Source organism: Lampris incognitus, chromosome 19, assembly GCF_029633865.1.
Source record: "Lampris incognitus isolate fLamInc1 chromosome 19, fLamInc1.hap2, whole genome shotgun sequence".
NCBI lineage: Eukaryota > Metazoa > Chordata > Actinopteri > Lampriformes > Lampridae > Lampris > Lampris incognitus.
This window is the reverse complement of record NC_079229.1, coordinates 25971178-26212980: the sequence shown is the minus strand read 5'-3', so window position 1 is coordinate 26212980 and position 241803 is coordinate 25971178. Positions and strand designations below refer to the sequence as shown.

Genomic DNA, 241803 nt, shown 5'->3' with positions numbered 1-241803 from the left:
ATGTAAACGTCTGCAGTCCCATCAAGAAATTACATGGAATATTTGATTACTATGACACCATGTAAGGTTTTGCACCATGTTTGACTTTCTCTCTTAAAGTAGACGGCTGAACCTCTGGATTTAATGTCAGCCGCTATGTCAGTTTTAAAAAAAACTGTACAAGATAAAGTGAGATCGACTCTAAACTCAGATAAGTGTATGAAATCCAACCGGCCAAACGTGGTAATCTGGGACACTTGTGACCACGAGACAAGATTTAACTTCAGGGGACTTTCATTTGAGAAGCTCCGAGCACGTCCTGGGTCTCATCGTAGACCCACTCTGGCCTCTGAGCACCCCACCCCCTCTCAACCAGCTGTCACTATGCATCAAACTGATACACTTTACTTAATCTAAATAGGAAAAGCCCCTATACTGGGCTCTCTATTGCCGATGCGTGTTCAACTCCAAGGACAAGATGCCACCCTGTGGCCGTTCTCGGACATGTTTTTTTTTTTGTTTTGTTTTTTTGTTTTTGGGCTCAGTGAAAGGTTATCAACTGTTTGTTATTCATACAAGTCTTACAGCTGTATATAAAAAAGCAAGCTTACATAGGCTTTCTAGTAGCTTATAATGATGCTATGAGAATACTGCCAAAAAGACCCAGATGGTGTAGTGCAAGTGAAATGTTGGTGGCTGCAGGAGTCAATACCTTTCAAGCTCTTCTAAGAAAGCTCATGTATTTATTTGCCGGCTGAACGACTCTGATAATGTAATCCTCAACAGTTTAACTAAGGATTCAGTGCCACACGCTACCAATCCCGGCAGTGGGACCACTGGTATAGCTGCTTTCTTATAACACACTGATTTGTTCCATTTATGTTATTTATTGTGTTTACTCTTTGTACTGTCTGGGGCTTGTCTTTTACCTATTTGTCTTTGTCTGTTATGGACCCTGAGTCTGCAATAAAGTTTTGAATTGAACTGAATTGCATTGTATCATGACCAGTTCATGTTGTGTAAACTAGCTGTTGTTTAAACAGATGAATAGGATGTTGTTGTTTTTTTCCAGATCTCCTTTGCTCTGAGGCGGTTATTTCCCATAAAGCTAAAGTAACAAAGATGACTGGCTTGTTGCACGCTCAATAATCCAGGTAAGGAAATCCCAGAAATTCGAATCAGTTCATCCGGACACAAAGCTTAGTGGGAGAAACGTTTCATCTGGGCTTTTATTTTTACCCCCCCTTTCAAAAAATTACTCCATCCTCTAATAACACTAGAATACAATATACATGTACATAATGCAATGTACACGTTTCGGAATAATAAGATTTCACTTTCTACGCGCAGATTCGCCATATTAGAAAGCCTGTACCTTTAAATCTCAACTGGGGGCAGCGCTTAAATTCGTCACGGGTTCGTGCCCGACGTCGGCTACCGACGTAACGTGCATAGGGACATAGGAGGAGGTTTGAGGTGCTCATCGTTGGACTTTAAAGACATATATTAGAAGTTATATATAGTTAACAAAAAAAAAAGATTTTTGTACAGACCAAGTGGTTTATTATCTTTTCTTGTCACCCTCGAACTTCGAGTCGAGAAGAGCGTGAGCCAGATTAGCTGTGAGTGGCTAAATGGCCGAGGGCTCCTCAGGTACACTGCCATCCAACTTCATGTTAGCTTAGTTAGTGAGTCAGGTCAACGGCTGGTTCGCCAATTACTGCTTTGGCCTCACTAAAATATTTGCCAAAAATGTCATAGGTGATAATGTTAGGCTGCGTGCCGCACCTCGCACGCTGACATATTGGATAACTGACCGTCTGTCTATGGGATAATCATAGGCTAACTAAACGGTAGCTAACGACATCAACTTTAATGTTAGCAAGCTAACTTGCCCTGGAAATGTTAAACGGGTATCTTTCAGGGATCACTTGCTAACTGTCGCCAGCTTGGTTAAGCTAAGGCTATAGCTGTGTGATCGGGGTGTTTGTACACGACAGCTAACACTACATCTGGCTTCAGCAATACCTACTTTAAGCATCTGGCTGGCCACAGATTCACTCAGTAGTTAGATTGAGTTTGAATGTAAGAATTGTAGACTAAACCTGCCGAGGTGATTACAGTTGACGTCGATTAGACCCCGACTTAATCCATATTCCATCAACTAGAAAACCAGGATTGTTGTCAGTGCTAATAAATTCTTCCAAATTCAGAGACCAAGTCAGCGATGGTTAACAGCGGTGTCATAATGCACCGCCTTGATGATTATTATTGTCTCCAGCATATATACATTTAGCACAAAAAGTAAGGAAATTTGTGTTTGGTAGATTATTTCTTTGTTGTAACAATGCTTCTTGGCAATAAATCTTATATCAGGCACCTGATAGTCAGCACCTGGGGTACCAGAAGCTCAAAACAAGATTCAATAGCAACAGCAAAATAAGCTGTTTGGCATTGGCAGAGAAGATTTGGCAAATTTTTCATGGGCGCAACCCACATACTCAGCTCTGCTGCTCATCCCACAAATGCATGTTCCTTACAAATGTGGCACTATTTAAAAAGGAAATAAACGGGCTTTCCAACGGTATAATATTTATTGCCAAGAAGCATTGTTACAACAAAGAAATAATCTACCAAACACAAATGTCCTTACTTTTTGTGCTAAATATATATATATATATATATATATATATATATATATATATATATATATATATATATATATATATATATATATGCTGTTTTGTTATATTTGGAAATAACCCCCCCACTGTCTCTTTAGACCCACCGGAGCTCAATCCAGATGGTGTGTCACGGCAGAGGCGCAACCAGCATAGATCCAGGAGGGGTCAGTACAGAGGTGGCAACAGTTATAACCCTCCCCACCAATATGGACAAGGGGTTAAACCCCATTTTGTCTATGACAATTCAAGTTATCCAATGCCTTGCCATCCTCCCTATCAACAAGATGATGGTTTAACAGGGCGAGGAAGAGGAGGAGGTGGTTGGGGGGGAAGGCGCGGGTCCAATTGGGGAGGCAGGCGAGGTTTAAATGAAGGTGCTGGTGGATTCGGTATGTGGCGGCAAAGACCTGTAGATCATGGCCCATACAGTGGCAATAGCAAAGGTGTCAATGCCTACAGTTCTGGAGCACCTTTCATGGATGGGCCTGATGGCAGTGAGTTTAGCTGGCGTAGAGAGGCTGCAAACACAGATCTTGGGCATGCCAATGAAGATCCGAACACCAGGCCAAAAAAACCCAGGAAGTTCAACCAGGAGCCAAGAAAATTAGAACAAGATGAAAGGGCCAGGAAAGGGACCTACCCACGAAACAAACAGGAGAACCAGGAGAACAGGGCAGCAGCAGAAGGCTGGCGTACTGTGGATGTCAGAGAAGAAAACCAATTTTTACAAACTAGGGAACAACATCGGGGAAGCAGAAGAGATGAAGACTACAACTCCCAGCATGTTGACCCTCAAAAGAAACACACTGAGCAAAAGCGACACCGGGGGCCAATTAAGCCGCCTAGGCAAACACCTCAAGAAGACAGAGGTCCAGAGAACAGATCCCACATCCAAGATGGCCACAGCAAATTGCCCGAGAACCCTGTTAAGGAAGAGCGCCCGCGGAGGGCTAGGAAAGTTCTTGGAAGCCCAATACCCCTACAAGATAGAGGACAGAGGAGAGCCCACCACCAGGACCGCAGACCTGACCACAACAAGTGGGAAAACATGCCAAGGAGCAAAGAGACACAGACGGGTAAGACTGCAAAGTGTCTATTTGGGGCAGGAATAACCCTTTGTGTTTCTCTTGTAGCAGCTGATAATTCTCCATATTTACCAGCATCTCACCATTTTGCCTTCTAGTTACATTCTAAAAACTGTAAGGGATCTTCAGATGAACCTGCAAGCCACAACAAAACCTCTAGCGTGTGGCCAACATAAATGTACCCCTACCAGGGGATCGACAGTTCTGAGGGGTGAAATATCAAAATGAAAAAAGCTACTGTGGGGCAATAGTGATGGGTTCAGAGAGGCACTCTACTAACTGACTGCCACTTGAGGTCATCATGTTATAACGTCTAAATTGCCTTGTTTCCTTGAGCCATTTATAGGCCCTAAAATTTGTTCCTAATGGCTAGATTTGGTCCTGGTGGCAAATCACATTTCAGTTGCCCAGAAATGGGATACTTTTTATTTGGACTCATTGACCATAATTTCCAGTGTTAGACATTTTTTCAATAGTAGCATGGTGAAGTGCCTGACGGTATGAGTTACGTTGTTCAAGAAACCAGTAAGTGATTGTGGTTGTTTTATGCTTTGGAACAGATTGCAAAAGCTTCTGCATTTCATGACCCTAACGACAGTTGTTTAATAATTGTGCTTGAATGCCATTCTCAACAAAATCTACTTTCCACTAATAGTCTTTGAAATACTTGTGAAATTAAAGCTGAAATCCGTGACTTTTCTCAGTTAATAGTTATTTTATCCATCTGGGTCATGGAGTCAGGTTACATAGTGCTAACTGGCATCTGCCATAGTTGGAGACGTTCTCCATATACTGCTGTTGAAATTTTTGAATGGGCAGGATGAATACTGGTTCAGCAGCAAACACATTCCTACTCAAACAGGAAAATGGATTGAAAAGTGATGATGATGTGGCGATGCTTATGTTGGACAGGTAATCTACCAATTCTATAGTCAATATTAAAGTAAAATAATGTTTCCATACAGTTTGATGTCGTTTGTAATGAGATTTCCAGTGTTAGCTTTGGTCTGCGGATACCATTTTTACAAGGGTGGGCACAGTTAACTTTTGAGCTGACAGCACACAAGTGATGATGACCCTTACAACTTGTTTGTAGTTCTTGCTGCCAGAGGGAAGGCAATTCTAAGTTTTCACGGATATCAGCTTTAATAATGTTTTTCCATTTTTCAGTAACATTGACCAAAATGAATAGATTATTGGATATGATGTTGCATGAGTTTATTATTTTTCCATGTGCTAATGCGAAAAGTTATTGCCATAGAGCTGTAAAAATGTTGGCGTATTACAAAGGCCAGTTATAATCTCTGAAGTGAAACCTAAATTGAGCATCATTGATTAGAGGGGATGGTGGCAGTGAAATGGAAATCTTCTCATCATGTTTGCTGCTTTCACAATTTCTTTGTGCCCGTAATTATCTGTTGGCCCAAGAGCCGACATTCAAAACATCTGGCCACTGTCCCTTCAATTCATATCTCAGCACCTGAACATGGAAGTCCAATAGACTTGAATGGGTGATGCTGTTGGGCATAGCCTCCAGTTTTTTTTAAATGCAGTTTTCTTTTCCATTGCACCCAGTAAGATTGAAGTTGAAGGTTCCTTGTGTAAACCAGTGGTGTTCCCCCAGTCTTCCTTCATTGAACACTGTCCTTGTCTCCTTCTCCAGGGTGTTTGATTGAGCAGCTGTCTGAGGAGAAGTATGAGTGCATGGTGTGTTGCGACATCATCCGGCTCATGGCTCCGGTGTGGAACTGCCAGAGTTGCTTCCATGTCTTCCATCTGAACTGCATCAAAAAGTGGGCCAGGTCCCCAGCCTCTCAGGCAGACGGTATGCTCACGCAACATCTATTCTCCAACCAGTGGACAGAACCAATAATTTCCCTTAGATGCAGGTGAACAAGGTAGTTTTAGCTCTGAAACTCTGCTTAACTGCCAGGCTAATTTGAGGTCAGTTCTTGTAGGTGTTTTAGTTGCAATTTTGGGCAGTTGTAATTTTGTTTTAATCGTATTTACATTTTTCTAGATGTGAGGTCAGTTTTTCAGCTACCCAGGGGGACACCACCAATTGAATGAAAAGGAAATGCTGACACTAGTCTTCCATACCATTATGCTGCTCTGCAAAGAAACAATACAGGGCACATGCTGCACGACAAATGGCTACTCTGGCCCCATACAAAAAAGCATATTAGCAATGTACACTACCGTTCAAAAGTTTGGGATCACCCAAACAATTTTGTGTTTTCCATGAAAAGTCACACTTATTCACCACCATATGTTGTGAAATGAATAGAAAATAGAGTCAAGACATTGACAAGGTTAGAAATAATGATTTGTATTTGAAATAAGATTTTTTTTACATCAAACTTTGCTTTCGTCAAAGAATCCTCCATTTGCAGCAATTACAGCATTGCAGACCTTTGGCATTCTAGCTGTTAATTTGTTGAGGTAATCTGGAGAAATTGCACCCCACGCTTCCAGAAGCAGCTCCCACAAGTTGGATTGGTTGGATGGGCACTTCTTTGAGCAGATTGAGTTTCTGGAGCATCACATTTGTGGGGTCAATTAAACGCTCAAAATGGCCAGAAAAAGAGAACTTTCATCTGAAACTCGACAGTCTATTCTTGTTCTTAGAAATGAAGGCTATTCCATGCGAGAAATTGCTAAGAAATTGAAGATTTCCTACACCGGTGTGTACTACTCCCTTCAGAGGACAGCACAAACAGGCTCTAACCAGAGTAGAAAAAGAAGTGGGAGGCCGCGTTGCACAACTGAGCAAGAAGATAAGTACATTAGAGTCTCTAGTTTGAGAAACAGACGCCTCACAGGTCCCCAACTGGCATCTTCATTAAATAGTACCTGTTAGAGCCTGTTTGTGCTGTCCTCTGAAGGGAGTAGTACACACCGGTGTAGGAAATCTTCAATTTCTTAGCAATTTCTCGCATGGAATAGCCTTCATTTCTAAGAACAAGAATAGACTGTCGAGTTTCAGATGAAAGTTCTCTTTTTCTGGCCATTTTGAGCGTTTAATTGACCCCACAAATGTGATGCTCCAGAAACTCAATCTGCTCAAAGAAGTGCCCATCCAACCAATCCAACTTGTGGGAGCTGCTTCTGGAAGCGTGGGGTGCAATTTCTCCAGATTACCTCAACAAATTAACAGCTAGAATGCCAAAGGTCTGCAATGCTGTAATTGCTGCAAATGGAGGATTCTTTGACGAAAGCAAAGTTTGATGTAAAAAAAATCTTATTTCAAATACAAATCATTATTTCTAACCTTGTCAATGTCTTGACTCTATTTTCTATTCATTTCACAACATATGGTGGTGAATAAGTGTGACTTTTCATGGAAAACACGAAATTGTTTGGGTGATCCCAAACTTTTGAACGGTAGTGTAGCTAATATGGTTTGGGGTTCCATCCTGTACCAATTAGACACTGTATTGCATCGCAATTTGTAAATAGCTGACTAAAATGGAATTGTCCTGTAATAAAGCTTTTCTCTTTAGATGCCACTGAAGGGTGGCGCTGTCCAGCCTGCCAAAATGTTGTAGTTAAACAACCAACAACCTATACCTGCTTCTGTGGTGAGTAGTTGTTCAATGTAGTTATACAATGAAAGATATTATTAGACAGAAATAAAAGCATAGGTGCAAATACAAGTGCTTATTTTATTTTATGTAGTTGTAGACTTACTGTTATTTTGCATATTATGATTTGTAGTTTTGAAGAATGACATTTACATTGTATTGATATGTCACTAGTTGACATGTGGCCCAGATACTATCATACTAAATGCTGACAAAATATTTTGATATGGCATTTTGAACTAAAAAATATATTGGACCCCTGTCAGGCATGTACACTTATCACCTTTCGGCAAAATTCACCATTTTGAATCCAAAACAGGTCACCTACGTGATCTGTGCAGATCCGCTGAGAAATAATGGGGGAGGGGTGTGTGTGTCAAGGAACTGTGTACTCAAAGCAACTTCCATAGAAAGATACAATGGAGTGTGAATATCTGATGCTGTGGATGCATGTTTGGATGCGCGTGCATAGACTGTCAACAAAAGACAGCAGCTAAATCAATTCGCTGGTCACAGTACATCGTGAGCCCAGACTATCGGTCTCTGACCTGCTGTGTGGAAAAAGCCGAAACAAAGTTGTCACGGTGGCACATGCCAACCACGAAACTTCCAAGAAGGCATCAACTGAAAACCGAAAAATACCTGCCAGTTGGAAAGCCTGAGGTAAGATATCATATTGGAGGAAACAAGAATTGTTACCAAGCTAGCTAACGCGGTTAAGGGAGGATATCAGGTATGGGGAGAAGGACCACACACTCTGAAAGACTATCCGGTCAGCAGGAACCACTGACAAAACACCAACGGCAGCAGAGCAGGCATGGCTGCCAACCATCTGGCAGTGCTCGGGAATGTAAAAGGCAGAGGAGAAGAGGGTAATGCTGAGGCACACGGCAAAATGGCAAAAGCGGGCCCTTGAGACACTGGTCGAGGCCAAGAAGAAAAAATGACAGACCCCCTCGAGCCCCCCCCCCCCCCCAGTCCTAAAGCATAGGATACTCTTTCATATTCACATTTGTAATTTTTCTTTTCACATTTTAACATGGCTTCTGGCACAGAGCGGATATGGAGAGTAATCATTTTGAAATAATTAGTTGTGTACCTGGTGGGGCTGCCCTTAACTTTCTTTGTAAATGTGAGCAATATCATAGTAAAGGTACATTTGCACTTACTAAATTAATACCTTGTACTTTATTTTGCTCAATCTTGTAATTCTGTTAGCTTTTGACCAGCACCAGAGTAATCCTAAAAGACATCAGAAATTAACTTTAAGTTGCTTATTTTTCTTTTTTTTGGGGGGGGGGATTCTTTCCCCTTTTGTTCCCCTCAATTGTATTCGGCCAATTACCCCATTCTTCTGGGCTATCCCGATCACTGCTCCACCCCCTCTGCTGATCCGGGGAGGGCTGCAGACTTCGATGCCTCCTCCGATACATGTGGAGTCGCCAGCCGCTTCTTTTCACCCGACAGTGAGGAGTTTCGCCAGGGGACGTAGTGCGTGGGAGGATCACGCTATTTCCCCCTAGTTCCCCCTCCCCTCCGAACAGGCACCCTGACCGACCAGAGGAGGCGCTAGTGCAGCGACCAGGACACATACCCACATCCGACTTCCCACCCGCAGACACGGCCAATTGTGTTTGCAGGGATGCCCGACCAAGCCGGAGGTAACAAGAGGATTCAAACCAGCGATCTCCGTGTTGGTAGGCAACGGAATAGACCACCACGCTACCCGGACGCCCGTAGTAGCTTATTTTTCAAAACAAAAAATCTCCGGGGGAGCATACCCCTGGACCCCCCCCCCGGGTCTGTGTTTTTCTCTGCTCACGCATCCTTCTCACCTTTTTCCACCCCTAACCAGTTTGTATGCCTGCCCTGTAAAATGCTAAATTCCTTTTCCTTTTGGTAATACTATAGAAATACGTAGTATCATTTAGTGGTTGCAAATATTGACTCTAAATGCACTGAAAGCTACAATTCTGAATATTGTTGTATTTGTATAATTTTTGGACATGTTTGTGATTCTGGTAACTTTAGTGGTTATTGACCATTCAAAATATGGAGGTCTTTTTTTTTTTTTCACCTAAATTGTACTTGGCCAATTACCCCATGTTTCCGAGCCGTCCCAGCCACTGCTATACCCCCTCTGCCGATCCAGGGGGAGCTGCAGACTACCACATGCCTCCTCTGATACACGTGGATTCGCCAGCCGCTTCTTTTCACCTGACAGTGACGAGTTTCACCAGGGGGACGTAGGATCACGCTAGGACACATACCCACATCCAGCTTCCCACCTGCAGACATGGCCAATTGTGTCTGTAGGGACGCCCGACCAAGCTGGAGATAACACAGGGATTCGAACCAACGATCCCTGTGTTGGTAGGCAACGGAATAGACCGCCACACCACCCGGACGCCCCTTCCATTGCTGTTTTGTCAGCATCTTCCCTACCACTGGACAAAAAGCAGTAAAAGGTTTTCTTCAAGCTTGGTCTTTCATATCTGTTGTCCACATTAATTTAGTTTCTTCTCCAAAGCCACTACTACCTGCTAATATTCTTCTATTTTTGTCTGCTTTGCGGAAGATGTAGAATGCAATACACCACATCATTTCCCCCTCGAAGTTCTTCACTACAATAACCTTTGAAATAAGGATCAGCTATTGTCTTTAACAATAGGAAGTATTAATAAGGACATTTCTTTCAGTGTAAATCTTCAAGGGTTGTAGCTTTAAGTGGTATTCTTTTGGTATTTATTGCAATTTAATATTCACACTTCAGGTCTTTCATCAGAAGTGATAATCTGATATTGAATTCTGTTAATTTATTTCATATTCATATTTAACTGACAGGTAAAGTGACCAATCCGGAATGGCAGCGTAGTGAGATCCCCCACAGCTGTGCTGACATGTGTGGGAAGAAGAGGACTGGAGTGGATTGCAACCACCGTTGTAACATGTGAGCCAGAATATCACGATTGCATAACATGGGTCCACAGCACAAGTGGTTTTCTTGAATGTTTCCCTTCTGTGACTCTCTTCAGCTTGTGTCACCCTGGGCCATGTCCACAGTGCCCTGCATTTGTGACAAAAGCCTGCGTCTGTGGTAAAACCAGGTATTGTATTTTAAATCATTTCCTCTCTCAGTATCACTGTTATTTTTTATTAGTGATATGAATATTCAGGAAATATGTGATTGCTATATATGTCAAGTTATAGCTTTAGTGTTTGGTCTCATGGTGGCCGCATAACGTTATGGTGGCCTAACATTGATCGAACCCACTTTTTATTTATTTATTTTTATTAGTCAACCAATGCGTTGTGGCCAGGTGGCAGTCCTTCAGTGTGACAATGTATGTAGTGCCACACTCAACTGTGCTGAACACACCTGTGCCCAAGTATGCCACAGTGGAGCATGCCAGCCCTGCCAGCTACAAGTTCAGCAAGGTGAGTTTACCATTGCACAGAACCAGTTCATACATTGATACATTTGTCCTGCAAAGTTTTTTCGTTCTTTGTCACAGTATTTATCAGCAAAAGAAACAGCCTATTGTACCTGTTTTTCTTTTTCTTTTTCTTTCATGTAGTTTGCTACTGTGGGGTTACCTCTCGTGAGGTACTGTGTGGAACAGATAAAGAGGGATTTGATGGCCAGGGACATTTCTCCTGTCAAAAAGAATGTGGGAAGTAAGTCTGAACTTGGGAAATAACCCATTCTTATTTCTCTGAATAGTGACCCTTCATCAACTAACAATGAAGTCCTTATTTCATTTGGATAGCTTTTATCATAGACTGAGACTTTTTTTTTTAATGTTTTGTTTGCTCTCCTATGGCCAGGATGCTGAACTGTGAAGCCCACCAGTGCCAGCAGGTGTGCCATCATGGGCCATGCCAGCCTTGCCCTCGCTCCCCGAGCCTGGTGAAGACCTGTCCCTGTGGGCAGACAGCCCTGGATAAGCTCGTGGAACTAGGATACTTGGAACGTAAAGGCTGTTCTGACCCCATTCCTTCTTGTGGAAAGACATGTAACAAACCCCTGGCTTGTGGCTCCAATGGTAAGAAAGAGGGGGCAGAGTGCTTTCATTACAAAAAGTACACTGTTTTTGTTTTTTTTGTTTTTTTTGGTGTCGGTACACTCAATTGTTCAGGTCTATGAGTACCTAGAAAAAGTAAGCTTCTTATATTACAGCCTTCATTTCATTGCACTCAAACAATTATTTCTGACTTTAAAACCAAAATTGAATTTTGTGAGTTTATGTTGCAAAAGCTTTTCCACTTTGACCAAGAGTTCACCCTTATTAGTCTCACTGTAATTTCCTCATAAAACTCCCCTTGGGCTTTCTCTCTGATCCTGACGCCTTAGAAACATTAAAATCTGATCTTGGAGTTGCTAGATGTCTACAGCTGAGGCATACTTTATTGTAAAAAATGAACGGTTATTTGGATTTATATTGTTATAGGGTTATGCCATGACATAAAAATTGACTTTTTTTTTTCCAGACACGGTTCATATATGTGAGAAGCTGTGCCATGAGGGAAGTTGTGGGCCCTGTTCCCTTACTTCCACAATTAGATGTAGATGTGGTTTCAAGACTAAGGTGGGTGGAGGAATGCCATATCCATTTTGTTTTCTTTACGCCAGTCAGTTGTGGTCTTTGTTATATGACATCAAATGATTAAAGGACCTCTTACCATTTTATAGGAGGTTCCATGTGCAACCATCCAAAACGAAGGTGAGTGTATAGGACATTATTGTACGATGGCACAGATGTGAAGCTGTATCAACATCTAAACCTGCCTTGCCTTTCTTAACACTATTTCTCTTATAACGTTTTCAATCCTAGCTGAACTCGTATTCACCTGCGAGAGGCGCTGCAACAAGAAACGCTCCTGTGGCCGACATAAGTGTGCCGAGCTGTGTTGTGTGGTGAGTGAGCCCATGTATTTATATCTGTATATGTAGTACATAGATGATGTAGTTTATGCTATCCCAAATCTGGAAAAACAACTCTGGTGCTTCTTATCAAGTTGACATTAAACAAATGGTCAGCTAAAGCTGGAACCTCAAATCTGAAAGGGTTGATGGTCTGTGACAACATTTATGTCACTGGCACTGATGTGACATTGGTACTGTATGTCTTGTGTCCTGTCAGAGTGTTGAGCACAAATGCCCCCTAATCTGTGGCTACAAACTCAACTGTGGGCTTCACCGTTGCCAGGAGCCATGTCACCGCGGAAACTGTGAACCCTGCTGGCAATCCAGTAAGTTGTCTTTTTGCCAGTCCAGCTATGCTGTGTTTTTGAGGCCAAGTTCAAAAGTGCCGCATGGTTATCTTGTTCTTCTATAGAACAGTTCACTCAAAGCTCTAACGTTATCTTTGTGAGGGTTGTTTCTTGGCTCTGTGTTGTGCTTGGCATGTATCCTATGCTGCTACCCCATTAGTATTTAACTCTGCCTAGGTTTTGATGAACTGACCTGCCACTGCGGACAAACTGTACTGTATCCACCAATAGCCTGTGGCACCAAACCCCCAGAGTGTAAGAACCTGTGTACTAGAAGACATGAGTGTGACCACCAAGGTAAAAAAAAAAAAAAAATTGTCCGCCAGTGCAACTTAAGTGATTTCTTCATGTTTTCTTAGTGCTTATGTCTCTCCCTCTCAAATATTCAGTGTTTCACAACTGCCACAGTGAAGAGAAGTGTCCACCTTGTACATACCTCACTCAAAAATGGTGCATGGGGAAGCACGAGGTAACCATAACTCTACCATAACTGAAACTGTCTTTAATTTGCTGTGGTCACAGGCCATTTTCACCCCATGGTCCTAAGTGAGGCTGTGTCTTCCTTTGACCCACAGCAACGCAGTAACATCCCCTGCCACCTGCAAGACATCTCTTGTGGACTTGTGTGCAACAAGGTGCTGCCCTGCGACATGCACCGCTGCAAGCGCATCTGCCACCGGGGGGAGTGCTTGGCAGGAGGCAGCTGCCACCAGCTTTGCACGCTGCCCCGCCCGGACTGTGGCCACCCCTGCTCTTCCACCTGCCATAAAGGCAGTAGCTGCCCACGCACCACCTGTACTGCCAAGGTACAGCACACTGTCGATGAGCAGAAGTTGTAGATTCCAAGAATACAAAATTGTCACGCAAAATGTTAACTCAGGCTGTTGCATCAATGGTGTTTGAGGCATTGAATCACTTGAAATGTTTTGAAGAAACATTTTTATCATGCATTGAATAAAGTTAACTTGTTGAGTTAACTTTATTCAATGCATGATAAAAATGTTTCTTCAAAACGTGTGAGAATAACCATGCATTCAGAGTCTGATTAAGCTGATGTAAGATCAAGATCATTTCCATTCATTTAGTTGAAGTGGCAACTCTGTTGGAGAATTGCTCCCACAGCTAGAACAAATGTTAAGTACCATTGATTTCATTCCCTGCCCTTTTTAATCAATCTGCCCAGAGGAAAATACAATTTCAAGTACATTGCAATTTTTAATGTAGTCTAATACGATATCCAGTGAAGAGCTATTTTAAAAAACAATACCTATTGGAAATGGACATGGACATGAAATGGGCCAAGGAGCAAGCTTGATGAACCTCAGTCCACCATACACACAAAAAACTATGCAGGAAACACTGCTGAAACCTTTTTGTTGTTGTTGTTGTTGTTGTTGTTGTTGTTGTTTTTTTTGGTTTTGTTTTTCATTTAAGAATTTGCAGAAAGCCCTGTGTTGTAGCCGCAGTGATATTCATAATTCTACCTTTCATAGGTGGCGCTAGAGTGTGATTGTGGTCGGAGAAAGGAACTTGTGATGTGCACAGATGCAGCCAGTACTTATCAAAGGTCAGTAAACTGTGTGTGTGTGTGTGTGTGTGTGTGTGTTGATTTGAATTTTAGAGTATGATAAAGCTATCAACCCTTGTTTCTGTACCTTAGGTATGCGGCCATTGCCATGGCCAGTAAACTGTCTGACATGCAGCTCGGTGACTCTGTGGACATCGGCCAGTTCATCACCAAGAAGGAACTGAAACAGACAAGGTGGTTTACAGGAACAAAAAAGACACTTATCTTGTAGACGTCACCAAATAACAGTAATAGCACAAAAGTTACTTTGAAAGATTACCATGATGTGCAATAACATGTCAGTCCCAACACACATTGTTCAATCAAGTTCTTTGTATTTCAGGCCACCAGTCAAATTAAGATTATAAAATGGTAATTGGTGGTTGGAATAGTGACTTTGGTACTTATCTAGTGCAAGAAACCTATATAATTTTTGTATATACATATTTTTTTTTTCACATTGAAACAAATTTAAATATCAAGCATTACAAAATACATCATGTGAATTCCTGAGCATGTTAATCTAACTGATGCATGGTGTTTTCTCAGACTGGAGTGTGACCAGGAGTGTGCTACACTGGAGAGGAACAGACGCTTGGCCGAGGCCCTGCAGATAGACTCCACCGTGGACCCCTTCAACATTCGCTCCCCCTCTGTATACAGCGACAGCCTCAGAGAAGAAGCCAGGTCTCTTTGTTTTAAACCTCTTTTTGTTTAACTATTTGATAAGATCTTGTAGAACTAGGCCATTGAAATATGTTTTTTTTTTTCGTTTGTTATTTTTACTTTTTTGTCTCTTGGCAGTTTGCTGGAATGAGCATAGACACAAAACTGGCCTTTTATGTCTTGGGTCCCCCTCCCCTTTCTTTTTCAGGAAAGACCTGAAGTTTGTTAGTGAAGTGGAAGAAGAGATTAGGAATCTTGTTGAACTTGCCAGTAAGGTTGGTTGATGAAATTATTAATTCCATTTGACACGAGGGATGGAAAGTTTAATAAACGGCTTCTTTGTGGGACCAAATTATAAGGTAGCTCTTAAGGCGCAAAATTACTTTCATGTTCTTTTCCAGACCTGTTAAAATTTATCAAGGTTAAGTACAGGAAGGGGCGATCTCCAGTGCAGCAATCACCAAGGTCACTGTAAACTGACACTCTCTGAGAGCATACTCATACCATGGCGCTAGAATGCGGTTTCATGAGCTTTGCTAATTGTTTTAAACTTATACAAAGACTCAGAGTCTCTGTACTAGTTCCCACCAGACATGCGAACCCCATGCCCAGAAGGGAAAATGAGCATTCGATAAACTACCCTAGCTCTCTCAAAATGGAATCGCTTGGTTGTCACTTGCTAAAACTACTGGAACAATGGATACTAAGGAGAGGGACATTGTGTGATCTAAGATCTGTAAAGAATGCAGGGGCCCTACAAAAGATCTTATCACAATCTCTCACCTTTTTTCAGTTTGCGCTATACTGTACTCCCCTATCTCGCCTCACTTCCTCCCATTGCCCCTCTTGTGTAGACTTGCACCTTCCAAATACCCCACCCTCTTCCCTTTTCTTTTCCTTTACGACTGCAGTGTGTTGTTTGTAACCGTGGAAAATAATCTGTTTTATATCCGAGTTATAAGTTTAGCTTCTTTATCTCCTTCTACATTGTTACAAACTCCAGTCAGGTCAGACACATGATGATGTCTTATCGTCTGTTACATTAGACATTTAATCTAATCCACAACTTCCTAATTTGCTTAGAGTATTAAAATCCAAGGTTACTACAAAGTTTTGCTATTGCTCTTAACATTTTAGCAGTTGAATTGTCTGGTCAGATTTGTGTCCAGCATATGCAAGTAGTTCTATATATTTCAGACGCAGCCTTTGTTTTAATTTCTAACAAATCAGAAGCATTTGTTGTAGCACAGTAGAATAATATTAAAGGTAATGTGCCAGTGCATTGGAAACAAGATGGATTCCATTTGTGGTTTGCCATTAGTATCTCATATTTATACGATATTTAATTTCATAAATATCCTACATATTATTAACATGGAAAGAAGAAGAGAAGCTGGCCAGAAAAATGCGTGATCCTGTTTCTTGGTAGGGATTTCTAACAGAAACACAAAACCCCATGTCTACAGGGGAAACAGCCAAAGAGGAGCCACTGTTTCCCACCAATGAACAGAGAGCACCGGAAAATTGTTCATGAGCTGGCCGAGGTTTATGCCGTTGACAGTGCAAGCTACGACAACGAGCCGAAACGCAACGTGGTCATCACAGCCCACAGGTAACTCTTTATCCCCCAGATATGTCCTGCTGAATCATGTCTGTTTATTCATATTGTCTTGACTGGTTCACCCAATTCGCAAATCGATTAAAAAATACAGATTGCGGCTTTTGAGAAAAGACAGTTGTGTATCTCCTCTGCTGTGTTTATGTGCTCTTGTGCCCAGGGGGAAATCTGTCTGTCCAGGCTCCACGCTGACATCGTTGATAGAGAGGGAGACAACTGCGAGGGCTCCTCCCCCCATCGCTCATATCAAACAACATAGCAGCAAGTAAATCAATACCCTCCGAATAGCACATAAATTTTAAATCAGCATCACCTGGTGACAATACCCTTGCATGGGTCAGTGAGGTGGACATGCACACTAGCACAGAAGACGGAGAAGACCGTCAGCTAAATGCATGAAATCTTTATGTTGTCTCTTCTCTTTCTGTGGCTGTCTGTCCTGAAACTGTTATATTTTCTTATCCTCTACATGTATTTTCCTTTCCCATGATCTGTAATGATAGTTCATTCTCTCACTAGGCCTGACAGTGGAAGCAGCTGGGCCAAGATGGTTAAAGAAGAGCCGGTGGTCGATTATTTTGACGTCCAGGATTAATACCAGCCAAAAAGATGAAACCTCATGATCTCTATCAAAAAAAGTTAACTTCTGCTAAATATTTTTAAAAAATGACTCGAGTCAGACTGAACATTGCCAAAATACTTTGCCTTTTGATCCCAGGATTTCTTTTTTTTTTTTGTGCAACTTCAGACTCTGATGCGAATGTCCTGTTTCGGGTTCAATGTGCAAGTGCTGTTTTAGTCTCCTGTGACGAGCATTCATTCCCTCAGAGAAACCCATCAGTGAAAGATTGGAGCTCTGCGGGTGGAATTTGTTCAGTTTGACCTTGCTAAAAGCAGAATACAACCTTCACTCTGAGAAATTTTGAAAGTTGTTTTAGAGGCCAAAAGTCAAAAGGAGATTTTGAATTAGTGAATTGTAGTATGTTCCTCTTTCAGGTCACAATGGGTCGAGGCCACTAGTCAACCCCAGCTAATGGAGTTTGTGGGTAGAGAGAGTAGGATGTCACAAGACCCTGTAGTAATGCTCTGCAGAAAGCTATTTGTCTCTATATGACTCACAGGCCATCATCTTTCCCTCAATGCCAACATCATTCCTTTAACATTGCTGCTGAAAGGGAAAACTCAGCATGATGCAACAGCCAACCAGGAGTACTATTTCCACAGCAGCCTTAATGATGGGCATACATACTCTGGGACTCAAGAAATGTAGCTACTGCTTTGACAGACATCTTTACTCATGCACTGACTCGTAATTTGACTCATAATTTGCAGGGTATGCTCAGAATGGGTTATCATTAAGTGTGTAGATATGTGTTATACTGGAATATGATCTGTTTTCTGATTCAGGAGCAGAGCAAATACAGGCATACATGATCTGAGCAAATACAAGCATACATGATCGGGCCATGACCCTTCCCAGTTTCCTGTTTAACATTTCATGAAACCCTTACTATGGAAGAAAAGATTTCAGCCTCATGCGGTTTTGAGAGTCATGGTTTGCTATGGAAGGAAATAAAATGAAATTCTCTCCATAACGGTTTAGCCCATCTATCATCCCGTTTATAAGACTGGAGGTTATGATGCTGCTCCTTGTGAACAGCTTTCAGTGAGTAAGTACATCAACTGGGTTAGCCTTAAAAAACGAAACGTGCACCCTTTCTTCCCCGCACATCGCTCTGTTTAAAAAAACAAAAACAAAAAAAACATGTTTTGAGGTATTTTCATCAATTTGACAAAAGTGCGTTTTTGGTTTTTTTTTTCTTCTTCAAATCCTTTTTTTAAACGTTTCATGCGGCCTTTATTGTCGCTGGGTAGTTGACGAAAAAAAAAAAGCTCCGGAGGTAATTTGACGACGCTCCCTTTTCCCCCCCAGCCGTAATTTTTCATTCTATCAAATCTCCGGCGCGGACTGCGCCTGCGCACCTCTCCTCGACCGAGGCTTCACCAATCCCGGGCGCCGTCCAATCCCCCCGAACGACTCGGCGTCCCAGCAGCCAGCCAGCGCTAATAAATGAGTCTCCCAGCAATAATGGGGAAGTGATAAGGAGGAGAGGCTTTACAGAAACCCGAAAGGAAGTTGGAAGAGAGAAGCGGCCCGGACAGCGCCACAGACAACACACACTCACACACAGTTCTCATTCTACAGTTGCTGTCGCCGAGTAGTCTTCCCCCCCTTCCAAAAAAAGCCGACAAGTGATGGAGAGAAAGGTATGAATTGTTACGCTACCCTCTCTCTCTCTCTCTCTCTCTCTCTCTCTCTCTCTCTCTCTCTCTCTCTCGTGTTTGCGTGTGTGTGTGCGCGCGCGCCTGTGCGTGCGTGTGCGTGTGTTTATGATTATTGTACATTGTTTCGCGGACATCAGTTCTTTAATAGGAGCCGGATCTCCACCGCTCAAGAGATCGTATCCGCATCCACCATTAAAACTATTCCTCATCACCCTGCCCACGGATTCTGTAGGCGCACTGCCAGCCGGATTAGTGCGCACCGGAGTTTTTTTTTTCTCTCCCCCCACGTCTGTATTCAATTTGTGCCATCTATAAAGATGTCAGAATTAAACATTTAGGGCGTTTTCAACGCGTATGTGAACGTAGTCTAAACGGCGTGCACCGCGCACGAAATTTACTGACATTAGAGCGTAGCTGCTGCGGTGTGGTGGAGAGTGTGTATACATTTATTTGACTGGGCTACAGTAGCATTCTGCCTTGCCTGCATCACCACACAGCACCTTCATAGTTGCACCACCAACAACACCGCCTCACCCTCCCACCTCCACCTCCCCCCCCATCCCGTTCTCCAGCCGACGCAGACACGAGCGGCTTGTTAACCTTGACTGGTGTGGGAAACAGACACTTGAGGAGTAATAGAGGGGGGGGATGCACAGTAAATCTCCCGGTGTAGGCCCCAATGTGCAAAATCTGGGAGTGTTGCATCTCCCGGCCCGTTTGCATCGCTGAACTCCAGACATAACGTTTATGATAGACAATTACGACGGTGCATGGGTTACAGTGCGTGCCCCCCCTCAACCCCCCTCCAAAAAAAAAAAAGAAAAAAGTTTCAGTTTCATTGTGCTCGTATACTGTGTGCTTGGTTTGGCAGTGGTTCACGGAAGAAGAGCAGAGAGGAATTTGGGGGTGCAGGGTTGTAGACAATTACTGTGTTATCCTGCTGTTCTAAGGGGAAATGTGTTTTTTTTCTTCTCCTTCTTTTTACTCCTGTACTGTGTGTTAAGTTCACTTGCGTGAATCAACTGCATGGTTCGCCAGAGGATCAGCCCCTAATACTAACCTAGTTTCGTGAGGGGCCCCCTATTCAACGTTTGAAATAGGTCAAAAGTTGGATGCAAAGGTTTGGATATTTTCTTTTCCTGCTTGATTTTGTACCTCATGACAGGAGTGCAGAGAGATGAGTCAGTCGAAGCAGGCGATATACGAGGCTGATTTGAGGTTGGCCTGTTTGGCCTGGACTGTAGTGTTTTTTGCCTGTTTGTACAGTAGGTGCATAATTGCATGAAGACGTAAAGGAGCTTATGAAGTGTAACAAGCCCCAGTCAGCCAGAGAGGTTTTTTATAAACCGCGCTTTGTTTATTGTTGCATAAAACATGCTGTTCCTCCTCTGATCTGGGGTCATATGCCATTATCGGACTTGCTTGCTCTAGCTGCAGCCTCACGTTGGGAATCATTAAACGAGTGCTAAATCAAACTGGGCTGGTTTTACTACTTGTTTCAACGATGGCTTAGATTCACGTCAGAGTCTTTGGAGCGCTCCGATAAAGCAGTTGATCTGAAAGCACAGCCACTCGGCGCTCAAGTGCTAATAAAGGGTGCCTGGGCTTTGTGATTGGGTCACTATAGCCAGCAGTGATCCCCTCCCTCCCTCCCCCACACCACCCCACCCCACCCCACCCCGTGTTCTTACATTACACGTAAAGTCATACATTGGATCTCCACGTAGCCTCCCCCCACCTCCACCCCCCCCCTGCTAAACTCCGTTTTACGGTGTAATCCGGCGGACGTTTCCGTGTGCTCTGTTTCTTGTCGAGCTGTTCTGAAGCGACGGACCCAGGGCGAGAGGCCCCCGCGTAGCTTTAAATAAAGCCTCAGACGCGGCGAATGTTGATCATTTTTCAGCTTGTGCCTGCGACTTGATGGGATGCCAATGTTCCAGTAAAAAGCCCCGAGGCGGCAGACTCGATCCCAGAGCCGGCAGACTCGATCCCAGAGCCGGCGTCTTCTGGTTCACGTCCAGTCGAAGGCCTCTCGTGATGAATGGGGCTGAAACAGTTTGACGTTTAATTTAAATACATGCGCGCGCGGCCCCCCCCCCCCCTCATTTTTTTTCACGACCCTTTTCTGCGCGTGCTGACGTCATCTCTCGTAAAAGGCGGGAGAGCGGCTCCGTCAGCGGCGTGCAAGGTTGGGTCACAGCTGACGAGGCCTGATGGCGGCTCGGTTCCTTTTACAGTGTGGTGAGTGCTTGACCGGGCCTTGTTTTAAGGAAGGCAGGGGCCGCCGGGTCCCCCCCCCCTCTTCGCTTCTCGCTCGCTCGTTTATTCAGGCCATATTGGAAAAGTGGATTTGGAAGACCGATCAAGGTCGGGCAAGACGTTTCTTTGAGGCGGCCTGCAAAGTTTCGGTTCAGGATTTTCCCCCATTCCGCTCTTGTAGTTTTTAATTCTGCTTTTCCGACCGCCCGGTGGAAACGCGATTCGATAGCGCCAGAAGGCGGCCATCTTAGTATCTCCTCCCCAAGTAGTAGGTCACCCAATTAAATGTTCCATGGCTTTTGTCTTCTTGGGAGTTATTTGTGGTGCTAAATGGACAATGGAGCACTTGGCTGGCAGGGGATGCCCTGGCCGGATAAAAGGCACATATGGCGTTTGTTACCCAGGAAACACACTAGCCTACAGTAAAAGTTGAATAGTTGACGTCAACTACTGACATTTCTAGTCGAATCTGAATGGTAATTGAAACCATCTTTGTGTTTATGGTGCAGTTATGGATCGGACGTATGCGCTGCGTACTGTTTATGGGTACACAGTGTTACCGCTCAAGCACTGGGGATGGTTTTCTGCACTACTTTCAAACCGTAAAGATCTTTCTCAGACGTTGCCTTTTAGAGCTATGTGTTTTCCACGGGGCCATTTTTTTTACGATTTTAAGTGGTGTGCATTGTAACCTAATTATATATGGCACCCACCCTGCCTACCAAAAGATTATAGAGATGTGTGTTTTAATCACTGTTATTGGACGCAAAGAGGAAGAAAAAAAATGCACTGGCTCACACTATACCCATTCGTACCGCTTCAGAGTTCTGATGAGATTTCTGCGCCCGACTCCAAAACAAACCGTCTGGGTTATTATAGCTCTATGGTTCACCGAGGCTGGCTGACCCATTTAGATACACACGCTCAATACTGCACCATGCCCCGTGGAGCAAGGCATCCACGAGGTGCGGACGGGTTGGAAAAGAGTGCAGCTGAACATGAACTCCGCTTACGAAAAAAAGGCCCTGATGCAAGCGGTAGCAGCATCTGTATTATGTTAATGTCAGGGGAAGGTACTGGTGAACAAATTTCAGTTCTCTTTCGAGAGTTAAAGACCCGAGTTGTGTGCAGTGTGCGCTCAATTATTCATGGTGGCGACGGTGCAGGTTCAACGGCAAAACACTTTTGTAAAGGTCAATGCAGTCCCCCCCCCCCCCCCCTGCTAATCAGATCTGCAGGAGAACCTCGTGTCTGTCTGTGTCCTTGTTTCCTCTCCGGATCGCGCGTCACTTCCTCTCCCGCACCAGACATCATAAATAAACAATGCAGTTATGGAATGGGTTCATTTTTCTTTTTGGGGGGGGGAGCTCTCTTCTTTTTGGCCTCTCACTTGCGTCTCTCTGTTCTCTTTGGCCTCTCACTTGCGTCTCTCTCTCTCTGTCTCTCTGTCTCTCTCTCCTTCTCTCTCTCCCTCCCTTGTATCGCCGGCGCGCCTCTCCAGGCCTTTGAATAAGTCTTGATTACAGTCATCTTCATACCGATCTTGCCCTCCATCTGTCTATTCTCTCTCCCGTCCTGTACGGGCAAAGTAGTGCTGAAAGATCAGGGCTAATAGTGGGAGTGGAGGGGGAGGCCTGAGAAAGAATATTATCCTTAATATCCTGCCTGACAGCGATGCGTTTTTGCATAGGGCTTGGTGATACCGACAAAATCAAATGTCACACAACTTTTGACAGAATATCTTAGTATTGACAATGTGTTGATATGTTTGGGATGACTACTGATGCTTTCATAAGAGACTTACTCACGAGAAAGTATTGAGAAATAATAATTTTCTCTGGCAGGCAGATAACCTGGAGGGGATAATGCGTTTGGTTACGTGTGTGTGTGTGCCCGTGACTAATCTCGCAAACTACTGGACCTGTCAGCCCAAAAAAATTGCATACATTTATGACTGTATGATGAAGAGCCTCTCGTGGTTGCGGTGATTAAAAACCTCCGAAAAACGTTTATTCTCACTATCGCCACTCCCTCTCTTCATTTGCTCTCTAGCTCGCTCCATCAACGCTGCTCTCCATTGCTGCCTGATCTGAGTCAACTGCGCATGTGTGACTCAGATCGGGCAGCGACATGTTCAAAAGTTATTAAAAGAACTTTGATGATCCAAAAAAATTGTAAAAGTTATAAAGGAACAACTTCCTGTAGGTTGCAGTCAGAACAGGAAGTGTAGTATATTCTTGTCGCCGCCTGATCTGAGTCAAGTCAGTTTTATTTGTATAGCGCAGTATCACAAATTACGAATTTGCCTCAGTGGGCTTTACAGCGACACAACATCCTGTCCTTAGACCCTCTCATTGGATAAGGAACAAGTCCCTAAAAAACAACAACCCTTTAACAGGGAGGAAAAATGGGGAGAAACCTCAGGGAGAGCAACAGAGGAGGGATCTCTCTCCCAAGACGGACAACGTGCAATGGATGTTGTGTTTACACAATTTACCGCATACAACATTGAAAGAGGATAAACAGAATTATAATGGACTTATAGAATTTATGAAGAATATGATGCGCAGGATGCCGAGCAGTGTCCTGACGCCACTGGAACAGCCCAGGAGTCAATCATAGATGCGAGTCGTGCATGCCTGAACGTAAACGGTTTACCCAGCTTTATTATATTATACAAATAAAGACGGGGTTAGGGTTAGGTCAAAATGGCCGCATAGCAAACCTTTTCTTATCGGAAAGTGCACATTCATATTGGTCTCATTCTGTCTCATACGTCTGACAGGGATCCGTACTCTACTAGTTCACTATTCTGGTTATGAACTGTGATGAATGAATGAAACCTTTGTTGCCCCTAGGGGGATTTTCTTTGCACAAAGAGCATAAATGACCAAGCAGGTAGAGACATCCTTTGTTCTTTTCATTGGGCTAAAACAGTCTATTAAGTTCAGATAATGGTATCACTTTGCTGTAATGCAGCCGTTAAGACCAGGAAATTACAACTTTCCAGTTATATCAGGTTATGATAGGTGATGATGGAAATCCCACATATCTAGTCTCGTATCATGATAATTGATATTAATGTATCAACGTTTCGACCTGCAACTGATTAACATGGCTGATTTGGTTTGAGTCTGTTCACCCATCCTGCCTATATAATCGCATTATCATCAGAGTGTTTTCATGCAGAAAAAAAGCCTAATTGAACAGGCAAATATCAAATTAAATCCCCCAAACTTGTGTGCCCAAATGTTTCATTTGATTTGAAAGACATGAGCTAAGTTGCAATGGAGATTGTTTTACTGAATTTAAAAAAAAAAGGGGGGGGAATATGAATAGGATTTAATCGCATTAAGTCCCCTTAATCTTAACCTGTCCATCTCGTGGGTGTGGACATATGGACGAGGGATGCAGAGGCCTGTGTTCGGGGTTTTCTTTATTCGAACGGATCTGATGGGGACGCGCCTTGATTCGCACGATTTACATTTGATTATTCGCGTGAAATTCATTCAAAAAAGTTGCATCGAAGCGTAGCTTGTGAGCGCTAATGCTCCCCAGGTTTGGCAGCACTGGAAGTGGAAGAGTTTGCTCATACTGCCAGCTTACTGCTCCAGTTTCAAAGTCACTGCAGTCAAGAGTTCCTCGCCGGTGATTGGCTGTTGCCGCTGGAGCGAGGGCAGAATATCCCGTCGTCATGGCTACAGCAAACAGGAAATGCCCTGCAGCAGGTAGTGTTTTGGGGTTGTTCCGGTGGGTTGCTGGTCGGTGCCCGAGGCTGCAGGGGAAACTCGGCTCATTATTGTGTAGGCAGCTACTGGGTCTTTCCACCGACTCCCACAATGCCTCCTTTTCAGGAGAGCGGCTCCGGGCCTGCCAAGGAGCTCAGCCATAAACGCCGGCCGGATAAAGATGCTTTGTCCTGAACTCGCCTTGAAATCCAAGGTCGACCTGAAAACTACCTATCTGCAGCATTTCAAATGAGGGACTTGGCCTACTTTTGGAGTAAAAAATGGTAGTGGAATTGCTCTTGCTTTAAGCTGCAATGAGGTCAGCAATTGATTTAGTGTATAGTGCAATTTATATCCATTTTTTATGCCGTTCTTTGATTTTTATTTTTTATTTTTTTTAATTTTTTTTGGTAAAATCCTTTTGAGACCTTTTTTCTACAGGTTCATCTTCATTACTTATGCCTTGCCTCCTCAAATCTCTCCTGAAATGTATTTCCTCTTAATTCTCTTCAAAGCAAAGGTGCAGGTTTATTTATGTGCCTCTGTACAGTCTTTTTGATGGCTGCTGACGGCCATTGACTGGCTGCTCAAGAGGTCTTTAAGTAGCTTGAGGGAGAGAGAGAGAGAGAGAGAGAGAGGCCCAGCGCAGGGAGGGAATCAGACTCACTCGATGCCCTTCTTCCTGTCCACATTCCCCCTCGTGCACCCCATCTGTCGGTGACAATAACGTTGACGAGGGCAGGTTCATGCTTTGCAACTACAATGTTGCACTCTTCATTTTTTATTTTTTATTTAATTTATAATGTTAAAGTGCACACTGTGCTGTATGCTTGTTGACTGTCTGTCCGTACATCGCTCTCTGTCTGTCTGTCTCTCTCTATGCTGAATGTTAAGGGAATGTAGACAAAGAGGCATCACTGCTAAACCAGCATTCTATGGATTTTTTTTTCACCCGGCTCAGCTCTTTGTTGTTGTGCTGCATCATCAACAAGGGCAGAGCAAAGCAACTGATTGAACTGGAGTTCGCCTAGTTCTTCCTGCAGGCGTTTTATCACGTTGTCAATGATAAAAGGCCGTGGCTTCTGCGTGGGATTATTTTTGATTTATTTTATTGCATACATTACATAATTGCACCACTCAGTAGACTATGTTCAGGGCTTTTGAATGAGGCAAGTTATTCTCTGGCCCCTGCTGTGTGCAGCAAGCACACAATGAGAGTGAACGAGCTGCATGTGTGGAGAATGGAGCGTGGACCAGACACAGCTGTATTTTACATGTCTGGGATCAACATGCCTGCACGGCAGGTGCTCAGTGCCCCCCTCTAGTGGCCAAAATGGATAAGTGAACCGTCTGAACCTTAAACGGAAGAGACGGGTGAGTGGTGGTGGGGATCTAGTTTGGGGGTAGAAAACAACATTGACCAGTGATAAGAACTCTGTCAACATGAGTTTTTTTTTCCAGTGTATACTCATGTTTATGATTTGGTCCTCCCTTCTCCTTGCCCCCCATTGACAGCACACTGCGGTCAGGGAGAGAACAAGGAGTATTTATTCCCTTTAATTCAGACACAGAACCTCCCTCAACAGTGTTTGCTCCCTCTGTTGGCCATTAGGAATACTGCTGTTGCTCCTTTACCCCCTGTTAGCCCCCCTCTACCCCCTGTCTGCTGCACCCTGGGACATTACCATTTGGTGAGACTGCCTGGCTTCGGTGAGGGAGACGATGGGGGTCCAACAGGGGGTATTCCTGCGCCCAAGTCTCCTTTTTTTTGCCAATGCCAGGACTGCTGCTGGATCTCTTTGTTATCTTTCAACGCCCACGTGCCGTTGCTGGAGAAACGGGGATTGGTACAACCTTTATCTCTTGATTTGATAGAGCGGGGAAGTGCTCTGTGTGCTGGCTTTTTAACCTTGCGTGAAATCAAGTCAACCAATTTTATGCCTCTTTTTCAACGCGTGTGATAAAGGTCTGTGTCATATTATACTCGGCGTACTGTAATGTAACACAACACACCATATTACAGATGACTCATAAAAGCATTGATTGTGTGCAGAGAGAATGGAGACGGATCATGGTTTCAATCTGGCGATGGAGGTTTCTGTTATTAACGTTGCCTGGAGCATTGGAGGCAACGTGACGTCAACGGCGGTAGCAATGCACTTATATCAACAGCAGATGTCCCCACCAAGAGGAGAAATACCAGCGTCTATCAGTAGCATATGGGAGGGCCGACGCTGGCGTATCGATAGATCGAGTCCAACTTGTCAAGACACTGCATCATAATCAATAATCGGAGAGGTCGAGGTTGTTTGAAGGGTGCACATTAGGATCGGCTTATCTTCTGGTGACATGGTGCGAGTCCTTGGTACGGCAGACCGCGATGGGAGGGTATAAAATACGTGTCCGTTTGCCTCCATCAAGGAGGACCGGTATGGGTGTCGGTTGCTCAGGGACTCCCCTGAGGGGGTTACGCCGAAAAGTCACGACCTCAGGGCCTGGAGGTCATGGGAGGTCACTAACCAGCTGTCTGCACCACCACGCCACAACAGCTACGGAGCGCCACCCCTTCTCGCCCGGGTCAGTTTTCCAGGCGGGGCCGATCAAGTCCGAGCAATGGAAGAAAACATCTCATCTGCTATTTTCTTAACCACCCCCCCCCCCAACCTTGTAATCCTCCTACTGTTTTGACAAGGGCAGGTCTATGTGTTCGTACAGGGCAGGGGGATTTGGTTTTGGCTTGATGTCGTTTTTCAGCGTTGCTTCACTGCGGCTTCATATAAGTGCTGTTATGAATATGAGGTAGTTTACTTGGCACCGCTCTGTGGTAGCGCCACACAAGCCATCGTTTCAGGGTCGGCATCACAGTTTACGTACACACGTGCGTTAGTCACGTTGGAAAGGGTGCAGTGTAAGGTTAATTGAGCCCATCGGTCACATTAGGGCTAAAAGTCTGATTGCTTGAAAGATAATTAAACCCGTCAAGGTCCGCTTTTCTATGGCCATTCTTGAAGAAAAATGCGCCGGGCATCTGATGAATAATAAGAAAGATTTAGTCTGATTTAATGACTTGTCTGACAACTTGTTTCCTCCTCTAAAATCACCCCCGGCCGTCCGGGCAGCGTAGCGGTCTATTCCGTTGCCTACCAACATGGGGCTCCCGGTTCGAATCCCCATGTTGCCCCCCGGCTTGGTCGGGCGTCCTTACAGACACAGTTGGCCATGTCTGCGGATGGGAAGCCGGATGTGGGTATGTGTCCTGGTCGCTGCACTAGCGCCTCCTCTGGTCAGTCAGGGCGCCTGTTCAGGGGGTGAAGGGGGAACTGGGGGTAATAGCGTTAGCGTCACTGTTAGGTGAAAAGAAGCGGCTGCCGACTGCACGTTGGGAGGAGGCATGTGGTGGTCTGCAGCCCTCCCCGGATTGGCAGAGGGGTCGGAACAACGACCGAGAAGGTTCGGAAGAGTGGCATAATTGACCAGACATAATTAGGGAGAAAAAGGGGGTAAAAAAAAATCACCCCCGATCGTTTCCTCGGTGATAAATTCTTAGCAGATGGAGCTTTGGAAGTTAAAATCCTTTATATTACCAATGAAATATTGATTTTTTTTTGTTGTTGTCCGCTTTGAATATTGTTTCGACCCATCAGCGCGGGCCCGGATGCAGCACTCGTCCTGGCCTTCTCCCCGTCCAGTGCAGAGCAGGGCAGAGGAGGTGAGCGTAACTGACATTTTACTGTGTCGTGTGTCATAAGTCAGGCCCCTTTGACTCGGTTTCACGCCGCCACCTTTGTCATTCAAATCACCTCATGAATATTTCACCCCACCCCCACCCCGCTGCCTCATGTGATGGGTGGACTGAGGGGAGAAGCGGGTGGGGGGGGGGAATGGGTGTGACAGAGGAGGAGGCGGAGGAGGTACTGAGAAAAAGGGAGAGTCATAATTTGAAATGTAGTGATGCATTAGTCAGAATAACGACCAGTGTGGTGACGGGCCAAACTCAGAAACATCGGTAATTGGACTGGGAGACGGTCTGTGACGTCACAACCCAGAGTGCATTCACACACACACACACACACACACACACACACACACACACACACACACACACTATATGTATGTATGTATACAGGAAGTGACCAAACCATCTGTCGCGCTGTTCGAGTTTTGTGCTTTTTCTTCATTCCTTATTCCACATGCTTGTGCCCTTGAAAAGAACAACTCGTTTTTGTTGTCTTATTGTTTGGTTTTGTTTTGTTTCTCTCTCCCTCTCTCTCTCTCTCTCTCTCTCTCTCTCTCTCTCTCTCTCTCTCTCTCTCTCTCCCCCCCCCCCCCACTTGCATGTGCCCTTCACATTTCTGCATTATGTGAGGGAGAGATAAAGAAGTAAGCATGCGGGGCTATCACAGACACAGGTGACACAACCTAATGACACGCGGCAATCCGCACTATCACCTTGGCCTGCGTCTGTGACTGCACACCGTTTACCGTGTGTTTCTCACACACACACACACACACACACACACACACACACACACACACCAGCCACACACTGACATCCTGAATGCAGAGCAGTAGGTGAAAGGTAAAGCTAATGAGGCGAGAGAGGAAGCACCCTTAACCTCTGAGTGCACCCTGACAAAAGCCGTCTCGGGCGGCGTGGAAAAGCAGGAAGTGAAGGTGCTCGCTCTCTCTCTCTCTCTCTCTCTCTCTCTCTCTCTCTCTCTCCCTCTCTCTCTCTCTCTCTCTCTCTCTCTCTCTCTCTCTCTCTCTCCCTCTCTCTCTCTCTCGCTCTCTCTCTCTCTCTCTCGTCTCCTTTTGTCAGCTGGCTTTAGAAGAATAGGCCCTCCTGTTAGGGAGACAATGTTTCAAATTCACGTTCAAACCGACAAATACGATGTCATATCCTCTATCTCGACTTTTTAAAAAAAAATAATTTTTTATTACTATTTGGTGTTGTTATTTCAGCGGCTTGTCACCCACCCTCGCGTAACGGTGTGCAGATCTTGTCATCTGGGATAGGATCTTGAGAGAGAGCCCTAATGATATGTGGCGTGGTTCCTTTAAGAGTCTCATGTCCTTTTTTGAGAATGAGCCCAGACTCGGAGCTGTTTGTGTTGCTGACCATGGCCTCTGGGTTGGTCACTACGGCGCGGGGGGGGGGGGCGGGGCGGTAGGGGCAGAAAGTAAAGCCGAGGGAATGGCAAACTAATTCTAACCTCCCCGGCCCCTGTTTAAACAGCAGCCAGCCACACCGCTTGCCCTTATCTACCAATGGAATGCAACAGCTGTGCGGGGGAGCGGGAGGGTGGGCTGACTGAAACCCCCCTTGCAGACCCCCCTAACTCCCCCCTCCAAGCGTCGACACGCCGGGCTCCTGAAAGGCAGCTCAACTAAAAAGTGAGCGAGACACACAGCGAGGGACTCGGTGGGGCTGCTGCACATTCAAAATAGAGCGAGAGAGAGAGAGAGAGAGAGAGAAGGAGAGAGATAGAGTGAGAGAGAGAGAGAGAAGGAGAGTCAGGGACGGGCAGTGCTGAAAAGGAGAGCACAAAGAGAAGGAAAGTGGAGCAGGGGAGGGGAACAGGAGGCTGGGCGAAGAGGGAGAGAGAGAGAGAGGGAGAGAGAGAGAGGCAGGGAGAGGGAAAGACAAAAGACGGGGAGTCGTAGCAGCGTGAGCGGAGGGGACTGAGCAAATGGCCACGGAGGAGACGGCGGGGGGAGCGCGGAAAGCCACCAAGAGCAAACTGTTTGAGTTCCTGGTCCATGGAGTGGTGAGTGGCGCTGTCTGTCATTCTGGTGAAAGGGAGCTCGGCTCTGGTGAGTGTGTTGTGTGTGTGTGTGTGTGTGTGTGTGTGTGTGTGTGTGTGTTGTATGCAACTGCTCATGTGTGTGTGTGCATGCTTGGGTCGGCACAGCAGCGGTCTGTGTGAGAGCGATAGCTGGGTAAGCTGGCCATGTGAAGGTTATTTCCAGCCCCCTGGATCCCAGCCGGTTCAGAGGCAGAGCGAGAGAGAGAGAGAGAGAGAGAGAGAGAGAGAATGTGTGATGTGTGAGGGAGAGAGAGAGAGAGAGAGAGAGAGAGATTGCTAGAAAGAATGAGAACTAGATCAGCATGGATGGATGGATGGAGCTGGGGAACCGGATGGGAAATGTAGCGTTTGTGACACATAAAGGCATGGCTGGAAAAATAGTAGCTTAGCAGGAGCCAGCCCTCTTTGGCTAGCGGAGGGGCGGACGGAGCACGCTTTCCCAGGAGTCCCAGACGGAGGGGTGAAACGACTGGTCCACTCCGAACGGCGCACCAAACGGCACGTCTGTGGAAGGACTTGAACCTGTGGGGTCATGTGACAAATGAACGTGGAATCGTATATCAATGAGCGCCGAAGTGGATGGCCAACCCCAGCGAACCACGCGGAGCAAGAAACCCGCTGGTGTGATTCTAGTATGAAATATCAAGCGTCACTGATGTTGGGAGATTAAGCGTTATTACACTGGCCCGGGTAGAGTTGTAGCGGGGGGGGGGGGCTGACCCCGGGTGTGCAGCGCCGGATTGTTTTAGTGATGAACTGAAGTATAGTGCTGAGGCTGAGAACTCTTGTTTCAATACTCCCCCCCCTCCCCCCCCCCCCCCCGCCACCCTCCTCCAAAAAAAAAAAAAAAAACGGGACTTGGTTGCTGGAGCCCCTGCGTTGAAAGTTTTGACAGCTGTGATGTAGGAACTTTGAATCTCTGAATGACTGAAGTTTGCCGCAGAGACACTGATCATTTATCACAACGGCGCCGTTCGCCGGTAACATCTGCCCATCTCGTTCTCGTCTCCGCTCGGCTTCATCTGAATCGAATGACCCGTGGATTGATGCGGTGACTGGGGGTGGTGGTGGTGGTGGTGTTATTATTATGTATAAGAGGAGTCAGGAAGAGCTCCGCCGTGGGGTTTGGCGGTATATTTTGATTAAAAACAAGTCGCGGAATACATCTGTTAATCCATCAAAACTTTATTTGCAGTGTGTTTCACACGTTTCCAATCGCTTCATGTCAAAATGCATCATGAAAAGTCGGTACTGACAGCAGAAGAAGAGCGTAGGATAATGGAAATGGCATAAAGAGAAAAAAATACAATGACAGTTAGGAAGATATAGAAGAATAAGGAAATGCAATGACGCGACAAAACCGGTGTTTTACCGCAAAACTAGTTTTGACTTTTAAATCGTCACTGATGCCATCACGACTGACACCAGGTAGATATGATGTAGCAGGATGCAAAAAGGTGCAGGCTTTTTGGCTGGAGTGGTCATTAGAGGGGTGAAGTCACACACACATGCAGAGAGTGAGAGCGAGCGAGAGAGAGAGAGAGACACTGAGAAACAATGCACCCAGTGATTGATGAGCCGGATGAATATGTCCTCTCAACAGACCAATTAACCTTGATGAGGTTCTGGCTGCTCCCAGCCAAATATTTCCCTCTGCTTATTTTTCTCTCGTGACTGCCTCTCCCCTCTCCCTCTCCCCCCCCCCCCTCCATCCAAGATGGAAAAGTCTTGTTATAATATTCACAGCGGATTCTTTCATTGTGTATTCTGCAGAGTGGAGAAATGTTTAGACTATGGGGTTAGGAGGGCGGCTTGACGCAGTTTGTTAGCTGGCGGCGAACGATGACGTTTTCCCCTGTTTCCTTGCCTGTGGGGGGTGGGGTGGGGTGGGGGCCTAAAACACCGCCGGACAGTGGTAAATGTGCACCACAGTGGGCAAAGTTACATTTATCTCATGAGATAGCTTTTTATAAAGGCCAGTAACACTCTTTTGCACAAAAACGTAGGCAAATGGGCGCAGAGGGATTCGCACGTGCATGCAGTGTTGTTGTTACCGAAGGTCATAGTGTTCCAGCCTTCCAGCACTACCAAGTGTCTGCACGCCTCTCTGTGTGTGTGTGTGTGTGTGTGAGTGTGTGTGTGTGTGTGTGTGTGTATGAAAGACTCTTCCGGTGCTCGGAATGGTGGGTAAGATGAAGTCTGTTCTTCTTCATTATCTCCTTCTCCCTCCCCTTTTCTATCTTGCTCCTCCCGTGCACGTGGAGGTCACCGGGAGCCTTGATGAGGGGAGAAGGCTTCCGCTGCCGTGGGTGGGAAACCTGGATAAACCTGATGATGTCACACAGTCTAGTTTTGTAAACTCGTGTGTGTGTGTGTGTGTGTGTGAGAGAGAGAGAGACAGACAGAGAGGGTGAATGACCTCATTGATCAGACTGCCTCACTCTTCTTTGAAACCTCACGGTCATTAAAAATCACTCCGCTGTCGAGCACCGCCATCGTGAATGGAGTTCGCCTCACCTGATTCCAAGACAAGCTCAGCCTTTTCAAAAAATTTTATTTATTTTTTTTCCCCTAATTTTTCAGTGCAAAAACACTACCGCAAATTAAGAACGGTAGATTGTCTGTCGATACCGAGATACCGATCCATTTTTTTGTTTCCACGTTTGTGCTTTATTGTAAAACCGACTCGCACCCCATACAGGAATCGGACCCCTCCTCGTTCCCCCGGATGGTGCGTGAGCTCCCCCCCCCAACACTTCGCCGGGTTTTGTTTCGGCTGTGCTGCAGTCAAAAGTCTCAGATTGTCCCAACCACACCTGGCAAATTCATATCTTCAGCACTGTGTGGGTTGCCTGTTTAAATCCCTCAAAAGCCTTCCCGCGGGTGTCAACATGCATCTCGGGTATCCGTGAGACAGATTAGATGGCCGGCCAGGCGGCCGGCCTGCAGAGCGCTCGACCAGAATGTTGGAATCCGTTCAGCGGGTCACATTATAATGGGCAAGTCAGCAACATTGTGTTTGGAATGGGAGTCTGGGGGCACTTTTGTAGTCCAGAAATTCATATTATCCTGCTTACGTTTCTGTTATCTTAAGCTACAGGTGCTCAACGCTGCTAGCATTAACAGCTGCGGGCCTCTTTCCTGAATTTATGTCCCAGTTTTCTGACTGTGTGTGTGTGTGTGTGTGTGTGTGTGGAGTTATAGACAGAAAAGGTCTCAGTCTGGAAGACTTAACACGATAGGAGACGAGAGGAACATCGGTGGACCCCAGGATGTGATATTCTCTCCCCCCCCCCCACCTTCCCAACGTGTCTCCCTCTTTGTGCCTCTCTCTGTGGCAAATTAAGACCCCCGTGAAATGCCCCCGCCCTCAGCTGCCACCTACCCCCACTCCTAGGCCCTCCACCGGAGTGACAGCAGCGCCTGTAAAGGGACATGTGGACGTCCTATCACAGGATCTGTCCTGTGGCTGCTACTTCATAAGGCCCAACAGTGGACTGGAATAAGACTTGTTGTTGTTGTTGGGGCGAGGCAGTAGCAGTCATTCAAAATTATTGTGTATTGTTGATACACAATTTTTTAGTTGTTTGGATTAATGACATTGAGAATATACGACCTGAGCTTTCTCACAACATGAGGTGTTGGGTATTCTGAGGGAGTGCTGTGTAAAACTAGTTTCGGTCTGATACACTTTACACGAGCGAACGGTTCAGCGCCATGATGAAATGAACCCTCACTTGGTTTCTTAAACGTGGTGTTTTTGCACATGTAAGCAGATGTCGTGTAAAATTCCCCATGTCATCCAGCGTGAGCTGTCGCGACTAGCCGTGTCATTTGAACCGTCGTTATAAATACACAACCCCAATATTCTGATGTGTTTTCTACTTTTGATGACTCTCTTTTGTCAAAGGGCGGTCTGTGTGTGTGTGTAAGAGAGATTGTGTATCTAAAGATCACCTCTTACTGATCATTTTATGTGTGTGTGTGTGTGTGTGTGTGCGTGCGTCTGCACAATCTATGTTAATGATAAAACACAACAGAGCTCGCGCCGTGAAAGCTTCCCGATGGTGTGAAATGAGTTATTGTTTACACCGGCCTTCGCATTTGCCAATACAGTCTCTCGGTCTCCGTCGGCATTACAGAAAGCGTCGATACGCTACCGCGCGGTCGTGGTTTGCAACGATCCACCGACGGGTCGGACCCATTTTTGGCGCGGTTCGATTTCTGCACAGGTATTATTTTTTTTTCCGCCCCAGTTTGTGACGTTTCTCCTGCTATTTTGAATGAAAGATGCAGGAGTGGCAGAACAAACCCTCCGCAGCCTCTTTCACGGCGTGACATATCAAACATCACAACAGCTGTCCTTTGTGGGGGTATTTATAGTGTGGAGAAAAAAATCACTGATCTTCTTATCAAGGTTTAGTTTTTGTGTGTGTGTGTGTGTGTGTGTGTGTGTGTGTGTTAATACTGTACGTGCCCGTGCGTGCCACACTTGGATGTGGTCTTATTTCCAGTTATATAATTGTGTGGGCTCTTGAGCACGGTGGGCCTGTGGTCCGTATGGAGTCAAAGGATGTCTTTGTGTCCGACGCCCGACATTCCGCTCGCTTTTCGCTTCCATCGCACAATAAACTGGGGTGACAACGCAGCTGTTGTCGCAGGAGTGACGCGCACAGGTGCGACTCCCCCAGTTGTTCCCATACGGTCTGCACGGGACGGCGCTGAGGTATGGGCTCGGACGCCGTGCACATCACAGTGTGTGTGTGTGTGTGTGTGTGTGAATTGTTATCAACTAAAATGTTTAAACAGTTTCCACTTGTATTCAGGCTGGTTGAGTATAATCCCCCCCGCTTCTTCTCCACCAGCGTTCAATGCTGTGTCATCCTCTGTGGGAGTTCTTCCACAATGATTTTGTTCAATGCTTCTTTCTTTTTTTTTTGTCTCTGATTTTTTTTTGTGTCTTTTTTCTTCCCTCTTTGGGCAAAGATGCTGAAACGGGGACCACAAACATTCTCCTCGCACAAACAAATCACATGCACACACACGAGCACAACATTTAAACTGCTGTGGGAATTACACAATGCCAGTCAACCCCATGTGTGTACGACACAAATCCTGTGTAATTAACGGTATACAGCGTATAGTACATCTATCCTCCAGCCAAAACAAAATACCCATTGACGATTAAATTTCATTCAGATATTTCCAGTGCAAACCCTTGGAGTCTAAATTCGACATAAATCCCACCCTCCTTTCTCTCTGTGTCCTCCCCAGCGTCCCGGCATGCCGTCTGGAGCAAGGATGCCCCATCAGGGAGCTCCCATGGGGCCCCCCGGCCCACCGTACGGAGGGAGCCCAGCGGTGCGGCCTGGCCTGCCCTCCCCGGTGATGGAGCCCAGCCGCAAGAGACCGGCCCCCTCCCAGCAGGTCCAGCAGCAGCAGCAGCAGCAGCAACAGGCGGTCCAGAACCGGACCAGAAAGTGAGTCTTGAGAGGCAGACACCGACAGAGCCAGACCCACAACCAACGTCCATCCCCCCCCCCCCCCCCAAAATCCTGCATGGCTTGTGTAGCTCCCTCCCCCACCACATGCCTGCCTTGGCGTGACATGGGTGAAAGGTTTACCTGAACAGCAACGTAGGCTTCTATTCATTGCACTTGTCATTTCAACGCGACTTTTATCAGTCGATCCTGCCGGGATGCAGTGAGAGGCAGGTCTGGACATCCATTTTCCCCCGCTCACGTTGCTTTCACATCCCTAAACTCAGAATAACAGTCGTCAAGTCTGATTTCAAAATCAGCGTTGGAATGACAAGTGTAATTGTGACCTCGGTGTTTCTGTTTTCAGATTAGTTCTTCAAAAATGTTCTTCAGTTTGCATATTGACCTCCTCCCACTGTTTTGCTTTCAAGGGCCCCTAATGAACCTGGCATCAGCATGTGTCTCGTGGCGTTCACCCGTGTTTTAACTGTTGTTTCAGTGAATTTCTAAAAACGCTTCTCTGGGCCAAGTCATTAACAGAGCTTTCCTTCCCTTGTCAAAATACAGATTTCGATGCTTGGTATTTCCTGCGATATTTACTTCCGACCGTTAACGCTTTGCCTAAAATGTCCCCTATCCTGATATAAGTGACAGGTTTGTTAGCTCCCAGAAATCCGAATTGGTTCATCTGGACACAGTGTTTATGGGGAGGAAGCCGGATTGTTGAGCATGCATCAAGACGTGTGTTGTAGCTGGTGGATATCCAAGCTGCCGGCCTGTGTGATTTGCCTGCATCTCGGCTGCAGTGCTCGGATCGTAGACGGGTTGCGTCTGTACTTTTATTTTTGATGTCGCCGGATGTGTCTCTGACCAGTGTTAGCGGTGGTGTTGGTGAGTTGATCTCACGTGCCTTTTTACCTCTGTCCCTCAGTTAACACCATGTGTAACGGAGGCAAACGGGCATGTTTGGATCCATTTTGGGTGACACGGATCACTCACGTTCTTCTTTATTTTGTCTCCTTGTGGCTGTTCGGCCTTTGTTGTATGCTTTACGTCATGGTCCTTGGATGGATGATATCCGTACAGCGCTCCCTAGCTGCCACTGTGTCATTTTCGGAGCAAGCATCTTAGAGGTTTTAGATGTTCTGGGGATTTCCCCGAAAAGTTTTCATCGTCAGCGACTGTGGTTGATTACACTGTTTCCTGAGCTGGCTGTGTAAAAATCATTTAACAGCGTTACCACACACACACGCAGTCATGCACAAACAAACACACTCATGCACAAACAAACACACTCGTGCACAAACACACACACACACTCATGCACAAACAAACACACTCATGCACAAACAAACACACTCATGCACAAACACACACACTCATGCACACATTTCTGGGTGGATATCTTTAGGGAGAAGAGTGTGTGACAGGTATAGTCATTAGGGAAGTGATCGATAGGCACACTCGGGGGACCTCTCTCTCTCTCTCTCTCTGTCTGTCTCTCTCTCTCTCTCTCTCTGGCTCTCTCTCTCTCTGTCTCTCTCTCTCTCTCTCTCTCTCTCTCTGGCTCTCTGTGTATCTGCAGCACAATTGATCCACTTACAATTAAGCAGCCTTGTCGAACAGGTCAGGGGAAGTGTTGTCCTGCACCGGGCCTCAACCCCCCGGGCGAGCTTAGTTGGCTGTGGTGGACCTGATCGATGGTCCAGGGTGACCCATCTAGATGCCTCTTTCGCTTTCCTTCTCTCTTTTACTCTTTTTCCCTTTTCTCTCTCTCACCCTCCCTCTCGTTCTCCCGCTCTCTCTCTCTCTCTTTGAGAGACGGTGTCCTCTGGCAAAGCAAAGCAATGCCCCCTCTGTCTCCACCTCGCCTCGTACCCAGAGCAGCTGCCAGCCGAGGCCAGGCCACCTGTGTTTGCAGTGTCATTGAGACCTTCTGGTCGGAGCTAAACTTGTTGTGCAGAGCTGGCGCTGTCCTATGAAAAGTCGCCCTGCAGAAACGGGCTGGAGTTCATGTTTATTTTGCGCAGGGTTGTACTGGTAACCACGTATCACACGAAACACAGTGGTTTCAAAGTGTATTAGAGAGAGGCTAGGTTTATTTTCTGTCCCATGCTGTTGTGGGAAATAGGAAGTAGGCGGGTCTTATAGCAGGGAGCTCTGGGGACGGCAGACTCAATCGCTGGTCTGGGCCGACTGAACGCAGGCCTGCCTTGGAAGTTGAGCTTAAATGTCATGAACACCAACATCCACCCCCCCACCCCCCCCCAAAAAAAGACCACCATCACCTAATCACCATTAAAGCACATAATGTTGTTATTGTACTTCCCACTCCGAGTGAATGTCATTTGAGAAATATTTCAGAAGCCCATTGCCGCATTTTTGTGTGACGTCATCGGTTGTTTTATATGAGCGTGCCACACAATCCCGAGGTTGTTTTTCTTGTCCTGGGCTATTATTAATGTTATGTGCTATGGGACTCCTACTTTCGATCAAACGGTGCGGCGGTACCAAATACGCTGGGATTGAACCGGTTCCTCCGGCACACAGCGAATAACAGCTTACAAAACTCCTCAAAAGTGTGACACTTTGCAAGAATGGTGTCTTCTTCCACTCCCTGAGAACTCACCGTCCCATTAGCTATCATGTCAACGCTGCACCCACATATGGTTGTTATTATTTTAGGTCATAAGTGCATCTGGGAGGAAATGAAGACTGAAATGAAAATTGTGCGTGTTGCTCATCTGGTCTGTCCTCCACGTCCCTATTTTGTGTGTGTGTGTGTGTGTAGTATGTGTTTTCTGTGTGCCATGACTTCATGCATCCCATTATCAGCGTCTTGTCTGTGTGTGTGTGTGTGTGTGTGTGTGTGTGTGTGTGTGTGTGTGTGTGAAGCATGATTGTTTGGGTTTGCTGAAGAAGCGTGGCCCAGAGATCAGCAGGTTTCTCCACCAGGTCCTTCTCTATCACACTCCCGTGCGTGCATGGACCCTCTCCCCCCACCCAGCCCCATACACTAGCGCCTGCTCCTGGCTGAGTCTTAGACTGAGTTTTGTGCTTGCTAACAGACCCATGCGCACGTGTGCGTGCACACACACACACACACACACACATACACAAGGACAGACAGACACACGCAACTGCCAAGTGTGCCTCTCTGACTTCATTCTTGCTGCCATTGAGTGTGTGTTTGCCACAGCTCTAATCGGAGAACCTTCAAATCCTCATCAATTCTTAGGAAGCCAGTTGGATTCCCCGGAGCCAATGAGATGCCGGCGAGGCAGATGGACATGAGAGAGCCCCAATCAGATCCCACGCTCGGATCAAAGTAGGAGTTTATTCTGCTGCATGTCAGTTTTCATAAGTTTGACTCTGGACCTTTTTGAGCTTTTCAACCTGAGTCCAACACTCCCTCAACTATTCTGAATTTATTTGTTGGTCCATGTTCACAGATGCTTGTTTTATACACCCTTGGAAAGGCCATGTAAAACGTGGCGGTGCATGCTTTGAGCTGGATTGGAGCATGGCATGATGGGAACAGCTTATGCAGCCGGTACCTCTTACATGACTAAACAGAATAAGGGAAACTGATCGTAGTGAATGAAACTCGGAGTCCATACTCGTGTTTCTTAAGATGGTTTAAATTGTTGTGCGTTGTCACGCGGGGTCGTCTTATCGTTTCTTAGAGCAGCTTAGATCCTTAGTTGTCCTTAACTGCCCGACAGTAGTTGTGTGTCAGTGTATAGCATACCGACACAACGTGCTATTACCTATACCCTTTTGCACCACCCAGTTTAAAGGGCAGTTCTGCAGGATCATCCAGGTGTTTTTCAGGTTGTCATTGTGAACACCTCTTCGTTACCACTCATCACAGAACATCTTGCATGAATGAACACGGTTGCTGCACATGTTCCTCGTTTTAACAGGCACAGTTGCTCTGCTGTCATGTTCGAGGCGGCGCTCTAGTTTCAATTCTGCTGGAAACTTAAATGCAAGACTTAAAGGTGCTATGTGCAATATCTACCACGGTGCTGAAAAACAAAACTCAGACACACGGTCTTGGGTGTCTGAGTAGCGTAGCGGTCTATTCCGTGCCCTACCAACACGGGGCTCGGCGGTTCGAATCCCTACAGACGGGCGGGCATCCCTACAGACACAATTGGCTGTGTCTGCGGGAGGGTATGTGTCCTGGTTGCTGCAGTAGCGCCTCCTCTGGTCGGTCAGGCCATCTGTTCAAGGGGACACTGGGGGGAATACCATGATCCTCCCCCTCACTTACATCCCCCTGGCGAAACTCGTGTATCGGAGGAGACGTGTGGTAGTCTGCAGCCCTCCCTGGCTCGGGGGGGGGGGGGGGGGGAGCAGCGACTGGGATAGCTCAGAAGAGTGGGGTAATTGGCTGGGTACAATTGGGGAGAAAAATGGGGAAAAATCCAAAAAAAATTCAAATGAAAAAACAGACACACTGAAATTCAAAGGGACGGAGGGGCGGGACGTTACAAACAGACAACTGAACACACTGGTCTGACCTCCATTGGTGTAGTGTGTCTTCAGACGCTGTCATCAGCCACCTGTGTCTATATATACAAGTTATAGTCGTACTGCAGGGAAGCAGAAATGTACACATTGCACCTTTAAAACGGAGAAGGATGGAGAGGGGTGATATAGTTTGGAAAACGGTTGGCGACGTCTTTTTGGATTTGCACATTTTTTTTTAAGAAAGTTGTGAGAAAGGCCTCAGCAGTCATCTGCCACAGATTCTCTCTCAAACCTTACAACTTCTTCTTTACCGCTCCTGGTAAGTATAAGAGGAGGACGACTGCCTCCCCTCACCACAAGAAACAGTAGTGATATTCAAGCATGAAAATACACACAAATGGGGGCATCCGGGTGGCGTGGTGGTCTGTTCCGTTGCCTACCAACACGGGGATCGCCGGTTCGAATCCGGCTTGGTCGTGCGTCCCTACAGACACAATTGGCCGTGTCTGCGGGTGAGAAGCTGGATGTGGGTGTGTCCTGGTCGCTGTACTAGCGCCCCCTCTGGTCGGTCGGGATACCTGTTGGGGGGGGGGGGGGACTGGGGGGAATAGCGTGATCCTCCCATACGCTACATCCCCCTGGTGAAACTCCTCTTTGTCAGGTGAAAAGAAGCGGCTGGCGACTCCACATCTATCGGAGGAGACGTGGTAGCCTGCAGCCCTCCCCGGATCGGGGGGTGGAGCAGCGACCGGGACGGCTTGGAAGAGTGGGATAATTGGGTACAACTGGGGAGAAAAAGGGGGAACCCCCCCCCCCCCAGAAAAAGAAAATACACACAAATACATGTTCGTTTGTGTCTTTTTTGTCCCTGTTGAAGAGCTTGGTTAACCTACTGAGCACTCAACCGCCAAAGTGCTTTTGCAATGGCCTGTGTGATTCAGGCAGTGGTGTGTGAGTGTGTGTGTGAGTGTGTGCACATGTGTGTGTGTGTGTGTGTTTTTGTGCATTAGGGCTGCACAGCTGACCATAAATAACGGGATATCAGATTTTGATGTTTCGGCAGATAATAATCATGTAATTGAGCAGTGAGTTTTTACATTTTGTCTCCTAATACATCTGAAGGTTTTTTTTATTTTTATTTTAAATGAAGTGCTTCCATTTCACCCGAGCAGTCACAACCTGTGAGTGCCTCCGTGTGTGGGAGGAAAAAAAGAAAGATGAGTAAAGTAAAAAAAGAATGGTGGGCCAAATGTTATAAGTTGCAAATGTGCAATGAAGTAATGTTTGTTTTCATGAAAATTAGACTTACAACCGTGATTAATAACTGTGAGTGAAATAACAGCCCTATAAAAATAATCAGGATCATTTTTGCCGTAATCGTGCAGCCCTGGTATGTGCGTGCATGTGCATGCAGTCAATACATGACAGGTGAGAAATGTGTGATTTGATGCTTTAATGGATGTGATAGGCTTTTGCTCTCCAGGTGGGATACCATTGCATTTCAGGACACACACACACACACACACACAGACACACACACACATAGACACACACACACAGCTGGGACGATGGGGTGCTGGATGTGGCCCAGCATTTTAGCAGATGGCCTGGGTGCTACGCTATCAGTCACCATAGTAACATGCTCTCTTTTTCCTCTTTCTCTCTGTCTTTCTCTCCCTCTCTCCAGCGCTAAGAGAAGGAAAATGGCAGACAAGATTCTCCCGCAAAGGGTGAGGCTGCATGTTTGTACCTTTTTGTTGCTCTGTGTATTGTGTTTGTGTTGCAATCTGTTGCGTGTCGTGGAGAAAGGAAAAAAAAACAACCATGTCTTTGTTGATCTCGGGCGATGCCTGGATGATGTGGAGGACCAGGTGATAATGTGTTATTTGCCCGTGAGGAGAACGGGGAGATGCCCGAGTAAATTAGGAGGTTTAGTTTTAATGTGTTTGGCCCCCTGTTACCGGAGGGGGGTTGCTTTATTTATTTAGAAATCGACCAGTCAGCCGGCTGAGTTAAAAATGTGCCCGCGACTTGAATCAAGAGAGACAGCGGAATAATCCTGTTGCCACAGGTGAGGGTGTGTCGACGGGCGGTTGTCGCAGTCTCCGCCCTTCTCTCTGCCCCCCGCACAATGCCGCGCCACGCCACAACCGCATCACATCATGCAAATCCCCATCTGGAAAAGAGAGAAGGCTTTTTTTTCGCTTTATGTTTTGAGGCGGTGAATTGGCGACTATGGGGCTCTGTGGTCATCTGGGTTTGGGTCTTAAACGTCCCCCCCTATATATATATATATATATATATATATGCACACACACACACACACACACACACACACACACACACACAAAACAAAACCCAGACAGAGCGATAGCAGCGGCAGCAGCAGCGGCAGGCATGGCCGAGGCGCCACAGTCCTGAGTGACTCAGGGACGGGGAATGTCTGCCCACATTCTGTGTCTGCCCGGCACCTCCGCCTGGTGAAAGACTCCGACATGGAGATAGGCGAGGAATGACAGACGGTGCAGACAATGCACTTGAGATGGTGGGAGAGAAAACAGCAGTGAGGGGTGAAGAGACGGAGAGAGGAGGAGGAGGAGGAGGAGTGCGGGGTGAAGGGAGCTGTGTGTGTGTGTGTGTGTGTGTGTGTGTGTGTGCGTGCCCCCCCCCCCCCCCCGTTTGGTAAGCGGCTCTTGATACTCTGAGGGCTCTCTCACTATGGAAATGCCTCGGCCGAGGCTGGTTGACTGCACACTCTGCATTTCTTTTCTTCTTTTTTTTTTAAACACCCCCCCGTCAGTTCTGTCAACATGGGTGACATTCAAGGCTTGCTGAGCAGAATAGGTCTGAGAGGGATGTTTTAAGGTTTTGGTGTCAAACCTGAAGTCAGATGTGTGTTAACGGGAGCAGATGCTCACTTAAAGCATCGTGTTTAAGTTATTTTTATTTGTCAGTTGCACGTAATACAGTAATGCAGGGGTGAATTACCGTCTTACTTTCCCTATTAATGCAGGTTTTCATTTACCGTAAATGTGTCTTGAGAATCAAAATCTTAAATTCACCGTATGCCGTGGAGTGACTGTATGTGGGATAGCAAGTGTGTCAGTTACCATTAGATTAATATGCAACATTAAGTCGTGGGTCACTGATGGAGCTGCCTGTCTCCCCTCCGGTCAGATCCGTGAGCTGGTCCCTGAGTCCCAGGCCTACATGGACCTGCTGGCGTTTGAGCGCAAACTGGACCAGACCATCATGCGCAAACGGGTGGACATCCAAGAGGCGCTGAAGAGACCAATGAAGGTAAGAGAAATCCTGACTCACCCCAGAATCGGAGGCAGCATCAGAATCTGCTTTTGTTTGCCGAGTTAGTTTTTTGGTAGTTTTTATGACTGGACTGGTTACTCAGTGAGGAGACTTCCGCATAAAATTACATTTTGAAATGAATAGATACCAGACCAGGCGTTGCCTAGTAACAGCTTGGCCAACATGAGTGCAAAGTGGATGGATATGTGGCGGTGTTGAGGGTGTCTATTATGGCTGAGAATACCTTGTAGGCTACCTTGATTGGATGGCTGGCAAAGAATTTATTTTGCCGGTAATTGGAAATTCCCCATGGTTGAAATTGTACCGAGGTGAACGTGGCCTTATGCAGTCCAGCCGCTATCCCGGCACAATTCAGCAAAGGCGACGCTCATGCATGAGCATCGCGAAGGCCCACCCCACACTACCCCACCCCACCCCATCCAGAAAGAATCAGATGCTTTTGAATAGGCAAACACGTGTATTCCTTATCGAACCATTTGGCGGGGGGGGTCTCAAAATACAGAAGCAGAACCTGCCGACCCAAAAGAGAAAGACGGAGACGTACTGTTCTCTTCATATTAAAGGTTTTTATATAAAAAGAGGGCAATTCTGAGGGCTCTTCTCGTCCTCAGTTTTGCCATTTATGAAAAGAGGGGAAATGGTACTTGATGTTCGTCGAACATTGATTTAAAGGCTAAGTAACTACTCATTTCATAACGGATAAAAAGGAGTGTATAAAGGATATGAAGGGGTGTAGCTGTAGAAGACGGTGATAGTTGACGGGGGCTAGTTTCATGTCATTTTAAAACTCTGTGTGTGTGTGTGCGTGCGTGTGTGTGCGTGCATGCGTGCGTGTCACGTGTCCTTGTGTCAGCAGCAAAAGCGTAAACTGAGGCTGTATATCTCCAACACCTTCAACCCCGCCAAACCTGACGCCGACGACTCCGATGGCAGCATTGCATCATGGGAATTGCGCGTTGAGGGGAAGCTGCTGGACGATGTAAGTTTCCACCCCTTAGAAAACTGTATACCGCTGGGTAATGCGGTACACACACGCCCCATTGTAACATATTCTAAGATCTTATTAAAAACAGCTGTTAAAATGCTGTTACTATTATTGTGCTGAGTGTAATCCAGGTTACGCAGCAGTTTTTTTCCTCCCCTTTAAGAGCAGCAGCCTCTTTCTGCAGGACGTAAAACTTGGTCATCTCTACTCGATAAATGTCACATGAGTAAAACAGACATGTACCCGCTGAAAATGAACGGTGAGCATGAATCTCCCCCCCCGTTCATTTTGGAAATGTGCTGCTGTTTGATCCAGGACTCACCCTGGGATGTATTTTAACCGCAGCAATGCGCAGTAACACTGTAATAACTTTAACACAAGGTTATGCTTAAACCACATCAGGAGGAAAACCTCTGGCTGGGTTAGGCTGAGAAGGAGTGATCAATGTTCTGAAGAATGTTTCTCGAGATCACAGACGGAGCAGGGGGAAAGGCAGAATGGTCTGTCCGCTTGACTTCTTCGAAACGCTCTGGCGTTCCGCTGCAGCCAGGGGCTGGGCCGACATTTTGCATCGGTTGGGAGCGTTTAGTTTTCACAAACCACAAATATTTCTGGTCAAGCTTTGAGGAGACAGACCCTGAGAACGTCTCCCTCTCGGTTTCCGATCTCTCGATGAGAATTGTTGATACTGTGTGTGTGTGTGTGTGTGTGTGTGTGTGTGTGTGTGTGTGTGTGTGTGTGTGTGTGTGTGTGTGTGTGTGTGTGTGTGTGTGTGTGTGTGTGTGTGTGTGTGTGTGTGTGTGTGTGTTTCATATGAAATTGTGCTCATGTTGTGTTTCCGTAAAGCCTGCGTATGTGCAGGCATGGATGTGTGTTTGATCACAAAAATTGATCCACCGCCTCGCTCTGTTCTTTTCACAGCCGGGGAAGCAGAAGAGAAAGTTCTCTTCGTTTTTCAAGAGTCTGGTGATCGAGTTGGATAAAGATCTGTACGGCCCTGACAACCACCTGGTCGAGGTTAGTTTCACACACAACCACTGTGCTCTCTGAAACAATTAGTAATCACACACCCCAGCGTGAGATGTCCACCAGTTGAACAAAGCCTTTGCATGTATTCTGAGCGAGTATGTCAAGATTCAAGATTACTTTATTTGCCCTGAGGGAAATTTGTCTTGGACATAAAGGCTGCCACATAAAAATGCATACATTGTAGTTATGCTTAGTGCAGTAACAGACATAAAGTGCATTGCACAGACAAGTGCAGACAAAGTGCATTCAAACATGTGCAACACAGCCGCTCATTTCACCCCCCCCCCATGTCCCGAGTTTAGGAGGTTCACTGATAGAGGGATGAAAGAGGTTTTATACTTGTTCAGGTATCATTTCCTGTATTTAATTGGAACCCTGTAGCGTCTATTTGATGAGAGCGGTTTGTGTTCTGAATGCAGGCCATGAGAGGTGTCAGTGATAACTTTCCTAGCCTGTTTAGCTAGTCTTCTCAAAGAGCATTTGGAGGTAGAGTTGCTCCTTCACCCCCATCACTTCGGCTGCTGTGTGGACCAGTCTGTTTCTTTGTGATTCTAACTTAGCTGATATGTCACCAAACCAAGCTGAAATTCTGTAGCATAATATACTCACTATCACAGCATGATAGAATAACACCATTGCCCTCTGTCCAACCCCAGACACCCTGAGTCTGTGCAAAAAGTAGAGTTGCTGTTGGATCCTAGTACATACAGAATTCGTCAGGACATTCAAAGGCAGATTACAGTCAGTATGTACACCCAAGTATTTGTGAGAATGATCCTGGGTAATACAAGTATTATGGATCAGAGAATGATCCCCCGGATGACCTGGATCAAAAAGGATTTCTTCTGTTTTCTTAGTGTTTACAATGAGATGATGGTCATCACACTGTTGTACAAACTTTTCAACCTCTAAGCTAAAGCCAGAAATGCCAGTGTCTGTATCCATAAGTCCCAAGATGGCAGGGTCATCAGAAAACTTGACAACAAAGGTGCCGGGATGACAGCTTGTACAATCATTTGTATAAAATGTAAACAGAATGGAGGAACTTGCACATCCTTGAGTAATGGCTTTAGACTCAAGATAATGTCTGGTTCACTCGGCCCTGCTGGGGTCCTGTTGGTCAAAAAGGAGCGATACCACCTGATGATGTATGGGTTAACAGACATCTGTCTAAGCTTACTGAGAAGGATGTATGGCTGCAGGGTATTAAAGGCAGAGCTGATGTCTACAAGACTGCCGCTAAAGGAAAGCATGCAATCTATTGTTCAAAATCAACATATAATCATCATGAGAAAAATAATCCTTCCATTTGACCATTTTGTCCGTGTATTTGATTCTATACTTTTGGCCGCAAGTAAAAATAGAAAATATGCACATATATTTATCCCTATATATAATACATATAAATGCGTTTCCTATTATGAATGAATGCCTTGCCCATGGCCTCTGTTACCACATGCATGGCTTAGTAGCTGCAGATGGCAGGCGCTTGGTTTCAGTTATTTATTTTTTTAATAGCATTTTAATTGTTTGGCCTCTCTGGTTAATAGTCACAGTTGAATGGCTTGCTCGCTGTTCAGTTAGCGGATGTTTTCATTTGAGATCGGATCATTCGGCGATAATCGGCCCATACGCGCGGCACAAATGGACGCGGCAGGCCGCTGTGCAAACAAGAAAAGGAAAAGCATCCTGCTCAGCCATGCGGTCGAACATCACTTGTGAGCGAAAATCACACAAAAGATTAAGCAAGTGGAGATGTGCACGGCCAGGTCGGCCATAACTAAATGATGCCCATTTGAATCATATGACTGTGTAAAGCTTCTTGACTGGCAGCGAAAGAGAAAGTACATCGGGTATTGATATCCTACCCCCGCTCCACGCCATCCCCGCTCGTTTAGGATCAGATCATGCGGAATCTCTGGCCAAATATTTAAGAGTTTATTTGATGTAACAATGCAGAGAAAATATTATTTTTCTTATTTTCCATCAAAGCGGTGAGAGGCGGCTTCGACATGTCGGAGTCAGAGGTGACGAAAACAAGTTTTTCCTTCTGTGTGAATGAAGCGGCCATTCGCTGCCCTTCAGTTACCGACGGCGAGAAATGTCTTTTAAGACCCACTTGCGTTTTTTTTTTAAAGAGAGTTGAACTTTTCAAGGTTTTCTCCTTAACAGAGGGTATTTAGACAAGGCATTCAGCCGTTCTGCTGTGAAATAGTTTCCGTCAAAAGGATTTTTTTTCTTCACCAGGAGATACAATCGATACTTTTCTGTTCTCATTCTGTCATTGATGCAGGAAACGTTCTGTTTTGTCTCACACCAAGTTACCACGGTCCAGTATCCTGCACTGTACAAACAGTATTTACAGTGATATGTTTCAGCTGTAGTAGAACGTAGCAGAACCACTAGTAGTTGGTGTAGTAGTAGCAGTAGCAATGTAGTAGTATTAGCAGTAGTAGTACCACTAGTGGTAGTAGTAACAGTACCACTAGTTGTGGTAATAGTTGTTGTAGTGGTAGTAGCAGCAGTAGTAGTACCAGTAGCAGTAGTACTAGTACTGATCATTGTAGTAGTAGTTGCAGTGCCAGAAGTAGCAGTATTAGTTGTAGCAGTAGTAGCAGTAGCAGTAGCAGTGCCACTAATAGTAGTAGAGAAAAAATTAGGTTACCAACATGTCCAAGGATATTGTAACGATAAAAGACAGTATAAAACACAGCATCCAGTGCCGGTGCTCATATTTGTTGAGGCAGATGTACACTCTCTTTCTGATAAGCCTTGCTCTCGTCATCGGCGCCAACATGTCTCAAAATGATGCTTGTGTGAGTCTGAATGAGATAACTTCCAGCCGAGCCAGCAGCACACGGGCCACGCTTTTGCTTTGTCAGTTCCTTGACACACAATGTATGGTCAGCTTGCTGTTGTTGTGTTTTTTCCCCCCGGCAGTTTCACCTCTTGCAGCTTGTGTCCACCGTATTCACGTGAACTTGTCTTGTTTTGTTTGTGTCTTTGTGTGGGTATTGTGGAAGTTGCGTCTTATCCTCTGCTCCTGACAGATGTGTAGTCATTGTGTGTTGTTCTGTCCCTGTTCTGTCAGTGGCACCGTACACCCACCACCCAGGAGACCGACGGCTTCCAGGTGAAGAGGCCGGGAGATGTGAGTGTGCGCTGCACTCTGCTGCTGATGCTGGACTACCAGGTGAGGACTCTGGTCGCCACCCCGCTGTCAAAAAACTGGACCGTCTGTCGTTACTTTGGGTGTACGAAAGTATCGATACTTTTGAGACAGTGTTGTGTCAGTTTTCAAAAACACTGCATCAGTTCTTAAGATTGCATTTAAGACGAGACGTGGTAGCGGCATTACCTCGTTGGGATGTTCACATCTCTGACCACTAGGTGGCAGATGCAGTATTGTAACAGGGCTGCATAGAGTCACAAATACGGCAGGCGTTGCAAGTGCCACACTAGCTATGGCTCTGATTATGCTGATTTTATGCAAATCGATGCATTTTTTTATAGCATTTTAATACAATTTTGACAAAACAATATATCGCCATGTTTGCAGTATCATAATATATCACAATATATTGAGTTTTGACACTTTATATTGAGTTTTGACACTTTGACACTCGTGATATAAATTGTATTGCCAAATTCTTGCCAATACACAACCCCATATGTTTCCTCCTTGATTACAATAACCGCTTAACCCCCAACCTTTCTGATAAAAACTTCACTTTTGTAGTGCTTTTCTAATTGTTTTTTCAAAAACCTTTGTGCTTATATCGCATTTCCAAAGTCTGTAACATGAATCCAGGTTGGGCAAGGTGTTTTACGTTATACATAAGAAATAATGGAGTCAGGCATCCAGGTAGCGTAGCGGTCTATTCCGTTGCCTATCAACACGGGGATCGCCAGTTCGAATCCCCGTCTTACCTCCAGCTTGGTTGGACGTCCCTACAGACACAATTGGCTGTGTCTGTGGGTAGGAAGCTGGATGTGGGTATGTGTCATGGTCGCTGTACTAGTGCCTCCTCTGGTCGGTCGGGGCGCCTGTTCGGGAGGGAGCGGGTACTGGGGGGGGTGGATAGCGTGATCTTCCCACATGCTACATCTCCCTGGCGAAACTCCTCACTGTCAGGTGAAAAGAAGCGGCTGGCGACTCTACATGTATTGGATTAGACATGTGGTAGTCTGCAGCCCTCCTCGGATCGGCAGAGGGGGTGGAGCAGCGACCGGGACAGCTCGGAAGAGTGGGGTAATTGGCCAGGAACAATTGGGGAGACAAAGGGGAACAAAAAAAAAGAAGAAATAATTGAGATGTCAGTCAGTAGAAATATGTTTTAAGAAGAGACTTTTTTGACAGCACAGGTGAGTGAATTACTGTCAAAGGCTATTGTACTGACTGAAGTGTGCCGTTGTTATAGTTTTTGTAACGCTAGTGTTTGTGTCTCTGTGTAGCCCCCCCAGTTTAAGCTCGACCCTCGCCTGGCCCGCCTGCTTGGTATCCACACCCAGACACGCTCCTGCATCATACAGGCTCTCTGGCAGTACGTTAAGACCAACAAGCTGCAGGACTCCCATGACAAAGAGTACATCAACTGTGACAAGTACTTCCAGCAGGTACGGGATACCCCGCGCGCTAAATGCTGCAGAGTTACTGCTTCACAGGCTTTGCAAGTAATTAAACTGCTGCCCATAATGCTTTAAACATGAGACTGCACAATGAAGAGAGACTTTCTGGGTTGACGGAGACTCCCAGACAAGCTGTTCTACAGTTTCATTTGCATGTTAGTGAACATTTGTCATTTTATTCATAATATGCCTACCCCTAACAGAAGTATCATTTGTTTGCTTCTTGACCTGTTATTTTTAAGCTCTGAAAAAGAAGCTTTGTTGAAATATTTCACAATTTCTCAGATGTGTGTGTATCGCATATCCCGAGTGTATTGCAAAAACTGCATGCTTCAACAAAGAAATGGCAATAATATTGTTCGGACAGTATCATGCTGCAGTCCTGCTGTTGTGTATTCTGATGTACTTGATTATTTTTTACCGTAGATTTTTGACTGTCCTCGGCTGAAGTTTTCTGAGATCCCCCAGCGCCTCACCAACCTCCTCTTGCCCCCTGACCCCATCGTCATCAACCACGTCATCAGGTAGCGAACGCTCTTAAGGCCTTTACACACCGGGGGTGTGACAAATAAACAACACAAAAATGTGAAATACTGACCTGCAAATCAAAACTATTCATACCGGCAGCAATACAAATTTGTTAAATGCAAGGGGGATTCAACCCGGCGGGTTCAGGTATGGCTGTGCGGTACATGGGGATCTCCTCCTCTTCCCTTCGGGGTCATGGGGGGACCGCCGCCCGCTGCCGGTCCGGCCTCCGTTGCCAGTCCGGCCTCCGCCGGGTGTACTTCCTCCATTGCGGTGCGCCAAGACCAGCTCTGGGTCGGCAAGGAAGGGTTGCCTTGCCGACCCAGAGCCGGTCTTGACTACATCCAGAAGTAAACTGCATCAGCTCCTCACTATCCTGATAGCCTACTTGTTCGGCGTTGCTCCTCCACACATTGTCCTTGAGTTCATGTCTTTATGATTTTCGTGTCCTTAGCCATACAACACAGGCTGATGAGAAACACAATCAACAGGTCTGCCGTTGTCATTAGGAGTTGTCACATGATGTCCGTTCCGCACAACGTAATTGGTTGATGCCTTTATTCATGGTGCGAACGCTCCGAAAAATCGAGCTTGTTCCGAAAAAAAAACTTGCTTTTTCACTGCACAATATTCATATTCTGTGTGGAAGTACTCATGACAAAAACAACCATCTGAAAAAATATATTGCCCTGCGAAATAATCAGATGGAGAAAAAACAGCGCCCCCGTGTGTGTAAAGGCCTTTACGTGCACACCAACATGGACATGTTTCATTCTGTTTCGTTTCTTGGTGTTGGTCCTGGCATTGAATGTAAGGTCCTGGGGCCGGTTGCACAAAACACTTTAAGGTTTTCCTTAAAGTCCGAGTTAAGGCTCCTTAAAATAGAATCGATTGCGCAAAAAAACCCTTAAATCTCCTCCTTAAAGTTTCCTTAAAATGTTCACTTAAGTAAGTCAGGTCAAGTCAATTTTATTTGTGTAGCCCAATATCACAAATTACTATTTACCTCAGGGGGCTTTTACAGCAACACAACATCCTGTCCTTAGACCCTCTCATCGGATAAAGAACAACTCCCTAAAAAAACTCCTTTAACAGGGAGAACAAATAAGAAGAAACCTCAGGGAGAGTAACAGAGGAGGGATCTCTCCCCCAAGACGGACAAACATGCAATGGATGTTGTGTTTACACAATTTACACAATACAACACTGAAAAAGGACAACAGAATTATTGTGGAATTATAAAATATCTGATGAGGAGGATGCCAAGCAGTGCCCAGATGCCACCGGAACAGCCCAGGACCTGAGCCATGCGACCAGCACCACCATGGAGACCTGAGAGGAGGGCAGACTACATGGCACACAGGGAGAGACTCGCATCACAGCGTTCACATACGCAGTAGAAGCGACAAGAAAAAACATTGGTCACACATTGGAGAGAGAGAGAGGAGGATCTAATATTGAAACAGGATGATAAAATTATATGGATTTATAAGACCTATTAAAAAATGTGATGATGAGGAGGATGCCAAGTAGCGTCCAGGCGGTGACCACCATCCCCATGGAGACCTGAGAGGAGGACAGACTACACATGCACACAGGGGAGACTCGCATCACACCGTTCACATATACGGGAGAGGAGAAAGAGAAGACGTCATTCAGTGGGAGAGAAAAGACGTGTGAGAGGAGAGAACAGTTTGCAGTAGTCAATAATCTATACTCTTTAATCTCATCATCAGAACAGGGCTTGGTCAATTCACTGAGACAAAAACCGACCCGCCATGCAGTACAGGTTGTGAAATATTTAAGGTTTCTCCTTGTCTTGGTCTTATACTTACACTTAACATCCATCAAACCGTTGCACAAAATGCCTTAACAACCAAAGTAAGGACAAAAACGTAAGGTACCTCTGACTTTTATCTTAACCGCAACATGGCCGAGTTTATGGCGACAAATGAAGGAAATTAAGAGCGTTCCACGACCGAGAGAACCCAGTGGATACGCTTAGCGATAAACAACTGATTTTACATATAGAGTTGACCGGCAGTCTGTTCATGGTTTGTCTGGTCATCTGGAGTTGGATCACTCTTCTTTCTGCAGCTCTTCCAGCCCCTTTGCAGTTAGTGACTGCTCTACAGTTTTGTGCTGCAGGATCTTTCCAGTCAGCTATAGGCGAGGTATTTCCTGTCCACAAGTCAATGGTGTGCCAAGTCATTCATCGAGTTTCAGACGCCTTTATCCATCTGCTGAATGCTGTGGTGAAGGTCCCATCTGAACAAGAGGAGGATGATGAGCGGCGTACTTCTTTAACGTCGCCGGCTTCTCAAAGGTGTTGCGAGAGATGGGACCCACGTCAGGATTCTAAGCGCCTGTACAATATGAAGATCGATTTCCATCCATCCATTATCCAACCCGCTTATGCTGCTGTCAGGGTCGCAGGGATGCTGGAGCCTATCCCAGCAGTCACTGGGCGGCAGGCGGGGTGACACCCCGGACAGTCCGCCAGGCCATCACAGGGCCACCAGGCCGTTGATTTGTCAACAGGAAGTGTCAACATTCAATCAATATCCAGTTAGTTTGCGATCATGAAAATAAAATGACAATATAACAATATTAAAATAATTATTTGTGGATCAAATGTACTTTTTAGTATGTGCTTTCTTTTGTTGTATTCTTCCAGAAGCATAATCTTTTCCTCCTCTGAACAATTTGCTTTTCTTGTCTTCTGTTCTTCCATTTATTTTTTTTTTACTTTAAGCCATCTTTGTGATGCGATAACAAGCGAGGCGATAACTGGTATCACAAGGGCGAGTGCAAGCAAACAAACGGCTCCATGAAAGCTGTAGACTTTTACCACTGTAAAATCCCTTTCAATGCAGTAAATCCCTTTATGTTTGTCCTTAGGTAAGGAAACTTTTTTAAGGGATTCTGTGCAACACCCTTAAGTAAGTCCCTCCACTGAGGGGAAATTAAGCCTTAAGTGTCATACTTAAGGGGAAAACTTAAGGTGTTTTGTGCTACCGGCCCCTGTGCTTTATGCACTTGTTTACACCCAAGTTATTACATTAGCTGCTGATATCCCCTATACAAAGATGGACAATAGTAAAACCATAGTAAGGAGAAAAATTACAATATTTGTTTTGTTGGACCCATCATATTTCTACACAAACACTGTAGACCTGTGTAACAGCATTTCTGGTTATACTGTAGAAAGACTTTCTACACTATATATATATATATATATATATATATATATTTATATATATATAGTACTGGTTAGTATAGTTTTGTTTTTTTTAAATTTGGGATTCCCTCCCCCCCTCCTTTTTCTCCCCAGTTGTTCTTGGCCAATTACCCCGCTCTTCTGAGCCGCCCCAGTCGCTGCTCCACCCCCTCTGCTGATCCGGGGAGGGCTGCAGACCACCACATGCCTCCTCCGATACATGTGGAGTCGCCAGCCGCTTTTTTTCACCTGACAGTGAGGAGTTTCACCAGGGGGGCGTAGCACGTGGGAGGATCACGCTGTTCCCCCTCCCCCCTGAACAGGCGCCCCGACCGACCAGAGGAGGCGCTAGTGCAGCGACCAGGACACATACCCACATCTCTGGCTTCCCACCCACAGACACGGCCAATTGTGTCTGTAGGGACGCCCGACCAAGCCGGAGGTAACACAGGGATTCGAACCAGCGATCCCTGTGTTAGTAGGCAACGGAATAGACCGTTACACTACCTGGACACCCTTAGTATGGTATTTTTATAGTAATTTTTATAGCACTGGCTATAGTGTTTCCATAGTAATGTGACCAGAGAAACACAGGAAATACTGCTGGCTAGAGTGTTTGTACAGTGATATGACAAAAAAAACAAACAAACTGTAATCTCAAACTGTAGTCCTTTTCCATATGAGTTCCTTTGATGAATTAAGTACTTACACTTTCATTGGTGCGTGTCTGAAGCCATTCTCCTCTAACAATTGTGAAACTATTTGTAGCATTATCAGGGATTTTTTGGGGGGTTTTTGCACAGACGTAAGCAATCGTGTGCTTTTGATTTCTTGGAGAATGCCAAGTTTTTCCCTCCGGCCGATCACGTCACCATCTGATTTCACTGACGAGCCTGAAGTCAGCTGGTGGAGGGTTTGGCCGGATGGAAAACCAGGCAGTACCCGTGGTCGTAGGCAGATTCTGAGACAATAGGCCGCTGGGCATGGATGCATAAAACAGCCCCTCCCCGGCAGGGCAGGTACACTGACTTACAGACAACAATACAATAACTAAATTATCCTGTACCTCAACAGTATTTACAGCACACATACACACAATTAACGCCAACAGCATATTAACTAAGACGTACATTCACCTGCGGTCTGCTTTAGTTTTTTCAGTAGGACTTTTGGGGCTCTGTTATTGACATGAACGATCAAGCCCAATGACTATGTGACAAGAAATGCAAAGTTAAATACAGCGAGCTCATGCAGAGGGCTCTGGCTTAGGGGCCCCCTGAGCTCTGGGCCCCTGGGCGTGGGCCCGGAAAGCCCGTTTGGTAATCCACCCATACCCGTGGTTGGTTGCGGTTGCTGTCATGGTTTCCAAAAAAAAAAAAAGACTTTTCCTCCCCCTGTCCGGCAGCGTGGACCCCAACGACCAGAAGAAAACCGCCTGCTACGACATCGACGTGGAGGTGGAGGACCCGCTGAAGAGCCAGATGAGCAGCTTCCTCCTCTCCACTGCCAATCAGCAGGAGATTGCCTCACTCGACAACAAGGTGAGACCGGCAGAAACCCGGCGGCGAAAGTCTTTTGTCAGTACTGGCCCCGTCACGTTGATGCCCCACGTCACTGCACAAATACCCCCCCCCCCAAATTGGTTCATTTACAGTGAATTTTACGCCCTGCTGTTTTTCATATCAACGCAGGCCGACGTTCGACACAGGTCGTTGTTCAGAGTTCGTGCCTTCAGCACGCTGTTATCCACGGAGACTTGGTGACTGAGCTGATTTAGTTTTTTTATATATATATATATATTTTTTTTTTACATTTAGAAATAGTGACAAAGATTTCACACATTGATCAGAACATAAATTTTTTCATTCATTTCCTTTTTTGAAAAATAACAAAAATCTGCCCCACCCTAACCGTACACCCCTTCTTTGAGGGGTAAAAAAGAGAAAGTAATAGAAATGTTCAGATCTTAAAGTCTGGCTGAGCAGAGGCTAGTGTGTAGGATGACACAGTTGTTGTTGTTGTTGTTATGATTATTTCAGGGATTTGGTATGTAACTTGGGGAATGCTGTTTGTTGGTCGGCACAATGGTAATGACATGTGCAGCCATCGAACCAGTGAGCTTTCCATGTAATTTTATATGAGTATTTTACACCCGCATTGGGCCGTGCATGTCCCAGACCTCCCTGGATGCTTCTGACTGTTGTGCGACTTGTCGTTCTTCCAGATCCATGAGACCATCGAGTCAATCAACCAGCTGAAGATCCAGAGGGACTTCATGCTCAGCTTCTCCAGAGATCCCAAGGGCTACATCCAGGACTGGCTCAAATCCCAGAGCAGAGACCTAAAGGTTTGATACTTAATATGTGTTGGTATCGTTCCCCGCCGCTCGTCGGACACACAGGAACACGCTTGTGTTTCTCTTGACAGTTTCACAACATGTATTTTCAGTAGGACTGTTCAGTCGATGGAGGACATGTTAACATGAATACAGATTGCTATGTGGCAGGAGGCTACAGCGTTTTTGAGACATGAACCTGTTCCAGACCGCCTCCTAAACAGTAGTCTTATTTTTTCAATGTAGTGTTAGAACAGAAATCAGGACTCCATAGTCCCACAGAAAATACACAATGACTACAATGAAAAACGACAATGACTACAACCAATGATTTTGCTGCCGGACTAGATGCCGACCAACACCGGCGCTCCCTCAGCTGTCCACTACACAGATTCAGAGATTTTTTTTTTGTTTGTTTTTGTCTTATTTTGCATTTGAATGAGAAAGACAGACGTTTGCTCTGCGCCATTTCAGTTCGCTCTGTAGGATCTGTGCAGGACGTAATAATGCCGCCGTGGGACGTTAACACCGTACCAGATGTGGGGTCGGTGGATGTGACCTGCATATAAAACCCATCAGTAAATACCGACGTCACTCAGCCCTCCCACCCGGCATGCTCTTGCCGCGTCCTGCGCAGTTATCAGACGGTGCCAAAAGTCCAGAAGTGAGCATGACTTGGCATTCACTGATAGAAATGCCATTGAAGCGGTTTCTGTCCGCGCGCCGAACCGATCGGCCTTGCTGTGGAAAACGGGTCAGAGTGTAGTTGTGCTCTGCAGCATCCCCAGTAGAAAGGTCAGAAAGAGGACAATGAGTCCTGAGAGCTCGCTTGTGTCTGTTTCCTTCTCCAACACCGTTTTTTTTTTTTTTAAAGAAAGGGACAGCAAGAGCGAGCCCCTACACTTCTCACATGTACTTTGTCATTTTATCCGCAGCTGATGACGGACGTGGTCGGCAACCCAGAGGAGGAGAGGAGGGCTGAGTTTTACCACGAGCCCTGGTCCCAGGAAGCCGTCAGCCGCTACTTCTACTGCAAGGTGAGTGGCGTGTCCCCTCAGTACTAGCTGCGCCGCCGCTCAGCCATGTAAAGCTCTGCGTCTCTCTCAGATTCCACCTGACCCCCCCCCCCCTCCCTTCTTCTCTGTCCTCGACAGATCCAGCAGAGGAGACAGGAGCTGGAACAGGCCTTAGCTGTCCGCAACACCTAAGCAACCCCCCACCACCACCACCATCACCACCACCACCAACAACAACCCCTCCGAAGCGCCCTGCCCTGCCCTTCGCTTCCGATTTCAACGCCCTGTGTGTGTGTGTGTGTGTGTGTGTGTGTGTGTGTGTGTGTGTGTGTGTGTGTGTGTGTGTGTGTGTGTGTGTGCGTGCATGTGCGTGTGTGCGTGTGTGTGCGCACGTATGTGCGGGTGGGTTGATCTCCACCCCCAACCCCACCCACTGCACTCTGGTTTCGTCTTGTGCTTAACCGCATGTATTTGTATACTATATTCAGCAGCATGACTGACCGTCTCTGGCAAAGACCCCCCTCCCCTACACCCGCACACCGGTCTTGCCCGCCTTGGGCTTCGTCGCCAGACACGCAGTCTGTTAATTGAGCTTTACGGTGATAGTGGTTGTTTTTCTACGCAAAGCCTGTGTCCCTTGCATGTCCCCCCGCACCCCCCCCCCCCCCAGCCAAGAAAACCGCTCATCCTTCCGGCTGCACGCACATCACTGTGTTTTTTTGGAGACGTTAAACTCAAAGAGACAGAGGCGAGACGCACACATAGTTTAACAGTGTGACAGCCCCGTCGTCCCGTTTCCTCACTTTGTTCCCTGGATGAGCTCAACGCGTTCGTGTGTTTTCTGTTTTATTTTATGTTTGTGCGCGCGTGTGTGTGTGTCATTTTTAACAATGGTAGGCCACGTAGGTGTCTGCGCGTGTGCCCGTGAGTTTTCATTTGTCCCTTTGTAATGGGTTGTTTTGAGCGTGCTCAGATCGGTTGACTACACCAGCAGAATGAAGAATACAGCATTATAATATATTGGGGTACAGGGAAGAACGTTTCTGCTGTCATACTGACGGCGTCTGGCGAGTTCCGTCATTTCGAGAGCCGAATTCACTTGAAACGTTGATTGGAAAGCAGCTAACGTGTCATATTTTTATCCTTATTCACTGATTTCCAGATTCATTGTCCGATATCTCGTTCTTAAACCAGTGTAATGTAGGGCTCATTGTAACTAAACTACAGTATTATCACAAAGCTGCAACCGTTTGAGAGGTCAGTAATGTTATAGTGGTTACAAATCCTCCTCACACCAAAAAAAAAACAACTTTTAAATGGAGAAGAGGAATATTTGGATCATCACAGTATCCGGTCGGAGGCTTGTCAAAATCCGGCCCGGCTCACAGATCATTGTGGGTGAGACTGACTACACAATATGTCTATATATAGTAATGCTTGGAGATGACTCGCTCCCCATTTCCAATGTTGTGTTTTGTCAGTTGAAGTCCTGAAGATGTCACCAAAGGTTACAGCAAAAAAAGGTTGTAGTGATCTTTGAATCAGACCGTGTGAAGTCCTCAGACCTGGGTCAAACAGTAGTGGGGAATATTTCCCGGCGTTTGCTCAAACCCACATGCAGCTCCACGTGGACGATGGTTTAGTGCACCAGGGCAGTTAAGGTTATGTCAGGTGATAAAGGTGTACCAGATGCACCAATACCAACACTGGTATCGGGCTAAAATGGAGTATCGGTGTCAAGAGATTTTACCCCAAACTAAAACCGATACCAAAATCCATGAGTAACACACCTGAAATGAAAGCAAAGTGGCTTAATTTACTGTATTTTGAGCATATGGAAGCCTGTATTTCTGCAGTGACAGAAAGGAAATGATCCTATCTCCATTATTTTGCCCACTGACCTCAAACTAATGGTCTGAGCCTGCATGGTTCAGCAGAAGTCATGGATCGGATCAGTACCCGGTATCAGCCAGTACTCTGAGAGTCATACTCGGGGATCGATATTGGTAATGACAAAGTGATATGGGCGCATCCTTATGTCAAACATTTCTATACATATGATTCTCTGCCTGCTGCTTATCGTATTGCCCCGTGGAGTAAAACCCAAGTATCTATCATACGATCTTTGTAAAATTAGATAAACCTAAAAGTAAACATACTGTTTAACCGAGGTCTTGGGGAAACCATTGCCAGTTTGTTCCAACTTCACAAACACACGACCTGTCAAAGCTGAAGAAGAAATATGAAGACTTGACTTAATGATAGATGTGAATGTAAATACGTTTTTTCCTCCCTTAAGAGGGCCAACTGTACAGTATATATGGCTGCCTGTGTGCGTGCGTGCGTGCGCGTGCGTGCGTGTTTCTTTTGGAAAAAGAGCTACACGGCGCAGTATGGTAGCGCCACAAGTTTTGAATTAGTAAGGCTTAAATATTAGTGTTCCTCTGTGTACTATCTTGGGTTGGGGGTTGGTTCGTTTTGGGTCCATCGTATCGAGTCAGTGTGGGGTGAGACTGAAGGCTTACAGTCGTCGTGGAGAGAGGACTGACCTTCCCGACTGTAACGCAGTCTCAGTAGTTGCGACAAGACGTCTGCGCCTGTCTCGTTGCACACGAGTTTTCGGTCGACGGTTGACTTTGTTTGTACTATATGTTGTGATGATGTCAGATGGAGGATTTCCTCAGCTGTCGGTTTCTACGAGAGACCTCCCGTCTCGGGGTTCGATTGCAATGTATTCTCTGTCCACATCCATCACGGGTGAAACCTCTTCACCCCATCACACACACACACACAGACGCACACACACACACACACACACAGACGCACACACACACACACACACAGACACACACACAGACACACACAGCGATCAGATGACCTATGCATGCTCCATGGATATGAATTGAAACATCCGAAGCAGCACGTGTAAATATATGAAGATGGCCTAGTAGTTGATGTGAGGGGCATAAGACTCCATGGTTTTGTTGAAATGCCTTCTGAAACTTCTGCCAAAAAAAAAACAAAAAACAAACTGTGCCCCACTGTACCAGCAACTAACTGTCGATGTGTTTTGTTTTGTTTTTTTCTTTCGTTTCTAGAAAAAGGAGTTAGGTCAACAAGTAGTTTCAGTCGTTCCAGTACTTAAAAGTACGGCGTCTGACCCAGGTTCATTTGTTGGTACGGCCACGGCATATATCCATTCACTTCACCTGTTGTCCTCTTTATAGCATCACCGGTTTGCTGACGCCCTCCTGTGGGGGAACCGAGGGACTGGAAATCAAGCCCCCCCCCCCCCCGCGAGTTGGGCCTGTCTAGATGGTAACCCTAAATTTGCGAAACGCACATCTTTATGCATGCTCAGTGATCCAGGTAAGGAAATCAAAGTTGAATCAGTTCATGTGGACACAACGGTTATTGAGAGAGACGTTTCATCACTCACTCAAGCGACCTCTGCAGTCGCGGTCGAAGAAGTCGGTTGGACGAGTGATGAAACGTCTCTCTCAATAACCGTTGTGTCCACATGAACTGATTCAACTTTCTTTGGCACACTCAGACGCGCTCCTGGCTTGATAATGGCGGGTTAGAATGACGTAAGCGTGAGGCTGAGTCGAGGTTAACTTAGCGCGGGTTTCGCATATCCAGGGTTGCCGTCTGGTCACGACCCCTGTGAGTTTGAGACCAGATGGGACGCAGAATCAGACGTCGTGGACGACCTCTGCCGGATGTAGACGCACGGTCTCATCCGAACCCTGGCCTACTGTCATGACATGTCTGCCCAACTCATTGCATGTGTTTGTGAATAGTGGGCACTGCTCTTTATCTCTGTTTACACTTGTCAGTGTGTCACCAACAAACAAACAAAAAAAAGGTATATGTACGTCTCAAAAGAGCAAATTTGTTAAGAGATTACATTCTACACACACACACACACACAAAAGGGAAAATCAGCTGTGACATTGTGAGACAGCCTGGATGTAAATAAATAAGCGCTTGCCAAAGTTTGTAAATGCCATGATATCTCCCATGTCTTTTTATCCACCATTGTCGTTCATTTGTTGCATTAAAAAAAATAAAACTTTGGGATTATTTTTTTGCAAAGACAATATGCTGCAGAGCACATTACAGTAACGTGAGTCAATTAAGTCCCAATGTCGATGTATAACTCTGAAGGGAGCCCAAACTGATTCGTGTGCAAACTACAGTTTATATTTCTGTCCTTCAAATTAATTTACAACCTCACCACAACTGAAATGTTGTGTTTACAATAGTGGCAAAGGGTCTGGTTAAACTATCCAACACATAAAAAAAAAAGGGTCTCGGGATCATGTTTGCATGTCTTTATTCAGACTTTATAAATGAGTCTTGCTGCATTTAGCACTCTTCTGGACCATTAGGACTGGATGAAACATGAACGGTGACTGTGGGGAACAGGCTTGCTGCAGCGGACCGACACACAAAGTGACGGCAGTCAGGGTGGAGGAGAGGAGGCCTTGACCGAGGCAATGCAGTGAGACTATATGACGGAAGATGATGGACATTTGATTTTGAAGTGGCCTGTTTAGGTTCAAGCTCCCAAGCTACAGAGTCTATACTCTGACTCAGCAGCCGCTGATGTTGGTCCCCAAATGTTAAGACTAACGAGCTGGTGTTTAAGTTCAAGATCTTTCCATTTCTGGTGAAAACAGGGGGGAACTCATTCATGCAATGGGCTTCGATTCATTAATGTTTTGGTCAGTTTTAATTAATGGGTGCGTCCAGTATTCAGACACCTAACAGACTTGCATCTCAACTCGCAGTCACGAAAGACTTGACTTGGGCTTGCACCAAAGGACTTGAAAACAGCTCTGGTCATCATACCCTTGACATTTATTATTTAAGATTATTTTTAATTATTTAGGGCTGGGTTTAAAGGGGACTCCATGGTCTCGTGTTATTGCCGTACGCTCCGGCCCCATCTCACTAACAAGGTTTTTTGGTCTTTGCAGCACCCACTACTATTAAAGTTGAGAGCATCGGCACCAAAAGGTGTCCTCCCAACCCGGGCTGAATGCTGAGCGTAGTCCACAATATTTAGCAGAAAAACTTTTCCACCATTAATAGTCTCAATGATTTGAGTAACAAAATTGTTTTATTGCACTTTTTTTCCCCATCATATATCAACATTCGACTGTGTTTAAATACATTGGAGGTTCTAAGTAAAATGAGAGGAATGAAGTTTCCATATGGCTGAGAACGGCTGTTATCAGCAGAGGAAAATAAAATCGCAGGATACATTGTAAAAAAAAGTAATTTTATCCCCTATGGCCACTTTTTTTGGAGTATTTAACACTAAAAGACCATTCTAGGCACAGGCAATGTGCTGACTTACTTCTCAAACACGTTTCTGAGTTATGCTTTCCTGCATGAGCAACATGTTCCTTGGAGGTGGGAGACAGGCGATTTATTGTTCGCGGATCTCACCGCAAGGAAACAGGTGGAGGCCTACCAGCAATGCTGTAATGCTGACTCCAGCCGTACTGCTCCCACCTCAAAAAGAGCCCCATTCAGTCCAACCCTCCACCATTCTCCTGAGCTAACATCCCTTGCACAGGGAAGTTATATGGGGGGTTGGGTTCGCGATGGGTGGGGGCATTTAAGGCTTCAGTGCAATCCTGTCAGCCATTTGCCCAAGGCGAGGGTACGAAGAGGGTTGTGAAGCAGCTCATTCAGTGGCTTCAACCGTCTTGCTGTGAAGGTAAACCACCCACCCCTTTCTTGGACCCTGGCCAGATGGAAAGGACCCTCCCCTTCGTAAATGAGCGTTTAGTCCATGAAGACATATGTATGTGCAGAAATTTAGCCACAAACCAGGGAGGCCCAGGCAGCGGTGGAGAATTACTGACTTAATATGAGGAGACAAGGCGGGGCTGACAGCTTCAGAACAAACTGTACACTGCCTCAAGGCATCACAGTGAAGCTCTTAAAGGCAAACTGGGAAAAGCACAGAGTGAACTTCCCTGAATGTGCGTAAGCTACCATTATTAACTGTAGGAATCTTCTGCCATATTGCCCTCTCTTCAGCTCTGCCAAGCAGATAATGGATAATTTTGCTATTTTTCAATCATGCCTTGTACAAATCCTAATAACAGTTGCCGTTTTGTCTAATGAGACTGAATAAAGCATTCCTGCCTGCCCCTGAACATGAATGGAGGAAACTAGTATGAGTGGTATAGCACTCTTTAATACCATTTTTGAAAACAACTCGTTTTAAAAGAAATGACAAACAGTTGATGGCTTCTGTTTGACTCCAGTATCATATTCAAAATCTTCGTCAATGAAGACTTATGGCTCAAGTATCTTTTTTTTTTACCCCATCATAAAACAAATGAACAATAACGGTTGACAATGAAAGTACACTGTATGTTCACCCCGTATGTCAAGACAGCACGTCCCATGGGACTTAAACTGGAATAATGAACATATTAGCTCTGCCCATATCTTCAAACATGTCGATGGAAGCAGTACAAGCAATACAACTGCTCAGTCCCTTGTGCACAGTAGTTTAGTCCATGTTGTTGGGATACATCACTCATCATGAAATACTTGCAGCTCCACAGACAACCCTTCAACCGGAGGACCCAGCTTCAAGCGTCAGCCGAGCATCAAGTGTTTTTGAGCAAGATGCTTAACTCCCAACAGCAACAGGGTTGCTTTCCTGCAACTGACTCCACATTTCAGCCTCCCTGTGAAAGGGGGAGCAAGCCAGTGAAGAATTTCCCTTTAGGGATTAATTAAGTTACGAGTAATGATTCATACCATTCGTAATCATGATGTTCAATTCTAGCCAGTATAACTGAGGCTCACGCATTCCCCATGCTAAAGATCCCCCAAGCAGTTGAGGCCCCTCTAGGTACTGTTGGCCTGCTCTTGTTCAAACAAAGCCATGGCCAAGTGAGAGCGTGAGGCCAGGCCCTCCAGGTTGCTGAGCACACAACGATGGTAGATGTCCTCACTGAACCGGGGGTTGCAAGCCCGCCGCACATACTTCTGAATCAATGCTGGCTCTACTGCCCGGAATACATGCAGGCCGGAGTAACGCACAAAGATGTCATACACATCCATGCTTTCTAGCAGCTCCTCATTGTCCAAGATATCGGCGGCCATCTTGGTTCTTGCAGTCATGTAGTCTGCATTGTAGAAGCAAGCCTCGTCGAACACGTGGCGGTCAAAGTGGCCGTCACGCAGTGCTTCAGAGGCAAACGAAGAGGAGGCTGCAGAAGGCTGCTGGTCACGGTAGATGACAGCGGGGCTGAACTCCTGGAAATGGATGGGGAAGAATACTTGCCAGTTGCTAATGGCGTTCATTCGGCAGCGATTGAGGAAGTCGGCATTGACCTCTGTCCAGACACTAGCCAGGAAGAATAGTGTGTCCACCGGATGCTTCTTGGAAATAATGTCCATGAGCTTGACCTGAGAGGGCACTTCTGTCTTTACACTGATCCAAGGGATTTTCACGTCACCATAGCGCTTCTCCACCTCCCCAATCATGGCCTTGATCCCAGCGAATACGTCAGTCTGGCTGACCCGCTGGGCATCAAATGGGTCATAGATGAATAGAAAGGTCAACAGGACATTGTCATGGGTATCCAAGGTGTTCATTACGTACATGTCCAGGAAGTTACCAACATAATCCTGATCTTGTGCTGTAACTGGGAGGATGACCTGGACCCGTGTGGCCTCTGTCACATAAGGCATGGGAATGATCTCGATTGCACTGAGGGGTCGCAACAGATGAACCCGCTTTGCGATGACCTGGTTGTGACCCTTCTGGGTGTATGCCTCCAGTGCCAGGTCCAGCACGTATTCCATACCTCGCGTGGGGTCAAAACGTCGGTAACCATTGAGCAAACGGCGCTTGCGGAAGCGTAGCTGGGGCTGGTATTTCTCATTCAAGCGCTCCACAGCAATCTCTAGCACTGCGTTAACATCAGCATGGTCAGCCCCCCTCAGTTCACACTTGGGGGAACTGTCAGTACATGAGTAAATATGCTCTTCAGTGAAGTATTCCCAGTTGATGACCTCAAAGCGGGTCCTTGGTTTGAAAGGAGGGTTGATTCCAATAGGCCAGGTTGCTCCCGCCTTCCCCTCTGGAGTCAGATCACTCAGGTTGTTAATCTGCATCTGATAAATACAAACAAACATAAAAAACAACTTCCCCACTTAACAACTAAAACATCCTCCTCAAATACAATAAAAACATAAAAAAACCCAAAGGGATTGAGTTAAAAATAAAATATGGTTTACACTTGATAAACATTAGTATTTTACACCCATCTATGGAAATAAAAGGAAAAAAGTTCTGAAAAACCTCACAAACACAGTTAGTGCATCTTCAAGTCTAAAATGAGCTAATACTGAAAGGAAACACCATGCCTTGACAAAACAACTCTGTCCTTGTCTTGGCTCTATGCATTGTATAAATATTGGGTTAGTCAGGAATTTCTGTCATGGCTCAAAACCAACTGACTTGGTGAGGATGACAGTATATTTGTAGACAGGAGTCCTCACCACATAAGCCCATTGAGGCAGGCATCTGAGTGTTAAAGAAACAACAGTGGGATGTACAAACCTGGAGCTGCTGGATCTGTACATAGGTCCACTCAAGCTCAATCTGGCTGAAGCGTTTGTGAAGGCGGTACATTAGATTTGGGTCCGACACAGGATGAACTGTGAACGCATTCTTAAATTCATCGCTGTCCTCCCGCTCTGGATCTGCGTTCTTCCCGAGCTCAAAGTAATGATAAGTCATTTCCTGTGGGCCACACCGGCAAAACACAACAGGTTGGGAGGAAACATTGGTTTAAACAAACTGGTTTGTCAACACCACAGTTCTCACAATCATTTCTATAGATGCCTACATAGTCAGGTTCAAGTCGTTGTCTTCCAGTGCATTTACCTGATGTACTTCCACACAGCTAAGACCCAGGTAGTCGATGATGCAGCGGCCCAGCCACTCATCAGGTCTTACACTGAGGATGTCATTGCGACAGGTATCCAGGTGGGGCTGCAGCCGGGCCAGCAGACTGCGGGACAGCAGGTAGCCGTAGCCCCCGTGGCAGTAGCGTGCCTTCTCCTCTCCACCAATGAACTCCTCAGCCCTGCCCATGTACAGGTCCTGCCCTGCAGTAAGGTGGCCTACCAACTCTGACAAGCGGTCTGCCTGCATGTAAGTGTCATCCTGTGCCAGGTAGAACCAGTCATAGTCTGAGCCGTAGTGCTGATGCAAGTGCCGCACTGTTTCATACATCAGCCATACCGGGCGGTCGTCACCATGGGCAACCACGGTCATGCCATGGGGCACTTTGGGGCTGCGCAAGCCCGTGAAGAAGAAGGTGCGATGGAAGTGGTGGGCCACCGTGCGGTTCACTGCCACAGCCAGTGTGTTGAGGGTGGCCCGGGAAGTCAACACGCCCACCAGCAGGCGCTCTCTGATACCCAGCTCAGTATGAATATACCTGGTCCTGAGGAGGGAGAGTAAAATAAAATGGAATAAGAGAAGGTAATTAAAATGCAACATGAAGACAACAAAATTTAAAATCTACATATCTTATGATGTAAACACACCAAAACTCATTTTCAGTAGCTATTTGGAGAACAAAAGGCAAAGCTCTGCAACACTGTTTTCAGTACATATATAGGTTCATTAATTAGTGCCTTCTTTAATTTGTCAAAAATAGTTTAAAACTATGAAACAAGCAGGTTCTTCAAACCTTCTGCTAATTAAATGCAGCTTGTTCCAGCCGATAATCAGCTTTAGAAAGACACGAGAAGGCAGATTGTGTTTTGTCTTTGCATTTCTGTAATGCAGTTTGAGAAATAATGCATTGGCTACGGCTACATAGAAGATTTCATAGATATTGCACAATTTCATATATATTCCACAACTGCAGTGCATATGTACATAAAGCTTTATATGAGAGCTGTAATTATTCTCCTGGCCAGTCGAATATTCTGAAGGAGCATCTTAACTACAGCAGGAGAGATTTAGCCTTAAGCCTATTAAATGAGTGCACAAGCAATGTAAATCCACTGCAGTCAAATGGACAATGGTTTAAGACCAGCCCCTCGGCAACAATGCCATGCATCTGCAACAAATATTCTAACTTGCCTTGTTCACGTTAAAAAAAGAAATGTCACGATTTGATTTGGCTGCACATGTTCACTGAAAAATAATGAAAATCCGATGAGTAAAAATCTGATAGCTACCCAATTTAGTCAAACCACATAAAAATCCAACCGCTCAAAGCAACTGGATTTAAATCCTTCTTCAGTGCGTCTCTGGTCTGTTTCACTTGGATTTTGATAAGGTTTGACTAAATCAGACGGCTATCAGATTTACTCAAGGTGCAATTTTAGGCTTAAGTGTAAACAGGGGAAGTATTTTCACTTACCAACAGGGAAAATCTTAACATCAGTAATGTGCTAAAAAAAACTAAACTAAACTAAATGTAACACTAATGGCTTTGGCCATTTCTATGCAGTTGTGAACTGTGTTTTATTTCCATCCAACTAGGAGCCTTTCCTCACCCACCTGAGAACTTTCTTGTGTGGTTTGTTGGGGTCCTTGTGGTAGGGCACAATGCGTGGTTGGAAGTCCTCATTGCCGGCCCCATCCCTGGAATCTCCCCTGTCCCCTCTAAAAAGCCCCCCGTTGCCCAACTCATTCCCACATGAGTCATCCGTGTCCCCTTGAGTCCAAGACACCATCAATAGGCTTAGGCTGCACCCCAACGACAGCCCCAGGATAAGGGGCAAAGCAGGCCTGAACACGGCCAGAAAGGATGACAGACGCATGTCTATCCGCCCTGTAGACTTACTGTCAAAAGGAGGTTCCGGGACGACGCCACCAATACGTTTTGTTTGGATTTGAGGATCAGCTCAAATCAACCAAGCTTCAATCCAACTCTATCGAACGTATTCCGATTTGAAAAGCGACCGAGGTGCGATGACACTGACCAAAAGAAGAAGAAGAAGCTTTTTTCAACGCATTTTCTCTCTTTCCTCTCGTCTCTCCTCTCCGCTGGGGCGGTATAACGACCGGTATGTGTACAACCGAGTCAGGCAGAGATAGCATGCTGTGCCGGGGAGGGATGACACTGATAAATAAGCCAATAATACGAGAACCACACGCTGTTAAGGACTCTCGCTCGCTATAAATGGTTATAACCTATGTGTCAGTTCGAGACGCGCAGCTGGAGCTTTTCAGGTTTTGCGATTTGTCCCAGTACGGACGCCACCTTGTAAGCGCCACTATTTTACGGCAGCCACAAACCTGCGAGGCTCAACTGGTTTCGAGTCTACCACGGAAACTCGCAACGCGGCCGCTTCGCGAGACGCGAGACCCAGATGCGGCTCGTTAGCTTGCCGTTTGGCTAACGGTCGGCTACCGTGCACTTCTATAGCACGCTAACGTTAGCCGCGCTACACTGGCAGAGGCGGCCGTTTCGGGCTAACCTCGTTAGCCGTTGGGAAAAAAGTTAGCCCGAGAAACCACGCCGAGTCCCCGACAGCCCTTTACCTCCCCCACCTCCCCCTCCCGGTCTTCAGCTAGATCTCTCGGGAGAAACACGCACAAGCGGGAGAGCCGGCTAACACCGTGTCCATTGTTATGGTAAAGAGAGCCGCCTCTCCGACGTCTCCGCAAAGCGCTGACTCAAAACAACAAAACCCCCAGCAAAAACAAAAACCAAAACACAGCGTCAGGTCCGGTCCATCTTCCCGTCTAACGAAAAACGCCGTTCCGCTCATTCGCGTCCCTGTCGTCCATTTTCTTCCTGTTCCGCGACTCCCTCGCGTCTGACCGGAGGAGAAACGTCTCTCCTCACCTCACGTGCTGGGTCGTCATCACCGCCATCACCGCCCAGCCGCCTGCGGACCCGGCGGCAGCATCACGCAGCGGCGGTGAAGGCCGCGGACGGGGGAGGGGAGAAAGCCACGCGTCATCGCACCTACCGTCGGCGGGCACGGCGTTACACGTGTGCCGGTCATCTTTATGGATTCGTATTGACATGTGTGTGTTTTCAAATAAAAACACCTTTGTATTGCTTTACAATAAGATAGAACTAGATACATATGCATGCGCGCGCGCGCGCGCGTGTGTTTGCCCTGACTCCAGAGGTGACGGCCGAAAAGAGGATGCTCTCCGCACTACTGGCAATAATGGGAAAAGCCATTCTCCATAACACTGTAATCAGGGGGAGCATTTGTACTCGTTTGCCTCAGTGCAGGTGACAGTTAAACCTGTTTTATACCCATGGAAATAATGGCTAATCCATCCATCTATCCGTTATCCGAACCGCTTATCCTGCTCTCAGGCTGGCGGGGATGCTGGAGCCTATCCCAGCAGTCGCTGGGCGGCAGGCGGGGAGACACCCTGGAGAGGCCGCCAGTCTATCACACAGGGCCGAGTCCGACACGCGCACATTCACACCTAGGGACAATTCAGTACGGCCGGTTCACCTGACCTACATGTCTTTGGACTGTGGGAGGAAACCGGAGCCCCCGGAGGAAACCCACGCAGACACGGGAGCGAACATGCAAACTCCACACAGAGGACGACCCACCAAGGCTGGACTACCCCACCGTGCCGCCATAATGGTTAATGTAATTTCTTAATGTTACTTGATGGCTCTCTACTGTTTGGAATGTTTGGTGTTTTAGGATTTTTATACTTAAAAGAGTGTTTGTTTCTATTGCCATATTTTAAATATATCAATATGTCTGTCTATCTGTCTGTCTATCTATCTATATAAATAAAGAAAGCTGTTATTAACATGGACCGTGTTGGCTTAGCCATTTATATTTGTGTAACCGGTTATTTTCTTGCCCGGTGCGGGATTCGATACGAGGTGTACTGCACCACAAGGCGACACCACTAACCGCTCGGCTAAAGGGTCAGACCCGTTAGCTATGGGCTAACGTGTCTTATTGGTAGTTTACAGTCGTCACCCTCCCCGGAAGCGCGCCCTCGCTTTGTCATTCCGCGCTCCGAAGAGACTTCTGAGGATCTGCACACTTCCGGATCCCACCGCTGCCGCCAATGTAACCGGTTATTTTCTTGCCCGGTGCGGGATTCGATACGGAATGTACTGCACCACAAGGCGACATCACTAACCGCTCGGCTAAAGGGTCAGACCCGTTAGCTAGGGGCTAACGTGTCTTGTTAGTAGTTTACATTTGTAACTTTACTCTTTAAACGTAACCTGAACGTTATACTTTATTTTTTCTTGTACTCCTGGTGTATACCTTTATGTCATACTTGCTGTACGCCTAATTGTAACTTTGTAACTTCGTGTGATGTTTAAAAACACACTGCAAAGCAAAGGGGGAATCCTCAAAGCAGTGTACATTAGTAACTGATGTTCAGCATCAGGCCTGTGTATGAAGTCTTATCTTCCAGTGTTTAAGCTGTTTTTTTGTTTTTTTTACTTAGTTGAGGGTGTCTTTGTGCCATTAAACTGATCGTACTTTTAATATGGCCATTAGTACTAAACTACGATGGAGTAATTAAGGCCAGGCAATAAACAAATATATTCTCAATGTTTCGCCGAGAATATAATCGGAATTTAGAAATTAAAGGTGATATAGGCCTACAATTTTTGGGGGAAAATATGTTTCAAAACAAATTTTATGAATGAATGACTTCTATGAAGTCATGCAGTACCGGTATCCGCAACGGGAGACTTTCAGCGCACCGTTCACATAACGAACAATGTCCGACTTCATAGACTGTACAAAACAAAAAAACAGCTTTTCACTGTTTATCTCAGAAGAAAGAAGAGCTCTGGAGGGAGCTGGAGGAAGTGGTGGGGAGGGTACCCAAGGAGAGAGTGGTGATTGGAGCGGACTTCAGTGGATATGTTGGTGAAGGGAACAGGGGTGGTGAGGAGGTGATGGGTAGGTATGGTGTCAAGGAGAGAAATGTGGACGGACAGATGGTGGTGGATTTTGAGAAAAGCATGGAGGTGGCTGTGGTGAATATGTATTTCAAGAAGAGGGGGGAACACAGGGTGACGTACAAGAGTGGAGGAAAGTACACACATGTGGGCAATATCTCATGGAGGAGGTGCGATCTGAAAGGGACTGGAGACTGCAAGCGGGTGACAGGGGAGAACGTAGCCAGGCAGCATCGGATGGTGGTCTGTAGGATGACTTTGGGGATCAAGAAGAGGAAGAGAGTGAAGGCAGAGCCAAGGATCAAATGGTGGAAGTTGAAGAAGGAAGACTGTTGGGAAGGGTTCAGGGAGGAGTTAAGACAGGCACTGGGTGGGAGTGAAGAGTTGCTGGGCAACCACTGCAGAAATAGTGAGGGAGACAGCTTCGAAGGTACCTGGTGTGTCATCAGGACAGAGGAAGGAAGACGAGGAGACTTAGTGGTGGAATGAGGAAGTACAGCAAAGTATACCGAGGAAGAGGTTGGCAAAGAAGTGGGATAGTCAGAGAGATGAAGAAAGTAAACGGGAGCACAATGAGATGCAGCATAAAGCGAAGAGAGAGGTGGCAAAGGAGAGGGCGTATGGTGTAAGGCAGGTTAGACACTTGGCTAGACAGAGGGACCGAGCTGGGGAAGGATGTGCAGCAGGTAAGGAAGGGCGATCAAATGTAGAGACGGAAATGTGCTGACAAGCGACGAGAGTGTGTTGAGAAGGTGGAAGGGGTACTTTGAGGGGCTGATGAATGAAGAAAATGAGAGAGAGAGAGAGAGAAGGTGAGATGACGTCGGGATAGTGAACCAGGAAGTGCAGTGGATTAACAAGGAGGAAGTGAGGGCAGCTGTGAAGAAGATGAAGACTGGAAAGGCGGTTGGTTCAGATGACATACCTGTGGAGGCATGGAGATGTTTAGGAGAGATGGCAGTGGAATTTTTAATACTGGTACCGATCCTCAAGAATAAGGGCGATGTACAGAGCTGTAATAACTACAGAGGTGTAGAGTTGATCAGCCACAGCATGAAGATATGGGAAAGAGTAGTGCAAGCTAGGTTAGGAGGAAAGGTGATGATTAGCGAGCGAGCAGCAGTATGGTTTCATGCCATGAAAGAGCACCACAGATGTGGTGTTTGCTTTGAGAATGTTGATGGAGAAGTATAGAGAAGGCCAGAAGGAGTTACAATTTGTGTCTTTGTAGATTCAGAGAAAGCATACGGCAGGGTGCCGAGAGAGGAGGTGTGGTATTGTATGAGGAAGTTGGGAGTGGCAGAGAAGTCTGTAGGAGTGGTGCAGGATATGTATGACGGCAGTGTGGCAGTGGTGAGGTGTGCGGTGACGGATGGGTTCAAGGTGGAGGAGGGATTACATCAAGGATGGGCTCTGAGCCCTTTCTTGTTTGCAATGGTGATGGACAGGTTGACGGACGAGATCAGGCAGGAGTCTCCGTGGACTATGAGGTTCGCGGATGACATTGTGATCTGTAGTGAGAGTAGGGTGCAGGTGGAGGAGAGCCTGGAGAGGTGGAGGTATGCACTGGAGAGATGAGGAATGAAAGTCAGTAGGAGCAAGACGGAATACCTATGAACGAGAGGGAGGATAAATGGCGAGGATGCAAGGAGTAGAGGTGACAAATGTGGATGAGTTTAAATTCTTGGGATTAACTGTTCAAAGTAACGGGGAGTGTGGAAGAGAGGCGAAGAAGAGAGTGCAGGTACAGTAGAGTGGGTGAAGAGAGTCAGAAGTGATTGGCGACGGAAAAGTACTAAAGGGAAGGTTTACAAATGGTAATGAGACCAGCAACGTTGTGTGGTTTGGAGACAGTGGCACTGATGAAAAGACAGGAGGTGGAGCTGGAGGAGGCAGAGCTGAAGATGCTACGACTTTCGTTGGGAGTGATGAAGAAGGACAGGATTAGGAACGAGTATATTAGAGCAGTGGTTCTCAACCTTTTTGGGGTCCTGGACCCCCTGCGTATTTTTGATCTACCCTGAGGACCCCTCCACCTGATCTTGGGGGAGGGGGTTGCAATTTGATAGAAACAGTATAAACTGCATTTTGAATTGCATTATAGCATTTATTCGCTCTCTGGGGCAAAAAGAGCTTTCAGTTGTAACTTAGATATAGTTAACAAAACAGAATTCTTATGCAGTAACTTTCAGATATATGTAACAAAACAGAATATGTATTCAGTAACTTTCAGATATATGTAACAAAACAGAATATGTATTCAGTGACTTTCAGATATATGTAACAAAACAGAATATGTATTCAGTAACTTTCAGATATATGTAACAACAGAATTCTTATGCAGTAACTTTTAACAATGCAAACGGGAGCGAGATCTCTTATTAAAATACAATAAATTACACTTGTGAAACCGATGTAATTAGAGAAAAAAGTCCTGTTACCCTTTATAGTTTAGGTAGATAAAGGTCTCAGTCACATTTGAGTAAAATAATCCTATTTCTATAAATGTCATAGGATCTTTTTTTTAAAGATATTTTATTTTCACGGACCCCTTGCAATTACACCACGGACCACTAGGGGTCCGCGGACCCCCGGTTGAGAAACACTGTATTAGTGGGACCGCTCAGGTTGGACGGTTTGGAGACAAAGCAAGAGAGGCAAGACTGAGACGGTTTGGACATGTGCGGAGGAGAGACGCTGGGTATACTGGGAGAAGGATGCTGAAGGTGGCGCTGCCGGGGAAGAGGAGAAGAGGGAGGGCATGCAGGTGGTCGGCGTGACGGGGGGAAGCGGCAGACAGGAAGAGATGGAAGCGGGTGATCGGCCGTGGCGACCCCTAACGGGAGCAGCCGAAAGTAGTGGTAATAGTTGTAGATCTCAAAATTACGCCTTCATCCCCAAAACAACACATCAGTATAACTTTACGCGAAAACATCGAAAAAAATAAAACAACCGTATACTTATGTGGGTTTTATAAAAACTCCGCGTGGTGAAGCGGAAACGTCCCGGCGGCACCATGAGGATGGGCGGAGACTGTGACTCTCACCGCCCTGCTTGACCATATATGGTCTGTCTGTCTGGTTCTTCACCCACATCCACCCGGCAAAAAGAGCGGACACGAGTGATCGGTGTGACCGGCGACCAGCGACTTGTCACCTAAGGTGAAGCCACATATTTACCTGTCTTGTGTAGACTGCGTTTCGTTTGTTGCGCGGCGTGCGATTCGGACGTGTTTTTCGAGAGAATAAACGGAGCCGTGCGGTTAAACCGCCTCCGGTTTTGTCGTAGCTAGCTAGGCCTTGCGTCAAGCTACCGTTAGCGGGCTACCGTAGCGCGGGCCTGTTGAGTGTGGCTAACGCACGGTAGTTTAGCCAGCCGGCAGCTACATGGCGACCCCACCGAACCTCGACGCGCTCTCGGTATCTTAGGCTGCGTGTGTGACGGTGTTCACCGAGCTGCCACGTTGGTTGATAACATCGTCTCGTTAAACCTAACGCAGCGGCGTTGTCCCAAATAGATTCCGCGTTGGCGTTAAAAGCTGTTCGCTACCGAGCAGTCGGGCTCTAAGGCGTCAAAGCGTGCGTAGCGCACGTTACCGGTGTGTTTGAGGGCTCGATCGAACCGCAGGTTTATTTCAAGCAGGTCTGCCGTCAGACCCGCGGTTAAAGGTTTAGCTCCGTTAGCTGCCAATCGAAGTGGGGCCAACTGCTGGTCTTTTTTTTTTTGACAGTGTACGTATTCTGCTCCAGGTGCCAATTTCTATTTGCAGCTGTTCATAATAACCCAGTTTCTACGCTAAAAATAAGTTACGCCTGAAAATGTAAGTCAGTTATAGGGATCAGGGGGAAGAAAACCCTCCTTTCCTCCTTGCTGAATAGATGATCGCCGTGTAAGCTGTTGACGTTTGCAGCGACTACCTACTGTCAATGCCACTGAAAGACACTTCTACCATTGTGTGTAAGTTTTCTGTTACTGGGCGCTATTTAACAGCACAGGACAGCGATGCCATCCGATTTAGCCAAAAAGAAGGCGGCAAAGAAGAAGGAGGCTGCCAAGGCCCGCCAGCGTACCAAGAAGACGGATGAGGTAAATGAGGAGAGTGAACAAGAGACCCAGCACAATGGAGCAGAGAGCAATGGTGAGAGAAGTGTGGCTCATTTAAGCGTCGTTACCATTGATTTTATTTTTTCCCTAGCAATATCGCGAATCGGTCATCTCACTTGGATTGATATCAGTGCGTCATCTTTAAAGCTGGATCTTATTTAGAATTGTCTGCAGAAGATGCTGCAACGCTGAATCTGTCAATAGCCATATTATTCACAGGTATCCTAGTGCAGAACACGCACAAGATTGCTAATGGTATTTTGGCTTCACAGGGATTGTCAGCCTGACAAAGGAACTGGATGAATTTGAGCTCCAGAAGACAGAGGCGCGGGCAGTGACAGGTGTACTGGCCTCCCACCCCAACAGCACTGATGTCCACATCAGCAGTCTGTCGCTCACCTTCCATGGACAGGAGCTGCTGGCAGATACAAGCCTGGAGCTCAACTCGGGCAGACGCTACGGCCTCATTGGCCTTAACGGCACAGGTAACTAACTGGCTAAAACTGTGTCTCTTTAATCTAAGATTACAAAAATGGTGGCCTCTACATCACGCGCTGTTATGGAAAAGCACCCATGCAGGAGCCAATGGGATTTGTATTTGAAGTCAATTGGTATAGTCTATCATGGATGGGCCATTGAAGAGAATTACACAACCAACCCTATTAGAAGCCTTTAAAGTAATCTCTGGTGTCACAGAATTATCCCACCACACAAACAAATGCTTCTAATACTGAGCAGAGCTGTATTTGTGTACACTATCCTATAATCACACTCATAACAAATTCACAACATAACATCTAAGAGGCTTATCTCATTTGCAGCAATTTCCCAACGGTGTGTTGGGGCGGCAGTCCCAGAGAATGGATCCCTGGTCACAAATTGAAAAAAAAAAAATCAAAATTCTCTCTTTGCAATTGTCTGGCAGGAAAGTCCATGCTGTTGTCAGCGATTGGGCATCGCGAGATTCCCATTCCAGAGCACATAGATATCTATCACCTGACCCGGGAGATGGCCCCCAGCGAAAAGACGGCTCTGCATTGCGTCATGGAGGTGGATGAGCAGAGGATCATGCTGGAGAAGGAGGCAGAACGACTCGCTCATGAGGACTGTGAGTTGCACATGAAGTGACTTGTAGTAATCAATACAAGATGTAGGGGTCGACTAGATAAATGGAAAGGTACTGCCTGTGGGTACTTGTGTATTCCAGAAGGAAATTTAGTCATCACAGTAGCAACACTCTTGATCAAATAAACAGCATTACATTTTGCTTTGATAAAAGTAACAAAAGGAGCAAAAATTACTGTTGGTTTTTCTGTACAGTAACCCAAAGTGTAACTGATTTAGGCAAGCACATTTCTCCATCGCAGGGCCATAGCATTGTTCTCAGTGATGTTAAAGAGGAAACTGAACTTTAATACATAATCTCACATCCATGGGTGCAGTGGCTTTGGTGTCCATTACGCTAACATTGATTTGCACTTTGAGTTGTCCTTTACCCTTTCGTTTTCCTCTTCCCATTCCATTACAGCTGAATGTGAGAAGCTGATGGAGCTTTATGAGCGTCTAGAGGAGCTGGATGCAGACAAGGCGGAGGTGCGAGCCTCTCGGATCCTCCATGGTCTGGGATTCAGTGCTGCCATGCAGCAGAAGAAGCTCAAGGACTTCAGTGGAGGCTGGAGGATGCGTGTTGCTCTGGCCAGGTGCATAATTGTTGGTTAAGGAGGTCTGCTGGTGTTGCTTCAGATGGGTTTAACTTCTGTTTCTAATGTTAGCTGCATTTTATGCTGTGTATATAGGACTACATCCTAGCACAATGTAAATATAATGAACATTAATGGGCTTCTGATCCTATCCAACTGCTCATTTACTGCATAGATCCTCAGATGAGAAATAACAGTAATACAGACCTTGAATGTTAATGCCTTTCCTCTTTTCATCCAGAGCCCTGTTCATCAAGCCTTTCATGTTGTTGCTGGATGAGCCCACCAACCACTTGGATCTGGATGCTTGCGTGTGGTTGGAGGAGGAGCTAAAATCGTAAGTCCATTCCCTTTCTCCATCTGCCTATGGCTTAGCTTTCACTAATGTGGGGATGTTTGGGTTCTAAGTATCATTTTTTTTTTTAATCTTTTGTTCCTCTTCAGGTTCAGGCGAATCCTTGTGCTCATTTCACACTCCCAGGACTTCTTGAATGGCGTGTGCACTAACATCATCCACCTGCATCAGAGGAAACTGAAGTACTACACGGTATAAGACTCCCTGCCGAAACTGCCAATGGTGTTGCCCTAATTTAAACACGGATTTTGACTGACAAGATAAATGGTATTAGTGCTCACATTTTGCCATTTCGCCAGACCTTTCTAAAGTGGCCAGTGGCAGTATGGCCTCTGCCATCAGTCATTTCATAACACTTTACAAGAAAGAAGGGGGTTGGACTGTGTTACTGATAATGTATGTATGTGTGTGTGCGTTGCGCTATGTAGCAGGTTTGTGTGGTCTGTGTGGGATGACCATGCAAATCTATTTTTATTTGAAGGGTAACTATGACCAGTATGTGAAGACCAGGGAGGAGCTGGAAGAGAACCAGATGAAGCGTTTCAACTGGGAGCAGGACCAGATAGCACACATGAAGGTGAATTGGTTTAAAAAAAAACATTAATTTTTACATTTTATTATTAACCGAATCAGTGGTTCAAAGCAGGCAAACTTTTTAATAAGAACTCTGAAATGTTAAACCACCAATCCCCTTTTGATAAACTGAAGGAGCCCAGTTTGAGGATGTTTTTGTATTTTGTATGATGTGATTAATGGCATTTCACTACTTGTATCATTTAGGTTGGTCAATGAAACCTACAATCATGCCCAATCATTGTATTCATTATTCCTGACGTTTTATGAGTGAAATAATGGTAAAATTATGGGGGGATGTGAAGGGAGAGCAGGGGATCGTGATTTTGAAAGTATTTTCATAAACATTAAGCATTGCTTGCCTACCCATGAGTCACATCGAGACTTTCTCTCTTTTTTTCCTCATTTAGCTGGCTTAAAAGGTGTCGGTATAAATGTTGGGAAAGATAGGTTGAGTAAATTTAGTCTCTTGCCATCAAAGTCAATAAATCCTGTTTTAACTGCGTTCAACATCTACACTTCCACCTGCCTCTTCCAGAATTACATTGCGAGGTTTGGTCATGGCTCTGCCAAGCTGGCACGACAGGCTCAGAGCAAGGAGAAGACACTGCAGAAAATGGTGGCCTCAGGCTTGACCGAACGTGTGGTGAATGACAAGGTAAGGAGGATGGGGAGGGCTCACTAGTAGGATTGTTGGTAATTGAAATTCCCAGTCAACAATACAGACCAATGGTATTTTATTGTTCAACAGGTATAGCATGGCACCAACACTTAAGGGGTTATTTGTTCAACTCCCACTCGAGCAACTAATACTGGACCTGAGTGGACCTATAGAGGTGTTGGATGCCTCAGATAAAAACTAGAAACAAAATAGTATAAGCTGGTGCTTAGACTTGTCTTTTTCCCATAGACCCTGTCATTTTATTTTCCTCCCTGTGGGAAGATCCCGCCACCTGTTATCATGGTTCAGAATGTGAGCTTCAAATACAGTGACAACACGGTAAGTACGGTCAAGTTATTAAAATGGGTCAGGTCTCCGCATACTGGACTATGTCTCAAACCTGTCTGTCTCATTCCTCTACCTGTTTTTTGCAGCCACACATTTATAAAAACCTGGAGTTTGGTATTGACTTGGATACACGAGTGGCTCTGGTGGGGCCCAATGGAGCAGGGAAGTCAACTCTGCTGAAGTTGTTGATGGGAGAAGTAAGTAGTGCTTGCCTGTATGTTCACAATCAGGACTTTTAGTGGCTTTAAAAAAATTTTTTTTATTACGCTGAGCATTTCGTGTTTTTCTCAAGCTTTCCCCCCCCTTCCTTTGACAGCTACTCCCATCTGATGGCATGATTCGCAAACATTCTCACGTGAAGATTGGCAGATATCACCAGGTAGGAAACAGGTCTTAGCCAATCGGCAGCAACCGTGTCTACATAAACCCTGCTGTGTTAAAAAGGCAGTGCGCACAACGGATCTAACTAAAGTCCTTTACAAATGTTTCCACTGCATCTTGGTGTATGCAACAATTGAAGACGTTAGAAGACATGTTTTGTAGCAAGTATTTTATAGTATTAAACACGTATTTGAACCAATTTCATCAGGCTCCGAAAATTCTTCAAAAAGTATGGCCTTCTCAGCTGCCATAGTTGCAATGCTTGCGTAACACAACAGGGTGTTCAACGCACCACCGTTTGCATTTAAATAAATGTTGTGCTATGTTTTGTCGGGGTTGAACGCATCCCAGGTCTTCTTTGCTCAAGTGCAGTCCTTTGAATGTAGAACAAGTAGGATTTTCCTAAAAATCAGTGTATAGACTCATACAAATATAATCCCCCTCGATCATCACTTATGACCCACTAGAGGTGTGTGGCAGTGTCTGTATTTGCAGAGACCCTGTCCTCTGCCTGTAAGGCGTTTAACCTTTGGGAAGCGCAACTCATTAAAAACGTAGTGACCAAGTGCCAGATCGAGATCATAAGCCCGCATCCGAGAGGAACCTACGACAATGGTGGACACAACGCCTAAAAGATGCAAATACAGCAAGGCGAAAAGTCAAGCGGACAGAGCTCGTTCCAAAACGAGAGAACCTGGGGTTGGGTTTCACCCACTGGCGAGCACTGAAGGACAAGATGTGGGAATGAAGAGCGATGCAGAGTTGGCCTTTACACCGAGAAGTGTTCTGGCAATTGCGGTCAGGGGGTGTGTCCTTCTGGTGTCGTTGAGCCGGGTAGGAGGGGCCAACTTTGAATGTTATGTTTACAAACAGCAACCGACAAATCCCACTCATTCTACCTTTAACTTTTCACCTTTCTTTGTGCCATCCCCATTCGACAGCATTAGGGACAAACTGATAGAATTCTGCAACAGTTACGGAGAATGACATGATGTTCCAGACATGCTATGTGTTGCGCCCCCCGCCCCCAATTGGAGGGAATATCTTAAATTTCTGTCTCTTCAGCTGTCCATTTCTACTTGCACTTGAATGTGCTAAATTTGTAAACACTTACCTTGTAAAGTAAGTTTTTTTGTTTTTGTTTTTTGTGTGATGCAGAAAAGTCGAGGAGTTGTGGCCCCATGCCACAAGATTCAACTCTTGACATTTCAGATCAAGCAAAGTTAGCCCTGTGTCTCATTCCTAGCCCTTCCCTACTCAACATACCTGGATCGAAACCTTTTTTACATTGATGGTCAACCAGCATTTTTCTCATGTCACTAGTGTGGAGTGAAATAGGAACATGTCCATTTGGGGGCCCTGTGATGGCCTGGCGGCCTGTCCAGGGTGTCTCACCGCCTGCCGCCCAATGACTGCTGGGATAGGCTCCAGCATCCCGCGACCCCGATTGGGATAAGCGGCTTGGCTAATGGATGGATGGATGGATGGATGTCCATTTGGGTGTTTAACAGTGAGTCTGCGTCTTGTTTTACAGCATCTGACAGAGCAGTTGGAGCTGGACCTGTCTCCCCTGGAGTACATGATGAAGTGTTACCCTGAGATCAAAGAAAAGGAGGAGATGAGGAAGATCATTGGACGCTACGGCCTGACAGGAAAACAACAGGTGGGAATAATGATACCTGTCTTGAAACTATGAAAAGACTAATGATCTGTTTTGACTTTTGTGACAAGATGGATAAATTCATGCATAGGTACATTTTACCGTTTTTATAGCCTTGAGATTTGCATCTTTACATGTTATCAGGTGGATTTACAGTTCAGCTTAAGATAGTACTGATTTAAAGCAGTTAGTGCTCTGGTCATGGTTAGGCATTCAACCTTGCAGAGATTGAGATGCTCACCTTGACTGAAGCATCCTGCTGGGGAATGCTTGATTTTGTTTTTTGGCCTACGTTGCAATCTTGTTTTAACCACCTTAACTCTACTTTTTAGAAAAAATACATTCTGTGTGTGTGTGTGTGTGTGTGTGTGTGTGCGTCCAGTCGATCATTATTCTAATCTTAATTCTGTATGAATATATTTTTCTCTGTCCAGGTCAGTCCAATTAGGAACTTGTCAGACGGCCAGAAGTGTAGGGTGTGCTTTGCCTGGCTGGCCTGGCAGAACCCCCACATGCTGTTCCTGGACGAGCCCACCAATCACTTGGACATTGAGACCATCGACGCCCTGGCAGATGCCATCAATGAGTTTGAAGGTGGTATGATGCTGGTCAGCCACGACTTCAGGCTCATTCAGCAGGTACATAATAACCACATCCATATTTACCCTATGGATGTAGAGATTCACCAGTGGATCAGAACCACACATAGACGCTCATGGAAGACAAGCCATAAAAATGCACCACAGTCCACAAAGCTACTTCTGACCATTATTGACAAATACTACTGGTTTATAATTCACAAATGAGACGAATTGGTCAAAAATGTCTCTCCAAATATGTCACTTATTACAGAAGTAGAAAAACCCTTTTTCTAACATTTGCCTTCAACATGTCATTCAATATTTTTTTGTTCATCAGTATCCAAAACTTAAAGCGGGCAGGGTTTTTTTTTTGTGTGTGCGTTTTATACAATTCCGTGGCTTCCCAGTAGTGTTCCGTATGTATTAAAATCCAAAAATTCAAATTTTGGTCTAAGTACGCATGTTTTAGCATCAAGTACATCAGGTACAGGCCCTCATAATATCACACATTGAGTACTGCAACTCCTTACTGGCAGGCCTCCCCACATGTACCTTCAAACCCCTGCAGATGATCCAGAACACAGTGGCACGTCTGGTCTTCAACCAGCCCAAAAAAGCACATCGCCTCGTTGTTCATATCCCTCCACTGGCTCCCAGTTGCGTCCCGCATCAAATTCAAAACCCTGACACTCGCTTACAAAGCATCAACTTAAACAGCACCTGCCTACCTGAACGCCCTCATTCAGGTCTACGCTCCCTCCCGCTCACTACGCTCTGCCAATGAAAGACGCCAGGTACTACCATAACAACAGGGCTCTATGTCGCTAGCTGACTCTTCTCTTCTGTAGTTCCGCGGTGGTGGAACAAGTTACCAAACTGTTCGATCAGCAGAGTCCCTCAATCTTTAAGAAACGACTAAAGACCCAGCTCTTGCGCGAACACCTCTGCACTTGATGGACTGAAGGAGAACCCCCCCCCCCAAAAAAAAACAAAAACAACTGCTTCTTCTATGCACTCTATGCATTGCCTGTTGGCACCTATGGCCTATCGGACTCAAACTTAGCTTTATGGCACTTACTCGTGTTCTCGCCCGCTCAGATCCTTGTTTGTGTTGTATCAGCTCTCTGATGTACATTGCTTTGGAAAAAGCATCTGCTAAATGAAATTGTAAATTTTAGTTGTGAAATGGTATTTTCACAAACCCTTCTAAAAACTTTTTTCCCCTATGTGACCTGACACAAGTTTCTGGGTTTTCTTCTCACAGTTTCATCACTCAACATGCTTACACTGTCAGCGAACTGTGTGTGTGGAGGGTTTGAGGGCAGGGAGGCAGTGTTTCTCACACAGACTTTACATGGGCAGGCCGCCTAGGCATATTAATGGCCGCCAACGTATATTTGGCCACCCATTTTACACTTATTGGGAGAAGCTTTGCGTCATTCATCTAAGTGACCTCTACAGGCTCAACTGACTGCAGATATCTCCACCCTTATAAACAATACAGTGTCATAATGACCGAAAACAATGATCTGTCATAATGACCGAAAACAATTATCAGTTTCATAGGTAAATTGACGTGACCATTAACTAGAGTTACAGTGGCCATGTGTACTATTCAAAGGATTGGGGAATAGTTGCAATCACAGCATTGTAAGATGGCGACAGATGTACTCTTAGCACCCCCCTCCCCCCATTTGGTTCAGGGAGGGTCATTCCCTCTTCACATAGATGGCCTTTTTGACTCCCCGTTCAAACCAGCGTTCGTCCCCGTTAAGGATGTGCAAATTTTCATCCTTGAAAGAGTCACCTCTGGCCTGTAGATGGGTGTAGATTTCAGAGTCCTGGCCTGACGTGTTAGCCCTTCTGTGTTGTCCCATCCTCTTCGCCAGCGTCTGTTCTGTTTCCCCGATGTACAAGTCACGGCAATCCTCTCGGCACTTAACAGTGTACACTCTATTGCTCTCTTTGTGCCAGGGGACCTTGGGGTGGACTAATTTCTGGTGCAGCGTGTTTTGCAGTTTAAAAGCAACTGAAACGTGTTGGGAAAATACACGTCTCAACTGTTCGGACACTCCTGCCACATACAGAATCATCACTGGATACACTTGGTTAGCTGTTGTCTTTCTCCTCTCTTCGATCGGCTGGTGAACTGTTTTGGCGTCTGGCTTTGTATTGTATTACTGGCTTTGTCAGAAAAATGTGTCAGGCTGACATACCCCCCCAATGTTATGAATGACCCCAAACCTCTTGAATTTCCTAGTTAAAAAGTCTCTGACTGGCTTTCTTACATATAGAACCAACATTGCCCGTGAAACTCAACTTGTCATCCATGTGTGTTCCTAGATACTTAAAAAACAGTTGACAATTTCCACAGATTGGTCACAAAGTGTAAGCAATGGGGGTGGGTCTGCATGGTTTGAAATAAGCTCGTTCATTTTTCCAGCAATGATTAGCTGGAGGCTGGATTTACACCAGTGTTCCAGTTTGGAAACTTGGGCAAAGTAATCAGAGACAACATCATTCTTATAAAAAAGACCAACTAAAGCATATTTGAATAGCTTAAAATTGGTGTCCTGCAGTGTCATCTCGTTGGTGTACACAGAAAATAACGATGATAAAACGCAACCCTGAGGTGCCCCTGTTTAAAACAACCTCATCAGAAAGTGCCCCTTTTACCCAGATTCTTTGTAGGTGGTCATTTAAAAAGTCCTTGACCCAGTGGACAAGGCCCCCATTCACCCCTAAGTCCAGGGCTGGATTGTACCAACTGGTGTTTACTAAGACTGGTCCTAACTTCTAAGACAGTCTTTGTTAAAACCAGTCTTAAGAATGGACTTTATGTCGGTTGCACCGACCAAACTTAAGCCTAGTCTTAACTATGCCCGTATTAGCGATGCGCGTCCATGTGAATGCTCATGCGACTATGGCTATTGCCTAGCAGCGCACATTGCTAGGATACATTAACAATCTCCTGCTGTTTTGCTAATTTCTAATTTGCGCAAACGTTGTGGAGGATTATAGTAAAACTAAAGTCAATTTCAGTGCCATTGAGTTAAGAAAATTATCATTGCTGTACAGCCAGCACAAGAAAACGCTGACTGCCAAGCAATCCAATGTAATGACAAATAAGAAGCAGTCAACTTGGAGAGAAATAATGGAGGCAATAAATGATTGTTCAGTGAAGGTTTTAGTTTAATAAAAGCTATTTCAATAATACCCTGCAAGGCGGTGGCTCGGTGCCAGTGACACCTTGCGGATGACCCGGCAGGCAGTGGAATTGTGGACACTGATCATGTCTCCAACTGTGTTTTGAAACGAACAATTTACATAAAAACAAGAGTGTTCTTAGCAGCTGTGAGGTGGGTGACAATGCTGCATTGTGGTCCGACACAAACCGCAAATCTGGTGACAGCTCTTCATCAAGTTAAAATAGACCTGTCCTACAAAATCAAAACTCAACCAGCTCCTCATCGTTGTATATGTCCAGTGGATTGCTGCTGTCCCTAATAACTCTCCCGTCTAAAAACCCGCTTGTTGTCAAGTCTTTTGCGAGACACACCATGATCAATGTGACAAGCTGTGTTTAAAGTCGTTACTATAGAAACAGCCTAGATTTTGACTTTATGCCTGCTGCTGACAGATTTACGCCCAGTTTTAGCGAAAAGGCTTAAACCTAGATGGCGCAACCGGCATAACTATTGGGTCGGACTTAGAACGCCCAAGTTATGACCAACTTGGTTTAAGACCAGATGTAAATTAATCCTCTGTCTGAAACAAGCTGTTTTAGCTGTCTTTAATCCCCCCTCCCTAAAAGCCCACTGCTTTCTTCTGATTGGAAAACTTCCGAAAGCCTGCCAAGGGGAAGCGGGGAAATAGTTTGATACAACACCGGTGTAGGAGGTTCTGTAAGCAAACTATAAACTTATTAAGTAACATAATTTCTCTTTCCTGATTGGAAATGGCAACTTCTCAAATCCATCCGTACATGTTTGAGCCCGAATACGATCCAGAATATGCGAGTAGATGGCAGCAAAAATGTCTGGTAAATAGTACACTCATTGCCTGCTATTGTGTGACATAAGGGTGGATTTAGTCTTTGAATCGCAAGCCGTAAAGAAAAGTTTCTTTAAATGCCTGTTAAATCGGTGTGCGTGTGGGAAATGCGTTGAAATACCAACTGAAGCTGAAAACGTCTGCTATCAGTAAATAACAAAGGTTACGTTGCTAGTAAAATGCTTTTCTGCTGTCACTAAACGACTGTATAGTATCGTGCATCGTTAATTATGTTGGAGTACATTAAGTGCCTATAATGCTAAAGTAGACTGTGCCATTAGCTCCCTAAATTGCTTTAGCTTCATTGTGTATGCCCATTATCTGCACTGAAACTGTATTCACAAGTCATTTGGTTCGATCAATACGAGACAAACATTTCACTGATATGTTACTTACAGCTTGTGTTTCCGACTACTCAACACGGCCCTTTACAGCTGGAACAGCCTTGTCTTTTAGGACTAGCCTAGTCAAAAAAATCTGGCGTGAACAAACACGTTGGCATATATATATATATATATATATATATATATATATATATATATATATATATATATATATATATGGCTGTTGGCAAGAAAATAAGCTGTATCCAATGTTGTCTGGTGCTTTCTTTAGGAAAGGCAAGGAAATCGAAAGTAGTAGTAGTTCTACAGTATTGTTGTTTGTGTTATTTGTTAAACATATTCCAAAACTATTGTATTTGATGCATGTTTGTAATCCCGAAGGATTTGGTTGAACGAGGTCCTGTCTTCCTATCTATGTACTTCTTGTGACGTAATGAAAGCTTGTGACTTTTTTCTTATCTTGGATAAATTATAGCCCTACAATAAATGCTCATAATAGGCTCCAATTCCGGGAAAACGCCCAAGCACGGAAACAGCTTACTAGTTCCAACAAATGAGATTTACATTTATAATGCGTCATTTCTCAGTATCGAGAATTTTTTCCTCTGCATTTAACCCTTCCTGTACACTAGGAGCAGTGGGCAGCCCCGGTGCAGCGTGTGGGGACCAACTCCAGTTCCAGCTTTCAGTCAGCTATTAGCCTGTCTATGTTTTACAACCTGAACCTAACAACAGTCAGACAGACACAAAACAACCAAATTTCTGTTACAACAATACTTTTACTCAGTAACAGTAGGCTTAACATTGTAATACTCGGACATTTTTCTGACAAAGAAATCACAAATTACTCAGAAATACAATTATTTTTACCAATCACCACAGTAAGGAGCGAAAAAGAAAATAAACTGAACTGTAATAAATAGTGCACGGTTGCGCATGTGTAGCAACAGCAGCACAGCTGAGCTCTTCCGGCATTTTGTCTTCCCTTTAACAGCCAACGTGAACTGAAGCGTGACATCACTGCAGTGAGAGAGGATGTCACGTGCCCAAGCTGAGACAGTATATATTTCTGCAATTAAAAAGTATATAGTACAAGAATGTGCCAACAAAATGTATTTTTGCACCTTTGATAGCCTACATTTAGCAAAAAAAACCAAAAACCCCAGTAACATTCGAATCCCAGAATTGAAAACTGAATACCTACCCAACGAACGAGTATTCGGCTCCAGCCCTACAATGTACAGAATACAACATTGAAAGAGGATAACAGAATTATAATGGAATTATAAAATATGGAGAATGTGATGAGGAGGATGCCAAGCTGTGTCCAGATAGCCATGCCATCCACCATCACCTTGGAGACCTGACAGGAGGACAGAATATACATGCACACGAGACTCACATCACACCATTCTCATACACGGGAGAAAAGCCCTTTAAAAAATGTTTGATGTTAGAATAATTTCAGATAGTCTTCTGTAGGTTATCCCCCCCCCCCCAAAAAAAATCTTTAAAATGCAGTCACTGCCTTTTCCACAGATTATCTACCCTGTTGTAGCAAATCCTATGAAGATTTACGAGTGTTGCTCGCAGTGTTTTCATAACCTTGCATCTCTTCCGCTCCACAGGTGGCACAGGAGATCTGGGTGTGTGAGAAGCAAACCATCACCAGGTGGAACAGGGACATCTTGGCGTACAAGGAGCACTTGAAGTCCAAGATTGACAAGCAACAAGTGCATGACATATAGAGAAGCAACTCACCGAGCCCCTCACTTAACTTGCATCATGGATTTGACCCACAAGCCCCTGACGGGACGGGCAGGGTCTGCATTTCAGGAAGGTCCTGAGTAAAACTGAAATGTATCAGATCTGTAATGCATCTCATGAGACATGTCTGTTGTACATGAAATTAAAATTCCATTTCAGTTTTGACAATGATGTACCCTGCTGAACATGACCCCAATCCTTATTCCCTTCACCTCAGGCTGCACTCTCGATTGGCTGTTTTCACCTGAAGCATCTTCAGTGCATTTTGGAATGCATTCCATTGTGCTGTTGTCATAGAAAAAGTTTTATTTTTCCAAATATGTGATGTTTACCCTGATGTATGCAGCAGCTTTTAGGTCATATTTTATGATATTTAAAAGTTGACTTTTTTCCTGTGTATAAGAGCAGTAATGCCTTATTTAACAATGTAAATGCAATAAAAAATTTGTCTGAATAAACAACAGAATTTGCAAGTGAACACAATGTTTTAGGTCCCTTAAATAAACACAGATCATTAAAAATGCAGCTTTTTTTTTCCTTCTACGTCTTTATTTTAAGACACATACTAGTACAGTGGTCTTATACAAAGGCAACGGCATTTTGAGAAAATAAACTCTTACAAATCTGTAAACTTAAAAGTTCCTTTGGATTCTGGCTTTTGAGCTCCATGGCTTAATTTATTGGAACCGCATTTCAACCGGCAACGTGTGCTACTGTTCCAGTTGAGTGATCCTATTTTTATGAGGGCAAAGGCTCCCGATTGTCTTCAGTTTTCATAATGATGGTGTAATTGGCAACCAATACTTGAAGCAGTACAGTACAAGACATGCGAAATTTGCTGAAACAAATGCTAATACCGGAAATTACGCCTGTAATTTCTGTGGATATATTTCCATGGATGGATTCTAACCTGTTGGAAGATTGACACTCCTATAAATTAATGAAAAATAAAATGTCTTATTTGGATTAGATTTTCTACAGTAGGCGTTACCAGGCTGTTAGTCTTCACAATCTGTAAATACATGCTTTGTATGCATGCTGTGTGAACTACTCGGCTCCAACCTGAGCCCACACACATCTGAAGCTTGATAACCTTGAAGTCCCATATTCTAGAGGATACAACTTATTTGAAGGTATTTTATACAGGAGGCTATATTTAGAACAACAACACTCCCTTAAAGATTTCAACTCAGCAGTGGACATGATTGACAGACTGGTGCCACGAACCACAGCTGAAGCAGTGCAATTGGGAGAAATGTTTGTCTGGCGATGTTGCCAAACCATCCAGCTGAGTAATTGGAGAGAGGGCTTAAAGGACAACTGTTCATCCCTGTGTGGACATGCTAGGATAATCCTGGGATTCATTAGGCTTCTTCATCATCATCCGAAACCTCGTCGGGAAGGATGGCGCGTGTGTTGCTGGCCCGGATACTGCTGATACTGGTGGAGGAGAAGAGGCTCGCGATACCAGCTAACGTCACTCCAGTACCTTCCAGGTTGACCTGGGACAAGTGCATGTGCTTCAGCAACTTGAGGCCTGAGAAGGAAAGGATATGAAAAATACATTATAAAACAATTCTTTTTCAAATGGGTAATTCAATCTGGACTTTTTATCCAGTCAAGTAAGGTTGAGAAAGGCCAGAGCAATTTAGTGGGAACCTCACCGTGATCTGTGATGCGCGTGCGGCTGAGGTTAAGCTTCAGCAGATGACTACAGTGGACCAGACCTCTACGCACTACAGTGTCCCCAACCCGTGAACTGGCTAACCCCAACACCTGGGAAACAGGAAAAAACAAACAAAACAAGTCTTTAAAAAAAAAAAAAAGCTTCAATACAATTCAAATGAAACAATGAGACCTCAGGTTCCACCATATGGTTCTGTTACAGTTCTAATGTGGGATGGGTGTTAGTTTAACCAGTAGGGGGGGTTGCTCGAAGACTGGTGTGCTCAAAGACTGGTGTGGTGAACATGATATATGGTCAAGGCTCAGCGTTTTCGGTTTTTATTTTTCAAAGCCATCCAGCATGCCGAATTTCGCCACAAGAGGACACTGTTACATAACCTCACACGAACAGGAACAACTTTTGGATCCGTGGAAACATAAAATCCAGGTGAAAATCAGTTTAAACCAATCTGCTTCTTTTAAAAACATCTGGGTATTTTTCGGTGAAAATCGGTAAAAACCGAAAATGCTGAGCCTTGTATATGGTGGACTTTACCAACAAGAGAAACAAAGGGTACTGATTGGAGAAATGCACAAATAAGGTGAGGATATGAATAGAAAAACGTATAACGACAGGTGTCTGTAGTTTAGAGATTTACCTGGAGGTGTGGCAGACATGTTATGAGGGCAGCCACCCCTCGGCTTGTGACGGCTGTGCGGTCCAGACACAGTTCCTGTAGCTCCTGTAAGCCGTGCAGCGCCAGAAGCCCAACATCGCTCACCTGAGTGTTACTGAGAGACAACTTCTTCAACCTGCAGTGGGAAACAACAATATTCCTCTCAGCACTTATCTAAAAGTTGTGATGACACAGATACTGTGTTGAAAGCCACCGGAGCTACTCACGCTTCTTCCTTCTTTTTTTTTAAAAAATTCGGCCAATTACCCCAATCTTCTGAGCCGTTCTGGTCGCTGCTCCACCCCCTCTGCTGATCTGGGGAGGGCTGCACACTACCACATGCCTCCTCTGATACATGTGGAGTCACCAGCTGCTTCATTTCACCTGACAGTGAGGAATTTCACCAGGGGGATGTAGCGTGTGGGAGGATCACGCTATTCCCCCCAGTTCCCCCTCACATCCATACGGGTGCCCCGACCGACCAGAGGAGGCGCTAGAGCAGTGACTAGGACACATACCCACATCCGGCTTCCCACCCGCAGACACGGCCAATTGTGTCTGTAGGGACGCCCAAACAAGCTGGAGGTAACTGGTGATCCCCTTGTTGGTAGGCAACAGAATAGACTGCTATGCTACCCGGATGCCCTCATTGTTCTATTTCAAGTATAATATTGTTATTGTGGCCACCATGACAGGTTTTCAACATTGTTAGGAGACAGACAAGAACTAGGAGCAGCAATGTTGGTAAAAAAGGCACGTGGATGCCTGGGTGGCATGGCGGTCTATTCCATTGCCTACCAACACAAGGACCTCCGGTTCGAATCCCTGTGTTACCTCTGGCTTGGTCGGGCATTCCTACAGACACAATTGGCCGTGTCTGTGGGTGGGAAGCTGGATGTTGGTATGTGTCCTGGTTGCTGCACTAGCACCTCTTCTGGACGGTCAGGGCGCTTGTTCAGGGAGAAGGGGGAACTGGGGGGAATAGCGTGATCCTCCCACGCACTACGTCCCCCTGGTGATACTCCTCACTGTCAGGTGAAAAGGAAGCGGCTGGCGACTCCACATGTATCGGAGGAGGCATGTGGTAGCCCTCCCCGGATCGGCAGAGGGGGTGGAGCAGTGACCGGGACAGATTGAAGAGGCGGGTAATTGGCTGGGTACAATTGGGAAGAAAAAGGTGGGGAATCCCCCCCCCCCCCAAAAAAAAGAGGCATGTGTGCGTCCACTAAACCTCTTCCCCATATAAACGTGTGTCACCTGCACAGGGGAGAGTGCTTCATCACATGCTTCTTGCTCACTGTCAAATAGAGCATACAACATAGGTGTAGTTATCAAAGACCAAAATAATACATACTCAAATCGCATCTTAGTTTACAAAATGTTTTTTAGGGAAGACCAGCGACATGTGAAAATCATTGAGATCGACTGTTGATTTCTCCTCATCTTTATGCGACGCACAGTATCACACATCACAGCAATCAGCGCTAAAGTTCAACTAGTTGTACGTTAATGTGTGGTGCAATCCAAAGACAATAATAGGTTTGACGACGCAAGGGTGGAGTTTGTGCAACTGGTATGAAAGCCCCTTCACAGAGCTTTGTGTTGAACAGTGACCTTTACCCTAGGAAGGTGACTCAACTCTGGACTTACCCAGAAAGGGGGGGGTGTATTTAATAATTAAACAATTTCGTTACATAGGATACAATTACTTTATTTGCTTGCCAACAAATATGTATGACTCCCAAAGACTCTCTTACAACTTTCCTTCCTACACTAGCGTCAAGGCTTGCTATTATACACTCACTGGCCACTTTATTAGGTACACCTTGCTAGTACCGGGTTGGACCCCCCTTTGCCTTCAGAACTGCCTTAATCCTTCGTGGCATAGATTCAACAAGGTACTGGAAACATTCCTCAGAGAGTTTGGTCCATATTGCCATGATAGCATCACGCAATTGCTGCAGATTTGTCGGCTGCACATCCATGATGCGAATCTCCCGGTCCACCACATCCCAAAGGTGCTCTATTGGATTGAGATCTGGTGACTGTGGAGGCCATTTGAGTACAGTGAACTCATTGTCATGTTCAAGAAACCAGTCTGAGATGATTCGAGCTATATGACATGGCGCGTTATCCTGCTGGAAGTAGCCATCAGAAGATGGGAACACTGTGGTCATAAAGGGATGGACATGGTCAGCAACAATACTCAGGTAGGCTGTGGCGTTGACACGATGCTCAATTGGTACTAAGGGGCCCAAAGTGTGCCAAGAAAATATCCCCCACACCATTACACCACCACCAACAGCCTGAACCGTTGATACAAGGCAGGATGGATCCATGCTTTCATGTTGTTGACGCCAAATTCTGACCCTACCATCCGAATGTCGCAGCAGAAATCAAGACTCATCAGACCAGGCAACGTTTTTCCAATCTTCTATTGTCCAATTTTGGTGAGCCTGTGCGAATTGTAGCCTCAGTTTCCTGTTCTTAGCTGACAGGAGTGGCACCCGGTGTGGTCTTCTGCTGCTGTAGCCCATCTGCCTCAAGGTTCGACGTGTTGTGCGTTCAGAGATGCTCTTCTGCATACCTCGGTTGTAATGAGTGGTTATTTGAGTTACTGTTGCCTTTCTATCAGCTCGAACCAGTCTGGCCATTCTCCTCTGACCTCTGGCATCAACAAGGCATTTTCGCCCACAGAACTGCCGCTCACTGGATATTTTCTCTTTTTCGGACCATTCTCTGTAAACCCTAGAGATGGTTGTGCGTGAAAATCCCAGTAGATCAGCAGTTTCTGAAATACTGAGACCAGCCCGTCTGGCACCAACAACCATGCCACGTTCAAAGTCACTTAAATCACCTTTCTTCCCCATTCTGATGCTCGGTTTGAACTGCAGCAGATCGTCTTGACCATGTCTACATGCCTATATGCATTGAGTTGCTGCCATGTGATTGGCTGATTAGAAATTTGCGTTAACGAGCAGTTGGACAGGTGTGCCTAATAAAGTGGCCGGTGAGTGTATATGTCAAAGATTCCCATTTCAACCATGCAGTTTACTTCAATTTTCAATGAAGCATGACTCTATATATATATATATCATCAGGTCGAGTATCCTCAGATGGCTCTGACCCTCTCACGCCACCCGTCTCTATCATGCAAAGCAGATGGACATTGTGTCGTTGACAAGTTGATTTATGTAATTTTTGACTAACCACGTATACATACATACATACCCACATATATATATATATATATAATCCAGTGAGTCAAGTAAATTCTTTATGAGACAGTACAAGCTTGTTTCATGCCATAAGCAATCATCAGCTGTCCATCCATCCATCCATTATCTGAACCGCTTATCCTGCTCTCAGGGTCGCTGGAGCCTATTCCAGCAGTCATTGGGCGGCAGGCGGGGAGACACCCTGGACAGGCCGCCAGGCCATCACAGGACCGACACGCACGCACGCACGCACGCACGCACGCACACATGCACACACGCACACGTACCCATTCTTACCTAGGGACAATTTAGTATGGCCAATTCACCTGACCTACATGTCTTTGGACTGTGGGAGGAAACCGGAGCCCCCAGAGGAAATCCACGCAGACACGGGGAGAACATGCAAACTCCACACAGAGGACGACCCAGGATGACCCATCAATGTTGGACTACCCCGGGGCTCAAACCCAGGGACCTTCTGTCAATAAAATTTTGTCAATAAATTTTCTTTTTATTGACAGCTGATGATTGTTTATGGCATGAAACAGGCTTGTGCTGTCTCATAAAGAATTTACTTGACTCACTGGATTATTTTGCTCTTCATTTGTTGAGCACTTTCCCTACCGTTGAGTGTTTCTTTTAACATAGTTATATATATATATATATATTAAAAAAATGTAGTGAATTCAGGGGGCAGCTCAAGAACCGCCGCAGCTGGGACGCGAACCCAGGTCTCCCGCACCACAGGCGACTACGTTAACCCGTCGACTAAAGGGTCCGACCCTTTATTTGACTGGTTAACATAGTTGAGAGAGAGAGTGAAAAAAAAAAAACAACTATATATATTGCTTTTTTTTCATTCCAGAAACCGTCAATGGTGTTAATGAAAGTGCTCAACAAATGAGGGGTGGAATATTAAGATTTAAACAGTGGTGCTTTAAAGTTTGTGAACCCTTTAGAATTTACATATCTGTGAGTGGCAAAAGTACTTGAACCTCTAGGATTAGCAGTTAATTTGATGGTGAAATTAGAGTCAGGTGTTTTCAATCAATGGGATGACAATCAGGTGTGAGTGGGCGCCCTGATTTATTTAAAGAACAGGGATCTATCAAAATCTGATCTTAACAACACATGTTTGTGGAAGTGTATCATGGCAAGAACAAAGGAGCTTTCTGAGGACCTCAGAAAAAGCGTTGTTGATGCTCATCAGGCTGGAAAAGGTCACAAAACCACCTCTAAAGAATTTGGATTCCATCAATCCACAGTCAGACAGATTGTGTACAAATGGAGGAAATTCAAGATCATTGTTATCCACCCCAGGAGTGGTCGACCATCAAAGACCACTCCAAGAGCAAGGCGTGTTATAGTCGGCCAGGTCACAAAGGAACCCAGGGTAACTTCTGAGCAACTAAAGGCCTACATCATATTGGCTAATGTTAATGTTCATGAGGCCACCACCAGGAGAACACTGACCAACAATGGTGTGCATGAGGGTTGCAAGGAGAAAGCCACTGCTCTCCAAAAAAGAACATTGCTGCCCATCTGTAGTTTGCTAAAGATCACGTGGACAAGCCAGAAGGCTATTGGAAAAATGTTTTGTGGACAGATGAGACCAAAATAGAACTTTTTGGTTTAAATGAGAAGCGTTATGTTTGGAGAAAGGAAAACACTGCATTGTAGCATAAGAACCTTATCCCATCTGTGAAACATGGTGGTGGTAGTATCATGGTTTGGGCTTGTTTTGCTGCACCTGGGCCAGGACGGCTTGCCATCATTGATGGAACAATGAATTCTGAATTATACCAGTGAATTCTTAAGGAAAATGCCAGGACATCTGTCGGTGAACTGAATCTCAAGAGAATGTGGATCATGCAGCAAGACAATGACCCTAAGCACACAAGTCGTTCTACCAAAAAATGGTTAAAGAAGAATAAAGTTAATGTTTTGGAATGGCCAAGTCAAAGTCCTGATCTTAATTCAATCGAAATGTTGTGGAAGGACCTGAAGCGAGGAGTTCATGTGAGGAAACCCACCAACATCCCAGAGTTGAATTGGTTCTGTACGGAGGAATGGGCTAAAATTCCTCCAAGCTGATGTGCAGGACTGATCAACAGTTACCAGAAATGTTTAATTGCAGTTATTGCTGCACAAGGAGGGGGGGGGGGTGTCACACCAGATATTGAAAGCAAAGGTTCACATACTGTTGCCACTCCCAGATATGTAGTGTTAGATCATTTTCCTCAATAAATAAATGACCAAGTATAATATTTTTGTCTCATTTGTTTAATTGGGTTCTCTTTTTCTACTTTTAGGACTTGTGTGAAAATCTGATGACGTTTTAGGTTATATTTATGCAGAAATATAGAAAATTCTAAAGGGTTCAAAAACATACATACATACATACACACACACACACACACACACACACACACACACACACACACACACACACACACACACACACATTAAGGAAACTTTAAAAGCTACACATCTGTTGTTAACTGTTGTGTAAAAGCCTTGTTAGCATTGACAAAGTTGGTTGAGATAATGGGTATGACAGTGATGTGATGAGTCTGGTGATAATACTTAAGTTTGGCAATGACCTGATCATAGTGGAGAGATGGCTGACTCCCTGGTCTGTGACTTGGGTGTAGTCTGTGAGGTCTAACTCTGACAACAGAGACAGTCTGGAGAGGAAGGACAGCCCGATGTCAGACACAGAATGGCGTCCAGGGAGGGTGAACTGGGTCAGCCTTAGACCTGGAGGACAGAAATTTGGAGTTACATTTCACTTCTAAATGCCCATCTCACTCAAAAAAAGGTGACTTGGCAAACTTCCTCTGACATGTTGTAGGCTTGTGTCTGTCTGTATATGTGGTTACTTTCAAATTACACACCTGAGATTATTTGTAGGATGTGGTTGCCGTCCACCACGGGAATGCCTGCCAAGCTAAGGGCAGAGAGAGTAGGATGGGTGGAGAGGCACTCCAGGGAGCTCTCTGTAACACCTGTCCCATCCAGGTAAAGGGTCTGCAGGCTGGACAGCTCTTTCAAAGCTGACACGTCACTCACCTGGGGAACGACGCAGCCACAGAACATAGACAATTTTTTTTTTTTCAAATTATGACAAAGTACTTTATGTGTCTGATGTGTTGGTAGAGCTGAGGTACCTTGGTCTGCTTGATACTGAGCAATCGTAGCTGTGGAACACAGGTGGGCAAGACTGCCAGGGTGGACTCAGTCACAGCAGTCTGGTTCAGGCTGAGTTGGGTGAGGCAGGGGGGAGCAGACTGGAGATAAAGCAACATTCCGGCATCGCTGACTTTGGTCTGGTCCAGGGACAGGAAACACAAGCTCTTTAAACCTTGAAGACAAAGGGGGGTAAGAACAGATTGCTATGTGGTATAAAAGAGGCAGAATCATTATACTCAAAAGCCAATAATCCCTACAAAGGAGTACTACACACACAAGGACTTCACAGTTTCAGAGAGCAGCTTATGTTGGGACCTAGTGTTCTTACCCATAATTACTGAGGGTTACATAATCAGCTATGTATGTTTGTTCTCCCCCGCTACTGCCAGTCTGAGCATTTCTCACATAACCAACGAACACATCTATCTCTCATAAATTGAATGGAGCTCATAGTGTTTGGTAAAATGATTTGTTCTTGCCAAGTGAACCTGTGCTTTAAAGCAGATCAATTTACAACTATAGGTGCTGAATGCTCTCAAAGAATTCAGAATGCTCAACAATAACCTTGAGAGTGACATCATTAGGACCAAGGATGTAGGTTTGTCTTGAAAGTTGGTAGGGACAAATTGGTGGGATGGAATGTGTAGGAGGGAGGTAAACCAGAGGTTATAACATGGTTAATTTTGTAAAACTACAGTAGAAATCTGATGGGGACAACAACTAAAGCAATCCCAGGGTCTTGGTTCCATTCTAAATGTTCCATTCTGAATGGCGTTATTACACAGGATAGAATCAGATTTACCTACTTGTAGAGATCAAAAATAGTGTAAAATAATTACAGATTTGGAGGCATTAATGTTGGTGTGCTTGAAACATTTTCATACCCCTGCAAGAACATTTTAAACAACCTTCTTTACTCATATCTTGAAAAAAAAAATCTCAGTATAAAATCTTGTAGATGTGACTTGGAAGAAAAAAAAAGCAACACCTTCCTGATAATAACTTCTGCTTCCTGTAAAGTGCCATCATATGTTCAAAGGCAGATGGGAGTTTATCAAAATTCATCAACGGTAGATGGGATCAGGTATCTTAAGGGGGTGTTTAGGAACGCACTCAAGAGGACAGGGTTGACAGTGTCAAAAAGGATATACAAGGAGACTGACTTCAAAATAAAAATGAAGAGCACTAGATAAGAAGGCTCAAAATGGTACCATTTACAATGGGTTACAAAGTGCTTCTCCCTCAGCTGAGACACCATAGGCAGACATACCTGTATGCACTTTACCAGCCCCGAGCAACTGAATCCACACGTTAATCAAAACCTATTCTCCCACTCAAACTCAGACTGTACATTACTCCATGAGAGCACAGAGGTGTTTCCTTTTTTTTGGATTTTTCTCACTTTTTCTCCCCAGCTGTACCCAGCCAATTAACAAACTTGGGACTGCTCGGAAGAGTAGGGATTTTTCAGCTTCCCTCAAAGTTGGTAGGGATGTGTCCCTACCATCCCTACCTAAAACTATGCCTAATATTAGGACCTATCTTGCCTTTTGTGATTTATGCTGCCAAGGTGTGACATACGTATATAAAGTTTTTTATTACTTGGCCAAGTCTCCCTTGAAAAACACATTCCATATCTAAAACTGACTATCTGGTTAAACAAATGTATAGAACTACTTGGCTAGACTTGATTGCTTGAAGGGCCCACCTGTGATATGCAGCAGACACGAGTCGGTCAGTTTACTACAGGATGCCAGGTTCAGGTACTGGAGTTTGAGCAGGCTGGAAAGAACCGTTAGACCAGAGTCTGTAGAACATAAACGTGTTTTGAGATAGAAGTTAGTCCAACCTTTTAGATTAGAAATTAGCCCAACCTGATAGGAATTAGCCCAACCAACAAAATTGACCACAGTTTGCAAAAAAAGCCAAGATGCCTAGTAACAGTGCATACAATATTTCCATGTCACAGTTTACATGACCTAGAGTTCCTGCAAACAGTATATCTGTAAATAACTGCTGCATCCAGAGTGTAAACGCAGTACCAGTAATGAGTGGCGAGTTGACCAAGCTCAGGTGTTTCAGTGCAGTGAAGGCCCGCAGCTGTCGTAGAAGCTCATTTGTAGAGTAAGGGTAGCAGTTGAGGACAAACTTCTGTAATGGGCAACCAAAGAACAGCTCCAGAGTGCGTGGACGTAGCAGCCTCTCGCGGGACATGTGGTTGAGTAGAAGTTCTGCGAGCTCGGGGGTCAGACACGAAAGACTGCTGCTGTACTGCATACTGGGAGCTGAGAGAGGAAAGATGCATGATTGAAGACCGACCCAAGAGGACAGTGTGAAGAAGAAGTTTTTTTTTTCCTTTTGCAAATTAGCTTATGCCTATATTGTTTGATTAAAATTAGTGTATAGAAATTTACATTTAACTGACAAGGCACATATATACTGAGATAGTGAGCTGGGTAAAAGCTAATAAATACACATTAGTACAACTGTTTATTTAAATTGTGGCAAATTTAAACTCTAAATACTTCTGTATACATTCAGCTGTAGACAGTGACCAATTTAACATCTTTCAAATACATAAGCAGATATGTGTATGGGCATAACCCTTTATTAATATATAACGTGTATTGTCATTATATTCCAAAGAAATTAATAGTGGATTGGTCAAGTTTGCTAGTGACTACTGCAAGCTGCCCATTGATTTTCCCCCAGGAATTTTTTTTTCTTTTTTGTAGTCTCTAACCTGTCATGAGGTGGACGGTTGCCCGTGTGGCCATGACACATAAGGACGGTATGCTTGGTGTTCTGAGGGGTCTCTTGGGGGGCAATGGTTGGCCCTGGGTGGCCTGCAGGTCTTGCTGCTGTGCTGCTCTTTGAAGTCTTTCCACTGCAGCCAGTCCTGCAGCCCCAGGCAAAACCCTTCCTCCAGCATCCTCTGCTTCTTCTGGGTCCTCTACTGGGTCTTCCCTGGGACAGGACACACAGACCTATTGTTCCCTTTTACACATTTTTAAATGTCTAAGTAATTATACGTATATACAGACGGGTGATGAATTAAAAGGAAAAACCAACATAAGTGTCTTAGTAAGGTGTTGGGCCACCACAAGCCACCAGAACAGCTTCAGTGCTCCTTGTCATAGTCATAGACTTGTCTACAAATCTATGAACAATACTGAAGGGATGGAACACCATTCTTCCAAAAGATATTCCCTCATTTGGCGTTTTGATGAAGGTGATGGAGAGCGCCGTCTAACACGTCGGTCCAAAAATCTCCCGTAGGTGCTAAATTGAGTTGATATTTGGTGACTGCAAAGGCCATAGCGTATGATTGATTTACATCATTTTCATATTCAAACCATTCAGTGACCCCTCATCCCCTGCGGATGGGTGCATTGTCATCCTGGTAGAGACCACTCCGATCTGAATAGAAATGCTTCATCACAGGATAAAGGTGATCACTCAGGGTAACTTTGTATTGATTTGCAGTGACACTTCCTTCTAAGGGGATAAGTGGACTCAATCCATGCCAGGAAAATGCCCCCCACAGTATAGCAGAGCCTCCGGACCCCCTCAATGTAGGGGTCAAGCATTCCGGTTTTTCTCTTTGATTTGTCACCTATCTGTATATACACACACACTGCAAGTTTGTTAACCATTACAATATAGCTCTTTAATGTATAACTGCTACTTTTGTCTTATGATACACTAGACACTTTTTACCCTTTCCTACTATTTAAGGAATATCTACCAGAAGGGTTTTTCACACAAATGAACTAGAGAACTGAACCTAATGAAAATGGTATCTTTATGTCACAACTGCTTTCAGTACAGTCAAGGCTCAGCGTTTTTGATTTTGATTTTTCAAAGCCATCTAGCATATCTAGCATGCCGAATTTCGCCACAAGAGGACACTGTTACATAACCTCACACGAACAGGAACAACTTTTGGATCCGTGGAAACATAAAATCCGGGTGAAAATCAGTTTAAACCAATCTGCTCCTTTTAAAAAACCTGGGTATTTTTCGGTGAAAATTGGTAAAAACTGAAAATACTGACACTTGAGTACAGTGCAGAGGTAAAAATCCTGTGCACATCACCCATAAAAGCTACAGAGTACCAACTATGCAATCAATGGTAGTTACGGTAGGTCTCAAAAGCACTCTATAAATCTTTCAAGTCATTCCAACAATATTCCATGACAAATTAATCTTAAATGTACAGTAGTATTAAAGTCCCTTTTTGTTAAGGCACCCACCTGAGCCGATTCCCTTGCTCTGGCCACTGGTGCCTGGGCTCAAACCCTCCATGCACCCTGTTTTCTGGGAAAAAGGGTAGCCTTGGCAGTCCTGGGACATTTACCAAAAATAAGCAATGAGAAGGTTGACCTTTAAACTTGCAAAAACAGTCACCGCCATCCACACTTTCCCATAGGTACATTTTACATACCCCTTATCAACATCCTTGGTTCAGGACTTTTAGTTCTTTTATTGGCTAGTTTTAACTTGGATCCTCAGTATGAGACCTGCTCACCAACTGGCTAGCACACATCCAGATTGCTATATGAAAACCACATGCTCGGAAAAGACTGGCTATGACTAGCTGGCTATAAGGGCATTGGGAGCGTAACGCTTACAGCAGTCCAGAGTGGCATATGTGGGACAAATGGGGCCATTCACCTGTTTCCAAATCAAAGTATACAGCAGCTTTCTCACAGTAATATGAACATATGACACACTTTATTGGGACAGTGAGGTAACTGTTCCCTGTTCTCATGGCAGGTAGGTTAAAGGTAAATTTCACTGATAGTGCAATCAGTACTGATGAGTAATGGAGTCGATTGAAGCAATTAAATCCTCACTGTATACTACATTGACAAAGAAATTAGTGTTGCCCTGTTCAGTCTTTCCCAAACTGCCAACATGTACCAGGATGCACTGCTGCACATAAGCCTCTGTATCATTGCCTATAAAATCCTCTACACTAGTGAGGTGGGACATCATTTACACCATCAGAAATGTAGCTTAGCTGAGAGAACGAGGGTGTTTTTTGAACATGTTTAGAGTAGATTTGAGTATTTTTTTACCTTGCACTGTGGTGTTATTTCTTGCCTTGTTTTATACTTTTTTTTGTGCCTAGGTCTGTGTTTTATTGTTTTTAATTTATTTTATCTGTATTGTTGTTGAGTTTTAGCGTTTCTCCGGTTTTTAATGTAAAGCACTTTGAGCTGCATTTTATGTATGAAAGGTGCTATACAAATAAAGTTTATTATTATGATTATAAACCCTGCTAGGCTGACATTTTGCTGGCTTCCAAATGATGTCACGATACATCAATTGGCAGCCGGGGGGTGGGGGGGAGAGAGAGAGAGAGAGAGAGAGAGAGAGAGAGAGAGAGAGAGAGAGAGAGAGAGAGAGAGAAAGGTTTCACTGCTGCCCCAGGGATGCAGAAATGATCGGGAAAAACTGCAGGTGTTTTTCATGTGCTATCATATACTAAGCTTGAAAATCATTGAATTTTCCCTTCATGGGAGAGAAGTGCTTTGGGCAAAGGGCAACTCCTGTAACAATCAGTACAGAATCCTACAGTATGTGTCCCAAGTATCTAATTTTACAATATTTATTGTACAAGAATATAGTCAAATTTCAACTTTGTTAAAACAGATGTTAATAAAAGTTGACAAAGCCAAGTTTATTTTGAGATGGGTGCGAAGAGGGACAAGCAAGGAGGAGTCAGAATCAATCATATGCCAGGAAGGGTACCAGTACCACTGAGCATTGGAGGTGGGTCTCCCACTCCTTCCTGCTCCTCATCATCATCTGAGCTGGCAGCCTCCTCAGCATTGCCGGGAACTAGCTTCTGGCCACGCCCTGTCCAAGAGCCCATTCAACTGATTATGCAAGTACTTAAATAAAGATAAAACTTTTTGACAATGGAATGTAACCAAGTAATGAGTCTGCAAAACATACTAGTCTCCTGGTAGAACTGTACTGTAAAATCAAAAATCAATCTTTTCCAAAAAAACAAACATTTCTGAGGTATAGGTTCTTTTATCACAGTTCTACTAGCTCTAGTTCCAATAAAATGGCACTAATAGCATTAATTCTACCATCAGTACTTCAATTCTAACTAAATTGAATGTATTACCTTCAACACAACAAGGACATTTCACCTATAAACTCTTACCCCAGAAGTGAGAGGGCCCTGACAAGGGAGGACCAACGTCGGGGATGCCTGCATAACCTACTGCCTCTTCCCATACCTGGTGTGGCAAAGGTGGAGGCAGGGGAGGCTGTTCGCCCCTTGCCTCCTCCGGAACTGGGATCTGTGGCTGTGGGGACATGGTAAATGAGGCCTGGTTATCTTGTTCTGCTGAGAGTGATTTTGCTGGGCTGGGTGGGTCCTGGGGTGTCTCAGGGGGAGTGGTTTGGATACAGAGGGCAGCGTTGGGCGTGAGGCCCAGGGAGTGCAGTGAACATTCAAGCTCCGCCTCCCCAAAGCGTTTCCGTGGGAAACCCTGAAGGAGAGAAAAGGGGGGCAAGGAAGGGTGACGTCCTGAGATATGCTCCACTACCACACGTAGCGGGGCATCAGCTGGGAAGCGCTCCCGTATTGATTCTCCAGAAGGTAGCCGAATCTACAGGGAAAAAAAGAAAGAAAAAAAAAGTCTGTGTTACACCATTATTTTTTTTCCTTTGTTAAACTTATTTGACTTAATTTAATACACACAAACACAGATGATCAGAAAAAGAGCTTTCTAAAGCCTTACTATAAGGATGCAGTTGTTATCCACATTGGTCTGAATCTTTCCCCCAAGCCTCTGGCCTTGGTCATTTAGAGGGGTGGTCTCAGCGGTGGTACTAGTCTGGGTCTTCTCCTGCAAGCTCCTCCGATCCTCAGCGATTCGCTTTAACACCAACTCCCGCTCCTTGTGGGCCAGTGAAAGAATGGAAAAGGAGATGAATTAATAAAAAGGAGATGTGGTCAATTACTTAATCTGAAGGCACCAACTCTGTCGAAACTTGGAAATTGGCTGTTTGGCAAAACATAACTTGCTTATCAACAGTATAAGATAGAAGGAAATCCTCTGGCTATCTGAATAAGAATCTGAATAGTATAGAATAGAATATTCTTTATCAGTCATTTTGTATATACATACAAATTAAATTTACTCTCTGCATTTAACCCATCTTAGCTGTGTAGCTAAGAGCAGTGGGCAGCCACCGTGCAGCACCCGGGGACCAACTCTAGTTATTTCTTCCCATTGCCTTTGCCAGGGGCCCAGACAGGAGAATTAGCCCTAACATGCATGTCTTTTTTGATGGTGGGAGGAAACCGGAGTGCCCGGAGGAAACCCATGCAGACACGGGGTGAACATGCAAACTCCACCCAGAAAGGACCTGGGATGGCCTGGGGTTCGAACCCAGGACCTTCTTGCTGTGAGGAAACAGCGTCAACCACTGGGCCACGATGCCACTCAATCAGTTTTTATTTACCAAGTAATTTGCACATACAAGGAATATGACTTGGTGGGGTGTTCAGATTGAACACATGGAACAAAACATGAGATGATAAATGAAATATAGGTAATAGTCATCTCTTCTATGCAGTCTTTAAAAGCACATAAAAAAGACAATAAAGTCAATGTAAACCAAATGTTATTATCTTGAAAGTTTATCATGGAATGATTTGAAAAAGGTGGCTTTCCACTATACAGCCATCACATTTGAGGATATAGCACTGATAGGAAACATCTTGCCAGTTGCTGACTACTGTGCTTGTCAATAACAACTATGAGCATCAATTGACAACACTACTCACCTGTTTCTTCTGCCTTCTCTCTGCCCTGGCTTCCTGAGCCACACGTCGTCTCTGTTGCTCTTCAAAGCCACTCTTGTCCTGTTTGATTCGGGACATGAGTGGCTGCGTGTCTTCGGGTGAGGCGGATGACTCTGGTGATTTCAGGACCAAAGAAGGGCATGCTGCTGTGTATACATAATAAACAGAAACAATCTAATAAAACACAAAATAATAACTAACTTTTGATGGCGACATGTATTTTTGTTTTCACACATGTTCAACTAATTTCATTGGGGACTAATTGTAATGGCATATATTTGTAGTTATATAAGGATTGTTGATGGATTTCCATGCACATGGATAGAATTAATGTATAGACAGCAATGACAACACTAAATTACTCCATTTTGTTCCCTTATCCAGTATGAAACTTTTCTCACAACAGGCAGACCAAAAATAATAAAACAACACAGGAAATCTTGTCATACCTCTGCTGTTAGTTGGCCCAGTGTGTGACTCATAACTGCTTGGGTTCACTGCCTCTTTGGGAGGGTTAAACGCGGAAAATGCCGTTCCAGTAGGCTGGGAGGGCTGCTTAACCAATTTGTGACACAGGTTTTGTCCTTGTAAAAGCCTACATGTAAAGGAGTAGGCAATAAGCAATATATTACAGAGGTATTTATTTAGATTAACTTCTTATGAATGACACATCCACTTTAACTCCAAACACGTGAATTTGGAACAGATATTTAGGACAACTCACCACTCAGCTGCCTCCGTGACAGAAAAATGCCCTGCCTGCACAGCAGCCTTGATCTGATCCTCAGTGAAGCCCATCTCACCGAGAGTCAGGAACAACTCTCCGATAGTCTGCAGCACATTTTGACAATCGGGTTAAATTGCAATGTTCAGACTCATTAGAGGCGTAAGCAAGTCGTGACAAAGGTATCTTTCACCTCCAATTCAAAGTAATTTTTCATGTCACTTACAAACGAAAAGGTCAATTCTCCCATCAGTGTTTTTGCAGTTTACGGTCACAACTTTTAGGCTAGGATGTCTTAAGACTTTGATTTCTACGGGACTCGTTGAGTCAAGTCTCCGTGAAAAGCGGCGAAAAGGAGCAGCGTTACAGTAAAGAGTAACTGCACAAGGTGAAGGCTTTGCGAGTAGACTTTGTAAGGAATGTGACTGATAATTGCCAGCCGATACGTGGATGAAGTCCCCCTTTAATCAGTCTCATCGCAAGTGATTAAATTGTTAATCGTGCGTTAGTGTGGAGAACAACATTAGCTAGCCAAGTAACGCTTGCATTTTAATGGACTTTGGCTAGCCATGGCTGACTAGATTACTTATTAAGAACGGCCAAAGTAAAGGCTAGTTACGCCTAAGTAATTGTTTTCATAAAGTTTTAGCTAACTGGGGCTCGACTTACGGACCTTCACGACGCCGTTTGCCAATTTCAACCATTAACTCCGACCGACAAGCTAACTTTGTTGTCATGTCGGTGACAATGCAGATGGGCTACAAACAAACGTCGTTAGCCCGTCTGCTAAGTTAGCTACCTTAGCTAACACAACAGTTAGCTGCCGGAGGACGGGACACTGACGCTAGCTAGCGCTGCTGAGCCTCCAGCGAAACATGCACACACCGATGCTAGCACCGCTGCGGCTAAAGTTAACGAGACGTGCGTACATACCGGAGAAACCACGGAATCCATGCCTCTGTCGCAAGCGACACACGAGTCAAGTCTCTCCGAAACCAACGTTAAATTACACTTTGATTACTTTTCCCTACGCAAGCTCATTAGCTTGCTGTGCTAGCAAAACTGACCTCTCCCCGCCTTTTGACTTATAGATTGACAGGACGTCGACAGGAAATCAGCCTATCCAACAACTGCTGGCAGCACGGTGGGAAACGCCCACACGAAGCCCTGCCGATTGCCGGGGTGATACTTCTTTTGCTTTTTCTTTCTTTTCTTTTCTTTTCTTTTTATCCGAGCAGCCTACGTTTTACACCCAAGTCAGGGGAGCAAAACAAATTGCGCACATTCTGCGACGTCGAGCCGTTTAGACGCGTAAACCAGTGGGTTGAAGCGCTCTTTTAAATAGACCCCCCCCTGTCTGGCTGTCGCGCAGCTGTGAGTCAGTTGCAGCGGATCCACTGCGGGGGTCACTCGAGCCTTTGCTCTCGCTCTCGCGCTCGCCGTGGCCGTGACGCGCCGAGTGAGCAGATTTAGCAGAGTGACCTACACCTCGTCGCCCTCGAGGAGCACGTCAAACCGACTCAGTTCCCAGCTTACTGACCGCAGTGAACATTCCCGAGTAAATCGCGTTGTAATCCATCAAGCTCCGAGAAAGTTTGTCCCCCCCCCTTTTTTAAGGAACACTGACGTGAATGTGAACACCATGTCTGCAGTGTGTTAAGGCAAATCCAATATATTCACAGCAAATAAACGGCTCCGGCAAACGCGGGGCGAAAAGTAAGCGACGTCGCCGCGTTTCGAGGTGGCCTGATTCAAATGTATCCGTCTGCGTCTGCGGACACATTTGAATCCGTCGCTTTGGTGAATTTAAAGTAACACTTCCATTTTTAACTTTGCGGGTCTCTCCCGTGCATGCGGCTTATTTCTGCGACGGAACCCCCCGTTCGGAATCGCGCTGTTTAACAACCTTTTTCACATTGTTACGGAAGAGGGAGATTCTTCCAGTGTAGGGATCCATTTATGATTGCGCCGCACGTCGGAGAGTGTCAGCCTGTCGGAACAACATAACGGGTCAAGGCCTTCCTCCCCGGGCCTTCATCACCAAATATGATTCATCATCACCAGTTTAACGCAAGCGCAACAACTTCTTTCCAGAGGGAAGCGGCGGCGGCGGCGGCGGAGGAGGAGGAGAAGCCAGTCGCTCAGTTAGTTGAGGTGAGTCGTCCATAATAAGTAAGTAGACTACCGCCGCCAGCTGTCTCTTTTTGTTAGACGTGCGTGTTAATCGCTTAACTCGAACGTGGCGTTGTTTGTGGTGTACACGTTTGAAATAACCCCGACTCGGCTTTTCCTCCCCGCGCCGCTAATGTCAGCGCCGCTTGAATGACATGTGACGTTATGTATGGAAAGCGTCGGCTCCGGATGACCTCGGTTTGTAGCGGCGGCGGTTCATTTACACCCGGGGGGGGGGGTGCTGGAAGAACGACGCCTCCGGCAGTTTTTCGCCACAGTTAACCGGCAGACATTTGCGAGAATAACGTTGAAGAGCGGTTCAGCTTTTTAGCAAAGCTAACGCTGCGCCCCGGCGTGCACGGAGCCGCTGGGATGGCCGGGGGGGGGGGCGGCGGCGGCGGGGGGGTTTGAGAGACGCGTCGCCGTTCGTCGAAATGCGTCAACGGGGTTAAACGCAGCGACTCTGGAGTCAAACGAGAACCCCCCTCCCGGGCGTCCGGTCCGTATGCACGCCGAATTAACGCGCTAGAGACGGTCACGAGGGCAACGTCGATGTGGGGACGGAGCAGCGGGGTGTGGGGGTGTGTGTGTGTGGGGGGGGGTGGTCAGCACCCGCTCATTCATTCCGTTCTACCTCTTGTGCGACACCAGCGTGTCTTCTTCTCGTTTGTCTGGCTTTTTAGGGTGTCGTGCGAATTTATTCCGTTTTGCCACGTTGTATTGAGACCCCCCCCTTATCGTTTACCCCCCCATATTTGAAGGTTTTAACAGATGATGAGCACTGGCTGATGGCATATACACAATCTAATGCCCTTCACAGGTTTAATAGATGTCAGGACTTTTGCCCCTGGGATGCAGCAGGGATGTGCCTCATTAGTTTCTGCTGACTAACCATTGTCCCCACAGATACGTGCATGCTTTTTGTGTGTGTGTGTGTGTGTGTGTGTGTGTGTGTGTGTGTGTGTGTGTGTGTGTGTGTGTGTGTGTGTGTGTGTGTGTGTGTGTGTGTGTGTGTCTGCCGTTGAGTCTACACTCGCACTGGAGAATTCCACTTTCCTTGGGGAAAAATTATTAAGAGTGAGCCCCCCCCCCATTATAACCCAATGACATCTTCACCTGCTGGCATGGCACCGGGATTCGGTCAGCCCCATTACAGCATACCTGCGTCAGCAAGGGCTTAGAAGATGGTGGAAAGCTGTGTCATCTTAGGGGAGGGGTGGTGTGTGTTTTTTTGGGGTGGGGTGGGGTGGGGTGTTCTCCCTAAAATGCTAAACCTTCTCGGATAGCTAATGGTTCAATAGGATGAACACGGAAACTAGGCCCGTCTTATCGTTCTGATTTCAATCTTGGCCCCTAGTTTGTTTGCTACTGCTTCACCGGAGGGAATCAAACAGCCTTGTTGTAAACTCATTTGTGACAGCAGGGTATTTGGGAGAGGACCTGAACGCCCGGCCAAACCCAGCAATTGAGCGGAACGGCTTGACGTTCTCGTTAAAACCCCCTCGGTCATGTGTAAGGAAGGAAAAGAAGATAACATTCTTTTTAAAACTATCTTATCACAGACTCTGGTCACTCAAGTGTTTATTTTACTCCTGTTTCCTGCTGCGGTTGAATAGATTCAACTTTGCTCATCAACGCTGCAAATCAGCTTTGTTTATTTTGCAGATTTCCGATGAAAGTGCCTTGGCATAAACTATCATCACACCTACTCAGCCTGAGTAAGTGATTTCGGAGTCACACTGAAGTCTCCATTTCAGTATTGCTCAGCTTGGCTGTTGCTCTACTCTAGTAACGCATAGCCTACTAAGTTGTGTTTAATGACCAGTAAGCGCTTTGGCAGAGCACCCCGGGCCGCTAACAATTTGGTCCACAAACCTTTCTGGCTAAATCTCATTAAGCTTTATGCAGTCTCATTCGTGCACCTAATTGTACACTGGGCTACATACTCCATTGTCTGGCGTCTCGGCCTTCTTTGCCCCTTTCTACCCCCTGCTCATTTTGTGACACAGGCGCTGCATTCTCTCCCTTTCACAATCTAGAGATGTTGTTGGTAACCAGTGTGTATGCCTACATCCAAAGCCCTCCCACATCGTCTGCTCCCATAGATTCTCCAAGATACAGGCTATGTTAAATGTGTCTGTGGCTGGTTCATTCATACATTTTGTATGAAATGTTCATTTTATTTCAGCGAATTTGGTTTTGGAATGACACTTCAGTGGTCTTACTTCAAGACAGGCTAGGTAAATTGTTCACACTAATTTAGCCTACAATTTTCTGAGTTGGTCTACAGATATGGAATGATGAGAGGAATTTTTTTTTCCTGGATTGTAAAAATAGCTCCTCTGCTTTTAACTGCTGCCCATCCCAACCTTGCTAAACTTTTGGATTCATTCACATCCTTATGGGCATTTACTGTATAATACGTCAGAGGAGTGGCCAGTCTTGGCGCATTTCCATACAATAGTTGGCGAATTTTATTTTTCTATTAGTTTTTGAAAGGCTTGGTACATGGCATACATATATTATTGTTTCCAGAATACAAGAACACATGGCACATTTTTTGTATTATGGAGGCAGACTTCCAGTACATGAATCTAGTAGAATAAACAAATAAACAAATCCAGAAGAGAAAAACAAACAACAACAGAGGGAAAACGTATGTCATACATGTATCTTGAGTCATACTGCAGGATCACACAGTCACAGAGGAGACTGATATTTAGCTTCCATTTTAATGTAAGCCCAGTACCTGTCCCAAGGAGAAACCTCTTCCTCCTGATCGCCACTTACTCTACTAAGCATACATTCGTAGGATGCCATGTCCACCATTGCACTATCCCGTTCTTTCAGTTTTGGAGCCTTTTTCTTCCAGTGTCTTAAAATAACTCGACAGGCTCTTATACCCACAATAATAACAGAAAATGCACGCTTTGATATGTTTGGTATTTGGGACTGGTCCCCCAGTAGGCATAACTTTGGACTTAAAGGGATTTCTGACCCAAACCAACTACTTAAGATTTCTAATAGCTGGACCCAAAGTGGTCTGACCAACCTACATTCCCATATACAGTGTAGGGAAATGTACTATATCAGTTTTACATTTCCAACCCAGTTTATTGTTCAACAAATTCATTCTGTGGAGTCTCAATGGCGTGTGATAGTGTCTTATGCAGTATCTTATCTTGTGTTAGCTTTCCCCTCGCTTTTTTCAGATATTTGCCACATCAGGCCACAATTTTAGACCATTTGTCACTATCAGTTTCTTCTCCAAGATCCCTCTGCCATATAGATTTCACATTAACACTCATTACTCAATAAAGAGTTAGTTGTTCTATAAAATTGTGAGGCTTTGCAGTTTTCCGGTGGTCGTTCCAGACGGTTTATAATTGTGTTATCAGCCACGTTGTAAGGCTTCGACGTAATACAACATCTTATCTGTAAGTACTTTCAGAAATGTCCTTTTCCTACCAGGTTAAATCGCTCTAATAGATTATTGTATGACAGGGACATGGCATTCTCATATAAATCACCAATAGTGCTTAAACCACGGGGATGCCGCCGCTTCCAATACACAGCATTTTTTTCCAGTACAAATTGCTGGGTTGTGCCATAGTGTGGAGTATCTTTGCACATACATGTAAGTTTGAACGTTTCATGAATTCTGGTGCAGACATCTCTTGGGTGTAAAAGAACTGGATTTGTAATATTACGAGTGGTTTGAGATAATATTTAAACAGGATTGAATGGTGAACACAGCTTATGTTCCGTCTCCATCCAGTTTGCTTTATCTTCTGTCACACCCCAATATTTTGCTATTTTAGCCATTTCAAAAGAGAAACGGTACGATCTAGGGTGGGGAAGGCCCAATCCTCCTTTCTCCTTACGGGCACATAACTCCCTCAATTTAATCCTTGGTCTTTTCCCACTCCACAGAAAATGTTTTATTATATCATCCAATAGCTTAAAAATAGTAGGCGGTATTTTGATTTGGTGCATCATAGTAATGTAGTTAAATTGGAGGAGCCACAATCCTTTTAAAAATGCGAATCCCCCCCCCAATGTAAGTTTGATTGTCTCCCACTTTCCTAGGTTTATTTCAAGCTTTTGTCATAGTGGGTTAAAATTTAACATTGGCATTTCCCCTATATCCTGAGAAGGTTTTATGCCGAGGTATTTCATTCCCTTGCAGACCCGCTTAAAGTTAAACTTTTCTACCGTGAATGGGAGACAAAATTTGGAAAGGGACATTGCTTTGGATTTATTCCAATTAATAGTATAACCTGATAGTTTTGAAAACGATTGGATAGTGTCCATCACATGTGTTACGGACGCCAAGGGGTCCGATATTCCAGCTAGAATGTCGTCTGCATAAAGTAATAGCTTATATTCTTTATCCCCTCCCTTGACCCCTCTAAAGCCAGGGGGACAAATCACTCCTACAGAAAAGCAAGACAACTCTTATTCAGAAACTGCTAGGGCTGTTGAGCATGGCTAGTGCAGAATGAGACTCTAACGCTAGTAACCCCCAAAACAGCCATTTGCAACAGTACATTTTAAAAAAAATATTATTCACATAATCGTGAAGGGATATTATGTATTACAAAAAATTCCTGCACTATTTAGAGGTCGCCATCCCATCATTTAACCGGACAATAAAGCAGTTGTAAATGTTAAAGCAGCTGCGTACATGAATGTTAAACGTCCAGTGCCTCGGATCTGTCGTTACACATCGATGTGCTGAGATGGTCTGTACATTCATAAGCATCACAACCAGTCGGGGGGGGGGGGGTCAGTTAGCTGTGCTGCTAGCTAGCACTATCATACTTGGAATTGGGTTCACATGAGGTTGTTTTTAGGTCAGGCTGACAAAAAAAAGAAAAAAGTTTTGGTTATAGATTAATATGGGTTCTAATGATTACTAAACCAACGTCTATGTGGAAACATTTAATTTCTTTGTGATAAACAATTTGAGCATTTTTAGTCTTAGGCTCCCAGCCATTCATCATTAGACTTCTAGTCATCCTGAGTGCATCCGCACCAACACTTAGCAGCAGAGGCTTGCTCCCAGAGAGGCTATGGGATAAAATGTTTTTAGGGATTGTTTGATGTACAGTAATGGCAATGGAATGCAAGTGGAAAAAACACTATGCAGCTATTTACACAAAAGACCCTTTTGTGCTTGGTCGGTTGTCCACTTCGTTATTAAGAAACTTGCTGTTGACATTTTCATGTAAAAAGGCAGAGGGCATGCATCCAATTATTTGGTGTGCTCGGCTGCCCGTCTCTACATAGCACAATAGTTGGTCAATATGGACATTCGCTACCGCTACACTAAATACATGGGATGGGACTTATTATTTTTGGATTGTGTCTGCTCCTAGCTTATGTTTGCTCAGCGAGATAGCAGATAGGCAGTGCTGTATGGGAAGTGGTGACTGTTCTTTCTGTGTCTTCATCTTTTCGTACCCTCGCTCCAGATAACTTGCATAGTACATCTTGTAGAATTCAAAGTTCAAATATCTTAAAGGGAGAACGAGTAGGATTTGTTGGTTGTGGTTTGTAAACACAACATTAAACGTTGGCCTCTCCTTGGTCGGGTGTCCCTACAGTCAGAACTGGCCGTGTCTGCCGGTGGGAAGCCGGATGTGGGTATGTGTCCCGGTCGATGCACTAACGCCTCCTCTGGTCAGTTAGGGCGCCTGTTCGGGGGGGGGGGCTGAGGGGAATAGCGTGATCCTCCCACATGCTATGTCCCCCTGGCAAAACTCCTCATGGTCACTGTCAGGTGAAAAGAAGCAGCTGGTGACTCCACATGTATCGGAGGAGGCATGTGGTAGTTTGCAGCTCTCAACGGCTCGGCAGAGGGGGTGGAGCAGCGACCGGGACGGCTTGAAAGAGTGGGGTAATTGGCCGGATACAATTGGGGAGAAAAATTGGAGGGGGGGGGTTGGCCTCTCCTCCCTGGCTCAACATCACCGGAAGCACGCAGTTCCTGGCTGCAGTTGCCAGAACACATCCCAGTGTTGAGGCCAACTCCATGTCGCTCTTCATTCACATCCTCTCCTTCAGTGCTCACCAGCGGGTGAAAGCCAGCCCCAGATTCACCATCGTTTAGGAACGAGCTTTTCCCACTTGGTGTTTCACTTCACTGTATTTGCATCTTTTCGGCGCTGTGTCCGCCATTGACATAGCTTCGGACGCGTGCTTAGTAGGATCCCGATCTGGCACCTGGTTGCTACATTTTTATTGAGTCCTGCTGCCCAAAGGTTAATGCCCAAAAACGTCCCGTACACAGCAAACTTAACAAAAATAAGAAACTACAAGCAGAGGACAGGGTCTCTGCAGATGCCGATACTCCCACACGCACATGTAGTGGGTCATAAGTGATGACTGAGGGTTGTTTTTTTTTTTGTATGAGTCTGTACGTTTATTTGTTTATTTTGGAAAATTTTCCTCTTTTTTTTCTCCCCAATTGTACCCGTCCAATTACTCCACTCTTCCAAGCCATCCCGGTTGCTGCTCCACGCCCTCTGCCGATCCGGGCAGTGCTACAGACTTACCACATGCCTCCTCCGATACACGAGGAGTCGCCAGCCGCTTCTTTTCCCCCGACAGTGAGCAGTTTTCCCAGGGGGGACGTAGCGCGTGGGAGGATCACGCGATTCCTCCCAGTCCCCCTCCCCCCGAAGAGGCGCCCCGACCGACCGACCGACCAGAGGAGGCGCTAGTGCAGCGACCAGGACACATAGCCACATCTGGCTTCCCACCTGCAGACACGGCCAGTTGTGTCTGTAGGGACGCCCGGCCAAGCCAGAGGTAATACGGGGACTCAAACCGGTGATCCCGTGTTGGTAGGCGACGGAATAGACCTCTACGCTACCCGGACGCCCCCTTATACATTGGTTTTTAGGAAAATCCTACTCGGGGGGGGGGGGGGGGTCTCATGGGGTTTCGAACCGGAGATCTCCGTGATGGTAGGCAACAGAATCGACTGCCACGCTGCCCGGACGCCTGCTGACTGACTTCTAATTCATAAAACAATGTTAAGAAAACATCGCTCAATCGATCAATCAATCAATCAATCAAATCTTACTTTAGTCAGACACAAAGGTAGGTCCATGTTAAAGACAACAATAAAGAAATACAACACAAGACAAGAACACAAAAATATAGCTAAAAACAGCAGTTCATAAGTCCACAATGATTGAAAGCTATACAGACATTTGTTCCAGTGTTTCCAGAAACCAGAGGAGTACCTGGTGTCACTTTGTATAGGCTCAGTTAACAGCATTATAATTACATTCTTAGAATCAATTAATGGACACATAAATTTGTACACAAAATTCCTCAGCACTGCATGAAAAGTGGGAACTTTACTAGTGACAAACATGTGACCTACACTTGTCCATCTCGGAAGGTTGAGCAAGATTCTAAACGCATCATTATATCAGCCGTGGGAAATGTTTTCTTGCAGCTACAGAGATGATTTCCAGCTGTGACTGTGATCAATCCTACTCTTCAAATTGTATCTTTACAGCAGTTTTTACATCGGAGACTGTGGCCCTTCCGCGTGGCGGCAAGGTGAATAAGGCGAATTGTTTTTTGGCTCATCCGGGGTTCATCCAGTTCCGCTGTGCTGAGATCAGCGGTGAATGACTTGCTGGCTTGCGAAATACGATCAGCTTCTCTTTTACTTTCAAGACTCATACCCGAATACATAATGTTTTGATTTTGACGCCATCACTGCAGTGGCGCCCCCAAGGGGTGGCCAGGGGTGGCTATGGCCACCCTGATACTATCCCTGGCCCCCCCAGCCACGAGTTGCGTATGCAGAATATGCTTCTGATTATGTATAATATGCTTCTATCTGATATTTTCATTTTTCATTTCTGGACATACACAATGTAACAAGGAATCGTCTAACCTGTTACAATATATACAGATACATGACACATTGAAACTCAAAATGTTAACTGTGCCGTATTAGTCTATTCAGTAACATTAACTGTGAAAAATAAGAAGCCACAGTTTTTCAGTGTGCGATTCCTTAACTTGCCAGTTTTCAGCTAGCCTATACAGAATACTGCAAAAGCATGATAGATTTGCTGAAAGGCAGTCATGGCTTTTGGTTTTGGTGGGCCACCCCAAGATTTGCAGTGGCCCCATTTGGCCACCCCTATGAAACATTTCTGGGGGCGCCACTGCATCACTGCCCGATCTGATTCAACCGTCGGCATGACTCGCTCGTGGGCTCGGTCGATTTGGAACGGCCAGCAACAGAAAGTAGCGCCTGTCGAGCAAGCTAGAGTGAATGAAGAGAGCCAGCGGCAATAGCGGGAACACTTTTCAAAGGTTTTGAATCCCTGCTGTAAAGTTTTGAAATAATAACTCGAGTGCCACGAAGCCGCGTTTCTGAATCTTTAGTGAAACATTTGCATAACGACAACGGCACATCTGCGAGCCATGGCATACTAATATGGCTCTCTCACTCCGGTACTTCCGGGCTCAACGTGAACCAAGAACGTCTCACGTATACGACACTTTAAACTGGAGCGCCCTCTTGTGACCAGAATAAACATTACAACTTACACCAGAAACATTACTAAAATATGTTACAAGGCATGGACATTACACATGCAGCCATGAGAGGTTCGTCATCATATAGTCATGACTGTGCACAAAAAAATTTAGGCTGATAGGTCCAGTGGTTTGCGAGATTAGCCACGGACAGACACACATATACACACATATCCCCTCCAGGCTACCGCCTGACGGAGATAATTATTGGCCTATTCTTATTTCATTAAAATCTAAACTTTTCAAGTTGGCCTGCTTTCGTCCCCTAAGCTCTGGGAAAGGCCAGTGGCAGGCATGGCTAGTCGAAAGCTTGACTATGAAGGTCTCATGGTTTATGTTTCCATACATTTCTTAATCTGGAATAACATTAATTTTACCCCTAAACCTTTGGAGTCCACTGTACTACAGTGGCCTATTTCCCAGGGAATGGTTAAAAAGCCTGTTTGTGTCTCAGTCTAGTATGAGATTTCAGGCCCATTGTTTAGGTTCTGGGAGACTAGGGCGTAATTGGGGGAAAAAAATCACTCCTGCCCCATTCTGGGTCTCATGAGGATAACGAGGGTTATTTCAACCTGTACGGGGTCAAACACTCACGCTTAACCATATTTTGTGACAGCATGTCTGTGCCTTTTGTACTGTTGCTGTAACCTGAGTCGCCTTGGGTGTAATGTTGAGCAAAAGTGACACACCCTACCCTAGTACTATGAGAGCTCTATTGGTTAGGGACCTTTTGACCACACTGGAAAATATAAAATGGTGTTGTTTGGTAGGGGATATAATATTTCATACCATCATTAATGTATGAATGAGTGAAACACATTTAGCCCTCTAGTTACAGGCTCTTCAAGATGGATTGACAACAGATATGATTATATGGTACCTTTGTAAGGCGATATATTGCTCCACGGGGTTGTACAAAGGAAATATCCAACCTAAACCTTATAGAAAAGAAACAAAAAAAAGTCCCTATGTGTCAGACTCATCATATTGTTTGTTTTTTTAATTTGCACTGGCAATCCCCCCCCCCCAGCATTTCCTGGTTGCTGCATGCAGTAAAAAGTATCTGTGTTGCAAATTAAATGTAGAGAGTACTGTTGAAGATGCATGTAGGCTACATTTTAAATTCCTTTGTTAAGCTTTTGGTTCGTGATTGCAGTCAATCCCCTCCCCAGATATTTCAAACAGTTTGTTTCCCCAAAATGCTTTCTGTGCCTCAAGTGTGCAAATTTCCATGTTGGCTGTCGATTTGAGTTTGTCTGAATTCCACAGGGTGTTTTGACCAACCACAGTGGTGTAAAAACACTCTTCTGACAGTCTTTTGACTTTTTGAGGTATGGAGATACTGGAGTCCAAGTGGTGATACCATTTGCCTTTTTTTAGATACAATGACTATGGGCAGGCATTATTTGAGCTGCCAAGTGCTTCATGGTCCTCATTTGCCTTTACATCCCTCTGCACCCCAAGACAGGTGCAGTCTTAGTTTTTGAGAGAGAGAGAGAGAGAGAGAGAGAGAGAGAGAGAGAGAGAGAGAGAGAGAGAGAGAGAGAGAGAGAGAGAGAGAGAGAGAGAGAGAGAGAGAGAGAGAGAATGAATTCATTGAGCGCAGCTGTTGGCTCTTTCAGCCTGGATATGTTCCAGTTACTATGTGCACTGAGCTTAGCACAGTCATGCTGAAGTCCTGGGTACTGCACCCCCCCACCCCCCCCACCCCTCAGCCCTCTGTGAAGCTAGTGAGGAGTCTCTAGGAGGGAGGCAGAGACATCTACACATTGAAAAGCAACGGTAAACTGCGGAGCTATTTCAGGCAAACCGACTTATTAACAGCAGCAGAAGTGATCATCACACCGCCACCAGATCCCCATAGAGATCAACAAACAGGGCAGCTGCTGTCGGCAAAAGCCTTAACGGGGGGTCTTTCCTTACATTACCGGACTGCAGCCAGGGGACCTGAAGGGGACAGAGGAGAGAGAAAGTTAGCTGATCAGGATTCTGGTGAGCCTCTCTGACATTTTGGCTTTTCCCTCAGGGATGCATGGAAGTAAGTTAAAGTTGAAACCTGCAAAACACAGTTTCTTCATGTTGGTCAGCCAATTAATGTAATGTGCTGTCCTTTATTTTTTTATTTTTGTTTGTTTGTTTGTTTTTTTTTTAATCCAATTTACCCTTTGTTTCGCCGGTTGATTGTTTTTTTTTTTTTTTTAAGTTTGTTTTTTTCTGCTGCTAGTCGACCGCAGAATTTCTTCCAGGAAGATGGCCAGATAGATTTGTTTTAGAGCCGAAGGAAGAGAAAAATAACAGGAAACTGGGAAGAAGAGAGGCTGCTGTTTTTGAGGCTTTGATAGATTTCAGAGTTCATATTTCCCAGTTGTTTTAAGTCTCGAGATTAAAGCGTGATTCCTTGATGAATAGTGCTGTCATATAAATGACTACTGTGGTCGCTCTTTAGTCCTGTTTATCATTTGACACTTGTCGGTAGAGAAATAACTTTTTTAATTGCATCCTTCAGAGATGGCTTGGATGGAGTGCAGGATACTGTAGTTCACCACTTTTAGCCCAAAATAGGAAAAACAAAAAACAAAAAACCTTTTTCCACGTGCAAATAGCTAACCGCGGGGCATTTCAGAGACACAGCTGAAATGAGAGCAATGTTTCCATATGGAGGTGAAGCTGTATGAGTATGAGTCATGGCGTACAAAAAAAAAAGCTGATGATTCCTCAGCTACATGCGGTCAGTCCTATCTTCTTATAGCTAACCACAGATGCCGGCAGGTAATGCTATTACCAGATCTTTAAACCATGTTTCTTTCCCCAGCAAGACATGCATGTGACTCCACAGTGAGCACACACATCTTTGGGGACAAACAATTATATCTCACACACTCACAGGGATGCATGTGTGGCGTGTACACACACACGCACACACACACACACACACACACACACACACACACACGCGCTTGTCAACCCTGGTCTCAGGCATTTCTTCCATTCTAAAGACTGGTAAGCTGGTGTGGAATGCTTGATTATTTGACCAACTGGTAAGCAACATGTTTGGATCACAGGACTGTTCTTTGTCGGGCGCAAAATGCAGTTAATCCAGGTGCTTTGATAACTTTGTGTTGGATTATTTGTGTAATAGTGTTGCTTTTTCAGTGACTTGTTTTTTTTTTTTTTTAAATTAAGTGTTTTCCCTCTTTGCAAAAGGACGTAAGCGGCGTGCATGTGGCATGTCTTAAACTAGAACGACCAAGGCCGTCATTTTGACGGTTTGGGATTTTCAAAGTTTTAGTAACTTTGCGAGAGAAAAAAAAAGATACAGACCTGCTGCTCCGCGATTGCCCCTAAAATTGCATATATTAGCATTAAGACGAGTTTCGGATCAATTGCAAAAAAAAAAGTTATGATAAGATCTACCTAAAACGACCATGAGCCGTCAAAAAGACCGTCTCGTAATTTGCGCGTGATCGTGTGCGTCGTGTGACTATTGTAACATGCGCGGATAAATAGACCCGCTAGCCCTCGGCTAACGGGTCGGACCCTTTAGTCGACTGGTTAACGCAGTCGACCGCGGTGCGGGAGGCACGGGTTCGCGTCCCGGCTGTGGCGGTTCCCGGGCTGCACCCCTTGAATTCGCTATACTATTTATGACGTGTGTTGGTCGCGTCATTTCCTTCGTGAAGTTCATTGCTCTGTCTCAGAAACACGTTAGCGTTCTCCAGTGCAGAGTAACAGTCGAAACGTGATTTCTGATTATTTCCAGCATGTCTGGGTACAGACGCCGTTTCAGACACACGGTGACCACCACCGAGGCGTTGCGGTATTTACAGGCGTTGGACAGCGGCCATTTTAAATTGTTTAAAAAATAGTATTGAAGTTGTTAAAATGTTCATTTTGGAGTCAGACATTTCGTAACAGACATAATAACATATGCAACGCGTTAATATCTCAATTAGGTATTTATCTTGACAGAATAAAGAGTTTAAAAACCGGCCGTCATTTTGACCGCCCACGGTCGTTTTAGGTATGAGTGAAATCCCGGTCGTTCTAGTGTTAAAATAGGGATTTAGACAAATATGGTATAGGTTCCTCGTCTTCGCCCTAAAAGTATGGAACTGAAGACTATTTTTGATTCCATAGTCAATTTTGCTTTAGATTTATGCTTTTTGGTTGTTGTTGTTGTTGTTGTTTTTTAAATATATGCAGATTTCTTAGATTTTCAGTTGTGGCATATTGAGCCACACTCTTTCTCATAAGATTTATGTTGACTAGACGCATTGGAAACAGTATAAAATATGTAGTCTTGTGCAAGTGTTGCATTACATGGCAAGTGATCGATTTCATTATGGTGCATTTTGACAGAATCTCATCAATGTCAGTGCCAGATAATTAGGTAAAACAGCTATTAAATACCTCTTTGCTGATTTCATGCATGCACGATGCATTTAATTTACTCGTGTCCAAGGTACACGTGTGCCCACCTTGGATATGCTTAAACATGACGTAAGTGTCCTTTGCAGATTAAGGTGAGAGAATGGTAATTTTTGACCCAGGTATTGTGGACCAAGTAATTGAATTTTCAGAGGGGGCGAGAAAGGATTTCCCTGGACCCTTAGTTTTTGCTGAGCAGACGTTATGCTATTTGGGAACTGTAGCCTCGGACTAAATGCAAAACCAGGTCACCATGCCTAGTCTGGCTGTTTTTGTTTTTTTCCCCCCCTAAATTTGGCTCTTTGACAGAAATATGGGTCTTGGGGTTTTTTTGTGGCTTCATTTTAAACATTATTTACCTTTACGCATTTTGGTTGTTGGCATAGCTTATTCAAAGGGACTCGTCATTGTTGGAGTATTGAGCAAGCTAAGACCAGGCCTTTATTTCCTGATGCAGGTTTCATGAGAAAACAAGCCCAGTGCAGTTAGGACAGGGGGATGAGTCATTGCACTGAGGGTATATTGCAACCTTTATTTGCTATTTGGAATGAGAGGTGCCATTAGGCTCAGGGCTCGGTTATTTCAATGGCGTGGTAAACCAACCAGTTGTGGTTATCAATTTCATGTGCCCCATTTGACCCTCAAAACTATCCAAACATCGTCCGTGTGTCCTAACACAAGATTGTGTCATCGTAGATGTAAAACTGGTGATTTCCACACAGGAGATATTGCATATGATCTTTATGACATTTACTGAGCTTGCGATAACTTGTTGTGGCCACGTTTGGCGTTAATATACTCCTGATCGTCATTTGATACACTTGGATCATAATTTTTCTACACTATTGATTGAAGTGTGTTTGCGGGCGTATGTTTGAGCGTGCGGTCTACATGTGCGATTACGTAGTCGGTATGTGATAGTTGGAAAATATGAAAAAGGCTGAATGTGCATGTGTGTATAAATGCATGCGTGCGTGTGTGTGTGTGTGTGTGTGACAGTATGCGTGTTTGAGAAGCAGCCTATGACTCAGTGTTTAGTGGTCACTGGAGTCACATGGCTGCTTGTCAGAGGGCTCGAGGAGGAAACATAATCCTAAGGAGGAAGGCCACCGTTATCAGTCCCTGCGTGTCCGTCTGAGAGAGCACTTGGCTCCGCGAGAGGCCGAACGGCACACAATTGGCTTGTGCAGGCACATACATCTCTGACTCTCTTCTTTTGTCTCTCTCCCTCCCTCTCTCTCTCTCTCTCTCTCTCTCTCTCTCTCTCTCTCTCCCTCTCTCTACTTGTTTTGTCTTGTACTCTGACCAGCCCCTGGTCTCTCTTCACAGCGGAGTTAAGGATTGCACTACGATGTCAGCGGTGGCTCCTTTGCAGTAAGCACACCAAGGTACAGTAAGTCCATGCATCTCTTTATCCTTTCTCTTTGTCCCATTGGATTTGTTTTTAACTTCCCTCTTTCTCACAATCAAAATGTCGTATGTGTTTTTAACATTTCTACGTGGTGTAGCTCTTGGGCGATTTTCTTTCTTTCTTTCTTTTTAAATTTATGATGAGAATTCCTCAATCTGAGCAGAGTTGCCGTTGTACATGTTGAAAGTGGCAGATTAGGTCTTGGCTAAACTTCAAGGAATTTTTCCAGGCTCATGGTGTGCTATTGTAATGTCTTGATGAGGAAAACCCAGCCGAGTACAGGAGTATGACCCAGCGTATGAACACGGTCACACAGGTTATGTGCTAGAAAAGCTTCTTTTTTTTTCCCGTTTAGTGTTTTTCCCTCGCCGAAGCAGCTTGCGTGAATCTCAGATTGGTGACACTGGGGCCATTTTGGGCCAGTGATGATTTACTAAATGCTGTGTTCAACTCCAGATCTGGGGGTGAGGGGGGGGGCAGACTTTGTTTCCTCCTAAAGTCTGTAATGTCTCTCTTCTTTTTTCTTTTTTTTTTTTACCCCCTTTAACCATTCTGTGTCCAACTCATTTGGTTTATAGGTCAGCCCCCACAAGTAGTGTTAGTCATGTAAAGGTTTTCTTTTCTTCTTCACAAGAACCTTGAAATCATGTTGCATTGACAATAATGGGGTGTTTTCTTTGACTTTATAATTAGTGTTTTGGGATATTACATCATTGTTGTTGATAAAATATTGAGGCCACACATTATCTCAGTGAGGATTGAGACTCCCATGGTAAGGCGTTATCACACCTCCATAATCGGTACTTACATAGAGGAAGAAAAAAAAAACACGTTTCCTGCAAAGCATCTTGTCCCTCACTGCCTATTTTGCACAAGCCCAAGTTCTCTAATGGAGTCTTTAAATCACTCCTTTCCCTTTCATTGTCCTGCCTTTTTAAATATAGGCTCCTCCTGTGTCTGTTGTGGTTTGGAAATGACAATCAAGTCGCTATTCTTGGAGAGGCATTTTTATTGGCAGTTTGACTTTTTATTGAACTGTTCTTTAAATGAAGGCTTTTGATAAAAGTCAAAGATCAGTATGCAGCCTGTGGTCTCGAATCCTTCACCAAAGTGATGATTGAAACAGGGCCCAGCTGGGGTGTGGATCAGTCAGCTAAGACACACCGCAGGCTCGTGTCGTGAGTTTAACTCTGGCTCTTAACCACTGCTTGATCTCTCTCTCTCTCTCTCTCTCTCTCTCTCTCTCTCTCTCTCTCTCTCTCTCTCTCTCTCTCTCTCTCTCTCGCTCTCTCTCTTCCTCTCGCTCTCTGTGTCTGTGTCTCTCTCTGTCTCTCTCTTCTCCCTGTATTTCTCTCTCTCTCTCTCCATCTCTCTTGCTCTCCATTTCCCTCTGTTTGTCTGTCTCTCTCTGTCGCTCTTATCTGTCTCTGTGTTTCTCTGTGTGTCTCTGTTTCTGTGTCTCTCTGTGTGCCTCTCTCTTTCGTTCTCTCTGTCTGTCTGTGTCTCTCGCTCTCTGTCTCTCTCTCTCTCTCCCCATCTCTGTCTCTGTCTCTGTCTCTCTCTCTCTCTCTCTCTCTCTCTCTCTCTCTCTCTCTCTCTCTCTCTCTCTCTCTCTCTCTCTCTCTCTCTCACTCTCCGTCTCGCTCCATCTCCCTCTCTCTGTCTGTATCTCTCTTTGTCTCTCTCACTCCCCGTCTCTCTCACTCTCCATCTCCCTCTCTGTCTGTCTGTCCCTCTCCCTGTCTGTCTCTCTCTCTCCGTCTCTCGCTCTCTCTCCAGCTCCCTTTCTTGTCTCTCTGTCTCTCTGTCTGTATCGCTCTGTCTCGTCTGTCTGTCTGTCTGTCTGTCTGTCTGTCTGTGTGTGTGTGTCTCTCGCTCTCTTGCTCTCACTCACTCACTCTCTCTCTCTCTCTCTCTCTCTCTCTCGCTCTCTCTCATCTCATCTCTCTCTCTCTCTCTCTCTCGCTCTCTCTATCTCTCCAGTAGGAGTGCTATGCAGAAATTGGACCCGAATTGAAATTTTAACCATTTTTATTTTTATCACTGGTATGGTAAAGCATGCATGGGGTGATGGTAAAATGATACTGTTTTTCTAAAGGAGAACGCCAACATTTTTTTTTACATTTTAACAGGCGGTTCCAGTATCGGTCTTGCTTTAATTGGTATGCCGATACTGCTCATTACTTCTAGAGGCTTCCACGCCGTCTGAAAAATGCAGGTTATCTCATGTTTTCAAAATTCTTAGGAGTGACCCCATTGTATGAAGAGCCAGGGGCTAAATTAAAAAGAAAAAGTCCTTCAGAAACATTTCTCCAACGGGCCTTTTAAGATAGCGTCTAAAAATGAGGAGGATGAGTGACTTCAAAAAAGAAAAGCATCTCAACGGTGAGGACTAATGAGTAGCCTAGTTGATTAGTAAAATCTGATGAGTTTGTCCGCTTTCGGCATCCAAGTAAATTTGATTTCTATGGCGGTGATGAATGGGCACAAACTAGCCACCACACATCCTGCTCGCACCCATCTCAACAATGACCCGGTTATTTTTATTGTACCTTGTTCTCATCGATCCAAGGAAAACATGACACGGATGTCAGAAGGTTAGGTGGCATGGTCTGAAACTTTCAGGCACGGCTGGTTCAGCTACTCCAAATTAGAATAACCAGTGTGTAACAGAGAAGGAAATGTACTGGGTTAGTAACCACCATCCCTGCAATCCCACTTTGAAACCATAATAGGCTGGTTGTGCACTGTAAGCCACGGCGGTGGGTAAAAAAAAAAAGAATTTTGACCTCAGTTATTTCACCTATAAATAGAAGAGTCTGCACTAAGAATCTCATAATCAAGTCCTATGAGAGGGCTAGGTATATGATTGTGAAATCCTGATTAAGTAAACCTTCTTTTTTCCAATGATTGTCTAACCTCGGCTTCCCTCTGCACTAGAACGTGTTGTACGCCGGCTTGTGTCACTGCTCATTTTATATGACCGTATACTTTGCTCTCGGTGTCCTTTTTATGGAGAGGAAGGGAACAGATGGATGTGACAGCTCCTCGTACTCTCATAGGTCGAGTGAATCGGCACTTCCAAGAGCAGACATTCCCGTGTTTTGAGCTGACCTGAAATACCAACAGGATATAGGTTGAGTCCTGTTTTTAGACATTTCTTTTTGTGTGTGTGTGTCTTTGTGTATATGCTAACATTTGAATAACCACATCCCAAGATTTCACCGTGCTTATGAGCAGTATGAGATCATCCCGGTCCTAGTGATCCACCCGCCAACTGTCGGTCTATGGTCTTAAACACCTTTTCATCCGTCATCCAAACACCAAAGCCGCCAGACAGTAACAAAGCACCTCTTTTATTTGGTTTAACAAGGTCATTGGCATGCCCTCTTGAGTCAGTCTGTCCCAAGCAGGACAATTTGGACAATAGGAAAACCCCCCCGAATGCACAAGTTCCACTTTTTTCTTTTTCTTTTTTGAAGAGCCTGTTGCTGTTTATGACAGGCTGCAACAGTCATAGCCAGTTACTTCTTTCCTGTTTTCATACCAACTTCCTCACAGATTAATGGTTTTCCGAGGCCTCATGTGCACAAATTAGATGCTGTGACCAAATGCGGAGAAGAAGATTTGACACAATATGATTCGCCCCCCCGTCTCGCTTTAGTCTCAAGGACCAGATTGCGAGGCACCAGGCAGACCATGCTAGTGTTAGCACCGCCAAAGAGATGACAGACAAACAACCCCCCCCACCCAACTAGAGAAACGCAGAGCATCTCACCCTCACATCCACATTGCTTCGTCAGCATTCAGCCTCTTCCTTTTTGTCACGGCAAACATCACATGAGCGAGAGAAATGGTTCCCTCGTAATCAAAATGTATATATGATCCCTGACAGACTTATGTGCATGACTCGTGACTGGAAATACTGCCTCAGAGCCCTCAGGGCCGTGCCTGTTAAACCTACCTGTCGGGCCCTTTTTCATACTTGCTCTTGTCTGTTGTGATTGTTCAGGTGATAATTTGCGTTCGGGGTTGTTTTGTTCTGGTCATTTTTGTTATCCTAGTGGATATTGTTACACAAGTGCGGCGAGGTGCACAGGCCGGTTCCCAGAGTTCTGTGTGAAGGACCCCAGTGTGCTGTAACTTAAACCCTGTGCAGCCTGCTCTCCCCTCCTTCCTTCACAGCGGTGCATTCTAGGTTTACTGAGAAAGAAATCTTAAAACCGGCCTAATGAAAGGTCTCTGACAGACAACTCTTATCACAATCAATACTTAGTAACAGTTCAGCGATATGCCACTAACAATATGTGTTTTATTTACATAAATGACAGGTTAACTATTACAGAGCTGTGAAGTTGTGTGGGTGTGGGTGTGTGTGTCCTGCATAGGCATTTAATTTCTGCACTCGTTTGCCATTGATGTCTTTGAACAGTCAACACATGAATCTAAGTTCACAGTGTCCGGCTCACAGATACCATCACCCGGCGTGTTTAATCTTTGGAAGTTGACTATATTTAAACAAAACGTTGGGGCACTTCGTGGAAGTCGGCTCTTGCCCACAAGGTCGTTGATATGATTGTGCGCTGGCATCAGGCAGGCTGGGACTTCTGATAGGCACCTCCAGGGTGCTTTTAACCAAGCAGGATTTCTTGCCGTGACGCTAATAAAAGCGGAGAACGTGTCATTAAATTGATCTGGAATTGGGGGCTGGACCTCCGTTTGCTTTCTAGGCCAGTGTTTGATTGGAAACCGCTGCTCTCTCAATAAGATTGCCAGAAACCACTTGCGCCAAGACGTCTGTGAATCGCAGCCAGCGAGGACCATCTGGAAGTTTAGATATCAAAGGGATTGTAGGGAAAACAGTTTTATGTCTGCTGAGTTTAGTTTTATCTCCAGCCTTAGGATACGTACTATCTTAAGTGGCATTTGGGTATATTCATAGATAGAGCCATATTGGTTTATACAGTTGTTGATTAATATTTGCACATGAACAGTGATATAAATCGTTTAAGAAGTCATTTAAATTCAAGACCTGTTATTTATTTAAAAAGCATTTTCTGACTTTTAGACCAGACCCCACCCACCACCAGACAACGCATCACTACTTCCCTTGTCCCACTGCTCACCCTTTTGCCCTCTTTCCAACCTGATTATACTTTATTGTTCTTTCCTGCAACGTTGGCACACTTCCCCAGTCCTCACTTGATGTGTTCATGGTATGTCCTCGTACATTTTGGGTGGGATGGGGGGGGGGTGAGGTGGAGGCAAGGTTAGAGAATAGTGGAGTCACGTGCCGCCACTTATCAAAGCGTCCCCTCCACAGTAGCACAGCATTATCGGGCTCTTATCTGACTTTGGTGGTTAATGACCTTGAATGGCGGTGAGGAAATGTTAAGACGGCTAGAGACCAAAAGTAATCGTAATGAATACAAATAAAATTGACATGTCTTGACTTGAATGGAGACCACTTGTCAAGGAGGCCTGCTGGCATGCACTGCAGTGGCCATTGAATTTCTTTTGTGAAATTATCCTCAAGAGTTGTCGAAATTGCAAGTTAGGCTGGTTTCTCCTCAAATGTTGTTCAAGGTCCAGGGGGTGGCTGAAAGGGATCTTCCAGCAATAATGAGAAATTGTGCACCCATTCAACTTCAGAATTCATTTATCATCTCATTAAATAAGAATGTTTTAGGAATGGTTGTTGTGATCAGAGGTTTCACACTTTCCATCTGCAGCATAGGTGGTGTTCTAGATCATCCATACCCAATCATATCCAATTACCAAAATGTACTTAGACGAAGGTCACTTAGCTAAACATGGTGGTCCTGAGATAATGAGGGGTGCGGCATACATCAAAGTTTACTGGTGTCCATCTATTGTATATCGATGGGTTTTGGTTTTATTTGTTTAATAGTTTGTTTGTTTTCACCAAGCTGAAACGTGGTGTGGACTAACCGCCTTACCTGTGTCTGTTTCTAGGTTATGCTGCCCAAAAGCTGTCTGAGTCCCAGCGAGAAAGAAAAAGGCTAAAGTCGCATCGTCCCACGCCAGCTTCCCAGAGCCTCTTCTGCAGCACCTTCAGTGCAGCGCCATGAGCAACCCCAGCGGTACCAACCACTTGACAGAAGCCGTGGCATCAGTTATTCATAGTGTAAGCCATTCCCACGTATGTGCACACAGCTAAAGGGGACCTGGTCTGCCTACTCAGATCAGGGCCTAGCTTCCACCACATGATAAAACACATGAGGTAAACATACCTCGGTGACAAACAGGGAAGCGGTGTTTTCTAGAAATTAATGTTATGCATTAAATAAGTGGGGTTAACTGATTTATGTTTAGGAAATGATGGTCATTTTATTCACAAGACTGCAGCTCCCGCTTACCAAAATTGCCTTTTCTTCTGATCACCAGATGTCTGGTTTTTTTTAGTGGTGTTTTTTTATACCCCTGGCAAACATTCTCACTATGCTGGATTTATGCTGTGTCAGCTCCTCCAGTCCTTCCTGGCATCGCTGTGTATATTTTGGATCGGGCTGTGCCCTCCAGGGCTTTGCAAGTATAAATCTAGCTACTCCACAGCCAGTACCCTGACTTCAAATTTGGGATTCACCTTCGAAAGTAAAATGGTCAATATAGCTATAAAACTGTGACCCCCCCCCTCCCCAACCCCTGTAGCAGTTTAGAACAGCACAGAATGAATTCTCCTTCTGAAATGCCGTCATCATAAGTGAGCTTTCCCTAAGGCCGTGTCTTGCTAGTGTTTGAGGGACGGAAATAACCTTGGTGCTTACTTCGACAATAATTACATGGCCGTAGGTGGAAGCGCTGTGGTAAACATCAGGGACAAGGCCAGATGGATGACCACAAAGGGCAATGGCCAGAGAAAGAGCTTTTTTACCCCCTTTTAAAAATAATTTTCAGAGGAATGATTGAGTTGCTGAGACCAGCAACAGTCATCCAAAGATTTTCGCTAATTAACTTGATAACCTGGTTTGCTTAGTCAACACAGGGAGGCCCCTTAGATAGAAACCTCAAGAGCTGATATTCTGTTCCCTCCCTTGAGGTACCGTTAAATTCTGCCTGAAATGGCACAAATGTTTTGTTAGTTATCGCTACTAAAGAACCAACCTCCATACATGGCACAATATGCTACACACTTACAAACTAGTGCATGAGCGGTGCGATACTTCATTCGACCCAGTGCTCCGCCAGTCCAGGAAGTGCTTGCTTTTCCTGAGCTTTGCATTTTTTTTTGCTGGTCCACAGTCAGCTGCTTCCTATCCGATGTTGCACATTCACATGGCCTTCTAGATGACCCCCAGGTCTGCATGCATGAGGTGTACACACACCGGACATAATCATCAAAGAGACAGTGTTGTTTTAGTCTGTAAATGTAAGCCCACCCTCTTCTCTGTATAACACAGGATATTTAGGAGGTGGAAGTGGAGTTATGATACTGGTTAAGTACCTATCTTGCCTGACAAAAATGCTAAATGTTGTTTGATGAAAAGGTCAGCCTACCCAAATTTATATCTAAACCAATAACACTCAGGATATATGACGTGTAGTATGAGCTCCTTGTAACGTTAGATATGAGAAAAATTCTGTGTATGCTGCAAAGATTACTAGGCTTCTCTCATGCAGTATAATTGCACATCTGTAGCCCTTTCTAATATTTACTTTTGAACTTGAATAACATCCCTAGAGCATTGACTTTAAAAGCCTTTAGGAAATTAGTATGTTCTGTACTGATAATTACATCTAGCCAGATAGTGAGCTGCCCCAAAACGTTCTTATACATTCTTCAGGGAGATAGATTTGGAGTCTCTGACAGAGATGGTAGACTATGTGGTCATTTCGATCACAATATCAGTTGGCCGTGATTAAGTGCATTTCAGATAGGCGAACAGAAAGAGTTGAGATGAAGCTCAGAAAAGATAAAGATGTTTGCCATATGACATAACCTCAGTAGTCATTGGCTGGTCTCTTAGCTCTTGTTCCCCAGAGTTAATCATTATCTCTTTCACTGTGTCGAGTGTGTGTTGTTAGGGAGAGTTCACCTAATCCTGTTTGGATTTTGAGGAGCCAGTTGTGAAACTGGGTGCCGCATTCATATTCCGGGAGATTGATGTCTATAGAAGTGGTCAGTGTGTCAGGTTGATATTTTAAGCTAGCTTTTATGTAGGAGGAAAAACACAGCTCTCTCTCTCTATTTTTGTAGCATGGAATTTGATGGCATTTCTGCGCACATCGAAGGTGAGTTTGAACAGTTTGAGCACAAAGGCCTGCAATATATGAATCCCAAATAAGGGTTTGACATCCCCAGATGGGTTGGTAATTCTCCATTTCAGTATGTTATGTTGAGCATTGTTCATCTGATTCCAGTTGTTAGATGTAATCTTCAAACTGCAACCTGCAAAATGAGATGATGCGAGAGTAATTATTGTCGATAAACCGTAAAAAGAGTTCAAAATCATTTGAAGTTTAGCATTAACTTTGGAGCCGGGTAAGGCTTGGTCGAACTCTTTTCCATGATGTGCATGCCATCGCTACTCTGTCAAGAGCCCGTTGACTTGTCTCATACATACGTGAACCAAGGTAATAATTACTTCGCAGTGCGTCACTGATAGTCACCCCTCTGATGCCAGCAGCCAGACCATGTGAGGTTTCTTCACAGTTGGAGCGCTATACAAGTGCCTGTCTTAAAAACTGGTGAAGGACATTTTGAATTCATGTCCACCTCCTAATATGGGTTTCAAAATTTGCTTGTCATCAAGCAAAAAGTCAGCTACAGAACAGTGCCCCAGGAGCTAGTTGGGATTTGAGTGTCTCGCTAAACACGACTTAAGCGTTGTGGATGGTATTTGATTTGTTTTTGATTCCTTTTCTTTTTTTGTGTGGAGGCTTCTTACTACACCACCCCTCTGCCCATATCCTAGTGTCAGTACCCTAGACCACTTGGAGATCCTGACTCGGCACTAGGAGATGTGAGAATATCTTAACATGCTGCAAGCATGTCAACAGTAAGAGTGACTGCTACTGAAAACGCAACCGTAGACAGTAGCTGGAAGCCAAACAAGGATCTGTGTCAGCCAGCTCAGCCTACCTCTCCCCTCCCCTTTCATCACCTTTTACAGCTCCACTAACCTCATATTTCTTGTGACCATCCATTTTACCATCACTGCAGCAGACCCCCCCTACTTCAATGAATGCGACATTTGTCAGTCGGTTATCCTCAACGTGGATGCCAGTGCTAAATAAAGAGGCGAGGTAAGGTTTCCTTATCTTGTATTTTGCTGCTGAAAAACCTGCGTAACATTAAATAATGGAGCTGATTACAGCTAAAAACCCCACTCCCTGTGCAAATGTAATCACAAAGTAATCCCATTACTGGAAGCCAATTTCAAACTGAGACTGTGTGAAACAGATAGATAGACCTCTTGATGAGATTGACAGTATGTCACAGTTAAATTTGAATTTTAAAGCAGGCACTCATGCTGATAGGCTTTGTAAACCACAGTAAAAAAAAAAAAAGACCTTTGCGGGATGGCATGATTCTGAAACATAAAATTTTTCAAAGTTTTCTTAGTTTTGCTCGTCCAAGAATCTAAGCTTGCTGTACGTAATACAGCCATGGTCTAAATAGATGGCTAAGGTAGAAACTAGGACAAAAACGAAAATACCTCACACAGAACGGTCTTGAAATTCTGAGCATATTTAGAGGGTTGCACCCACTGAGGTCCTGGCAAACTGGCATAGATATCTAGGAATGCAGTAACTCGACAGTCACAGTATTACATGATCGCTGTAACATCCGCTGGCTCGCTCCCCCTTCCCCCTTCCAAATGCTGACTGTGTGGGATTTGAGCCTACCTCACAACACAGTTAATCTCCTCTGCTGCCTTCACAAACTTTTGGTTATCCAGCAGTCGTTGCACACCTTTACTGTACGTTCCCGAGCTCTCGAGTGTGCAAACAGATAGACCCTCTTATCTACTGGTCAATATAGAATCAAACTCTTCTCTTTGCCAGATTGATTTGCTCTTCACCTACAGGATGAATGCTATCACAAGTAACAGTCAAAAGATCTGCTGTCACAATGAAAGCCGCTTTATTCGACATTGTATTCTTCTAATGAATTCATCCTCTGCATTTAACCCATCCTATTGTGTAGGAGCAGCGGGCAGCTGCAGCGCCCAGGGACCAACTCCAGTTCTTCTTTACATTGCCTTGCTCAGGGGCATAGACAGGAGTAGTAACCCTAACATGCACGTCTTTTTGATGGTGGGAGGAAACCGGAGCACCCGGAGGAAACCCACACAGACACGGGGAGAACACGCAACCTCCACACAGAAAGGTCCTGGGACGGCCTTCAGTTTGAACCCAGGACCTTCTTGCTGTGAGGCAAAAGTGCTAACCACTGGGCCACCATGCTGCCGGTGTAGTCTTGCATATGATATTGACAGTGAATTTGCAACACAAAAGCCTGTATGAGACCAGGGAGGCATGTGGCTGAACATGATTTCGCTTAAGCCCTGGACCTTTATGTTGTCCATGCAGCATCACAATAAGCAATCGTGTACCAAGATGCATTTAGTTGTAATAAGGCAGAGCAGACTGACCTTTCTTTTTTTATGTTCGCCCTATCCCCTCTCGCATCCATATAATTTTTCCACCTTTAAGTTCCTGAAAACTTGGAAAAGAAAACCCCCTTTATGTATTTATCGCTAACTCACTGTAGTGCAAATATGCAGTGTGAAAGCAAATGAAAGGAGCGACTTCCAAAAACATCACCTTATTCATCTGTCATGTAAAAAAAAAAAAATCACCCGTTTGTGGTTAAACTTTAATGGGCATTCAAACCCTTCTAACAACACAAATTGCACACATTCCAGTTGATTACTTAACAGTTTTTTTTTTTTTGCGTCCGCAGCGGTGTATCATTTTAATGGCGGGTGGCGTTAATGCCCACAGGGGCTGCATTGTCCTTCAAGGTTGGTTGGCTAAGAGGACGTTGGTCAATATTTAGGCTACATGTGGCCAAGTTAAAATGGGGAGATGAATGTCAACGTGATGCATTGTTCCCCTGCTGTTTAAACACCGCTTCTCCTTTAAAGCTGCGTTTGTCCACAAAGCGGGAATGAGAGTCTTGTTTATTCGGCCCTGCCACAGTGGGGGCAGATTGGCGAAGGCGGTGGGGCTGCGAGATATTGTCCTGATTAGAATATCACGCGGTTTTGATAAGCTGGGAAGAAGGAATATCCCCTGCCTTCAGTTCTTTTATAGAGGCGTTGAGGTGCAGCGCTCCAGTGTTGCCATGTTTAGGGGCGCCGACACTTGCCGCGGTTTGTGGTTCCATTAAGCTCACTTTACCATGAGCGAGGTAAGTCCCCGAGACCGCTTAATGAGGCATAGGTGAAGGAAGTGTTAATTTTTCCATCAGGGGCGTAGTTGAAATGTTGTCCCCCCCCCCCCTTATTTGTTTACTTCATGTACTTTGACTTTTATTTGTGCGATGGTGAAAGGGCTGAGGCCAAGCATTCTGTGCGTGGCTTGTTACAGCACGGCACGTGGTTTTAGTTGTGGAAAGTTCTGTCGCCTCTTTGAGAATCCCTCACACATCTTTCCCACCTCTGGAGATATACTGTGAAACCACAATATGAATGAGGGCTCTGTGAAAATAAACTGCCAGATTGTTTTGCAGCCCTCAAAAGGATTCATTACACTGGAAAAGAGTGTTTTCTTTTGGGGATTTCTGGGTTAACGTCCAATTTAAAGGAGGAACGATGCTCAATTTACGGTCTGGGCTGTCTACAGCGGAGCGTATTTTTGAAATTTGCTCCTCTTTTGAACTTTGGCTTGTTTTCTGGAACGTGCTCTGGCACAAACGCGTTAACTTTCACCCATATTTTGAATAGCTTACCCCTCTTCTTGAATATTGCATTTGTGAGACGTGCAATTAAACCGACCTACATTGTGATCATGGGTTCAACACCGCAGCCAAGTATTTTTTTTTTAGTATTGGTTGATTTGTGGGGGTGGGGTTTTTTCCCCTCTTCTTTTTTTTTTTTTTTTTTACATCCTATTTGGTAGTTTGTAGTAAAGGTTGATGAGATAAAGGTGTAGTCAATCCGCTTCTCTTTTCAAGTCTCTTGTGGAATTGTCGGAGCCTGTGATTAACCCAAGGTTTCGCAAAAAAAGGGAAAAAAATCAACCTCGGGTCAATATTGAGTGTGCTTGGCATGCTAACAAGTCTCTGCCCCAGTCGCATGGACTGCGTTTGTGTAAGGCTCTGCAGGCCGACGTTTCAAAAATCGTTCAGCTTACACATGTGCGGCATGTGCCCACGGGTCAACAGCTAACTCCCCGGCCTAGCACAGGTCATGGGAACCCAGTGGTCTATATGAGGAAAGTTTAAATCTCAAAAACGTTTTGTTTCGGGCATGCCTTCATCTAAAGCAGGATGAATGTCACTGCAAAACACAAGAATGCTGCAGTCTTAGTTTATATAGATCACCGTTTTTCTTTGCAGACTCCCGTGTTTACAACGCAACCTTTGACCTTTCTGGTGTACCTGCGGCACCGCTGTTCAGCGGCCAGCTGGAGCGAAATTTGATTTGCAGAGTAAAGCGTTTATATCGCGCTGAAACGTGTGATAGTTTGGTTACTGGAGGGCTCGAAAAGTGAAGTCAATCTGCGGAGCTGCAGAAAATGTTTGTGGCAGTATCTTGGTCCAAATGTTCCATACTGCTATAATCTGCCTGGCTCTCGTTCATTTAGTGTTCCCAAATGCCATTCCTGAACTTGCTTACCTCAATTTGTGAGTAAAGTGGACTGCTGTAAAGTATAGTTTTTATTGCAAAGTACTGTAGATAAAACCGTAAATCATCTGTAGAATCCTGCGACTCTTATCATAGAACTGTCTGCTTACTCAGGGCAGGAGACAGGGGGACAATGCTTTATTTATCTCATAGGTTTCAGGACACCCTGCGGTAAAGAGGAATATATGTGCTGACGGGACTTAGAAGTATTTTGGAATATTTAATTTCCGCTTTCCTGAAAGTGTAGCAAACAACACCAGCTGCTGGGCAGGCAAAAGGCACAGCACATCAGAACTGGTAACATAAGATCTTGACATCAGTTGGCTTCAGTCGGTGGGAGGCCTGTCTTCTGAGGCGTAGATTTTACAATGTTCACATCTTTGGCTACCATCGTCATCATTAAAACTCAGTATATTAATCTCTGAAATAGATTTCCGTATCGACTTCTATGTAATTGCAATGCTCTTACAATGCGAAGGGCTAATCGCATTTGCAGTTTGGGGACATATTTATATGTTCGCCCTGATGTTAGCGGCGTTTCTTGGTGGTTTGAAAACGGTTTGCGTGGGCACCAGATGACCTTATGGTGCCTTGCCCTCCCAGTTCCCCAGGACCCAGCACTGCCGTAGGGAAGGGTTTACCGGGGGAGCTAAAGGAGCCGTGTGTTAGCCAAGGCAGCGTCTGCTTTACTTTGAGGTGACCACAACCCAGTCCTGGTATTAAAAGTGGATCTTTGTGGTCCAACTCACCAGTCTGTTCCCATATCACAACACCTCACCTGCAGAGCAGGGCACAGTAGGACCCCCCTGTCCAGCTGTGGGAAAACAGATCTCTTATCAACCACGTGATCTCTGTGATACGACAGTTGTCGATGGTTGTGGATGATCTGATGCGTATGGCCACTGTTTTCAATTTAGGGCTAATTTCAAGAGGTCATGCTACAAGAGAGGCTGTGGAATTTAATACTTATGACCAGAACTCCCTCTAGTGTTGGTTTAAGGGAAAGACAAACTGTCGTGGCTCACCAAGCTGAACTGTGTCAAGTGAGCCTTACATGATCCTGCCATGTTGAACAAATCTCATCACAGCTATGCCTGCCTCTCCTGATCCATCTCCCTTCATATCCTTGCAGCCTGAGGCTGCTGCCGCCTCGTCGTTACGGGGGAATCCACGGCCAGAAGCAGAGGATGATGGAGACCTTAACAAGGCTTTGGGGGTCCAGCGCTTCCAGCAGATCCTCAGCCCTGCAGCCGCTGTTCCTGATGACCAGCACCGCAACTACCACGAGGAGGACATTGAATGTAAATTTAAAGAGGGCTCCTTCATTTGTCTTTCTTGCATTTAAAGAAATGGATAATATTAACTTAATTAAGCCCGTTAAGGAAATGTTATAGTGCAGCAGCAAACAGATTTGGACAGTGCAGAGCTTTGGGGGTGGGGGGGTGGACAACATATAGGCCCATTTGTAGCCTATATAAACTCAGTAGCCTCTAAGTATCGATACCCGATACAACAATTTAAACATGCATTTTAAATACACACTTTATTCAAGACAAAAAATATTTAAAGTTCAACATAGGGAAATAATCACCTGATTGTTTTTATTTTAAAAGAGACGATTATCGGCTATTGTGTTTTGTAAACGTTGACAACTTTATGAGTGGTACACGTGTTTTTCTGCATTGGGTTGCTTTGGTGAAATAATAAAACAATGTGTGCCATATTGTTTTTTTCCCAGTAAAAAGTGCTACCCAACTGCAGCCATTAAGTTGAACAACTTAAAAACTGTTCCTAACTTGGATATTTGTAGATTAGCTGTTGTCTCAAATACATCTGTTGTTAAAAAAAAGAAAATGAAACAAAATAGCAAATCTGTTTGCACAATAAATCTTTGACATGGTAGCTTTAACACTTTCTGATTCTGGTTCTGATTAATATTGCCACTCCAGGCTATCAGTAGACACCAAATGATAGGCTTGAATAGTGTCTCTGCTAAACCTTTACTACACCCCCACCTCCGCTCCCCAGACCACCGCCACTCCTCTCATCACATCCACCGGCCTCTGTCCAAACTGCCCTTGGAGGGGCGCAGAAAGAAGAGTGGCAAGAAAAAGAAAAAGGACAAAGACCACAGGAGCAGCACTAGTCCCAGCGGAGCCCCCATAGAGGAGGGGGAGGATGAGGAGGATGAAGATGAAGAAGGGGCTGACGACCATGCCACCCCCTCCGAGTCGGAAGGAGCTAAAGACGTGCAGGTATATACGTTTGATTTGGCGTTGTTCTTTGTCCCTGTAAAAAGGCGTGTCCTCTGTAAAGGGATGATTATAGAGAAGGTGCAAAAGTTGCATGTCTTTTGCAGTGTCTGTAACATGGACTCGATACACGCAGTTGAATTGTGAGAATATTCTCTAAAGGGTGAATGACCTATCAAGAACAAGCTGCCATTTTGATGATATGCTTCACACTCTGTTATCCAACCCGGTCGCTTGGCGTCGTACTATTACCATATTTTCCTCTATGAATATTTCAGTATGGCCTCAATCATTCATCAGCGGGGTGTCGTGTTACACTGATATCATGAAACTTCACAAAACATGGCCAGTTTTGACAAGATAAAAAAAAGTTTGACTCGGCAGTAGATCGTGGAAAACCAGAAAACTCTTATCTTCAACATTTGCCTCTGTTTCAGTTGTGTTCTCTGTTTCATTTTCAGTTCTTTGTGTCTGAAGAAGACCCCCACGTGGCCAAGCCTGGCAGCGAGAGCCCCTATCCGGCCCGTGAGTTGGACATCATACCGCAGTCTGCTGTGGGTGCAGACACTGACGACAGCACGTCCACAGAGTGAGTCCAGGATGGTTTCTGCAGGAAACTCCCAGTATACTGTGTTAGTCGTTACGAAGGATGTGGTAAAAACACGGTGTTCCCCCTTGGCCTATAACCATGTCATATCTGCTGTGATGATTGCGTAACACACATCTTTTGTTTTGTTCCACAAATGTTCTTACAGCCACTCTGTGACCTTGCGTTGATTGGCTAAGGCACTTGGGTGCATGTGTCTAGTCTTTGCCTCATTGGTTAGTGAGGCACACACTGTACGTTACCATGTCCCAGGCATCTAGTGGGCCCACTGGGCCTGATCTGATGGACCCAAATAATCTTTTTCACGGGGAGACCCATATATCACCTGTCTGTTTAGAGGACCCTGGCCAACACACCCAACCTCCCCAGGCTCCCCTTAATGACATTTAGTTTTCTGCCGCATCATTGCCATAGCTCGTCTGGAGTAAAGCATCGTGTGTGTGACTCATTTACACCCTCTCAGAGAAAAACTTAGTACCCGAGGATTCATGTAAAACCTTTGGATGTAAAGAAGAAGACAGAGGAAGTCAGTTTAGTTTTCCTTATACTTTTAAATTCAGAGCAGCTCTCTGTGACAGCGGTGAAGTAATTTAGAGGTCTGACTTTTAAAGGACGGCAAGTTCATCCTGATTGTTCCCGACGTTGCTCGGAGGACTTTTCTGGCCATTTCGCTGCAGCAGTTTTGCGTCATCTTGTCACTACAAGTCTCCACCTTTCTCTTGAGTTTCACAAGAATCTACAGGGAAAATAAAAGTTACGTCAGCCAAAGACAAGTACCTCAAATACAGGTATGGGTTTGTCCTTCGGTGCCCCTTAAACCTTTGTCTTTCCTTTTCTTTTGTTATGCTTCTGCAGAAAGCTAGCTCCACCTGCCAGTCCCAGCCCCGCTCTCCCCACAGCGCCACCTGACCATATACCACTGACACGGGTCTCCTCCGCCAGCCGCAGCTACGACCTTCAGGAGCGCCGACGCACAGGCAACATGACAGGTGCCGAGCAGGCCAAATACCAGCGCATCCCGACTGATGAGAGCGAAGCTCAGACCCTCGCTTCAGCGGATTTAGACGGTATCAAAAGTAAGTAGTCAAGGGGTGATGAGAGAAGCTTTGACATCACTGAGCAGGCTTTCGAGTTGTAGCACTTTATGATACTGATTGTTTGGATGATGCTCTTGTTTTGTGGCGCAAGTCAGCAACATGGAATACTTGGAGCGCATATATACTTGACAAGGTCAGGGCTCAGGCTGTTATTCTACCACTGCAACACAGTGAAAAGAGGTTGTTTTTTAGTCTTGATCACCAGTCTTGATTTTCCTGCACCTGAAAAGTGTTTTGGTGAGGCACCTGTGTGCAGTGAACTTAACAAATGTAAAATTTTGTCGTCAAGGAGCTGATAGAAATTATGGTTTATGTTGTGTTTGTGTGTATGTATGTGCAAGTATTTTCCAACTTCTTTTATATCTTAACATTATTACTGCTCCAGCTGAGCTCTGTGATTACACTTAGGTAACAGTCTCTGAGTCTTGGGCTCCCCTGAGGGTTTTGGAATGCTTCAGAGACAGCGGAGTAGACAGGGTTACATTAATGAGGGGCGCCGCAAGTACCTCCGCACTGTGGCCGCAGCTCCGCTGCCCTGTGATGTACCCAGCCCATCGTGAGGGTTGTGGCCCGGTGCAGGGCGATTTACGTCAGGGAGCCGACCCCTCGGCAGGTAGCACCATCTCATCACAGAGTGTGGCAGACAGGCCCTCGTAATTAGATTAGCTGTTCCCGCTGTCAGCTGAGGCCGCTGGAATCGGGCCCGAGTCAACACAGTGGCTAATTGAGAAACTTTGCCCTTCAGTTCACAATCCAAGAGCCATTAGCGGAGTGAAACTAGGAGGGTAGGACGAGCTTAGAAATATGTAAAATGGCAAAAGGGGGGCTATGGAGATGTGTTACAGATTGGTACTTGGATCATCATGGGGGCTTAGTGACACAATGGGTATAACTTCCCTGAAGGTTCCATCAGCAGTCATTCCCTCGTATCTTCTTTTATCTGCTTCCCGCCACTGTAAATTATCCTGGGAAAGTAACCCTGTGGCTGGCTGCTGCTCAACAATAGGAATTATTAGACCACTGCCCCTCCCCTTTTATTCCACCTGAGCTGGTTAGCACCTTTGCTCACTAATGAATCCTGATGGATTTGGCCCATGCAGGGTCAGACGGCGGTCAAGAAATGGCAAGTTTTTCCGCTTTGTCAAAACTAGTGCACATTGCACAAGTATAAGCAAAGCGTGGAGTTTGAGCAGCATTGAGGTGTCACGTAGTCCAGTGGCCGTGCCAGCCCAACGCCCACCACAAAAATCTTCTCTTCCTTCAAGAACCCCAAGCCGGGCTCTGTCCTATTCCAGGTGCTGCCCCAAGCCTTCACTCACACACCATTGGTTACACCTCGAAGCTGCCTGACAATGGATCTTCTCAGTGGGAAGTTATACCTGAGGGGTGAAGTACAGGGGAAGCTAGAACGAGGTTACCTTACTTTTGAGCTCTTGGAGGCAAAGTAGCTAGCCAGCCAAGCCAGACATCCGAGTCTTCAAACCTTGTATTTTTCCTTTTTGAGGCTTTGCATTGTGTTCTGGGTAATGAGTTTTAACTTTGCTGAAGAGCCACAAAAGCGTCACTGTTTGCTATGTGGCACAGACGATCGTGTATCAAGGTAAGGTTTTGAGACTTTACGTTGTGTTCTGAGTGAGTTTTAACTTTGATGAAGAACCACAAAAGCATCACTGTTTGTTTTGTAGCACAGCCGATCGTGTATCAAGGTAAGGCAACTGTATTATTTGAGAGGGTGAAGTATCCTGTACTGCTTGCAAGGTGTATCGGCATGTTGCTGTGAGATTGTTTTTCTCATTGATTGGATTTTCTTGAGTTTTCTTGGGGTCTAAAGCTATTGGGTTGTTGTATCACTGTTCTTTTTTTAGCTAGGAGAAAGGTGTGAAAGTAAGCTGTTTCTTTATCCAATTTCTGGTACAGTCATGAGTCAGATTTAGAATATTACAACCTGAACCAGTAGAGTATTTTTTCCCCCTTTCACTGGTCATTTGCCAGCATCTCACAAGGATCCTAAACCACAGTGTTGTGTCTCTAGCGTCCATTGAGTTGGCCTTTGCCCATATCCCATGCAGTGCTTAGTGCACTGCCATAGTGGGTAACCTTAGCTCCTGCAGTGGGACCTCAAGAAAATGGCCTGGCACTGTCAGTCGTGGTGCTGAGATTTGATCTGAGGGCCAAAGGTCACCTCACGGCAGGCTGAAAGCTTTAGAAGGACTTGTGACTATAGGGCGGGGCGATATGATAAAAATCAAATATCAGAATATTTTTGGCTGAATACCTTGTTGTCAACAATATGATGATAGTTTTTAAAAAAAATTATTTGTGCTTTTATAAGAGATTTACACATCACCAGCCCTGCTCCTGGAGAGCTACCGTCCTGCTGGGTTTCACTCCAATCCTAATTTAACACATCTTTAACACATGGTTTTCTGATTTCGTGTTTCCATACAAGTGTTTCAATGGGCTTATAACCCTGGTGGCGCCCATCTCCTCTCCAGGGTATGGGTGCCGTTGGCTTTGTCATGTCACAATATCAATATTGCATTTCCCAGCTCTATGTGAGCGCATCACAGTGAAACGGTGGGGCATTTCTGCTGTACAGAGCACTGACAGCCAGCTCCCTTAGGCACCACTTGGGTGGCCTATTTGCTGTTTTCATGAATGGTAGTTAATGCGTGCGTGTGTGTGTGTGTGTGTGTGTGTGTGTGTGTGTGTGTGTGGGGATTTTTGAGGCAAATGTCCATCCACCCTAAAAGAATGTGATGGTGAAGGTGGCTGTCTTTTGATGTAGTCAAGCTGTATCTTTTTTGACAAGCTCCTTCTCTTCCAGGTCATCGTTTTGAGGATGTGCCCGGTGTTCGGAGACACCTTGTCAGAAAGAGCGGCAAAGGTCAGGTGGTGCACATCGGCAAGGACCATAAAGAGCCCAGCACCCGCAGCCGCAAACAGGACCGCACACCTCATGAGGTGAGACATCACCAGAGAACTAGAGGAACCTGTCGTCCTCATGTGCTTTAGGTTCAGTGCAGGACACTTATCACTTTCCTTAGCCTCTTTATTTTAAAATGTTCCTCTCTTTTGTATTAGTGAAATGACCTCTCTTTAGTGAATGAGTATTTTGTGAACTGATTCATGGTGAAAATGCACAACTGATAGTGGTGGCAGACAGAGTCAAGGGTTTAGATTTTTCCCATGGGAATGGAGTTCAGTGTTGTTACTACATTAATTACATTTCTAGTAGGTTAGTAATGGGAAGAAGGGTCCATGCTAGACTTTTTTAATTTCTTTTATCCATAGCCTCTTCAGGTCTTGGTTAACAGTAAGTATGGGGATCATGTCAGAAATCCTGGGAATTGTCCTCCTTTTTTCTTTTCCTCAAGTTTGGCACTGCCTCCTATCTTTTGTTGATTAGATAGGGGGCTGGGCACAATTAAAAATGAATGAATGGGTTCTTTCCTTTCACACGGGTAAAAGAAAAGGGGGAGAAGAGAGGAGCTCAGGTAACCAAAAACTGGGAGCTCCTGAAAGAGGGAGAGCTATATTTTATTAACACACACACACACACACACACACAGAGGCCTCCAGCGGTCCAGGTAAACAACAGGTACCTGTCCGAGGTGTGTAAAAGTACACGCAGGGGTGTGTAGATGTGAGGATCCCACCCCCTCTGTGCCGGTGTCGGAGATTTTTTTCCCCTGTTTGAGTTCGTTCCTCCACCCTCTCCGTCCTCCAGTCACTACCTGTGGTTCTGTTTCGCTCTGCCTCGCGGCCAGAGGGCATACTGCTGGACGGCTCCGGTCAGATGGGTCACCACCAGAAGGTGAGGCTGGTTAACCAGCCAAAGCCAGGTTTGAGGAGTGGGAGTGTGTTTTTCACTAGCATGTGGTGTTGATTGGCACAGCAGCAGATTAAATGGAGACTGTAGTGTTTTCCAGGCTACCCTGTGATTTTGGTTTGCGTCATTTTACAGACAGATGTGACTGACCAGCATGTTGTTTTCATAATTGAATGCCATTTAGCAATGTCTCAGTACTGAGAGGAAGGTCTTGAAAGGTGTGGCAAGCCACAGAATGTTTGTCCTCTCTGCCAAGATGTGTAGATATAGGTATTTTGAATTTAGTGTCTATTTTTCATTTGTTCCATACCCTTATTGTAACTAGTCTTCTTTTTGTTTGAAATGACACCCAGTTTGTTTTACCAAGCAACATCTAGCAGCCACAGATGTCACCTCAGCTCCGTGCTTCAAGTCTGAACATGTCAATGCACTTCAGGTTGACTCTCTATGGGAGCATCCTTGAAGAAGCCACTTGTTGATATTTGGCACACTAAACATGCATGGCCTTCTGTGTCAAGGAAACGCTCCATTATCTCAGCATCACCGCTATGGCTGATATGTTCTTATCTATATCACCTCCCTAGGTCTTTGTGGAGCTGAACGAGCTGACCATGGACAAGAACCAGGAGATGCAGTGGAAGGAGACTGCTCGCTGGATCAAGTTTGAGGAGGATGTTGAAGAGGAGACTGACCGCTGGGGGAAACCTCATGTGGCGTCACTCTCCTTCCGTAGCTTGTTGGAGCTGCGCAAGACCATCTCTCACGGTGAGAAACCAACACTTATGTGTTTATGTGTGTGTGTTTAAGATTAACAGAGAGAGACAGACAGAAGTAAACATTGGACGCAACTCGTGTTTTGTCAACAATACAAGTTCATGGATGAGCTCAACTTTTCCATCGTAATCCAAGAGCAATGCGTGCATCCATCCCACAGGGGCAGTATTGCTGGACCTGGACCAGAAGACTCTACCTGGCATCGCCCACCAGGTGGTGGAGCAGATGATCATTTCTGACCAGATCAAGGCTGAGGATCGTGCCAACGTCCTGAGGGCCCTGCTACTCAAACACAGGTAACCAGCACCACCCGTTTTCAACATCACATCAGGAACCTCGTGGCAATCTAAGGCAAGCTGTGTTGATTTAATTAAAAAAAAAAAAAATTCAAAGTATATTGGAATATCAACAAAATCCCATTTCAGTGTGAAATTTTTAGATATGCCTGTTGATTTAGATTTACCTTAATATCACAAACTTCTGTCATTTTGAAGGGCCAATAGACATGCCAACTGGTGTTTAATATGTCTTTACAGTTTACAGATTACATTTCACTACTAATTGTGTTTTCCTTTTTTTCCCTTTTGTGTGCAGTACGTATTACGCATCAGTAACGTGTGTGTGTGTGTGTGTGTGTGTGTGTGTAAACACATTTTTTGTTAAAAGAAAACAATTGCGTTACAATGGGTTGCAAGTGTCCTGTTTGCCGATGATTGAAAAATATTGTTGATGTAAAAGGATGAGTTTGATGGATGATTAAACTCTGTGTCTCTCGTTGCTGTATGCTCCCCGCTACTAGGTGGCTCCATGCCCTGTCACAGCCTCTATTCCTCCTCCTCACCCTCTCTCTTCCTCTCCCTCCCTCCCCCAGTCACCCGAGCGATGAGAAGGAGCATAACAGCCCTTTCCCCAGGAATATTTCTGCAGCCAGCTTGGGAAGCCTGATGGCCCACCACCACAGCACCAACCACATCCACCAGCCAGAGCCCACCGTCACCGATCCTCTGATGGGCGGCACCAACATAGCTGGGGAAACGGACACACGCATTGACATGGAGAAGAATGAGATGCAGGTGGGTTCACAGTCAGATGGAATTAAAAATTGCAGGCCTCCCCGTGGCTTGGTAAGCGCTCAGGCTATGGACTCAGGTTGGATCTCAATATCCTGAGTTCAACTTTGGCTCATGACCTTTGCTTTCATGTCTTCCTCTCTCTCCCCCTGCTCCCTAAATTCCCTGTTTCACTATACTGTCTTAAAAAAAAAAGAGCAAAAGTTGCCAAAAAAATACAGTCGTTCACTTTCACTGCCAGATTTTCTGTTTTTGAATTGGGTTAGTTTTGTAATTGTGATGGCATTTCTGTATCCTCTGGATAGCTTGGGGTTCACATCCTGTGTTGTTTGCCATTTCCTGCAGAAGGAGTCCACCCCGTCCCTTGGCATGCATCGCTCAAAGTCCAAACACGAGCTGAAGCTGCTGGAGAAGATACCAGAGAACGCTGAGGCCACGGTTGTCCTTGTGGGTGAGTTCTCTCCAACTGCGCCGTAAAACAACAAGCAAGCTTATTCATACTCGAAATACTAAATTATCAAAGAATCTCCTTGCCTATCTTAAATTACAGCCTTCATTGTTTCTGTTTATTTGTCTGTTATCGTGTTTGTAGTACTACATGTGTGTTCATGTTAATTGTTATCCTGGGGTCTTCCAGGCAGCGTGGATTTTCTGGAGCAGCCCACCATGGCATTTGTCCGGCTGCAGGAGGCAGTGGAGCTGGACTCTGTCCTTGAGGTCCCTGTGCCTGTCAGGTTCCTCTTTGTGCTGCTGGGACCACCCAGTACCAGCATGGACTACCACCAAATAGGACGCTCCATCTCCACACTCATGTCTGACAAAGTGAGTGACGTATAGGCAGGAATTAAAACTTGTTTTCATCGTTAGTTTCTTTCATTGTAGTTGTTTCGATTTGTTGTTTGACTATTATGTCCATCAGCCAACTTTGGTGTTTGCAGAACTTCTCTGTTGGCTTTACCCATTTTGCAAGCCAGTAGCCAGAAATGGACTCACAAGCCACAGCCCAGAATTTAATAGGAAATATGTGGAATATTATAAGAAGCTTCTGCTTCATAGTCAGGCCCACCACTCAGGAGAGAGTTCTCAGGGGATCAGAATCAGAATACTTTATTCATCCCCGAGGGGATATGAATTAATCTATACCTCCATTGAGACTTTCCCCCTGCTTACCCATCACTAGCACTTCCACGAGGCGGCCTACCTCGCAGATGACAGACAGGATCTCCTCAACGCCATCAATGGCTTCCTGGACTGTAGCATTGTGCTGCCCCCCTCAGAAATGGGCGGGGACGAGCTTCTACACTCGGTAGCTCGCTTCCAGAGGGAGATGCTTCGGAAGAGGGAGGAACAGGAGGTGAAACTGTTGGCTAAGGAGCCCAAGAGCCTCGAAGATCAAGGTGAGCAACCTCCTATTGAACTGAGTGGGAGTGAGTAACAGTAACTAAAAATGGCCAATTGGGAATAACTGCACATGTCAGTCCCCTATTAGAAATAGCTGGTAGGGAATTTGGGACTTGCAGTCCCTGACTTCAACCACATAATCTTAAGTACATGGCAGTTTAGCATGGCAGGGAAATAAAAAAAAAAAATCAGCTGTAATGTTTAAGTGGCACAGATATGCACAGTTGGTGTCATGAGAACACCTTCGGATTAAAGCCTTGACTGTCGAATAGTAAAAAGCATCGTTAAATATATTTAACATGATCGTTTTAGATCTGATGATGATTGTGTAGCATTGATAAAAATTTTACAGTCTCCATGTTGGATATAGCCATTTCCTAAAATCGAAACCTGTGGATGCCTCCCAACTGGAAAAAGTGAAAGAGCATCTTGTTGTTCACAGCATGACAGTAACACAGCATTAGTCTCCGTCAATCAAATGTCTGTGGGTTTGTGGGGATGCTTCAGGGGATTTCGGTTTCACTGAAACAATTATGTTATGCAATCAACTTTTTGTCTTTGTTAATCCATGGCCTATTCTCACCCTGTCCTCCCTGAAGCCCTTATCATGCCACTGAAGAAATCAGACGACCCCTTGGAACGCACTGGCCGCCCCTTTGGTGGGATGATCCGAGATGTACGCCGCCGCTACCCGAAGTATGTCAGCGACTTCAAGGACGCCCTGAATGCTCAGTGCATGGCCGCCATTATCTTTATCTACTTTGCCGCCCTCTCCCCGGCCATCACGTTCGGAGGCCTCCTGGGTGAGTTTCTCTTGGGGGGGGGACAAAATTTAACCCTCTGTGTTGCATCAGCATACCAAGATCCTCTGTGGTTGCAGCTCTTGATTTTAATGACTGTAACAGTAGTTTGAACTGGCAGTTGATGGGATGTGTGTTCCTGGTTCCAGGTGAGAAGACGGAAGGTCTGATTGGTGTGTCTGAGCTGATTGTGTCGACGGCAGTGCAAGGCGTGGTGTTCTGCTTACTGGGGGCTCAGCCACTCCTTGTTGTGGGCTTCTCCGGACCTCTGCTGGTCTTCGAAGAGGCTTTCTACTCTGTGAGTTGATAGTTGAGGAAATCATCAGTTTTTTTTTTCTTAGTAGTGATCAATGGGACATAAATGAACACTGCATATCATACTTTTTATAGAGCTATTGTTTATGCATAATATATGGTTCAATCTAACAACAATTCATCTTTCTTTCTCAAACTCGAACCAAGTTGATGTGAGCATTGTGCGGGTCAGATGCGGTTCAGCAGATTTTGATTGGTCATGAAGCAAAGTCCATCGGTAGCTAATTTTACTAAGTTAGACTAAATCAATTTTGCAAACACAAATGCGACCCTTGGCTAGTTTCGTCATGGGGCTAGTTTCATCATGGAGTGATTTGATAGTTCTTTGGAGCCAGTTAAGTCGGTGTTTGAATGTGGAACATGTATGCAAAAGTTGAGAGAAGGGACCCGCAAGAGAAAGCTGAGCTTGAGCGCAATTACAAAGAACCTGTAAACATGTATTTGACAATATCCATACCAACTGGTCGGTTAATCATAGAAATGTAAAATGTATGGTGATAATTATTGAATCTCTTTCATGGAATTAACAATCAAATATTACTTAGGTTGGATTAAATGCTGTTAAAGTTTTAATGTATGCAGGTCCTGCAGAGAGATGGTAAAGAAAAATCTCATCTTTATTTACTAAAACAGCTTCACAGTAGACTTCCTGGGATTTGCAGAATCATAACAGCAGCCCATGCTTTGATAGATGTGATAAATCTCTTATCTAATGTGGCATAGCTCAGGAGGTAGAGCGGGTCGTCCGGTTATCGGAAGGTCGCTGGCTCGATCCCCGGCTCCTCCAGAGAGCATGGCGAAGTGTCTTGAGCAAGACACTGAACCCCTAACTGTTCCCGATGAGCAGGTTGGCGCCTTGCATGGCAGCCTCCATCATCCGTGTGTGAATGGGTGAATGTGAGGCATACACTGTAAAGCAGTTTGAGTGGTTGGTGGACTAGAAAAGCACTATTATAAATGCAGTCCATTTATCATTCCATTTAGTACCTCTGCTGAGCACTTTATAAAAAAATGTTTCATCAAAATCCCTCAAAATGGATTTATAATGTTTAGAATGAAACTCCTCAGGTTATCTTTTTTATTTCCCTGGCACTGCTCTCTCACCTGATCATTTTCGGGTAACATAAATATTAAAATGCCGATATGATGGCTCCTACCTTTGTGCTACTCACAGTTATGTATTCTGGTGGCTGTTAGTTGTTCCACTTTTTCATTTATTCTTAGTAGCTCAGATTTAAAAGTCAGCCAAAATGACATTCATGACTATGACTATTTTGGGGATACTGTTTTTTGATATATGTTTTACTGTGTATATAGCATGTGTGCTGGCTATGTGATTTGTCGTGTTCTTGCCATAGAAATATCCCTATGCGGTGAAAATAATGGCCATTGAATGTAATGTGTCTATATATTCACAGTTTTGCAAAGGGAACGAGTTGGAGTACCTGACGGGCCGGGTATGGATCGGGTTCTGGCTCATCTTCATCGTGGTCGTCACCGTGGCCTTCGAGGGCAGCTTCCTGGTCCGGTTTGTGTCCCGTTTCACCCAGGAGATCTTCTCCTTCCTCATCTCGCTCATCTTCATCTGTGAGACCTTCGTTAAGCTGGCCAGGGTACGCAGAGGACTTGACCACGCTGATAACAAGAACTTTTTGTTGCTGTGCCGGGGGGGGGGGGGGGGTTAAGTTGGTGTGACACTGAATCTAGCTGACTAGTTTTTGGATGTCATTCAAACATGGGGTTTGACATGAGAATTTTTTTCTATCAAGTGCACTTCCAAATTGTTACATGATCGAGTAGCTCTGAAAGTTGAATGGATTGAGAGTTGAACTATTATCTGAGCTTATGATTTAGGACGGCTGCTATTTTTAGAGCTTAGTGGCACAGACTTGAAAGGGATTTGATTCCAAGCTATTCTCCATTCCCAGAAAGTGGCCCCTTAAAGTGTGTTGAATGCTAATCCCCATGAAGAGGTGTTAAAGTAATCTGTGTGTGTGTGTGTGTGTGTGGCAATAAACTGTGCATTAATGTCAGCCCTCCGTGTTGTCTGGCAGATTTTCAAGGAGCACCCATTGAAACGCTGTTCCCTCAACAACAGCACAGATGGAGACGCCGTCGGAGAAAATATCACACTTATGCTAACCAACAGCAGCAAGCCTGTGACTGTGACGGTCAGAGGGGAGCCTAACACTGCGTTGCTTTCCCTTGTGATGATGGCGGGAACCTTCTTCATCGCCTTCTACTTGCGCAAGTTCAGGAACAGCGCTTTCTTCCCAGGGAGGGTCAGACACTATATTTACTTCACTACCTCTGTAACGTCTGTACTCTTGTTACTGTGCCCCGAAACATTGTTCATACGGGGGACTGTGTGTGGTTTTTGAAAATTGGTGTAGCATTACCTTTGTTATCCTGACCTCTCGAGAGTGGAGATTTTTCCAGGTGTTTCAGTTCTTCTGAACAAGTAGCCTATATATTAAATCCAGGACTGGTTAGTGTTTCAGATACCGTTTGTGTCCACGTGTTTAAAATAGTGATCACACTTTAGTTTTAAAGTTAAAGTGTTGTTTTTGTTGGTGTTTTTTTTAAGGTTTTAAGTTCTATTTTAAACTCCGATTTCACACAGTCGGCATGGGAGTCTGGGTCACCGTTAAATCTGTGTGCCTGATATTGAACTGGTATTCAACGGTAGTCATGATTTCATTTGCAAAGCAGCCCGGTCATTTGTATTCAAATTGTCCCCTGCTGTGGTGTTCAGTTTCGCAGGATGATTGGAGATTTTGGGGTACCCATCGCCATCCTCATCATGGTTTTGATAGACTACAGCATAGATGATACGTACACACAGGTGAACATCAGGCCCATTATCGAACAAATTGCTTGAACGTTGAATGTTTTGAGTTTTATTCTCAGAGCCATTCCATGAAAACCCTCGCTCTCCTTACCCTCTATCCAGAAACTAAGTGTTCCCAGCGGTTTCTCTGTGACAAGTCCAGACAAGCGTGGTTGGGTCATCAGTCCCTTTGGTTCAGATGGTCAGTTCCCCATCTGGATGATGTTTGGCTGCTTGCTCCCTGCCCTTCTGGTCTTCATCCTCATCTTTATGGAGACCCAGATCACCACGTGAGTTAGCACCTCAGCCACACCATATTTCTCGTCGACTGCCTTTGCCACGCTAGTATAGTCTAATATGGAAGCTGAGGAGCGAGTCACTTGGTGCCTTAAACTTGGCTTGTACCGGTAAAAGAGTTGCAGTGAGTCAATACTCATTAATAGTCGCTGTCCAGACTTTGGCCAGGTAAGAATAGTTGGAGTAAGGTCAAATCAATGTATTGTGTACATTTAAATGTTCCCACTATGGCTGCTGAGAAAGGACACGCCATCAATTTTTGAAGGGGAAGAGCTAGTTATTCTTTCAATTTGCTCTGCAGTTTTTTTTTCCCTCTTTGAGTTGACTACATCCAGCCTCCATTGGTATTCCTTATTAGCTAAGAATAAAAGAAAAACTTGCTCTGTGCAGATTTTTTCCTATGTATAATGTTGCTTCGTTCTTTGTACCTTGCACAAAAAGATGCCTATCTTTACCTAGTACCTATCTTCACTTGCTCACTTCGATATCCTGGATGGGTATGCCAATATTCTCCCAAAGATATTTTTGCAGCACTCTTATTACTCGAGAGAGCTTATCTGCTTCAGAAAGTTGTTTTTGTTTTCGTGTTGTATCAGGTTAAATTTCTCATACCTAGCAGTAAACAAACCAAAAAGATAGAAAAATAGCCCCTGTTTTCCTTCCTACCTTTCTCCAGTCTGATAGTGAGTAAGAAGGAGCGGATGCTGGTGAAGGGATCTGGTTTCCACCTGGACCTGCTGCTGATTGTCGTGCTGGGCGGCAGCTCCGCTCTCTTCGGCCTGCCGTGGATGGCCGCAGCAACCGTTCGCTCCGTAACCCATGCCAACGCCCTCACCGTCATGAGCAAGGCTGTTGCACCCGGAGACAAGCCACGTATCCAGGAAGTGAAAGAGCAGAGGGTCACAGGGCTGCTGGTGGCAGTCTTGGTCGGTGAGTGTCGGACATGAGAAAGGGGGTTATAGCCATCGGCTGCAAAATGTCAACGTGAACTGGTGATTAGATGGTGCACAGCTTGGCGTTCTGTCTTTGATGAGAGTGTCCTTGTCGTCTTGCTGTCCTTTCGGACTGCGGTTGTGCACGCCCATTTAGATATTACATTTCAAACATCTTGGAATTTGAAGTGAGCGGGTTGTGTTGCTCTTTATACTTGCCAAATTTGGTTGTGATGACTCTGATTGTGTAATTGGTCGTACCTCCAAATCTCAATCATGTTCGTGTTTTTTGTACATGAGTATTCCCTCTCTCACCATCACTCTCTCCTGTCCATATTAACCCTCACCACTCCCCTACCTACCTGCTCCTCACCATCCTTCCCCCAGGGATGTCCATTGTTATAGGAGACCTACTCCGTCAGATCCCCCTGGCGGTGCTGTTTGGCATCTTCCTCTACATGGGTGTGATGTCCCTCAATGGCATCCAGCTCACGGAGCGTATGATGCTGCTGCTCATGCCTCCCAAGTACCACCCCGACCACACCTACGTACGCAAGGTAAGAGACGCCGGCAGAAAGACGAGACTCAGCAGGAATTTACCTGAAAACACAAATAAGAGATTTAAGAGAATCATCACAAACATTAACGGTAGTAGAGTATTGGGAGGAGAAACGGGGTTAATTGGGGTTGCTGCATCCTAAATTAGCCTGGAAATGTTACCGTGAACTTTGTAGTCATTGGAAAGACAAATAAGTTGGAAAAAATATATCACAATAAAGATTTTTTTTTCTCAAAATGATGATAATGTAGCCAGGTGAAATCTTTCGCAAATGTTATCAATTAAATCCCAAGAAAATAATTACTTGTGAAACTGTGTGAGCTCGGCTCACAGGAAGTCTGTTCTTTGTGTGCACAGGTACGCACGCTTAGGATGCACCTGTTCACCTGCATCCAGCTGGTGTGCTTGGCAGTGCTGTGGGCTGTTATGCTGACCCAGGCGTCGCTGGCCTTTCCGTTTGTCCTCATCCTCACCGTCCCCGTCAAGATGTTCCTGCTCCCGCGCATCTTCACCGTCAGAGAGATGCTATGTGTAAGTCGGCCACACAGAGGCGCACTCAGCTAGGTTCAGATGCCATTGCGTCCTCAATAAAGACGCTTAAAGTGTCATGAGTCAAAAGACATTTTCACAATATTATTTGAAATTTCCAAATTTTGGCTTTTGTAATCTTTACTTACACTGGTATGACCAACCCCATCTACAATCTGTGTTATAAAGGAGTATCGTCTTGTTTTTCTGTGTCTCCATCTTAGCTGGATGCAGACGATGCAGAGCCAAAGTTCGATGAGAGAGAGTGTCAGGATGAATACGCGGAGATGCACATGCCCGTGTGACCTACGGCTTGCCCTCATGCATGACACCGCTTCCTCAATGGACACCAAAAACCTGTCAATCACTTTACTGACCAATGAAATGGAAGGGCTCGATGACAAGAGCCTCACAAGCCAGAGAAACACTAAGAGGAAACGTTAGGCTACATCACCTGTGCCCACTTCATTCAACGCAGTTGCTGAGCGGTAAACGTACACTGGCTGACTTGTTAGGTGGTCAACAGTTTCTTCTGTAGCTTGGTCAAGCTCTGTCACTGTTTTAGGTCACATCCCAGAAGATTTCATGGCCTCAGCCTACCTTTCCTTCACACGAAAAAAAAAAAAGGACTCTTGTTTTTGTTTTTTTGGTTTTGTCTTTTGGACTGGGAGTTGCTGGAACCGACACGGTGTCACTGTGTTCTGCAAGGGGGGGGGGCTTCCTACCCGTTTGAGAGCACTTGGTGGCATGAGAACAGATAATCAGATGTAGAGATCAAGTGGTCTAACAGTTAGCCCGAGTACACATTATACATTTCTTTTTAAACATTTCAGGGGAAGAGAGAGAATCCAAATCTACCGATGTTTTTTTTCAGGCTCTAAGTTAAACGCATTTACAGTAGATGGCTTCGTAGACGGTGGTTCATTTTCAGCCCTGAAACATCACTCTGATTCACATTGAATATGTGGAGGATATGTGGGATACATTCCTTATTTAACTCACAGACGTGTTGTTGTTCAAGTTTGTCGCCTCTTCGTGTTTTTGCTGATTTTAAAACCCCTTAAGCGCCTTATGAAGGAATTAAAATGTATACCCAGAACTTTTTTTTTCTTTTTCTAATGTAATTTTGTTTTGAACGTTTCTTTGGCATCGACTTGGGCCTATCAAATACTCGGCTGTAAAAATCAGTGTTGCCTCAGTTTGCCTCTCAAATCATGTTATCTCTGGCTGATGTTGGAGCTAACGCCACTGCCTTTACTGATACTTGTGCGTGTCCAGCCTGAGCAGTGTAGACTAGACGGTAGTTGTGTGCACGGCTTTATCACATTAAGGCAAAAAGGCTCGACATGACGTAGCCGGCTGGTGTATTCTCTAACAACGTTGTTATTAATCATAATGAAATTAAATCAACATTGATTTCACCAGTAGAGGGCAATGTTGAGAAATTGTGCAGTCATAGCAAACACAATCATGGGAAAAGCAACACAGTATCGCTTTCTTCCTGCAGAGCTGTATGTAGCGCCATCATATCTTACTGATGAGTAGACACTTTAACGTAGTGGCGTAGTATGTAAATCATCTCATTGGGTTAATTAACCTTGCTGTTTGGCTCCTCCTCCTCCTCCTCTTGCTGAATCGCCTCCCCGCCCCGCGCAGCGTAATGTGTGTTTTGTGCCGTTCTCACCAAGTGTAGGTCTGAAGTGTAAGCTGATGAGAGCATTTTTTTTTTCTTTCGTCCAAGTGCCACAATGTCTCATGTAAATAGTTTTGTTGTCAGAACAATCAATCAGTTCGGTCATCTCAGCCCCGCAAGGTCCCAACCACACCCGGCCTTTCTGAAGTGTGCAAAAGGCAGTTCGGCAGGAGCTTTTAACTCTGGTTTTAACTTGCGACATTCCACCACGTAGCACAAGTTCATTTTTGCAACTTGTCCGTTTCATTGACGACGTACAGATTAATCGTTAGGGGGGAAAAGTCAACATTTATTAGTAACTGTTGTCGACCAAACGTCCACACTCTGCGTAAACAGTCTCGGTACTCGTGCGGCGGTGAGGCTGGGCGCTTTTAAAAAGTGATTTATTTTCACAAATCGAATCATGTCTGACGTAAGAGTAACGAATGTGTCGGTTTTAGCTAATTTGGTCAAATTCTGCTCTGTGGTCCTCCGTTATTCTCCAGTGGATGTGTCCCCGAGATCACTTCTCACCTGGGTCTAAACGGACCCGTCCCAGCTCAGCGTCGTTGTTCCCGTGTTGTGTTTTTGTGCCTTTTTCGGTGTCACCAAGTTGCAGATAATCAAGTGCCACCGCTGGTATGTACCGTATCACACGCACAGCCCAATCCCAGAGGTTGTTTTGTTATGCTGTAACCCCGCGGGACCAGGGAATGGTTAGATTACACACCTCTGTAGTTTTGAAGGACGACATGCTTTAAAAATAGCTTGCACTTTTTTTTTTTTTTTTGAGACGCACATAAATCTGACTTTCCACCCTACAGCGTTTGCCTGTCATGTTACACTTCATTATCGCTCGTCTTTCAGAACACATCATGAAGGATTTTTCTTTATTTCTGTTTTTTTTTTTTTTTTTTTAATTCCAACATACGAAGAAGCATTTTTACAGCGGATGGCTGCATCGTGGCCATGCACAGCGATGCAGCATATTTATGAAGAGGTGGCGTGCAAAGTCAGTTTTATATTTGTTTAATGTGCCTTTGAGTGTGGAATAAAGCTATGTGATCTGTTTGACTCATATCAAATGCTGACACGGTGTATTGTTCAGTCTCGAAAAGCAATATAAGGTCTATTGATTCATTGCTGGTGTTCCCTTGTATATAAATGGTTCAAATATTGATGACAAATAAAGTTAATTTTCTATTTATCCCGGCAATGGTTTCGTCATGTTTTCTGTTTGGACACCTCGTAAATGGTGTGTTATTGTGAATACTTGCCATCTGGACATGATAAATCATGGGTAAGATCACATTTTATTCATCTAATTTTAATTATTAATCCACTAATCTAGCTTTTGTCTTCCTCTAATTTTATCAATCTAAATTGTATCTGTTCATCTAATCTGTTAATTTAATCTGTTCATCTAATCTCAATTTATTAATCTGTTCATCTAATCTCAATTTATTAATCTAACCTATTATTTTAATCTATCAATGTATTAATTTGATCTGACATACTAACCTATTCTAATCCATCTATCTATTCATCTAATCTGTCTCTATCTGAAAAAGAAAGTCTGTGGCGGGAGTGGGTCCGAGGCCAGCAGAGACACGTATGTGACTGGAGGTGGCAGACAACAACCGCTCCACTGCCTCTGAGCACAGAAGGGTTTGTTTCTTTGCACCAGTGGTGTCGGAGTGGGTGGTCCACTTCAGTCCCATTCAGGCAGGGAGGGAAGATGGCTGCTCTACTGCTGCTGCTGCTGCTCGGTGCCGGAGCACTGCCGTTTTCTGCAGATGCACAGGAGGCTTACAGCCGACTCCCCGACGGCTACAAGAAGGGAGTGGACTTGGCTCTGGAGAAGCTCAACTCCCATGTTGGGATCCAGCACCATTTCCTCTTCTTCAGGAGTCTGGTGCAGTCAGACATCAAGGTATTGTACATGACGTTTTGTTTGTCTGCTTTCGGTGTCTTGTGTCGGGAGAGTTGTTGTCGGGGTGACGCTCGCCTCGACAAGGACGTTTGATGGAGGCGCTGGTTCAAAACAATGGGCTGAAACCACTGACGCCGGCTTTACGCTTTAATGCTCAGGAAAAGTTCATATTACCAAAGCATGTGGTGAACATGTCAGAGGGGGCTCTAGAAAGTGGCCGTGAGTGAACTCTGTGCTGAACCTCCCTCCGCCTCCTCCTCCTCTCTCCTCAGCCCGGCTTCGACGTGAGTTACATCTACCACAACTTTTACTTGAAAGCCACCAAGTGCCCGAAAGGAACCGTGGACTCCAACCAGTGCCAGTTCAGAAACGACAGAGTAAGTGCTGAGAGAGAGAGAGAGAGAGAGAAAGCATTGCTGAGCTCGCACAGCGACAGGTGTGAAGTGGGGAAGTGGAGGCTTGTTCTAACTCGCTCATGCTGTTTGTTTGTGTGCACTCATGCAGCCCTTAATAGACTGCGCCGTCTGCTACAAAACCTACGCCGAAGAAATCGAGCCGGAGCCTAAGCCGTACATCCACTGTGTGCACAGACTGGCCTTAACAGAGGTTAGTTTGGTTGATTGGGGATTGCGGTTTGTCCAGGATGTAATGAATAAAAGAAATGTGAGTATCAGTGGAATATATTTATTTCCCTTGTTTCTCGTTGACAGGATATGAAGGCTGTGAGATTGAACCACTGTAATGAAATGGGGCACAGCAGCGGGGCCCTCACACTTCTAGCAGCAACAGGAACAGACTGAGCGTTGAGTGTGTGTGTGTGTGGGGCTGGGCAGGGGTCAAGGTTCAGCGGGACCTTTTGAATGGGTTGAAGCAAACAACAGCAAATCTGGGTCACCGCCGTTCAGAATGTATTGTGACATCTCGGCTCAGTGTCTTTCTGAAGGCTTATGGTTTCAAGCCAAACCCGCGGTATTTTACTTCGCATCCAGTGTCTGCACTCCACTTTGTGTTTACTCCCGTTCGGTCAGTGTGTTTTTTAATTCTAACGTTTGTGTGTGAAGCTGCGTTAGTTGTATGCCAATTAATTTTATCAAAAATAATGAAAATGAAGAGGTGCACTTAACTTTAATAAAGTTTGACATTGTATTGAATCTAACGTGTTTCCATTTTTTTTCCCCATAAATTGTTTCTACACCCGCCACTGCTCTTCAGCGCAGCACATGCAGATCATGAGTTATTGGCTGTTTTTGCCAGTTACTGTAACCTGATTTGACCCGAAGCGTTTGCTTCACAGCAAAACACAAACTCATGCGCACACACACATGCATGCACACAAAACACATGCACGCACTCGTGTGCACACAAAACACATGCACGCACACACATAAATGCATGCGCACAAAACACATGCATGCACACACATACATGCACATGTGACCGGTGTACTCTTTCAGTTGCGTTGTGTAGGAAAGACAGGACAACAACTCTCATGCATGGGATCTGTATTCTGTCGCCGTCTCATATAAACAAAACAGGGCAGGATCCAGGAAACTTCAGATCAGCTCCTACTGTAGCCTCTTTCTACATGTCCAGAGCGGGAAAGAGGCGTAGCTAGCAACACAATTTTACACAAAAAGAAATAAAACTTACCTGTCGCATATAAACAAAACAGGACAGGTTTCAGGAGACTTCAGATCAGCTCCTGCTGTAGCATACGCAAGAATTACCCACATAAGACACATTAGGAATGGATAAAATAAATCACAGGGGCAGACAAAAATGAACACATACCTCTTTCTACATGTCCAGAGTGGGACAGAGGCAGAGGTCAGGGGGAACACACGCTTTGGGGCTACTACCAGGAAATGGGGTCACAACAGGGAGGGGCTACTATAAGCTTTTTCTAATGATATAATAAAATAAAATGTTAGCAATGAAAATAATAATAATAATAATAATCATGTGGTGATACTTTGTGTAATTATACAACATATTTTGGTTATGACATTTTTAACCATGCTACATTCACCCCCCTAGAATTACACAAAAATTGGAACATATCACAAATTGCAATCACCCAACAACACAACACCCACAATAAAGTCAGCAATACCCGCCACCTATTAAGGTTAGGATGACCACAGACTGGCAAAGCGCCAAACCATATCTAAAACCACTCCACAGACAAAACAAGGTGCCTTTTACACCTCACCAATATGGGCACAAAGGGGCGACAACTCACAAAACGAAATAACCAAATAAAAAAAAGAAATGGCAAATTCCACAGTGAACATTACACGAACCAAACAGCAATGTAGGCCTACATTACACTATCCATACAAACACATTAGGCCTAAAACAAAAAGGAGGCAGACTGTGGAGCAACAGTAAAGCGTGGACTGAACTGAACCATGGTTTCAATCAACCTATGAACTGGCCTCACTACCCTGCCATACCTAGAGCGTACGTACACTATTCTCAGGACTCTGAGGTAGGATGTCAGTGAGGGGAGGGGCATGGGGCAAGGGGACGGGGGACAGTGTGAGATGAGCAGCATCATCGGTGGGGAGGACATCTACTGCAGGGGAGGGGGCGCACTCAACAGGTAAGTCACTGACACTCTCCATCTCTGCATGGCTGGACTGATCACAGACCCAGGAAGCAGTGCGATCATGTTCACCCGGGTTCTGCCACGAGGATGAATCCACTCCTGAATGCTCGGCCTCACTGTCAGGCTCTGACACTGCCGCTTCCGGATCAGGCATGTGCAGCGTAGAGGGGTCATGGGACACTGTGTCAACACCCTGGACAAGCTCACCCTCCATAACCAGTGTGTTGTCGAGAGGGAGGAAGTTGACTGATAGGAGGAGGTTCCTGTGGACAACCCTCACAAGACCATTCCGGTCCCCGATCCTATAGATGTGGAACTGGCAGGGGGACCTGACACACTAAACAGTGACTCATCATTCCCCTGATCAAGGACGCCCAAAACAGGACACACAGACCTAAACCTAGCTCTCCCATACCCAACTGGCAATACTAACTGCCCTCTACCCACACTAGTGGACTGTCCCCTTCCCACACCATTAGTAACATCATGCCCATCAGAGGAAGGGCTAACAGGTGTATTGGAAATATTGTAACGTGCATGGATAAGAAGACACGCTGGCCGCTGGCTCGCGGGTCTGACCCTTTAGTCTAGCGGTTAGCGATGTCTCCTGCGGTGCGGGCGATACGGGTTCGCGTCCCGGCCGCGGCAGTACCTGCGGTTGCGTTGTTCCCCGAATTCGCTACATTGGTGTCAGAAGTGAGACGGAGCGACCGTAAGGCCATCAGAAGCGTATGCGCCCTGAGGCGTGAAGGAGCTGATATGCTTAAGCGCGGGGACGCGCTTCCCGAAGGAGGGGGGTAGTGTAACGTGCGTGGATAAGAAGACACGCTAGCCACTGGCTCACGGGTCTGACCCTTTAGTCGAGCGGTTAGCGATGTCTCCCGCGGTGCGGGCGATACGGGTTCGCGTCCCGGCCGCGGCAGTTCCTGTGGTTGCCTCCCGAATTCGCTACATTATCTCTGCTAGACATGTCTCAATTAGGCTATAACAGTGCATAAACAAACAAAATGAAACAAAAGCAAACGAATTCACAGCATCAAAACATCTAGCCTATGGCTTCAAATTCCTTAACAAGATCACAGGAAATAGTTCACCTAAAACAAAACGAATTCTCTTTTACCCATAAATAAACACACACAGCTCTAGCCAGCACAATTTGCGGGGAAAAAAACTCGACAGAAAAAAATGCCTCCCAATACGATCTCCCCTCCCCCGCACACAGTCGCCACCATTCAACACGGAGCTTAGCTAGCTAGCTAGCTAGCGTCTGTAGCGCTATTAGCATAGCAGGCTAACCCTGAAACCGTGAATGGAGCGGGGCGGGCTGAGAGAGGACGGCGGCTGCAGCAGGCGGCGATGCTCTCTCATCGGCGACGGATCGGGCGGGTCATACGGCTCCAGGTGTGACCGGTGTACTTTTTCATTTGCGTTGTGTAGGAAAGGCAGGACCACTTCTCTCATGCATGGGATCTGTATTCTGCCGCATATAAACAAAACAGGACAGGTTTCAGGAAACGTCAGATCAGCTCCTACTGTAGCCTACGCAAGAATTGGGACCCACATTAGACACAAGACACGTTAGGAATGGATAAAATAAATCACAGGGGCAGACAAAAATGAACACATACCTCTTTCTACACGTCCAGAGCGGGAAAGAGGCAGAGGTCAGGGGGAACACACGCTTTGGGGCTACTAACAGGAAATGGGGTCACAACAGGGAGGGGCTACTATAAGCGTTTCCTGATGATATAATAAAATAATAATGTTAGCAATGATAATAATAATAATAATCATGTGGTGATACTTTGTGTAATTATGCAACATATTTTGGTTATGACATTTTTAACCATGCTACACACACACACATACATGCACACAAGACACATGCATACACACAAAATGTGCATGCACACGCACGCACACACACGCATGCATGCACACACACGTACTCGCAAATCTACACTTGTGGGGCCCCCTCATTGACTACATTAATTTCCTAGCCCTTAACCCTAACCTTAACCATGCAAACTACATGCCTAACCCTAACCCTTACCCTAACCTTAACCTAACCCTTACCCTAACCTTAACCCTAAAACCAAGTCCTAACCCTAAAATATACCCTTTTACTTGTGGGGCCCCATAAAATGGCCCCACAAGGTAGGTGGTTTCTGTTTTTTCTATCCTAATGGGGACCAAATGTCCCCATTAGGATAGAAAAACATGGTGTACACACACACACACACACACACACACACACACACACTCTCTCTCTCTCTCTCTCTCTTCATTAATTGGGATTGGATTCCTTATGTCAAAAATGAGATGCTGATTAGGTTGGGAAGAGAAGCAACATACCCCGTGAATGACTGGAGCTTTTTACTCACCCGGGGGCTGATTCACTATCATGTCATGGATACTGATCACCAGGATGTGAATTTCCTGTGATCCACATCTCCGTTGGTAGTGGTGGTTATTGGAAATGAGTCTTAATCCCGTTTCTGGGAAATTCTGTTTAGTGGAAATCCCCCTAGAAGAATGTGTTTTAGTGTTGGGGGGGGGGGGCTAAGAAAAAGAAATCCATGTAGTTCAGGAGCGCATGTCTTTTGGGGTTGTTGTTGCCACAGCTTTTGTTTCGGACGGTTAATATTTAGCCTAGAGGAGAAAGGTGGGTGTCTCCCTCGTCGCTCTGTCCGCTTTCGGTTTGGCTGTCTGCTCAGTTAAAAAGAGGAAGATGGCTGCACTGCAAGTGTTGCTGCTCAGCATGGGAGTGCTGCTTTACTCTGCCGAGGCCCAGGAGGCCTACCAGCAGCTCCCCGACAACTACAAGAAGGGAGTGGATCTGGTTTTGAAGCAGCTCGACTCTCACGCCGGCATCCAGCACCATTTTCTCTTCTTCAGGACTCTGAGTACCTCAGACATTGAGGTAAAGAAAGTCTTCTGGGTTTATTTATTCTGCAGAAGTTTTTTTTTGTTGTTGTTGCATCTTGAAACTGGTTATTTATTTGATCATGACAACTTGAGGTGTTGGAATGACGGAAAACAACGCTGAAACATGAGATGAATGATCAGACATGTTGCTGCAAGTATGAAAGAGTGAAGGTGCTAGAAATAAGCTCAAGAGTCTTGCAAACCACTAGATCAGATAGACCAACCTGGGCGGGGGGGGGGGGTTCACTCACATGCTTGGGGGCACCTCGTGCCTTGTTTGTGTTACATTTCAACACGCCAGGACTGTTTAGTGACCTGGTTTTTGCTTTAAACTACATTGTCAAGATCCCGTGTTTTCCCAAAGCTGCTAAAACTGTGGTGCAGACGTCCAACCTGGCCGCTTGACTCTCTGGGTGGGCCGCATCAGAAAACCCCTGTTAAATGAAACGAGAAGGGTGCAGGCGACAAGTGCTTTACTCATGTGGCCACTGACGCGCTGGTTCCCTGGCGTGGGTTTTGTTCAAAACGAAACAGAAATCGGCATCGCCTTCAAGTTCAAATCTGTACCGCCCCCTGTTGTGTTGCTAAGCGACCGCTCGAAGACGCACGTCTGGTTAGCGTACGCTTCTTCACTTCAACGACTCACGTCACACTCCTTCTCCCCTCTTACAGTCACTTACATCCTAGCTTGCCCTCTAGCTCCCCCTGCTGTTCTCCAACTGAATCAACTCAAGACGTCACCCCCCCCCATATGAGAAACCGAGTTTGCAGCCGTGACGTCATAAAGACAGACCGACCACGCGCAGCGTCACACAATATCATGCACGATGGCCGCATGATTGCTCTTAATGCTAAATCGACCTCCTGTTGAATTGCAGTCTGGATTCGGGGTGAAATACATCTACCACAACTTTCACCTGAAACCCACCAGGTGTGCCAAGGGAACAGCCGAATCGAGCCTGCAGACGTGTCCGTTCAGGAACGACCGGGTGAGTGGAGCTTTCCCGCGCTGCGATCACTTGACCCCCGTCGCCCCAAAACGCCCCCTTATTTGTTTTTGCCCTCGTTTTGCAGCCTTTGATGGACTGCGTGGTTTGCTACAAAACACTTGCGGGTGAGATCGAAGTCGCCCCGAAGCCTTACCTACACTGCACCCAGAAACCCCGACTCACACAGGTAGGCAGCAGCCTCTTTTCGCACGCTTTGTCCAAGCTGGGGGGGCTGGGGGGGCAAATGAAACCTGCCGTGGTAGTTACTCTTTATACTTGCTTTGCTCCGGGGAGCATCCGGGTAGCGTAGCGGTCTATTCCGTTGCCTACCAACACGGGGATCGCCGGTTCGAATCCCCGTGTTACCTCCGGCTTGGTCGGGCGTCCGCTACAGACACAATTGGTCGTGTCTGCGGGTGGGGAAGCCGGATGTGGGTGTGCTGCACTAGCGCCTAGCGCCTCCTCTGGTCGGTCGGGGCGCCTGTTCAGGGGGGAAGGGGAGCTGGGGGTAACGCGCTACGTCCCCCCTGGCGAAACTCCTCACTGTCAGGTGAAAAGAAGCGGCTGGCGACTCCACTTGTATCGGAGGAGGCATGTGGTGGTCTGCAGCCCTTCCCGGATCGGCAGAGGGGGTTGGAGCAACAACCGAGACTGCTCAGAAGAGTGGGGTAATTGGCCGGGGGCAACCGGGGAGAAAAGGGAGGGGGGGGGACAACCTTGCTTTGCTCCTCAGTCACGTGGGGTTTGTGATGATTCAACGGATGTGATGTGTGTGCGTCTCCTTTGCTGTCTGCAGGTGATGGTGGCTAACAGGATAGAGCACTGCAGGAAAATGAGCTACAACAGCGGCGCCCCGACGCTGCTGGCCCTGCAGACCAAATGAAACGGGGTGCACCTAGTCTGCAGTCTGCAGCACAATATACTGTGTGTCGTTCAAGATAGTGTACAATACCTGTGATGCGTTCATTTAACTCGAATGAACTGCGGTGAAATTCCTCTCAAGCATACCAGCTAATCTGCCCCCGCTTTACTGTGCGCACGTGATTCTCTCTGTTCCACTGAATAAACAACTGACCAAACAAACAAACAAACAAACAAACAAACATTTAATTGTCTTTTGTGGCTTGTAAGTCAATTTGTTGGATATATCTTTATAATGGGTGCAACGAACAAAAGATTTCTACGGCCAAACTTTATTCAATCATGGCGACTGACTTTTGGCACGGAGCTGATGCGGCGCACCAGATGTTGAGCCAGTCACGAATCCAGAACAGTCCAGATGTGAAAACACGCAGACGCAGAGTGCTGAGCGTTTGCTGTGGGCGGGCAGTACGTGGTGAACCGAGACACGACAGCTGCATCGCAGGACGCTGTTTCCATCGTCTGAACGCATTGCGGGGAGCGGGGTCACATGCACGAGACGGCTGCGCGCCCCCTCCCCAATACGGGCTGCCAGTTGCCCCGTCTTTCAGAGGGAGGACAGCGCTTTGCTTTTAGCGGAGGCGCGAGTCCGTATTCACATGGTTAACTGGGGCACCGCCCCCTTGGAACGCGCGCTCACAACAAAACATATCGGAGGGTGGATGGGTGGGGAGCGCTTGCTGGATTGGGTTTGGACTCTGCCAAGCTGCACAGCCATAACCCCTGTGTGCGGGGGGGGGGGCGGAATGCTGGAACCCATCCCAGTGGGGGAGCTGGGCAGGGAAATATGGCCAACCCGTCACAGTGGAACAAGGGAGAGCTTTCATACGCTGCGATGCGGTAACCATGCAGAACACGTGCAGGCGGTGCGAAAGCCCGCACGGCCCCGTTCAGGTTTCTGCGATGTACAAATAAGAAAGAAGCCACGTCTAAAGGGTGCCTCGCTTTTGAGAAGGAGGTCCATGTTTCAAAAAGTTGAGCACAAACAACTGACACAGCTGGGGGCTCCATTAGGGAGGGACGGTCAGAGCACTCTAAGACCCCCCCCCGCCCGCCCCCGACGGACAGAGGCCCCCGCGACGGTGTGGCTGCAGCACGGAGCGGTCAGTTATCAGACGCAGCTGGTGAGAGTGAAAGAGGGGGATGAGCTGCGTCGCCTGGATTTCTTTTGACGCGCATCGATGACGAACTTGTGGGTCAGACGCCGCCATCAGAGTTGGCTTGCAGGTCATTTAATGAACCATCAGCTCCGCCTTCCGAGAATGACTCACAGATCTGCAGACAAACTCCAATTGGCTTAGCGAGGCTTGTTTGGACTCGAACTAGAATTAGGTCAGAGAAGGAATGTGAGAGTGTGAGCGCTCCCTATTTGAATGCTCGATTTTTCTCTCCACTTGGCAAGTTACCCCACTCTTCCGAGCCGTCCCGGTCGCTGCTCCGCTCCCTCTGCTGATCCGGGGAGGGCTGCAGACTACCCCATGCCTCCTCCGATACATGCGGAGTCGCCAGCCGCGTCTTTTCACCTGACAGTGAGGAGTTTCACCAGGGGGACGTAGGGCATGGGAGGATCACACTAGCAGCCCCCCCCCCGAACAGGCGCCCCGACCGACCAGGAGGAGGCGCTAGTGCAGAGACCAGGACACATACCCACGTCCGAATCCCCACTCCCAGACACGGCCAATTGTGTCTGTAGAGGCGCCCGACCAAGCCGGAGGCAACACGGGGATTCGAACCGACGATCCCCGTGTTGGTAGGCAACGGAATAGACCGCCACGCCACCCGGACGCCCCCTGCCATTTCCCCTTTCTACACCCAAACGTTATCTTAACCTAATGTTAACCCCCGGATGAGACGGGAATAGAAATAGGGTGCACTATTCCCACACTGAGTCAACATCGGAATTCTGTCTGCCCTTAAGCTGCACAAGCATGAAGACGCAAATGCACCAGTGTTACAAAATGACAAGTTATTATCTTTGACCTTAATGTTGCAAAGTCCAATACAAAAAAACAAAGGAAAAAAAGATCGCAATTGTTTCGCTGCATCTGAATTTTCTATTTTGAAGTGAACATTTAAATACTGTCAACCCTAACACACGACATGGCACTGAAAATGAAACGTCAAATGGCTTTTTTCCCTAACACGTTATCAGCCGCTGTATGCCCGTATACGTCAGCAAATGTGCATTACAAATATAAACATTCAAAGGCAATTTCGTCACAAATAATGCGCATGCAAATTGAAAATCAAAATGCAATAATGAGATTCAGCCTGGCAAGGCCCCTAAGGGAGAAAAAAAGTTTCCAGCAACCCTCGTCTTTCTCCCCACCTCTATCAGAGACGGTTTAAAGTGGGGGACTCTGCACATCGCTCCTTAGGAGTAGGGAGGACTTGGGGGAAGAGCAGGAGAGAACGGGAACATCATTAGCAGGCTAAGATCAGGGCACACGAGACTGAATTCATCATTGCAACTCATCAGGAAACATCAAACTGGGAACTGTGACGTCTGCCACCAACCAGAGGCAATAGAGGATGTATTTTGTATTTGCCCGGCCTGTTCAGAAAGCTGCAGCTCGTCTGGTGTTCAACCGCCCTAAGTTCTCCCACACAACCCCCCTTCTCATGTCCCTACGCTGGCTCCCAGTAGCTGCTCGCATCCAGTTTAGCTAGCCTACAGGGCGGTGGAAGGAACAGCTCCTTCCTATCTCCAGGCCATGGTCAAGCCCTACACCCCCGCCCGACCACTTCGCTCCCGGCTCTTTTCTGTCCTGGCCCCCCAGTGGTGGACTGAACTCCCCACTGATGTCAGGACAGAGGAGTCGCTGCCCATCTTTCGGCGCAGGTTGAAAACTCCCCTCTTCAATAACTACTACCCTGTTACTTGTTCTTAGCACTTATTGTATTCACTCACTTAAAAAAAAAAACCTCTTTCTTGCGCCTTTACTTTAGCACTGGTTTTGCTCTTAGATGCTTGTTTAGAGAGAAGATGCACTTATGACCTCTGATGACTAGTAGTTCTCCTGATTTCCTACGTTAAATGCCCTTATTGTAAGTCGCTTTGGATAAAAGCGTCGGCTAAATGACTGTAAGGTAATGAGACTCAGGTGTATAAACTGGAGGAGGTGCAGGCACTCTCCTGAGGCAACTGGCGTGCCAGCGTGAACCGTCACTCAGTCTGAATGTGGCAGCCCCCCAGTTTGTGTGTGACTTGCAGGGACCGGAATGTGCTCATTTTATTGACTCGCTGGGGCCGGCAGGTTCGAACCCAGTCCGACACCTGAATGCGAGGCTTCCTTGCCCTGTGTGCATTGTCGAGGTATTGCTTCATCTCCCTTTGACGCCTAGCCACGGCCTGTTTTGCTTGGGCCGCCGAGCTCTGTGTGCTGCCATGCCCCGGGCCCTGAGCCTATCCAGTGGGAGCTCCATCTCATGTCCCAGCACAAGGGACGCTGGAGGGGTGTTAGCGGTAGACTGCTGGCTCGCCCTGTAGTGCGTCAGTGTTTGATTCAGGGCAGTCTGGAATGTGCAGCCCTGGAACAGGTGTGCTCTGATGCCATTCTTAAGTGACTAATTAAAACGCTCTACCCCTCCATTGGCCTGAGGGTGAAAGTAGGCAGTGCGGAGGTACACAGGAAGACAATTCTGCGGAGGTTAGCTGCGGCCCGTTGTCTGTGGTACAGGGGCAGACCCCATCTTGCAAACAAGCCGTCAAGGAGATCGATAATGGTTCTAGTGGTTTCTCTTCCCACCGGGACAACCTCCGGCCACTTTGAATGGAGGTCATACACCACCACTAAGAACCCCTGATGATGAGGGACCCCTTGCCCATGTACTCCACCACAGATGTCCAACTGGACATGGTTCCAGGGATGGGCTGGCCATGCTAAAGTCTGTAAGGGTGGTGTGGCTGGCGGTCCAGTTTTGCCGCTGAGAGGCATGCACCGCAATCCCTGACCAGCGCTTTAATGTCATGGTCGACGCCTAGCCACCACACCAAGTCTCTGCATCGCTGTTTGAGCTTCGCTATGCCCAAGCGACCCTCATGCGCCATGGATAAAACACGCACATGCAGGCCACTCAGGACCACAGCGCAAAGCCCCCGAGAGACACAGACACCGTCCCAGCAGGAGAGCTCGTTTTTGATTCTAGCATAAGGTGCCAGTTCAGCAGACACTTGTGATGGCCATCCGGCACATATGTATACGTGCAGAGGTTTGCTAGTATAGGGTCCTGTTCTGATGCCTGTTTCAGCTCATCCAACACGATGACTGGCTGGAGGGGCATGTACAACATTTGTATGAGCTCTGCTTCACCGTTCTCCGGTGAAGTCAGAGTAGGGGCATCAATAGAGCGGGAGAGGAAGTCTGCTACCACGTTATCCCTCCCTGGAGTGAACTTCAGCACGTAGTTATACTGTCTGAGGCGGTCGGCCCACCTGTGTAGCCGTAAGGGCTTGTGGCTGAGCCTGAGGCCGACAGCAGCATGGTGAGTGCCTGGTGGTCGGCCCGGAGCGAGCACTGACATCCGTACAGGTAAAGATGCCATCGTTCACACGCGCAGATGCAAACCAGTGCCTCCTGTTCACCCACTGAGCAGCGTTGCTCTGTGGGAGTCAGGGCCCTGGAGGCGAAGGCGACGGGTCTCTTGATGCCGTGCTGCTCCTGAGAGAGTACGGCCCCCACTGCTCCGGCAGAGGCATCGCAGGGGACCATAGTAGGACATGACGGGGAAAATGAGCCAGCACAGGTGCAGTGGTGAGTTGGTTCTTTAGCCCGCAGACTGCCTCCGAACATGCTGCTGTCCCGGTCCATGGCACGCCCTTCCTGAAGAGCTGGCAGAGGGGCGCTGTGGTCTGGGAATACCCAGGCAGAAAACGGAGGTAACAGGCCGTCATACCCAAGAATGAGGCCAGCTGGGAGGCCGACGCTGGATCCGGGATGCGGCGGATGCCTCGGTGTTCGACATGAGTGGAGAAATGCCCCTAGCTGAGACACGAAACCCCACGAACTTGAAATGCGGTGCTGAAAATGTGCACTTTCAAATGTACCACGGATAAATGTCAGCGACATGCGCAGAATTGTCGACAAACTTTTACCTGCACCTACCAGCAAACGGGTGAAAAGTTTCAAATTACGTATCAAGAACATATCAAATTACGTCCGGACGGAGTGCAGGGGAAAGTTTGTCGCCAATTCTGTGCATGTCGTTGACATTTACCCACGGTAAATCTTGCAGGCGTCACCAAAAATATGTCCTTGGCAGTAGCACACGCCAGCAAACAGGAAACTGGTATGACTGCTGCAGTAGAAACCGGAAGTAGTGGACTACAATTATGCACAGAGCCGACCGGCCATGTCTGCGGGTGGGAAGCCGGATGTGGGTATGTGTCCTGGTCTCTGCACTAGCGCCTCCTCTGGTCGGTCAGGGCACCTGTTGGGGGGGGGGGAGGACTGGGGGGAAACTCCTCACTGTCAAGTGAAAAGAAGCGGCTGGCGACTCCACATGTATCGGAGGAGGCATGTGGTAGTCTGCAGCCCTCCCCGGATTGGCAGAAGGGGCGGAGCAGCAACAGGGACGGCTCTGAAGAATGGGGTAATTGGCCGTATACAATTGGGGAGAAAAAGGGGGAAAAATACACACAAAAAAACCCCATAAACACCAACAGTGGATATGAACTGTACTCGTTAGGTGTGACTCTGTGCTCTGCAGGACAACGGTAACCTTGTCATTTACAGCTGGCAGCCTACATGGACTTCGGACACAGTGGGGTCCATGCTTCTGTGCATGCAGGGAGACTGCAACCTGGTCATGTACGACGACCAGGACCAACTGGTGTAGAAACCAGCAGCCACATGGACAAGTGCAACATGTGCCGTCTTCGCCTGACGGATGAGGGCTCTCTGCAGCTGCACAGAGAAGGCAAAGAGACTCGGAGCTCCACCTCCTCTAGAGGCATGACATGATGTGACAAAAGAGAAGCCACGACACCGGGAACTGAATAAATGAGAGTCATTTTGTGAATCCCAGTCTGAGTCATCCATAAATGTGCACCGATCAGCCAAGTAAGTGAATAACATTATCTCGTTACTATGGCACCGGTAAAGGGGTGGGATATATTAGGCAGCAAGTGAACAGTCAGTTTTTGAAGTTGATGTGTTGGAAGCAGGAAAAATGGGCAAGCGCAAGGATCTGGGTGACTTTGATGAGGGCCAAATTGTGATGGCTAGATAACTGGGTCAGAGCATCTCCAAAACGGCAGGTCTTGTAGGGTGTTCCCGGGATGCGGCGGTCAGTACTTACCAAAAGTGGTCCAAGGAAGGACAACCGGTGAACCGATGACAGGGTCATGGGCGCCCAAGGCTCATTGATGCACGTGGGGAGTGAATGCTAACCCACCTGGTTCGATCCCACTGAAGAGCTACCGTTGATTTAATTGCTGAAAAAGTTAACGTTGGCTATGATAGACAGGTGTCAGAACACACAGTCCATCACAACTTGCTGCAAATGGGGCTGCGTAGTCGCAGACCAGTCAAAGTGCCCATGATGACCCCGGTCCACCGTCGAAAGCACCTACAATGGGCCCGTGAGCATCAGAACTGGACCATGGAGCAGTGGAAGAGGGTGACCTGGTCTGATGAATCACATTTTCTTTTACATCATGTGGATGGCCGGGTGTGTGTGTGTGTGTGTGTGTGTGCATCATTTAGCTGGGGAAGAGATGGCACCAGAATGCAAGATGGGTAGAAGGCAAGCCGGAGGGGGCAGTGTGATGCTCTGAGCAATGCTCTGCTGGGAAACCTAGGCCACTGACACTCCTGTGGATGTTACTTTGACATACACCACATACCTAAACATTGTTGTAGACCAGGTACACCCCTCTATGGCAATGGCATTCCCTGATGGCAGTGGCCTCTTTCAGCAGGATAATGTGCCCTATTACACTGCACACATTGTTCAGGAATGCTTTGAGGAACATGACAAAGAGTTCAATGTGTTGCCTTGGCCTCCAAATTCCCCAGATGTCAATCTGATCGAACATCTGTGGGATGTGCTGGATAAACAAGACTGGACTTGTTTATCACAACCTTCAGGACATAAATGATCTGCTGCTAACGTCTTGGTGCCAGACGCCAGAGGACACCTTCAGAGGTCTTGTGGAGTTCATGCCTCAACGGGTCACAGCTGTTTTGGTGGCAGAATATTAGGGAGGTGGTTTTAATGTTTTAGCTGATCGGTGTATGGGAATCTAATAAAAAAAGACAGAAAATTAGTCCCTATGGGGTTTTTTTAACCTCCTTTTGTGGTGTTCTCCTTTTCATGAGATTCATATCAACATTTCATCTCCCACAAGTTAACCGGAAACTACCAATACAAGGGTTCTTTCCTCTTAACCTCAGCTATGAGGTGTGTACCTGAAGTTCTGTTGTTGTTTATAACTTACATTTATCGGATTTTGCATTTTACAAATCACAGAATCAACATGAAATAAATCCAGTATAATTCCCATCCCCCCCTAACATGTCTCCAACCCCCCCCAACATCCTCCGAAATGACACATCAAGTACAAATAAATATATGACAGCTATACAATGACCTAATTCACATAAACACAGACAAGAGAGAAAATAAAAAATAAAAAAATAAAAAATAATAAATTAATTAAATACACTCGTTTTTATCTTTTTAAACTAATTCTTAATTAGACTGCTACAGCCCTGCTCCCACCAAGAAATGAGTAGGTTATGAACTATCCCCATCTGTTATTTGGGTTAGGTTACCATAGCAGGTAAGAAAAAGGCCTCCAGACTCTTTCAAATTTATTTGCATTCCCCTTCAATGTAAATTTGATTTTTTCAAGCTTCAGGTAAAACATAATCTCTTTAAGCCATCTTGTATGGGATGGTGGCACCGCTCTCTTCCATTTGAGGGGCATGAGTAAATTTCTGTTGTTTATATCGATTTCTGACAGTCTTGCCTAGACGGAGACTTGCAAGAGGGGCTTCATTCTTCGAAGGACACGGTCCGCGAAGGCCGAACCGAGCATTGTTAAACGAGACAGTTGGGTCTATGGAGGATTTCTTATTTATGTCACCAGAAATTTTCATTTCAATACTCATTTGAAAGAGCCTTCGGAAGGGGACGGCCTTGGCGCGCCACTATGACGTAATCGTTCTTCAAATGCAGCCTTCGAAGGACGTGGCCGCTGAATTGGAATAGAGCTGCATCAGAGTCTTGTGTACTGTGTGCTGCAATCATGTCAATTCTAAACCAACTTTCTGCTTTTGCACATGCACTTTTTCTTTAGTAAACTAAAGCAAGAACTACAAGTCCCAGGATGAGGATTGAGAGCAGCCTTGACGTTAGAGAGGCTGTTTTTTAGTGATGGTTTGAATCCCCTGACTGGGGAGTAAGGGCAGATGCAACCAAATGTGTAATGTTCATATACCTCAATTTCCATTGTGCTTCTTCTGACTCCAACCGCCCCAGTCGGGCCGTCCACTGGTCATCAGGAAAAAAATTATTATATTGATAAATAAATCCAGCTGTAAAACTGTACAGCCCTCTGATGGAAATGTGAAGTTGGGTGTTGCTGGTTCCTGTAACAGCATACTGGCCTTCGTGGACTTTCCATGGAGATGAAACTGCATGATGGTCAAGCAGCAAGAAATATAACAGGAAATATAAATATAAATATAAATGTTTCGGGTAGGGCCTAACATTTATTCTTGTGCTAAGTGAGACGGAGACGCACCTTGATCCTCCACATTAATTAATACATCTTTTACACTTACTGTGGCTTTAAATCCTGAAGTAGTAAAGACCTGTTTTCGTGTAGCGAGAACGACCTGATTTCTCCATCTGCTAAAATTCAACATCTTCCAGAGGCCTGTAAATATAGACAAAACACACGTTATTTGAATAACCTACTGAGTGGCTCTATAAACGGCTTATTTTTCTTTTTTAATCTAAAGGCACTCGGTTCTTACTGACGCCAGAGTTCTAGACAGTGACTCCACCAGGAGTGATAGTACAGCGCCGCCCCATGGTTTCCTTTATGTTTTCAGTGCTCAGTCATGCAGGTTTTAATTCCCACCCAAGACTTCACCAGCTGATTTGACCAGTTAGCACACCTCCAGCCCAACAGGATAGTGCTAGCTGAATTCAAGATTCACAGGTTTACTTGTCGGACACGTCACGTACAAGTACAACCAGCAGTGGACTGCTTATTAGCAGACGCCGAAGCAGCTGGAGCCGAGTTAACTAGGCCCCGGGTATAAAACAGTCAGCTAACGAAGCTAAAAAAGTTGACAGCAGCTAAACCCAATAGCACTTTTTTTTTTTGCTAACATCTAAAGGTGATAAACCACCTATAAGCATCGGGCTGGTCTTGGGACGAAGTGATGTAAGCACAGCCATTGTAAACCCAGCTGCAGCGTGAGTTAAAGACGGGTTCGACTGATTTAGGTGTAGCGACGAAGAAAACGCTGATATTTGCTCGTGTCCGTAGACGCGTTCCCTTATTTAGATGCGCCGAATGTGCGTGCGCAGCTTGTGAGGCAAAAAGGGGTCACGAGTCTTGTGTTTGTAAACATGAACTACGTTCAGTTTGAAGAGATCATCGCGGGGAGATGGATTTAAAACGAAACGAAGCGCCTCACAGTTGTTGCGCTGTCAGTTGTACAAATCGTAGAGGGTAAAAACGAGCGTCTGCATGCTGCAAGGGAAAACTCCGATCGAAAAAGAAGACGAAGAAGAAAACGGGCGTGGATTCATGCGGTCAGGCGGGAGGACTGGAAGCCGTGGGCAGAAGAGCAAATATCAAACGCCAAGATTTGCGGAGAACATTTCATATCTGGTATGTATCCGTTTCTTACACAAGTAAGCATTGTGATTGAACATAGTGTACGCGAACCCGGGTCACTCATCTAAGTGACCGCTCCAGTCGAAACCGACTGCAGGCATCCCCACCTTTATAAACAATACAGCTGCATAACGACCGAAACCAACGATCAGTATGCAAATATGAGCGTGACCATTAACTAGAGTTACAATGGCCATGTGTACTATTCACAGAGGATTTGGGAATGTTTGCAATCACAACATTGTAACAGACAGCCCCCCCCCCCGCGGTTCAGGGATATTCGTTCCCTCCTCACATAGATGGCCTCTTTGACTCCCCGTTCAAACCAGTGTTCCTCCCTATCAAGGATGTGCACAGCTACAGAAGCGCTAAATAAAATGCAACTTGATTGATTGATTGATCCTCATCCTTGAAAGAGTGGCTACTGGCCTGCAGATGGGTGTAGACTGCAGAGTCCTGGCCTAACGTGTTAGCTCTCCCGTGTTTTGCCATTCTCTTGGCCAGGGTTTATTTACTTTCCCCAATGTACAAGTCATGGCAATCCTCCCAGCACTTAACAGCGTACACTTTATTGCTCTGTTTGTGCCGGGGGACCCGATCCTTGGGGTGGACCAATTTCTGGCGCAGCGTGTTTTGGGATTTGAAAGCAACTCAGACGCGGTGTTTGGAATCCTACAATGCTGTGATTGCAAACATTTCCAAATCCTCTGAGAACAGTACACATGGCCATTGAAACTCTGGTCACGCTTACACAGGCGCATCTCAAAAAATTAGGATATTGTGGAAAAATTCATTATTTTCTGTAATTTAATTCAAAAAGTGAAACTTTCATATATTCTAGATTCATTACACATAAAGTGAAATATGTCAAGTCTTTTTTTGTTTTAATCTTGATGATCACGGCTTACAGCTCATGAAAATCAAAAACCCAGTATCTCAAAATATTAGAATATTACGTAAGACCAATAAAAAAAAGGATTTATAATACAAAAATGTCAACCTTCTGAAAACTATGTTCATTTATGCACTCAGTACTTGGTTGGGGCTCCTTTTGCAGGAATTACTGCATCAATGCGGAGTGGCATGGAGGCAATCAGCCTGTGGCACTGCTGGGGTGTTATGGAAGCCCAGGTTGCTTTGATAGCGGCCTTCAGCTCGTCTGCATTGTTGGGTCTGGTGTCGCTCATCTTCCTCTTGATAATACGGGTTCAGGTCAGGCAAATTGGCTGGTCAATCAAGCACAGTAATACCATGGTGATTAAACCAATTACTAGTAGTTTTGGTACTTTGGGCAGGTGCCAAGTCCTGCTGGAGAATGAAATCAGCATCTCCATAAAGCTTGTCAGCAGATGGAAGCATGAAGTGCTCTAAACTCTCATGGTAGACGGCTGCATTGACTCTGGCCTTGATGAAACACAGTGGACCAACACCAACAGATGACATGGCACCCCAAATCATCACTGGCTGTGGAAACTTCACACTGGACTTCAAGCAACATGGCTTCTGTGCCTCTCCACTCTTCCTCCAGACTCTGGGACCTTGATTTCCAAATGAAATGCAACATTTACTTTCATCTGAAAAGAGGACTTTGGACCACTGACCAACGGTCCAGTTCTTTTTCTCCTTAGCCCAGGTAAGACGCTTCTGCCGTTGTCTCTGGTTCAGGAGTGGCTTGACACTAGGAATGTGACACTTGTAGCCCAGTTCCTGGGCACGCTTGTGTGTGGTAGCTCTTGATGCACTGACTCCAGCCTCAGTCCACTCCTTGTGAGGCTCCCCCAAGTTCTTGAATCGGCCTTGCTTGACAATCCTCTCAAGGCTGCGGCCATCACTGTTGCTTGTGCACCTTTTCCTACCACATTTTCCTTTCCAGTCAACTTTCCATGGACATGCTTTGATACAGCACTCTGCCAACAGCCAGCCCTTTCAGCAATGACCTTCTGTGGCTTATGGGGTATTGTTAAGGGGTATTGAGGCCTAACAGGTAGGGGCTGTGATTACATTTAGAAACGCCGCTGAGAAAGTATGAGACAACCTGTACCTTGAGAAAAAGGTCACTGCAACACTCCCTCCGTTGAGTTGGTGAAAGTCAGGCTGAATACGAAAGAAAAAAAAACCCTCAGAAGCAGAAATTATACAGATACTGTGTAATATCTATTGTCAGTGAGAGACACATCTGATGGTCATTGGCAGGATTGGGCAGAGACGATGAACAGGAAAGTTGACAGTTTGGGGGACTACTATGATTTTGTAGTACATTTTGGGGAACATAAATGCAATAATTGTTCATCAAAATGTGGCATTGAGAAATATTGGATATGGTTACTGTTACCATGTCCTGGGTGTAGGACACTTGGCAACTTGGGGCGTGGACAGGATTGGTGGTGAGAGGCAGTCTGAGGGTCCCATATAGCTGCAGCCCCACAGTTTCATTTTTCCTTGTAATTCTAAATTTACCGCGTTAGTCCCTAAACATATAGATAGTATTCTTATTTAAAAAAAAATTTTTATTGAGCCAAAGATTATACATACAGTAAGTATATTGTTAAATTGAAGCTTATTTTCATTTATATGAAAGAATTATAAAAGCATATCCATGCACATTCACCGATATGAAACAGACGATATAAAAGATATAGGATTGTATTTTGAGACCGGAACTGTCAAATCCCCCCCCCCCCCCCAGTCTCAGTGCTCCAGTAGGGCAGCACTTTTGGTCCAGATGTGGAGCTCAGACACTACTTGCCAGTGTGACATCTGGTGCCTCCATATTTGTCATGCACAATATGAAAGGCAAGATGTTTTGGCAAGCCAATAGACGAGACGGCTATGGCTTCGAGATGTGTCCTCCACCATGATGGCACAACAGTGGCGGCTGCAGGAGGCGGGGAGAGTGGTGGACCTCTGCCAAGTCCGCAGGTTTCAGGTAAACACGTAAGGAGATCATGTTAGTTAGACAGCTTGCTGCCACCTGACTGTATCATATCTACCAGCGCTCACCAAACGTTTCGTTTAACCATCTCCTCACCGTCCGACTAGATACTATACTCCACCTGATCATGAAGACTGGGAGAAATGAACGCTGAACTACTTCGTCCTGACAAACCCGGATCTTGAAGCACGTGGGGGGACATCTGGAAATGGAAAAAAAGTTGTAATCTAAAAAAGTTCTCAGATGAAAAGAATACATCATAATCTCTCCATTGACACATTTGCAGTTTAGTAAGGAGGGGGGGGGGGATCCCAGAAGTGTTCAAGAGCTGTTCTGATGCTGCCAGGACCAGGACGCAGCGTTCCCGGTGTGCCAGACGCACGGCTTGTCTGGACACGGTCATTGTCCCCGTTTCGTGCGCCAGCAGTAAATCCCATTAGCGGTGAGAGGGATTGGTGGTGCACGGGCTCACGGGCTCTCGGTGAGCATCGTGTGCTAAAAATTACAATTATCAAATAGACCTTTAATGGTGACAACTGTTTTTGTCTGATGTTTTCTTTTCTTTTCCCCGAAGGATTCAGATAATGTGAGAAATTATGAGACCATAAACGATGAGGCAGTGAGACTCCGGAGACCGCGGATTGGACAGAATCGCGGGGGGGAAATGGCTCGCTGAGGGAAGTAGAAATTGCCATGAAATGTAAAAATTCGGCTGAATACATATTTGATGTCGTAATACGCAGTTACCATGCCAAAGGCTTTGCCCCTGATGCATTTACCTTTATATCCACCAGGTGGCGCGCTAAGTTCATTTTAAATGACGGAAAGCTCTTCCTGGTACCAGCGAATGTAACATAAATACCGTATTTCTTGGAGTGTTTCCGCAAAACGCTTGATACAGATTTGCTTCAGATTTGGCTCCTGAAAGTGCATGCAGTAGATAGATAGGGCCGGTGTAATAGGGCGGTATTGCTCTTCATGGTTCTCTCCAGTGGATTGTTTTCTGGTTTTATTCTGTCTAGTGGGTTGTTTCTAATGGGTTGTTTTCTGTAAAATGACTAAGACGGTCATAATGACCGTTTTGGATTTTCCAAGTTTAATAACTGTGGAAAAAAAGACACAGACCTGCTGCTCCTCGAATGCTCCTAAAATTGCATATATTTGCATTAAAACGAGTTTGAGATGAATAGCATACAAAAAAAGATGTTATGATAAGATTTACCTAAAACGACCACGAGCGCGCAAAATGTTCGCTTGTAATTTGCACGTGACCGTGCGCATCATGTCACTATTTATTATTTATTATTGAAATGTTAATTTTGGTGTCAGTTTCTTAACAGACATACTAACATATGCAATGTTTTAATGTATCGACTGGGTAATTATCTTAACAGAATTTAGTTTAAAAAAACCGGCGGTCATTTTGGCCGCCCATGGTCGTTTTATGAAGGAGTGAAACCCCGGTCGTTCTGCTGTTGAAAGGTCAAGCCGGAGCTTCATGATCATGAGGCGTCAACGTACAGAAAAACCTCCAAAAAGCTGTTTTTAAGTTTAAAGACACATAATTTGCTGGAAATACATACAAGATCTACAATTTTGACAGCAATCAGATTTTCACGACTTCTCTCTCTCTCTCTCTCTCTCTCTCTCTCTCTCTCTCTCTCTCTCTCTCTCTCTCTCTCTCTCTCTCTCTCTCTCTCTCTCTCTCTCTCTGTCATAATTTCTCAAAATCTTTGTGTAAATATCTTTTGAAAGCCCCAATAGTCACCGACATAATATTGTCACCTCATCCATGCTGAGGTATTCAGTCAAAATATTGTGATATTTGATTTTATTAGATTTTTTTTCAAGCCCTTCTGTCTTTGCATGAAATCTATCCAATCCGGGCGTCTGAAGACGGAGGACATTGAAAGAATCCAAACACGTTTCTCTTCATATGACGTCAGGACGCCTGGCGACTCCACCAAAACGAGCAAGGGTAGAAACGCATAATCGCAAGATTAAAACACCCAAGCGAAGAAGCGTGGATGTTGGTACTTAAACCCTCGAGAATTTAACAGCCATTCCCTAACCGTAGGGCTCACTGACAGACGCCGATCCGCGGGTTCAGGACAGTGCACGTACGCACGTAGGCATCCGACGCGGGTCTGCGCAGGTTTTACCAAACTTACGGTAGCCCCCTCTGCGCACTGTGCTCGCGCTAGGCAGGAGCTCCCACCACGGTGTTTTGAGACAGGACCGTCGACACCGATACTGATGCGTCTGGGAGGCGATCAAAATTAACTCCGCTCCGTGCACGGAAGAGAAGGCGTGGGAGGGAAGGGAACGCTCCCACTGTGCATGTAGGGGGGGAAGCATTAGATCAACCATCCAAGCGTTTACCCGCATCGCCTTTCTGTGTCTCTCTGTCTGTGTGTGTGTGTGTGTGTGTGTGTATGTGTGTGTGTGTGTGTGTGAGCGAGACAATAAAACATTTCGCAGTCTGTTTTGCATGCAGCTTAGGGCGCGTATTATCTTTTACCCAATTCTGCAAGCGGCGTCACCATGTCGTCGCTGCTAGATTAATTGTGTTCGCTGCTGCTTTTTTTATTTTTTTTTATTTTTTCCCTCTACAACTTGGGAGGGCGTGAATTTGCTCCTGCTTGCATATGCTGACTGAATGGTCGCCCATAGGGTCGCCTGTGTGATATCCATGTTTCTCTACGAGATGTTTTGAGCGCCAAGGACTAAAGCTAAAAAAAAAATTAAAAAAACCCCAACGGCTGGTGGAGACTCGGGGGGGGGGGCGAGGGGGGTGGGTGGGAGACTCCGTTGCGCAGACAGACAGCGGCGGCGTCTGCGCTGTCTACCGCCAGGTTTCCACTGTCAAAACAAGAGGGGGAGTGTGAAGTACGAGAGGATAAAATGACGATGTCCGTCCCGGAGAGGAACTCGGGGTCCGAGGGGAAGGAGGAGGAGAGCGAGGATGAGAGTGAAATCCTCGAAGAGAGTCCGTGTGGCCGCTGGCAGAAGCGAAAGGAGCAGGTTGGTGTGTGTGTGTGCGTGTGTGTGTGTGTGTGTGTGTGTGTGTGTGTGTGTGTGTGTGATCGCGCGCGCGCGCGCGCGATGCACCGTGCACCACATGCTCCCCATTTGTCATAATATTTCACTGGCATTTTATTGCATGCAGGCCCTTACGCTGGAGCTGAATTAACAGCCAATGATAGCCAAGAAGTTGTGCCACTGATTGAATTCTAGTGATGAGTGTGATCTTGTTTTGTGATAGGCGTGCACGAGACAAGGGTGCAGTCATGATGCATTGAATCCCACCACAATAACAATGGAGACTAATCAATTATATAGAGTGCACGTCTTGTGTGTGTGTGTGTGTGTGTGTGTGTGTGTGTGTGTGTAGTGTGTCAGACTGTGGACTGACTGTGCCAATGTATTCATCCAATGTGAGGATCAATAGTGTCCAGACAACACTGCAACCGTATTTCGAACCACATACCCAATGGTCAGGCTTTGAGTGCCCTCGTATCTAAATAAAGCGTTTGTTTACTTTCAACACGTTAATACAAAGGCATAAAAGCATTCTTTGTTGGTTAAAAACAGATAACACTGCTGCAATTCAGCTCATAAAGCGGGCGAGTTGAGGCGGTTGTGCGGGACACTTAATAATAATGTCGCTGAAACAGACACAGGGAAGTCATAAGATTCGCATTTAAGTCATTATCTGGGGGTAGAAACCGCCATTTAAGGGCCTGTGCAATTGTGAACTGGCGGGAGCCGGCTCGGCCCCGGGCCCCAGATAAGCCTGAGAATTTAAGTTGGGAGTTTATCTGTCCTGAACACACAGAGGCTTCTCTGCGCCCAGATACCACCTGACCGTTCCCCGTCCTCCCGCGCTGTTCTTTTACATTTTAAAGCCCCTTGTCATAGTCGCTCACAGCTCCCACGCTCCCCTGCGTAACCCTCGGTGCTTTTCCGACCATTGACTGCACCTTGCTGATTATGTTCTGGGGTTTTTGGGTTCCCACCACCATCGCATTTCCATTTCCAGTACCCCCTATAGCGAGACTATCCCCCAGATTTCCATTTTCCGACAGCCATTGTCAGCTGTGTCCCAGAAATCATCAGTTTAGTTTAAAGTGTATTCGCGACCACTTTTTCAAACACACATTTTGATTACCCACTTCTCCGGTCAATGTTGACGTTAGTCCAAGACCATTCATTCGCCGCCATTATCAGCAGAAGGGTTTTTGAGGCCGTCTATTAAACGGGCAACTGCTGTCAAAGACAGACGGGGAAAAGAAAAAAAGTCTTGTTTGCAAAACTTTGGTTTGCATATTGCGCGATCGATGTGACGTTATGTTCATGGTGGCCAAGATCATTGATCGCGGTACGAGCCAAAATATTGACATGCAGACCAATAACGGCTTTATGCATTGTTGAAGATATGCGTATCTTTATACATTTATATTCTCAGATGTGTTTAGAGATGCTCTTTTACGTTTTTATATTTTGGTCGGCACAGTGGTTAGCGCTGTAACCTCACAGCAAGAAGGTCCTGGGTTCGAAACCTGAGGTTGTCCAACCTTGGGGGGTCATCCGAGGTCATCCTCTGTGTGGAGTTTGCATGGTGTCCCCGTGTCTGCGGTGGGTTTTCTCCGCCCACCCATGTGAGGGTTAATACTCCTGTCTGTGTCCTTGACCGAGGCATGGCAAGAGGAACTGGAGTTGGTCCCCGGATGCTGCACAGCGGCTGCCCACTGCTCCTGAGTGTCATTTCCCCATTCATCATTCATTCATCATCACCTGATGAATGAATGAATGAATTTCCCCACGGGGATCAATAAAGCATCTCAACGGCAAAAAAAGAAGAAGAAGCATGCCCAATAATCCAATAACTACAGGGAAATATCACTTTAAGTCAGCTCAGCCACATCCTGTGGCATCGGGCGTATGCAACTTTTCATTCCAGCCAAACACAACAAGCTGAATTAACGAAATGGGCGCGTTACACCCTCTCTGGTTAAATGTGATTACATTATTCCTCGTTATCTTGATTGCACAAAGTGGCTGACCACTCTTAAACTAATGAGTCGGGCTCTGTACCCACACTTCAAGTCTCTCTGAATGCAGGGAGCGACTCCACTCCCGAGTTATATGAAATCGTGATCCCTGAAACAAGATTTGGGTTGTTTGGATAATTCAATTCCTCCATTTGAAACCGTCTTTCATGACTCCTGTTTGGACCGTTTTGCGTTTTGGTGTGCTGCCCCGTTGAGCGGGCCTGGGTGTGTCGAAGCGGCCGAGTTAAAGAGCGCATGAATGCTGAGGAAATTACTAAGTCAGTGGGTGAAAGGTCGGAATCAACACTGTCACATTTCTTATTCTCATACTCCCGTGAAAATAAGCACAGGGCTGTATTGCGAGTCACATGGTCAGCACACGGTATCGTCGACCCACATTATGAGCAGAAAGCTGCAGGGGATAAAGTGGTATGCATTTCTATGTTGCATAATCATGTTGGTTGGTTGACATTATTCTATTTCCCTCGGCACACGGGGGTATTGATTTCTCATCGGGACGGTCAAATGGTCTGATTATAAAGCAAGACTGTGCAGTGGAGCCTGCCCTTTGTGAGGGTGCTTTTCCCCTCGCTCTCTCTCTCTCTATAAATAAAACCTTAACCAGGCAATGTTGACAAAGTGGGCATGCTTACTCTTCTTCCCAGTCCCACCTGGATGTTTCCCAATATGATTACAACCCAGTGCTGTCGGCCGCTAAGCAACTCCACCGGGGCAGCTGCTCTTTTAGCAGCTGGTTCAGTGGCACCTCGACTCCGCGTCACGTCAGAATCTGTTCAGACGGTGACTGGAGATTGTTGTGATTCTGTGGCATAGCACTTTTCATTTGCAAACCTCATCCATATACATCTTGAAGCGTGCTCAATAATCCAAGTAAGGAAATCCCAGAAAGTTGGATCGGTTCATCTGGGCACCACGTTTAGTGGGAGAGACGTTTCACCACTCGCCTCCTCAGTCTCAACTGACCGCAGGTACCCCCACCCTTATAAACAATACAGTGGCATAACGACCGAAAACAACGATGGGTTTCATATGCAAATAGGTGTGACCATTAACTAGAGTTACATGACGATGTGTGGTCGGTCCCTCTTCACATAGATGGCCTGTTGGTCTTCCTGTTCAAACCAGCGTTCCTCCCTGTCAAGGATGTGCACATCCTCCTCCTCGAAAGAGTGGCCACTGGCCTGTAGATGGTGTAGACTGCAGAGTCCTGGCCTGACGTGTCAGCGCTTCTGTGTGGTGCCATCCTCTTGGCCAGCGTCTGTTTGGTTTCCCCGATGTACCGGTCATCATATGCCTTTTTTAAAATACCTACTATTTGGATCTGTTTGTCATAATAGACGGTAAGGATCTGGATCAAGCGAGCTGGCTTCTAACCTCAGTTATTTCTCATTTCGTGCCGTTGATAATCGCCACAAGGGGATCAGCATGTCAGCAATATGATTTATATACCTAATATTACGCAGCTGACGGGAAGCATGTACTTTTTTCTGATTGTGTTGAATGTGCCAACGCTTGGATTGGGACATCAGGATGAAAGTGGGAAGTCAGATGACGGCAAATTAGTGAGTCATCATAAGGTATCTGTGAAAATATATGATGAATCACATGTTTGAGGAGGTGGCTGGGCCACATTATGTTGGCAGATTAGCCAAGTGTGTCTAGAAGTCATCCTCTGAACAGGCTGGCCCGGTCCACCGCAGTGCCATACCTGTTGACGTATCCTTTAGCAAGACTTATCCCCTATCAACTACAGGGCCTTCCACACTCGCTTAATGATGCTGCACCTCAATGAGAGGGGGGGAAAAGAGAGATTAAGTGCACTCATCCATTCATTCCCTGTACCTGCCTAATCCAATTTGAGATTGCGGGGGTTGAAGTCTAGCCAAGCAGGTATTTGGGTGGAAGACGGGGGCATCCCAGCCGTGCCATCAGTGCATTACTTAAGCATATAAAATACAGGATTATTGGGGCGCCCTGTTGGCTCACCTGGTAGAGTGCATACCACATAAGGCTGAGTCCTTACCGCAGCAGTCTAGGTTCGAATCCGGCCCGGGCCCTTTGCTGCATGTCATCCTGTCTCTCTCTCCCCTGCCTTTCCTGTCTCTCTCTCTCTCTCTCTACTGACACTGTTAAAATAAAGCAGACAATGCAACAAAAAAAACCAAAACTTTAAAATACAGGATTATAGTGCTTGTCCCATGACTCATTTGCTCAGGAGCAGTTTGCTGGTTTCTAGTCTAGGTCTGTAATAGTGCTTCGGGAGACACACGTCAGCAAAATAGGAAGTCCGCCTTGACCTGTCACACTGGGCTATTTATTACAGTCCAGGCTAGAATGATTATCACCGGACCCCCGGGACTGAGGATTGGAAACGCAGCAGAGCGGACCCCTGATAAGTGAGCCCACAGCCAGCCCTTTTTATAGCCCAGCCTTACATGCCCTGTCAAAACAACATTGGTATTTTTTGGAGTCCATTCCAGTATTTGTGCCAAGAGGGACAATTTGTAGTTTCCGTTTCCCAATCTATAAACTATTTGCAGAGGGGAAGAATAAGGAGCACCAGCTGGGAAAGACTCGACTCTTTTGCCCACGGTGTTAATTCACAAGTAAGGTTGAACCTGGCGAGAGCATTCACCACAGAGGTGCTACCAAAAGCTCCACACATGCGTCAGCTTTCACAGGGTCTTACTTATGAGGCTGGTGAAGTCATAATGATTATGGCTTTATTGTCGTGACTCATTGTTTGGATTGTACTGTTTGAGCACGTGTCTCACTTGTGTGCCTCAGTTTTGATTTGAGTAGAAATGAAGTACGATTCATTTGGGCTGCTCAGGTGACGCATCAGACTAATACGGCAGTTTTCTATGTCAGGGTTCATGGTTCGAACGCCTGTGCAGCATACAGCTTCGGACAGGAACTGCAGGAGGCAAAACCGGCAGTGATGCTCCTTGTTGGGGAGCCTGCATTAATTATTTTACTTGGAGGAAGAGAAACTGGTTCCACATGTATTGCGCTGGAAGCATATGGAAAAATTGGATATGGACCCCCCCTCCCCCCAATCTATTACCTAAAATTTCCTCACAAAATGAGGTCTGACATATTTGAGGGTGTGTCATTTGAAAACTAGTTTTGGTTTGATTTCATACTTTGCATTGCAAAACAGCTCAGTGTCATGAACCTCAGTTGGATTTTTAGTAAGGCTTATGGTGTGTAGCATTTTGATCTTTTTTTTCTTATTAGATTAGATCAGATCAGGTTAGATTGTTTTATTAGCCACACGACCAAGGCCGGTGGAATTTGCTTTTGGTACACATTAAACTGCAGCACAATACATACATGGACAACAACAGACACTCCACACATCATCACGAACAACACTGCCACACAATAGCAGAAACAAACATATTACGCACAACAACCAAGTGAATGGTGGCATTTATGCCGATGGTGGGTGAGGAGGGGACTATAGGGAGGAATTCAGAGTCCCGATGGCTAGGGGATGAAGCGTTTAGTCTTAGTGGACAGTGACCTGTAGCGCCTCCCTGAGGGAAGGAGCTGGAAGATCTAGTGTAAAGCGTCCTTGGGTTCCTTGAAAGGCGCTATACAAAATAAGGTGTTGTTGTTGTTGTTGGTTCTTATGTAAGCAGATATTGTGATATCGATATTGTTTAAAATTCCCTATTACCACAGTGATAATAATTTGCATATCGCCTAGAACTAACAGAGACTCCGGCCACATAGGTTTAATATATGACCAAAGTTATACCGTAAATCACAATTGGCATTGTGTAGTAGCCACAACATATATACAGTAGCAGTAAGCCCTACTTTTGGACAGGGTATCAAAGACGGCACGAGTTGTGCCAATCAAACTTAGCCTGAAAACTCAGTCAGACCTGCAGGAGTGATTACACCTCCTAAGCCCATGTCATGTTGTGGCCTGTAGTAAGTGCTGCCTATTTTAGGAGGATCTCTCTAATGACTTTTACACTTCTTAACCGATCCAACAATGCAGGCTGCAGGCACGCTTACCACGTGATGGTAGGGGCGTCGCGATTTATCCCGATTTGACAATAACCTTGATATTTAAAAGAAAATGAAATATTGATATCCTGTTAATAATACACACATGATATCGTATAAATAATCCAGCGCCTCTTAAATCATTTCTGTTTCTTTTCGTTCTCGCTTTGTCTCTCTCCCCCAATGCCCCCCCCACACACACACACACACATCCGATGTGACGCCGTTACAGTAACTAGCTAGTGTGGCGATCGTCCAAATTATGTAGTTAATAATAATTTAATAATAATAATAATAATAAGTTGTTAATAATAAGAAATATGTTTCCAGCTATCAGTCTGTTTTCACTCATCGCCACACACCCACCTGTGCTGTCAACCAGTGATATGGCTCTGATTTACCCGCTTTTGGAAAGCCCGGCCCATGGCTGGATTAACCCATCAGGGGGCCCCCAGGGCACGCACGTCCATTGCCCCCCCCCTCCCACCCCGTCAGATAGGCTACGCAAACAATACTAAACGTTGTTAAATGTAAAATTAATGCAAATACCCAACATGGTAGTCGACGCTATGCCAATCTGCATGGGATTCGGATGGAGACTACAAAGTACAACACAATTTTGAATCACAAAACAAACAGAGATGAGAATAGCAGCATCGCACGCATATTGCGAAGCCTTCTTCCCGCTTACAACGGCTTACTAACAGGAAATACATGTTTGTTTCAGAGCAAATAATTTAGTGAAATATGAGTATATTTTAGTAAAACTATCTGTTTAATTATTTTTCACTATGGGCATTCTAGCTAGCACATTTGTTTAACTATACACAATGAAACAATGAATTTGATCAGAAGCATCGAGTTTGCGCTTTGTCAGACTTTGTTGCACTCTCAACGCTACAATGTAAACACGAGGCACGTGTTGCACTCTTAATTGCTACCATGTAAACATAAGGCACAAACTCTTCAAACCGGCATTGTGATATATTTAGAAACCACCCTCGACATACATATTTAGTATGTTTATATTTGTATTATCTATGGCTCTGCTTCAAATGAGCCCCTAGCAACTGAAAAAGGCTTCTGCTTCGACTCGTTTCTTATACTGTCTATGTCGCAGACTGTGAAAGTATGGTGATGTCATGGTGATACTACACAAAGTTAAGTCACTCATATAATGCGAATTGCGTGAGTCCGATTATTTCAGGTCACTTGCATCAATGGAGAAATCAGTAGAGACTGTAGCTTGGGACCCTGCATCAATAGAGACTTTGTAGCTTGGGGCCCCCGCATCGATAGAGACTAGGTTGGGCCCTGCATCACGACGCAGGGTTGGAACAAACGTCCCTTGTAGGGTATGATTGGGGATCCCTACTATATGCGAACACAATACCCCTGACCTTTTGGGGCCCCTCATTGTCCAGGGCTCCGAGGCACTCACCCAGCATGCCTGGTCCGTAATACAGCCTTGGCCCGGCCCCTTACGTTCCTTTATGACGAGTCGCACAAATCATTATGGCTACTGACACCGGCGATTAAAGAGCATGGGGAAGTTAGACCTAGCATGTGTGTCCCCGTGAAAAATCCTCTCCTCTCATCTCAAGGAATCAGTCGAGGACCCGACAGCTAAACATCTCTGGGGACTCGACAACAGCTTAAAATCACCACAGTAGCCGTGAGTCGGCGAAAGCCGGGTGACCATTTGCCTTTTTGTTTGTTTTTTGTTTTTGTTTTGTTTTTTGGCCATTTGTCCTCTTTGACTAAAGCTTTGGGGGTTTGTGGATTTTTTTTTGTTTGGGAACGCTTCCTTGTTTTGAGTTTGTTTGTTGGATAACCTGGAAAATGCGAAGTGGATTATTTTTGTTGCATGAACCGAACTGAATAGAAACTGATTGTGACAACCAGGAAATCCCGAAGTGGAGTATATTTACTCTTTAAACTGAACTTTTTTCTTTCCCTTTTGCTCTCATATAACCTTCAAAAATTGAATTATGGTGTGGCTGAGTTTATTTAAATTGAGTGTTTTATTTCCCTGCCTTACGATTAGTTATAAAATAATTTGTGCTGTAAAAAAATAACCAGGGGTCATGTATATTCTGAATGCATTATCCTTTGTGGGGTTTGACATTGAGTTAGACTGGTTTAAACTTGGTCAAACGCTACACTAGCTAGCTAGCTAGCTAGCTACCACCACAGTGTGGCTACTACTGCCATGCAAAACCATGTCATGAAAAATGGAAAGAGGAAAAATGTATGTAAGGACATGGTCAGTGAACATTAAATCACAGTATATCAGAGTGGTTAGATGTCCGCCTGTGGTCTCAAGTGGTTTTGTTTCAGCTGACATTGTATGATGGCAGATGTTAGGCCAAGTGGATCTTTTATTTAACAGTTCATCTGGTTGCCTTTTCGTTATCAATTAAGCGTAACTGTTCTTTTTGTACACCTGTATACAGTTATGGCTACAGACTCTGTCCACCTCCCTACACTCGTATTTTATTATGAGTGTAATTCTTTTGCCAAGAGAGAAAACGCACAATAAGGTTAAAGATGAGTTTGACTGTTAGCAGTTTTTTCTCTGAATTTTCAATCGATATTGTGATAATATTGTTATCGTGAATTCTTTTGGCCACGTTAATCGTGAAAATCTAACATCATGACAGCCCTATGTGAGCGCTGCCCTGTGTGGAATGCTATCCGTTCGAATGTCCCCCGAGGCGAAATGGAGACAAGTGACAGTGAACTTCAGTCCACCTATTGACATAGTGGCAAGTCCCACACACCGCTGTACTGTCACTTTGGGCTTAAGTCTTTAAAAGCCCTCGTGCACATCCATTTTGACAGTAAAAGGTGCAAGCAGTTAGTACAGATCAACTCATCTGCTCTTAATTAGTTTTCATGGTGTGCCGAGTCCAAACAATTTATCTGAGGATAGGTTTGATTTGATTACACCTCATCAGTTTTTGAAAAAGGACTCAAGCTATGTGGATAACGTATTTAGAGAGATGAAATTGATTGAATAATTTTTAGTAAGTTTGCAACTATTGTCGCTGCCTCTGCATGGTCTGACTGCTATGCAGACTGTGGTTTCTCCCACAGTGCAACAAGCCTTAAATAAAGGCTGAACCACGTACAGCCGTAAGAGACAGTAATATAGTGTTAAGCATATTGATTGTTTGTACACAGTTCTGTGGATGGGAATCGGCAGCTGTATGAGTCTGTGAGAGGCAGAGCTGACTTCATCTGTATGACTTTCAACGAAGGGTCTCTCAGTTGAGCTGATAGGCGGTTTGTGAGGTGGGTGGAGATGTGCAGGCTTGCTGTTTCTCTGGATGCATCATGCACCACAAGATTTATGAATGGCTTTATGATACTGGTGCAGTGTCCTGTGTCACTGGATCGGGCAGTTCGAATGGAGCGGGTGTGTGCTTCCACTGTTGATAGTAAACACATCTGGATAGTGACATGTATCCTGCGCATCATATTCTTCATAAATTTTATAATTCCATTGTAATTCTGTTATCCTCTTTCAATGTTGTATTCTGTAAATTGTGTAAACACAACATCCATTGCATGTTGTCCATCTTGGGAGAGAGATCGCTCCTCTGTTGCTCTCCCTGAGGTTTCTTCCTATTTTTCTCCCTGTTAAAGGTTTTTTTTTTAGGGAGTTGTTCCTTATGTGACGCGAGGATCTAAGGACAGGATGTTGTGTTGCTATAAAGCCCCTTGAGGCAAATTTGTAATTTGTGATATTGGGCTATACAAGTAAAATTGACTTGACTTGGCATATATGCTTTGGTGGCGACAGGTGAAGATAAAGACGCATTAGCTCATGTCCATTTAGGGTGAATGATTTAAGACAATGGAGTAATGGCACTGATTTAGAAAAGGGAATCTTTCTTGGTGGATAAAAGAGGAAATAAAGTCGTTTCATCACTTTACAAAAATGAATCGAGTGGTCAGCAAATTCTGCGAATCTTAGTCGACATGTGCAAGAAAATGTGTGTTGTGATCTACAGGTTGTTTCAGATTTTCACCTTGGTTTAGTATACAATCCTCTTCAGTTGGTCTTTAGATAATGCAAAGCTATGACGCTCTAATCTATGACAGCTAGGTCCAATGGTGGGACACCACATCTGGATTTTCAGATTAAACTATCCACTTAGGGCGAAGAACTAAGTTGGTAAACTTTGACTTGAATTTGTTGCGTGCCTCATGACGGTGCTTAATTTAGACATTTAGAGACCAGGTATCACCAGGTACCAGGTATATTTGTGCAGCATGGTGGCGCAGTGGTTAGCGCTGTCGCCTCACAGCAAGAAGGTCCTGGGTTCGAACCCTGGGGTTGTCCAACCTTGGGGGGTCATCCCAGGTCGTCCTCTGTGTGGAGTTTGCATGTTCTCCCCGTGTCTGCGGTGGGTTTTCCCCAGGTTCTCCGGTTTCCTCCCACCATCAAAAAGACATGCATGCCAGGGTTAATACTCCTGTCTGTGCCCCTGACCGAGGCATGGAAAGAGGAACTGGAGTTGGTCCCTGGGTGCTGCACGGACACAGCTAGGATGGGTTAAACGCAGAGCGTAATTTCCCCATGGGGATCAATAAAGTATCTCAAAATTAGAAAAAAAAATCACACCCAAAGATTAGGTACGACAATCTAAAAGAAAAGTCAGCAAAAAAGCAATAATGGATATTGAGGTAAACAGGTAGGGCAATGGGTTCCTTCTCACCAGGCAACGTGCTGCTGCAGTTCCCTGTGTACCGCCAGGATGAAACATAGTAACCCTTCCAAATAAAGCAGCCCCTAAATTCATGACCGTTCTTTCATTGCTTCGCCGTGTTCCTCCGAGCGGATATTCATCCAAAAAAAGATCTGCAATCGGAAAGATTATCCAACACCACTCACAGTGACTGAAAAAGATCTAATTACGTAAGACAGCTGCCTAATTCTTGATTGGATAATATTGAGCAATCACTTGGTAGATAAACAGCTAAATTTGGATTTCACATTGCTGCAAACACAACAAACAAGTGTCACATCACAAACCCAACCAGAACTATGATTCTGTTATCTCGCCTGCAAAAAATGCTACCGCCGTTCAAGCGTATGGCGAGAACTATTTACCATGACCCGCCTCTACAAATGTAACTGACCTTGTTGTGGGTGTGATGACATGTTTTACAACCCGTATGCTTATGGCTCGGCCTGCCGGGCTACAGCGCAGATAGCATGCTATTTTCAACTACGCATTTTACAGCTGCGGTAACATTCACTGCGCCTCTATCCCTCAGCGGTGAAATGAAGCCGCAAAATGAATGTTGTCACATTGTTGTCTCCATAAGCGGATACTGATGCTTGGGCAAAAGCAGAAACTCTGCTGTGGGGCACTTTTGACAGCAAGAGCAGTGATACCTTGACATCTATATATCTTACACTGACCGGTTTACACTGGCAGGATAAAAAAAAAGAACGGATAAAGGGGACGACTTTTGGTTGTATACCTTCAATTCCTTTAGTACTCCATAAAGTGCCCTGAAACAGTCTGTCCACATAATGATAGTCAGCAGTGCCTGCATAGAAGATGTATCATGGTTATAGGGGCTGATAACTGTGTGGCCAGCTGCAAGAGAAGGTCTAAGACAAAGTGCCTGCCTAACAGCTATCACGCCACTTTAACCTGCTAATAGGTTCATTAACGGTCCATCAGTAATCGGTGGTCTGGCAAGAAAGAGAGAGGGAGATGGAGGGAGCGATTGAGAGATTCTCCACAGACTAAGAATAGAGTCTGTCAGGTGCACCTAGTCCCGTTGCCATGACACGTCTTGATTTCATAACCCCCGGTGCCACGGGCTGCGACGTATGCTACGGTTCGCCAAACAGAACAGATGGTGTTCGGCATATGATGACTCTGTCATTAGCAGGGCCGCACCTCCTTCAGTGTGATGGCGCTCTGTTAAAAGTGTTGCACCCTGACATGGTCTGAGTGCCTCGTGATGGGGTTGGTACGATGTCCACCCAGAGAAGCTGATGCATCTGTTGTCATGTGATCCCAAAGGGAACGGGTCACCTGGTTGTTGAAACATGAGCATTTCCAACAACGAGGCTTCCCGGGGGGGGGGGGTCATCAGATCTGATGCAATATACAGAGAGGTAGCTGACTTGGCGTTTTCCACTGTAGCTGAATGTAATGGAGCCACCCGGTTTTACGCCAGTGAGACGGGAGGGCTGGCATTAAAAGGCATCCTCCAGGAATGGCTGACATGTCTTGACACTCTTGTGGCGCTGTCACAGTAGATCAAATCACATGTCATCCATGTCCTCCAGGAAATTCTTGTACTGCTGTGAGCATAGGAGTAGGAAAACCCTTTTAAAGAGGTCAGTTTCCTGGAGTTGTCTTTGGGGACAGCAGTGTGAGTGAATGCTGAATGAATGAACATTTTAGACCTGTTTTGTACTGGAATAGACTTTATTTTACGTATAATTTTATATCATTTATTCATGTAGCGATACAAGGCTGGCTACTAGATACTACACATATATGATATTAGTATTGGTCGCCCCATCAGGATTTGCACAATTAAAATTGCAAGATACTGTTGTTGTCAGTTCAGATTAATTGTGTAGTATCAGCTGCAAAAATTATTCATTACATCTCTTCTACAATTCCTGTTCACTGAATGACATAGAATAAGGGATACCTTGCTCAACGAATATGGTTTGTGATAATCTGATGCGCACACATATCAAGTTATAATCATGGTTGAACAGATTAGAACAGGTTATTTTGTATCTTCTATTGAAATGTGTGTTACTTGTTATTTACGCACAGTGAGCTGACTGACTTTACCTAAGGCTTGCAAAGGCCCGAAGTGTGCCTATTAGAAATGGACCACGTGGACAATTGTGCAAAGCAAACTGACTATAAAGGTAACAAAACTGGAGCATTATATTGGAGTGTGGAAGCCTAGTATGCTGGCTCTCCAGCTCGTCAATCAGAGGGCATTGCAGCTTTCCGGCCTAAAGGCAAAGGGTGCAGTTGAGACTTTTATGACCTCACAGTTGGTTCAGGTTTTGATGTGTTGGTGTACACTTTGACTAAAGAATATGTACATATATATCAGCCCCTTAAAAAATAACACTAGTCCAATTGTTAAAGTCCAGCCCCGGGTGGCAGGTCAGAATATGTTCAGGAACAAAGTATATGCTAAAACAGCCTGAGACGAGGTGCCGATTTAAACCATGGAACTTAAACTAAGAAGGAGAAGGCATAATACTTGTTCACTGGCAGCAAAATTTAATGTCATTATATATATTCCAGAATACTGGAATATGTTGCTCCTTATTTGTTGAGCACTTTCCCTACCGTTGAGTGTTTCTTTTAACAAAGTTATATATATATTAATTCATTCATCTTCAACCGCTTCTCTGGGGTAGGGTCGTGGTGGCAGCAAGCTCAGTAGGGCTCTCTAGGCGTCCCTCTCCCCAGCAACGCCCTCCAGCTCCTCAGCTCCTCCTGGGGGATCCCAGGGTATTCCCAGGCCAGATTGGACATATAGTCCCTCCAGCGAGTTCTGGTTCTACCCCGGGATCTCCTTCCAGTTTATATATACATATATAGCCTAATAGCCTTCATCAAAAACTCAATGGTCAACTCAAAGACAATCACACAGGTACCAATCAAATGTGGCATAAACAAGGATGATGCACTATCCCCGCTGTTATTCTGCATAGGCCTGAACCCTCTCAGTCAGATCATCACAAAGAGTGGATATAGTTACAGATTCAGAAATGGAGTTACCATCAGCCACCTCCTATACATGGATGACATCAAGCTGTATGCCAGGAATGAGCGGGACATTGACTCACTGATCCTCCTCACCAGGATCTACAGCAGTAACATCGGGATGTCATTCGGACTGGACAAATGCGGTCAAATGGTAGCAAAAAGAGGAAAGGTGGTGAGGACTGAAGGGGTTGAATTACTAGATGGCAGGATAAAAGACATACAGGACAATTACAAGTACCTGGGTATTCCAGAGGCAACACGAAACCATGAGGAGACAGCAAGGAGGTCAGCTACAGCCAGATAACTCTGGAGAGTGAGGCAGGTCCTGAGGAGCCAGCTCAATGGGAAGTATAAGATCTAAGCAATCAACACATATGCCCTACCAGTCATCGGATATCCATCTGGAATAATCCGCTGGCCAAAGGAGGAGGTACAGGCCACAGATATCAGGACATGGAAACTTCTCACAATGCACGGAGAGTTCCACCCAAAGTCCAGCAGCCTGAGACTATGATAAGAGAGAAAAGATGGGGGCTGAGGGTTAATGAGTGTCAGAGCCACTATCCAAGATGAAACAAGGAACATCCATAAGTACATCAGAAAGAGGACCCCCCCCCCAGGACGAACTGCTAAGTGAGTACCTCAGACAGCAGAAGACAGAGAGCGGGGAGGAAGAAGAAGAGGGATGGAAGACTAAGCCCCTCCATGGGATATACCATCGACAGATAGAAGACATGGCTGATATCAAGAAATCCTACCAGTGGCTAGAAAAGGCTGGACTGAAGGACAGCAGAGAGGCTCTGATCACAGCAGCACAAGAACAGGCACTCAGTACCAGATCAGTCAGGGGTGTACCGCACAAGACAAGACCCAAGATGTAAAGACGCCCCTGAGACAGTCCAGCACTTTAGTGGCAGGGTGTAAAATGCTAGCTGGGAAAGCATACACTGAAAGGCATAACCAAGTGGCTGGAATAGTGTACAGGAACATCTGTACTGAATACAGGCTGGAAGTCCCCAAGTCCAAATGTGAGACACCGCCAAGGTTGGTTTAGAATGGCAGAGCTAAGATCCTGTGGGACTTCAAGTTCCAGACGGAGAAGCAGGTGCTGGCTAACCAACCAGACATTGTGGCGGTTGACAAGGAACAGACGACAGCAGTAGTGATAGATGTAGCAATCCTGAGCAATGGCAACATCAGGAAGAACGAGCATAAGAAGCTAGAGAAATACCAAGGGCTAAAGGAAGACCTAGATCGGATGTGGAAGGTGAAATTCACAGTAGTCCCAGTGGTAATAGGACCACTAGGGGCTGTGACCCCCAAACTGGGAGAGTGGCTCCAGCAGATTCCAGGAACAACATCTGAGATCTCTGTCCAGAAGAATAAGGTCCTAAGAACAGCTAAGATACTGCGCTGAACCCTCAAACTCCCAGGCCTCTGGTAGAGGACCCGGGCTTGAGGAAGACACACACCAGCGAAAAAGGGTGAGGGAGATTTTATATGTATTTGTGTGTGTGTGGGTTTGTGTGGGGGGAGGGGTTGCCACTGAGTGTTGTTTCTTCCCTTTCTTTGCGTAAAGTCAAAGTATGCTGTCACACTTGTTGCAGGAACCCTCCGTAAAGACCAATAACCATGTGCAGACTCGTGCATGGTTTGATTATCAAGAAAATAAATAATCTACTTGAATTTCACAGACATCCTTTTACTTGCAGGTTTAAAGTGAGTAAGGTCTCTCTACTCTGACCTGACCTCATGATATCACAGCTCCTTAGTTTGTGTTTGGTTCAGAGTGTTCACTCAGTGTTCACATTGCACTTCCCCTTGCTGTCTTAATCTTTGAAACCAAATATGGAGCCACAAGTCAAACACCACCTTCAAGAGGGAACATGGTGACAATTGGCGTCATTCATCAATCGTTTGTACGTGTACACACACACCCATGGAGTTTTGTAGCCCTGAACTTTGTCTCAGAGACCAATGTGCAACTTGGGTAACCCCTGAATCTAGACACCAGTTGGCTAACACTGATGTCGTTGCAAGCCTGGGTGATTGCTGGTTGCAAGAGGTTAGATGTTAATAGATGTTAGGGGGAAGGAATTACAAATATCCATCAGGCTTTGCCTCTGCCTATAAGACAATTTTGAGAGCTAAAAAAATTCCACGGGTGTGTAAGAACAACTTTGTATGTACGAATCATTGAGCGAGGCCCAATGAGCCTTACAGAGGAGCAATGCCTATGTTCATATTTAGTCTTGACACTTTTAAGATTATCATATTATTCTAAAATTTCTGGTGTGCATTTTATTCCCTCATAGTTTTCTACTCTTGGTCTGAATTTTGTTTCAGTTGGCTTGGTGGTATGCATAAAATCTGTATGTGGTCAAGACCATTCTTAGACTTGAGCAGCATGTGGTGAAAAGCAGCCGCCTTTCTGTAAGTGCCAAACTGGCTTTTCCTCCTCAGTGTCTAAACTACAAAACTACTACCCTAACTACTCTGTCGGCTTTGATAATGATTCATTTGTTTTGTCAATTTGCCCTGCATGAAAAAAAAACAAAACGCCCCCTGAAGCCCTGAGGCAGTTTTTAAAGAAGTACTGCACACTTAAATGTGCTTTTTTTTTTTTAGCTGTAAACTAAATGAAATGACTGTATAGTGAGGAAACACATCAGTGCTGGTGTTAATACTAAGATTTCTTACCAAATGCATAAAAATTGTCATTTCATAGGTCGAAAGTGGTTCAACACACCATTAAATTGTTTTAAATCAGCCCTTATCTTGCAAGGCCAATGCTGACGTAGAGTCGAACAGCTGGGATTTATCTACGTCATGAAATTTATTTCTCTGAGTCTCATCATCAGACTAGCTTGGTCTAGTCAGAAAGGCACGAACTGAGGAAGCCTCTTGGGTGAGAGGTGAAACGTCTTCACCTATATATACCAAGTCCAGTTGCACTTGATTCAACTCCTTTGGATAACCACGACCTGGATGAATGAGAACATTCACAGACATATATATATATAAACAGTTAACGCCCTCTAATCAGAGGTGGGTGACCCGCCTCCCCCAGCCCCACCCTTGAGTGTGAGTCTGTGAAATTGCGCTCATTGTCAAATGTATGCTGATCGAGATTCATCATTCACAGTTCACTCGCCAACCTCGTGCCTTCATTACATTTTCTACCAACCTTTTGAATTTCTCTCAATTTACTGTTAGTTATATTATTTCATCGTTTTTAATTTTGGCGTAATGGTTCGGACCTTCTGCTTTTGTCGGCTGTACAGGGGGATGTCACTGAGTAACTCCTGCCTCACACATCCACGCCCCCACCCCCTCCTCAGCTCCCACCCCCCCCCACCCCCTTGCCCACTTTTTTAGCATTTTTCAAAATTATGCAGTGGGTGGAGTTAGACTCAGACCTGGAGGAGAAGTTACATTTTAATATCCATCCATCCATTATCCAAGCCGCTTATCCTGACTAGGGTCACGGGATGCTGGAGCCTATCCCAGCAGTCTTTGGGCAGCAGGTGGGGAGACACCCTGGACAGACCACCAGGTCATCACAGGGCCCACACACACACACACACACACACACACACACACGCACACACACACACACACACACACACATTCACACCTAGGGACAATTTAGTAAGTCCGATTCACCTGACCTACATATCTTTGGACTGTGGGAGGAAACCCACGCAGATACGGGGAGAACATGCAAACTCCACATAGAGGATGACCTGGGATGACCCCCATGGTTGGACAACCCCGGGGTTCGAACCCAGGACCTTCTCGCTGTGAGGCGGCCGCGTTAACCACTGCACCACCGTGCCACCCACTTTGATATCATATTTTGTATTTTGGCATTCCCATCTCCTGGTTTTTTATTCATGATTTATTAACCCCATCTTTTTCTTTTAATCATATCTGTATTGGAATCAGTTTGAACGTGAATCTAGTAAAAGACCGTGCTAAACTCCTTCTCAATTCTTGCAAAGCAGTGACCCATTTTACATAAAAAGCGTGCATCCACGTTACAGAAGTGTCTTTGAGCAAGACAGCGAGTGTCCTCCAGCTCCAGGGGCCCGGCCCTCACTATGGAGACTGGCCAGCAAACAGCTGAGTTATCCATTTCTCCCTTAAGGATGAATAGGGGATCAAAGCAGCATCATAAAATGCGGCTGTTGCAAACTCGAGCTTTGCCGGTTATGGTGGGATCTGGGCATGAGGGTATGGAAATGAACACGTCATGTGAACACACTCTTGTGCTACGGGCATTTTGCATTCATTGAATGTCAGAGCTAGCGCTTAGAAACAAGCTGTTATGAATGTGTTGGGCGTCACGTGTTGTTGTTTTCTTTTGAGAAGAGGAACAGGCGTTCGAGGGGGAATGAAAGAAGGTGCTCATGCATCAAGGCGTCATTATTTGCCCACAGTCTCTCACCTCCTCCTGAGCTGAGAAATGATCTGGTTTCTGCTCCTTAGTTTACCTAATCTCTGCTTCACAGTAGCTGAAATCTCACCGCCCGCTCCCTCAAATACCTAGTGTCCTGTCTGTCTCAGCGGATTAAAAGTTTAGAAATTTGCATCTGAATTTGCCTCTCTCTCTCTCTCACTCAGGGTCGCACAGCCCAGGCAGCTGTGAGCGAAGCAGGTTACTTGTATGCAGAGGCCTCTCAACATCCATCAGTCGAGACAAGGCCTAATCAATTTAGCATAAACTTGCAGCATGCCCCCCCCCCCACACACACACATTGTGATGATGGGACGTGGATCTACATGCACAGACTGTGGACAGGCTGCAGGGAATGGATTATAGGCTGATCTCCTATACACGTAGGCCCACCCCCCACCTCACTCTGGTCTGTGCTTTCAGACACTCATAATATTGAGCTTTGTCTTCCATTACACAAATGTAGTGGGCACTCCAGAGCAGCACCGTTTGAGGCTGTGATGCCTGTTTGCCAACATGCTGCCATCTCTGCATGTGCAAAGAGGCCAGAGTTTATTTCTCTCTCTCTCTCTCTCTCTCTCTCTCTCTCTCTCTCTCTCTCTCTCTCTCTCTCTCTCTCTCTCTCTCTCTCTCTCTCTCTCTCCTCTCTCTCTCTCTCTCTCTCTCTCTCTCTCTCTCTCTCTCTCTCTCTCTCTCTCTCTCTCTCACTCTCTCGCTCTCTCTCCCATCAGCTGAGTTTCTTATGATGTGGGGGGAAAAAAGCAAGACCGGATGTGACCATCAGAGCAGTCTGGTTCTTCTGCCAACAAGCTTTTGCAATCTGTTAAACTTGCTATCTCATTCTATTCCCATCTCTCTTTTTTTTTTTTTAGCTCCCTCTCTGTGTTTCACTGCATGGGGCCATCTTAACAAGCTCGGCGCTGGGCCTCATAACTAGTTGTGTCCCATTAAAAATGATATATGTATGTGTGTATGTGTGTGTGTATATATATATTGGTATGCCTGCTCCAGTGCTCCATGCTAACACCTACCTTTCTCCCTCTGCTCTTAAGTGGTTGCTTCTGCTCAGTGTAATTTGCTTGCTCGCTTGGGCTCCAGCAGACACGGGAGTGTTAGGAGTTAATGTCGGCCAGTTACTCCGACATGCAGTAGCACGCCAGAGTACTCAACCCGAGCTTTTAGCTGGCAACGACGTCAAATACTCAATAAGCCTTTGCACTGTTTGCCAAGTCTTTTAAGCTTTTACGGTGAGTCGACTCTTTTGCTAGTTGGAAAGATGTACTGCTGTAACCTCTACCGGGGGGGGCGGTGGGGGTGGGGTTGGGGGGGCTCACAGCCCATATTGCTCTCCTGCTAGTTTCGTGGTGGCGGTGAAAACAAGCAGCCAGTGTGGCTTTACAAGCATGAATTGAGTAATCCAGTGGGCAGAAATTACCTCTCTTTATGGAGAACTTTAATACTTGATTGGATTCTGACAGACACCCAAACCCCCTTCCCCCTCGCCCCCCTCGTTAAACCTTGCCAAGAACCGAGTCGGTTGCAGATGTTCTTAAAGGACGGGAAGGGTTCCAGTTTCAGGTCAGGGCAAATGCACATTTTAACGGCTTGTGTTGTGGAGATGTCTCACCCAATTAGACCCACTGCTGCTATTCCGGGAAATGAGCTGTTATTGTAACCCCCCGTTCCCCCAACCCCACCACACACACACACACACACACACACACACACACACACACACACACACACATATATATACTATATATATATATATAATATACACACACACCTAAATAAACAAATACATAGATAGATAAATACAGTACCGCCCATTGCAGAACACTTTATTTTTGTTTTGTAAATCTTCCTCCTTCTCCCACAAACAGCTCGGTGGTGTGTGAGTGAGTTTCTTGGCGGTTGAAAGCCATCCTGCTCTAAGGCACCTTGTAATGTTTCCACAGAGACTTGGACTTAGATCTCAAAATGCCAGATTGCAGTCTTTCGTGTCACAGGCTTTACAGGCCCCTGTGTTGTTAAAAGGGACCTTCTGGGTGTCTCGGGTAGCGTAGCCGTCTATTCCATTGCCTACCAACACGGGGATTGCCGGTTCGAATCCCCGTGTTGCCTCTGGCTTAGTCAGGCATCCCTACAGACACAATTGGCTGTGTCTGCGGGTGGAAGCCGATGTGGGTATGTGTCCCTTGTCACTGTGCTAGCGCCTGCTCTGGTCAGTCGGGGTGCCTGTTCGGGGGGGAGGGGGGACTGGGGGGAATAGCGTGATCCTCCCATGCGCTACGTCCCCCTGGTGGAAACTCCTCACTGTCAGGTGAAGAGAAGCAGCTGGCGACTCCACATGTATGGGAGGAGGCATGTGTAGTCTGCAGCCCTCCCCGGATCGGCAGAGGGGTGGAGCAGCGACCCGGGACGGCTCGGAAGAGTGGGCTAACTGGCCGGATACAATTGGGGAGAAAAAGCGGGGGGACCTTCAACACTGGGGGCAAGATGCATGTCGGTCATGACTGAGAGTGAGGGACAAGCGGCTGCAACCCCTACCCACGTTGCCATTCGCTGAGATTCTCATAGATCTTCTGCCATGACGACATCTATTATTCATGCTCTCCAGCTGCAGGATCTCTAAATTGGAAAATCAGGCCAGTGGCTACAAGGTCACATCTTTACATCTACATCACGCGTGTACCGTGTCTGAACTCACGAGTTCAAAGACATTTTCTTGTCCCGCTCTTGTGAGTTTGTCTCAGCATGGCTGATCGGTTCAACACGTGACCAACTCAGACCGGGGCACCAAGGAGGAGCTCCACGTACCACTTCCCATCACATAGGCAAGGGTCATGAATTTTTGTCGTTGCAAATTTCTCATTTGTCATCGTTAAATAGCCTTTTGGTGGAGAAATAAGCACACAACCTTACATTACATTACAGTCATTTAGCGACGCTTTTATCCAAGCGACTTACAATAAGTGCATTTAACATAGGAAATCAGGAGAACTACTAGTCATCAGAGGTCATAAGTGCATCTAAACAAGCATCTAAGAGCAAAAACCAGTGCTAAAGTAAAAGCACAAGAAAGAGATTTTTTTTTAAAATGAGTGAATACAATAAGTGCTAAGAGCAAGTAACAGGGTAGTAGTTCTTGAAGAGGTGAGTTTTCGCCGAAAGATGGGCAGCGACTCCGCTGTCCTGACATCAGTGGGGAGTTCATTCCACCACTGTGGGGCCAGGACAGAGAAGAGCCGTGACCGGGTCGATCGGCAGCAGGGGCCTCTGAGCGACGGGGCAACCAGGCTTCCCGAGGCAGCAGAGCGAAGTGGTCGGGCGGGGGTGTAGGGCTTGACCACGGCCTGGAGATAGCAAGGAGCTGTTCCTTTCACTGCCCTGTAGGCTAGCACCAGAGTCTTCAACTGGATGCGAGCAGCTACTGGGAGCCAGCGTAGGGACTCCACTTTTCGGTCAACAGCCAGAAGCATACGGTGGTTTCGGTGACTGTTGAATGAGAAACGGCAGTCCAATAATCTTCATATCCATCACCTTTGTGTGCCATAAATCTCCAAACGCAAACCGTTTTAAGATGTCCCTTTGGAGCGGGCCATTGTTTAGGATTCCAGCAAGATAGAAACCCCTTCAGGTCTGATGGGGGCCGTTTGTTTTATTCCAAATGGCATATGTGCAACAGGGCACCCTTGTTAACGAGGACCGTCCCGACCGTAGCCCAGCAAAAAGAACAGAAAAACAATGAAATTGTGTTTCTGTGTAAGCGATTTGGTTTTGTGCTCAGTCTTGCCATGTCATATTTCTTAACTGTAAAATAAAAGTCACTTGGGGTGGGAGGAGTCGATTTATTTCCATTACAGCTGCTTTTAGTTTCTAGAACTGTGTTTGAAACGAGAGTCTGATGGGAGAGTACAACAATATATTAGTGCTGATTTGATGCATATTACGATTTTTACAATTCTGTTTTTTTTTTCCTCGGGAAGCCTCTATTGTAGATGTGGCAGGCAGGAGCTGTGGTCAAAAGGTCATCGGTACCTGTCGCGGCGGCAACCCAAGAACCCGCTGGTGGACACCGGTGGTGAGGGAAGCTGTCAGGCTGAAGAAGGAGGCCTATCGGACTTGGTTGGCCAAGGGGTCTCCTGAAGCAGCAGACAGGTACCGGGAGGCCAGAAGGGCTGCCGCTTTGGCGGTCGCGAAAGCAAAAACTCGGGTGTGGGAGGAGTTCGGCTAGGCTGTGGAGGAGGACTTTCGGTTGGCCTCAAGGAAGTTCTGGCAAACCATCCGGCGACTCAGGAAGGGGAAGTAGGGCTTGACTCAGGCTGTGTTCAGCCAGGGAGCGGTACTGTTGACCCTGACTGGGGATGTTGTTGAGCGGTGGAAAGAACACTTTGAAGAGCTCCTGAACCCGACTAACACGTCTTCAGTGGAGGAGGAGGAGGTAGAATCTGAAAACTCAGGGGAAGCCCTACCCATATCCCTGGCAGAGGTCTCTGAGGTAGTTAAAAAGCTCCTCAGTGGCAAGGCGCCGGGTGTGGATGAGATTCGCCCTGAGATGCTGAAGGCTCTGGACATTGTTGGGCTGTCTTGTTTGACACACCTCTTCATTGACGCTTGGAGGTCGGGGACAATACCTGTGGAGTGGCAGACTGGGGTGGTGGTTCCCATATTCAAAAAAGGGAACCGGAGGGTGTGCTCCAATTATCGGGGCATCACATTGCTCAGCCTCCCTGGGAAAGTCTACTCTAGGGTGCTCGAAAGGAGGCTCCGACCAATTATCGATACTTAGATCCAGGAGGAACAATGCGGATTCCGTCCTGGCTGTGGAACAATGGACCAACTCTTTACCCTTGCAGAAGTGCTGAGGGGGGCATGGGAGTTTGACCAGCCAGTCTACATGTGTTTTGTGGACTTGGAGAAGGCTACGGCCATGTACCCCGGGGCACTCTGTGGGGGGTACTGCGGGTGTATGTGGTACCGGGGCAGTTGCTACAAGCCATCTGGTCCTTGTATAACCAAAGTGAGAGCTGTGTCCGCATTCTTGGCACAAAGTCAAACATGTTTTCAGTGGGTGTCGGACTCTGCCAAGTTTGTCCCTTGTCACTGATTCTGTTTGTGATATTCATGGACAGGATCTCAAGGCACAGCCAAGGTGAGGAGTGTGTCCGTTTTGGGAACCTCAGAATCACAACTCTGCTCTTTGGAGATGATGTGGTTTTGTTGGCTTCATCAGAACGCGACCTCCGGCACACACTGGGGCGGTTTGTAGCTGAGTGTGAAATGGCCGCGATGAGAGTCAGCACCTCCAAGTCTGAGGCCATGGTTCTCTACTGGAAAATGGTGGATTGCTCCCTCTGGGTTGGGGATGAGTTGCTGGCCCAAGTGAAGGAGTTCAAGTATCTCGGGGTCTTGTTCATGAGTGAGGGTAGGATGGAGCGGGAGATTGACCGACAGATTGGTGCAGCATCAGCAGTAATGTGGACGTTGTACCACACCGTTGTGGTGAAGAGGGAGCTGAGCTGGAAGGCAAAGCTCTCAATTTACCAGTCAGTCTTCGTTCCAACCCTCACCTTTGGTCATGAGCTTTGGGTAGTGACCGAAAGGGTGAGATCGCGGATACAAGCGGCTGAAATGAATTTCCTCCATAGGGTGTCTGGGCTCAGCCTTAGAAATAGGGTGAGGAGCTTGGACATCCGGAGGGAGCTTGGAGTAGAGCCGCTGCTGCTTCGCATCGAAAGGAGCCAGTTGAGGTGGTTCGGGCATCTGATTAGGATGCCTCCTGGGCGCCTACCTTTGGAGGTTTACCGGACACGGCCAACTGGGAGGAGACCCGGGGTAGACCCAGACCTTGCTGGAGGAACTACATGTCCAATCTGGTCTGGGAACGCCTTGGGATCCCCCAGGAGGAGTTGGAGGGCGTTGCTGGGGAGAGGGACGTATGGAATTCCCTACTTAGCTTGCTGCCACCGCGACCTGACCCAGAAAAAGCGGCTGAAGATGAGATGAGATGATGGCTTTTTTTTTTATTTTCCCCCTTTTTCTCCCTAATTGTATCCGACCAATTACCCCCTCTCTTCTGAGCCATCCCGGTCGCTGCTTCACCACCTGTGCCATCAGGGGGAGGGCTGCAGACTACCACATGCCCCCTCCAATACATGTGGTGTCGCCAGCCGCTTCTTTTCACCTGACAGTGAGGAGTTTCACCAGGGGAACGTAGCACATGGCAGGATCATGCTATTCCCCCCAGCCCCCCCCCCCGAACAGGTGCCCCAACCGACCAGAGGAGGTGCTAGTGCAGTGACCAGGACACATACCCACATCCGGCTTCCCACCCGCAGACACGGCCAATTGTGACTGTAGGGATGCCTGACCAAGCCAGAGGTAACATGGGGATTCGAACCGGCGATCCCCATGTTGGTGGGCAACGGAACAGACCGCCACACCACCTGGACGCCCACAATTCCGTTTTTTTTACACTACAATGTTATGAATATTGCAATTTGATATGACAATTTCCCCCCCTCTCATCAACAGTTAAATGGGAAAACTGCCATAATCCAAAGATTTAAAACAAAAAAATTTTTTCAGGCCACATGTGTTACAAAAGCTTACAACATGAGCACGCTTCCCCGAGAAAACATTCAATCAACATTCAAACCTCTACATAGTGTCTGTTTGTTGTGCTTCAGCGTTGTGGTGCAGGGTGAATGCTGCAATATTAAAATCGTCACGGCTTAGTTTCGCAATTTTGCTCTGAATCTGACCCCCTCGCCCCTAATAAAAAGCTCGCTACGCCACGTGTCCCTGCAACATTCTTGAATTTGAATCCGGGATTAAATGAGCTTTTGTGCGGCGTTTACTTTGCAGTGCATTGCCAGCGCTTTCTCCAACCTCCTCGAAGATGTCCGTATTCCTGCCAGCCGCCATGCATATTCCAGCAGGCTGCAAAACAAAACCTGTAATTGCACTATTAGAGGTCAAACTCTGACCTGTGACCCTTGTCACATGTACCTTTCTTACCCAGCCGTTACATAACTCTCTCTATAACAAACTAATCAGCTGCAGTCTGGTTTTTTTTTTTTTGAGAGGGCAATTAGATAAACTGAAAAAAGAACTTTGCCTTTGCGTAACTTCAAGTAATTATTTGAGGAGAAACACCGGGACTTCAAATGCGACACAGCGATAAGAGAGGCATTGTAACCTCCTGCGAGGAGAAGTAAACACAGGAGCAATTTGAGGGGTTGCATAAAACTCAGGGCGTTGGTTGCTTTTCCTGCCAAAGGCCACACCTTATTCGCTCTAAATCCCTAATTTATGACACTCAGCGTGACAACGCATGGCATCATGCCGGTTGCTCGTCAGGGTGCGTAAATGGAGAGCGCCTATTCAAGTCGCTCGTAGGAGCCAGAGAGATACGAATCTGATGCCCTCGGAGAGAATCAAATATATAAACACGAGATAAGGGCTTATTGTAAACTATTGTGGACTGGTTTTGAATGCGGGCTGTTAGTCCTAGTACTTTATGGAAAGTGCATCTCTTGCACTGTGAAGGTTATGAGTGGGGGCGGGGGTCTTATCTCCCCTATCTTAAGTTACAAGGTTAGGAACAACAAGAAAAACGAAAAGAAAAAAAAGAGGGGTAAGTGTGTGTGTTAGATCAGCGGTCTGATGAAATGGCTCCCGGGCCTTGTGACCCGTTCTCATGTTTTCCGTGTGGACACAGCGGTGCTTTATTGGCTGGAATACATGGGTGTGTGTGTGTGTGTGTGTGTGTGTGTGTGTGTGTGTGTTAAAGGAGAATTGGGCCTTTTTAAATGTGCACTGACTGACTCAACACCCAGAGAAGAGTTGGAGGGGTTAGGTCGGACAAGGTTGCGTATTCACAACAACAAGAGAGCACACATTCGTCCACATCCGCGGGGGGGAAGACCGGTAGCTGTACCACGGCTCATGGGTTGGGGGGGGGGGGTTCACCACCACCAAAACACGTCAGACTTTCCAGTGAAAACTGTGTTAAACAAGGTAGCGTCTCAGGCATGCTCTGACCCATATGTTCACATGTTACACGATGTGTGCGAAGGCTCTCTCTCTCTCTCTCTCTCTCTCTCTCTCTCTCTCTCTCTCTCACTCACTCACTCACTCACTCACTCACTCACTCACTCACACACACACTTATACAGTCATGCAGTCGGCCCTGGAGGTGAAGGTGAGATCAACGACTCATTTCACTGTTACGGGCTGAAAGGAGTGAATGAGTGGTCTGGCTTATGTAATGACGTTACACTCTAAATGCCTATCACGTCCCACTCGGGGCAGCTTCTCAGAGTCTTGAATTTATTTGTGGTTCGGCCGTCTCTCTACCACCAGCCTTGTAAATCTGGAGCTTTGGAATGACGCGTTGACACGAAGACAATGTGGCCAGTGTGGTCTGGTAATCCTGGTACAAGCATCACAGAACGTTGAACCGGTTCATCTGGAAACAACATTTATTGAGAGAAATGTTTCATCACTCGTCTAAGTGACCTCTTCAGTCTCAACTGACTGCAGGTACCCCCTCCCTTATAAACAGTACAGTGGCATAACGACCGAAAACAACGATCGGTCTCATATACAAATTACCGTGACCATTAACTAGAGTGATAATGGCCATGTGTACTATTCACAGAGGATTGGGGAATAGTTGCAATCACAGCATTGTACGATGGTGACAGATGTACTCTTAGCCCCCCCCCCGCCCCCTGCCCCCCGGTACAGGGATGGTTGTTCCCGCTTAACATAGATGACCTCTTTGACTCCCCGTTCAGACCAGCGCTCCTCTCTATCAAGGATGTGCACATCCTCATCCTTGGAAGAGTGGCCGCTGGCCTGTAGGTGGTGTAGACTGAAGAGTCCTGGCCTGACGTGTTAGCTCTTCTGTGTTGTGCCGCCCTCTTGGCCAGCGTCTGTTTGGTTTCCCCGATGTTCAAGTCATGGCAATCCTCCTGGCACTTAACAGCGCACACTTTATTGCTCTGTCTGTACCGAGGGACCCGGTCCTTGGGGTGGACCAATATCTGGTGCAGCTTGTTTGAAGGTTTTTATTATTATTATTTATTTTTTTTGGATTTTGAGATGCTTTATTGATCCCCATGGGGAAATTACGCTCTGCATTTAAGCCATCCTAGCTGTGCAGCTAGGGGCAGTGGGCAGCCGCCGTGCCGCACCCGGGGACCAACTCCAGTTCGTCTTGCCATGCCTCGGTCAGGGGCACAGACAGGAGTATTAACCCCGACACGCATGTCTTTTTGATGGTGGGGGAAACCGGAGCACCCGGAGAAAACCCGCCGCAGACACGGGGAGAACACGCAAACTCCACACAGAGGACGACCTGGGATGACCTCCAAGGTTGGACAACCCTGGGGTTCGAACCCAGGACCTTCTTGCTGTGAGGTGACAGCGATAACCACTGGGCCACCGTGCTGCCTGTTTGAAAGCAACTGAGACTCGATGTTTGGAAGATACGCGTCTCAACTGTCCCGACACTCTCACCACATACAGACTCGCCACTGGTTTACGCTTAGGCAGCTGTGGTCCTTCTCCTCTCTTCGATCGGCTGGTGCACTGTTTGGGCGACTTCCTGGCTTTGACAAATGCCCAGTTAGGATAACCACACTTAACCAGGGCCTGTTTAATGTGGGATTTCTTCCCTTCCCCGGCCGCTGTGTCGGCAGCGATGTTGTCAGCTCGGTGGTACAGCATCCTGATGACTCCCTAGCTTGTGCTCCAGTGGATGATGACAGTCAAACCTTAAGTACTGATCAGTATGTGTCGGTGAACAGGGAGTCAAAGAGGCCATCTATGTGAAGAGGGAGTGACCATCCCTGAACCGAGGGGGGGCTAAGAGTACATCTGTTGCCGTCTTACAATACTGTGATTGCAACTATTCCCCAATCCTCTGTGACTAGTACACATGGCCATTAAAACTCTAGTTGATATTCAGTCATTTGCATATGAGACCGATCATTGTTTTCGGTCGTTATGCCACTGTATTGTTTATAAGGGTGGAAACACCTGCAGTCAGTTGAGACTGAAGAGGTCACTTAGACGAGTGATGAAACGTTTCTCACTAAACCTGGTGTCCCGATGAACCGGTTCAGCTTCCTGTGATTTCCTTGCCTGGATTGTTGAGCATGCATCGAGACTGGTACAAGCATGTAGTGACTGCACCGCACCGCAGCACAGCATAGCAGACAAGGACCAAAATGAGCACCCCTCTGTCTGGACTTGTTATGCCACAGCGTCTGCAGGAGCCAGACTGTCTGAGACTTTTGGGAAGGCCTTGCAAACCTTATCACGTTCCAGTGTAGTCGTCAGTCCGGGCCGGTCAAGGACTCGATTAAAGTTGACTCGCATATCAGAGATTTGGGTGCGTCGTGATAGCTGGTTTGAATTGAATTTTCCAGAATTTGGGCCTCGGCTGTCACAGGACAGTTGGGGAATGTCAGTACCCCTTGTCCGCTCTTGTTTAAGTTGTGTTTGTTGCTTTTGCCCTCTGCAGGGCTTCTTAAAAGAGATGGCACGTTGTTCCCGGTGTCGTGTCCTGCAACTGGTTGTTTTGCTGTGGCTGTCCTTGGTGACCGTACAAGCTCAGCGAGCCCACCTCCCTCTCCTCATTCCTCTGTAAATGAGAAAATGAATAAGTGAGACTTGATGAGGGCCAGTCTCTGATATCTGTAATATAACCACATGGTGTGTGTGTGTGTGTGTGTGTGTGTGTGTGTGTGTGTGTGTGTGTGTGTGTGTGTGTGTGTGTGTGTGTGTGTGTGTGTGTGTGTGTGTGTGTGTGTGTGTGTGGGTCTGTATGGGGCAGGGAGCAGAAATATAATATGTCAAAGTCAAGCTATTAATCTGAGGGCCACTCCAGATGAGATTAAATGAATTTAGTCGTGAAGTTAAAGATCTCCTCCCACGTTTGCCGCATCCAGGCTCCGGGGCAATCAGTCAGACGACTGAATGGAGACGAGATAAGTTTCAGATCCCGTGGTGGCAGGCAATCTCCCCTTGCGTCATGCGTCATGTTGACCGGGGACACACAAGTACACACACAAGTACACACACACACACACACACACACACACACACACACACTATGCAAGCGATTTCATCTTATTGTGTGCTGCAGACAGCTGACATCAGAGCGCCTCATAGTCTAGTTGAAGGTCAGCAGACAGCCAGCTGCTCAAGGTCTTCAACCAATTGGAAATCTGAACGGTTTCACCGCTCACTTTTGTTTGCTTTCCTGTTTGTTTATCTTGTAACGATGGAAACACAAAAAAGTTTTTTAATTTTCTAAACCAGCGATCCCCAAAGTGTGGCGACGTGCCCCTGGTGTATTTGCAGCCGGGGGCGTTGGGCTGTCGATTAGAATAAACATCAGAGCAGAACAACAGTGTAATGAGGGAATGTTGTGTGCTGGAGCAATAAACAAACACGGTGTGTGAACTAGAGGGATGCTGCCAGATGTCAAAGCCAGAGGTCGGACTACAACGGGACACGGCGACTTTGGTGGGGGAGAGGAATGGGTTATCAGCTCGACTGTGCAAATCCAGAGCTTATGAGAGGAGGAAATATGCAAGAAAAAGTCCCAAGAGCAAAAACAAAGAAGCCCTGGTATGATGCGTGGTCAGCACCGGCCCACATCAAGCGCTGGTGACAAACAAAGACTAAACGGCCAGACATCAAATGGTAACTGTAGAAAGCCAGACACAGCGGCGAAGGAGAAAATAGAGCTGGAGGCCATGGATACGGTATCGGCTATGCTTGATAAGGCAAGTGCTACAAAGAAAATACATCCCGTTGTCTGGGAACACACTACTCGTAGGCATAAATGTGATAGTTCAAACACTTCAAACGACTCGTTTAGAATCGAATGGCTCATTGATAAAATAGAAGCCAAAATGGGGCTCGGATGAAAAAGTTTGGGAACCACTTGAATAAATTGTCCGTATACGTAGAAGGCTATCGCTTTTCCTTTTCTGTTAAATGACGGGTCTCAATACCTTTCTGCTGGACTTTTTTTTTTTGGACCCCCCCCCCTTTCTCCACAATTGTATCTGGCCAATTATCCCACTTTTCCGAGCCGTCCCGGTCGCTGGTCCACCCCCTATGCCGATCCGGGGAGGGCTGCAGACTACCACATGCCTCTTCCGATACACTTGGTGTCGCCAGACGCTTCTTTTCACCTGACAGTGAGGAGTTTCGCCAGGGGGACGTAGCGCGTGGGAGGATCACGCTATTCCCCCCCAGCCCCCCCCCCGAACAGGTGCCCTGATCGACCAGAGGAGGCGCTAGTGCAGCGACCAGGACACACACCCACATCTGGCTTCCCACCCGCAGACACGGCCAGTTGTGTCTGTAGGGATGCCCGACTATGCCGGAGATAACACGGGGGTTCGAACCGCCGATCCCTGTGTTGGTATGCAAAGGAATAGACCGCCACACCTACACCCAGATCCCGAATCTGCTGGACTTCTACATTTATTGAGATAAAAAAAAAATGTCGGGGGTCCTGCTTTGCTCCATTTTCTCTCAGACCACCAGTCTACATAGAAGCGTTGTAGACTGCTCATCGCTACCTCTTGGCACATTTCCCTCTGCAAGTCTTTGATCCTGCTGTTGTGGTTTCCAGCAACACCTCGGGGATGGAGGGCGCAAAGCGAGGCGGCATGTATTTTGTGCGGAGTGATGCAGTTCCTCTGGGTGGTTGCCGCGCCAGATCGACATTCAAAGTTAATGTGATACAACTTGCTCCATGCATCAACCAGCGGCGTCTCTGTCTCATCCGTGAGGACAAATATGGTGGGACGAGGCATACCGGAGGCAAAACTCTGACATGCGGCAGACAAAGCCCTTTGTCGTCACCAGGCGTGGATCTGCACAGATGCATTGTATCGTCCGACACAATGGCGCTCTTTCATTTGTCCCTCGCCTTCGTGTCATCAGAGATGCCTCTGCAGGGCTGCGTGCACAAATTGGCTAAGGCGGTAGAGATCTGTCCTCCCCTCCGCAAATCCTTCCTCTGTCCAGACGTTTTCTGTCTGAATCATCAGGCCCCTATTATGGTATTGAGATAATGAGATAATATTAATACTTCTAGTGAGCTAATAAGCTAACAGTGTGCCACATGCGATGCGGTGAGAAACATGTCGCTGCAGGTGGGTCAGCCAATACCTCCGTCACACTGTGCTGTTTATCTCTGCCTTAGATGTGACCCTCTCCACGCTGTTTATTACTGGCCAATTTAGCTTGGTTACACTGTCATCGTGCATTGACCCTGCTCTCCTCCCTGCCTTAGCGGTAGCCATTAACAACCGGACATGTTGTGTTGATGGATTGTGGGTAATCTGTGCTGATCACTTGGGTTCATACCATACCATGATTCAGCTGTGGCAGACTACCTGTATATCCGGCCCAGAGCCACATCGCGCTGTCTTTATGCTAACAATAATAAACGAGCATCTGCTGTATATGCTGTCGCCAGTGGTGGATCTAGAGATTTTTTTCCTGGGGTGGCAAAGGGGTGGCAAGACTGTGTCTCAGAGGTGGCAGCTGCCACCCCTTTGCCACCCTGTAGAGCCGCGCCTGTGAGGGGGAGGGGGATTCTAAATCGGCGACTTCTGTTTGAGATGAGTTTGGCGCGGGTCTCATTGACCTTCACCATGCATGTACATAAAATATACTTTAAAAACATATTATCTGATTTATAAATGGGGCGGCAACAGGGGTGGGAAGACTGTGTCCCAGAGGTGGCAGCTGCCACCCCTTGCCACCCTGTAGATCCGCCCCTGGCTGTCGCACGGCATTTTACTTATCGTTGCGATCACAGAAGAAGTCACATCCATGGAATGTGTTTCTTATAAGCACCAAAGGAAAAGAGTATGAACGTGAACTGTAAGTACTTTGAAACTAAGTACAAGAAAATCTTGTGCGGCTAGATAGGGAATAGATGGCGCGAAAGCCCTTGAGATCCAGTTTTACCTGGATAAGCTGGTGATTTACTCAAACACCAAACATCAGAATAGACGTCAGTGTTGTTTTGACATGAACATGTGATCCCCAAATCCCTTCCACACCTCTCCTCCACAGCCAATCCCCGCTCAAGGCGCGCCATGCTGTTTACTGGTCTCAAGCAACAGACCATTACTAAAACCCCTTGGGCATACTCTGTGGGACAGGGGACCGACTGTTTCTCGACATCGAGAGAAAATAAACAAGGCCCAGGCCCCAATGCCAAGAGGAAACAGAAATGGCTCCTTCCTGAAACTTCTGAATCTTCGGACCGCCGGCTCTGATGCCGTCCATCTGTCAAGAGCATTGTTCTTTAGTGCTGTAATACCTGTAATCAGATTATTATCTCTGGTTCAGTGGGAGTAAAATACAGTCGAGCAGAGAGATTTTCATCTCCCTCCCCCTCCCTCCCTATCTCTGTCTCTCTCCCATCGCTCTCATCCACAGACGGCCCCTCCCACCCGATTGAGGGAGCGTTGCAGGCATGCTGGAGGTTGAGCAATAAGCAAACAATAGTGGTTTACAAAAAAAGAAAAAAAAAACCCAAAACATTTGACATAACTTTTTTTTTTGCCCCTCTTCCACGACATTTTTGATGAATGCCAAGATATTTGCAGCCTCCTCGGTGTGAGAAATAACTGCGACGCTAATAGCACGCCCAGCGGCCCCACTCAATGCCATCTCTCTGTTCAGTCTCTTGCAGGCAGCATGTTAAGCAATTTGGAGAAACGGTCCGGTTAGCATTCACCACATGCCCACACTTCACGGAGGGATAGGTCGGTAAACAGACTGATGGATAGGCCGATGCAGACATACCCATTTGCTCACTTGACATGCCTCAGCTTTGTGCAGGATGGGCGGGGGTGACCGGCGTCTAGGCAGGCTGGTGGCATGCCAGTGTGGCATCTGTGCAGTATTTAAGGCGATGTTGTGGGCATGTTGGGTTCTGCCGTTTGGGTGGATGCTTGTTGATTAACAAACCTCCCACTGTCCAGGCTCTTTCAGGGAGCCATTTTGGTTCCTTTCATAGCTGCGTGTGAAATGACGATGCCATACATGGTGGCAGGAGCGTACAAGCGGAGTCCTGTGTGACACATCGATGGTAATAATTTAGCCGTCATAAGCAGTCGTTTGGGCATAGAGAATAAGCTCAGTAATAGTTTATGTGTCACTACCCTGTCATCGAGCTGCACTGTAATCCCCAGCTTCAGCGTCAGAAACCCTCAAACATTTTGAGGCTGCAGAATAATGGCGGCGAGGAGCAGCAAGGTATGCTTGCTTGTTTCCAAAACTGTAAACGAGACCCAGCCTTTGTGCACGTCCTCCGCTTGAGACGAGAGCAAACAAAGCTGCAAAGGAAAGGAGAGGAACATTCAGTGACAGATAATTCCTTGAAGTACAGGTTTTGCTGAGCGCTGAAATGTTCCTGTCATAGATATCTCTGTGTAGCTGATGAATGATGATCCTTAACCTTTGAGAGCTCTTGGCTCTCCTCGATGGGTGGCACCCTGAGGAGTATTGCATGTAAACAACATTTGAGCTGTCTGTACGAGGGTTGTAAGAAACTCTAGATGCAAATATAGATCGTGACGCCGTCTTTCATGGGGCTGTGTCGATTTTCAAAAAAAAACACTGCTTTGATTTTTAGAGGCATAGTAAACGGAAAATAAATACTTGCTGGGTTGGTGGCTTGTAAAAGTAACAACACCTCATGAGAACATTATTTGATTGATATTATTGATATTATGTTTGATTATTTATGAGAAAGGTGAGCAATTTTGTACCGCTGCTGCTCTACTGCCATTAGGATGCCGAATACTCGCATTTTATGCATATTGAGGTGTTTTCATTCGCACATTTGTCAAAATTTTTGGTAGGATATTGCTATATATTCCAGTGTGTGTAGTATTATGCCATACAATGAATTGTGTTAATTGAAATTTTTGCAAATACACAGCCCTAGCAGGAGTAATTTGTAATTTGGGATGCCAAGTGCGGTGGGGCAGTGGTTAGCATGGTCGCCTCGCAGCAAGAAGGCCCTGGGTTCAAGCCCCGGGGTTGTCCTCTGTGTTGAGTTTGCATGTTCTCCCCGTGTCAAAGTATTTCTATTGTCCCTTACAGGGAAATCAGTTTGCAGCCAGTATATTAAAACTCTCACTCAAAACAAAACATACAAACACCAAGGCAGAATTGACACATCACTGATGGACCAAAAAAAAAAAAAAAATCAACAGCAGGACATAGAGGGCAAGGAGGACGAAAGGAGTTCAAATATACAGACCATGGAAACAACCGATCTGCAGACAACAGATGAATACTATGTACTATTTAACAATTGAATGGCAGTGGGGACAAAGGAAGCCTTGTATCTCTTAGGAGATACAAGGGAGGAGACATTAAATGTGCATGTTATCCTCAGGGGGAAAAAGTCTTTGTGGGACCTCCTCTGATGTGGAAGCAACATGAGTTTCAAAGCACAGTTTGTTGTTGAGAACAACCCCCAGATATTTGTAGCTGTCCACAAGCTCAACGTCAGCACCTTTAATGCTGGTTGGTACAGGACTAGGAGTAGTCTCTCTAAAGCTGATCATCATGTCTTTAGTTTCAGACACATTTAAGTGGAGAAAGGAGTCATCCCACCAAGACACAACATCATTGACCACAGGTCCATGTTGTTCCTCCTGCCCTTCAAGAAGACTTACAATCACTGAATCATCCGCAGATCTGAATATGTGTCTATTGGTATGGTTGCTGCGACAGTCATTAGTGTACAAGATGTCGAGTAACGGGGAGAGGCGACAGCCCTGAGGGGAAGCGGTTGAAGAGTACAGCTGACTGGAAAAGGAGCCATTAACCCTCACACACTGGGACCCATCAGTCAAGAAGACCAGTATCCAGCCAGCTAGATTAAGATCCAGTTTGAAGAGATGAATTAGCTTTTCTGCTAACAGTTGTGGCTGGATGGTATAAACGGCTGAGGAGAAATCTAATGTCTGCGTGGGTTTCCTCCGGGTGCCCCGGTTTCCTCCCATAGTCCAAAGACATGAAGGTCAGGCGAATTGGCCCTACTAAATTGTCCCTGGCCGTGTGTGTGTGTGTGTGTGTGTGTGTGTGTGTGTGTGTGTGTGTGTGTGTGTGTGTGTGTGTGTGTGTGTGTGTGTGTGTGTGTGTGTGTGTGTGTTGACCCTCTGGTGGCCTGTCCAGGGTGTCTCCCCGCCTGCTGCCCAATGACTACTGGGATAGGCTACAGCATCCCCGTGACCCTGAGAGCAGGATAAGCGGTTTGGATAATGGATGGATGCTAACTGTTTGGTTGCCAGTCAACATAAATTGTGTGTGTTGTCATTATGTTTGATTAACTGCTCTAGTATGGCTTTTGTGAAATTGTTGCCCCCCCCAACACACACACACACACACACACACACATACACCACACACACAGGTCAGAGCATGAGGGTCAGAAATTGACAGTGTCTTGCTCAAAAATACTACAGCAGGACTGGTGCTTGCGCACATGGGGAGTTGAACCCATGTCCTGTTGTCAAGGAACTGTCCTTTAAAGTCCCCGCACGGCCCTGCTGCCCTTTACAACTAGCAGCAGGTCACATCAGTTCTGGACTAAGAGAGCGCGGCGCTGCACTGAGAGCAGTTTGGGACTGTGCTTGTCACGGCCATGCTGAAGCCACCCCATGTGACGCGTGTGGAAGGGGGCCTCGGGCTGTCTGCGTCTGCCAGACTTCCAGACTCGCATTCACACACGGCGTTTGAAGCCGGGGCCTCGCCACTTCACTGTGTCCCGCTCCCTGCCCCTCGCCACTTTTGAAAGCCTCTGCAACCTTCGGCATCCCTCCCCCCCATGTCTGCTCTCTCTCTAAATCCCTCATCCGCACCCCCTCCCCTCCTTCACCCTCTCGCCTCCCTCACCGTAACCCCCTCCCCCCTCACTCGTTAATCCATCTTTTCACCTTCTACGCTATTGCTCACCCTCGTGATGTTTGTATACATTATCACACCACAGATGGTCCGGGGTCTGGTCGGTTGCACGACAGCATTTATCATGCACTCTTCCCTTCCCAACATAATATGCCCGTTCTGGTCCCTTTTCATGCATTAATGGCCAAAAAAGCTCAACTTGTTTATGGTAACATACTGGCCGTGATGCATCGCACGTGCAAAACTGTTTCATGCCCCTTTTTAAATGAACATTGTTGCGGCAGGGCATGTGCAGGACTGCTGCTACTGAAAACTCCTCCAAGATTCATAATCGTCACTCCATTTAGAATATCAGTTACTGTTTTTCTTGCACGTCGGGCTTTGCTGAGCAGTGTCCATCCGCACATCTCCACGGTAAAGGCTTGGTTGTAGTAAGTTTCTTGGGCGTTTCTTTTTTTATTACCTTTATTCAACAGCGATAGTGAAGAGGCAGACAGGAAATGTGGGAGAGAGAGAGAGGGGTATGACATGCAACAAAGGTCGCCGGCTGGAATCGAACTGGCGACAGTTGCGACTGCGTGGTCATGTGGCATGCAGTACTGTAACCATTCAGCTATGGAGGCGCTCCGTAATATTAAGTTTTGAATTAAGAATATATGTACTATGTTCTTGCACCCTTTTTTACTAATAAACTTCAATTTGCATTGAAGTGGTAGCTTCTTGCTGCATAATTTACCGAGAGACTTTTTAAACTCTTCTTCGTCAGTGGAGCGAGTAGTGTCAGCTCCCCATGGTTGGACTAGACGGTCAATATTCATCAGAAGCCATTTTAAAGGTTAGCCTGTGGTTCTTGGGGACAGCTGCTCGTGTTCCCTGGAGAGACTCATATGTCTGGTCTGGTTTGGAAAGGTTTACTTTAGGCATCCAATTTGTCTTCAAGGGTATACTGCTCATTTCATTGCCTGTTAGTCTTTGGGCCTGCTGGGCCGCGTGGATCTGCTTGTTTGCTGGGGGGTGTCATGTGTGCCTTTGGTGGGACGAGGCCATCTCGTCTCCGTCCGCCGATATTTTGATTTGGCTCCCTTAGGCTGCACAGGGTGTTCCCTTTCCCTTACTTTTATTTCTATTCCATGGCATTTTAAAGTAAAACTAACGTGTCTAATTTCATTGTTTATGTGCCCTGTGTACAACACAATGCTGCATTTGTAAAAAAAAACAAACAAACAAAAAAACACCCCGAACTATCAATATGAGCAGCTATGATGCTCGCATTATGGTAGTAGGTCTAAAGTGTGCTTGTGTTTGTGCCCCTTGCAGGTGAGCCAGGGCAATGTCCCCGGTGTGGAAAGTGCCTCGCTGGCCATGGACACGGAGGAAGGGGTGGAGGTGGTGTGGAACGAGGTGCTCTTCTCCGACAAGAAGGTCTTCAAATCACAGGAGGTAACGCATTCCTACCTATATGCCAGTACAGTCATTGGAGACCAATTGGTATTCCACTAACGAGCAATTTTGACGAGTGTTAAAGGGAAACCCGGGAGTGATGGGTAGCAGACTCTCTGAAATGGGTTCAGTACTGAGCAAGCTAGCGTTAGCTGGCTGCTGCGCTGCAGTGTGCTCCTTTGGGGCAATAGCGCTCACCGAATAACGTCCACTGTTGGCACTAGCAGGCTCAGAATGTCTTGAGGTGTGTCTGGAAATTATGAAAGACAATCCAGGTACAGCCACAGCACAGCGTGAGACCTCCTCTTTTTTTTTGCATTTTATTTTTCCCACGTCGTTCCACACTCGCTCACACGTCAACTGTTGCATTCCTGCAACAAAGCACTCCCTGTGGGATTCCAGAGAGGGACGTCTGCTCAGGGGGCCGGTACTGGATTGATATCTGTATAATTACATGATTGATATTAGACTCCTCTCACAACATTGTGAGCCCGCGAGTGCCAATAAAGAGCTGTTCGGTGGAAGTTGTTTGGCGAGCGCTGTTGGCCTGAAGGATTACATTGCAGGTTGGTGCATAGCAGTCAGCTGACAGATGCTTGCTCAATACTGAATCACCTAAAAATATCCGGGTGGCGTGGCGGTCTATTCCGTTGCCTACCAACACAGGGAACGCCGGTTCGAATCCCTGTGTTAACCTCCGGCTTGGTGGGGTGTCCCTACAGACACAATTGGCTGTTCCGTGGGTGGGAAGCCGGATGTGGGTATGCGTCCTCGTTGCTGCACTAGCGCCTCCTCTGGTCGGTCGGGGCACCTGTCCGGGGGGGAGGGGGAACTGGGGGGAATAACGTGATCCTCCCACGCGCCACATCCCCCTGGCGAAACTCCTCACTTTCAGGTGAAAAGAAGTGGCTGGGGACTCCATGTGGTAGTCTGCAGCCCTCCCCGGATCGACAGACGGGGTGGAGCAGGGACTGGGACAGCTCAGAAGAGTGGGGTAATTGGCCGGATACAACTGGGGAGAAAAGAGGGGGAAATCCAATAAAAAAAAAAACCCAAAACAATTCTACTACCCATTGCTCAATCTGGGTCTTGGAGCTTCCGTTAAAATGTACCGGAGTTCCCCTTTTTTAAGTATTTAGTTGGTATCTGGAGATTTGGGTAGATTTCTAAGTCTATAGGCTGACGCGATGATGATGATGTGTGCGCCATCTGTAAAACTCGTGTTTTCCAGGAGACGATCAAGGAGATGTTTGAGAACCTCATGCAGGTTGAGCACCCCAACATTGTGAAGTTCCACAAGTACTGGCTCGACATGCGGGAGAGCCAGGCTCGGGTCAGTCCTCCCACCGTTTTGCCTGGTTTTATTTTAGACCTTTACCACAATTGTTATTAATCATCCATCTCTTTTTTTAATCTTTCTTCCTCTCACTCGCTTCCTTTCTCCTCTCTGTCTTTCGCTTGTTCATTTCATCACACACACACACACACACATATAAATAAACACACAACTGGACAAATGACACTCACTACTTCTTCTTTTTTGTGACCCACAGGTCATATTCATCACAGAATACATGTCTTCAGGCAGCCTCAAGCAGTTTTTGAAGAAAACCAAGAAGAACCATAAGACCATGAATGTCAAGGTTGTTGATTATTTTTTTTAAAGCCAGTCATTTATATCGAGCTGCTTATTTATTTTGTCCTGTGGTGGTAGATTGAGGAACTGCAGTCTGATCCCAGTTCAGATCCATATTTCCAGATGGATTAAAAATGACGCAACAGGATATCACAGCGTGGTTAAAGTGAGCTTAGCCGTGTGCCTTCTTCTCGTGACATTAGGGGTTTGAAGCCCACAACTCACATTTTGCTATAATGCGTGTCCCCCTATATCTCCTATACTTTCCATGTATAACTGCTGTAATAAAGCTCCCATTTCTATAGCTTTTTTTTTTTTATGAAAGAATTACTTTTCCCGGTCTGGTGGTCTTCCTGTACCACTGTTTAATGTGAGATTATCTGAAAAAAATGCCCAGTTCATTTCTGAATCGTCACTGTTCTGCAAGGTACCCCAAATATTAAAGGGAAAGTTTGCCAATTTTCAACTTTATTTCCAAGTATTAATGGTAGTGGTGGCCCAACTGTAGCCCGCTATAGCGGACTGGCTTACGTCCACCCTCCACCGACGTCAGTGGATGGCTGAGACTTTGGTTTTCTAATTTCTGCTACTGAGAAACTCCCCTAATGCATGCTGGTACATTGGGACCATGTAGAAGAGCTCTGTTGGTTGTCAAACTGAACAGCACAGAAGCAGGTGTAGTGTTGAAAGTCTAGACTAACAGAAATTAACCGGAAGTGTAGATTATTAGTGGCGAAATGTCCCTTTAACTGTGAAACTGTCTTGCAGGCTTGGAAGAGATGGTGTACCCAGATTCTTTCTGCCCTCAGGTAATGACCACCGTCTCCCCGAGAGACTTTTTACTCTGGGAGATGAATAATATCCCCTGAATTAAATAGACCCCAATGCTTTGTTATTTCCCGGCAGCTATCTGCACTCTTGTGATCCACCCATAATCCACGGCAACCTGACCTGCGACACAATCTTCATCCAGCACAACGGCCTCATCAAGATTGGCTCAGGTCTGTCCCCAACAGGGGTATTTATGTTACTACAACTCACCATGTCTCCATAATACATCCGTGCTGTATGCTCAGTCTGTGATGATTGTGTTATCAAACTTTATCTCTCTCTCCGTGTCACCTAGATTCATTTTAAGAGGTGGTAAGCTAATTTTTTCAACATTTTTTGAGCTGGAAGCAAGTTGGCACGGGCCTAGGGTGGTAAAACCGAATGCCCTCGTGTTAAACGACAGAAACATATCTATCATATGACCGCTTCGAGGGGAAAAAATAAATCTGTGCTTTCAATTATGTCCGAGGGAAAATGCAGATTACGATCACCCCATTTCGAATCACCTTCTTAATATAAAGGCACCGAGGACACGGAGACCTGTGTGACGTTGGCGATGCACATGGGAACCGGTTTACAAAATATGAGACGAGTAGAAAGGCGTTAGCCAGCTAAACTCCATCCCTCCCCAGCTACAACACTGACACCTTCAGTCTAACCCACACCACCATCTCTGCCCTCTACACCTACACCCCTTTTTTTTTATCCCTTTTCTAACTGTGAGTAGGTGGAGACAGGAGAAAAATGAGTGCATACTTATTCGTTAACCCAAACTGCACTGTTTTCTTTCCACAGTGTGGCACCGGCTGTTTGTTAATGGTAAGAACTCTATAACTCACAGCAGACTCTGTTTTTATGTCCTTTGTATCGTTAACGTGTTTCTTAATTGCACCCGCACAAGTACCAGTCTCTGGAATAAGACCTCTTCTTATTACGGGACATGCTGGAAAGCAGTGATGCGCGGATAAGTTTTTTTTTTTTTTTTTTTAAATACCAGCACCCAGCCGACCCGTTATGAGAGCCAATCCGCGCCGCCCGACCCGCTAAAATATGCGTTGATTAACCACCGACCCGACCCGACCTGCAAACCTCCAAATTTAGCCTAGCCTACAGCAAAGTGTGCAGTGTTGCACTCTTTCGATTTTGGCTGTTTGCCCAGCATAATGCACTGACTGCAAGGCATAGCCTATTGTACCTTCGCCTAATAGCATCTGGGTTCAGCCTACTAAATAAAAACAGAGTCGGCATCAGGACACATCTAATCGGGGGCATTAGGGAACTACCGGGGTGGGGGTGGGGGGGCACAAACTGCTGTTTGAGGTCTCAGTCTATGATGTAAATGCTTGATAAAAACGAGTTTGCTGTCAACAACCAACACATCAACCCAGTTCTAATTACAAAACATGCTGCAAAGTCTCTCTCTCTCTCTCTCTCTCTCTCTCTCTCTCTCCTCTCTCTCTCTCTCTCTCTCTCTCTCTCTCTCTCTCTCTCTCTCTCTCTCTCTCTGTCTTTCTCTCTCTCTATCTTTCTCTCTCTCTCTCTCTCTCTCTCTCTCTCTCTCTCTGTCTTTCTCTCTCTCTATCTTTCTCTCTCTCTCTCTCTCTCTCTCTCTCTCTCTCTCTCTCTCTCTCTCTCTCTCTCTTTCTCTCTCTCTCTCTCTCTCTCTCTTCTCTCTCTCTCTCTCTTTCTCTCTCTCTCTCTCTCTCTCTCTGTCTTTCTCTCTCTATCTCTCTCTCTCTCTCTCTCTCTCTCTCTCTCTCTCTCTCTCTCTCTCTCTCTCTCTCTCTCTCTCTCTCTCTCTCTCTCTCTCTCCACACACACACACACACACACACACACACACACACACACACACACACACACACACACACTTCTTCTTGCTGACCAAAAAAGAGTTTTGGCTGTGTAAGCAAAAGCTTGGGGGGGGGGGGGCGTGTACTCATAAGTGAAGCCTCAACACTCTAAAGCAAATGTATTGATCAAAATACATCGCAAATGGATGATAAAGCTGTTTGCGCGTGTGTGTGTGTGTGTGTGTGTGTGTGTGTCTCTGCGAGGGAGAGTGACAGAGAGGAAGAGAAAGCGGGCTGGTAATCCAGTCAAGCCTATTGCACACAGTGTTTCTGTAAGTTATTTATAACTTACTCGGAACACCGCTTTGTCACTTTTTGACCCGCCCCCGCCCGAACCCATAATATTTCCGAGTAAGCTTACCCTAACCCGTCTGACCCGCGGGTTGTGGGTCGACCCACGCATCACTACTGGAAAGTGTCTTAATACATTAGGGGGCTGGGGTTTAATTTGCTGCCTCCTCCCTCACCAGTGTTCCCAGATGCCAGTGTCCACAATAAAGGCAGGCCTCACCGGGACGAGCAGAGGAATCTCCACTTTTTCCCTCCAGAATACGGATGTAAGCACAAGTGCAGCCTTGTGGTCCTTGTACAGCTTTATACAACACTGTGTTTTGATATTCATTTACATCTATCTTGATTCAGTCTTTCGATCGATTCAATCCCCCTCCCTAGCCGCTGAAGATGATTATGCCATCGACATCTTCTCTTTTGGCATCTGTGCTCTAGAGGTGAGAGGAGGGCTCTTTTATTCGACTCTATCCTGCAGAAATACTTCCACGTGTGTGTGTGCGAGAGTGTGTGTGTGCGAGAGTGTGTGTGTGTGTTTTTATGTGCACATGTAGTGTCACAGATCCCTCAGTGGTATGTTTATACCTCCAGATGGCAGTGCTGGAGATCCAGGCTAATGGGGATGCTGTTGTATCCAAGGAGGCTATAGTCAATGCAGGCCAGTCTCTAGAGGACCCTCTCATGAGGGTGAGTGTTACTAGTCCAACCCTAATATAGGCAGAGTCATTATTTATGTAAACTGTCCTACACTGTTTTCATACCTGGCCTTATTACACTGTGTGCTGACAGACTTCCCTTGCAACATACGACAGCGTGCATTTTTCAATTTCACACCACAAGCGACAGGAATTATGCTCCGTCGACTGGGTTGTACTGTACAATGACGCGATCGCTGGGCCCCGGCCTTGTTTCACATGGCTCTGCAGGAGTTCACACAGTCGTGTGTGCGTCACGAGGCCAAACTCCGTCCCACGGCTCACGACCTTCTGTTTCACCGTGTGCTCTTTGAGGTCCACTCCCTCAAGCTGCTCACCGCCCACTGCCTCATCAGCAACCAGTGTGAGTTTCGCACCTCTCAATTGCCAAGCTTACCCACACAGTCACACCTCAGTGGATTTACCCTGTTAATGGCTGCTGCAGTATGTACACGGCTCCTTCGCAGCTCCGAAAAGCCGGCGGAAGTATGGGAAAAGGAATTCGAATATTTCTAGTTATTCAAAAGTTGCAGAATTGGAAAAAAAAAGTCTATGAAATTATAGACAAAACCTCTTTATTAGTGCTGATGCCTACACAACCATGCATTTCCTTATAGAGTCATCATTCTGTGACGTAATATTTGATTTTGTTGCTGTGAACAATACATTTCCCTTTAAAGAGTCATATTGCCCTGCCACGTTCAGCACACATCCCATTGACAGCTGCTGAAAATCTTCACATGTGCTGCAGTCGCAAGTTAAGAATCAAGCTGAGGTCAATTGAGTTTAAGTCCAGACCTTTTTGCATCTCTAGTTGTGACACCCCCCTCTCTGTCTCCCTGCAGACCTGCTCCCAGAGAACTGCGTGGAGGAGAAGACCAAGTCCTTCGACCCGAATGCCGTCATGGCAGAGATCAGACACGTCGACAGACCAGGAGTTCAGCTCAAGTGAGATCACATGGCAACCTCCAAACATGTGGTTGCATGTTAATGTTTTATCACATGTCCAACACACCCATCACTGTCTCTCCGACCTGTAGATATTGCAGTGGGTCCCATTTTAATCTCGACAATGTTTTCTTTACTTCCACGTCCTCTAGATACTCCCACGTGTCCCCTTTGGAGCTTGACAAGTTCTTGGAGGATGTCAAGTAAGTGGAGTTGTTTTTAGCCCCTTTCCCACATGCACCTAAACCCGTAAACGGCCTGCCAACTTTCCTCGTCAGATTCATGAGGGAAGGTGATTCATTACATTCTGCGAATGAATCTCATGGCGTGAATTTTGCAGCGGTTCATTTGATTGTAATTGTAAATGATGAAAACATTTCAGGCATATGTGGAAATATGGACATTTTCCAGTACAGGAGATCCTTGCCCATTCCCGCTATGTTGCTACATACAGTAACAAGATGCACACATTGCACTTCCTGCATTGCCCAACCTATCTGGAACAGTCATGCCATGGGGGAACAGACTCCACACAGAAATCTTCCGCATGAGACCGGTTTGTGTGAAAGACAAAAGCCACCACTTTACCTGGATGATTAAACCCAGTAAAGTCCGGAATCTGAGAAGGGGTTTTGGTATTTCTACATCAGTACTTGGCCCATATGTATGACGCAGGGGTCATAAGGGGGCATTACAGCTCAATACCAACCTTACAAGAGTAACAATTTCTCTCTCTCTCTCTTTTTTTTAAAGATTTATTTATTGACAACGCACCAAACAACTACATTGGCAATTTTGTTCTAAGTACAAAATACAATAACAGAAAATAGAGCAGAAAAAGTACAGAGAAAAGGGAAAGAAAAAAACTAAATAAAATAAACACACCCACCCCATCCCAAGAATGGCACAATGCTCAGCATCATTCACAACTTCAAGTCCTTTAAAGATATGTTAAGGAAAAAATATACAACAGCAGTTCTAATAAGTGAATCAACTAAGTGGATTTATTAAAGGGGGAAAGTCCAAGAAGGAGCCCCAGATTTTATTAAATATTGCAGGTTTTCTCCTGACATTGTACAGAATCTTCTCTGGAGTGCAATATGATGAGAGTTCATTCAGCCAGTGCTTTTGTGATGGTGCGTTTTCTGATTTCCAGTTTATAAGGATAATCCCCCCCCCCCACTGTGCTGGCAAGCAATACAAAATACTTCTTATGGTGAGTTACTGTTAGCATGTCGACGTTACCCAATAACTAAATCCTGGGATCATATGGTATTTCGTACTCTATGATATCTGAAACCGTGGCTATAATGAACTTCCAAAACTCTTCATAGCATATGGAGCAGATGGCCTTCAGTTATCTTACACCTTTGGCACATGGCAGATATATTCCCGTCAATCCTGTGTAGCCTGTGTGGGGTGAGATATGTTCTATGAAAAATATTAAATTGCATTTGCCTATGTTTTGTAGAGACCAGAACTGTCTGAGGTCTTTCCACAATATTTTGCCAATCGGGGCCACCGTAGTTGCATTCTAGGTCTGTCTCCCATTTGCATTTAATAGACAACCTATCATAGATTGGTAGATTTCTATTTAGAATGTTGTATATTGAGGATAGCAGCCCCCTAGCGGAGGAGACTGGTATGTTAAGCAAATTATCCTCTAGGGGGGATTCATTTGGAATAAATGGGAAATCTATAGGGGTGGCACAGTGGTGCAGTGGTTAGCACAGTCGCCTCACAGTAATAAGGTTCTGGGTTCAAGCCCCGGGATAGTCCAACCTTGGGGGTCGTCCCGGGTCATCCTGTGTGGAGTTTGCATGCTCTCCCCATGTCTGCGTGGGTTTCCCCCGGGGGCTCCAGTTTCCTCCCACAGTCTAGAGACATGTAGGTCAGGTGAATCAGCTGTACTAAATTGTCCCTAGGTATGAATGTGTGTGTGTGTGGGGGGGGCGCCCCCCTGTGTGACAGTCTGGCGGCCTGTCCAGGGTGTCTCCCCGCCTGCTGCTCAATGACTGCTGGGATAGGCTCCAGCATCCTGCGACCCTGAGAGCAGGATAAGCGGTTCGGAAAATGGATGGATGGATGGGTGGGAAATCTATATAATTATCTTGGACCCAGTGTCTGATTTGAAGGTATTTAAAGAGATTGTGTCTTGGTAAATTAAATTTGGAAGATAATTGTTGAAATGTAGTCAGTATATTGCCACTATATTAGTCTCCAACAGTTCTGGTCCCATTAATGACCCATTTCTATAATGTTCCATCAGCTATAAGATTTTGAATGTTGGGGTTATCCCATAAAGGGGTCTTTCTTAGTAATGAGATCTCTATTCCCAAAGTTGTGTGGGGCTCCTGCCATACCCCAAAGGGGTTCAAAATTATGGGGTTCTTTGGGGTTGACGAGAGGTTTTTCTTTGTGCCCAAGAAAGGAATTATTTTCAAAGGAGTCATATTCAGTTCATGTTGTTCTATAGATAGCCATTGAGCCTCATTACCCTCAGCGTGCAACCAAATCCGTATCGGCCCGAACTGAGACACCAGATACTAGCGCCTGAAATTGGGAAGGTTTAAACCACCTTTAGTATAAGGGGCCTGGAGAGTAGAGAGTTTTACTCAAGGGATTTTATTTTCCCATAAAAACGAGATGATAGATATTTGTTAAGTTCACTGAAAAAGCTCGTGGGGACACTCAGAGGGATACAAATAAAACGGTAGGTAAGCTTTGGTAATGCATCCTTTTTAATTATGTTCACTCTACCAATTAGGGACAGTGGCAAGTCAGTCCATCTCTGAGTTTCTGTCTTAATTTTCTCCAAGAGATTCAGATAGTTTCTTTGAGCACTTTGTCATGGGGTTTTCTGATGTTTATGCCCAAGTATTTAAAACCATAAGGACATACCCTCAGTGGTTCAGTGAGTGTTCTAATGTTCAAGTCCTGTGAGTTTAAGGGCAGAACCTCACTCTTTGATAAGTTTATTGTGTAACCTGAGGCTGCATTATATTCTTGTAGGCATTGAAAAAGTGAAGGGACCGAATCAGCTGGGTCAGTTAGGTACATTAAAACATCGTCTGCGTAGAGAGATATTTTGTGCTCAGAAGTACTAAATTTGATACCAGAGATGGCTGTATTGATAGCGAGCGGTTCGATGGCGATTGAAAATAACTGGCAAGATGCAATAGCCCTACCGGACCTCTCTAGAGAGTGGAAAAGCATCCGACAGGACCCCATTAGTTAAGATTTGAGCCTTAGGGGCATTAAGAAGCATTTTGGTATATTGGATGAATCTCTCCCCGAAATTCATGGCTTCTAGCATTTGAAACGTAAAGCTAGGCTCGATCCTGTCAAAAGCCTTCTCAGCATCCATTGATATTATCAGCATGGGTTCCCTTTTCTTCTGTGCATAGTCCACTATATGAAATAACTGGCGAACATTGTCTGACCCTTGTCTATTCTTGATAAATCCTGTTCGGTCAGGATGAATTATCTTCGACGTAATGTCTTCTAATCTAGTTGCTATTAATTTGGAAATAATCTTATAGTCAGCATTCAACAGGCTTAGAGGCCTGTAAGAAGTCATACCTCTGTCAGTCCTTATCAGGTTTTGGTAGCAGTGTTATAGTTGCTAATTCTAGAGTGTCTGGCAAAGTTGGATTGTCCAAAGCTTCTTTACTCATACTTGTTAGAGGAGACAACTTCCTATTTTTTCTCTCTGTTAAAGGTTTTTTTTTTTTAGGGAGTTGTTCCTTATCCGATGAGAGGGTCTAAGGGCAGGATGTTGTGTTGCTGTAAAACCCACTGAGGCAAATTTGTGATTTGTGATATTGGGCTATACAAAGAAATTGACTTGACTTGACACACAGTTTATCTGAGAATGTTTTAAGATATTCGATTGGGAAGCCATCTGGCCCCGGGGCCTTATTATTCTGCAATGACTTCATGGCCAGGAGAACCTTCCCCTCAGTTATTTCAGCATCCAGCCGATCTTTATCTTCTGCATTAATCTGAGGGAGAGGTAAACCTTCCAGATATTGCCCCGCTGCAATATTAGTGATGTTGTGATCCGATGCATACAGTGTTTCATAAAATTTTTTGAATTCCACATTGATCTCCGATGTGCTAACCAGGGATCTGCTCTCATCAGTAGTTATTACTACTACTTTCGGCTGCTCGCGTTAGGGGTCACCACAGCGGATCATCTGTTTCTATTTCTTCCTGTCTTCTGCATCTTCCTCTGTCACACCAGCCACCTGTCTTCCCTCATCACATCCATAAACCTCCTCTTTGGCTTTCCTCTTTTCCTTTTCCCTGGCAGCTCCATATTCAGCATCCTTCTCCCAATATACCCAGCATCTCTCCTCCACACATGTCCAAGCCATCTCAATCTTGCCTCTCTTGCTTTGTCTCCAAACCGTCCAACCTGAGCTGTCCCTCTAATATACTTGTTCCTAATCCTGTCCTTCTTCGTCACTCCCAGTGAAAATCTTAGCATCTTCAACTCAGCCACCTCCAGCTCCACCTCCTGTCTTTTCATCAGTGTCACTGTTGGTACCCTTCTATTGCAAATCACTCCTGACACTCTTCTCCACCCACTCCACCCTGCCTGCACTCTCTTCTTCACCTCTCTCCTGCACTCCCCGTTACTTTGGACAGTTGACCCCAAGTATTTAAACTCATATGCCTTCATCACCTCTACTCCTTGCATCCTGGTCATTTCACTGTCCTCCCTTTCATTCACGCATAGGTATTCCGTCTTGCTCCTACTGACTTTCATTCCTCTTCTCTCCATTGCATACCCCCACCTCTCCAGGTTCTCTTCAACCTGCACCCTACTCTACAGATCAAAATGTCATCCTTGAACATTATCGTCCATGGAGACTCCTGCCTGATCTTGTCCATCAACCTGTCCATCACCATTGCAAACAAGAAAGGGCTCAGAGCCGGTCCTTGATGTAATCCCACCTCCAACCTTGAACCCATCTGTCTTTCCAACCGCACACCTCATCATTGTCACACTCCCCTCATACATATCCTGCACCACTCCTACATACTTCTCTGCAACTCCCAACTTCCTCATACAATACGACACCTCCTCTCTCGGCACCCTGTCGTATGCTTTCTCTAAATCTACAAAGACACAATGTAACTCCTTCTGGCCTTCTCTATGCTTCTCCATCAACACTCTCAAAGCAAACATTGCATCTGTGGTGCTCTTTCGTGGCATGAAACCATACTGCTGCTCGCTAATCATCACCTCTCCTCTTAACCTAGCTTCTATTACTCTTTCCCATATCTTCACGCTGTGGCTGATCAACTTTATACCTCTGTAGTTGCTGCAGTTCTGCACATTGCCCTTGCTCTTGAAAATCGGTACCGGTATACTTCTTCTCCACTCCTCAGGCATCCTGGCATCCTCTCGCTTTCCAAGTTTGTGTTAAACAATCTAATTAAAAACTCCACTGCCATCTCTCCTAAACATCTCCATGCCTCCACAGGTATGTCATCTGGACAAACCACCTTTCCACTCTTCATCCTCTTCATAGCTGCCCTCACTTTCTCCTTGCTAATCCACTGCACTTCCTGATTCACTGTCCCTACATCATCCAACCTTCTCTCTCTCACATTTTCATCATTCATCAACCCCTCAAAGTACTCCTTCCACCTTGTCAGCACACTCTCCTCGTTTGTCAGCCCATTTCCATCCCTATCCTTGATCGCCCTAAGTTGCTGCACATCCTTTGCAGCTCGGTCCCTCTGTCTAGCCAATCGGTACAAGTCCTTTTCTCCTTCCTTAGTGTCTAATCCGTCATACACCTCACCATACGCCTTTTCCTTTGCCTTTGCTACCTCTTTCTTCGCTTTACGCTGCGTCTCCTTGTACTCCTGTCTACTTTTTTCATCTCTCAGTCTATCTCACTTCTTCTTTGCCAACCTCTTCCTCTGTATAATTTGCTGTACTTCCTAATTCCACCACCAAGACATCACATGCTGGTTCTCATCAGTAGTTATTGAGTGGATAATTTTATTTGTTTCTTTCCTGTTAATCTGCCACGCTAGGAGCTTGCTAGTTTTGTTTCCATATTTGTAATAGTGGTAGTTGGTCCTAGCTAAAGCTACTTTGGCTTTGTTAGTGCATAAATTATTGTACTGTATCCACTTCATTGTTAAAGAGTTTAAAATGTCCACTCTTTTAGTTTCAGAGTGTTGTTGCTTGAGTATTCTAATTTCTTCATCTAATTTTGACAAGGCTTTTCTCTTTTCTTTTAACCTATATGAACTGGAGGATAAGGTACATCCCCTCATAAATGCCTTGAGAGCTTCCAAGATATTTGCATGAGAAGCTAGATTCAGATTGGCCTCAAGGAACAGGTCAATTTGGGAGTTCATAAATACAATTTATTCTGGGTCTTTCAGCATAAATGTTTTAAATCTCCATCTCTAAGGGGATGGTTGTACAGGCACCATTACCCAGGTCATCTTCAATGGATTATGATCTGATAGCGCAGCAGCCAGATAAGAGCAATCCTTTACCCTAGTGAGTATATTTTGAGGGGCTAAAAACATATCTATTCTAGAGTAAGAATTATCAACCGCCGCTAGTCTTAGAAGTAGGTCATTAAAGAAGGCTGGGTTGTCATAGGTGGGACCATATGTATTCACCAATGTCACCCTATTCATATTCAAAACACAATCAATAAGCAGGAATCTACCATTCTCATCCTTTTCAACTGAGTTCAATTTAAACACTATGTTTTTGTTTAGAAGTACAGCAACCCCTCTCGCTTTAGAAGTAAAAGAGGAAAAAAAGACATGTCCGATCCAGTCCCTCTTAAGTTTCAAATGTTCCGTATCAGTAAGGTGGGATTCTTGAATGAGTACAATACTTGTAGATACTAGCTTCTTTATATAAGTGAAAATTTTCTTCCTCTATCGGAGAGTTGATTTCCTTTACGTTCCGGGAGACACAATTTAGTTGACTAGTCATGTAAGTATGGAAAAAGTATTAATCATTCGGTCATAGATATCAAACCAAGAAGTGTTGATAATGTATGAGAGATTAAGAATTTTGCATTGTACCACACACCACATTTCTGAAAACAATGGCGAGCATATAAAGTAACCATTCCAATCCCCATAATAGACCCACCCAAACCCCCAAGACAAAAAAGACAAAGACAGGAACATTAGGTGGGCTACTCTTGTTAACTATAGGGTAGCCGCTACAGTCGCTGTAGATCTTGAATTTTTCAACCTCAGTCCATGATGAAAGGATGACCCGGTATTCCCAGTGTGTGAGTCGATCCACAGCCACTCCAGGAGACTGGGAGCATCATGCCAGTGGCATTCTTCAGAATGACCATAGGCTTAGATAGTAAAAATCGACTGCCCACAGTCATTTGAAAGCCAGTTCCAACTCATCAATAGTCATACTTAGTAGTTAAGAAACCAATTAGGATAATGAAGAAATCAGAACACAATCAAAGATGTAAAGGAAAACAAGTTGGAATCAACGGAGCCACTTTAAATCTGAAAATAACAACAATAAGCAGCCTAACGGGGAAGCAGTCCTTGTTTGTTAAATGTAGGCTGGGTTGCAGTGCTAGTTGCCATACTTTGTTTTCCGCCGCCATCAAGTGGCCCAAACATTAATAATCTATATAGGGTAAAGTTGATTGATGGCTAATTAACTCACCCATTTTCGCTGGATAACAGAACTGTCCCTTGACGGCTGTTAGGCAATCTGTTAAAGAGTAAAAGTGAATTTAGTCTTCCAGCTCACTCAAAAGCTCAACGACGTCGGCGCTGTAGAGAACCACATGATGGCTCCCTCGTGGGTGATTCTTCAATTAAGGGAGTTTTTCTGTCCCCAGGGTAGATTTTCAAGAACATTTTTGAAAAAACAATTATTGTATTTGTTAGAGTTAGGTTGTGTTAGCTATAAAAAAAAAGAAAGAAAAAGATTTGTGTCTCAATGATGACATTTTAATACTTTTTCAGTATGTTGAAAATTCAAATGGGCCAGAATTTCACTATTTTGGGCTTGTCCCCATCCCAGACTTTTTAACTTCCCCTCTATAATAAAGTAATAAAAATTGTTAAATTCATTAAAGCTTTACTTTGCATTTTCTCATAATAATTTCAAAAGACATATTTCAAATTCATATGGTTTATATATGTGCCGTTTGAATGTTTTTATAGTTAAATATCGCTGTCCCTCATACATCTGTCATTACCATCACACCCAACATTTTAGAGCGCAATAACGTTTTTTCAAACAACAACAATGTGGTTGCCATGGAAATGAGAAGTGCCAGAGGCCCATGAGCAGTCATGGCAGAGGCACGACTTTTTCATGTCCACAGATGTCATTTGAATATGTCCTGATCTGACAGTACGTTTATTAGGCATCATTACCAAACAAGTTACTGAGTATTTCAGTTCAGAAATAAGAAATTTCACTTTAGTCACGTATATTCATTGTACATTGTACGCTAGCTAACAAGTTAGGTTAGCAAGTCTAAGAGTTAGCCAACTTTTTCTCCAACAAGTGAAAATTGTCATTACCATCATGTGTCATTACCATCACATTTTGCTGTTACAACTTTGAAAAAAAATCATCATAATATTCAACTTATTTTGTAGGACGATCAAAGCTATGCTAAGATATTTGTTCCAGACCACTTAATAGAGCTTTTGAAAAAGAAAAAACAGATTTAAAAAATTTTTTTTTCAAGATTTTAAAAGCCAAAAATGCCCCAAATTGAAGAATCACCCTCATACAATATTAGGAGTTTGGCTGGGTGGTGCAGTTCCTCAGTTTTCAAAAAAACATCTTCATTTCCCTGGCCCGGCGAAGCACCTTTTGCTTGTCTTTAAAGTTAAGGAATTTGGCTATCGGAGGCCTGGTCTTGTCTGAGGCGTTGCTGAGGCAACGACATCTCTCAACGATGATGGGAGAATCAAACACGATAGGGCCGAGGATTTGTGGGATAATCTGTTCGAGAAAAGCAGCTGCATCCCGGCCCTCTGACCTTTCACGTATGTTGAAGATTCATATATTATTTCTCCTGCTCCTATCCTCGACATCGACCAGTTTTCAACCAGTGCATCACTCACATTGTCCTCGTTAGCTGACACCCATTCTTCCATTGCCTCGACTTGGTCAGATAAAGTCGATGGTGAGGATTCAATTTGTGTGAGAGTGGTCTCGATGCTAACTGTCTTAGCATCCATCTGCTTGGACAAGTCATCTTTGCTTTCACGTATCACTCACATCACAGCTTTGAGTGAGGGGTCCTTTCTTGTCATTCGCCATTTTTGAAGGATCTTGCGGGTTTGTTGTGTTAATATTTTTCGACGAAGTAGTTGTTTTCCTTCTGAGACTGTACCGTGGCATGAAACAACCAGTATAGTTAGTTGGTTTCTAGCTTGGGTTCAAGGTTTGATATAGATAGTTGGAATATAAAAGCAACTGTGAGGCTAACCCAACGGAGCTCACGTTTGTGTGACCTACTTCTGTGTGTGCTTAATCCTTAACAATTTCTCTTTAATTCCTCTCCTCTCTGTTCTATAGGAATGGGATTTACCCCTTGATGAACTTTGCCTCATCTCGGCCGCACCCCGTCCCCCGTGCCCTCTCCTTGTCTCAGGAGCAGGTGGAGACAGTGAAGACCCCCACACCCGAGCCCCAAGAAACAGAGACCAGGAAGGTTAGCTCCTTTTTACGTTGTGCCTTGGCGCGAGTGTTTTTATCATGAGTCCTGCACTATTCAACAATACAACACTCAGCTAATATGTTATTTTTTTCAAACAATGCACAGTGACGGCGTGGATTTTCACGGTACGTCACATACTCCAAACCGGGGTGGCGCAGTGGTTAGCGCGGTCACCTCACAGCAAGAAGGTCCTGGGTTCGAACCCCGGGGTTGTCCAACCTTGGGGGTCGTCCCAGGTCATCCTCTGTGTGGAGTTTGCATGTTCTCCCCGTGTCTGCGTGGGTTTCCTCCGGGTGCTCCGGTTTCCTCCCACAGTCCAAAGACATGTAGGTCAGGTGACTCAGCCATGCTAAATTGTCCCTAGGTGTGAATGTGTGTGTGTGTCTGTCGGCCCTGTGATGGACTGGTGGCCTGTCCAGGGTGTCTCCCCGCCTGCTGCCTAATGACTGCTGGGATAGGCTCCAGCATCCCGCGACCCCGATTGGGATAAAGGGTTTGGATAATGGATGGACGGATACTCCAAACCGGTCAAACCAATAGCATGAAGCTTTATTAGGTTAACTGTACCATGCACTGTGAAACATGTAAATGACGTTTTGAGCTCATCATGTGGCAACAACTGTCTGTCTGTTGATGTTGTAGGTTATTCAGATGCACTGTAACCTGGAGTCAAATGAAGAAGGGACCAAAACTCACGTGAGTCACATATTAGTACAGGTATTTTGACCATTTCATTATCAGCGGTACTTATGGGGCTCTGTACCAATTCAGTTCAATAAGCCTTTGAAGGTACCATGCTCATTTGTGGATTAGTGACGGTCATGAATACGAAGCGCGTGCTCATTAAACTGAACTGATTTAATGTGAAGCTTTATCTCTGCTCTCTAGCTTTCTCTGTTTCTGAAAATGGATGACAAGCTCCATCGACAGCTTAGCTGTGACATTCTTCCCAGTAAGTTGACAACCATCACACGTTGGAGGGGGGGGGGCACTGTGGATGTCGTCTTGGTTCATTTCTACTGTACTGATATCTGTGACTGAACTACTTTATTTGAAACTTTCAGCTGACAGCTCAAAAGACCTTGCCAATGAACTTGTCCACTACGCCTTCATAAATGAGGTAGATATGGAGAGCTCTTTATTATCTGTTCATGATCAGTAATCTGGCTTCAGGAATTCTTAACAGCGCTTAACAATGTTTTGTTTTTTTCCTTTCTGTTCTTGTGTCCCCCCCCCCCCATACCGAGCATTAACCAAGCAGACGTCAGTGATAGTGCACATTTATAGCATGCATGATGTGGAATGAAGGCACGCCGAGGTGTGAGACATACACCCAGAGACATCCGAGAGTTCAGAAGCAAAGCAGCGATAATACTTCTTGTGAACATTCAGTGCAGATTATAAAACAAATTACACTTTGTGATTAATATCACATGGAATGGGCGTCTGGGTAGCGTAGCGGTCTATTCCGTTGCCTACCCAACATGGGGATCACCGGTTCAAATCCCCGTGTTGCCTCCGGCTTGGTCGGGTGTCCCTACAGACACAACTGGCTGTGTCTGTGGGTGGGAAGCCGGATGTAGGTAGGTGTCCTGGTCGCTGCACTAGTGCCTACTCTGGTCAGTCGAGGCACCTGTTCGAGGGGGATGGGGAACTCGGGGGGAATAGCGTGATCCTTTCACGTGCTATGTCCCCCGGGCGAAACTCCTCACTGTCAGGTGAAAAGAAGCGGCTGGTGACTCCACATGTATTGGAGGAGGCATGTGGTAGTCTACAGCCCTCCCCGGATCAGCAGAGGGGGTGGAGCAGAGACCGGGACGGCTCAGATGAGTGGGATAATTGGCTGGATACAACTGGGGAGAGAAAGGGGAAACCCCCCCCCCCAATTTTTTTTTGTTAAATATGACATGGAACAAATAAATCTTTATTAACCAGTAATTAAAACTCCAATGAATGTTTCTGTTCTGGAACAAGATGATCAAGTTTTTATTTCCAATTAAAAATATTATCAGTAATTTTAGTAAAATATCATTTGTTTCTGGCATTGACTTTGGTTCTTAGAACCAGTTTGGAGCCATAATCTTAAAGGAAATTCTGTTTTTTTTTTTGTTTTTTTTTTTTACATGGGTCTTGTTTTTGTAGTTTTTAACACGGACTGTACATGTCGATGATGATCCCATTTTACTCACCAGCTTCATTTTGGAGATTCTGGACATGGGACCGCTGCTAGACACAGCTTTTAAATTATATCTTATGGGAAAACTGAACATGGACCTCAGTTAGACCGTGTACAGGATTTCCTATTATCTATTACTTCTCAGTGTGCTGACCAGGTTATGACCGCCTACGGTAAGTATGGACTGGTCATTCCTGCAAGTTGAACCAGGAAGTACAGCAATGCAATCAGCCACTGATAATATTGCACATTCAAGTAATAACTTTTAACTTGCTCTTTTGTTTTCACTTCCAGGTCATTGGTTTAGATAATTGGGAATAATTTGAACTTGCTGAAACTTGTCTTGCGCGTGTGTACCTTTGCCCCGTAAGATGCTGTTGTAAATCGGTGTCCCCTGATAGTGCCATATCCAAAATCAGTGCAATGAAGCTGGTGGGTGAAAGAGCATAGCCGATATGCATGATGGCAAAAACTGCAAATGGAAGACCAAGGTTGTAAAAATAAAAAGGACTGTTTACTTCAAGTGATCTTGAAAATTTGCATCTTGAGATATATCCAAAGCATATTTTCAAGATGTGATACACTTTCTCTTCAGGCAGTGCACACAATGAGTATTTTATATCTATGCATTGTGATTTTTTGTTTTTTTTTTTATTACAAATTGATTTTCATCAATAATGTCTTCAGTATATCCATCATCGCACTCACAAAATGTGAACTGTCGGCCTGTGTGTTGGTGCAGGAGGACTGTGAGAAGTTGGCAGGGTTCCTGGAGGATGCCATCAGCAGACACCGGGTCAGAGCGCTAGCGTCTGGGACCACACAGTGAGGAGGGGTCACTACAGCGGCTGGCCCAGAGAGACGGGCCTGGGGCATTGACCGCTCAGAGAAGAGCAAGAGAGAAAGAGAGAGAGATAAAAAGAGAGGCGGTGGGCAGGATCACACAGCCAGGATCAGAGGGAACGGGACCCAGTGGGGGATAAGGGGGCAAATGTTGGATGTTGGGCTCTCAACAGTCAGTAAATCATCCCAGATAGAAGGAGGAAAGGCCAGAACTGAGAGAGGAACTGGAGGAACCTCTGGTTGGAGGACCAGAGGCATCATGGCTGTGTTCAGCAATCCCACAATGCAGTGGAATATTGACAAACCACCTGCCTAAAAGGGCTATCATGCCTTAAGATGTTTTGATTACTTAGCCTCTTCATAATGCCACTATTCTCAATGGATTTGTTTCGTTTAGGTTACACACACGCTATGTTTTCATAAAGACATTTTACTACGCACGGGTTTGTTTTTTTTGTCGCACACCCTCCTGCATTCTAATTGGCTGATACTGAAATGTAAGCAGATATTTAAGAAGTTATGAAACACCTGCACACCTTTTTGTTATGTATTATCCTTAATGGTGAATAACGTTTTTTTTTTGCAGACTTCCCTAAGATTCCGTCCACCATGCACTGGTAATACTAAACATATTCTTTTCCTTTGAATTATTTATTTTTGTTATACTGTGAACCATAGCAGCAATGCAAAGGCCTGTTTTTGTCTGGGTTTTCGTGACCTGCAGTCACACACTTCACAATAAACTTGGGTACTAGGCAATTTATCCCAGTGCTAAAGATGCCATGCCTAACTAAGTCCACGCATTAGTAGTGATGAGGATGTCTGTCCTTTAGCCTGTAGTGCTCTTAAGGGTTTTCCCCTGTGAAAGCGTTCTGGAAGCCAAAGACTTGCAAAGTGCCTGAGATGGCAACCCGAGAGGGACAAAATATCCAAACGAAACAGCATCGCACAAACCCGGCAATGTACAATATAACTCCTCTGGACAGACTTTTTACAGTGTGAACAGCGTTTGCATCATTTTGGATTAGGGTAACTAGAACTCGTAGCATGACTTCAGAAAGTCGATTTGACTGAATGTGAAACTGAGCTCTGGCTTGAGACCCGGCATTGCTAGTACCGTTAAGAACTGCGGCCGCAGCGTTATGGACTAACGCATGTCGTTATGGATGCCTTCACTGCAGGCAGAATTAACAACTCGGAAACGACTGCTGATCATGAAAGCTCCGAAACAACCGGGGGAATAAAAACCATGATAGGTCCGTGAAGTAAAAGCACAGCGAGTCCTAAAATGTGAAAATATCATTACAATGTGACGTGAATCAGGAAAATTACCAAATGGTTAATTAAGATTATCGCTATACTTAGTTTCAAATTTTTTTTTAGTTGATGCCTTCTTGAGATTGTTTTCTAAGATAGTATTTGTTCGAGGTTAGGTCTAGAGGTGTTTAAAAGGGAATACTAATCCACAGTCCAATTTAAAGTAGGATTATTTTTTGGTTTTTTTGTCATTTGATCGGGAAATAGTATGACTGCGTGTAAGCATCTTTCACTTTCCATGCAGATAGGGGGTTTAGGAATAGGAAAAATCATTTGTGATACCGGAGTAGTACGGTTCTCCTTTGAAACAGTTCACATTCCTCGGCACCACATCGACTTTGCTGTTTATTCCAGCGCGTGTCAACGTGAACTGTGAAATTTCAATGCATTGCAATGCAGTAAGACATCGCCCGACTTTGCACGCCACGCCACAAAAATGAAACACATTGGAAAACCAACAAACCCCTTTAGCCTCGAGAGATTTTATTTTATTTTTTTCAGTGAAATAATACTTAAATAACTTATAATAATACTTTCCAAAAGAAAACTATTCAGTGCGTTGGCAAGGTTTTCCTTCAAAAATGGTCAGACGGTAAAAACACTTGAGAGTTTCTCTTAACATTTCTTCTGCGGGATGCATTTCTTTATCAGAATCTGTTAGTTACACGACACTTTCTCTGGAAAGCTGTGCTCCCATAACAGTTGGACTCTTGTACAGTTATTACTTACTTGCTTAATATACTCTTTATCAAGCCTTCTGTCCGCCTGCTTAAGAGAGGAGCCCTTATTTCTCCCGGATATTATAGGCCGTGGTGTACATAGTTGTTTGTGGTTATGAAAAGTTATGAAAGTTTACTTCGAACAATGTGTGAATGCAAAGCAGTGCCATGATTGTTCTCAGTTGATCTAGTACGCTGCATGTCTTAATAGCCTAAAAACCGTTCAAAAACATTGAAATTCTGCAGTTTCAATATTGCCTTTGCTTTTGTCAGAGGTCTTATCACTTCCAGAGGAGACCTGACCAAGAAAAATGAATGTTTAGACTGTGCAAAGCTTACAGAACCATCCATATCAGTCTTATTTTGTGTCGAAACTTTTTTTTCCATGTCAATCAGCTGAAAAAAAAAACTTCGCTTTGGATGTGATCTACTTAACCCTCTGTTGAATATTGTAGCTAACGCCGTTGAAGACATGACAATTAAACATGACATATTGACCATATGTGAAAGTGTTTCCTATTTATATAGTCGATTTTTTTTTCTTGAATATGCCGGGCATTGAGAAGTAAGGCCACAAATTAACAGAAATGTATAAGTTGGCCTGCGTAGGATACACACACACACACACACACACACACACACACACACACACACACACACACACACACACACACACACACACACACACACACACACACACACACACACACACACACACACACACAAACTGCAGGGTATCGCTCCCAATTAGCCACAAGAGCATTAGCGAAGTCGGGCACTGATGTTGGGGAGAAGGCCTGGCTCACAGTCGGCGTTCCAATTCCTGCCACAGATGTTGGATGGGGTTGAGGTCATAACTCTTTGCAGGCCAGTCAAGTTCTTCCACACCAAACTTGGCAAACCATGTGTTTATGGACCTCGCTTTGTGCATGGGAGCCTTGTCATCCTGAAACAGGAAAGGGCCTTCCCCAAACTGTTGCCACAAAGTTGGAAGCACACAATTCTCTAGAGAAGGTCACTGTATACTGTAGCATTAAGATTCCCTTCACTGGAACTAAAGGGGCCGAGCCCAAACCATGACAAACAGTCCCAGACTATTATTCCTCCTCCACCAAACTTTACTGTGTTGGGCAGGTAGCGTTCTCCTGGCATCTGCCAAACCCAGATTGATCCATCAGACCACCAGATAGTGAAGCGCGATTCATTACTCCAGAGAACACGTTTCCACCGCTCCAGAGTCCAGTGGTGCTGTGCTTTACACCACTCCAGCTGATGCTTGGCATTGTGCCTGGTGATCTTAGGCTTGTGTGCAGCTGCTCGGCCATGGAAACCCATTTCATGAAGCTCCTGGTGAACAGGTCTTATGCCAACTTTGCTTCCAGAGGCAGTTTGGGACTCGATAGTGAGTGTTGCAACCGAGGACAAGCGACTTTTACACACTTCAGCACTCAGCAGTCCCATCCTGTGGTCTTGTGTGGCCTACTGCTTCATGGCTGAGCTGTTGTTGCTCCGAGACATTTCCACTTCACGATAACAGACTTACAGTTGACCGTGGCAGATCTAGCAGGGCAGACATTTGACCACTGACTTGTTGGAAGGGTGGCGTCCTATGAATGATAGTACCATGTTGAAAGTCACTGAGCTCTTCAGTATGACCCATTCTACTGCCAATGTCTTGTCTATGGAGACTGCATGGTTGTGTGTTTGATTTTATGCACCTGTTAGCAATGGATGTGGCTGAAATAGCCCAATAGCACCTAGGCCATATTGTTCACTGTAAATCTATGCGATTATCTTCTGAATACCTTTTCACTGAGAGGATGACATCGGTTTTATCTACTAGAAGTAGCCTACATTTCATGGAGAAACGATGGTAGCTTGAGGCAAAATCGTAACCGAACGATTTTGTTAAGATCCCCTTGCAGGACTTAACATTCCCCCATTCATTTCTATGGCAAAAATGGTGGTAAATATTTGGGATTTTTAAACAACTTAGAAAAAAATACACCTACGCATCTCCTAAAGCAGCAGTCTTAAAGTTTGATCAGAGCTGGAGGGTAGGTTAGGTTTTGGGCCAGAATGGGCTAACAGTAAAGATGAAAAAGGTGTCAGCAATGCGTATGGTGATCATTTAGACATTTTAATTTCCCACCCACAATTTGATTTACCTCATGACATATTCTAGCTGTAATTAGGGAAATCAGTTCACTTCTGATCAGTTAGGACCATATAGCTCGTATCATAGCTATCGACCGATGACATGCCTAGTCTTCCTAATCTCCTAAAACCAATGTGACTGAGCTATTTGCTTTTGCTCATAATTGAGGCTGAATTTGACCTGAGTTGCTTTCTCTTTAAAGAACTACCAGTGTTACCTCAGCGTAATGACTTAAGTAGCCTAAGTACACACAAAAGATCAAGATCTGTGTTTAAACACCGGCCTAACTGAATGGATGACACATTTTCGTGAGGTCACTGCGGACCACTGAATGAATCATAGGTGAAATTTTGAGCGATGGCTCCCCCCTCAGCTCACACCAAGGAAGCTGCGAGCCGAGATTGAGATTTTGACTGTAAATAGAACCTTAATGTGTTAATCAGGGAAGCCAAAACATGTATGGTGACAAAAGCGAGAGCTACCCGAAGGCGGAAAAAAAAATGCGACAGCATAATATCATATAACTGTGTGATGAAGGCCTGTGCTATATGCCTAAATAAATAGGAACTTATATTTAATATACTCAGATCAACAAGAGACAGACTATTAAGTAGTAAATTAAGTTTCCCCACTCTTCCGAGCTGACCCAGTCACTGCTCCACCCCCTTTGCCGGTCCGAGGAGGGCTGCAGACTACCACATGCCTCCTCCAATACATGTGGAGTTGCCAGCTGCTTCTTTTCACCTGACAGTGATGAGTTTCACCAGGGGGACGTAGCACGTGGGAGGATCACGCTATTCCCCCCAGTTCCCCCTCCCCCCAGAATAGGTGCCCCGAATGACCAGAGGAGACGCTAGTGCAGCGACCAGGACACATACCCACATCCGGCTCCCCACCCCCAGACACGGCCAAATTATGTCTGTGGGGAAGCCCAACCAAGCCGGAGGCAACACAGGGATTTGATCCAGTGATCCCCATGTTGGTAGGCAACGGAATAGACCGCTACGCTACCCGGACACCCCTCTCTGTGCTTTCTCCCTTCTTCCAGCAGACCTCATGTTCTGGCACAGTCTTCTATCAACTGGTCCACATCTTTCATCTTCTCTTTTGAACATCATGGTAGCAGTCATGCCCCTAGACTTCATGGCATACTTTGCTGTCTGAATTGCATCCAAGGCGAAAATGTTCATATTTGAGCTTTTAGGGTCAATTATGTCTCCCATGAGGCTGAAGGAGGACTCCACCATGGGCCCAAGGAAGATTGAAATCGCACTTCTGATAACCCCACTGAGGGCTGGACGTTTCCCTTTGCTCATAACATGGGCCCACCACATGACCATGTTGTCTCCCTCTTGGTACTGGGCTAGTGTTGAGTCGATGATGTATCTGATGATTTCCAGGGTGATGTCACTCTCCTGAGGAACCAGGTGATTCATGATCCCAGCCAGCTGCTTCAGCTGAGTCCCAGCCTCCGAGTGGCCCCTCACAACAGGATCTATAGAGGGTCGTATCTGATGATTTCCAGGGTGATGTCACTCTCCTGAGGAACCAGGTGATTCATGATCCCAGCCAGCTGCTTAGCTGAGTCCCAGCCTCCGAGTGGCCCCTCACAACAGGATCTATAGAGGGTCGTATCTGATGATTTCCTGGGTGATGTCACTCTCCTGAGGAACCAGGTGATTCATGATCCCAGCCAGCTGCTTCAGCTGAGTCCCAGCCTCCGAGTGGCCCTTCACAACAGGATCTATAGAGGGTCGTATCTGATGATTTCCTGGGTGATGTCACTCTCCTGAGGAACCAGGTGATTCATGATCCCAGCCAGCTGCTTCAGCTGAGTCCCAGCCTCCGAGTGGCCCTTCACAACAGGATCTATAGAGGGTCGTATCTGATGATTTCCAGGGTGATGTCACTCTCCTGAGGAACCAGGTGATTCATGATCCCAGCCAGCTGCTTCAGCTGAGTCCCAGCCTCCGAGT

General features: G+C 45.6%; 7 protein-coding genes across 12 annotated transcripts; 5 read left to right on the top strand and 2 right to left on the bottom strand.

The window, feature by feature from the left end:
- The first annotated feature begins 1439 nt into the window (after positions 1 to 1439).
- Positions 1440 to 18043, top strand: nfx1 (nuclear transcription factor, X-box binding 1). The gene is made up of 23 exons (XM_056299475.1): positions 1440 to 1632; positions 2762 to 3739; positions 5412 to 5573; positions 7252 to 7329; positions 10177 to 10282; positions 10368 to 10439; positions 10631 to 10770; positions 10911 to 11010; positions 11161 to 11378; positions 11824 to 11921; positions 12026 to 12056; positions 12168 to 12250; positions 12477 to 12585; positions 12784 to 12903; positions 12996 to 13075; positions 13182 to 13412; positions 14100 to 14173; positions 14267 to 14368; positions 14723 to 14860; positions 15048 to 15114; positions 16306 to 16451; positions 16618 to 16722; positions 16977 to 18043. Exons 1-23 carry the CDS (start codon positions 1614 to 1616, stop codon positions 17050 to 17052), a joined length of 3333 nt encoding a protein of 1110 aa, XP_056155450.1. The 5' UTR covers positions 1440 to 1613; the 3' UTR covers positions 17053 to 18043.
- Positions 18044 to 30357: 12314 nt separating this feature from the next.
- smarcd3b (SWI/SNF related, matrix associated, actin dependent regulator of chromatin, subfamily d, member 3b) lies at positions 30358 to 57791 on the top strand. 2 transcript variants are annotated; one of them, XM_056299628.1, is made up of 14 exons: positions 30358 to 30498; positions 35812 to 36017; positions 39256 to 39345; positions 42184 to 42226; positions 43674 to 43796; positions 44677 to 44799; positions 45727 to 45822; positions 48926 to 49027; positions 50290 to 50451; positions 50890 to 50987; positions 55617 to 55752; positions 56436 to 56558; positions 57482 to 57583; positions 57701 to 57791. In XM_056299628.1, exons 1-14 carry the CDS (start codon positions 30421 to 30423, stop codon positions 57752 to 57754), a joined length of 1536 nt encoding a protein of 511 aa, XP_056155603.1. In that variant the 5' UTR covers positions 30358 to 30420; the 3' UTR covers positions 57755 to 57791. The 2 variants fall into 2 exon arrangements, with proteins under 2 accessions (XP_056155603.1, XP_056155604.1); XM_056299629.1 differs by lacking the exon at positions 39256 to 39345.
- Positions 57792 to 62686: 4895 nt separating this feature from the next.
- Positions 62687 to 69235, bottom strand: chpf2 (chondroitin polymerizing factor 2). Its single transcript, XM_056299458.1, has 4 exons — positions 68133 to 69235; positions 66498 to 67062; positions 66171 to 66353; positions 62687 to 65722 (listed from the first exon to the last, which is right to left on the bottom strand). The coding sequence occupies exons 1-4, from the start codon at positions 68393 to 68395 to the stop codon at positions 64448 to 64450; spliced, it is 2286 nt and encodes a 761-aa protein (XP_056155433.1). The 5' UTR covers positions 68396 to 69235; the 3' UTR covers positions 62687 to 64447.
- Positions 69236 to 74558: 5323 nt separating this feature from the next.
- On the top strand, positions 74559 to 89297 carry LOC130129782 (ATP-binding cassette sub-family F member 2). Its single transcript, XM_056299425.1, has 15 exons — positions 74559 to 74657; positions 75487 to 75634; positions 75873 to 76085; positions 76526 to 76708; positions 77129 to 77300; positions 77542 to 77637; positions 77745 to 77847; positions 78137 to 78232; positions 78767 to 78886; positions 79139 to 79228; positions 79324 to 79434; positions 79554 to 79616; positions 81153 to 81281; positions 81713 to 81916; positions 87885 to 89297. The coding sequence occupies exons 2-15, from the start codon at positions 75499 to 75501 to the stop codon at positions 88002 to 88004; spliced, it is 1836 nt and encodes a 611-aa protein (XP_056155400.1). The 5' UTR covers positions 74559 to 74657; positions 75487 to 75498; the 3' UTR covers positions 88005 to 89297.
- Positions 89298 to 89384: 87 nt separating this feature from the next.
- si:ch73-173p19.1 (uncharacterized) lies at positions 89385 to 106492 on the bottom strand. Of its 3 annotated transcripts, none has more exons than XM_056299422.1 (17): positions 106404 to 106492; positions 105337 to 105443; positions 105062 to 105207; positions 104595 to 104758; positions 103543 to 103701; positions 102960 to 103410; positions 102542 to 102643; positions 101032 to 101122; positions 99519 to 99742; positions 98818 to 99060; positions 98484 to 98582; positions 96754 to 96947; positions 96481 to 96655; positions 96187 to 96343; positions 90348 to 90501; positions 89688 to 89799; positions 89385 to 89560 (listed from the first exon to the last, which is right to left on the bottom strand). In XM_056299422.1, the coding sequence occupies exons 2-17, from the start codon at positions 105408 to 105410 to the stop codon at positions 89388 to 89390; spliced, it is 2718 nt and encodes a 905-aa protein (XP_056155397.1). In that variant the 5' UTR covers positions 105411 to 105443; positions 106404 to 106492; the 3' UTR covers positions 89385 to 89387. The 3 variants fall into 3 exon arrangements, with proteins under 3 accessions (XP_056155397.1, XP_056155396.1, XP_056155398.1); XM_056299421.1 differs by having other exon boundaries at positions 106270 to 106408; XM_056299423.1 differs by lacking the exon at positions 102542 to 102643 and having other exon boundaries at positions 106270 to 106408.
- A 954-nt stretch (positions 106493 to 107446) lies between these two features.
- slc4a2b (solute carrier family 4 member 2b) lies at positions 107447 to 154942 on the top strand. Its single transcript, XM_056299645.1, has 24 exons — positions 107447 to 107490; positions 121823 to 121901; positions 127901 to 128072; positions 135875 to 136043; positions 136771 to 136997; positions 137456 to 137583; positions 138457 to 138677; positions 141526 to 141662; positions 143115 to 143295; positions 143465 to 143600; positions 144176 to 144377; positions 144720 to 144825; positions 145012 to 145196; positions 145555 to 145771; positions 146375 to 146578; positions 146725 to 146873; positions 148309 to 148503; positions 148945 to 149172; positions 149646 to 149735; positions 149844 to 150010; positions 150694 to 150947; positions 151337 to 151506; positions 151866 to 152039; positions 152261 to 154942. Exons 3-24 carry the CDS (start codon positions 128013 to 128015, stop codon positions 152339 to 152341), a joined length of 3681 nt encoding a protein of 1226 aa, XP_056155620.1. The 5' UTR covers positions 107447 to 107490; positions 121823 to 121901; positions 127901 to 128012; the 3' UTR covers positions 152342 to 154942.
- Positions 154943 to 178663: 23721 nt separating this feature from the next.
- On the top strand, positions 178664 to 238163 carry LOC130129555 (nuclear receptor-binding protein 2-like). Of its 3 annotated transcripts, none has more exons than XM_056299125.1 (18): positions 178664 to 178908; positions 216525 to 216647; positions 217879 to 217980; positions 218201 to 218290; positions 219052 to 219092; positions 219190 to 219284; positions 219910 to 219933; positions 221438 to 221524; positions 221610 to 221695; positions 221847 to 221942; positions 222182 to 222314; positions 222796 to 222898; positions 223051 to 223101; positions 232473 to 232608; positions 233257 to 233310; positions 233503 to 233566; positions 233679 to 233734; positions 235533 to 238163. In XM_056299125.1, exons 1-18 carry the CDS (start codon positions 178789 to 178791, stop codon positions 235617 to 235619), a joined length of 1548 nt encoding a protein of 515 aa, XP_056155100.1. In that variant the 5' UTR covers positions 178664 to 178788; the 3' UTR covers positions 235620 to 238163. The 3 variants fall into 3 exon arrangements, with proteins under 3 accessions (XP_056155100.1, XP_056155101.1, XP_056155102.1); XM_056299126.1 differs by having other exon boundaries at positions 178667 to 178908; positions 221640 to 221695; XM_056299127.1 differs by lacking the exon at positions 178664 to 178908 and adding an exon at positions 208984 to 209035.
- Positions 238164 to 241803: the final 3640 nt, after the last annotated feature.

Excerpts from the sequence above, each read along its gene's own strand:
- nfx1 (XM_056299475.1), top strand. Across the intron at positions 5,574-7,251 it reads CCCAGCCTCTCAGGCAGACG|ATGCCACTGAAGGGTGGCGC; the intron begins GTATGCTCACGC and ends TTTTCTCTTTAG. Across the intron at positions 10,283-10,367 it reads TGCAACCACCGTTGTAACAT|CTTGTGTCACCCTGGGCCAT; the intron begins GTGAGCCAGAAT and ends GACTCTCTTCAG.
- smarcd3b (XM_056299628.1), top strand. The coding sequence starts at position 30,421 with ATGGCCACGGAGGAGACGGCGGGGGGAGCGCGGAAAGCCACCAAGAGC. Across the intron at positions 39,346-42,183 it reads GATCCCACGCTCGGATCAAA|CGCTAAGAGAAGGAAAATGG; the intron begins GTAGGAGTTTAT and ends CCCTCTCTCCAG. Across the intron at positions 55,753-56,435 it reads TTGCCTCACTCGACAACAAG|ATCCATGAGACCATCGAGTC; the intron begins GTGAGACCGGCA and ends TCGTTCTTCCAG.
- chpf2 (XM_056299458.1), bottom strand. The coding sequence starts at position 68,395 with ATGCGTCTGTCATCCTTTCTGGCCGTGTTCAGGCCTGCTTTGCCCCTT. Across the intron at positions 66,354-66,497 it reads GCTGTGTGGAAGTACATCAG|GAAATGACTTATCATTACTT; the intron begins GTAAATGCACTG and ends TGTGGCCCACAG. Across the intron at positions 65,723-66,170 it reads TACAGATCCAGCAGCTCCAG|ATGCAGATTAACAACCTGAG; the intron begins GTTTGTACATCC and ends TGTATTTATCAG.
- LOC130129782 (XM_056299425.1), top strand. The coding sequence starts at position 75,499 with ATGCCATCCGATTTAGCCAAAAAGAAGGCGGCAAAGAAGAAGGAGGCT. Across the intron at positions 75,635-75,872 it reads CAATGGAGCAGAGAGCAATG|GGATTGTCAGCCTGACAAAG; the intron begins GTGAGAGAAGTG and ends TTGGCTTCACAG. Across the intron at positions 77,301-77,541 it reads ATGCGTGTTGCTCTGGCCAG|AGCCCTGTTCATCAAGCCTT; the intron begins GTGCATAATTGT and ends CTTTTCATCCAG.
- si:ch73-173p19.1 (XM_056299421.1), bottom strand. The coding sequence starts at position 106,290 with ATGGATTCCGTGGTTTCTCCG. Across the intron at positions 103,702-104,594 it reads AGAGAAGGCAGAAGAAACAG|GAGCGGGAGTTGGTGTTAAA; the intron begins GTGAGTAGTGTT and ends CTGGCCCACAAG. Across the intron at positions 99,061-99,518 it reads AACCGTCCACCTCATGACAG|CTCCCAGTATGCAGTACAGC; the intron begins GTTAGAGACTAC and ends TTCCTCTCTCAG.
- slc4a2b (XM_056299645.1), top strand. The coding sequence starts at position 128,013 with ATGAGCAACCCCAGCGGTACCAACCACTTGACAGAAGCCGTGGCATCA. Across the intron at positions 143,601-144,175 it reads GCCCTGCTACTCAAACACAG|TCACCCGAGCGATGAGAAGG; the intron begins GTAACCAGCACC and ends TCCCTCCCCCAG. Across the intron at positions 146,874-148,308 it reads TCGAAGAGGCTTTCTACTCT|TTTTGCAAAGGGAACGAGTT; the intron begins GTGAGTTGATAG and ends ATATATTCACAG.
- LOC130129555 (XM_056299125.1), top strand. The coding sequence starts at position 178,789 with ATGACGATGTCCGTCCCGGAGAGGAACTCGGGGTCCGAGGGGAAGGAG. Across the intron at positions 221,696-221,846 it reads TTGGCATCTGTGCTCTAGAG|ATGGCAGTGCTGGAGATCCA; the intron begins GTGAGAGGAGGG and ends TTATACCTCCAG. Across the intron at positions 233,735-235,532 it reads ACTACGCCTTCATAAATGAG|GAGGACTGTGAGAAGTTGGC; the intron begins GTAGATATGGAG and ends GTGTTGGTGCAG.